The following is a 288,358-nucleotide window of genomic DNA, read 5'->3' on the forward strand; positions in this document are numbered from 1 at the left end:
TCAAGACTCATCTTAGTACCTATGCTGACAATTTTGTATATAGCTTTCACTTAGTGAGCAACTCTTAGTGATGACCCAAGATGATTGCCTTTTTTTCACACATGTGACTTGCATGACTACATATGGAGCCTATGCTAATGTCTTCAGAGAAAACAGCCAGCCATTCAACCTTACCTGAACAACTTTAGCCATGATGGCATGTAGGTAGATGGATATAGCGTATGCATGTGAGAGAAGAAAGTCCAGTGTATGGGTGGCTGTTCTTGGATCTCTTTAACACTTAAATGTGGCTGCTTTGTAAACAAAAAGAACTGGAACATGGCCTTGAAGACTGGTTGTTTTGTAGAAATTGCTCTCACATCTCCAATGTTCCTAACAGCTAAAACACAGAACTAACAATGATTTTTAAAACTCTTCAAGCCTGTCTCAAGAATCAACCTTTACTATAAATCATCTTTATTTCTTTTCTGTCTGTGTTTCGTGAGTTTTGAAAAAAATAATCTTGCAATGGACAAGTAAACTGCTAAACAAAATGTTCATCTTTTTCTTAAGAGTCAAAACGGAAGGCTAATAAAGACCATTTAAAATAAAAGGGCCCATTACTCCTCAGTTTTATATGAGCTTACATGCTTTCATTGTGCAGAGTGTGTTATTAATTTAACATGCCAGATTCATAGGTTTCTGCAATATCAGGTTTGATGTATTCATTATCGGCACTCAGTACATTAATTCACGCTGAAGTCCGGTAAATCAAAATTATACCATCTGGCTTCCTGTTCTTAATGATGAATTTGATGTAGGGGTGATTAAGATTGTTAGGCTTTTGAATTTTAATGTAAAAATTAGGGGATTAAAAAGGCATTTAGAAATGACCAATAGTTAGAATAAACTTACTGACAGGATCTAATTTGTGTACTCGCTAGTAAAGCTCCATTTTAATTAGCAGCCACAGTCTTTCAGCACAAGCTCAAAGAGACAGAAGTTTAGTGATTAAGAAGATGAAGCTGTTAAATTGATAAATTGACCTTGAAATACTTGTAACTGTGGGGGATGGCCCAGGAGCTAAAATTGTTAGTGTGTAGTACCACCATGCAAGGGACCTGAGACCAAGAGTGACCCCCACAGGGGAATGGGATCATTTGGGCTGCAGCATGATACCCATGGAGAACACCAAGAAAGTAGGTCTTAATAGTCAGAGGAATTAAGTTTCATTTTTATCTCTGACACTTACTACCTGCGTGACCTTGAGCTCTCAAGGCCTCATTTGGGACATGTGTTCTCTAAAGTCCCTTTAAGTTCTATCTTAGATCATATACTTGGGGGAATGGGGATAAACAGATAAAATTTGCAGTAGGATTATTATTACTCATAATGAAGTGATGTTGAAGGCCCTCTTCCAGAAGCCTGTGAGAGGTCATTGAAACAGCAAAGTATTAAATGGTGGCACTATTGGTTTCCTACTGAAAAGCTGTTGTTCAGACAAAGTAGGAGGGTTCTGGAAAGAACACTGTAGGGCAGGTCCATTTGAATTCCCTGAGGCTAGGACATGATTGCATTTCTGGCTGACCTAAATTCCAGATTAGTAGTACTGAAAATTGTAGGAATTCTATCCTGGGTGTCCACAACAAAGCATATGTCGAGGGCAAGGGTATTATACTCATGACTTGACATGAGACTTCTCTTAATTGAAAGACCAATCTGACATGAATGTAACTCTGACAGTTAAAATTACCACTGATTTTAAGGAAAGCATTTGCAGTGTTACATTGAGCTCATTACACCTTTACTGCATAGATAAGAGATGTAATAACTAACAGGAGTTAGGGCATAATAAAATCTCAAATCTATTGTTAGAGTGGTATAAAGAGACACCCCTTTTCATTTTTGCTAGGGCATAAAGCTAAAAGTTTTAGTCTCTGTATAAGAAAAAAAGGAGCTAGGGAGAGGTAATGAAAAGAGCATTCGCTCCTGAGAAGGAAAAAAAAAAGTGCTGTCTGGGTGCCATCTCATAAAATGTGATGCTTTCGTTCCTATGAAATTAACAAAGGTAGTCACTAATGCACGAAAATAAAGTAGAGTCAGAGTGACTTACATCAGAAAACAAGTGCATCTGTATATATCAACAATTTGAAGGCTTCTGATTCCTGGCAAGTCAAGGAATATTTTAAATCTTATATTTTAGAGGAAATCGAATCTTGACTAACCACTGCAATTTATGTCATTTTAAATAAGATATATTTGAATAAGTATATTTTTCATGCCCTAAAAAGACTGATGTCTTCTTTTATAAGCTCATCCTGTGACACACTTGAGTAGGTAGGTATATTGATTTTTTTTTCTTTTTCTGATGGCAATGAAGTGTAAATGGAAAATATCAGACTTGGCAATCACTTAAACCATGTGAAAATTTCAGAGTGAAGGCTATTAGAGTCACTTTGTGATCTCCCTAGATGACCAGGGGAGGGGGGAAACATTTCTACATTTCTTCAGATCCTTTGTGTGACAGCTAAGGAGAATAACATTCTTTCTAATATGCCAGTTTTAGTCTCTAGTTGAGAATAACCTCAGTGCTTTCTTATGTCACTAGCTGAGAGAAGATGAAAGACCCAGCCTTGTGTAAATGGCTTTGTCTAACCATCAGTCTTTAGCTCTGCATGGCAGCTGTACTATTGACATTAGCTTGTGCACTGGGTGAGATTGAAGTGAGTTAAATGTGACCTTGGCTTCGTTGTTGAAGTAGAAATGAACTCTACTGGGAGCGGAAAAAAATAAGACCAGTTTCTCTAACTTCATTTTTTCTTTAATGAGTTTAACAGCACTCTTAGGATTTGATACATTTTATAAAAACGCTTTTATTTCCTTTTCTATTATGCAGTGAGTAATCAGCATTTAGTAAGGTTAGCTCGCCCTTTTAGTGGGAAATCATTATTTCAGGTATTTATGTGCCACATTCTACAAAAAGGACATAGATTTGGGTTTGTTTTTTTTTTTAAATTTGTTGGTCACTATCTAAAAATATATGCATGAGTATTATAGATGCATATGCTAATTGCCATCAATAACCAATGCTAGAGCTTTAGAAAGGGGAAAAAATACTATTTCAAATGACATCTCATTGTCCACTAAATTACACGAAGTTCCACTGAAATACCTGATGGTAAATCTTGTGTCTGTGAATATGTGAAACCTGAAGGTAGACAAGGTAGACTGGAATGAATTCAAATCTTTGACTTGTTTATGCTCCACTGCAATTGCATGTAATATATACATTTTAAAAACATGAGACATGGCATGTTTTTAGAATGAAACAATACAAAAAACTGTCTTCTTTTCAGTAATATTCTCTTCCTCTATTCTGTCTCTTCTCAAACTTATTTATTATATCACATAAGTATAATTTATGAATGCTATACAATAAATATGCATGTACCACAATTCAGATATATGTTGTGCTCTGTTTACATTGAAAAGTTAACCAAATGATCAAAGAGGGTACTTTTTAATTAGATATTCTAACATCTCACTTATTTTCAGTAGTTATTCCTCTGCTTGAGACAATGTCATTTCAACTTCCATCAGTGAATATACCTCTATGCCTCCAGTAAACTTCTGTACAAGTATTTGAAGTCAGTAGTAATTGACTTTCAGATAAATTTCACTTTTAAAAATTATATTATCAAATTTCTAAATTTCTAAATTTTTCTTCTTTTTTCATTATATCTTTCTGAGATAGTGTGTTTATATATGCATATGTGCACACACACACACACTCCTATGGTTCCAACTCCCTGGTCATGATATATTCCCAGTGGACCAATTAGCATATCTTTAATTTGTTTCTTCCTTTTATTAATTTTTCTTCTCATTTCATTGTTTTTATACATAGGCTTATAATCAAATGTTAATAGTTCTTATAGCTAGGAAAAGCTTTCAGTAAACTTAACAAGGAGATACAAGGTTCCAGAGTCAGAGGAGAGATTATTGCAATTCTTAAATATAAATGGGGATTCAGGAAACACAAATATTGGTTGTCAGAAGACTGCAATTTTCAGCACCTGCATACAATCAGAATTCTGACATGTTTTTAAAAATTTTAGCTTGATGTGTGGGTGTGGGATATATGGAATATAGATATAAGGTAAATTAATTGTCAAGATTATATTAAAGGCAGTTAGAAGCTAAAAAGTTTTATACATGGGAGGCCAATGATACTAGAGTGAGGCTGTGGGAAAGGCTCTCTAATTACAGTTTAGACTGACTGTTTTTCTGACAATAAGACATTCAGTCGATCTGAGTTTCATTTTTTCATCTGTAAAATGGGGACAAATAGTTAAAGCAACAGTACTAAAAATGTTAGCTGCAGTGCTTATCTCATAGGTAATAAAGTAAGTGCTTTGTAGATTATACAACAGCCTATGCCTATGATCCTTGGGACCTATTTCTTATCATAAACCAACAGCATTTATATTTCATCCTCCAATTACTGCTTATGAAACTTCTTCTTGAATTTACAGAAGTGGAAGAAGATCCTGCAAACTTCTGCATTTCCCTTCTCCCCATCCTCCTTAGGGAGGATAAGTGGCTAAGCTGTCAATCAATATGCTCAGCCAGTAGCAACAGAATAATCAATAAAAACCATCACAGACTAGTTTGATGCTGATTGACAACTTATCCTGCCACTGAAATTGGTACAAGGAGGAAGTATTATATTAACTGGATTGTTGTTGGGTAGTACCTGTCTATTTGCCAACCCTGACTTTGATTTCTAACATTTTTATTAGCTAGCTGTGTTATCTTGATTAACTAACTCAACCTCTCTGTTTCCTTATATGTAAAATGAAGAAATAAAAATCTTTTTGTCACATACCTTATGGTATTTTAAGGAAAGAATTATAAAGTGCTCTATGAAAGGAGGCTACTATTGCTATTGAATTGTATATACCATTGGCTTCTTAATGCAGTAGTATAAAATGTGCTGTACAAATGTCTTCCTCTTTGAATTCTTTTGTAGTTCTAATCTTTTGGCCTAAAAGATGCAATTTAGCTGTGACAAAATATAATAAGGATTTCAGTATCTTTTTCCTAAAGATGTTCCTGCTACATTTTCCAATTGTTCAATGAAATATGTACACGACTCAAAATGATAAAGTGGAATAGCTATTGGCTCTGGAACTAGAAGATCTGAATTCAAATCATGTTTCTTATGCTTATTACCTATAATGCTTAGGCAAGTCACAAATTTTCTGGGCCTCAATTCTGTCATCTGAAAAATGTGAGCATTCTACATTGAGGCTTCTGAAGTCTCTTTTAAATCTAAAAACTTATGATCTAAGATGTTGGCATTAATATAAATAGAAATGTGATAGGGTTAGAACTATGATTTCAATTGATATGAGGAAATTTCCTTTACTAATGAAAATTATCACTTGCTTTTCAACTTAAAGTGTTAGAGTCACACTTATCAGTGATGGGGACATGATCCTGGAGAAATAGCCTGAATAGTTCCATCATATTCTCAACAGCCTATCAACAACCAATACTAAAACTATTTACCTCAAGTTGAAGTTAATCCCTCACCACTCTTGCAAAATGTTACATTCCAGCAGAAATCTACAACTCACTACTCTTATAAAAGCTGACAGAAAATCTTCTAGGTCATATGGCAAGAAGAGGCTATCCCCCAGGAAAAGGATTCTCCCATAGTCCATCTAAATAAAGGAAAATGTTGCCCTGTCTCAACCAGACTGGGATTTTCTCTCTTTTAATCATTGTCAGTAAAGATTCTTACCAGAATTCTTTATAATTGGCTGATTCGTCACCTGGAAGATGGTCATCTACCCAAGAGCCAATGTGGCTTCAGAGTCAGTTAACATTGTGTGTGTTGCCCAAAAACTCCAGGAGAATTGTTAGGACCAGAATCTTCTTTGATCTAACTAAGCTCTTTGAAAATGTCAATTATGAGGGCCTATGAAAAATCATGGTGAAATTTGGTTGCCAGAAAAGTTCCTCAGTAATATATGGCAGTTTTCATGATGGCATGTTTGTACAGGTTCTGGATAAAGAACAATGCTCTTGCACTTTCTCAGTCTCCAATAGAGTGAAACAGGGCTGTGTACTTGCACCCACATTTGTTAACATGTTTTTTTTGTGATGTCAACTGCCTTCACTGAACTTGAAAATACCTTCGATGTCAACTACAGCATTGTTAGTAAACTATTTAATTTTAAAAGGCTGCAAGCCAAGACTAAATTGATAAAGTTTTATGATTTTTTTTTTTGTTTGCAGATGATTGTACACTCAGTGTAGTCTCTAAGATTGAGTTGTAACAAAATATAGATTGCTTCTCTGCTGCTTATACTAATTTTGGTCTAATAATTAACACCAAGTAAACAGATTTTCCACCAGCCAGCACTAGATTGTCCACACATGGAATCATTAATTTCATCAATCAGAAGAAATTTTGAATGTTATGGATAAATTCACTTACTTTGATAGAATATGCCTTCAAAACTAAAGGTCTACAGAGCAGTTATGTTGACTTTGTTGTGTGCCTGTGAATTCTGGACAGTATACCAGCACCATGTCAGGAAACTGGATTGTTTCCATCTGAATTGCCTAAGAATGTTTCTGAAGATCATCTAGCAAAATAAGGCTCTGGATACTGAGGTCCTTTTTAAAGCTGAACTGCCAAGCATTCAAACTCTACTGCAGAGAGATAAACTCCAAGGAGCTAGCCATGTTGTTTGAATGCCAAACATATGTTTGCCTATTTTACGAGAACTCACACAAGACAGGTCTTCACATGCTGATAAGATGTGGTACAAGGGTCTCTTGGAAAAACTTAGATATCCGTTGTGAGACAAGGTAGATACTGGCATGGGATCAACCAGCATGGCATGCCTATGTCAAAATATGTTTTATGAGTAAAAAACAATTGTGATATCTCGAAATAAAGCTGGGATGTAAAAACACTTCCCTCCCAAAAGGTCATATAGATTATCTGTGTCTGACTTGTGGTAGAGTCTTCTGAACCTGAATTGGGATGATCAGCTACAGTTAAACACTATGTGTTGAAAAATACAGTACAATGACACAAGATAGTGCCATTTTTGTGCTCTTTGAGTATTGAGGACAAACAACCAAATAACCAAGAACTAACCAGAATGTGGGAGACTACTCTGGGGTCACTGAAAAATCTAGTTTACTTAATCTGGGTCACATGGATAAGATCAGCCAGGAGCAAGACCTCCTGATAGCCAGCCATCTATCCAAGAAGCTACAGTCTCTCATTTGAGGAATATAACACAACATACAGTTATGCAAAGATGCCATTAATTTGTGTTAGTGATGCATCATATTATACTAATTGTTTTATCAATTAAAGTGGAAATGGAAGAAACACACCTGATTTTCAAGTTATTTAAATGAATTTTAATTTAATTTAAAACAATGCCTTCTTTTAATTTGCCTATAGGGTAATCATAGGAATCAAATAAAAAAATGGATGAGAATGTTCTTTGAAGTATTTAAATGTCTTTTTATTGGAAAATGTTTTTGCAATACCAAAAATCTAAAAGACATGAATGGGAATTGGAAGCACCAATGCATATGGTTATTTGGATGTTTAAAGGATAATTATGATGCAAAGATTCTGTATACTCTTCTCATTGGCCAATGGATAATATGAAGAAGAAATATAGAAATATGTATGTAACTCTTTTAAGCAAAGTCTCCCTCCTCATGTAAAGAATCTAGATTTACTTTGGAGAATTTCTTATTTCTTTGGCTTATTGCTTTATACAGATGATCTGGAAAGTTTGGTGTCTGATACTTCCAAGAAGTAGTCATCAATTCCCCACATAAGTATACAGACTAATAACTCAAAACAGATTTCCATATTTGTGGGGAAAAAATCAGATCAAAAGGGGAAAAAACATAAGAAAGGAAAAATTAAAAACAAGCAAACAGCAACAGCAAACAAGGTAAAAATATTGTGTTTTGATCCACATTCATAGTTCTCTTTCTGTATGTGCATGGCATCTCCCATTCCAAATCTATTGGAAATTCCTTGAATCACCTCATTATTGAAAAGTTCCAATTTCATCACAGTTGATCATTACATAATCTTGTTGTCCAATGTTCTCTTGGTTCTGCTCACTTCATGAAGCCTCAGTTTGTGTAAATGTTTCTGAAATAATCTTGCTCATCATTTCTTACAGAACAATATATTCCATTACCTTCATATACCATAACTTATTTAAGCCACTCCTCAACTGAGGGTATCCACTCAATTCCCAGCTTCTTACTAGTACAAAAAAAGGAGGCTACAAACATTTTTGTACATATGGATGCTTTTCCTAGGGTTTGTTTTTCTCAGGAGTGTGCTGAAACAAGTTCACAGTGGTTAAATTTTTAGCATGAACATTTAACACAAACAGAATTTAGTAAGCCTACCAAGGAGGGTTTGATTTATTGTTTTGATTGTCTAAACTTAAGAAAGTGTTTAAAATACAGATTAAACTGAAAATTGAATTGTAGGTGCTTTTTTTTTTTTTTAATTGAAAAGCTAATTGTTAAACATTTTACATGGAGTCAAAAGTTCAAATGCCAATTTGACCCTAATGTAGTCAAATTAGATCAGAAACTCATCCATGGAGTTTTTTGCTTTATGACGATATTTTGAGCACATGGCAGTCTTTTATTATCAGTCCTTCCGTTTCTGCAAATGTTTTGTTGCTCTCTACACAGCCTTTATAAGTGATATGAAAAGCACAGAGTATTATTTTTAAATAATACATATCTATATTTGTAATAAATAATCATCACAAATATCAGAAGGAATTAGAAATCAAGGGTGTTTTCAAAGAAGCTTCCAACCAACATTATCCTTTCCTAAAACCAGGAATTAATTTTAAAAGTTTGTTAGTGGAATTACAAACAATCTTTTTTGGTATTATGTAGTAAAAACTGCAAATCTGTATTAAACACTTAACACATCCTTTGAACAATGATGTTGAAAGTACAAAAAGCAAAAAAAAGTGCTGTTCAAAAATTTTACATTATATAATTGCAAAAACTAAATTGGGAATAAATCAAATGTTCAACAAGAAGAATGCTTAAATATCTTGTTATACATCAATGTATTAAACAACAAAAAATATGAGGAATACAAAGAAATCTGGAAAGACCTTTATGAATAATAGACAAAAAATTGATATATATGGGTTGAAATTAATTTATTTAAATGTAGTTACTAAAATTTTAATTGACTTTACTAATAATCACTGTTGAGTTTTTAATAAAATCTGTTTAAATGTTTTTAAAAGGACTTAACAATAGTTCTCTTCAAAACGAAAAATAATCCTATTCATTGTCAAAATGTATTTTCAGATGTGAGGTTAGGGTTCTTATTTAATTCTATATTCTTTCTGAAACTTTGGGTATTCATTGCCTATTCTGATTCAGGGAAAAATATATTAGGACCCTAATTTCCTTCATTATGTCTTCTATCTTTGGTGTGAAATTTATGTCTGCTTTTGGCATCTGATCCTGATATCCCTTTGCGAACATTAAGAATTCATTAAGATTTTTAGCAATGTCTAATTCTTCTATCAATTAATTACTGGGAGGATATGGTATGTAGCTGTGCTAAGTGAGTTGCAGTCACCTGACCTGAATGAACTACAACCCAGGGTATTGGGGGGTGAGGAGGAATTGGCTGTGATTGCCAAATTGTTATCATCAGTCTTGAAGATTCAAGGTGAACAAGAAAAGTGTATTGGGGCTAGAGTCAGACAAAAGTTGTCCTGATTTTCAAAAGGGACAAGAAAGTAGAAAATTCATACTAGAAGCCTGTGAATGTAATGGCATTTCCAAAGAAAGTTCTATAATACATAAGGGACAATTTTTAAGTATTTTGAATTGAAAATGATAAATCATTAGAAGTCAACACTGATGTATAAAGAATAAACTATGTTTAGACTATTTTTAATGGTAGTAAATCAGTAGATAAGGGAAATGTAATATAATGATTTTAGAGATTCATTTAACAAAAATTTTCATACTATCTTAAAGACCAAAAAATGTCAAGTAGATTCAGAACAACCTGAATGACTTGTGCAAAAATTGATGATTAATGGATCAGTATCAACTTGGAGGGCATTCTCTAATCAAATTCGACAAGGCTCAGATTTCTTCTATGCTATTTAAAATGTTTTATCAATAACTTGAATGAAGATATTGATAGCAATATTAAAAAATTTGTGAATTACCTGAAGCTAGGATGTTAACTACTTCCCTAAATGACATATTTCAATGTGCTAAATTTAGAGAGGGCTAACTCATAGTCTTCTGGCATGTGGGGTGAGCTACCACATTTTTCTTTGACAACCTCCTGAATCTTCTGTGCTAGTGTCCCAGGATCTCTGTCACCCCGACAGACAGTGTCTGCTCTCTTCCACCTCCAAATAACTTTGTGACAATCACCATGAGGGCAGTCTATGGTATATGCCATAGACACAAAAATCTCAAGTAATGTTTCTAACAGGAAGAACATTGAACTGGAAGCCAAGCAGTCATGTTGCAGCTGTTATATATGGGATCATTTTTCAACTATGTCTTTTTCTAGATGACTTCTGAGATCTCTTCCAGCACAGAGATTCCACAGTTTTATCATTAGTTTTTCATTTTATCATTGAAAATATAACGTATATTTGGTTACCATTCTGTAAGTTGATTTCAATTTAAATTCATCAAATAGTAATTATTTTCTTTTTAAATACTGTTTATTAGCCATATCTCCCTAATGTTAACATTGTCTACTGGACAAAGATGCATGCCCTCTCCCCATAGTGTTTTCATTAAAGATATTAACATCTAATAGTGAAAGACTTATCAGTTGACCCAGAATAGTGCTTATCTATTGTTTTGTCAATAAATTTATTAGCAATTTGCTTTCAAGTTTTACCAAGGCTACAGCTATGTTCCCTTAGAAAATTCCACTCCATAAATGTCAAAACAATCAGAACATATGACAATATACTCAGAACTAAACATGAAGTAATTGGAATTTATTTTAAATTTCTTTTATTTAAAATAATTTCTAATCAATGTTGGAACTAATACCACTGAACAGAACTTTAACCCAGGTACAAATGATGTAACTTGAATGACAAGAGAAAAGGAAATTCCACCCATCTACCTCACCTACGGCCCAGGGGGCTGCATGTTTCTGTGCTGCTTCCCCAAACCAAGTTGCCCTTGCTTTGCTGCCTTCCTTTAGAATTAATTTTATATATCTTGAGAGACACTGGTAAAGAACTGCCCAACATGGTGAGCCTTCATCAGAGAAGGTGCTGGGCTCTTTGAGTAAAAAAGAATTGAATTAGCTCAGAAGAAACACCAGATGTGCAAAATAAGAGAATCCACCCCAAACATTCATTGTGTCTATTTGTGTCTGATTTGCAGCAGAACATTCCAAAGTAGTATTGGTCTGTTCAGCCACAATTGGACACACTAACTTGACTCTACCATAGTGATGTCATATTAGTCCTCTTCAAGAATGAAAGACAACAATTAACAACCAATCTCCATATATCCTGGGGCCATCAGAATCTAGGACTTTCCTTTTCCTGGCTGTGCCCCTTATGCCTCTTATTGTTTTATGCAAGACCCACTCTGCTGCTAGTCCTAATCTCTTTCCCTTTTCCTATTGTATTCTCCATCTCAAGCTCCCTTTACTCTCCATCACCAACAAAATTTGGCCTAGGAAGATATTTACTTAATATGACTATTGCTAAATAATTAAGATATTCTGAATCCCAGAAATAGAGTAATTTTTGTTGGAGAGAAGGTAAAGACCTGTAAGAGTAGAGAAAGAGAACATCTATGGGAAAGATAAACTAATCAGACTAATTTTAAAGTAACCAGTTTTCATTTTTGCTGTGATCTCTTTTTGGAGGGAGGCTCTTGCTTGAGTGTAGGGGGGCATTCTCTTTATGTCTTACAAGCTGGAAGACCCAGTGCTCATAGTCTTGCTTATCAGCACAGAAACCCTGACTGACTCCATCTTCAGCTTGGGCTGATTCACTCCTCCTTAGACCACCTGGTAGCATCCCCTGCTCCTAATTTCACTATACTAATGCCAGACTTGGTATGGACACCTGATAGCCTTGTTTCAGCTCAGAACTCCAGAGCTGAAGTGAGCCACCAGCCCCACATTCCCTAGAAAGCAAAGATCTTACAGTTTTATACCTGTCCTTATTTTAAATCCTAATCTTCCCAGCTTTCCACCAAGTGATCAGAATATTTCTGGTGGTTTTATTCTTAATAATATAAAAAAATAGATAGGGAGATTAAGAAGAGTCAGATCACATCCGGTTTGTCATTGCATTCTGGTAAGATTGCGAAGGAAGCATCACTGATATATACAGTGGCCAACTATGACTCCAGAAGACTGATGGAGAAGCAGACTTCACCCTGAGAGAGGAATGATGAATTCAAGGTGTAGAAAGAGACACATTTTTTTTTTTTTTTGACATGGAAAATGTGTGGGTTTGTTTTGCTTGACTGTGCTTATTTGTTACAAGAATTGTGTTATTTGTTTGTTTTTTATGGGAGTGGGAGGAGAGAAGTACTAGCAATATTGATTCAAAAAAAAAAAAAGAAAAAAAAAGAAATGAGAGAATCACTGAAGCAATTTTTCAAATGTACAGAAAAAAAAAAATAAAAGAAGGTTCAGAAGGAACCACAGACAATCAGAACAGTTTTTAAAATAGAATGCTGAATTTGTGGTGATATATATATATATACATTTTTTTCCAATCAAACTTATATAACATAAATTTGTAGATTTTCATGGATTTTTCCCTCTTCTACTTTGTATTTGGAATTTCTGTATTCTTTAAATTCAAAAATAAAAATAAAATTATTTTATATTTCAATTTGTTTTATACTTCCATTGCCTGAAGAGTAAACTTAAAAAAATTTTTTTTCCAACTTATTTTTTTAAATCTCTGTATATGAAAGTGATGTTTCATTCCTTTCAACTTTCAAATAAGTAGATAAAGAACTGTACTTGGAGTAATGAATGCCTGAGTTCAAATCTAGCCTCAGACACTTATTAGCTGTATGACCCTGGACGAGTCATTCTCTGCCTCAGTTTCCTCATGGGTAAAATAAGAATAATAAAAGCATCTCTCAGGGTTGTTTTGTGGATCAAATAATAATTGTGCTTAATATTTAAGTGCCTAGAAATAGTAACTACTATATAAATGCTATTTTGCTTTTAATATATTATTATCATTATTATTGTTTAACTGTCTTCAGATAGGGACTTAGTTCTGGAAAGAGAAGGTAGAAAAAGAATGTCAGTTCTTGATTCCTTGGTACTCAGCTTCTGTCCTGTTTCTTCTCTCACCTGAGATCCTACATGGTCAAATTTGTGTCCAAATATGGAAAAGGGGAAAGAAGGCCTTTTTTTCCCCCCCCACTACCTCTGACTAAGAATTTTTATTGTTATTTGGACATTATTCTTATCTTGAAGAATAAAAGGTAGTTTTGGAGTCTTTAATCATTACATCTCCTAAAACAAATACAAACATACACATTTCATTTTGAAAATATTAATTATGCTTCATCTACTTTTAAAATCTCTAGTCAATAATATGCTTGAAATGTTTCAGGGTTTATTGCTTTGTAAAGTCTAAAGCATTGCATAACTGTGAGTTATTATTTGTATTAATTCTTATTAGGATATTACATGTCATCATCATCATCATCATCATCATTATTTATTATTGTTATTAGATTAGAGCAAGGGTGGGGAACCTTTTTTCTGCCAAGGGCCATTTGGATATTTTTTACTTCATTTGTGAACCATACAAAATTATAAATTTCTAGAGTTCAAGAAGTAGAAGGTGGTTGTACATAGTTTTCAGCTTTTCATCACCTGAGGTTTACCTTAGCAAATGATTTTGTGAGCCTTATATAGCCCTGAGGTCGAATCTACAGGGTAAATGAGATAATGTTGCAAAATGGTTAGGGAGCAGGCTTCCAAACCAGAGAGATGTGGTTTAAGTGAAACCTCTGACACATCCTAGTGAGGCAAGTTATGTAACCTTTTATGTTGTTGATCCATTGTTTTGGAAGAAGACCATGACCTCAGTGAGGTGATAACATGGCATGCAAATGAATTGGATGTAAGTGAGAGAGTACTATGCCCCTCCTCTGGACTCTTTGTTTTTTTTATGGAAAGATGTAGATCAGGAAAGCAGGAAATGGCCCTAGGTGCAGTGGAAGACCTTGGCCTGTTTAACATCTATTTGACTGAGACAATACCCAATCAGTAAGCTGAGAAAGTCCTCTTTTACCTAGATAAAAAAAATCAATGTGGGAGGGAAGGACCCTCAGGTTTTCTGACCAAAACAAAAAACTTCCTATTTACATTCACTCTAAGCCAGTCAGGCCCAAACAAAGAAATAGTGGGACTTAGCTTGGTAGGAGAAAGGACTGCCCTCCTGGGAACCCAAATGAAATTGGGAATGAAATGGGCAGCACAGCTTTTCCTTTCTTTTTTTTCCTTTTTCTTTTTCCTTTCGCTTCCTTTCCCTTTTATTCCCTTCCCTTCTTTTCTTTTCTTTTTTTCTCTTCCCTTCCTTCTGTTCACATAGAGATAACTTTATCTGAGAATGTTATGCTCAAAGGAATATAAATTTTGATGCTCAAAACCTTGAGCTAGGACTTACCTAGCCTTAAACCTAAATCACTCAGACTTTCACTGGATTGTCCAAAGATAGGTACCAGGTTAAGCCCAACTTAGTCATTGTTTGGGCCCTGATTGGATCAGAGTGAATGTAAATAGCATTTGTTTCTGTTTTAGCCAGAAACTCTGAAAGTCTTCCCCTTCCAGATTGATTCTTAACTTTTTATATGGTGTTAGGCAATATATAATTTGTGGAGAATATGTCCTGTTTTAGGTAGAGGAAACTTCTCCTGAAAGTTGAAAATATTCATGAAACAACACATTGGGTCCCTATCCCTATTTGTTAGTTTTCTTTACATTCATTCTCTTCAACTGAGTCTATGCTTATCACCTTTTGTCCCTTTCCTCTTTATTCAAGTTTTTCAGGAACTTCAGGAACAAACTTGTATTCAAATCTATATTCTGACACATACTCAATCTGTGATCCTGGCAGTCATTCAATCCTTTCCCATGCTTAGTAATTGTACAAATATACACAAGTTTCAGAACTTTCACTGGTTGGTATTGGTGGAGGCACTTCACCAGGACTATCTTGCATCTTTGAAATTACAGATTTAAATATTTCATTTTGTTAAATATTTTTGCATTTCTACTATGTTCATTCCAATAATATATATTTGTGTTAACAAAATACTGAACAGTATTTTTTTCCTTTTGTTACTCAGCAAAGGTCACTGCTTGTGGATCTGGATGTGATATCTTGAGGTCTCTACACTGCTATTCCATTCTCTAGTAAGGACAGGGGAGAAAGGGCCACAAGAATAAAACAGCCAGTATGCTTGGAGATGAGATTAGTTTTTGGTCTAGGGTGAAGGTCCCAGTTCCTCCATTTCTCTGCAAAGCTAATAAAAACTTAAAAATGCAAATTGCAGAGAGAATTCATAAGATGCTTTGAGCCCCCAGGCAATCTGTTGATTGCTAAACCAGGATAGTGATCTTCCAGACACTTGAATTTAACAATATCAAATATCCGCAGGATTTCCTTCACCCTCATATTTTCTAAGTAAAACAGAAAACCCAGAATGCCACTAAAATTATCTTATCTTTGTAGAACCATTTTTAAAAAAGTAACTAGTAGGCAAAAAGTTTAGTGATTAACCTTGTGACATATTGTTTCAGCCAATAAAAAAGGGAGACATTTCCTGCCTTGCATCCTTTTCATTCTGGAGGATGGATCTCTGTGTTCCTTTCACCTCTTGTTCTGATTTTTCTTTTTCAAACTCCATTATAAGGAAAGGTCCCTAGGCTAACCATGTTCATTCTTTCATTTCTAGTTCCTCCCCTCCAACTTTCAGACTTCTTTTCTACTACTTTCCAGCAGCATTGTCACCTTGGAAGCTTCTTTTGCCCCCTTGATCCAGCTACCTCTCATGCTGAAAAATCTCTTTCCCCTGCATCATTTTCACATTGGCATATAACCAATCCTCATAGCCACTTCTTTTAAATAGTCATTTCTTCCTAGAAACTACTTTTTAAGAGAGCTGTAGGGATATTTATGGAAGGACTAGTACCTTGGAATTGAGGGCTGTGCATTCACCTGCCACCCAGCTCTCACCTGGGGTTTCAAAAAACTGTAGCACATACAAAGTCTTACTCCAGTAAACCATCTCAAGAAAGTGGCTAAACCCAGTTAAGCATAATCAACAGGGCTCAATGTTGCCTGTGAGTTAGGCATATGTCTACCCAAGTATGTGAAGATTTCCCTAGTGCAATATGTGGATGTGAAGATTTTATTTCAACTGGCCATGAAGGCAGCCACAGAAGATGCTGTGAGATATTTAGAGCTTGATCAGTGCAGATTCCAAGGTGATCCTCTGCATCCAGAAGCCATTGCCAGTAGTCTTGATTTTTGTCTTGCCATAAGTCTCTTATGACTCTGGAAGAGTTAAATTGTTGACTTCACACAACTCTGCCCAATTTAAATCCAACTTATAGATGATTCAAAAGGTATCACCCACACAATTCTAATATTTTACTATTTCATTATTTTTCAATAATTTTACAATTTTATCTTTTATTATTTTGCAATTGTACATTGACTCCTGACATGTATTATTATTTTGGTCGTCTTCCAGCATGAAGGAAAAACAATAACAACATTTTAAGGGAGGGCTATCAGGCCAAATGTGCTGATTCCTTCATTCTTTTCTGGGAGCCATTAGACTTGCAAGACATCTTACCTTCTCAAAATATTTGATTTTGACTATAATGTTCTAAGTTGTTAACAGTGACTTGAATGTAATAGGCACATAATAAATTCTTATTAAAAGTATGATCTCAAATAAGAAATGAAAAGAGACCTCTCCTTTGCAGATTTAGGAAGTCTATGGAGGTTTGTCAGGCTATAAACCTACTATACTACTACTGTACTAACCTGTGGGCATCCAAAGAAAAAAACAATCCTTGCTCTTGAGGAGCTTAAGTTCAAATGGAGAAAATATTATGAAAATAACCATCTGCAAACATGATATTTACAACATAAATTGGTGTTAACCAATAAAGGACATTGAATATATTTTCATAACTTTTCAATGTACTGACTGAGTTGCTGATTTCTTCCTTTCTTTTTTTTCCTCCTCTCTCATTTTCTTAGAATATTTTATTTATTATATTAGCTGATTATGTGGAAAGGTGAGGGACAGTGGAAACATTTTTTGATGAACAAAAGAAATAAAAATGTATTTTAAAAAACTTTGAATGGAAAGGTAATGAGTGGTTCCACTATTTCTCTTATGTATGTTATAAGCCATATATTTATGAAGGACATGACCAAAAGGCATAGAAACTACCTTATAAATGCTGAACTGAGGAGAGAAACAATAATTACTGGGGATTCCATGGCAAGGCTGTGAAGTTCAAAAAGACAAAATCAAGAAATAACATTAGACTGCTAAATCGCAATTGGGATAGATATCTTCTCTCTGGAAAGATACTTCATTTCACCAAAACCACTCTCTTTTCCTGCCTTTCATGATGTCTGAAGAGAAAGGGGAACCCAATGTGGAAATCATAGAACCTGAATAGATAATCTAATTGAACAACTTTTTATTCAAATATACATTTCTCCCAATCTTCTTATTTTAAAATAGCCTAGACTGAGGTGAGCTAGTTTTATGTTATTAATCAAGAAACCAATTAATTGAGTTTCTATTCATCACAAAAAGATAGGAAGTATGTCAGAGTCACTGCCTTCATCCAGTTTCTAGTTCAATTTTATTCAACTTCATATACATTATTGTCAATTGTCTCATATAATTACTAAAACATTTTACACATGAATCATGAATAGTTGTATCCATAATTATGCAAAGAATGATCTAGACTCATATCCTCTCTCCTTTCTTTTAAGAAATATCATTTGTCTTTGGCTAATATCAAAGCCTTCATTATTGTAGGGCAATCAGATTGCACAATTACCATTAGGCTTCATAAAAGTCAGTAGACCAAGGCCTGAGGCAACTAGGGACAAGGTGTGGTCTCTTTCTCATGTCAAGTGAAGCTCTCTAGAATAAATAACTCATTTGGGACACCACTGAAAGACACACATCAGGAGATATACAACTGCACCTTTGTCTTTGAGTAACAATTGTTAATAAGTACCAAAAGACAAGACTAGTTTTCACAATGAGCCATGTCTAAGAGATCAAACTTTTTTTTTATGGTAAAATTTTTCATATAGTTTTTCTGGTAATATGAAAAACAATTTTTAATATTCATCTTTTAAAATTTTAAGTGTCAAATTCTCTTCCTCCTTTTATCGCTAGGGCAAGAATGTAGGAGGCTTTGGACAATCTTATTCACTGGATCCATGTGGTAGGCTTAAGGAGCTCCATTAAGGATATCTTCTGCAGGACTGTTTTGAATGAAATTCTTTGCAAACTGTGAAACATTACAAAAAGGTTATTGATCTTAATTAGATTACATAAATGGGGATTAGGTGGGATACCCCACCTTTTCGATTAATTTTAATTTAATTTAATTCAACCAAGTAATTAAGTGCCCACTATGTACAAGATAGGGCAGCTAAATGATGCAGTAAATAGAGTGCTGGGCCTGGAGTCAACTTCCTTGGTTCAAATCTAGCTTCAGACACTTACTAGCTATGTGACTCTTGGGAAGTCACTTAACCCTGTTTTCCTCAATTTCTTCATTTTAAAATGAGCTGAGGAATGAAAAACAATTCCAATATCTTTCCAAGAAAATTGAATAAAGTCACAAAGTTGGATGTGACTGCAATAACTAACAGTAGTGATGTGCAAGGAATCATATTCAGTATCAGATGTTCAAAGACAAATAATCTGTTTTCAAAATACTTACTTCATACTGGGGCAGGGTAGGGACACAATCTGTGCATAAAGGAATACAATATGAGGGAAATTGAAGAAAGAACACTACCTAAGAGTGATCAGAGATGTCTTCTCAGAGAAGGTAGTACCTGAACTGAGACTTGGAGAACATAAAGAATGCTAAGAGGTACAGATGAGAACTGAACAGATTCTAGTCACAGGGAAGAGCCTGTGCAAATACACACAGATGAAGAGAAATTGTAAGTTCAAGGACAACTAGTAGCCTAGTGTGTTTGGAAACAAAATACATAAAGAGTAATTCAAGATAAGCCCTGAAAGATACATTTTTACATTTTGTATTTTGAATAGTTATATTTTTAATAATACAAAAATGTTCTACTTATACCTTTTCATTTCTTTTTCACTAGGCTGATATCCTCTCCTACATGCCTTCTAATTGGATAGCTTCTTATAGAATCTTAATTTAAAAACATTCAGGACAGTTCTCATCATTTCTCTCCAGACTGCCTCTTATATGTCATGCCATAATAGGGGGTCTTTTCTCCTCTTACCTCCACCCTACTCCTTCTCTGTCTTTACCCATTAAAATGTAAGCTCCTTTAAGGCAAAGACATCCTTTTTTTTTTTTTTTTTTTTTCCTGCATCCCTACTCCCAGTGGACAGTATCTAAAATATAGTAAACACTTAATGCACACTTATTGACTGACTGACTTCCTTTCTTTCCACAATCATTTGTCTAGTATCAAAATAGTTCGTTACTATAGGATAATGAAATTAACAAATAGTAAATTAAAGAATAGGAGGCTTATAAAGAGATTATGGTGTCTTTTCTATTTTTTAATAATAAGAATTGCTTTTTTTAGAGGTCGCTAGGTGGCTCAGTGGATAGAGCACCAGTCCTGAAGTCAGGAGAACCTGAGTTCAAATATGACCTCAGATATTTAATACTTCCTAACTGTGTAACCCCAATTGCCTCAGGGAAAAAAAAAAGAATACCTTTTTATTTTTCAAAATACATGCAAAAATAGTTTTCAACATTCACCCTTGCAAAACCTTGTGTTCCAAATTTTTCTCCCTCCCTGTGCCCTTCCCCTCCCCTAGACAACAAGTAATCCAGTATAGGTTAAACATGTGCAATTCTTCTAACTATATTTCCACATTTGTCATGTTTCATGAGAAAATCAGATCAAAAGGAGGAAAAACACAAAAAAGGGGGGGGGAAGCAAACATACAATAAAAACAATAACAAAGGTAAAAGTGATTTTAACCACATTCAGTCCTATGGTGTACTTTATAGTTGAATAGCTCAGATGCTAAGCTGTACTGGCTCCTGGACACTTAACATTTCTTAATTTACCATCTCTAACTACCATAATCCTATCTCTCTCCTCTCTTTTCAGTCAAACTCCTTGAAAAAGCTCTCCACAGATGCTGTTTCCACTTCTAACACTCTTCAAAATCCTTTATAATTTCTCTCCAATATCAAGGGTCACTTTGCCTAAATCTATATCTTCTTTCTAGTAAATGTTTCTCCACAACCATCTATCTCTCTGCTTCTGACTGATACATTTTCTCCTCCTACTTCATTTTCTTCCTTCCTTCAGTGGTGGGTTCAAGGACAAGGAATATAAGATCCCTTTAATCCTTTCTCCCAATCCCTTATTTGTTATGACACAAAGGTAGGTGTGCTTCCATAAGGCTTGTGATCTTTGTGATTTTCTATCACTAGACTGGCCAAATCCTGAACTGACCTTCTGTTTTTATACATAGAATCATAGGATTTGACTAATTCTCTCAATCAATTACAATGGTTTCTATATTCATGATTTATTTTTTTTTTCCAGTGGCCAAAGCATTGTAATCTCAAATTGATTAAATACTTTTTTTTTTTTTTACTTATTTTGGTATGATTGTAGGAAAATTCCTCACACTTCACATTAAGTTTATATTTTTTATTGTCTACTGAAACTTTTAAAATATGTTCTGTGATGACACCCCTTGATAAGAGAAGGTAGAGAAACCATATCACTTCTCTTGAATATTTATGTTGTTGTTGTTGAACTTCAGTCACATCTAAATCTTCACTTGGGTTTTTTTTGGCAAAGATATCAGAAATGCTTTGCCATTTCCTTCTCCCATTCATTTTATAGATGAGGAAACTGAGACAAATAGGGTTAAGTGGCTTTCCCAGGGTGACACAACTAGTATGTGTCTAAGGTCAGATTCAAACTCAGGAAGATGAGGCTTCCTGATTCCAATACCAGCATTGTGCCATCTAGCTACCTCTGTTAAACTTAATGTGTTAAATTCTAAGTTTTTTATTATTACACTGAGATAAGTATGGAATTCCTTCCATTAAGAATGAATAAGAAGAAGCATTTAAAGAGTAGAGAAAAAGCCAAATAGGTTTAAAACTATTATTCTTCCCAAAATCCAGGTGACCAAGGACTCAACCTTTGAAGATATAAGGCAAAGAAAGTTCAAAAAGAAAAGATTGTAAATCATTTATAGAGCACAGCTATCTATGGCATGCCTTCTCATTATCATGCTAATTGATTTAGTTTGGGATACTTAATACCTTCTTAATTCCCTCAACCTCCTCTCTCCTCAGACTGAAGAGGTTGAGGGTGAAGTACTAAGCTACTCCCCAAACTTTCCTTCATAGTTTCTAGAGAACACTCCACTTGCCATCAGAAACTGTTTTGTTTAGATTCCATGGACTATCATAAACCCCACACAAGAACCTCTTCCTTCATTTCTGTCCCAAGCTTCTCAACTCCCTTTTGTGTGTTGTTTTCTTCCATCAGACTTCTAAGTTCCCTGAGGGCAAAATATACACTTTTCTTTTTTTATATCCCCAGGACTTAACACAGAGCCTTGTATCAGTAGACATTTAATAAATACTTCCCTAGAAATCCATCTTCAATTGCTATTACCTCATTAATGATTCTTTTACATTTAATCGTTCAACCAATTCTGAATCAACCTAATATGATTTTTTTTTTCATGAAGCCTATACCCCAATCTACTGTTTACCACAATCATATGAAGGAAATTATTAATACTTTGTTGAAATCTAGATATGCCATGTCTATAGTCTTCTTCCAATTAACAATATAGGGGTTCTATTTCCCATTTAAAAAAATAAAAGAAATAAAACTAGTCTGGGATCATTGTTCTTAAATGAAGTAATGTTGGCTATTACTGATCACTGAATTTCTTTTTTGCTTATCCCCAAATCATCTTTAATGATATGTAATCCCTAGCCCTGGCTAATGGACATCAAAGAGTCAATTTATCTTTGGTTTGCTAGTCCCATGTGTATTAATCCAGGGAGTCTGTAATATAAAACTTACATGTAGTTGGTATCAAAGGTCTCTCAAACTTGAGTAGTAGTTTCCAAACCCTACAAATATCCAATATACAACCTAGTTCTGAGATATGTAACAGCCTTTATTTCATTTCATACAAATATTTCAGATGCTAAGTGCACAAAGGAACTCATAAAAAATAAAGAACCCACAAAAGACTCACATCCTATCAGCTTTTACTTTCCAAAATGATACCAAAATTGAGATTGTTTCTGGAAAGGTTCTCTTTCATTACAGTGCCTCTCTTTCCCACAAAGTCATACACAATCTCCCCAAAATAAATATTACTGCCTTGTGGTTTAGACTTACTCCAAAACACAAACATGCTTTGGATATTGCTGAATAAGCAAACTCCTCATCAGACCTGTACAGTTTGAATGACTCACTGACTTTTCTCACCAAATAGAACAAATGATCCCAGACTAGTTTTATTTTTTTTTTATTTTTTTAAATGGGAAAATAGAACCCCCACATTGTTCATTGGAAGAAGACTATAGACATGGCATACTTAGATTTCAACAATGTATTAACAATTTCCCTCATATGATTGTGATAAACAGTAGATTGGGTGTAGGCTTCATGAAAAAAAAAATTCATGCCAGGTTAATTCAGATTTGATTGAATGATTAAATGTAAGAGTAATCATTTACGAGTTAATACAGTAATAATACTGATGATTATTTTCTTTCTTTTCAAAGAATGCCTATCAGGAAATCTCTCACTTGAAGGTCCAGTTATTGAATACTCAAATTCAGGAACTCTTCCCCTGAAGGCAACTCTCAAAACTGATCTTGCCCTGAAACTCTCCCCCTAAGCTAAATCTTAGAATCAAATTATCATATTTTATTGTCATTTACTTGTAATGTGTTAGTCACTGCTGCTTCTGGTGAGAGAAAGGATGGGATTGGGAAAGAAATCGCATCTCAAGTTCACCTGGAAAGGATGCACAAAAGAAAAGGTGAAGAACAGAAGAACAAGTCATCAAGTCTCAGAAAGTAGGGAAAACTTGATTTTATTGACAAGGAGAAAAGGTAATGTTTAATCAGTCAATGATTAGAAATTCTCTCCAAGTCCCATCTGTTGCCTGAAAAGAATGGCTTTTTTCCTTTGAATCTTTTTTCCAAAATTCAATAAGTAACAGGGATGAGATTTCTCTTCCCTTCCCTTGAAACAAGAATAGTAGTGATGATTTACAGCAGAAGCACATGACAATAGGAGATTTCCATCCTATAAATCATGAATTTGATTGAGCAACTCTTCAATTTGATCAGGGAATAATTATGTCCCATACCCTATAATATCATCAGGATGTTTGGGGAATTCCTAGATTTGATCAGGGATTCCCCTGATTGAATTTTTCCAGGAATCAAGGTCAAGCTCATTGGCCTGTAGTTTGAAGACTGAACTACCGTCCTGTTTTTTAAAAAATTTAGCCAAATGTTCCCTTTAATAAGTGACACTTCTTGTTTTGCACAGCCTTTCAAAGTTCAGTTTTAATAGCTCTATAACAATTTGTGCCAGTTTTTTCAGGCCTGGTAACTTGAAATCATTGAAAGGACCTATTTGTTTTCTTATCAATTTGTCTCGTATTTTGACTTTCAACTAATTAAATATTTTGGTTCAAGTCTTCATAGTAAGGTGGTCATTCTTGAAACAAACAGGTTAAGAATTGAGTGGTTCTACCTTCCTTTGACAACTTGACTCAACGACACTGAAACGCAGTCATGCTTTATATTAATGTCTTTTAGATACAATCAGAGCTATCACAGACCTCAGTTCCTTCTGAGTTTTAATTCCTTTACACTATTCTTACAAGATGTTGCCATTCTTTTATATTTATTCACTACCTGTTTTTGTTTTCATCTCTGCATACAACCTCTTTAGATTCCCCTATCTCATCAATTGAAAAAACTCTCCATGGAGCCTACCATCCTACCATATTATAATCTTCAATCTCCCCTCTTCTTTCAGCCAAATTCTTTGAAAAAGTCCTCTACACTTAGTGCTTCCACTTTTTCTAACACTTTCTTACTATTGTATGTATGACCTTATCACTCACTCTTCAGTTAAAGTGACAAATCAATCTTTTCAATATTCATCATTTCTACATTTTACAGTTTACCATCCTCTCTTAGGAATTGTTTCCTCTATGAATGTCCCCTAAAATCCACTCTTTTCTTAATTTCCCTATTTCTCTCTAGGACACCCCCATCCTTTGTCTCATAAATTCCGTCTCTGGCTCCTTATTTTCACAAGTCCCATATATTCTTGTTATTGTTGCTTGTGGTTGCTGTTGTTGCTGTTTCTGTTCAGTCATTTCAGTATTGTCTGACTCCTTATAATGCTATTTGAGGTTTTCTGGCAGTGATTTGCCAGTTTGTAATGGTTTGCCAGTTCCTTCTCCAGCTCATTTTACACATATGGAAATTGAGGCAAACAGGATTGGGTAACTTGCCCAGAGTCACACAACTAATGCTTATATAAGGTTAGGTTTAAATTCAGTTCTTCATGACTCCAGGTCTAGTACTTAATTTCATGTGTCAATACAATACAATTGCAAAATCTTGCTATTTCCATCTCTACTACCCCTTTTTAATTCATTCCCTTCTCTCCATTCTCTCCATCATGGTTCTGGGTCTTATCCCTGGGTAATTACAATATTCTTTATGCTTTAAATCTTTTCCCAATCAAATCCATCTTCTACTCTTCAAGAAAGTGGTTCACCTAAAGCCTAGTAATTAATATGTCATCTCCATCCATATTCTGCTCATCAAAATAGAGGGGCTTTTTATTACCTCTAAGATTAAATATGAACTATTCTGTCATTTCAGTTTCTTTAAACATTAGCCCTTTCCTATCTTTCATTGTTCTTACCTATGACTCTTCTCCACAAATACCATGGAACAACTGTATTATCCTAGGTAATGTTTCTCAAATATGACACTCCATTTTACATTTCTTTGTCTTTTCATTGATTTGCTCTAATGCCTGAAATATTCTCCATATTTATTTCTGCCTTCTGTAATGCCCAAATCGCTTCACAACTTGAATCTAGAAGCTGTCTTTTCTATATGAAGCCTTTCATAATTTTCTCCATCTGCTGGTGCCCTTCCACCCTAAGCTATTCAATTTGTATATATTCTGCTTCAATTTATTCATCTCTCAAATGGGGATAATAATAGTATTTACTTCAGAAAGCTATTGTGAGGATCAAATAACAAATGTAAATTTTTTTTTCAAATCTTGAAGTACTATGTGAATTGTATTTATATATATGTGTGTATCAAATTTCTACAGTACTAGCATTGATGGTCACATTAGACTATAGTTTATTGATGATTGACTTCTATTTTTCTTTGACCTCTGCTTTTGTAACTCTGCATTGTTATCATGAACATTTTCTCAAGATTTCCTTATGTTCACAAACCCCATAGATCCATTTTGTTGTTGTTGCTGCTGCTGTTCTTCAGTGATTTCAGACTTGTCTGATTCTTTATAATGTTGTTTGAGGTTTTCTTGACAAAAGTACTAGAATGGTTTGCCATTTCTTTCCCCAGATCATTTTATAGATAAGAAAACTAAGGCAAACAACATTGAGTTACTTGCTCAAGGTTCATTTTCCCCAACACTTAGCAAAGTACTTATTTCATAGTAGATGATTAATAAATGCTATTTGAAATGACCATCTCTTAAATGCAATAATACTTAAAAGAACAAAGATTTTTCATCCAATCCCCAAGTGTCAGACACTCAAACTACATATTCAGCTTTAAAAAAACAAAAACAAAAACAAAAACCTTACATATAAGTCTTACTGTAAATCACCTACCTGAGGGAAGAGTCCCTTTAATGGAATATCTGAATCAAAGGATTTAAATATTATATCCAAACAATTCCAAATTGTTTTTCAGAATGTATAAACCAATTAACAGTTCCCTCAGCAGTGAATTAGTCTGCTGTCCCTCCCATGATGATTTTTTTTTCTTTTTAGCATTTTTTGCTAACTAGATAGATATGAAGTGATTCCTCAGAATGGTTCAAGCTCATAGTTATCCAGTTATGTATCTGGGATTTCACTGAATTGAAAAGTTATACATTTGTGGTCAGAAAACCTGATTCTGCTATACCTGTCAAATCAAAGGCAAGTCATTTGACTTCAGTTTCTTTATCTGTATAGTGAAGGGGCAGGACTAGATGGCCTCAAAGTTGTTTCCAGCATTTGAAATTGTGTTTCTTTGGTGCTGTAACTTTCCTATCAATAAGTATTTGAAATAAATATATTATATTCTGATTAGGGTGAGTTAAGTAACACAGTACTGGGCCTGGAATCAGGAAGATTCATCATCCTGAATTCAACTCTAGCTTCAGATAGTTACTAGCTGTGTGACCCTGGGCAAATCATTTAATCTTATTTGCCTCAGTTTCCTCATCTGTGAAATGAGAAGGAGGAGGAAATGGCAAAGCATTCCAGTACCTTTGCTGAGAAAATCCTGAAGAGGGTCATGAAGAGTGAGACACAACAGAAAGAACTGAATAGTAAATATTCTGATGACCATTTGATCTTGCCCATCAAATGTGAAGAAAATTGAATCTATGGAGGGGTTAATTGAAAGAAAGGTGACAGGATAAAAGAGATGATGAGAGAATAGCTGCATGTGCATAAGGATAAATTTCCCCAAAGATCCTTGAAAATATGAATAAAGCTCAGGGTGTATACTAGGCCATCCTTGAAGTGTGCGAAGTTAAGTGATAAAATAAAGTTGCCCTGTCAAAAAATGTACAAGTTGCACTGTCCCCAAGACAGAATATAAAGCAAGAGGTTAGAACTAACAGAGAAAGGCTTCTATGCTGCACATTATTAGAAAGGATGTTTTCTATACCATGACTTTGGATCTTAACATAATAGATATTGGCAAGGAATAATGTGGTTCTTGTAAAGATGAGGAAGAATGTGTTTGGCAAGACATTCAAGCTAATCAAGAAGGCTTTAATCTGGTATGTGGATAGCTAGAGGGAAGATGAAAAAACTGTCCCAACAAAACTGGAAAGTTGGATACCATAAAGTAAAAAAAGTATGGCAAAGTGAGAACAATGATGAAGGAGATATTCCCTAATCCTCAAGAGAAAAATAAAAGAAGAAAAAGGTCAGGAATTGCATTTAACCACTACAGAGAGGTAATTCCTAATGTGTTGGCTAATAAATGGAATTGAAAATGTTCACACAAGGGAAAAAAAGATGGAAAGTCCACTTAACATGGATTTAGAGAAACTAGCTTTAAAACCCAACATTCTTCATTTTTGAATGTGTGACTCTAAGTTATTGGATCTTTATTTTCTTCATTTATAAAGTTTAAAGGTTCAACTTAAGATATTTTAACATTCTTTTCAGTTCTAAATAGCTTTTTAGCTCTACAATTCCATGATCCTATGACAGCCCATATTGTATATACTGAGACTTGGTGGAATGGTACTCATAGAAGCAGTAAGACAATTTGTGCTCTTGTCCCAGATTTGTCACTAACTACATACAAGCTGTTAGGCAAATTCTTTTAACTCATCAGGCTTCAGTTTCCTCCACCAGAAAATGAGATTTTCAGATTAGAGAAGCATTATTGAATCATGGATAGAGAGCTCACTTTAAGAAAGCCTAGCACAGACATATAGTTTATGTAACCCCTGGCAGTTCTTAATCTCTCAGAACTCTAGGTTACACTATAAGATTTAAATTGCAGAAAAGCAGTCAACTATATTGGAAGGGGGAGTCTCCATATCCAGGAGTTCCCTACATCAAATGGATCACAAATCACGTTCCTATTCTTTGAATTAGTTAAGCTCTAAAATTACTTCTCTGAAATACTATTAAATACCCTTAAAAAAAAGTCTAATGCTAAAAGGCTGTTCTGAAGGCTTTTTTATTTAATATTATTTGTCTAGATTATTTTCAAACAAGTAATAGGTTACATCTAAGAGAAATGTACTTTGGGAAGAATTTCTTCCTCATTCACATAAGCTATCATAGTGGAGTAGACTAGGCAATTTTTTCCCCATGTAAATTTAATTTCTGTTAAATAATAAATTTCTGTTGTTCTTCAATAACCCTCAACAATGTTAGTAGAAATTCAATTTTTGCTTCCCCCATTGTTGTTCATTCTTTTATATTTAGGAATAATATATATGTGACTATTATGTTTATTGGGATCTTTTTTTTTGGAATGGAAATAATTAGGTTAAAGAGTTTTAATTACTGTTATGACACATTATTTAGTTTTTTCTTTTCCCTTATTGCATATCTATCATAAAATAATTTTATTATAACTAGTGAGAGTATAAGTAAACATATAAGTAGTATATATAGATATGTGTTTAGTATATATATATATATATATATATATATATATGTATGTATGTATGTATGTGTGTGTGTGTGTGTATGAACATAAACATAGTGATGGAAGATGGAGTGTTGGAGGAGGAACAATAAGAAGGCCAGAAATATAAACTGAGTGAAAAAGAGTTATATGAAATAAAGTTAGAAAAGTAGGATGTGGCTGGTTTATGATATTTAAATGCCAATTAGAGAAACTTATATTTGATCCTAGATATAATAGGGAGCAATAAAACTCAATCAGAAAGAGGTAATATGGTCTCATATACACTTGAGGAAAAGTGGTGACAAGCTGGAGGATGCTAATTAGATCGTTATTGTAGCAATCCAGGTGAGTGACTATGTGAGTGGAAAAAAAAAAAAAGAAATATGGCAAAGATGTTGGGGAAACTGAATAAAAATTTGGTAACTGATTGGATTTAAGAGGTAGGTAAGATCAAGGATTTGGGAAGGATACATGAGTTGTAAATATGGGCCATTAGAAAGATAGTAGTAAGTGAAATTAAAAAAAAAGGGAAACCTGGAAGAAGGATTGGTTTAAGTTAATTTGAAATGTTCACAAAAGGTTTGAAATGCCCACTAGGTGATTGATAATGGAGGATGGGGGCTCAAGAGAGAGATTAAACTGGATAAATAGATCTGAAAGTCATTTCATCAAACTGAAAAAGGTTCTCCTGCTTCTTAGAAGCCCTGGTTTCCTTCAAGCCTCAGTTGAAATAACACTCCTTAGAAGAACCCTTTCATTATTTCCTCTAATTATGTGTATTTATTTTATATGGGATTTGTTGCACACATTACATATATATATATATATATATATATATGTATATATATATATATATATATATATATATATATTTTGACTGCTCTAGTATTATATAAACCTCTTGAGGTCAGGAATTGTTTCATTTTCATTTTTGTAACTTCTGTGCAAGCCACAGTTTCTGACATATAGTCAGTATTGAAATGAATTTTACTGAATAAAGAAAAAGCTAGCATTCAGATGTTTATTTCTTAAATTATATATTTTAAAAACAACAAAGACAACCCTATCTTGTGGATTTTTCTTGTTGGTTGATTTTAAGAAAACATTAGACTTAGTATAATCATGTAGTTTTAAAGGCTATTCTTAGATGTCTCTCATGTGTATATCAAAAATTATACAAGACTCAATAATGGATTTAAAGACAGAGGATCTTTGTTCAATGTGCTGCTGAGAATTAACACCAAACTAGGTATTAAGTAGGACAATATATGTTCACCAAAGGTGAACAGTATCTTAGAAAGTACATCAAAAAGAAATGAATTATTTCATGTTGATCATAGGATTTAGAGGCACGAAGTACCTTAGAAATAAAGTCTCATTTTTGTATTGAGGAAAGAAAGACCCAGAAAGAATAAATTACTTCCCTAGAGTATCATAGTATTAGATTTCATGGCCAAAATTTGAACTCAGGTTATTTGACTATAAAACCACTACATATGTGTGTGTGTTTATGTGCGTGTGTGTGTGTGTGTGTGTGTGTGTGTGTATTATATATAATATGATAATATAATATCTAATAGTAGTGAGCCCTTGTAAATGATCTGAAGTACATCTATGGTACCTTGGCAAAATTAATATATATTTGATGACAGATTGATGTAACAACTTACACTTGGGGGGGATAAATAGATAGGATGATGGATCTACTCTAATCATTTTTTTTAAATAAGTGAGGAAACTGAGGCTTAGGGAGACTTGATAACTTGTTCAATGACAAGGAAGAGAGAGAATTTGAGTATTCTATTTTCTTTTCTCTTAATCTATGCAATTTATATTTTTCTAAAATAATCATCTATTGATTTCAGAGAAGCCTGTAGAGAACTGTATGAACTGATGCCAAGTGAAGTGAGTAGAACCAAGAGAACATTGTACATGGCAAAACCAAGATTATACAATGACCAGTTCTGATGGACCTGGCTCTTTTCAACAGCGAGGTGATTCAGGTAAATTCCAATGGTCTTGTAATAAAGAGAGCCATTTTCACCCAGAGAGAGGACTGTGGGGACTGAATATAGATCACAACGTAATATTTTCACCTTCTTTAGTGTTGTTTGCTTGCATTTTGTTTTCTTTCTCATTTTTTTTCCATTTTGATCTGATTTTTCTTGTGCAGCATGGTAATTGTGGAAATATGTATAGAAGAATTGCACATGTTTAACATATTGGATTACTTGCCATCTAGGGGAGGGGCTGGGGGGAAGGGAAGGAAAAAATTGGAATACAAGATTTTGTAAGAGTAAATGCTGAAAATTATCTGTTATTATAAAATTATTATGTGTTTTGAAAATTAAAAGCTTTAGAAATAAATTAATCATTCATTTCATTTAGATGGTTAAATTTACTGTCATAAAATTAGACAAAATAATTGATAATAATTACTTAATTACTTAACTTCCTCTTCATTAATGGTGATTTATCCTTTTCATTTTTAATACTGATAAGCTGTTTTTCTTCTTTCTTACTTTGTAATCAAATTAACCAATGTTTTATCTATTTTATGGTGGGGTTTTTTTTCCCCATAAAGCAACTCCCAGTTGTATTTATTAGTGTAATGTTTTTCTTACTTTCTATTTAGTTGATTTCTGCTTTGATTTTCAGGATTTCCCACTTGGTATTTAATTAGGGATATTTTAATTAGTTCTTTTTTTAGTTTTTTAAAGCTGCATGTCCAGTTCATTGATCTAGTATTTCTCTATTTTATTGATGGTAGTGTTTAGAAATATAAAATTTCCCCTAAATACTGCTGTAGCTTCATTGTACAAAATTTTGTATGTGATCTCGTTGTCATTCTCTTTAATGAAATGACTGCTATTTTCTATGATTTGTTCTTTGATACTTTCATTCTTTAGGATTATTTTGTTTCCAACTTATTTTTAATCTATGTTTCCATAGTCCTTTGTGAAATATAATTTTTAATGCATTGTAATCTGAAAAAGGACATCTTTAAGATTTCTGCTTTTCTGTGCTTGGCTATGAAGTTTTCAATGCTCTAATATACAGATAATTTTTGTGCAGATGCCATGTATCACTGAGGAAAACATATATTCCTGTCTATTCCCATACAGTTTTCTACAGAAGTCTATTATAGTTAACTTTTCTAAAATTCTATTCAGCTCCTTAACTTCTTTTTATTTTATTTATTTTTTTTTGTTTGTTTGATTTATCTAATTCTGAGAGAGGAAAGTTGAGGTCCCTTACTAGGATACTTTTATTGTCAATTTCCTCCTCTAACTCATTTAACTTTTCTTTTAAGAATCTGGATGCCATATCATTTGGTGTTTATATGTTTAGAATTAATATTACTTCATTGTCTATGGTGTCTTTTAGCAAAATGTAGTTTCTCTGTTTGTCTCTTAATTAGGTATATTTTTGTTTTTGCTCTGATATTATGATTGCTATTTCTGATTTTTTTTAAACTTTAGTTGAAGCATAATAAATTCTATCTTTACTCTGTGTCTCTATGCTTCAAGTATGTTTCTTATTAATAACATATAGTAGAATTCTGGATTTTAACCCATTCTACTATCTGTTTCTGTTTTATGGGTGAGTCCATCCCATTCACATTCATTATTATGATAACAAAATGTGTATTTTCATCTATTTGATTTTGCCACTGTTTATCCTTCTCCATATTTCCTTCCACTCTGTCCCTTTTAAAAAATATTTTGCTCGTGATCATTAACTCTCAATCTGCTCTTCCTTCTATCAGTCTCCTCCTCTCTTATTCCCCTCCTTTCTACTTTCCTATAAGACAAAATAGATTTCTATGCTCAAATGACTATGTATGTTATTCCCTCTTTGAATCTATTCTTATGAGAACAAGGTTCAAACATTTCCTGCAACCTTACATTATCCCCTTCACTGTAGCAGCTCTTCTTTTTGAGCTTCTTTCATGTATGATAATTTACCCCATTCTACCTTTTTCTTCCCTTAATTTTCTCACCCCTTAATTTTAATTTTTTTAGAGATCATCCCAACATATGCTATTCACACTCTGGCCTTCTGTCTAACTATACAATTGTCCCACTTGTGATAAAGTTTTTAGGAATTATAAGTCTTTTTCATGCAGGAATATAAAATTTTAACTTTATTGAATCCCTTGTGGTTTTCCTTACCTATTTACCTTTTTATGCTTCTCTTAAGTCTTATATTTGAAAGTCAAATTTTCTAGTCAATTCAGGTCTTTTCATCATGAATACTTGAAAATGCTCTATTTCATTAAATATCCATTTTTCCCCATGGAAGACTAGATTCAGTTTTGCTCTTTGAGTGATTCTTGGATGTAATCTTATCTCCTTTATTTTATGCAATTTTCTTTTACCAAACTACTGATTCTCTTTTCATAATTTTCTTGCATCATTCTCATTTAATTTTCTTTTTCCAATTTTTTTCTACCATTCTTATTTGATTTTTGAAATCCTCTTTGAACTCTTCCAAGAATTTTTTTGCATGTATGTGGAGGGGGTGGTGTGAAGAAAGGACAGTTACTAATTCACATTTTTCTTTGAGGCTTTGGATATGGATGGTTTGATTTAAGTATTTTCTTCTGTGTTTCTCTTTTGATCTTCCTTGCCATTGTATTTGCTTTTTTATGTCATTTTCTCATTTTTCCAGACTATTTATTGACTTTTAACTTCATATTAAAGTTGAGCTCTGTTTCTGAATTAGAAGGGGTTCTAGACTAAATTTCAGGGCTTTTTATATAGTTCTTTTTCAAAACTAGTAAGGGGACATGTCAGTTTTTCAGTTTTCAGTTTTTTCAGGGTAATATATTCTATGAGAGATGTAGTCACTTTTCTATAGTCCTGGAAATATGAGCAGTTTTTCCACTCCTCTGCAGCCAGCCACAAGCACTAGTATGCTGTTTCCTCCTTGATTTGGTACTGCAACCTGGAATTAGGCTATGCAACAGAGTTTTACATCAAGTGACAGCAAAAGACCACCTGAAATCTTCTTCAAATCAACTAGCTAACCCCCTTTTCTATCAGTGGGTAGAGAGCTCTAAAAGCTGTGATACAGTCACATTCAAGGGCTGCTGCTGGCTTTCTGCAACATGGTCTGAACTACATTGCACTACTCTCACCTCAGTCTTAGGCAGGTATGTGTATGGCTCCACAGAAATCACCACTTACTTCTTATGTACTTTAATGTCTAATCTTAAAAGTGCAAGATGAAAGGCCACATGCAGGACCCACCATTTAGGAAACTTATTAAAATGGATATCCATTTACTTGGCTGAATTACATTAACTATATCATAGAGGGGATCACAGAATTGTGTCAAGAATTATTTCAAATTGCTTACTCTTAATTGATTCTGTATTAGAAATGGAAAATGAAGAAGATAGAAACACCATCTGACATTTCAACAATCTGACTATATCACTTAAGAGAAAATTATATATCCCTATTCCTTTTATTATGTTTTTAATCAATAATAAGTACTATTTCCATTCAAAGAGACAAAACTGAGCAATCAGCCAAATAGCTCATCTTTTACATTTAAAAAGAGTAAGAAATGCCACTTTTCTATCATAGAATGTATAAAAGAGAAACATAAAAGAAGTACCCACAAACTAGTGTCTGATCAGCCCAACCACCAACAAAATGTGAATGAACTCTTAGAGGCTGAACTGTTGTCATTATCATTATTGTTGTGATTATAATTTCAGTGAATCTAACTTAGAAAGTCAAATATGACCAAAAATCTTTAGTATTTAGAAGTTTTCTATTATAATGACAACAAAACAAAAAAGGGATTATAGTTGAAGGAATTAAAATATGTAGAATGACTAATTTCTTATACCCAAACTGTATCACTTGAAGTCTTCCTAACTTTAGGTCTAAATCTCTATTCATTGCATCATCTAGGTGCCCCTACATCTTGCTTTAGTTACCTCTATTATAAATTGAGAGGTTTGCTTTATATGCCTTTCAATCTACCATTCTATAAATTTGTGATTATTAATTTGAGAAGGGTTAGGATATTTTAGTATATAAATTTTGGCCCCCAAAAGATGAAGAATTAGGGGGAAAGTCTATAGCAAATGTTAGTTTCGTTAAATTGAAATAAGAGATTCTGAAAACTAGAGATGATGAAGAGGCTAAAATAGGGATTGAGAATAGCAAAAGATTGACTTGAATGTCATTATCTTATTGCCTTGTGGAACTCAAAAAATGTATTGTTTCTTATACAAAGCAAAGCACTGAAAAGTATTTGGCAGCAAGGTTATTATTTCCCATATAATTACATTTCATACAGAGGTACATTGGCAGACATGTGGTGGCTAAATTGTCCATTTTCAACTGGAAAAAGAGATGCAGTTCATTTTTCACTTACATCAGTCAAGAAGATAGCTGCCTACAGGAAAGGATAAAGACTTATTTGACACTAGATCTATAACCAATGGTTTTAGATATAACAAAGAAATTAGTGAGAATTTTGAAATAGGTTTCAGCTAGAAAAAAGGAAGCAATTTGGGACCTCAATAAAATATCTGATGAAAAGGAAAAAGGAAAAAGAGAAATGTTATTTTCTTATTATGATTAGTTTTGGATTGGGGGATTTTTAAAATAGAATTTCCCAGATAACCTCTGAATATATAAATGCATTATTTTACCTTTCAGAGAGAGACGCAAATCTGTCATTTAATTAAATTATCTTTTGCAAACCAATTCAGAAAAAATCCTTAGTCAAAGTTTCTACTTTTACATAATTCATAAGGCTAATCAACTAATGCTTTTGTTTATAAAAACAACAGTAGTATTCCATTTTTATATAATTCATTACTATTTATAATTTTTTTCAACTACTCTATTAGGTATTAAATACAGTAAAAAAAATAAACTCCAGCTTCTGAGCCCCTGTACACATCATCCATTGAATCAGCAGAAGAGTTCTAGGAGTCTCAATTTATATAACAGGAAAAATTTTGCCAATACCATTAGAACAATACATGTAAAAAGAAGTAATTTATACTTAAACATCTGTCCTTCTCTAGTGAAGAACTTTTCATTAGTAAGGAAATTATTTTTGTTATTTGTTAGACATCACAAACTTTTGTTAAGTTTGAACAAAAATTTCATTTTATAGAAGACAACAGTCCTTTTAGGGACAATTACTGTCAAAGAAATCTCTACTATATTAAATAGGATTTGGGAGAAAAGGCAAATTGATAACCCCTAGATTATGGTATTTCTTTTGTTACTAATTACTAATGTGGCTTAGGAAGTCACTGGGCAGAAACTTTATCTTCTGTTAGCAACCTGACCTAAATTTAAAAAGCCTGTAGTTCAGGTCTCTTTGCATCACTCTCAAAGTTCAATTCAAAATATATAAGGTTTGCCTTGAAACTCAACTCTTCCAGATAGACTTTCAAAACTGACCATTAATGCCTTTCAAATAACTGTTTTAACTAAATTTCAGATTTAGAAGGGACCTTAGGTGCCATGTGATCCAACTTACCTGTAAAAGAATCCCCTCTACCCACATAAGTAGCCATCTAGCTTTTGCTTAAAGATCTCTATTGATCTCTACTAGCTCAGGGCCTCTTAAATTTTTGCCACTCAGGACTACTTTTCACCCAAGAAATTTTTACATGACTCCAGGTATGTAGGTGTATAAAGGAGGTATACAGATCAAATATTTACTACTAATAAATCATAATATCTTGACTCCCACATTCAGTTATATGATCCCATAAAGGGTCAGAACTACATGAAGTTTAAGAAGCTTTGAATTATTTAACAAGGCACTCCATTAAATTTTGAGATAGCTCTAAATTTTAGATAAATTTTTCTTATGGCAAGTTAAATTTATTTCCTCCAGATCTACTCATTGCTCCTAATTCTTCCTACTATATTAAAAAAAAAAACTCTCTTTCATATGATGGATAGTCAAATACTTAAATAATGCTGTCATGTTCCCCTAAATCTCCTGCTTTTTTAAGTTACACAATCCCAGGTTTGTTTGTTTGTTTGTTTTTTTCAGCAAGTCCTCAACCATACAAGTTGCTCATTCATGTATGCTGTTTTATCACTATCCTTCCTAAAATGTTGTACTCCAAATTGAACACAGTACTCCAGATTTGGCCAAATTTTAGGAGAATGTACAATAGAACTCATCATCTTATTCCTAGAAATTATGTCTTTCAATATAATCTATAGATTAAGATTTTTAAATTTTAGATAATGTTTATTTCAGTTCTACTCAAGAAACTATTAAATATGTTTGTGGAGAGCATTGCTAGGCTCTGGATTATTCTTCTGGGAGATGTAACATATATGAAATAAATACAAGTAAATATACATATACACACATACAGAGTAGATACAATATGATTTCAGAAAGAAATGATTGTTAAAGATGAGGTCTTACTAAAAGGTGGTATTTAAGCTATGCTCTGAGGCAATCTAAGGAGTTCTAAAAGGTGAAAATGAGATATTATAGGGGACCATTTTTATGGAATGTCATGTAGGAGGATAATTTCACTTAGACAGTGCAGAAAAGCTAATAATATGAAATGAGAACAGTTAGGGAGAGGTAGACTGTGATGGACCTTGAAAGTCTTATGTCACAGAGGCAAATAGTCAATATTTCTTATTTTTAAGGTGAAGGGTTAAAGTGACTTGGTTAGATTAATGTTTTAAGAATATAAATTTGGAAGCTTTATGGAAAGGGATTTAATGACATGAAAGATGAGCTACAGAGACTAATTGGTAGGCTATTTCAATAAACCAAGCAAATGATACTGAGAGTCTAAATTAAGGTGGCTGGCAATGGAAGTGGTGACAGAGGGACAGATAAAGGAGATGATGTGGAAGTAGAAATAAAAAGACTTAGCCAAAGACTTGTGTGGATATTGGATAATATTCCTCTAAGAAGGAGAGGAAAGAGTTAAGAATGGCTCAGCTTGAAAGGTGGGTAGCATTGGTAGCTGCTGTCAATAAAGAGGGAAATTTGGATGTGTGATAGCTTTTAGGAAAAACCATCCAAGTGAAGATGTTAACTAGGAAGTTGATAAGGAAGGAATGTAGTCACAAGCAGAAGAGAAACAGGAAAAGAGCAGTGTCTCTGATGCCTAAGGAGATGCAATTTTCTGGAAAGTAGAGATCTTTAGGAGAATCAAAAGCTGCAAATTTCAAGTAAAATGAAGATTAAGGACATGCCCCTGGCTTGAAAAGTTAAGAGATTGTTGGTAATCTCATCTTTCTCCAAGATTTTATGACTTGAAGGATACACTTTTGTTGTGATGTTTTTTTATTTTATTTTTAAGCATAAGAATTATTTTGGGGGGGGAGGGTTTCATGGAAGAGATAGTACTGAATACAGAATCATTACTTCTGAGCATGTATAGGGAAGAGATAAAGACAATCACTCAGTTACCCTTAGCAAATGCAATTGGGAAACATTCATTATCTTCCAACCTTTCATTCTATATGGAAAATTGCATTTTATTCTACCATTCCAGCCGAGTCTCTGTATAGGAATTCTGTGTAATATATTGTGGTTGCTGCTTCCATTACCCACCATATTCCTAGCCTATTTGGGGGAGAGAAAGGAGCTTCTAATTTTTTTCTCATTTATTTGCTCCCATCTAGGTGGAACTGTATAAATGTTACCGCACTTTTTGTTTACAAGCCCAGCCTGACAGAGTCATTTAAAACTTTTGATCCTCGACTCTGACATAAAGGGTTTCACCCAGATCAAACTGTTTTCCACTCCTAAAGGGAGCTAGGGTGAAACTGTCCCAATGACCTTCTCCTTCTTTCAGGGACTATGCAGCACTTTGCATGATCTTACAGGAATGCTGAAGCCAGCACAAAGTGAGCTGATTGTTAAAATTTCAGCATTTATACCTCAGAAATCCACTGATCCAAATAAGGGCTTGATTTTTTTTTAATTGTCTAGACTTAAGGATAAGAAGAAAAAAATGTTAATGATGAGGGTAGAATTAAAAGTATAATGTACCTACATTTTCTTTTTTTGGAGAGTTGGTCCTTAAAGGCTATAGCTCTTCCTGAGTGACAAGCATTTGTCTTCTCTTTCTGTCATTTTGTTTCCCACCTTCCTTCATAGTATTTGGGTCAGATTCTGTAAATCACTGCAGATCAACTTTCCAAAGTATTCTCAGATATATATATGTATATGTATGTGCATGTGTGAGGACACAAGTGTATGATTGGGAGGGGGGTAGGAGCAATCCTGCCCCCACTGACAGGGATTTGTGTTTTATTTTCTAAGTTTTTCTCCTAAGTAAATTTTTGAAAGCAACAAGAGAAAGACCTCTAATCCATTAGGTAGATCGATTCTCTATATAAAACTTGTGAAGGATATGACAACATGTATAGAAACTGTGATACGAATTGGTAGAGGTGGGAAAAGTAGCAATACTCTCATGTAGTTGAAATTCCAGGTCATTAAATATATGTGGTTAATGATATTTTGAGAGTAAGGCAGCATAGTAGCAGAATATACCACAATCCCTGGATCAAAAGCAAAATGGGGCCCTTAAGATCATTTAGTGTGAAACCCTTATTTTAGAGAGCTGCAGGAAAGCTCAAGGAAGTCCAGGGAAGTAAAATGACAGGGCTAAACAAATAAGTAATAAATAAAAAAGGCAAGATTCAAAGTCAGATCCTCTGATTCTAAAATCCAGTAAGTTGCACAATTCTATAGTGCTTCTTACAATCAGGTGTTCACTAATCAAAAGCCAAATAACACATCACTATCCACTGAGATTCTGTCAAGTACAAAATAAAAAGTTGTATTCAGTTTGTTTGTTTTTTTTCTTCAGGTTTTTAGACATTTATTTTAAAAGCTTTCTGTGGAACTTTCTTCAATGAACTAAAATTCAATATCAGGGACATCTTATATAGAAGAGCAGATGCAATCAGCTTAATAATATTGTCTGTTCATTTCTTCTTTGCTTTGTGTTGCTAGGTGACTGAGGAGGAGAAAGCTGGAACAATAAAGGTCCCACTTCAGCATTTATCCAGGTCTCTGGGATAAAAGGAGAGTTGGGGGTGGAACACATTCACGATTAATCACAGTGGATGATGTCTTTATTGGCCACTGACCTTGCAATGAGTAGCATGAGTTATAAGAAGGGTCTGTGTTACCCCAATCCCTATGTTCTTGAAGTAGGGTATAAATCATTTGAACCTCATGAATTTCTCATATTTACAAAGCTACACTTCCAAATTTTCCACAGGAGATGCAGTATGCCTACTTATTTTTCCAATTTAAAAAAAATAATTTTTCAGCTTGTTCAGATGTCACATAAGGAGCCAGATGATTGAGATGATCTGGCTCAGAGTGACCTGAGGATCCAAGGTGGATGTCAGCAAGGAGCCAAGAATGAAGCTGATACTTTCCATCATCCTCCATTTTTAAGTTGTTTGCATTACTTCTTCTCTAACCTTATGCTCGAAGCAACAATCATGGTAGATTGCCTTATTCTGTTCCATTAAGAACTGAAGCATGCAATAAATCAAATTCCATAGTGACATATCTTGCTTCAGTGGCATGATAAGTTGTTTCTTAGCTGAAATTCAGATGAAGAATATCAGGATTTTGTGAGTATATTTCTCCCCATTCCTTTGAAACCTAAGCTTAAATTTAAGGAACTTGTGGCACTTGGCGAAGAGAAAGAAGAGAATGAGATTTCAATAGACATATTCATCAGTATGTATTAAAAATTGTTTGTTCTTAAATTGATATATATGAATGACTGAATAATGAAGAGAGAATTATATAATTATAGTCTGACTTGGTCAAAAATTGTTGACAAATTATTAAATAAGCAACTTGAATGCAAAAATACCCAAACTACTATGTGATGAAATACAGCATACACAAATGGAACTTTCCAAAATTATTAGTTCTTTAAAAGTTTTCTAGTTCCAGTGGTCAAGGATCTGAGTTCAAATCTGGTCTCAGACACACTTAACACTTCCTGGCTGTGGGACCCTGGGCAAGTCACCATTTACCTCAGCAAAAAAAAAAAAAAAGAGTAAAAATAACTATAACGCAAATACATTACTAACTCCATACTATATTTTGAACATAATCAAAGTGGTTTAGAAATTCAAGAAGAAGAAATGATCACTTTTTGCTGGGTTGATCAGTGAAAGTTTAGAAGAGGAGCCATCATTTGAATTGGTTCTTAAAGAATGAATATATGCATAGGTTCATAATACAATTGTACAATAGTTTTGGAAACTTAAATAGGTCTTCAATGCCAGGTTGAGAAACAGGAAACTATTTGTTAAGCAATAGAGAAACATCAAAGCATTTCCAACTGAAGAATGGCCAGTTCAATGGAATGTTTAAAAAAAACATTCAGGTTAACAGAGTATGAAACTAAAGAAGGTTAGATTGTGCCTGAAACTAAGGAAAATATTTAGAAAGCTACTGCCTTCATCTGGGCATTAGATGACAGTAGAGTAAAATGAAATTTTAGCCACAGGAATGTAAAGTAGAGATGAAAGAAATTTATGAAGGAAGAATCAATAGGAATTAGTTATTGATTCTTATTTCAAAAAAAGAAAATATTCACTTTTATTTTTTCTCCTCTATGTCATGAATAATGAATTTATCTATAGTTATGTATCCAATCAGATTCCACTAATCAGTTGAGATGTGCCTTGTGGTCATAGACTTACAGGGATGAATTAATACCCAAAATATATGTTAAATAAAGAATAGTAGTGTATTTAATGTAGCCTAGAATCTGAGAATCATAGAATCTCAGATTTAGAACTGGAAGGAACTTTAGTGAGGATTTAGTACAACCACCCAATTTTAGAGATGAGGAAATTGAGATTCAGAGAGGTTGAGGGATGAGTCCAGGATCATACAGCTATAAAGTTTCAGAAGTGAGATATGAACCTATGTTTCTTCTCTCTAAGAGAATATGCTATCTCTCTTCAAGAACTGCTACATTTGCAGTAAAATTAGTCAGATTAATATAAGTACCTTGCAACAAATATTTATCATTTGGCAACAAATACTCAAAGCTAACATGATATTTGAAAATGTCCATAATTTTTTTTTTCATTTTCTAAGACTGATTGGTTGGTTTGGAGTATTCAAGGATTGTTAAATATTAATTACAATGATCAAAAACTTCTTTTTAAAAATCAAACTCTGGACTGACTGAGCTTTGGAAGCTTATGTGTTTAAATTTTAATGTTCACAAAAGAATATTAATACCACTTCTCCCACTTTGAGAATTTTCATTAAAATTATGTTATATTGCCTATGTATATGATATATCATATATGTATATTATGTGTGTACATAATGTATTCACATAACATAATGTGAGTAAATATACACACATGTACATATATACATACTATTAGAATAGCAGATTTTTTGAGAATGAATTTCACTGTTTTCTTTTGGATGCCATCAGTGTTATTACCAAAGTAAAACTAGCATAAGATTAAAATGAAGCAAAAGAAAGCCACACAAAAATTTAACCCAAATGGTGACAATGAAACTGTCAAATTTTATGCAACTCCAATGTTAGTATACAGAAAATATACTTTGGGACCTGCCTTGAATTCCTCACCTCATTAGATGTGAAAAACATTATAAATGGAACACCAATTTTTAAAAGCTTAGTTCAGGATTAGAAAAATTAGGAAAAACTAAAAGATTCCTAGACCTAATAATTTGAAAGATGGGTGTAATAACTTGGGAATTTCAGCTGCTAAAGGAATCTAGACACTTATTCAATATGATTTTGTGTAATTTTTTCTAAGACATTTATAGAATTTTTCCACTTATTCCTACTCTACTACTCTCTTTTTAAAAATGTGAAATTATTCTTGCCTTGTAAATGGGAAAGCAGATTTTCATGAGAGTGGAGAGTAAGTTATTTGTCTAAAGGTACAGAAGGGAAGAGAGAAAAAAAAGTTTTAAAATCCAAGATTTCTGACTCACTACCAGATCCTCCTTCCTTCAATATTTTCATCTTCAAATTTCAAGTATATGTGACTATAAGCTAGATATCCAGGTAGGATTTAGTTCTGCATTCATATTAATACATTCAATTTATAAAGGTTGAAAATTCTGACTCAATACCTATCAAGTTAAAATACAGATTCAAGATTTTTAAGTACTTAATCTTAACCATGTAATGAGATCTTGATTGTAAATGGAAAATAGAAGTATTGTTAAGGCACTGTCCAAAGTTAGACTATCTATCATAAATACGAATATTTGCTTCAAAATACATTTCTTGATATTCATCATAGTCCTTTCAGTTGCTGGTGACAGAGTCCTTCTTAAATAATATCCTATTGCAATTAATTCCCAGTAGAGAGAATAAGAACTGGTTGAATAACTAGACTCAGAAAATTGTCATTAATTATGTCATTATGTTATGGAATATTATTGTTCTGCAAGAAATGACCAACAGGATGAATACAGAGAGGCTTGGAGAGACTTACATCAACTGATGCTGAGTGAAACGAGCAGAACTAGGAGATCATTATACAGTTCAACAATGCTACTGTATGAGGATGTATTCTGATGGAAGTGGATATCTTCACATAGAGAAGAGCTAAGGAACACTGGGAAATGAGTGTAAACTGTTAGCATTATTTGTTTTTCTCCCCAGGTTATTTTTACCTTCCGAATCCAATTCTTCCTTTGCAACAACAACAACAACGACAGCAAAATTCGGTTCTGCACACATATGTTGTATCTAGGATAGACTATAACATATTTAATATGTATGGGAATGCCTGCCATTTAGGGAAGGGGGTGGAGGGAAGTAGGGGAAAATTCGGAACAGAAGGGAATACAAGGAATAATGTTGTAAAAAATGTTATAATTATAAAATTAATAATAAGAAAAAAAGGGCATGTGCAGTTTGATAACTTTTTGGGCATAATTCGAGATTGCTCTCCACAATGGTTGGATTCTTTCACAACTCCACCAACAATGCATCAGTGTCCCAGTTTTCCCACATCCCCTCCAACATTCATCATTATTTGTTCCTGTCATCTTAGCCAATCTGACAGGTATGTAGTGCTATCTCAGAGTTGTCTTAATTTGCAATTCTCTGATCAATAGTGATTTGGAACACTTTCATATGAGTGGAAATAGTTTCAATTTCATCATCAGAAAATTATCTGTTCATATCCTTTGACCATTTATCAATTGGAGAATGGCTTGATTTCTTATAAATTAGAGTCAATTCTCTGTATATTTTCGAGATGAGGCCTTTATTAGAACCTTTAATTGTAAAAATGTTTTCCCAATTTGTTACTTCCCTTCTAATCTTGTTTGCATTAGTTTTGTTTGTACAAAAGCTTTCTAATTTGATGTGATCAAAATTTTCTATTTTGTGATCAATAATGATCTCTAGTTCTCCTTTGGTCACAAATGCCTTCCTCCTCCACAAGTCTGAGAGGTAAACTATCCTATGTTCTTCTAATTTATTTATGATCTCGTTCTTTATGCCTAAATCTTGGACCCATTTTGATCTTATCTTAGTATGTTGTGTTAAGTGTGGGTCCATGCCTAGTTTCTGCCATAATAATTTCCAGTTTTCCCAGCAGTTTTTGTCTAATAATGAATTCTTATCCCAAAAGTTGGGATCTTTGGGTTTGTCAAACACTAGATTGCTATTTTTATTCACTATCTTGCCCTGTGAACCTAACCTATTCCACTGATCAACTAGTGTATTTCTTAGCCAATACCAAATGGTTTTGGTGACTGCTGCTTTATAATATGGTTCTAGATATGGTACAGCTAGGCCAACTTTATTTGATTTTTTTTTTTCATTACTTCCCTTGAAATTCTCAACCTTTTGTTCTTCCATATGAATTTTGTTGTTATTTTTTCTAGGTCATTAAAATAGTTTCTTGGGAGTCTAAATAAATATATTAATTCAGGGAGTATTGTCATCTTGATTATATTTCCTCGGCCTATCCAAGAGCACTTAATGTCTTTCCAATTATTTAAATCTGACTTTATTTTTGTGACAGTGTTTTGTAATTTTGCTCATATAATTCCTGACTTTCCTTTAGTAGATATATTCCCAAATATTTTATACTATCAACAGTTATTTTGAATGGAATTTCTCTTTGTATCTCTTGCTATTGGATTGTGCTGGTAATATACAAAAATGCTGAGTATGTGGATTTATTTTGTATCCTGCACTTTGCTAAAATTCTGAATTATTTCTAATAGCTTTTTAGTAGGGTCTTTGGGGTTCTCTAAGTATACCATCATATCATCTGCAAGAGTGATAGTTTGATTTCCTCATTTCCTATTCTAATTCCTTTAATTCCTTTTTCAGCTCTTATTGCCAAGGCTAGCGTTTCTAGTACTATATTGAATAGTAATGGTGATAGTGGGCAACCTTGTTTCACTCCTGATCTTACTGGGAAAGGTTGCAGTTTATTTCTATTGCATATTATGCTTACTGACGGTTTTAAATATATGCTCCTTATTATTTTAAGGAATAGTCCGTTTATTCCTATACTCTCAAGTGTTTTTAGTAGGAATGGATGTTGGATTTTATCAAATGTTTTTTCTGAATCTACTGAGATGATCATATGGTTTTTGTTAATTTGGTTATTGATATAGTCGATTATGCTAATAGTTTTCCTAATATAGAACCAGCCCTGCTTTCCTGATATAAATCCCACTTGGTCATAGTGTATTATCCTGGAGATGATTTTCTGTAGTCTTTCTGCTAATATTTTATTTAAGATTTTAGCATCAATATTCATTAGGGAGATTGGTCTATAGTTTTCTTTCTCTGTTTTCAGCCTACTTGGTTTAGGTATCAGTACCATGTCTGTGTCATAAAAGGAATTTGGTAGGATTCCTTCAAATACTATTTTTCCAAATAGTTTATATAGCATTGGAGTTAGTTGCTCTTTAAATGTCTGGTAGAATTCACATGTAAATCCATCTGGTCCTGGGGATTTTTTCTTAGGGAGTTGGTTGATAGCTTGTTTTACTTCTTTTTCTGAAATGGGACTGTTTAGACTATTTACTTCTTCCTCTGTTAATCTGGGCAAGCTATATTTTTGAAGGTATTCTTCCATTTCATTTAAGTTATCAAATTTATTGGCATAAAGTTGAGCAAAGTAGCTCCTAACTATTGTTCTAATTTCCTCTTCATTAGTGGTGAGTTCTTCCTTTTCATTTTTAAGATTAACAGTTTGCTTTTCCTCTTTCCTTGTTTTAATCACATTTACTAAGGGTTTGTCTATTTTTTTTTTCATAGAACCAACTCTTAGTTTTATTAATTAATTCAATAGTTTTTTTTTTTATACTTTCAGTTTTATTAATCTCACCTTTTATTTTTAGAATTTCAAGTTTCGTGTTTGTCTGGGGGTTTTCAATTTGTTCCTTTTCTAGAATTTTTAGTTGTAAGCCCAATTCATTGACCTTCTCTTTCTCTATTTTATGCAAGTAGGGCTTTAGAGATATAAAATTTCTCCTTATTACTGCTTTGGATGTATCCCACACATTTTGGTATGATGTCTCATTATTGTCATTTTCTTGGGTGAAGTTATTAATTATGTCTATGATTTGCTGTTTTACCCAATCATTTTTTAGTATAAGATTATTTAGGTTCCAATTATTTTTTGGTCTATTTTCCCCTGGCTTTTTATTGAATGTAATTTTCATTGCATTGTGGTCTGAAAAGGATGCATTTACTATTTCTGCCTTACTGCATTTGATTTTGAGGTTTTTATGTCCTAGTATATGATCAATTTTTGTATAGGTTCCATGAACTGCTGAGATGAAAGTGTACACCTTTCTTTCTCCATTTAGCTTTCGCCAAAGATCTATCATATCAAACTTTTCTAGTATTCTATTTACCTCTTCTTTCTTATGTATTTTGTGGTTTGATTTATTTAATTCTGAGAGTGCAAGATTGAGATCTCCCACTATTATAGTTTTGCTGTCTATTTCTTCTTGCAGCTCTCTTAATTTCTCTTTTAAGTATTTAGATGCTGCATCTCTTGGTGCGAAGATGTTTAATATTGATACTGCTTCATTATCCATGCTACTCTTTAGCAAGATATAATGCCCTTCCTTATCTCTTTTAATTAGATCAATTTTTGTTTTTGCTTGATCTGAGATGAGGATGGCTACCCCTGCTTTTTTGGCTTCACCTGAAGCATAGTAAGTTCTGCTCTCTTTTACTTTTATTCTGAATGTATCACCCTGTTTCAGGTGTGTTTCCTGTAAACAACATATAGTAGAATTCTGGCTTTTTAATCCAGTCTGCTAACTGCTTTCTCTTTATGGGGGAGTTTACCCCATTCACATTTATGGTTAAAATGACTAATTCTATATTGCTTGCCATCCGGTTAATCCCTGCTTATGCTTTTCTCCTTTCCTCCCCTCTTACCCCCCTCCCCAGTATTAAACTTGTGAGCACCACTTGTTTTTCACAGTCCTCCCTTTTTAGTATCCCTCCCTCACCTTAAAGTTCCTTCCCCTATTTTACCCCTTATCCTCACAATTTCTGTATTCCCTTCCCCTTAGCTTACTTCTTCCCTCCCACTTTTCAATGAAGTGGAAGAAGTTTCACCATAAATCGAATATGTCTATTGATACACATTATGTTCATCCCCCTCCTTTCTTTCTCTCAGATATAATAGGTTACCTTTGCCTCTTCATGAGATGTAGTACCACCACTTTACCCTTTTTTATGATATATTTTCCTTTCCACCTCTAGTTCCTAGGACAAATTATACATGTGTTCTTTACATATCTTTATGGCAGAAATATAGTTCTCAAGATTTCTTTTTACCTTTTTAGAAATTTCTTGAGTTCTGTATTTGAAGATCAAACATTTTGTGTAGATCTGTTTTTTCATCAAGAATAGATAGAATTCATTTATTTCATTAAATGTCCATCTTTTCTGGAAAAGGATGCTCATTTTTGTTGGGTAAGTTATTCTTAGCTACATACCAAGTTCCTTAGCCTTTCATAATATCATTTTCCAGGCCCCTCGTTCCTTTAATGTGGATGCTGCTAGGTCCTGGGTTATCCTTATTGTGGCTCTTCCATATCTGAATTGCTTTTTTTCTAGCAGCTTCCAATATTTTTTCCTTTGTCTGATGGTTCTTAAACTTGGCCACTATATTTCCTGGCATTTTGATTTTATGGCCCCTTTCAGGAGGTGATTGATGAATTTTTCAATGTCTATTTTACCCTCTGTTTCCAAAACATTCGGGCAGTTCTCTTTGATAATTTCCTGGAAAATAGTGTCCAGGCCCTTTTTTTTCCTCACATTTTTCAGGGAGTCCAATTATTCTCAAATTGTCTCTCCTGGATCTGTTTTCCAGGTCTGTTGTCTTTCCAATAAGGTATTTGACATTCTTTTTAATTGTTTCATTTTTCTGGTTTTGCTTGGCTACTTCTTGGTTTCTCCTTGAGTCATTCATTTCTACTTGTTCGAGTCTAATTTTCAATGATGTATTTTCTTCACTCACTTTTAAAATATCTTTTTGTAATTGTCCAATTGAGTTTTTATCTTCTATGGAATTTATTTTCCATTTCATCAATTTTATTTTTTAGAGAGCTGTTTTCTTTTTCCAACTCACTAATTTTATTTCTCAATGATTTGATCTCTTTATCCACTCTGGATGACTTCTCCAGACTCTCTTGCCAAGATTCCCTTTCCTTTTCCCATTTCTCTTCTAGTTCTCTTGTGAGAGCCTTTTTGATTTCCTCCATGAGAGTCTTATGTATTGAGGAGCAGATTATATCCCCCTTATGGGGATTCCTCTGGAGACAGTCTGCTTTTAGGCTCTTCAGGGTTTGAAGTCTTCTCTCTATCCATGCATAAGCTGTCAATGGTTAGAGCTCTTTTAAATTTTTTGTTCATTTTGTCAGAGCGGGAAGCGAAGAAAACAAATTGACAAGAGAAACAATTGGTCTGTTTCTGGGGGGGGGGATGGGGCTGGATGGTGTTACTCTACAGACTTCGGGAGACAGTTGCGAGGCACTAACAGGACAGGGATGGCTGCTCACTGTGTCTGCTCTTTAAGACTCTAAGAACGTGCTGAGTCACTCCGGGTGGGGGTGGGGGTGGCCAGGTCCTGAGAGACGCTAGCTTTCTGGAGTTTTATTCTTTACCTCCAGTGTTTACACCTTCTCTGCTGATCCTGGCTTGCTGCTAAGATGGAATATCCACACTGTGTTAAAGGTCTTTTTGAAGAAACAGAAGAGATCGCATCCCTCCCCTTCCAGTCTGAGCAGTCTGAGCTGCCTGCCTCCCTCTCACTGCTTGCCCACAGGCTGCGTCCAGTCTATTCTTCCCCTCCCCTGAGCAAACACAGACCTTTTCTGGCAGATTTCAGGAATGTATTCTGTTGGTGATTATTTGTGGGTTTCTTTTCCAGTCAAGCATTAATTCTGAGGCTTGTCATGAAGTAAATTCTGGGAGAAAACACGGAGCTCAAGCAGCTATGTGCATCCTCGTCACCATCTTGGCCCGGAAGTCTGTTAATTGAATTTTTAAGTTTAATTTTGTCTAAGATCAATGATTATTTGGCTTTCCCCCCCCCCTAATTAATTCTACTCCTGATCTTTGCTCTAGTATTTTTCTATATCTTTTATTTCCTATTCCTGCTAACTCTTCTACTTTCTTTCTGCTCCTTAACTTGCCTTGCTATTATTTACTCCACTCCTCCCTCCCTTATCTTCCCCCCCACCCTTTCCTTTTCTCTTTTTTACATTCCCATTAATCTACAAATCTAATTCCACTCCAGTTAATCTAATATATATATATATATATATATATATATATATATATATATATATATATATATATATATATATATATATATATATATATATTTTTTTTTTTTTTTTTAAATTAAAACTATTAGTGTAAGCACCTCTAATTGTGGAATTGTGGGATGGAAAGGGGAATGCTGTATCTAGCTTCAGCTCTCCCCTCTGAACCCCAAACCAAAGACTTCCCACCTGCAAGTGCCCACAGACAGCTGTGTCTCTGCCCTATTGCTTCTCCTCTCATCAGGTGTGCTGGTTCCTTCTCACCCAGACAGCATCATTGCTGTATAGCTGGGTGAATTTAGGGTTAGGGTTAGGGTTAGAGGTTTCCTCAGTCTTCCTGGACTCAAACCCTGACTCCATAGAGAATCCAGGAGATGAAAGTTTTTGTGCTTCCAGCTGAAGTTCCAGCCAAACCAAGGGATACCCATTTGATAATTCTATGGAGCTAGCCTAGAGGTGTTTGTACTTCTAATTGGTAAATCCTAGCCTAGGGTCTTTTTTGGGTTTTCTCAGGTTATCACAGAAATGTCCCTCTTCTGCCCCAAGTCTTTACCAGTCTGTGTTAACCTTCAGGTGAAAATTTGTTCTGTCCAGGAGGGAAATTTGGAGAGCCTGAACCTTTCTGACCTATTTCTCCATCTTCCCAGAATTCACTTACCTAGAACTTTTTTTTTTAAGAATCTGGGAGTTCTAATTACTACAAGCTTGATGTAAGTTAGTATAATATAGCAAGCAAAAAAAACCCCAAAAAACAAACAAACAAACAAAAAAAAAAACCTTAATGCAAACCTGCATTGAATTAGGGAAGCTAAATTTACAAAAATAAGAATTGAATCATACACACTCTAACCTTTGGTTAAACAATAATTGAAATATTTTGATAAGTTCTAGGAGCCACATTTTAGGAGGCACTTGATAAAATAGGAGCTTCAAGAGGAAGGTAACCAGAATTATGAAGGAATTTGTGTTTATGTCATATGAAGATTATTTGAAGAAATTGGAAATGTTTGATCTACAGCAGTCAATGTTGTGGTGGAAGGGTAGAGCAGCATATGGTAGTTGTCTATTGGAATTTAAAGGGATATAAAACTTGCTCTGTTTGGCCTCAGATGGCAGAAACCAGGAACAATGGTTAGAAATTTCAAAGTGAAAAATTTAGGTTTAGTGTCAGGGAAAGCTTCCTAACATTTAGAACTGTCCTTTAAATGAGGGGACCTCCCATAAAAAGGAGTGGATATGACCTTAAGCAGACAACGTATGATTGCTTGTCACATATGCTATAATGGGAATCCTTTTATATGTATGGATTGGACTATAGGGTTGCTAAAGTCTCTTCCAATGCTAAAATTTTGCAAATCCAATGCAATCTAGGCTCTAAAAATTGTTCAAGTTTGCTAGAGTATTGGAGACATTTTTTAAATTTCCTGTAGAATATTCATAACTCCAATATTGTTCCCTATTTATAAGAATGGAAAAGGCCACTAAATATATACCTATATTCAATACATCTGATCACCATATGTCTCCATGGAAACTTTTAGTTTTTACCTAAAGCTTGAAACCTAATTCAGAAATGAGTAACATAAAAGGTCATGCCGTCTCATAATACACAAAATATTTTTATACTGAACCTCCTACATACTCCCACTTCCTCAGAAAACAAAGGAGAATTACAGTAGAATTTTGTGGGTTAGAAAGTATTTCATATTTTTATTTGTAGATACATATGTGTTTTATATATAAATATCCACATACATATATGCATACAAACTCATTTATACATACCTAGAATTTCGTGGGAACAGGAACTCCTGATAACGAAACTCTTTTTAACAAAGCAGATCTGTAGTCATTTGGGGACAAGTGGGTAGCATAATAGATTGCCCTCCTTGAGTCTGAAGAAATGTTCAAGTTCTGCATCAAATAATTATTAGCTATGGGACTCTGGGCAAATAATTTCACTACTATGATCTCAGTTTCCAGATCTAAAAAATGAGAGACTTAGTCTTATTGGCCTCTAATGTCCCTTCTTGATATAAGTCTATGATCCTATTTTATAGTCTTAGTTGCTTGTGGACACTAAGATTGAATGATTTGCTCTGTATCACTAGGCTAGTATAGATTGGAGGGATGAAGATTATAGGTCTTTCCATCTTAGAGACTATGTATCTTTCCATTGAACTATGCTTCCTCATATATTATTTCAAAGTGGAGAATAAAGAAAAAGAATGGGGAAAATATGGCATTATCCCAAAAAGAGATGGTAAAATAAAATCAACAACCCTTAAACCATATATCTAATTTCCCATCTCTATAAAAATCTTAAGAATTGTCTATGAATCAAAGGTGTTAGAGCCAGTGACACCTGCAGACTTTATAGAGAGGAGCTATGTATGACTCCTTTATCCAACAAAAATCTGCATTGCTTAGATCTCACTAGTTTGTAGACACTCACTTTGACTCAACTAAATGCCATTATTTATTTGTCCTATTGTTACTTCCCAAAGTATCTGAGGCTTTTCCATCTGCCTTCCACTGTCCCTCTCAGTACCCCCAGTCTTTCAATCTGCCATGACCCCAAAACCCACCTGTATATGTTGGTTTCCCTAATTAGAATTTGAGTACCTTGAAAGAGGGAACTGTCTCACTTTTCTAATGTACGCTTGCCAAAAATATTTTATTTTATGGAGAGCTCACCCAAGGTAAGCACTACCAAGGTGGTCAGAAAAAGCAAAATAAGGACATTCTCAAGATATCTCTTAACAACTTTAGAATCAATTTATGATATTGGAGACACCCAGCATTCTGTGCCCTCATCAAAGAATGTGCTGTGCTCTGTGAGCAAAACAGAATTGAATTAGCTTAAAAGAAATGTAAGCTAAACAAAATCAGAGAAGTTACCCCAAATATTTGTGTTTGTGTTTGACCTGTGGCAGAGCAATCCAAGCTTGTATTATCAGCCACAGCTGGACATACTGTAACGTCATTTTGGTCCTCTTTGAGAATGAAAGACAACACTCTACACTGTTTTCATAGCACAGTGCTTGGCACACTGTAAGTGCTTAATAAATGCTTTTCATGTTATCGTATTCTATGTGATCCTTTTAATAAAAATATGGAAAAGGAACAGGCAAAGATATGCAGATAATTCTGTATACAAGACCCCATTTTCGCACACTACTGACTAAAAGATATAAAGAATAAAATATCTCATTTAATTTTATCTAGTGAAGACAAAACAATAGTAGAGTAAGATGAAGGCTTAAAGGCTTTCCTTAAATATAATGTCTCTTATGTATGTCTTAATATCTTTCTTTCTTCAATCATCCACTAAATATTAATATGTGAGACATAAAATAGAGAGATACTCTCACGGAAAGTGCTCATCAGTTGCAGTGAAGTATCCTTCACTGGGCTACATGAAGATAGATTCCCTGTAGATAATGAAGTCTTCCAGCTACACTATCATAGAAGAATGGAAATGAGATTGTTATGGTTTATCCTTCAGAAATAAATACATTTTGGCTTCTTTTCCTCACCATGGTCCTAAATTTTTAGCTCTTTTTTTTTTCTCTCACCACAGTCCTTCTCACCAAGTCCAACTAAAGCTTGAATGTATTCTACAATTTTGAAAATCTAAAGTTTTTCTCATGTCCATGTTTGCCCTTTTGAAAATTCAGGACTTGTTTATCATCACAATCTGTATATTTTTCCATTTCTCCTTGATTTCTCAAAAATTTCTGACAATCCTTATGAAAAGAGACCTTCAAGAACTTTGAATACTCTGTGATGTAATGAACTCATTTAAAACAGCTGGGTGCTTTTTAACTATCCCCCTACCCATCTTAGACTTTCAACATTAGTTTTACACTTTTTAGGATGGAAAAGAGAGAACCAAAATAGGATTTGGGTCATTCTGTATTCCTTCTCTATCTGTTAGCATCAGATTATTTGCTACAAACAGTTAATCTTTTTGTTCCTTTTGGGTCAAACATAAAATAATTTGGAGTACATTGAGGCTTCAAATAGAACTTTGAGCATATAATTAGTATTAAAGAACATTTAAACATTATACATTGAGGTGAAATTGTATTTAGTATTTTATATAAGCCTTCCCACATTTAAAACTTTACCATTCTACACCATTCTTTTTTTAAATAATATTTTACTTTTCCAAATACATGGAAAGATAGTTTTCAATGTTCACTTCTGCAAAACCTTATAGTTCAAATTTTTCTCCCTATCTTCCCAAGGCAGCAAGCAATCCACCAAAGGTTAAACATGTGCAGTTCTTCTAAATATATTTCCATATTTATCGTGCTTTGCAAGAAAAATCATATCAAAAGGGAAAAATCCAGGAGAAAGGGGAAAAAAAAGCAAATAAATCACAACAAAAAAGGTGAAAATACTCTGCTTTGATCCACATTCAGTCTCTACACTTTTCTCTAGATGCAGATGGAACTTTTCATCACAAGTCTATTGGAATTGCCTCGAATCACCTCATTGTGGTAAAGGGCCAAGTCCATCACATTTGATCATCACATAATCACGGTGTTACTGTCTACACTTTTCTTATGAGTTTTTGACAGACATTAATATTTATTCTTGGGAATGTGCCCCTCCTTATCTTTTAAAATTTGATCACATGAAAGAACTTCTTTGTGTAATTCCATCAATTTCTCATTTAGATTATTCATTATGTATGGTCAGAATTTCATTTTTCATAAAATCCCATCTTTCTGGAGACATATATCTCCTTTAGAACTTCTAACCATAAGATGACACTCATTTAAAAAAAAAAAATAAAGTATGATTCTTTAAAGTCCAGGGCATGTGTCTTTCTTTAAAAAACAAAACAAAACAAAAGCACACAAAAAAACTTCCTAAGCCCTAAAATCTTGTACCTGAAATTTTAACACAATTATGCTTCCATATGCTAATTGTTTTTCAACTAGGTTAAAAATTCTTTAATGGTAAGAATCAAAATGTATGTGTGTGTGTGAGTGTGTGTGTGTGTGTGTGTGTGTGTGTGTGTGTGTGTGAGAGAGAGAGAGAGAGAGAGAGAGAGAGAGAGAGAGAGAGAGAGAGAGAGAGAGAGAGAGAGAGAGAGAGAGAATCCCTTTGTTCATAGTCAAAATGTGTGGCCAAGCAGTTTTAGGAGTTTTAGCCATACAGGACAATGATTGGGGATTTGTTTCTTCCTGTTTCCAGTCCCTGGTAACCATGTGAGAGGCTTTCTCCAGTTGGGAACAAATGTCAGGAATCATGGATCCCATCTTTTTTCTGATTATTGACCCCACAAAACAGAAATTTTAAAAGGGATTCAGGAAATTTCTACTCCCTAAGACTAATGAACCAGATTTTCATTATGGGTGCATTGTTGAGACCCTGAGACTCCTTTGGAAAGGAGAATAAGAGGATTAAGTAGGGATGTCAGTTTTATTTCTAACTATAATTTCTAAACCAAGTTGTAAAATGATCTCTATTTTATTCTCCCATTGCCAATTGTTACCAATCCTTTTGATTTTACATCAGCTACCCCTTGCCCCAGGCTGTATCATGCTGATCTATCGCCCAGGCCTGCCCTTTATAGAAATATCCATATCCTACCTTTCTTTTCTCTATCAAAAATATCTGTCCTTAGTCCCATTCTCTTAAAATCTTTGGTAGATAACTGAAGCTAATCTATTTAACTAATTGATGCTACATTTTTAATACCACATAATGGCAGTAATGTATCACCCCTCCCAGATTATTGCACTTTAACAGGGGCATTCAATGCCTTAACCCAAAGAAGTAATTAATAGTAAGAATTTAAATTATGCCACATATCCATGCTGTCCAACTTGAACTTGGCCCTTGCTATCCACTATTCAGCAATCTTTCCATTCATCTTCTTTTAATTCTCTGGCATGTTGCCCACAGCAGTTGTTCTAGAAAACTTCCTCTTCTGGCCCCCATTTTCATCCTGTCTCCCCTTAACATTAATCTTTTGAATTCACTTTCTACTTCATTGAGAATACTAGAGCCATCTATTCTGAGCATTTCTCTATTACCGACTCTTCAATGAAGCTCAACCCACAGAATTTTTCCTTTCTTTAAGTGTACTTCTTACATTTACTATTTATATTACAATGAATACATTATTTGACATATCATACCCTCAGCCTAGAGACACTGATATCTATAAGACTCAGACCATAAAGTTGTTATTAGGATGGATGTGAAAATATATGGAAAATGCTTCATAGAGCTTGTTATTTTTTTATACCTTTTCTCTGGAAAAGCTTATCCATTTTCAAAGCTTTAGCTAGTGCCTTGGGGACTAATTTTATGCCAATTAGTCCCCAAATTATATATCCAGTCCTTGGCTCTCACTTGAGCTACAATCTTTTATTTCCCATGGATTGTAGGTTTTCTCCACTTGAATGTTCCATTCCCACTTCATGTTTAGAAATGTACTTATCATTTTTCCTATCTACCAACCTTTCTTCCTAATTTCCTTCTCCATGTCAGTGCCCTAATACTCTCTCACTCATTCAGGCTCAGAATCTTGCATTCATTTTTGACTAATGTTTCCTATTCATCACCTATATCTAATCAATCATAAAATCCTAGTGATTCTTCTTTCAAAATGACTCTTAGATAAATCTCTTCCTTTTTGTTTGCCAACAAATGTGATATTTTGATCATCTTGTATATAGATTTCCAAAAAGCATCTGCCTCCCAGATCTTCTACTCCAATACAATTTATTGATGATAGACTAATTTCCCTAAAATAGCATTTCACCTTGTCACTCTTCATTACAAAAATCTATCATATTCCTGGTGCTGACTACATTAAGTCCAAATCTTTTTAAGGCCCTTTATATTCTGACATCCACCCTTGTCAACTTATCCAGCTTTATTTCTTACTTCTGTCCTAGAGGGAGGGGAAAGAGGAGAAAGAGGGAGAGAGAGAAGAGAAACAGAGACAGACAGGCAAAGAGAAAGAGAGACAAACAGAGAGAGAGAGAGAGAGAGAGAGAGAGAGAGAGAGAGAGAGAGAGAGAGAGAGAGAGACAAAGAAAGAGAAACAGACAGAGACAGAGAGACAAAGGGAGAGAAGAAGGGAGGGAGATCTATAGATCTCTCTATCCCTCTTCCATACTTTAGCCTGTGCTATTGCTCCTAAAAAAAGCTCTCTGTCTCCCTCCTCTCTACCAATTTTTTTTCCATCTTCACTGCCTTCCTTTTATTTAGTTAATAAAATTCAAATAATTTTATCTAGTATTTGAGGCATTCTATAGTTAGTTGTGACCCTATTTTCCAGTCTTATTTCATCTTATTCTCTTTCACATACTCAACTATTTAATTAAACTAGACCAATTCTATGATCCATAAACCCCATCTTTATCCATTTGCCTCTACATTTTTACTCATACTGTGACTAGTACTTGGTATTTGCATCTCTCCTTCTTATATGTTGACCCACCCATTAAAACCCAACTCAAATGTCATCTTCTCTGGGTAGTCTTTTTGGATGCCTGTATTCCTCTTCCTCCAGACCGTTTCTTGTACTGAGTCAGTGAAGAACTTTCCCTTCAAGCCTTACACTCTGCTTTGGAACTTACTAATGCACTTAGCTCTAGTGATATATAATGTCAAGTGGACTCTAAGTTTCAAGAGGGAAGCACCTATATCTTTACTAAACTTCCTATTTCTTTATGCCTAGCATAATTCTGGATATATAGACAGAGGCAGTCTGTGTAACAGAGAAAGTAATGAAGTCAGGAACACCTGTTTTTTTTGCATCCTTCTGGTCAAATAATCTAATCATTCTGAGCCTTAGTTTCTGAATATCCAAAATGGGGTTTATGATAGTAATTTTTCAAAAGGTCATAAAGGGGATCTAATGAGCTAATTTATATAAAACATTTTAGACTTATATACTGTATTCCATGCTGTGTTTTTCTAATTTGTTGTCCAAAGTATAACCGCAGAAGGCAGAAGGAAGGAGGTGATTCTAGATGTCTTTGGCATGGATTTTGTTCTTGTTTTGAGCAAACAAACTTTTGTAAGCTATATCATCTTCCCACTAGAATGGAATTGAAATATTATTTTAAAAGAATTAATTATACTTGAACAAAAGCCAAATATACCAAAAGAAAAAAAAACCCTCTAGCATGTTAGAGTGCCAGGATAGAAATAGATTGTTGGACTAAATTCAGTTCCCAATGGACTGGTATCCAAGAGTAAAGATGTGCTCAATTACTGATAATCTCTTCAGAAAAGGCAGAACTCAAATATACAATAAGGCTACATCCTTCTTTCACCTTTATAGAAGGTTCTCAATCAGAAATTTTTAATATTTAGCCTTCATTATGCTCCTTTAAGTCCCAAATATATATATAGGAGTCAACATAATATTAACATTCATAATTTGTACTTGAACTAAGTAATGAGCAGTTATTACCCCCAACCTATAAATAGCAAAATTGAGGCAAAATGTTATGATGTGATAACATTCAGAAATTAGCTTTGGAACACAAAGAGGAGGAAAAAGTGTTCAGGGAGAGGGAGAAGAAAGAGAGAAAGAAGAGGGTAGGAAGAAGGGGGAAAATAAAATTCTAAGTCCTTTGTTTTACATTTCTTTTCAGTAAAGCATGGAGTGCATTATTTTACAAATGGACCTCAGAAATATCAATGTAGTAAAGCTTGCTCTGTTTATACTATAGTCATAGAATTTCAGGAAAAGACCTTAAAGATTATCTAGTTGAATTTTCTCACTATATAAAAGTTGGAACTCAAGGTTCAAGAATTTCAATGATTTGACCCAGGTCACATGGTTCTTTCTACAAACCCACACTTTAAAAAATCCAGTTTCTAAGGCTGCCTATCAGTACCTACAAATGTCAGGTTTACTTTAATCTTAAAATGAGCTTTAATACACTTAAACTATATGAAAATAGTAAAACATAATTATAATTAATTCATAGTAAACAATTATGCTAAACATTGTCATTGAAAATGTGTGTTGCATTCATGTATTTGTTGCTCCTGTCTAATTTCCTGATACATTCTAGTGTTGTGGCTAATGCAATTTATTAAATTAAATTATGGGTTTTGTGCATACCTGAGCAGCCATGCAAATCTTGAAAAGAAAGGAAAGAATAAGAACAACTGAACCTGAAATCTTTTCTATACCACAAATAGACAGACATATTGTCCTCTCCGGCTCTGACTCTGTCTCTGGCGCTGTCTGTCTTTCTGACTCTGACTCTCTCTCTCTCTCTCTCTCTCTCTCTCTCTCTCTCTCCTCTCTCTTGTCTCTCTCTCTCTGTCTCTCCTCTCTCTCTCTCTCTCTCTCTCTCTCTCTTCTCTCTCTCTCTCTCTCTCTCTGTCTCTCTCTCTCTCTCTCTCTCTCTCTCTCTCTCTCTCTCTCTCTCTCTCTCTCTCTCTCTCTCTTTACATATTTTCTGTCTCTATCTGTCTCTCTGTCTCTGTCTCTATCTTTGTCTTCTTTTTCTCTCTCTCTTCATTTCTGTGTCCCTCACACATATGCACACTTATCTTTGATTATACCCTTCAACCAAGTTGATAGATTTTCTGAGTTTCTGGTCTCAGAAACTTAATACTTACTAGTCACTTAACCCCAATTGCCTAGGTCTGGGGGAAAGATAATCTGAGTTTCTCAGAGTATTGTATTCAAGCAAACATTTTGCATATTTGTTAGCTAAATACATATGAATTATCCAAGAGTTTCAAGTTTACATCTAAAACACAGATCAAAAGGCAATATATGTTAAGAATAAACTCCTTATAATTTAACAAGACTTATAATTGCTAAGAGAGGCAGAGTTGAAGTAGAATAGCGGCTTTCTTTTAAAAATAACTTTAGTAAGTTCAATGTATGACTATGTTTGCTGATGCTTTCTCAGACCCCCAAAAGCCCCAAAATATTAAAGCCTTCTTATCATTTGTTTTATTTCCCTTTTAAAAAGATTATTTTAAGATTATTTCAGTTTTAAGCTACTTAGGCTCTTATTTTTAGACAATAAACACTCAAACAGAAACATTTTTTAAAAAAAATAGTAGCAATGATATCAAAAGGAAAAGGAAAACTTTAAAAAGAACAAAGAAGAAATATAACTTACACAGGAAATGTAAAACACAAGCCACCAAAAGGTAGGAAAGCATGATTCCCTGCTGTGTTTTTTTTTTTTTTTTTACAAAGAAGTAACATTAAAAAAAAAAAAAAAAAGTAATTAAGTTGTTCAAAGGCTGTATTTACACACAGACACTAAAATGTAGGATTGAGTTAAATATCCTGCTAATTCAAACCAAAATACATATCCCCTTCCCTTTCCTCTGGTCTGCTCACACTCCCTTTCTCTCCTCCCAACACACACACATATACCTACAAACATCTACAAACTGAGGCAAAATTTAAAAAAAAAAAAAAAAAAAAAAAAAAAAAATCTGTGCATTTAGCTGGAAAATTCCCTCAGAACTAATTTATATTTGGAGTTTTTACCAATCCCCTCATTTCCTCACAACTTTTCTTCTAGGCCATTACCAATTCATTGTGGATTTATAAGATTAATGGTATCTCAAATATCCACTGAGGAGATTATCGAATTATAAAGTGATCTGCCTTCCAGATGATTTCTTGTTTTAACCATGCTCTTACTGTATTAAATACTGTCAAATTCAGTTTCTCCTAAACTACAGAGAATGAGGTACTGGGCAGTTACTATGGCAACCTCTAGCAGTCATCTTTTTAGTGTCCCATAGCTAAAGTTTCTAGTACTTCACAACTGTGTTAAGCAAAAGTATGCCGCGTAGAAAAACATTCCATCCAATCTTAAGCAATTTACAAAATACCTAAAAACACTAACTATTAGGAAAACAGAGACAAAATCTCTGCTTTCGTTCATTGTGCAGAACAGGGTCATTTGCAATCTTCCATGTACATCTATGGCTATATAAGCTATACAATTATCAGACTATTCTTTGGTAAATCATATTTGAAGAGTAACAAAAATCATACTTTATTCGATCTGCATTTAAATCCATTCAAGTATACTACATTTATCATATTAAAAATGCATCATTAAAATTTAAAAGCAGGTGCAGTTCAATAAACTAATGCTACATAGTCTGAAGATTCCACTCAAGATTGTATTGTTGAATTCCCAGGTGGATGAAGGAGAAAGAAAAACAGAGGGAGGGAATGTGTGACCTTGCACCAAGGTGCTAAGGCCCTTCTGTAGTCAAAACTTGTAGGCTGTGGTTGAGCTCCACTCTGAGGCTATTTGGAGCACTGCATTCTAAGTGCTGGCAAAGGATGTGCCCTACAGATAGGAACTATATGAGCTGGAAAACATACCCTCTTAGAGGTGAAACTCTTGGTGCCCTTGCATATGTGCACTATGCATGTGCATACCTGGTGACATGTGCTCATACAAGTACCCATATATATATATATATTATATATAGATATATATCAATGCCCTTTTTATGTATTCGGAGGATGTTTTCCTCTGCTCAGTGACAACTACTCAAAGCTTGCAGACAGACATGTTAGAGAAAATTCAATAAAGAAATTTCAAAGAGAAAGAGAAAGAAAATCTAACCTTCAGCAAAGTCCTAATTCTATTTATAAGGAGTAAAATGCTCACCTTTTCTACTTTGTTTTGTTATCTTCATATCATCTTGTCAGACAATAGCCAGACTTAAGATTCTAAAAATTGGTTTATATAGCATATATTTCCTTTATCATATGTTTAGGGGTGTAATTCTGTTGGTTCATTCAATGGATGTCAGCATCCTAAATTGATGCATACATTCATATTATGTATCATTCATATATAGATATTAAAATCTATAGTATACTCTTTTTCTCTCTATATAAGTATGTAGACACAGATATAAGTATATCTTATACTCTTTACAATTTTGAATTCTGATATACATTTAGTCACATATGTGTATCTACATATATACTATTATTAGAATATGACTTTTAGCGTGAATTTTATAAATTTTATCAGACTGTTCATTTAATTCTTTCTATATTGGCTTAAATAACAATTCATGAAAAAATCGATTTATTTTTAGTAGAATTTTTGTTCAGTAGCAAAAAACATTAATATATATATATATATATATATATATATATATATATATATATATATATATATATATATATATAAAACCTTAGGGGAGAGGAAGAGAAGGTCAATACCAAGTTCTTATTTAAGAGTATTTTTCTCTATTTGTAAGTGGAACAGAAAACACTATGCCTTTGTGATTTTTCTTTGAAACACTTTGTAACTGCTTAAGGAAAAGATCTTACATCTCTTCAACTAAACAACTGATATCAGTTCAACCCATGAGTCAAAAGAGACTCTTGTTCCCTATCATCATTTTCTCTTCTTATTCCTCACCTAGTCATGGTCCCCACTCTGTTTTCTCTCTACCTGTATACTATACTATACTACCTAAGATTACCCTATCTTCTCTTTCTTCAGAAAATTATGAAGTATCTAAATGTTATTATGCTGTTTATTGATTTCATTTCTGATTTCAAAGACTTCTAGAATATTAAAAGCTGAAAGGGCAAGGGAATATGAATTTATATAGTGCTTACTATGTGCCAAATGCTTTACAAATATTTTATTCTCCCAACAACACTGTGATGTAGGTGCTGCTATAACTCCCTTTTTGAGGCAGAGATCAGGCTGATTTGCTCAGGATCATATAATTGAGAGGTATTTGAGCTGAATTTGAATTCAGCTTTTCCTGACTTTAGGGCATTGACACTACCACTGTGTCACCTATTTGTCTTCTTGTGTTACAAATGTGAGAACTGAAGCCTTCATTCAAGCCTTCTTTGACTGTCTTCCTCCTATTCTTCAAAATGATCATGGTCACCAGTAACGTCCCATAGAACTTTGTATCTACTCCATATTCTTATTCATACATTCTACTCCACTTTTTATATTAATCAGGCAGACATAATTCCCATTTATAGGGACTATATTTTCACTTTAATAAAGGATGGTATATTTTAAACATTATATTACTATGCTGCTGATTTTTAACCTATGACCAAAACAAACAAATTTATTTCCTCCCATTTGTCCTATTTATACTTATTCACTTTTTTTAAAAAACAAATTTATATTATTAACATATGGAATTTCTGGTAAAGACTCCTACTAATCAATCATCAAATATTCATTAAATTTCTAATATTTTCAAAGCTGGGGGATATATAAAGAATGAAATACATGGAGCTTACATTCTAAAGAAAAAACAATACATATATAGGTAAATATGTCCTTTGAATAAATATGAGTACATACAAAATCTTTAAATAATTTAAGAGAGGGAACTAGAAGTTGTATGGGGGAGGTGGGATCAGGAAAGATTTGGGGTAGATAATATTTGAATTACATCTTATAGGAAGAGCAGAATTCTGTAAGGTAAAGGTGAGGAAAGAGTATATTCCAGGCTTTGGGAATGGTCACTGCAAAAACAGAAGTGGGATATTGTGTGTGTGTGTGTGTGTGTGTGTGTGTGTGTGTGTGCACCCACATACTCACACACACCAGTTGCCCTGGATTCCAGAATATAGGAGAAAAAATGATGTCCAGTGTGGCTAAAAAAATGAAATAAAGGATTTTACATTTCATCCTAGAAGCAATTTGAAGCCATTGGAGTTGATATGAACAGTTTTAGGAAAGGATAACATGATCAGACCTGTGCTTAAGGAAAATTCCTTTGTTTGTAGGATGGACTGGAATAGTAAGACACCAGAGAGCAATTAATAGACTATTGTAATCTAGATAAGAGGTGTTGAAAACCTTAACCAAAATAGTGACTGTGAGAAGGGGTCAGATGTATAAGAAGCTAATAAAGTACAATGAAGAGTGTATCATCTTCAAACTTAGATTTTGCTTCACTATTATTATTATCCGTCCCTTTTTCTTAATTTGCTAGGTTAGTTTGTATACTATTTCTATTCTCTTAAGATTCTACCAGTGCTATGTAGCTTAATATGGACAACAAACTTAACCCATATATATTCTAGCCAAAAATGTCTAACTTTTATTCTGTGATTTTCCTAGGTGTGGCAATTATCATTAAGTATCATTAAGTTCTCAAAAAACAAGTCAAAGTACAAGTTACTTTAATCTACATTTTAAAAAATATTTAAATGCATAAGGATCTATAGGATCATAGATTTAAGAATGTAAAGAACTTTAATCAAACTCATTCATTTTAGAGATGGGGAAACTAAAGCTCAGAAAAATGAGATTTACTTACACAAGATCCCAAAAGTAGTAAATTAGAGAGTCAGGATTTGAACCCAGTCTTCTATTGTTTCCAAATACATAGATCAAATGCTTGCTTTATGAATGAGTATATTTCAGACACATTATGATTCACTAGTTAAAATTAATAATATTTAATTAGTGCATAGTTTATACAACACACTTATGTATTGTGTATATGGAAATGTAAAGACTTGGATTAAATATATGTTCACACATGGGTAACACTTGCTCCATGGGCTTCCTAAGAGACGTAGATGAAATAGCTTTTCAGAGTTCAGTATCTCCAAGTGTCAAGGTGGTACTGTCACTCAAACTGCTCAAGTTCATCCAATATTTTGTATGAATGAGAAGTTCATAATAATGGAGTCATTCTAAGTCCAGGTGCATGGTGGATATGAGCAGCATATAACCAATCAGGAATTCCAAAGAAAAGATAAAGTTAAAAAAATGTCATTAAGGAATCACATGATAGTAAAGAAGACAGATTTATTACATGACAAAAAAGCATGATGACAGGTAGATAGAATGCTCTTCTGGTAATCCAGCAATGGTTAACACAAATAAACAAACAAACAAAATACCTAAAAAGGCTTCCTGTATGTTTAGTGGAATTCCTGTGAAAAATCATGAGAAGACATGGGAAAGAATCCCACAATTTGGCAGGCATGGGTGGATTTTTGGGAAAAACCTATAAAAGCTTGGGAAAGTACTTTTTGGGAGGAAACAAATTCAGCCTGAGAAACTTACTAGCTGTGTGACCCTGAATAAATCACTAAACCTTGTTTACCTCAGTTTCCACATCTGTGAAATGAACTAGAGAAAAAAGAACAAAATACTACAGAATTCTAAATGGTATCATAGAATCACACAAGACTGAAATAATCAAACAATAACAACATTGGAAGCTACTACATTTTCTATGCCTTTCTCTTGTTTTATATTAGTTCTAATGTACTCTAAGATAAATCATAATTTGAAGTATGTCATCTGCCTCTTGAATCTCCTTTGGTTATCCTGTCTGCTAACTTTATATTAAAAAACAAAATTATTTTGATCTATCTATGCCCACCATGGCATACTGATTAGAAAACTGATCTTGAAACCAAGAGATCTGGTTCTGGTCCTGCTTCTGAAATGTTTCATTATATAAACCTAGATAAGGCCTTTAATCCCACTTTGATGGAGGTAACTTTCTGAGAGAAGCAGTTACAGTACTACTTTAGTGGTATGTGATAATTATTTTAAAATTTTGAAGAGGTAGAGTGTCTAGTTGCTAAATAGTAAAAAAAAAAAACACATAAAATGTTATTATTAAAAATATGGGCCTTTGCTTTCATGGGAAACTTGGTATTAGTTAATGACATTTACAATTTCTTAAAGGCAATCATGAGGATTCACTCAAGTGGGAATCCCATGAACCAATGCAGGAATAATCCCCCTCCCCATATTACTTGCTCTGGTTTAAATGTTTGTGAGTCACTTTGTAGATCAAGGCTTTAGGTTGTCTCTGGATTGTATATACACTTCATTGGACCCCAGGTGAAGAAGATACCTGAACTCTCTCCTTTGCCCACTTTCTGTTTGGATCAGATGAATATTAGCATTTGGTTCTGAGAAAGAACTAGTGGAGCTGAGGTTTAGGACAGATAAGTGGCAGTGATACTTGCCTCTGCACTTCTAATGTCCTGGAAAGGACGTCTAGTTGTAAAAATACTAGACAATTGTGATTACAATTCCCTTGAAACTAAAATTGAAGGGCCCATTATCTATCAGTATAATATTTAAACAGTGTAATATTTAAATAGTGCTTCAAGACTTGCAAAGCATTTTACAAATATTATCCCATGGTCCCTACAACAGCTTTGGTATTACTATCTCCATTTTACAGATGAAGAAATTGAAGCAGAAAATGTTAAGTGACATACCCCTGACCACACAAGTAGTAAATGTCTCAGGATGGATTTGAACTCAGATCTTTCTGAATCCAAGCCTACCTCTTTATTCTTTGCACCCAAACCTAAGATTCTCAAGTTTTCTTCCTTTTCCTTCCTTTAATTCTGGGATAAATGTTTACAAATTCTTATAATTTTTAATTATGGGGCTCAAGAAGGATTTGTTTTTATCTGTCATTTTGCACTCTGCTTTGGCATTCTATCTAGGTCACTTTCAAGCTACTAGGAAAAATAAAATAAAAAAAAAAATCTGATTATCCTGACCTCATAATGATGATAACCGATCATGCTAATGTAAACTTTCTAAAGATGTTTTGTTCAAAATGCCTATAAGAAAGTTTATCTTCATTTTTCTCCTTTATCCTATTGCTTCATTTCTCCTTCCTCTCTTAAATAGTACAAGTAAAAAAAAATTATTAAATAATATCGACCTGATTCCTCAGAACAAATTCAGATAAAAGTAATGTAAAAGATATTAATAGACTTGTACCTTATAAAAAGCTTTCAGGATAGAATTCTATAAAGGGTTCTTATCTCCTCTTAAAGCAAAACAATGGAAAGCAATATATTTACTAATTAAGGACAAAAAAAGATTCTACTTAAACTTTCATAAACAACTACCTTAGTTTCTGGAAATAAGCAATACTTTTGCCTGATTTACTTCATCCAAAGCAATTTATATTATCCTGTTATTTTTAGAACTGCTTATTTTTCATTATTTATGCTGAGCAGTTTAATATATTCATTTATTCTTAATATCTTCACTTCATATTACCAATAGGAAATTAGTTCCTGGTTTATTAGTGAATCAAATGTGAAAAATCTGGATGAGAAGTTAACTCTTGACAACTTTCTTGAATCATTTGTTAGACAGCAGAGTTCTCTTATGAGTTTAAAATATTACTATTTATTCACAATCTAATTATGCTACTTTATAAAAATTCACATCTCTATGGTTGTTAACAAAAATCAAAAATAGTCATTTAAAACTAACTCTATGACATCTGAATGTAATCAGAGAGTCTTAAAGTTCAAAAATAATTTAGATGTTATATCGTAATATTTTTATTCATACATTCAACAGATTTTTATTTAGTATTTTCTGTGTTTAAAATCCTGTGCTAGTTACTGGAGGACATACAAAATTTTTGTGAGTCATGATCCTTGTCCTTAAGAAGTTGACAATATAGTAGAGTCATAAGAGACAGATAGAAAACAGTCAAACAGAATATTATGTAGGTACATTAGAGAAGTGCACTGTTACTACCTGGGACGATCTTAAAAGGTCACAAATGTTAAGTAGGATTTAAAGGATAGGAGGATGACAACAGACAGATGTAAGAAGGAAAAGAGACTGGATGTATAAAGAAGGGTAAATACAAAGGCACAAAAACATAGAATATGATCAGGGAATAAATTATCTATTTTGATTGGAATGTTGCATACATAGAGGGAATATTATACAATAAGACTGGAAAGACAGAGTGGGGACACACTGTAAAGACCCTTGAGTGCTAGGCAAAGATATTCAATCTTTCCTCATTAAACAATACCAAACCACACGAGATGTTTTGCTAAAACACTGTCATGATGAGATCTATGCTTTAGTCAAATTATTCAACTAAAAAGTTGCCCTGAAAGAAGGCTTGTTAGATAGATATTGGCAACAGTCCAAGTGGATCCATACTAGTGTTAAAAGGGATAAAACAAATTATGGATTTGAAAGATTGCAAGGTATTGCTGATAATTTGTATATGACAAGTAAGGAAAAGAGGAGTGATCAACTGTACCATGGTTCTGCTTACAAACACTTTCATGTCTCTTTAGTCCTATAATTAGCTGATTTTGTGCTCAAGGGAAGAGACTAAAATGGCACCCTAAAACTCCAACCAATCTATTATGACAATGCAAAGCATGTTTGGGGCAGTAGATTCCTATATTATATAATATGCATTATGCATTTGTTCTGGGCATACAAAGAAAAAAAATTAAATATCCCCTGACCTTGAGAAGCTTCCTTTTGAAGGAAAATTATATATATATATATATATATATATATATATAATAACTAACCCCAAGGTAATTTTTTTAAAGGGTAGGGCACTAGTCCCTGGGAGGATCAAGATGAGGAGGAACTGCTCTTATATCTGGGGTATAGATGGAATTTGAAAAGTAGGAATTGGTTTGGAATAATCACTGTGGGAAATAAGGTTCGGAGTCCATAAGAAAAGAATTGAACAATTTTAAGCACCATCACAGGTCTACAAATTTGGTAATGTGTAAAACCAACTCAACTTAATAACTTTCATTAGTAATATTCAGTAGCTTAAGAACAGTCTTAGAAAAATTAGAAGACATAGAAAACCTATCAAGAGGACTAGAAGGTTTGGAGACTATGAGATTCTGAAATGGACAATGAATTATAAATGTGGCAGGCTATGGGCTACAGACTAGATATGGAAGCAAGCAGTATTACTAACTTTCAAAAAAGGAATTACACAGGGTGTTGCAAAAGATATATGACTGAGAAAGCTCTTTATCATTTGGGGCTCTACATGCTTTGGGTGATTCAAACTTTCAGTCAATTGAGAGAATAAAGTATATGACAGGTGATGGGATAAGAAATACCTTATCTTATATTAAAATGATGATTGAATAAAGTTTCCTTATGCCATCTCAGCAATAGATCAAAGACTGCTGAGGGTGTGGTTACACCCTTATCAGTTATAGGATATACCTTTTCCCTAGCAAAGCTGTGATCACCACATTACTCTAAACTATGTAGTTGCTTGCTCTGGTCGATATATCATAGCATATAGTATTTCTGCTTTCTAGAATCAATCTAAGAGACACATATATTATGCCACAAACATAATATGTTGAGATATAATCAAAACATTTGAAAAAGTCTTTCATCAAATTCTTCTGGATAAAATAGAAAAATATAGCTTAGAATATTTCCTGTTAGTTAAATTGAGAGTTGATTGAATGAACAGATTCTATTCAGATTTGGGGATAGTTTTCAGTGGGTTGGTTTCTTTTTGAAGGGAAGTCATTATAGAGTAGTTAATAGATCTTTATTTGGTCATCTATTATTCAATATTTTTATATCAATTACTTAGATGAAAGAGAGATAAAAAGTTCCTTCAGTTTTTAGGTGACACAAAGCTGCAAGAGTCATTTTTAGTGGAAGATAGAAATTTTAACAGGCTAGGTATAAAATTGTTGTCATTTTTTTGTGATCCCATTTGGGGTTTTCATGACAAAGATACTGGAGTGGTTTGTCATTTCCTTCTCCAGCTCATTTTATAGGTGAGAAAAGTAAGGTAAATAGGGTTAAGTGACTTGCCTAGGGCCACACTGCTAGTAAGTGTCTGGGACCAGATTTGCACTTATGTAGAGGATTCCTCCTGACTTCCAGCCTAGCACTCTACCTTAGCCCTCCATCAATGGTTACTTTTTCAAATGTATGGATTTTTAATGGACTGCAATATATTAACAAGATGACACAGCAGCCAAAAAAAACCCTTATTCTAACATCAGTTGAATTGAGAGACTTGGAAATGATAAGTATGCTGTATACTATGTGCTACTCAGTCCATATTGGGAGTGTTATATTTAGCACCAGGCACCTCATTTTAGGAATCACAATGACCAACTAAAGAGAGGTCTATAGAAGATGATCATAGTTTTGATATGACTGGAGGCCATACCACAGAAAGAATTTAGGATATTTAGCTTATGAATGTGTTACCATGAGGGGATAAGATAAACTGTCTTTACATATTTGAACTGATGTCATGTAGAACAGGAATTGTACATAGTATTACAAAAGTTTTAATGCAGTGTTAAGCACTTAAAACTTAAAACAACACCAAGACTTCTGGGGCACACTACATTTGTTCTACTTGCTTACAGATTATAGAACTGGTTTCATTAATCATAATTTCCAGACCAACAGTTTTAAATATGAGATAAACATCTCCTAACTGTCCAAAAAAGGAATAGGTTACTTAAAGAGGTAATGAGTTCTTTATTAGGTCTTCAAACAGAGACTGGATAACTATTTATTGGGTATGTAGTAAAGGGGATTCCTATTCATATATAATTTGGACTAAATGATCTCTGAGGTGTCCCCCAACTTGAAGATTCTGTGATTCTGTCTTTCTTCTGATGGTATTATTTGGCTTCTCATATAATGGCCAATGTTGTATTGCACAGAATTTCCCTAATGTAAAAAATACCTAATATTTTCAGGTAACACCAAACATAGTCTTCATAGAATCATTGATTTAAAATCAGTAGAAACTTGAACACCTCCCTAATCCACCCCTCATTTTATAGATGAGGAATTGAAGCTGAGAAAGATTTATAATTTATATGTCTAAAGGTCACAGAGGTAAAAAGCATCTGGAGTGAGATTTGAACCTGTCTTTCTGATTCTGGATTCATACTGTACCTACTATATCATTCTTCTTATTCTCTCCCAAGTTACATTTTTCTACTTGTTGATTTATTAACATTGGTTTTGTTCTCTCTTTTTCTTCCTGATTCTTTTTTCTCTCCTCTTTCCTTCCTTCCTGAATTAATATATAGGAATATATAGAGAGAGACATTTATAATTTCATGGATACATGAAAGTTTAGGATAAATAAATGCACAGAACCACCATGTTGGGCAATTGGATTGGGAGGATCAGACTTCAGAAAATTGACATATACTATATCCCTCTACAAATGTATGCAACCAACATATTGGGTTGATTTTTCCAGTTTTATTTAGCCATAGAATGAAGTATTGTGGTTCAATAGAAAGCAGCATCTCTAGTCAGATGACTTGAATTCTAATCCCCAGCTCTAAGCACATGATCTAGAACATATTAAGTGATTACTGATTGGTTGATTGATTTGTGAATTTAGTCAATCTCCCTTGGATTAATTTTCTCAGTTATAAGATGAAAGATTTGAACTAGAAAGTTTCTAAATTCCATTCTAGTTCCATATCAACATTTTATGAATAGATATAGCTTTCTTGAGCTGTCATTAAACATCTAAGGACTTGTTAGAACCACAAAGGAAAAAGAATGCTAATCTTTTTTCTTTGTTTCATGCTTCCATTATTTGAGGAAGTGGAATTAGCTGGCAATATTAGCATCTTTTCCTGAAAGGATTAGAAGATGGTATAAGCTAAGACAGAAATACTGGATACTAAATTGGATCATTATTTTGTGGGAAATTGGGCCTTTGGTGGGGAAAATAGAATAGAAAAGGGTCTCTTTGAGTTCCTGTCAATTTTATATTGTAGTATTTTGGAGTATATTTAACCAAGAGTTGTTTCACTTTATGAAAGACTATCATGTTGGTGATTTATTTATCCTTGCCTGATGTTACTCTTTTGTAACATAACAACCCCCAAATTTTTCCTGATTGATTTCATTCAGTTGATTTTTACATTTATTGTTCTCTGAGCATCTTGTAAAATGTTGTCAAGTTTGTTTGCTGGGATTTTTTTTAATAGGTCCATAGCATATTTTGGGGTGTTTATTTGAAAGGATTATTTCTTCATTAGAAAAACATGAAAATGGTATAAAATTGATGGTAATTTTTGGTTTAATTCATAAATCTCATTACCTTCTTACTGCTTTGTAAGTGATACTTGAGAGATATTGTTGGCAGATATTTCTATAAAGATAAGTAGTTAACTGAGGATTCATATCTGAATCTTATCAGACATTCCAGAATGATGTTAAAAAAGTTTCTCTCTCTACTTCATGGTACAAATAAGAACTTATTATCTTTTCATGTAAATGTCCAGCATTTTTGTTATTATTTTTATCAATTATGTGATATGTCACTGATAAACAAAAGTGTGCTTCAAAATCAATTTTGTTTCTCAAGAATGGATTGTGACTGGTAATATTCTAATTATATGTCTTATTCTGTGTTCCTTTGATGTGCTTTTATTATTTTTTCCATTTAAGTTAATTCTTAAGAAGAATTAAGAAGAAAAAAATATAGGACATTGAAATATTTGCTATTTTCTAGAAGTTAGAAATATCTTTCAAGAAAAAGTTATTATGTAAAAAGCATATAAAGTTCTTTCTGAATAGAATCAATGATTAATTGAAATAAAGATGCCTTTTCAGTAAGAAGTTCATTCTGGTTGACTACTAATTCCAGTTCAAATCTGAGATTTTAGTCTTCCTAACTGATTATTTTCTTCCCCTGTTGTTGTTTGTTGTTCAAAACCTCTTCCTTACAACACTCTCTATCAATCCTTTATAGCACATGATCTTATCTTATATTTTACTGAGAAAAGCAAAGCCATTGACCACAAGCTCCCCATTTTTCCTTATTCTTTATTTTAAAATCCCTTGAAATATTTCTCCTATTCTTTCTTTATTTGCTTCAGTCTTTAAAAGAAGAGTCATCATTCTTTATGCTAAGGCTGATCCTTCTATTTGTATTCTGTAACCCATGTCTTTCCAACTCTTTTGATACCTTTCCACTTCATCCATTCCTTCATCTGTGGACTGGCTTAACTTAGATCTGATAGTTCAGGTTTGATTGGAAAAAAAAAGTGAGACTGTAGGATAATCAATGATTATCAAAAAGAGACTTACTTAGCTATAGTATTAAAAGAATATTCAACAATGAATGTAGGAATGTCTTTGTCATCAGCATGTTGTAGTGAATTAAATCACTTTGAGATATCTACCAAGTCTAAAAGAACTGAGTCTCATATAGTTGGGCCTTCTTTCATGCCATTAGGTGACCAGAAAATCATATTAATACAAAGAGAACTTATTAGGAAACTTTGTTAAAGTAGGAGAGGTTTAAACCCTTGTGCCTTGGGTTGATAACTCCCAGAATTTATCACTTTAAGGGGGGAACATGAACCTGATTTTCTCATGGGAAATTGATAACATATTGTTCCTACCACAACTTCTTTAATTTTCCAAAGCTTCTTTTATACTTTTTTCTCTGAGACCTATAATGGTAACCAGTAGGTGGTGCTAGGGAAAGGCAGAGCTTAACTTTGAAGGAATTTACTCCTCTCATCTGAAAAGATTGGCATTCTTCTTCTTCTTCTTCTTCTTCTTCTTCTTCTTCTTCTTCTTCTTCTTCTTCTTCTTCTTCTTCTTCTTCTTCTTCTTCTTCTTCTTCTTCTTCTTCTTTTCCTCCTCCTCCTCCTCCTCTTCTTCCTCCACCTTCTCCTCCCCCCTCCTCCTCCTCCTCCTCCTCCTTCTTCTTCTGTCTTTCTTCTTTTTTGCCCCTCTCCCTTTTTTCTTTATAGGAGGGGAAGAGGAAAAAGTGGAAGGGTTTTAACTCAAGAATCCTCACTTATAGTAACCCACCATGCTAGAGATGGAGAGGAAAGATTGCAGATTTTAGTTCAGAGCTTTATGTATCCTGTTTGCCCTACTCTTTTGCAGAAGTTATTAATACTAATTACTGATAAAAACAATACAAGCTCTGAGCTTCTGTGAAATTTCTGTTACCATATTGGAAAAGGAGGCTTCCCAACCCATTAAACTGTGAGTCAGAAATAGCCATTGGCTTCCTCCTACCCACACTCTCTATAGCAGGTCATTCACTTAGATTATAATTATTAGGTTCACTATAATTATGTTTATCTAGTAACAAAATCTAATATTAATATATAAGCAGTAGGCAAACAAAATTTAAAAGAACAAGATGTTTCAGAGTAGAAAGTGCTAATTTTCCAAATAATAAAAAGATAGAAGAGGGTAGTGAAAGTGAAGAAATATCTTTTGGTCTTGGCAATATGTTAGAGTAAATATGGTAGTCAAGTTTCTTCCCAAATTAATTCTTTCATGAGAGGTTTAGCATGCAAAGAAAGCTACACTGCTCTTGTTTATAGTTAATTACTAGATAAAATATTTTACACTTACTCTTCCATTTATGATCACTTCCCAGGTTCCCTAGAATGCCATTTTCCCAGCACAAATTTCATGATAATTCATCCTCTTTCTAATCTTGTTAAAAAAAAAAACCTGTAACCCCAAAAAGCTAAGAACATATTCATCTGATACAAAGCTATAAGAGGATGCTCAGGGCATCTTCTTACAAAAAATAAAAAGAAAAACTTTTCACAGCCTATCATTCTATGTCTTTCATCATGTCAAGAGTCAAACTCCTAGAAAAAAGGCCCTTAAAATCATTGCTTCACTTTGTCTTCTCTTATCCACTTCTCAACCTATTTGAATCCAGCTACCAATTTAATCACTAAACTAAAGTTGTGTTTTGCTAAAATCTCTTGATTGATTCTAATAGCCCTTTCTCAATCCTCATCTTTCTCTATCTCTCTGCTACATCCAACAATGTTTATCACCAACCATAGACTATATTCTTTTCCCTGAATTTTCATGATAGTGCTCTCTTCTATTCTCCCACCTGCCTTTCCACTCTTCAGTCTTCTTTGATGGATCCCAATATTGTGAATCTTTCAAGGTTCAGTCGTGAATTTCCTTCTTTTCTGACAATACTTCTCTAGGGGATTCCATCAGCTTCCATTGCTTCAATTATCAACTCTAAGCAGATAATATCCAGATATATTTAGCCAAAAATAATTTCTTTCCTGGGCTCCTCTCTTGTATCACCAACTTTCTTTTGAATATCTCCAGTTAAATGTTTTATAAACATTTGAAATTGAAAATGTCCAAAGTAGATCTTATCTTTCCTTGAAATTGTATCCATCTTCTTAACTTTGCTTTTTCTCCTGCAAAGGACACTACTATCTTACCAAGTAATACATGTTTCCAACTTCAAAATCACCTTCAATTTTTTATTTTCCTGATAACCAATCAATTGATAAGTCTTCTGGATTTTGTCTCCACGACATTTATTTCATCTAGCCCATGACTAACCACTCCAGTCCAGGCACTCATTAACTCTAACCTGGACTATATCAATAATCTTCTTGAAAATATCATTTATACATTTTGTTATTGCTTTGCTTTCTCTTCTAGATTTACCCCTCTCCATCTGGAGAGCTAGCCTTCTTATAAAGAATAAAAATAAGAAAAAAAGTAGTTCAATGAAGCCAGCTCTAGCATTGCTGTTTCCAACAAAATATCCCAGTAGTCCCATATTTGGTATTCCTGACTTGGATCTTTTACTAATTTTTTGGACCTTCTCTAATTTTTTTTCCCCAGAAATATCCAAATTGATGTCCCTAAAACTCAAGTCTGATCTTTCTCTTCTCAAGAAGCTTCAGTGACTCCCTATTGATTCTAGAATTATATATACTAACTTTTTTGCTTGGCAATTAAAACCATTGATAATCTAGCCACATGGGATGTGATCATATGCATGTGATTATGCCCATAGGCAATATTTCATCTCCTATTTTGATGGTTTTACAAAGACTGCCTTGATTTCCTCTTTAGCCACTTTGTAAAATCAATAGTTTCCTCTAAGACTCAGCTGAAGTGCCATTTCCTACATGAGCCCATTCCTGTTCTACTTATTTTTAGAGTCCTTATCTTAAAATTTTTATATACTTTCTACTCATTTCTGTTGATCTAAATATTTTATTCCTCCATTAGAAGGGAAGCTTTTTGAAGGAGGATGTAGGTATATTTTGTCTTTCTATACTCAAAATCTAGAATTGTGTTTTGCCTATAGTAATTGCTCAACAAAATGGTAATAGATTAATTGACTCATTTAATCTCTCAACCCATACCTATTTGCCATATATTTCCTTCCCCTTCTTTTGTTTGTTTCAACTATTAATCTGTACATCAGTCATAAATTACAGTTTAATTCAAATAGTAAATACATTAAATGTACATGATATTTCATTCTTGATCATCTCAGAAAATAGAAAGAAAAAATTCTTTTAGGTTCAAATCCATTTTTCTATCTCCCAGACACAACCAACAAAGGATTGGGAGAAAGAGCTAATCTGGAAATCAGATTATCATGATTGCTCTCCTTTCTTCCCATGAAATGGGTACTGGACACAGATCATTAACTCACAACTGATTGTTTATATGGAGATTAGAAGATTCTTTGGAAGCTTTTAGTCTTATGGTTACAACTACATGGGCAAACAGGACAACATAATGCTGTCTCTGGGGCTCAAGAACTGCTATTTCATTGTATACTGTCCCTATGACCTCTGGCACTGAAGAGGGATATAGCTCCAGTGCCCCAGAAGCTAATGCATGACTGTCATCAATCTACCACTGGCAGCAGCAGGGGGATAGATGCATTTCAGCTGCCATTGTGTCCCCCTCTAACCCTGTTCTTTTTTTCACTTTCAAGTCTACATCCAGGAACATCCGTGTCACAGGACCCTTGGGAAATCACCTTCAGGATTCATATTGTCCTTTACCAAAGCCTTCTAAGAGATGAAATCTATGGGAGGAAAGCCCATAAATCCCCATATGTAGATCCATTACATAGTAAATAGAGAAAAAGGGGAAGATTTGGGAGGAGGAAGTAACAATCTCAGATATTTATCAATCCATCCATCCCTATTGAATTTTATCCTTTTTTCTTTCTCTTTATTTTTTCTAACCTTTTGATTTCTTTTTGAATCTTAAAACTATCAACTAGAGATTTAGGTGTCATTTACTTGTCCTCAGCTCTGTGTCATCCAAAAATTTGACAAACATTTCTCCTTGATTTATTATTATCAATGACAATAATAATGATAGCTAGGCATTTGTATGATGCTTTCAGGTTTACAAAGCACTTACATATGTTATCTCTCATTAAGCCAATTCATTGGTAGAAATGTTGACAAGATAGGGTGGTAAACAGTTGTGTGACACAGAGCCACCCTTCTCTTTATATTCATAATCAATGGCTTTGAGCTAATGTTCAACCAGTTAGGAATCTGCTCAATGAACTAAAATCTTCTGTTTGTTTGTTTGTTTTTTCCTAGAAGATCATTAAAGATAAGAAACATAATAAGTATTATATCTTTAATTGACCCTCCTTACTTCATAGATGAGGAAGCTGATAGAAAAGGTAAAGTGTTCTATTCCTTTCAAATTAGATAGTAAATAATAGAAATGGCAAAACAAATCCACATAACCTGAATCCAAGTTTAGTGCCTTTAATTACTCCACACTAACTCACATAGATTATTTCAAATTCATTTCAAATTACTCCAGAGAATGTATTTTTCCTTGTCAATTTCAGAGCCTAGAACCGTATAGCAGACTTAATAAATTCTTAACATATTTGTTGAATGAGTGAATTAAAAGATCTCATATAAATGAAGCAGAATTTTTCTAAGATGTCAAGAATTTTCTCCTCATGAGGGGCAGAACCACTTGCTGAACCATGGTCTGGACAGTTATAAACCTTGGTTAATGGAAAGAAAAAAGTAGGTTCTTAACTATATAACGATTAGGCATGCCATATAAACTGAAAGCTTTAGAGCAAATATTTAACCAAAACTTACAAATTCTAAGTCAAACCTAGAAGTTCTGTGCAAGGACAATTTATATTGTTTGTCAGAATCCAAATGAAGTTCAGGGGGAGTGTGTGTGTGTGTGTGTGTGTGTGTGTGTGTGTGTGTGTGTGTGTGTGTGTTTGAGAGAGAGAGAGAGAGAGAGAGAGAGAGAGAGAGAGAGAGAGAGAGAGAGAGAGAGAGAGAGAGAGATGGAGAGACGAAGACAAGAGATAATGAGATGAAAAGAGAGAGACAGTGAGATTTTTTTTCCCCAAAACCAATGGGAAGCCCATCTTAAGCTAGGAAGCAAAGTGTCAGTTCTTAAAAAAAGTTTTCATAAACAGTTGTTTGCTTTCCATTTTTAATTTTCTCTTGTAATATCAGACCCAGTTTTTTTTAATATTTAGATCTCTTTTTAAAAGAATAATTTTTAATTTGATAAATCATATCATCATTAAAATTGTTTACTTATAAACACCAACTTTTTAGAATATTTTTTGAATTGAAAGCTCTTCTAATTTCTCCATCTCTTCCAATTTATCTTAATTTTCTCATCATCTTTGTTACTTCTGCTTACCTTCACACCCTTCTTTTGGTACAATGCAAGACAGTGACTTTAGAAACAGGGAAAACTGACTTCTGATCTTGGCTCTGCCATCTAGGTTTCAGTTTTCTTAAAAAGATCCAAATTTATTTTGACAAATATTTATTGACCTCCTTCAATTAGAGAATTGTGTGAATGATTTCTAATATATTCCAGCTCTAATATTTTTGATTCTATGATTCTTCTTATCATTCTTTCTGCCTTTCTTAATATGATTTTTTCTAACTTCTTTACTTACTTTTCACTGCAATGGAATCCTTAAAGTGGGGATAATAATCAAAATTTTAATGTTATTAAAATGCAACAAAAAGGCACAGCACCAGCAAAAAAGGAAAGATGTTTCAATGACTATTCATTTAATATTAATTTTGTCTGTGGGTAAAATGTAAACTCATATTAAAACTTTTTTTATCTACTAAAGCAATAATTGGAATGATTTCAGTACTTCATTGCTGCAAACCTGGGATCTCACTGAAGTGGATACCACTTTATATATTCACTCTTGCAAAACCTTATGTAACAATTTTTTTCTCCCTCCCTTTACTCTCCCCTATACAGCAAATAATACAATATTTGTTTAACATGCAATTCTTCTACATATTTTTCTACACATATTTCGACAATTATCATGATGTACAACAAAAATCAGATCAAAAAGGAAAAAGGAGAAAGAAAACAAAATGCAAGCAAGCAACAACAACAAGTACAAATACTATGTTGTGATCCACACACAGTCCCCATTCTCTCTCTTGGTAAAAATGGCTCTCTTCATCACAAGACGATTAGAACTAGCCTGAACTATCTCACTGTTGAAAAAAAGCCACAGTGGATATCACTTTTAACAGTGAAAAATTCTAATAGAGCAATGGCTTCTCTTCCCATGCGTCTCTTGTTAATGATGTTCAGAAAACTCTTCAAAAAGCATCTATTCAATGTGTTGTGAGACAATGGTCCCTGGGCCATGCACAAATGAGCAGTGGGCCAGATTTGACCTATAGACTATAGTTTATACATCTATTCTCTAGATGTCTTTATTTTACATGAATGCCAATGGAACATGTTGGTTGTTCTTGATCCATGACTATTTTGACTTTTCAGTCATGTGACTTTTTAATTGTATCATTTATACATGATGCAACCTGCTCATACCTACTAAGAACCTCTCCATTTTCTTTTGAATTATTGACAACATTAATTAATCAGAGACTAATATTCTATGGCTTCAAGCTAAATAGTGTGACCAGAAGTATATTTATAAAAAGATGAATCTTTCTTTCAGGATGCAGTTTTTTTGGAAGAGTCATTAAAATCACTGTACAAAAACCATCTTTTCTATTATCTTCTAACTGTTATCTTCTGGATTTAAACTTATGTCTACAATACTTGTCCAATTATACTAACATGTTTACAGATACATGTGTACATTTCTATATACATATACATGCATGTATATGATATATATAGGAGATATGCCCACCACATGTGTGTATAAAGATATACTCACATATATATATATATATATGTATATATATATATATATCATACACATCCATAACTGTCTATCTATATATATCCAATTTTATGAGTTGTTTATCCAACAACGTATCATAATCTGGACCACAGTCACTCTTTATTCATTGATTTGTATTCTATGGATTTTTGGACCAAACTCTTGAGTTATTGTTAATCCCACACAGGAGGCTTTGGGTATTCTGGAGTTTGCACAATGTCATCTGTAAGCAAGAACATCTGGATGACTTCATTAATAAAAAAGGCTCATTCATTAATAAATACTTCTTTAAAGTTGTGCTTAATACATGCATGAATTGTTCTCATACATTTTTGATTGTGGAAATAGAGATAATGCAGAGATAGTTATTGATATTTTCTCAGAGAAGTTTTTGGATAACAAGTTTTATATTTTTCCTAAAATATCTAGTATCAGATATTTTGAGAATTGCTTCAAAATTGTGTCATCTCCAGTACAAACCAGCTTTGTGAATATTTTATTTAATCTGGCTTCTCTTTAGAACCCCATTTCTATTTAGAATAGTAATACATCATAGCCTATGATGTTAAGCCCCAATATCATTGATATGGAAAAAAGTTTGTTATAACAACCTTGACAGCTATTTCCCATAATTCATCTGTTCATTGTCCTCCTTCTAGTTTTGACATTTAATTCAACTGAGATGATTTGGCTTAGTTGGGTCAGTTGGCAAACTCTCAGCTAATTTATTTCACTCTCTACTTGTTCTCTACATCTGAAAAAAAATTACAAATAAGTTTATATGCTAAAGAAAACATAACTGTTCTTGACTAAAATATGTGATGTGTTTGGCAACTGAAGTAAATACAGACAGTTTTAATCTCCTTGTTGTGACTATTGACTTATACTTCATTGAGAAATGATTACATTCTATTGCTGTCTGCCCCTTCCTCACCCGTTTTTGGCACCAAAATTCTGCTCCCTTCACTATCCAGACAATCTATCTATTATGGCAGTTAATTAATAGAGTGAATAGAATTCAAGATTTGGAGTCAGAAGGATGAGTTTGAATACTATCTCAGACAGTTACTAGTTGTATGAACTTAGGCAAGTCATTTAACATTTACCTGTCAATTTTCTAAGTTATAAAATAGATAATAATAGCACTTATTTCCCTAAGTTGCCATGAATTTAAAATGACAATATTTTTGTAAAAACCTTTGCAAATGTTAAAGTGCTATTATTAGCATTGATTATTGTTTTTAGTATGATCAGTGAAAGGCTTTATTATTAGACAGAATTCAGGGAATATTAATTCATCAGGGAAGAAGTATGGTATGGCCTCAGAATAAATAGACACAGTTAAGCAATACTCCTGCCCAGGACACAGTGAGCAATGGCAACAAAAATATGTTCGAGCTCATAGAAACATCTGCCATATGATGGAAAAACATTTCTAGCTCCTAGCACAATAAAGCAGTGTTTGATTCCATTGACAGAGAACAGCAGCACTGGCTACAATAGGAATGACATTAAGCAATAGTGTAAATGCCAGTAGCACCAACTATATTGTATAAGTGACCATGACATATAATGATGATGAGTTTCTGTGAAGGAAGTAACATCATCTATACTAAAATCTTGATGTTCTTGCAGCTGCTACTGCTCATTTTTACTCCTTTAAATTGGGAAACTTACTATGAACTTCAAAGATTTGACATTCTACACCATATGGACCATATTGATCTGGGACTCAGTTTTGAAAGGGTAAGGCAAAGCCTGGGAATCCTGATCTTCATTCTTCCATATTCAATCATTCCTTCAGCCGTCTATTCCAATGTTTTATTTTATTTTGTTTTGTTACATTGTTTCTTTCAGGGTTTCCTCCTAAACTCACTAATTTATAGTCACATCTTATGTAGTTTTAGCTATTTAAAATTTCTGACAGGGGTCAAATTTGTATATGTAAATGAGATGTGTATATAGCACATTAATCAGGTTATAGCTGTCTTAATGTTTATCACTTCTTTTTTCTTTGTTTAATTAAAAGGACCAAATAGTACAGCAAAATGAAGAAATATAAAGAATAAGAAAAATAGGACTTTCAAATTCATTCTTGTTATCCCAATGTTGGGAAAAATAGAATTTTTAAAATGGCAGAATGGAGTAGAACAGAATTCAGAACTAGAACACATAAGCCCTGCTTTATAATTGATATTATCAATTGGCTATAAATTCCGATTTTGTTTTAGAGGTAGTCCATAAATAAGCCTAGTCCATATTTCTTTGTAACATACTTTGAAATAGAAGGAAAAGTGATTTCTTGTGGTAAATGTACACATTTTGAATTTAACAGCTAGTTTAACAAAAAGAAACGAAGATTTTAATTTCATAGTTTTCACTTTTATTTACTTCAATATTTCATAGGAACTATAATTTCACTGACATAGATACTCCCCCAAGGGTATAGATCACAACCTATTCACAACTTTTCTTTCTGTGTGACTTTTGTCCATGTCTCTCCATAAATCTTCCATAGATCAATCAAGCATCTTGAAAGTTTTTTTTTTCCCCCACCCCAGGACTTTTTTTTTTTTTTAATATTCTGACAACTAATGCAGCTCCCAGGCTATCTATCTGTTTGTTATTCCTTGATCTGCTATATGGCTAGTCAATCTCCTTTTGTGATTGTCCATTTTGGGGAAGTATCTTTTATGTTATTCTATACACAAATCATTATTGGTAATATATTGTAGTCTGTTAATAACTGCCCTGATAATAATACAAAAATTACTATTTATACAATGCATTAGCATCCATTAATACTTTGTTGTGGTAATTGTTCTAATAATACCTTTCAGAAAAGTATTTGAAGATAATACCTTCAAGGAATATACCATATCAGACTTTTCATAGCTTTAGTTATATTTGAGAGAATGTAATTTGAACCTGACAACATTGAAATGCATGTCAAAATGATGTGTTTTAATGGGATTTTATTGAATTATAAATATTTTGGAATAAAATAGAGACATTTGCTAGTAAATCTTGGAAAAATTTTTCAGTTATATTACTTATAAAATGGGATCCTAAACTGTGAATTTAAAAGTAAAACAGGAAAAAAAATTAAATGCTAAAATATATATCATTTGCTTATGATTACCTATAGATATCTTATTAAGAAGTCACCAAAGGTAAGAGGGGTAAGATTTAATTGTAATCTCTGCTACTAGGGAGCCTGAGGCTAGAGGATATCTTGAATTTGGGAGTTCAGAGTTGCTCCTAAGATATGGTGACTACTCCTTCCTATACTACATCAGGAAAACCTCCCATGTATTCTAATACTGTGGTACTTTGATCTATAACTCTTTTCAGATCTTATAGATCCTCTAACTTTCGACATTATATGCATACCAATGGAGTCCAAAGACTATCCATATATAATCCATTGCTCTTGTTACATCTATTTCTAATCATACATATTCACAACTCCTTCATGTCCTTTAATGACATTTTTGAAATGCAGTTTTTCACTGGTAGTATGTTGCAGCATATTTACATCCTCCATTGTCCTTGAAGCTTAAGCTATTTCACGAAATATAATAACATAGCATCACTAGAAGATTATTGTTAAAATGTTGGACTTTTGTTTCAAGGAGAAATTTGGGCTTCCTAAGGCCATTTGAATCCCATATCTTGTTTCAGTTCTAGTCCATTTAAGCACCTGTATTAAACACATGTACTGATGGATTAGGTCTATGGGCTATTCAAAAAACTATGCTACAGTCTGATCAACAGGCAATGCTGGTTCTTAGGAAGCACAAGAAGTCTCTCACTAGAACCGTATTCAAAACATTTCCAGAACAGTAAGATCTCTCAAAGTTCACATTTTATTGGCACAGACATTTAGGTTTTCAGAGTTTTTCATTAGATTATCCTCAAAAAATCTATCGAATCTAATTTTAAAAGTAACTTTCAAAAAATCACTTTGGACAATGCTCTCAGTATAAACTTGAATAGGAACAGTAACATGTCAAGAAATCAACTTATATAAAATATATTAAGGAATTTTAGTAGATGGTAAACAATATGAACTTCACATATGACATCAAAACTAAAAACTAAACATGAATTTGTAATATTCTTCTCTAAAATGTAATATTCTCTGTTGGGGTTTCCTTGAGGTCTCTGGAGGCAGACTTCCACGACTTCCAAGGGTTTGTGTTTCAGCCTCCAACCACAACAAAGGTGGAAGATGGAATGAATCTGTCTCAGTCTCCCAGAGCTTCTAGTGTGCTTGTCCTTCTGGTCCTGAGAGCTTCTTGCTTATATGTCCCACTCTGAGTATACACCAATCATTATATTACTAGGAAACCATTATTTGTTCTAGGATTAAATCAATGCTAAACTAGATTTAACCATTGTCTCCTCAATTCCACTTAGTACCTTGTTTCAAGTTCTGGCCCATAACATCTCCTTGTAGGATCAGATCAATCATACTGAACCATGCTAAATTAGATAATTATTATCTTTATCACTTCCACTCACTGAGCACCTTGTTTCAAGTTCTGGCCCATAACATGAATTTATATTTCAGTTCATTTTATCTATGAACTGATAAGTGCATGTTCAAACAATAACAATAAACAATCAAGATAGTGGAATCTCGTATTTAAAAAAAAAGGTAAATTGTATAACTATGAAAATATGGTCTATTGTTGAAAGAAAAAATTTCCCTTAGTTATTCCTTTCCCATATCTTTGTCAAGTATATAATGAGTGGTTGTGTAGATCATTCTTCTGAAGGTTTGTTTTTTTTTTTGTTTGTTTGTTTTGTTTTGTTTTGTTTTGTTTTGTTTCATTTTGTTTTAGAAATAAATAAGCATGTGGCCCAGTAGTTAAGGATATCTTGTAAAGGGCTGAAACTCTGAAAAGATCCACTGGAATCAGACAACCAAGCACTTAAGGCTAATTACCTATTGGACAATATTATATTAGCATGTGCTTGGAAAAATGGCCCTTCTCACTTTCTGTACTGGCTCCATCTTTTGGTGTATACAGATAATTGTAGGAGGGATTAGGGAGTGTAGTAAGACAAGCCAGAGACACTTTGGAGGAGAATGAAGAGAAGGGAGGTTGGTGGTGAGCCTGGTGGAGTTTTGTCCATCATCTTTACTTCTCCCCCTAAAGACCAAGAACTTTTTCTGATCCTGACTCTGGCTGATCCTGAGGTCAACAGGGAGCTAGCTCGGACTTCACAATATCTTCTTAATTTCCTTTTGCCTCTATAACAATGTAACTTTTTTTCTAGTCATTTAGTACCTTGCCATTTTTACATATACCAAAAATATGATTGCTCATTTCTTTAAAAATCATGTTACTTTAATTCCTTATTATTTTTGGTGTACTTTTTTCTATTTCTTATTTTATTTTCTTAAATGCTTTTCACTTTTTCACATAGAACACTAGATCATGAGGTGATAAAATCCAAATGTGGTTTCACAGAACTACAGAAATTCCAGAGTCCAACTCATGTTCTTCAAAACGCTAGACTCAAATACAAACAGGAATCACTAGACAGTACATGAGCATTCCTGTGGACCACATATTTCCTTACAAAACTACATGTTAACATTAATTATAATATATTATAATAGTTGTAATGTATACACACATACATATATGATGCATAAATATATACATATAGTATATGTATATAAACATAATAATAATAATCGAACATTAATATGTACTATTATATTTTTGTTTTGCTCTTTTCCAGTTGCATTTTAATTTGGTTCAGGCTACATTTGGGAGTATTGCAGTGATCTGTGTGTTTATCTCCAATGAACAACATATTTGATATGGCCATTCAACTTTTAATTAGACTTTTAATGAGGAGAAACCTGTTGCTTTCTGAGTATCTTTCAGTCAGTCTAAAATAGCCATTTTTGCATCTTCCAAATATCACTTCTAGTTCTGCCCTAGGAGCCAAATATATGTAAGTCCTTTGCAAGGGACAGCCCATCTCAAAATACTTGAACTTGGTATTGTGCCATTCTCAAGTCTTCTTATCTGGCATAATTTTAAGATCCTTCTCTATCCTAGTCACTATGTTCTGAATGTCCTCCAACTTTTTAATTTTATTCTTAGAACTGAATTTTCTGTCATCTTTCTTTGAGTAATTTACTCAAGACAGTTTATAATCCAAACAGTGTTGGTCTGGATTACCCTCTCTCTTTGCATGACCAGAAGATCAATTGTTTTCCCTATTGGATTATTTTGGGACCTTTTGCCCTTCAACTAATGGCAAGTTTTTTATATCAGTTGAAATTCTAATCACCCATTCATCATTTGAAAATATTTAATGAGGAATCCAATACATCCTTAAAAAGCCTATTGCAATATGAACTGTTGATAATAAATATCAATATATTTTATTAATTTCTTATTTTTTTTAAATAAAATGGTTTTTTGCATAGCTCAGATCAAATCTGTTATGACTAAGATCAGTTTGCCTACTTATTTTTTTCTTTTTCTCTAGTTTGATATTAATATGATTTTATTTAGCTTATTTGAAATGACTCCCACTTTGGTAACTAGCCATTTACTGTAAGTTAAAAAATGGTCAATTGAAATTAGGATCCTTGTCATCTCTATATCTTGTTTCTGTACCAGGTTTGTTATCTGTTTCCTCAAATTCTTGCTAATTTTTCCTTCTGTATAGGGGTTTCATAATATATTCCCCTGACAATGCTTCTCTCTTTATTGTTCCTCATCCAAATCTTGTTCAACATCCTTCCTTAAACAGTTCCCAGGATTTTCTCACATTAATAAATTATCCTATAGCAATAAAATATGTTACATAAATTATTATAATATATATATAATATCATTATCCTACTTTTTCTTCTTTTTTTCTTTTTTTCTTCATTTTGAATAAATCATCTTTCCCAGTCATTCTATCTAGTTTTAACCCCATTCTACTATTTCAAGGATATTTGTCAGATAAACATTTTTCCTTCCTTAAAAGCAAAAACTTAATTTGTTTGTTACCATATTTGTGCATTTATATATAAACCTATGAGACCATGGTTTTAAATGCTAACAGTCTTCTTGTATTTCTTTTTTTGAATCTCCAGTCCTTTCAAATGATATTTTTCTCCTTGGTTGTATCTGCAACTCTCTATGATAGAGATTCTCAAACTTTTTGATCCCAGGACCCCTTTAGTCTCTTAACTATCTCCCCCCAAAACTTTTATTTATATGGATAATATTATTTGTTGTAGTTGTCCATCTTCAAAAAGGACCAAAATCTCATCACTATGTTAGAATCGAGTTGCAGTGTGTCTGACTATGGCTGATCAGACCAAAACAAGGTCAGAATGCTCTGCCACAGGTAGGACACAAATAGTCGATATGAACATTTTGGGTAACTTCTCCAATTTTGTCCCTCTGAAGTATACTGTCAAGATAAGATAACTTATTCACATCATTCAAAACTTTACCATTTACTGTAACTGATGTTTCCACATAAGGATGGTGTGGTATGGCTGATGGAGGACCTGTGGGTTTTTTTGTTTGTTTGTTTTTTTATTTTGTTTTGTTTTGTTTTTTTGGTATAAATTATTGGGCCAAAATTAGCACTTGCAGCAGAGAATTGATTCATATTTTGTTGCATCTCTGCTTTGAAGGATGCATTGAGTGCACAATCAACAAAAGTTCTTGCACCAACATTCCCTCCACTTTGGTTTTGGCCTTTTCAGGTTGAAGAATTTACCATCAGTGCCATAACTGATTCCATGCTTGTTCTCCTTGAAGACATTTGACAATATGGCTGAAAAACATCATCCTAAAAAGCATGGGAGCAAGCAAAAAGCCTTGTTTCATTCCATTGGTGACTGTGAAAGCTCAAGAGCATTTTCCATTGTCCAGAACCTGGGTATTATTATTATTTTATTGGTTTATTATTATTATTATTATTATTATTATTATTTTATTATTATTATTATACATTATTGGTATTTACCATTAGAAATTAAAATGTATTACTATTATTATGAAAATTGTTTTGACCTTATGGACCTTTGAAAAGATCTTAGGGATATCTAGGCATCTTAGTACCATTCTTTGAAATTTGCTGCTCCATAGTATTTTACTTGGCAGATATATGAGAGTAGTTTCTACCTCCTTCTCTATTTTGAATTTAAAGTCTCCTTGATGAGATTCACAAGACCCTGGGCAAATATATATTTTATTAGTCCTCATTAGGTACACTCCCCCAGTGGACCAACAGCCTATCATTTCTAGGTTTTAAGCTGTGGTCTGGAAATCCAAATCCCGTTCTCAGATGCTAAATTAGGGCATCTTACTGAAGCAGTTGGAATGAGGCCCCCATGAGCTCAAGAAGTTTAAAATGAAGAGGAAGTCAATTTTTCCTATTTCAATTCCATCATTTCCAACAAATGTTTCTCAGAATCAGTGATTATATTGTAACTATATATTTGCACTAGGGGGTAGGGAAAATATCCCATGCATAAAACATGCATCTCCAAAGACAATTAAAAGACATTCTTACCAACAGATAGAAATGAGAGTAGGTTACTGTAGGTCTCTAAATCTACATCTATTTTAGACGGATAGTATGATCTCTTTATGTTATTATTTTTTTTTTTTTGCTTCCAGTCTCTCCCCATTTCAGATCTGGATTTGTGAGTCAGATAAACTCTTCAGTCTATTTAGTAAGCTATTGCTTATGACTTCCCAGCCTTCCCCCCAACTTTTCTGTCTCTAATCTTTTGGAAAATTCCAGGGTGATGATTTGGCAAAAAGCAAAATAATCTGCATTCTTTCTGATTTATCATTTGGGATATTTGATTGCAGTAATTGTTGGAGGGGGACAAGAGTATAAATGAGAGTGAATATTGGTTTTCCCCAAGATTAGTTAACAAGGAAAGTGTGTGTATGTGGTGGTGGAAAGGGTGGGAAGATCCTATGTATGATGCCAAATGCTAGATGGACATTTTTCTTTGAGATTATTTTTTTTAAAGGAAAGGAAGGTAAGGAATTTCTTGACCAGTTTTAAAAAATAAAAACCAAGAGAAAATTAGCACTTAGAGAATAAGTTATAATTACCATGCTAACTACTTTCTTCTCTACAAGTTGCCAACTACTAGTTCCATGATTGAATCTCCATAGATTTAGTGATCTGTGTACATGTTCTGCTGCATCTTCAAAGAATGTAAATTATAAAAGGAAAAGAACATTCCCTTCCTTCAAAACTGGAACAAATTCATACAGGTAAAATGTCATACTAAGTATAAATGTAAGTGTGTATGCATGACAACATATACATATGTAAATATGTATAGACAAGCACATGTATACATATGTTGTATACATATCTTTGTATGCTTATGTGTGCAGTACTTGAAAGGATAAGCCAGATCTTGGATGACTCTCCATCAGTTGCACAAGATAGCTTTAGGAAAACTACAGACTACTAAACTACTAAACTAAATATAAATTATTATTGATGGCAAACTGTCAAATTTTCTCTATGGTATTCTTCAGAGTGAATCCACAAAATATTCTACTGACCTTTTCTTGTTCTGGCCATTGCTCTGCTCAGTGGCACAGGAAGTTCGATATTTTCCTTTTTTTGCAAGATGAGAAGTTACTTCCTCCTGAATGGATCCAGTCTCCCCTTTCTCAGGCGAGAGCCTCACATCTATGACTTAGTTTCAAATTCTTTTCACTTCCTTTCCTTCTCAGTCACATTTTTTTTTGCCATCCAGTCTCTTAGCAAAGATGAATTTTTGTTTGGCTCTTCAAATATAGGTTTTTTTTTATTTCTTAAAGCCCTTCTTTCATTCTTTCTAGAAAGATTTTATTCTCAATTGCAGTCTAAAGAATATCAACACATTCTTTCCTTTCTTTTCATCTTTTCCTCCAGCATGGAGACCAACTCATTCATTATTCATAGAAAGCTAAAACTCGATACTTACCAAAACACAATCACTATAAAGTTTATAACAATTCATTGAAAAATTGCCATTATTCTCCATACTGGCTAGAGGTGCATTTCCAGTCCTTTATCATTCTTGTTATCAGCTCTTATGGCTAACTCTCTTGACCATGCCACTTTGTTGTTATGAGACTCTGTTGCTAAAGACCCCTGAACAATATTTAGTTTATTTTGTACCAGACTTCTGGATTTTTCCTGATTTTAAGTTCAGCTACCTTGATTGACAATTAGCACTTTTGAGCTCTAATGGAAACAGAAGCTGCTCCAGTTCTCAGGCAGGAATTCAATTACTCACAAAGTACTTTCAATTAAATCTGATCACTCACCTAGTTTCTTCTCCCCCTGCACACATGCACCATAGGCCTCTCTGGTCACTTTATTGTCTCATTAAGAAACCATAAGATTTTTCTTTTCATTTATCTATAATCATAACAAAAACACTTCATGCAGCATTAGTGTGGTCATCCATTTCTTTGCTTTCATTCATTTAACAGACATTTATCAGATGTTCTGTGCAAGGTCTAGGCTAAACACCAAGAATTACAATAATGAAAAAAGGCACAGACCCTAAGTTCAAGGAGCTTAATAATAATATATTATTCATTAAATATTTGTTAGAAACCCTTAATGAAAAACAGAAAAGTAGGGGAAAAGAATGTGATCCAGTTTTATTGGCACTGTCAGCCTGATTATAGAATTATTTTTTGCAAAAGTTTTCACAGCTCCACTAAAATATAACTTGATTTTTAAAAGTGGCAACATGGCCCAATTAATCTCTCAATTAATTCATTTGTTCTACAAAGCTTTGATTTTTTGGTCTAAGGATTTTATGTAGGACAATTAGGAAAAAAAAGGCTGTGCACTCAAGATGGGTAATTATTTTATTCAGTAATTCTTCTAAATATAAAACTTCTGTAATAGTTGGAAAATTGAAAACTTACACTTAACTTAGTTTTCCATGGAACTAAATTACCTTATGGCTGAAAAATTATAAAGATACACTACCCTTTCAGCAGATTATCTCCTAAGCATAGACTTATGAAATGCAATAAATCACAGTATTTCAACATATGATGTGTATGAATTCACAAATAAGTTTCTTTTAAGTGCGCTTGTTATAAAAGATATAAAATAAAAATGAAGGATTTCTTCTATATATTATAAATTCTATAGTAAATATGGCAATAATTATATCATATGCAAATAAGGTTTATTTTAAGTGTGAAATCTGTAAACAAAAGGGGAAAGCAAATCTCCTGGTGGAATTAATAAGATTCCAAACATACCATTCTCCATTCCAGAATTAAATGTGCCTGTATTCTAGCTGAATTGACACATAGTAATTTCTAATAAGTTACATGCATGGTGTGATGGAATATATGCCCTTAAAATGAGTCAGAAGATCAGAATTTCAGTCTTGGCTTTGGCACAAAACTGTCATATTTTCTTGATGCCCACACTGTAAAATATAGGGGTTGAACTTAATCTCCACTGTTATTTTAAATTTAGTTATTCCAATTCTAAGAACATTAATGAAATTTTGGAGAGGAAAGATTCATACTTTGAAAAGTATCATCCTTGGAAGCAGCTAGTTGGCACAGTGGATAGAGCCCCAGCCTTGAAGTCAGCAGGTCCTGAGTTCAAATCCAGCCTCAAACACTTAATACTTCCTAGCTGTGTGATCCTGGGCAAGTTACTTAACCCCAATTGCCACAGAAAAAAAAGGTAACATCCTTTTAGGGGGGAAATGTAGTGTGGTTTTTAGAGTACAGCTATTAGAGAATTAGCTTGAAGTTAGGCAGACCTGGATATGAATTCTGTTTCATTTGCTAGATTTGTGCTTATAGGCAAGTTCCTTAATCTCTCTCAGAGTATTTCCTCATTTGATAAAATGTGTAGGAAAAATATTTCCTCCTTCACCAGGTAGTTGTGAGAATCAGTGTAGATGACATGAGAGTCAGAGTAGTTTTGCTTTGAGGTATCGTGTTTAAGAAAAATATCTAGGAAGTAAACTACAAGATATCTTGATCTGTTGAAGACCTTAGTCTCCCATTGCATCCAGGGTCATTTTCAGTCATCCTGCTCTATATCTGGCCACTAGACTCAGATGACTCTGGAGGGGAAAGCAAGGCAGGGGACCTTGCACAATCAATCCTCATTTAAATACAATTCACTTTCATATCATGGCATAACCTCTCTGATGTCAGGATCTCTTCAAGAAGGAAGGACAAACAACAACAACAAGAACAAATGGCTATCTTTTATTAATTATTATTATTAATAATACTAATTCTAATAATTAATAATACTAAACAGTAGTATTACCAGAAGCCTGTCAATAATATACTGCATAAATTATGAATACCCATACTAATATTTCAGGGCTTTTCCCAGACTTTCTCAGTTCTTCTAATGAGCTCAGGCACAAAAAGTCTCCTGTGTAGAATACCTGACTAGAATTCCTTTGTTTTTTAAATTGCCCTCTTTCCATTTACATAATAAATTATACATTTCCCTCTAGAAGGCAGTGCTATTTGGCAATGGTGTTTTTATCCTATGTTTTTTGAATTGTTGTTACTTAAAAGTTACAAGTGTTTGTCCTTGTCATTTGAATTGTGAACATTTTTGCTCTCCATACCAATATATGTTGTGAATACAGCATGACTATTTAAATATATCAATAAAAATCCCTTCTTAAATTTGTTAGATTGAATAAATTTGTTACATATGTCATGTAATTTGTATTTGTATGTTTCAGTTACAAATATAAAAAAAATTGATGAATTCCAAGGACACTTCATTTGTAAAGAATTAGGTACATAGTAGATAAAGTATAGGAATTGGAGTTAGGAAACTTGAGTTCCAATCTTGTGTCTGATACTTTATCAGTTAAGTGACCATGGCCCATTTATTTTTATTTTTTTTATTTTTTATTTTTTTAATTTTTATTTTATTTTATAATTATAACATTTTTTGACAGTACATATGCATGGGTAATTTTTTACAACATTATCCCTTGCACTTACTTCTATTCAGATTTTTTCCCTTCCTCCCCCAACCCCCTCCCCCAGATGGCAAGCAGTCTTATATATGTTAAATATATTACAGTATATTCTAGATACAATATATGTGTGTAGAACCGAATTTTTTGTTGCACAGGAAGAATTGGATTCAGAAGGTAAAAATAACAGTTTACATTCATTTCCCAGTTTCCTTTTCTGGATGTAGCTGGTTCTGTCCATCATTAATCAATTGGAATTGGATTAGCTCTTCTCTATGTTGAATAAATCCACTTCCATCAGCATACATCCTCGTACAGTATCATTGTTGAAGTGTATAATGATCTTCTGGTTCTGCTTGTTTCACTCAGCCTCAGTTGATGTAAGTCTCTCCAAGCCTCTCTGTATTTCTCCTGTTGGTCATTTCTTACAGAACAATAATATTCCATAACATTCATATACCACAGTTTACCCAACCATTCTCCAATTGATGGACATCCATTCATCTTCCAGCTTCTAGCCACTATGAAAAGGGCTGCCACAAACATTTTGGCACATACAGGTCCCTATCCCTTCTTTAGTAGTTCCTTGGGGTATAAGCCCAGTAGTAGCCATTTATTTAAACTCTCTGTGTTGTTAAAGTTCTAGCAACTTATTAAGATATTATATCTACTGAGTCATAGGCTGTCATCTGTGTTAATGAGGAATCTCATAAAGAAAAAAAATCTAAACAACCTAATCAAGTAAAGCCATGATAAGGTTTATGCATAATTTAAAGTCATAAAATAGTTTCATGCAATTTTTCAGATCTATATGAAAGCTCTATTATTTTGGGAAAAAAAACTGCTTAATTTATCAATTGTGAAAAAGTGAAACCTTTTTCATTGTTAATTTTTCCGAGGTGAAAAACTAAACACATCAACCACTCTTATCCCATAAATGAACTACAAATAATGAAATAGTTAATTTTCCTTAGGGAATAATGAAACTAGATCCTGGAAAGTAAACCACTTAATTTCATGTTGATGGAAAAACTAACAAAAATTAGTTTTATCATTTGAATCAAAATGGGCCAATATGGTTTAACATCAGCTTTTCAAATATTAGGTCTAAAATAGCTTTTTTTTTTTTTTTTTGTAAATTGTTTTCAATCTTTGAAACTGTTTTCTTAAAATTTTTGCTAATTTTTGTTGTTATTCTTTAAATTGTATAGTTAATATTGTAATAAGGTCACATTTTAGTTGGTTATTTTAAGAACATATTCATTATTAGCTGTAAAAATGTTATGTTAACTGTTTATTTTTATTTTTTACATGCTAGAGCCCAACTATAGACTAAGAAAAAAACATTCCAAATGCTTCCTACTAACTGTTCCTCTCTCCCTCTTCTGAATAAATTCTTATCTCTCTATTTCCTTTCTTCCAAACTCCAACAAAGGTGAAGTTTGAAGAGACAGCCTGACTTAATTTTCAAGATCACAGAATCTGATATGGAAAAATAATACAGAAACTCAAATGAACAAGTAGACCTGTTATATTCTAGTTCTGCAACTTACTGGCAATATAGTAGCTAATGTGATTTAAATGGTTTACCAAAGGTCATGTATAGTAAGTGATGTAGTCAAATTCTGGATCCCACTATTGATATGATACTTTCCCTTTTACAAGTTATTGGTTTTTTTTGTTTGTTTGTTTTTTTTTTTTTTTACAAATTGCATAACTCAGTCAGTAATATCTGAAGGTAAATAGCAATACTGCTCTTTTCAATGCAATGTTAAAGTGATGTTGAGCATGTCACTGACTTCCCCACACATTTTTCTCTCCTCTATATGAAGATAGATCAAAATGGCCCATAACATTCGTCCCAAATCTGAATTGATTATCTATTAATTATTATTCCAACAAAGGGTCATTCAGCCTTTCCATGAACATTTCCAATGAGAGGCAACCCATTATGTCAGATATAGCCCATTCCTCTTTCGAACAGCTTTAGTCATATAGGAAGCTGGAAAACGCCTCTTTGCATTTTCTAATCATTGTTCTTAGTTTTGTCTTCTGGGACCAAACCAACTAGTCTCATTTCTCTTGCATGTGACAGCCCTTCAAATACCTGAAAGAAGCTATCATATCTTCCTTACCAAGCCTCTCTTCTCCAGATTCCTTCAGATGAAGTTAATCAGGCTTACTTTCTCTGGGATATGCTACAGGTAAATGACAAACTCTAAGGATGGAGTGAAGACAAGAATTAGAATCCAGTTCTACACTTAATGTGATATTGGAAAAACCATTTAAACATTCTGTTTCTCAATTTCCTTATCTGTAAAAAAAAAAAAAAGAGAGAGAGAGAGAGAGTTGGACTAGATGATCTTCAAATCCTATGAATTTGTGCTGGTAAGAATTTTTTTTTTTTTTGCTTCTATCGTAGCCAAAAATTGGCTAAAAATCATTTCTACAGGGCTTTCTCACTATGCCACAAGGGACTACCCATACTTGCCTTCTCACCACCTCAGTTAAAAGCTCACTCTAGCTATGCATTAAGGTGCTATTTTTACCACTAAAACTAGTAGGTAAGTGCTTGTTTACATGACTGAATTCAATTATTTAACATACCTTTTGGAATTCTAGAATTAACTGGAGCAATTCTGTATAAAATGGTATGAATACTTTGTCATTTTGAATTACTATAAAAAGCTGTTTTGTTATCTTGATTTTAGGCTCTTCTCCACAATGTATTTAGTGAGGATAGAAATGCCTAAATCATGAAAGTGTGACTGTTATCATATACTAAGTAAAAGATAATGATAGGTTTGGATACTGTGCTTAGCTGTGATTAATGTTTATAGATAGTCATGGAAACAGAAGTAGATGGAAAGGACTTCTTAGCCTTCCTGTGCATGGAATGCAAGTGAATTCACAGCAAAACAGCCAGGGTTTCCAGAACAAATAATTTTCATACGCATCACTCTTCTCTGATATGGTTACTTGGTGGTGGTATTTCAAGCTACAAAAATTGAGATGCAGACGAATTGAAAAAAAAAAAAAAAAGCCCAAGTGCCCCTGATTTTTAACTCATTGCCTCAGCCTTTTAAATATAATATAAGGAATGCATGTATGCATGAATAAAAGTATAAAAATGGTTAATTGGATAGATGAAAAACCCTTATTATATACCAAATATTTTAATATGTTGGAGATAAGTAAAGAGCAAGCCAGATCTTACTCTCAATTAGCTTAACACATAGCAGAATGCAATGTGTTTGAAAGATGGTTATTTTCATGTGTTTTTCAGATTGCATTCTTCTTGTGGAAATATATTACACTGATACTTATTCCCAAGGTTTTTCCTAACAATATTAACATATGTAAAATATAAAAATCATATTTACCAAAAAATGAGGGAAGTTGTTTATAATGAAAACATATTCTATATAATGATTCCCAAAGAGAGGAAGAGAACATGAGAGTGAGAGGAAGAGAAAGTAAGAAAGAGAGAGAGACAGAAGGATAGAGAGATGTACATATATAGAGAGAAAGTGAGTTAGGGAGAGAGGGGAGAAGGAAAGAGGAGATATGGAGAAAGAGGAGAAGATATAGAGAGAAGAAGTAAGAGAGATTCTATATTTTAAAATTATGATGACTTTTGATATCTGAGAGGTAAATACTTAAACTTAGAAGTTGGGGTTTATCTTAAGTAGTTAGAAATATTAAGTATGATCCATCAAGACAAGATTGTGAGAAATATGTAAACATAATTGTGTCTGCTCAAACAGAATTGCTTCCAGATACATAATTTTTGTGGACTATGATTTAGAGATATGATACAAATCACACATATAATGTCCTAAAAACCTAATCTTCTAGAACATGAAATTAATGTTTTATCTTAGAATAAGGATAAAGCACTAGACATGACATTTAATTGATCAAAGAGCAGTTGTTCTAAAGGATAAGGATCCTTCAAACTCCTTTCAACAATAACAAAAAATGTGTTGGGGTATTATTTTCTTAATGTTATTTTAGATTTCTTTATTAAATATTCATAATAGCTATAAATATAATTTATCCCTACACTCACAAATTGAAATTGTCATAACATAATTATGATTATATAATGTAAAGTTTTATTCTATCTCTAATTATGAAAACAATATAAAATTATAAATCTAATTATAAGATAATCACGAACATTTTATATGAAACATTCTATAGGAATTAAAAGTAAACTGTTGTAATTAATTACAGAACAAAGCAAAATAAGGGAACTCTTTTGATACAGATGCATGAACAAATGACAGTATGATGGCAAACATATGTTTCTGACCATGAGTTGGAAATTGATTTGTACTCACATATGGAACCTTTGTGGAGGTTTGAAAATAATTGGATGACAAGTTGAGAAATAACAAGAACATATTGTGCTTAGTCAGAAGAGTAAGAGAGGGGGGAAAAGCAGATCCAGTCCTCATCTCCATTTATCTATTATTTCCTGTACTAGATTATAAGATCTTGAGGACCAGATATTTCTTTGTATCCCCAATAATGCTTTTCATATAATGAATGTTTAAAAATTGTTAAATAAATGAAAGCATTCTTCTACCCCCTTTTCAGCGGTCACATTCTTTGTTATTAGATGTTCTGAATCTGATGGATTTTACATTTGGAAACATATACCAATAACTAAATACAAAAGTATCTTTAGTAATATATTAACTGTAATGCATAAATCCTCTTCAAAGCAATGTAATTTAAATGGTTTGGGAATGGATTCAGAGGGGAAAATGGTATTTTAGAAGTCAGATACCCAAAAGCTTCAAGACATTGAAGATGAATAATAAAGAAAGTATTTCAGTCATGAGAAGAAAATATAGAAATAATAGATACAGAATATCTGGGAAATTTTTATCTACTAATAGGCCACTACTGGGGTGTTTTCAGGAGTTTCTCAGGAATTTACTTATCACATATCAAAAACTGTTGAACAAAGAGAAGAGCAGGTATTTTGAGGAAAAAGTAAGAAGACTGGAGAAAGGTCTCTGGTTGTAAAGCAAAAGAAATGTATATTGAAAAAATAAAATATGAAGAGGCAGAAAAGAATCTAAATGTACATAAAATAGTATGAAGATACAGCACTGAAAAGAGAGGGAAGACTATGGGCCAAAAACATTTTGAAGTTTATAATAGGGTGAAGCTAAACTATTTAAAATTGTCATTTTTATTGAATTTTAAGATATGCAAAGTGGTGAGTTTTACCATCTGACTTGTTTCATAATAATCTTGCAAGGCTGATTCTAGAAGTAGTATTATATTATTATATTATAGATGATGTCAAAATATGTTAAGCAATTTGCCCAAATCACATAGGTTGCAAATGTTGGAAGAAGAAACATATATAAATAAACATAAAATATAAATGAAAGAAATACAAGTTTATGGCATTATTTGTAGTTGAAGGGGATGACAAATAAGGAAAAGTCTTATTACAATATCATGTGAGATATAAACTTTGAGAGGGAACTAGAGATATCAAAATATAAAAGTGAAGAGGGAATATATTACAAGAATGAGGTTCTTTCTGTGCAATGGGAGAGAGAAATGAGATGGAACATCATATAAGAGAATCAAGAAGTAGGCCAGTTTAACTGGAACAGTATAATCAATGATTTTTTTTTATTGAGTACCTAACATGTTTCAAAAACTATTCTACACTATGAGAATATAAAAGAAAAGGAAAAAAATTCTCAAAAAACTCACTACATTATAGAAGAAATGAAATTTAAGCTATATAGAAGAAAAAAAATATGTAGATATGGAAGGGAAGTCTCAGAGGTGAAGGAAGGAAGACCAGGAAAGACTTCTTTCAGAAAACAGGATGTTAGCTGAAACTTGAAGGAATTAGGAAAGCTAAAAGGCAAAGAGGAGGAGTGAGGACATTCTAGGCATGTGAAACAGTCAGTGAAAAGTTCTCAGACCATGTCTAAATTTTTAAATTGTCAAAGGATATGTTTTCAGACAAAATAGTCAAAATTAATTCTAATCATATGAAAATATGTTCTAAATCACTATTGAAAAAAATGCAGATTAAAACAACTACTATCCTACAACTATGAAAATTATCAATATTACAGAAAAAGGAAATGATAAATGTTAGGGGGGATGTGGGAAAATTGAAACACTCACTCTTACTGTTGGCAAAGTTGTATACTGTTACAGCCAAACTGTGAAGCAATTTGAATCTATGGACAAACAGCTATAAAATCCATGCAGAGGTTTAACCAGGCGATACTACTACTAGATCTGTATCTCAAAGAGATCAAAAAGAAAAAGGACTTATATGTACAAAATATTTATAGCAGCCCTTTTCATGGTGGCAAAAAATTTGAAATTGAAGAGATGCCCATCATTGGGAAATGGCTAATCAAATTATTATAGATGATAGTGGTGGTATTCTGTTATGATTAATAATAGGCAGGAAGTTTTGAAAATATTTACATGTACTAATGCAAAATAAAATGAGCAAAGCTAGCAGAACATTGTGCAAAGTAATAGCAATGTTGCCATTATGCTCAACCACAGTTGATCTTAGCTATTCTCAGCAATACAATTATTCAGAACAATTCTGAAGGATTTAGAAAGAAAAATGCTATTCATCTCCAGAGAAAGAACTGATGAAGTATGAATGCAGATTAAAGCTATGTTTTTCTTTATACTTTTATTTTTATTGTTTTTTCTGTATTCTTTTACAACATGATTAACATGTTTTGCAAGACTATTCATGTATAACTATATCAATTTCGTTATCTTCTCAATGGAGTTGGGGAAAGGAGAAGAAAGGAGAAAAAATTTGGAATTTCCATTTTTTTAATGTTAAAAATTGTGTTTTACATGTGTCTGGGGAAAAATAAAATATTAAATCATAAAAAATAATGCTTAGAGCAGAAGTATAGATAGTGAGCAGATAGCTTCCAGAGTTCTAAAAAAGGGTAAACTGACCCAGATCATAAAAGAATAACTCAAATTTCATGTGCTGATCAATAGTGGGATTAAGCCCATGAATGCTATACATCCATCCTGAATGATGTAGAGAGATTTAATTTATAATAATTAAAATAATAGTGATAGCATAAAAGACTTAGAGAACTACATATAAAAATCAAAATGTATGTATCTAACCATGGCAAAGTAGCTACAATTTCTAGTTCTTCATAGATCATGCTCAATCTTGGAAGAAAGATTTTTTTCATTCATTTTATATCAACCCAAACTATTTCTGGGAAATAAAGTATAACTCATGTTTGACCATCTACAGATGTAGATTTCATGTCAGTAAGAGCCCAGTATTTGAAGCATGTTTGTAGAAGTCCATAGATCCCACATGAACATGCATAGTATCAATGCACATTGGAGACAGAAATCTTTATTTGGACCATGGGAGAAACAGCAGCAGAAAATGCACGAGACTCACAGTATCCCATAAACAATCAATACTATTTTCCTTTCTCCTTAGTATTAGAACTTCTCCTAAACGTTCTATTTATTTCTTTAGTTTCATAGCACCATCCTATGGCTTGATCACTCCTCAAGATGGAAAATGAACTTGGGGCTAAAATAAACGCATTAGTTTTACAGAAAAATATTTTCACTTTCAGCATATATATATGTATGCAAAGATACATATATGCATGTATGCATACATTCATATGTTTAGTATTAAGAAAGTACTTTTTAAAATACTTCCAGCCACTAAATAAAGTGATGTAGAGTTGGTAGAAAAATAGATCACCTTAGATCCACATTGTCTAAATAAATCATTGATTTTCATTGAAAAGAACAAAAACTCTAGGTCTTTTACTCACCAAAGTATGACTCAACTCCTGACTGTGCCTCTGAGTGGTAACAGTCATTACCCAGTTGTGGTAAAACAAATTTTCATGCCCTTACTTCACATCCTTTCCTCAGAAATAATTCCACTCTTTGATCTTTTGCTCTCTCTTTTATTTAAAGTACAGAAAAATTGAAATTGGGGGAAAGAACAATTCTTCAGCCCTATCCCTCTTTTTATAGACCTGCTACAAGGGATTGTCTCCCACTCATAATATTCCAAATCAACCAATGAATCCCCAAGTCTAAGCCAGAATTATACAAATTCTTCCAGGTCCCATAAGGCAAAAGGAATACTATATTGAGTATACTGATAAATTATGTCTTCCAAAAGTAACACAGTTACATTCAAACAAGCTCATAACTAAAAAGTTGGCTATTGATATTTCTGATCACAGCAATTTATGAAGCCAACTATTTAGGCACAATAGATCTTTGAGCTGATAAAGTACTAGATTGTTATTATTTTGAAATAAGAAATAAGAAATATCATGTTAATGCTAAATGTCAAGATCCCACATCTTTATTTTACTAAACGATCATAAACTTTTCTTAACTCTTTTTATCTAATCTTTTCAAATAATTCTCCCAATGCATTTGAATTGCAATTAATCCAGACTATGAATTCTTTTTTGATTCAATTCAATTTGTTGTTCAGGAATGACAACAATCGTAAAAATATATTCCTAGAGGGACTCAGTGTGTATAGTATCAGGCCTTACCTCAATTTCCTCATCTGGAAAATGGAAATATAATAGTAACCACATCCCAGGATTATTATGAGAATCAAATAAATTAATAATTATAAAGAATTTTGTAAGGGTCCTTTAAATGGGTGGCCACAGTGCAACAGGAGATTTGAGTGGCCCAGAAGTAATTTCTATGGGTAAGGATTGCCCTTTGAGCAGGATCCTGACCATATTGAGATATCTTCCTAATGGGAGCCGGCTCTCTCTCTGATTGGCTGTGTGTTTGTGACCTCACAGACACTTTTTAAGTCCACTGCGGACAGCAAGTTGCTCTCTTTATCCAGAGGTAGCTGAGCTGAGTGGATGAATAGCTGAGAGCGGTAAGGAGCTTTAAACCAGGTGTTCACTAGGGAGTTAACAAGTCAGGGCATTATATGAGCAGGTATTATAAAGGCTTTAAGTTTGCACATGCTTGTTCTTTAGTGTGCTATCGGTTATTAAACTACGATTCAAGGAATAGTGGCCAGAGATCTCTGAAGGCCTCAGAGGAGGTGAGTTTGTAGAATTAGTTGATACTGCAAAGGTCAGTGGCCAGAGATACCCTGACACCCTGGGAATTAGGAGAGACTGACAATAGTAAATGCAATGATAGCATGTTACAGAATTTAACATGGTTAATGTTATTTATTATTAATTATTATTATATATTATATGATTATTATGAAGCACCCTAAAAGACAGGAATATAATAAATAATATTATTGTTTCTATTATACTGATAAGGATTTAAGGTTCAGAAAGGTTAGTAGTTACAACTTGAACACAGGTCTTCCAACTTTATCACAAAGACTTCTTCGAACACATAAATCAGATACTAAATTCAATGAGTTAAATTGAATTAACTAATTAAATCCTACATTCGAATACTGAACTAGAGCTAATTCAGTATTTTGGAAGCTTTAAAGTCTAGAAGAAACAAAATATTAGACTGCCTATGAAATGGAAGTTCTATGAAGCTATTGTACTGACCTCATTGTTGTATACCTCTGAAGCCTGAACAGTTTAACCAAACCAGAAAACTGAATCACTTCCATTTGAATTATATTAGGAAAATTCTGAAGATCACCTGAACTGGACCCTAATGTCACTTCTCAAGCTGAACTCCCAAACATTCAAATTCTACTGTAGAGAATGCAATTTTGGTGGCTGGCCATGTTCAAATGCCAAATGTGCTTGCCTAAAATAGGACTCTCAACAGTATAGAAGTACTAAAGAACATACCCAAGGTTTCTCTGAATAACTCTGGAATCTATTGTGAGGCATGGGAGACTTTTACATAGGACTTCTGAGCGTGGTGTGCTTGCAACAAAGAAGGGACTATGTTCTATGAACAAAGCAAAATTCAGTGGCTCAAAAGAAATGTGAGATGGCTCAGTTTAGAGATAACTCCCCTCCAAGTGTTAATGTGGATCCACTCCAAATATTCACGTGAACTCTTTATGCTCAATCCATGACAAATCCTGTAGAGCTCACATAAGTCTGATCAGCCATAATTGGACACACTGTACCTTAACCTCAACATAGCGATATCTTTTTAGTTCTCTTAGAACATGAAGGACAACCAAACAACCAATCATCAAGGGCAAGAGGCATAAGCTCTAGACCAAAACTTATTTCTTAATTAATATATAAGGATACCTATAAGTTCTTGTGTACTGCAGGCTTTTTGTTTTTAATCTGCATTTAAAATCAAATATTTCCACTGAAGAAGTAAAATTAAATGAAAAGAGTTTTATAATATACAGAACTCTATTCAATAAATAGTCTGAAAGATGATTTTGAAATAAGAGAATGTGTTAAGAATAGCATAAAAATTAGCATAAATCATTGGCAAAATATGCTCATAAGCTAGGAAAGTAGTTTAACACATGACCACATTGAGAAGTGTGAAGTATTATAATTCTATTGTCTATTCTTTCTCTGAAAAGTTAGCTCCTTCAGGAATGTCTTAATGAATAATAAAACTGACTTGATTTTTCCCACTGCAGTCAACTTTTCTGTCATGCTATTAATGATTCATAATGATTACATGCTAAATGGTTTTATTTCTGATAAAAGAAAGCCACTATAGGAGCAAGTAGCCAGTATCAGTCCTTTGATTCCTGTCTGATATTTTTAGTTATGTAGGGAAACACACATTTCCTAAAACATGCATAACAGCTAAATTAGAAGATGGGGTGTGGGGCAATATTTTAAATCAGTTAATACTAATCTACAAAGAGAAAGTAACTTATTATAATAACCAAGGCATAGTGAATAAAAATGAATGAATTATAATGCTTTGGGAGAGATGACATGTTTTCCTATATGTATTATGTCATATTATTTGATAGTTAAGTTTTATAATACAATGATTTGCAAAGTACCACAATACAATTTTCAAATAAGAATCCACAATACTTATTCACATAATTTCTTAGCTGAGTAAGTCACAACCCACATTTCTTTTAAGCCGTAGGAGTTCATGTTTGTATAAATCTTTCTCTACACATTTACAAGAAGTGTCCCTTTACAAAGGTCTAAAAATGCCTGTGAAAACCAAACATAATAACATTGTTATTCTGCCACTTATTAACAGAACAACGGGTCCTATAACAATTAGATATGAATATTGCAAACTGAATTTAATATGGAGCTGTCTTTGAAATGCCACTTTGCAGCAGCTTTTCAAATGCTTAAAGCACAGCAGGAGGTTAACTCCGTCTTCAAATACTAAATCAAAACCTTTTTTTAACCTGATAAATCTTACTGAAAGCAAGGTCTCCTTTTCAAGAGAGAATTATTCAACTATCAAGAGAGAAATCTAAACCTCCCAAGCTATTCTTTGTACATAAACTGTATTCATAGTAAAAGAGATGCTTAGATAGATATATAGTTGAGATAAATAGATATGATAGAGAGAAATCATAGACTATTATGATCAGTTGCAAATAATATTACTAAATGTAACTGTTTCTGTAACCTATTTTTTGTCCATCTCCTGCCTCCTATCTCCATACTTTTGAATAGGCAATCCTCCATGCCTGAAATGCACTCCTTTCTCAATGCTGCCTCTTACAACCCCTGGCTTCCTTGAAACCCTGTTCTGATTTTTTCATTTTCTTGTAACTTTTCCTCCTTTCCTCATCATTGTTCTTTTTAATACACAATTTTTCATTGTGTATCTTCAATATTAGCTCCTTGAGGTCAAAGATTATTTTCATTTTTATCTTTTTATCATTAGAGACTGGCATTATTAGTTCCAAATTACAGAAGGAAAACAGGCTTATATAAAATAAGATATTTGTCTATGGTCATATAGCAAGCAAGTGCCTAAGAATATATGTGATTCTATGTTCTACTGATATCTAACATCAATGCTTCAGATACTCTACAAAATTCCCTTTATAAGATTGTAGTTGTTCATTCATTCAGTCATATCTGATTCTTTGTGAACCCATGGACCATTGATTCCAAGCTTTTCTATCCTCCTAAAATCTATCTCCTAAAATCTGACCAAGCTCATGTTCATTGTTTCCATGACACTATCCTTATCATCTGCCATCTTCTCTTCTTTTTGATTCAATTTTTTCCCAATATCAAGAACTTTTTCAACAAGTCCTGACTATGTAGCCTCCAGCTTTAGTATTTGTCCTTCCAAAAAGAAGTCTGAATTACTTTCTTTAAATATTGACTGATTTGATCTCCTTGATGTCCAAAGGATTCTTAAAAATTTTCTCCAGTGCCATAGTTCAAAAGCATAGGTTCTATGCTGCTCAGCTTTTTATATGTAGCACTCAGCATATAAATCAATTTTAAAAGATGACAATATACAACCTTGTTATACTGCTTTCCCAATTCTCAGATCAGTTATTCCATGTTTGGTTCTACCTCTTATTTCTTGGTTCACATACAAGCTCCTCAGGAGACAAATAAGATGATCTGATGCTCCTATCTTTTCCAGGACTTGGCCACACTTTATTGTGATCCACACATATATAGTCAGTGAAGCATAATTAGATGTATATTTTTTGGGAATTCCTTTGTTTTCTCCATAATTGTAGTTAGATTATAACAAAGGCAACAGAGAAGTCTTAAATAGGGCTTCTTAACCTTTTTCTGTCATAAATTCCTTTGGCAATTTGGTGAAACCTATTTATCCTTTGTTGGAACAACATTTTTAAATGCAGAAAATAAAATAATGTAGAATTACAAATAAATCAATTACATTGAAATAACAGTAATCATAATATTAAAAAATTCTGAATTTTCCTAAATTATGATTTAAAGAAGTACTCTCAGAAAGTTGAGGGCAATAGTAAACACAAAGAACTATGGAGTCTAAATGCAGATAAAAGTATGCCATTTTCATTTACTATGGTTTTTCCTTTTTGTTTTTTTTTTTATTTTTTTAACATGTCTAATGTAGAAATATGTTTAATATTATTCCACATGTATAATCTATATCAGATTTTGGGGAGGGGATGGTAAGAGAGGGAGAAAAATTTGGAATTCAAAATCCCATAAAAATGAATGTTTAAAACTATCTTCACATGTAATGGGGAAAAATAAAATACCATTTACAAAACAACAAAAAAAAGTGTTGATTTGCATTTCAAAAGGAAATGTGCAAGAAGAAGAAATCATTTTCACCTAAGAGTCTCATTTACAAGGGAATGAAGGAGTAGAGACTAGGGATGTTGATGAAGGAGATAGTGGAAGAGCTAGGAAAAAATAAATGAAAAAAATGACAATTTAATATGTAAAAGAAGTACATTTCAGGAATAGAGAATATCCTGAAAGAAGACCTGGATGTTGGATGTATCAGCTGAGATGAAAATAGCTATAAGTTCTTGAGAGAAGAGCTACTAGTTCTTGACTTAAAATAGCTTTTGAAAGAGAACAATGTAAGTAACTCCAAAAGGCTGGAATTATATGGTGAAAAGTGGCAACTTTGAGTTTATATTTTATCCCAATGACAAAAAGAAGTTATTAAAGTTTCTTGAACAAGGGAATTAAATGTATGTATACCAGTGTTGAGGTCCAAAATGCTGGGGTTCTAGACTGATGTTATGAAGTATCACAGAAGAATATGAAAGCTCAGACCCACTCATCTTCAAGTCAAGAAGCAAAGTTTATCATAATTGCAATGCCAATTAAAGTGGGCTAGATTTTCAAAGAGGAAGATAGTAAGGAACAAACAAGTAAATTTTTAGGGGAAAGAGAGAAACCAGGTGCTTCATGGCACTGATATGCTAATTTCATGCCTTAGAGGTAGAGTTGAGAAGTGATCAGGTTCTTACTTTGTATGCAAATACCCTACCCATAGTTCCCTGGACAGAGTTCACAGGGGGAATCTTCCTGAGATATGTTTTTAGGCCTAAAGCATCACTAGATAAAGTGACAGGCATCCAATTTTGTACTTCACTTGAGTTAACTTTAAGCACTTCATAATCAATATTCATTAGCTCCAATTATCCAACAGCAAGCTGTAATCTGGTGGCCAGCAATATTTTGGACTTTACAAGATAAACTAAGGCAAGGTAGCCTAAGAAAAGAAATGTATCATTCCTAACTACACTGTTCCCAAGTCCAGGTAGTTTGGGGATTATTTTTATAATAGCTTTTTATTTTCAAAATACATACAAAGATAGTTTTCAGTGTTCACCCTTGTAAAATTTTTTGTTCCAAATTTTTCTCTCTCCCTTTCATCTGCTCCTGAGTTGGCTTGAATCACCTCATTGTTGAAAAAAGCCAAGTCCATCACAGCTGATCATCACATAATCTTGTTTTTGCTGTGTACAATGTTCTCTTGGCTTTACTAAATCCATGATCAGTCTCCCTAGTTTTTGCTCTGGATATGGATGGCACTTTCTATCGCAAATCTATTGGAATAGCCTTGAATCACGTCATTGTTGAAAAAAACTAAATCCATCACAGTTAATGATCACATAATCTTATTATTGCTATGTACAATGTTCTCCAGGTTTTGCTCACATCACTCAGCAACAGTCCATGTAAGTCTCTTCATGCCTTTCTGAAATCATCTTGTTGATCATTTCTTATAGAGTAATAATACTTCATTACATTTATATTACATAACTTATTCAACCATTCCCCAACTGATAGGTATGCACTCAGTTTCCAGTTTCTTACCACTATGCATGTAGTGCTTATGTGGGCCTTTTTCCCTTTTTAATAATCTCTTTGGTATACAGACTGCCTGATCAAAGAGTGGGCACATAATTCCAAATTACTCCCCAGAATGGTTAGATCAGTTCACAATTCCACCAAACAATGTAGTAGTGTCCCAGGTTTACCACATCTCTTCAACCTTTAATCATCATCTTGTTCTGAAATTTCAGCTACTCTGAAGTATAGTAGTACCTCAGAGTTATCTTAATTTGCATTTCTCTAATCAATAGTGATTTAGAACATTTTTTCATATGAATAGAAATGGCTTTTATTTCTTCATCTGAAAATTGTCTTTTCATATCTTTTCACTATTTATCAATTAGAGAATGGCTTGCATTCTTATAAATTTTCAATTTTCTATATATTTTAGAAATAAGGTCTTTATCAGAGCCTTTGGATGTAAACACTTTCCCCAGTATTCTGTTTCCATTCTCATCTTGGCTGCATTGGTTTTGTTTGTACAAAACCCTTGATTTTTTTTTACTACATTATTTCTGACACTTCACCAAAAGACTGGGAAGTTTAATTTGGCATCAATAGGGGAAATGGGTTAGAGAAACAAGAAAGTAGAAAGCAGAGACTTGTGAGGGGGAAATTAAAAGAGTTCAGCTAAGGATTGATAAGAGCCTGCATAAGCAGTGATAGTATAAGCAGAAAGATAGAAATAGATTTAAAAGACAGTGAGAAAAATAGAATCAATAGGACTTGAAAATGGGATAGATAGGAAAAGAAACAGAGAAGGTAACTCCATTTTTGAATCTTAGAAACTGAAAATTTGGTTGTGTTATCAATAGAAATAAGGTTTGAAAGAAAAATAATTTGGGGGAGATAGTATTGTAGGATACAGTGAGAAATATCCTAGACCTGGAGTCAAAAAATTTGAATTTGATCCCAGGTATACTCCAAATATGTGACCCTGGACAAATCATTTCATCTCTCTGATCCTCAGTTTCCTAATCTGTACAAATGGAGAATATACTATTTATACCCTCCTACTAATTTCATGCTTCAGGAAGCGCATGCATATTTATTTGTCATCCTTCCTTCCCTAATGTTTCTGCTGTGCAAAATAGACGCTACAAAATAGGGCCGTCTGAGGAATTGCTGCATTGATTCTCAGCCTCTCCACACAGATTCTAGAAATCTACTGTCAATCATTCCACACCTGTACTGAAGGCAAATTGTCATAATGCTGATTGGCAGCTGAATGCAAGCATTCCATACTAATTAACTCACCTGTGCAGGTCTCACTCTCAGCCAAGACTTACTCCCTATGTAGTCCAACCCTTAGGAAGTTCAAAATCAAATTTTTCTCTCTAAAGAAAAGTTGTTAAATGGCATGTTCAGTATTCATAATTCATGAAAAATATCCCGAAGTACCTCAACTTAACAAACACTTATTAAGTATCTATTATGTGAAAAATACAGAAGCTACATGGTTTAGTGGGTAAAGAGCTATCTGGAAGCCTGGAAAAACTGAGTTCAGGTCCTTGATCTTACCCTCTCTCAATGCTGTAGGCAATTCTCTAAGACTATAGGGAGAATATTTTCATGCTAAAACACCCCTACACTAATGAAATCAAAGGTTTATATCACCTTTTCCTCCGCTCCACTCTCCTAAAATGTTCAGGATTCTAATATACAATGAGAAAAATTATGAAAAATGGCATAGAATATGAACCCAAAGAATGCGCCATTAAATGAGGGAAAGTAACAGGTGCAAAAATGAGCATTATATTGAGATAGGGACAAAAGAAAAATCAAGACAAAGTGTCCCCCAATTTTTGGGTTTTAGTGATAACCATCAAAGAATATTTGGAATTTGGAAACTGGTTGATAATGATGGCATTAATGATCATGATGTCTTTACTGTATTTATCACAAAAATAGTGGCTCTCTCTTTTTCTCTAGCTGCTTTCTAGCAGAATTTTCAGAAATCTCTTTATTTCTTCAGTTTGGGGATCTCCTGGCATGAGAATGTCTTTCACTAATGAAAGGTGAATGAACTATCTTTGTCTTAGAAGTGAAATCCTAGGAAGCTGCCTAAAACATACAAGAATTGAGTGATGTGCTCTGGACCATGCAGAAAGTTAAGGATCAGATGTCATAGGATTGAAAGTTTTTAAGGTTCAAAGTCTTTCGGTTACCCTCTGATTTTGTTATTTACTACCTACAAAATATTACACCTGCTCCCTCAATTGTGGGATTGAGTTTTTTAAATATGCGCCTATCTTCTAGAAATTAGACTCAGATCATCAGTTTATTTCTTATAGTTTAACAATTCAAAGATGAAGAGAAACAGCATACCCCCACTTTATTAAATGAAGGCAGATTCACTGTCTACACTTGTTGTATTTGCTTTCTCTATTTTATGACCATTGCCACTCTTCTTAAAATTGAGTCTATAAATAATATATAAGAGAAAATCTCTCAGATATTGCTTGCTTACTTGTATAATTCTAATAATTTAAGATTTATGTCATATTTTAAATGAAAGTATCTGATTAATTCATGGGTCAGCTCAATATAATTTTTTTCTATTTCTTTTGATTTGCTATGAAAAAAAGTAGGATTTAAGCAAAATGAACAGATAAATTAAGTGAAATAAATCCTTATCCAGCTTATATCAGACTCCATCACATAGGTGGTTTGAGTATCACTAAGTTTGGAAAAAAATCCAATATATTTTGTATAACTTCTCAGGAAAAATCTTTCAATAGGCATTTCTTATTTTGCTGATATTGAACACTAATTTACTCTAGATCTGGATTTAGTCATTAGGTTTCCCTCTCAAATCAATGTAAACTATACTTCTCTACTTTAACATGAAGATTAATATATGTATTAAAATAGATGTTATTGTACATCTTCATTATAATTTTCTGATATGAACAACAGTAGTCCCAGAGCTGCCAAGCATTATCACCTATGGCACAAATCCTTTTATAAGAATCTGTGTGGAGAGGCTGAGAATCAATCCTTTTATATATTTCACCTATCTATTAGGGATTAAGCAGGCACACTAATAGAATTATTTGTAACTTTAAAAAATAAAACAGAAAAAAATTAGTCTAACTCATTTATAAAAAAAAAAATCAATACCCCCCTCAGCCCCTCTACATTATTGTATAGATATGGCTATTATTTTGGATGTATTGTTTCTATATATTTAATGTATTATAATATATATTATAATCATATATATACATATATATCATATGTATTATACTATGCATATATTATTTGTGTTTATATATGTACATGCACACAGGTGCATTAAAGATGAAAATGTTGTTATTCAGTTGTGTCAAACTCTTCATGATCCCATTTGGCAAATATACTGGAGTTGCTTGCCATTTCCTTTTCCAGCTCAATTTACAGAAAAAGAAAATAAAGCAAACAAGGGTAAGTGACTTGCCCAGAATCACACAAATAGTAAGTGTTTGAGGCCATATTTGAACTCAGGAAGTTGAGTCTTCCTGACTCCAGGAGCAGCATTTTATTCATTGCCCAACCTATCTCCTCCTCCTCCTTCTCTTTCTCCTCTTTTTCTTCCTCCTCCTTTTCCTCCTCCATTTTCTCCTCCTCCTTCTCTTTCTCCTCTTTTTCTTCCTCCTCCTTTTCCTCCTCCATTTTCTCCTCCTCCTTCTCCTCTTTTCTTTTTCTTCTTCTTTTTTCTTCTTCCTCTCTCTCTCTCTCTCTCTCTCTCTCTCTCTCTCTCTCTCTCTCTCTCTCTCTCTCATCTCTCTCTCTCTCCAAGGTTGGAAAGACCTAAATTTGAATCCCATCACATGTATTTACTTGCTGTGTGATTCTGGACAAATAATGTTTATTTTTTTCATTTATAAAATGAGATTAATAAGCTCATGATTGAGGCTCAAATATATACAACATTTTATTACTTTTTAAATGTTACATAAATTTCTGACAGAGACTATCATATGCCAAATTATATGTTAATAAGAGTATTCTGATCATTGTGATCTTTAAATAAACTATAGTAATTATAACAATATTATTGTGCTATAAGAAATAATAAATGTAAATGTAATGAATACAAAGATGCATAGGAAGACATATATAATGCAAAATAAAGTGAATAGAGCCAAAAAAATAATCTGCCCAATGCTTATAATAGTATAAATAAAAAGAAAAACCACCACAAGACAAACTGTTTCAAAATTCTAATGACCAAACTTAGATTGAAAGAAAAGACATTATGAATACCTTCCCTCAACCCATTTTTTAAAAGGAGGGTTCTCAGAGATACATAGTATTACATATTATTTATTATGAAATAATTATATTTACTTACAATTTTTTCTCTTTTTTGGATTTTTTTTGTAATAGAGGATGGCTCTTTAGTCTGTAAAAAGGGAGAGAGTAGGGGAAACATAAGTATTATAAAATTAAAGAGGTATAGAAGTCATATTTTTTTAAACTGTATAGGCTGGAACTATATCATTCCAGTACATACCATTAATGAATCCATAATCTAATACCAACGCCATACATTACTGTAGACTCATTAAAACACTGTCTCCATTCTGGGACACATGCCATGTTCTAGCCTACTCTTAGTTCAGGTAAGAAAGAGATTTACTAGTCCTTTCTAATGCAGATTGTAGTTTGATTTCCCAGCTATATTCATTCACAAGGATAGTTGTGTTCTAACTACTATTACCTTTGAATATATAATGACTATATATGTCTAAAAAATGCATTTACCAGATGATCGTAGCTCATAGAGATCACTTTTTCCTCGGAATGCACATAACATTTCCTGAATACATCACTCATTTGACACTTTTCATTATACTGAGCTGCATCATTAGTTAATTTTTTTCATGAAAGTATGTGTTATTCCCCAGAGGAATTAAAAATACAACCACATTTTATATTCTGATCTCCATCTTTTTCTTATCTACTCCAATGATTTCAATTATAACATATGGGAATATCCAACTCCAAAATCTCCTAAATTCCAGTCCTATTCTGCCTATCCTGTGGACTGCTATCTATCTTTAACCCACGAAGATTATGCTGTTTTGTTGGGCACTTGATTGTTGCTATAATACAAGTTCCTTTGCCTTCCAAAATATCATGTTCAAAGGCTTCCAATTCTTTAATGTGAAAAACAGGTAAATCCTGGATAATCCTGACTATAGTTTCTTCATAATCCAATTTTTTCATTCTGGATCCTTTGATAATTCAATTGTTTCATTCTGGCTCCTTACACCATTTTCTCCTTGACCTGATAGTTCTATAATTTGGTTATAATATTCCTTGGAGTTTTCATTTTGGGACCTCTTCCAGGAAATGATTAATGGATTTTTTTCAATGACTATTTTATCTTCTTAGGATATCAGGGCAGTTTTTTAATACTTTCTTAAAAGATGTTGCTTTTCAAGACAACCAAGGTTCAAGACCCAGGTAATCCAATAATTTTTACTTTTTATTGTAATAAATTTATTTTAATACATATTATTTTATGAATCATATTGGGAGGAAAAAATCAGAGCAAAATGGAAAAACCATGAGAGAGATATAGAAAAAACAGGAAAAAAGAAGTGAATATAGCATTTGATCTCAATTCTTTTTCTGGATGCAGATGGAATTTTCTATTGAAAGTCTATTGGGATTGCTTTGGATCACTGAACTACCGAGAAGAACCAAACTTTTCATAGTTGATCATCACACATTCTTTCAGTTATTGTGTACAATGTATTCCTGGTTCTGCTTGTTTCATTCAGCGTCAGTTTACATAAATCTTTCCAGGTCTTTCTATAAGCAGCTTGTTCAGCATTTCTATAGAACAATAATGTTCCATTACCTTCATGTACCACAACTTGTTCAGCCATTCCCCAAATGATGGTAATCCATTACGTTTCCAATTCTTTGCTACCACAAAAAGAGCTGCTACAAACATTTTTGAACATGTGGGTCATTTTCTCTCCTCTATGATTTCCTTGGGATACAGATCCAATAAAAACGCTGCTGAGTTTTATAGCCCTTTGGGCATAGTTCCAGATTGCTCTCCAGAATAGTTGGTATCTCAGAGTTATTTTAATTTGCATTTCCCTAATCAATAGTGATTTGGAGCATTTTTAATATATCTATAAATGGCTTTAATTTCATCATCTGAAAATTTTCTGTTCACATGCTTTGACATTTATCAATTGGGGAATGACTTGTAGTCTTACAAATTTGACACAGTTCTTTATATATTTTAGAAAAATACCTTTTCCAGAAATCCTAGCTATAAGTTTTTCACCAGATTTGTGCTTTCCTTTTAATCTTGTTTCTGTTGGTGCAAAAACTTTAATTTAATGTAATCAAAGTTGTCCATTTTGCCTTTCATAATGTTCTCTAGTTCTTCTTTGGTCATAAATTCTTTCTTCAGTGATTTGATAGATAAATCATATCTTGTTCTACTAATTTCTTTATGACATCATGCTTTATGCCCAAATCATGTATTCATTTTGATTTTATTTTGGTATGGGGTGTGAGATGTAGGTCTATGTCGAGTTTTTGACATTATTTTCCAGTTTCCCTAACAATCTTATTCAAATGGTGAGTTCTTATTCTAGGAGCTGGAGTTTGGAGGTTTATCAAATACTAGATTGCTATAGACATTGATTATTGTGTATACGTAGCTAATCTATTCCAGTGATCCCCCACTCTTATTTCTTAGCCAGTACCAAATGGTTTTGGTTCTAGCTGCTTTATAATATAATTTTAGATTTGGTACTGCTAAGCCACCGTCATTTGTATTTTTTCATTAATTTCCTTGATATTATTGAACTTTTGTTCTTCCAAATGAATTTCATTATTATTTTTTCTACTTCTGTAAAGTAGTGTTATGATAGTTTGACTGGCATGGCTCTGAAAAGAAGACCAATTTAGGCACAATTGTAATTTTAATTATATTAGCTCAGCCTAGCCATGAATAATTGATATTTTCCCAATTATTTAGATCTGATTTTATTTGTAATTGTGCTTTGTAATTGTGTTCATATAGTTCTTGGGTATCTCTTTGCAGCCCAATAATTTTTAAATTCTTTCTCTTGGATCTATCTTTCAGGCATTATTATACCAAAGACATATTTTATATCTTCTTGTATTTTTCATTCTTTTGATTTTCTTTGGCTGATTCTTAAGGTCTCGGAGAGTAATTAGCTTTAATTTGCCAATTTCTAATTTTTAAGGAATTACTTTCTTCAGTTAGCTTTCGTATCTTCTTTTCCATTTTTTCCAAATTTACTTTTAAAGAAAGTTTTCTTTAGTGGATTTTTTCCATTTGGGCAATTTTATTTTTAAGGAATTGTTTTCTTAAGTCAATTTTTGTCCTTTCTTTTCCAAGCTAGTGAGTCTCTCTTTAATACTTCACATTTATTTTCCCATTTTTTACTATAACTTTCTTCTTTGACTTTTAAAATCTTTTTTGAACTCTTCCAAGGAGGCTTTTTGAACTTGGGACCAATTCATAATCCTCTTTGTACTTTTGCATGTAGGCATTTTGATGTAGTTTTCTTCTTCTGAATTTCTATTTTGATCTTCCTTTAACATAGTAGCTTTTCTCTAGTCCAGGCTTTTTTTTTCTTATCCCTTTTTTGCCTGCTTTGTGGCTTTTAATGTACAAGGGATACTGTACCAAGCTTTTTGTGATGGGAGCTAAGGTGTTGGTGGTTTGTCAGGGACCACCTACCTGGCATACTGACTCAGGATTATGGAGTATTGGTTGATGTTCTGTGATGTGGCTAAAAGTCTCCAGCTGACTTGCTTGGACACAGTCTGTATTAAGTTTCAATTCTTCTTTTAGTTATCTGAAATAGACCTTTCTGGAAGTCCTTCTAAGTTATCTTAAACTAGAAAATTGTTTCACTCTGTCTTTTTGTAGATTCTGTGACTCCAAATCTGTTTAGAGGATCAATTTAACGGTTTTATGAAAAAAAAAAAAAACTGTGGAGAACTCAGGCAACTTTCTGGCTTCTCTCTACCATCTTGCACAACAATTTCATTTTAAATATGGAAAAATAATCTAAACAGTTAAGTCTCTTGCCCCTACAAGATTGCAAAATAGATTAGTTCATTGAAATTCCTAAAGTAAAAGTTAAATGAATAGTCAAAAGGAGACAGATAGGTGGCAAAAGAAATAGAAGAGACTTTAGAGTCAAAAGAACTTCTGTTCAAATGTGACCTCATACAGTTAATAGGTATGTGATCCTAATCAAGTCACAACTTCAAATGCCTAACCCCACTGCCCCACCTGGCAAAAATAATTAATTAAAATAATAATTAAGTTATAGGAAGATTTAATAATACTCAAATAGTTTGGAGTTTCAACTTACCCTTCTTAGAGTTAAAGTCTAATACTGAAACAAGTATTTTAAAAAACTCAAGAAGATGAATAGAATCCTAGAAAGTTAGAGATGATATTCTTTTGTTGAAAACTGAATGGGAATAGAAAGGAATATACCTTTTCTCAGATGTACATGGCACCTTCAAAAAAATTGTGTTAGTAGGGCATAAAAAAATCTCATTACCAAATGCAGAAAAGTACAAATGTTAAATGCACTCTTTTCAGACCTTACTACAATAATGTAGCCAAAATAGAGATTAGAAAGAAATGTATATATCTAAATTCATACATCAATTTAAAAAAGAAGAAAGAACAGATTAAATAAATATTCAAATTAAAAAACTGAAAAAGAATAAATTCCAATTAAGCTCTTGGTTGTAAATCCTGTACATTAAAGATGAGATTAATCAAATATATTTTTTTAATTAAAGAAAATGAAAAACTTATTTTTTAAAAAAGCAGTTAAGTAGATAATCCATTGGTTAATTTGAATTTAAAAAACTAAACTGAACTGTTAGTATCAAAAATAAAAAGAGTGAATGCACTACTAATAAATACAAAATTAAAGCAATTATTAAGAGTTATTTTGTTCAGAAGCTTCTAAAACTAACAATCTAAATGAACTGGATGAATATTTATAAAAATATAAACTGTATAGATTAAAAGAAAAAAAAAACCTGAATCTTTATATAATCCTATCTTAGAAAAAGAAATTAAGTAAGCCATAGATGAATTCCCTAAGAAAAAATCCCCCAGACCAGATGGATTTATGTTTGGATTCTGCTGCAAACAATTAAGAAAAAAATTAATTTCAACACTATATAATCTATTTGAAAAGAAAGGCAAAGGAGTTCTACAAATCCCTGTTATGACACAAAGATGGTGCTGCTACTTAACTCAGGAAGAGCAAAAACAGAGAAAGCAAGCATAAAGCAATTTCCTTAATGAAAATCGATGCAAAAACAATTTAAATAACATTCTAGGAATAAGATTATAGAAATATGTCATAAATATGATCAAGTGCAATTTATATCAGAAATGAAAAGTTGATTGAATATTTGGAAAACTATCAGAATAATTGACCTTCTCAATAACAAAAACAATTAAAAACCATATAATTACATCATCGACACAATCCGGTATTGGTTGAGAAATAGAGTGATATATTATTAATATAAATTAGATATTCAATACACACTAGCAAATAACCATAGTGGTCTAATGTTCTAATTCAAAGAACTCAACATTCGATAAAATAATTAAGCATAGACCAACACTTTAAAATTTATATAAAAATAAGGTTAAAAGGGATAAATGATTTAAACATAAAGATGGTATCATAAGCAAATTAGGGAAGCAAAGGAAAATGTAACTTTATACTTATGGATAAGGGAAAAACTTATGACCTAACAAAAGATAGGATTACAGGAAATAAAATAGAAAATGTTGATCACATGAAATTAAAATCCTTTTACACAAAACCAATGCAACAAAAAAAAATTGAAAAGAAACAGGTGTGTGAGGGAGGAATCAAATAGTTAACTGAGCTAACATGTATAAAAAATAAAAACTATTTTCTGGTTGACAAATTATCAAAGGTTATGAATATTCCATTCTCAGAAGAAACCAAAGCTCTCTATAATCACAGGAAAAAAAATGCTCTAAATCACTACTTATTAGAGAAATGCAAATGAAAACTCACATCCACCAGATTAGCTAAAATGAGAGAAAAGGAAAATGACATGCTGGAGGAAATATGGATATTCTTTATTTAGAATACACATCCTATAAGGAATAAGAATAAGCCAGAACCTTTGCCTCCAGGCACAGTAGGCTTTACCATATCACCTCCTGAGAGTGTTTACAAAACAGTGTCCATCCATATCCTAATGTGGGAAACTGGGGAATGTGTAGCTAATATCCCAGTCACTAATACAGGTAGACAATGTATGACTTATCATCCAGGAAAAGTAGTAGCATCAGGTTTACTGATACAGACTCCTAATAGGCAATCTGGTGATAGTCACCCAGATTCTGACTCCAACCAACAGAATCCAGGAATATTCAGGACTGCAGCTGTAACAGCTGACTGATCTATGCTCACTATCTATGTAAAAGACATACCATTGGAAGGCTTGGTAGGCACAGGTGCAGATTTACAGTCATTAGAGGTGCCAGCTGGCCCACTCATTGACCAAAGATTAAGGCAGACACCTCCAAAATAGGAGGATCAATAGCAGCTGAAGTTAGTGCTGCCCCTTTGAGGTGGACATTTGAAGGTAAAATAGGAGTTTTTACTCCTTTTGTAGTTGAAAAAATCCCCAACTGTAAAATACGGGCTAGCTCCTTGGAGGAACTCAGGATCAGCCAGAGTCAGGATAAATCAAAGTCCTTGGTTTTTAGGTGGAGAAATGAAGGAGTCAGGAAAGCTGCCATATGACTTGCCAAAGATGTATCATAGATTCTGGAGTCTGGAGTCTCCAGTCTCTCTCCTCCTTGTCCTGCTGCCAAGTAACTCTTAACTTCTCTCCCTCCACCCTTGACTATGATTATCTCACTATTAAATATTCAGCAAGCACTAGTGGTGAGGAGAGCCATCATCCAAATAAATGCTAGTAAAGCTATTATCTAACATCAAATAGGTAGCCTTAAGTGCTCTCTTGTCTGATTCAGAGTTTCAGCCCTCTACACCCATCAATATGTGGAGAAGAGATATCTTACAACAATTATAATTACAATTGAGTACTTCAGCTTTTTAGGCAGTTCTGCTGTTGAAGGCCTGCCAACACTCTCACCTGTTCCCATTCAATGGAAAACTGACACACCAGTGTGGGTAGAACAGTGGCCCTTAGCTAGTGATAAAATTCAGACCTTATTAGATAAGGCCTTATTAGATATTAGATATGGTACAAGAACAACTTGACCAAGGACACTTACAACCTTCTCTAAGTCTATCTAAGTCCCCTGAATTTGTTGTAAAAAAGTAATCTGGAAAAGGGAGGATGTTGACTGATCTGAGAAAAGTAAATAATCAGATGGAAACTATGAGAATTCTTCAGCCTGAACTTCCATCTCCTACTCAGTTGCCGAGAGAATAGACTCTTTGGCTTATAGGCATTAAGGATTGTTTCTATCCTATACCTCTAGATAAGGAGGATACGAAAAGATTTGCCTTTTCCCAGTGTTAATCTAGTTGAGCCTTATAAAAGATATGAATGGACAAGTTTTGCCACAGGGAATGAAAAATAACCCTACTATGTGTCAAATGTATGTTACTGCTGCTCTTACTCCAGTAAAAAAAGCATTTCCAAAAGTTATGTTGTTACATTACATGGATGATATGTTGGGGTGTGGACCTGAAGAGCAAATGTTAGAAGCATGTCTACAAAAGACCATACAAACACTAAGAAACTACAAATGGCATATAGCTCCAGAAAAAAAAAAATCAAAGACATACTCCTTTTCAATATTTAGATATGAAGTATATCCTAAGGTGCTTACAGTACAAAAACTCTTTAAGAACAGAGAAGCTAAACAATTAAATGACTTTCAGAAATTGATAGGAGATATCCAATGGATATGTCCAGTTTTAGGCTTAACTACCTATCAATTCCAACTATTATATGACATTTTAAAGGGAGATAGTGCTTTAAATTCACCACACCAGCTTACAAAAGAAGCTCAAAAGGCTTTGAAAGAAGTTGAACTGGCTTTATCCATTGTGGTTGAGTTATTCAAAAATCCTTAGAAATATCAGTTTTTGCTATAAAAGAGGCAGTCATAGCAATCCTTCATCAAGGAGAAGTGTGATAGAGTGGGTGAACTTCCCAGCACAACAAGAACAAAGCCTTATTCCTTACCCAGTGCTTGTGGCTATATTTTTATTAAAGGCCATTAAGTGAGCAGTACAATTATCTGGGATACCTTTTATACCAATGCACAAATTAAGTATGCTGTGAAACCATCCCAGAGTGGCAAATTTTATTGGCCACAGCTCCAAATTTTACACCCAGGTCTCCATTAAAGAAAACCCAGCCATTGCATAATTGGCCATGGATCTTGAAGAAAAGTTTCTAAAGTTCCTCCTCTTCAAGTACCAACTATCTTTACAGATGCATCCAAACATAACATTTGTGCTGTATACTCTCATGACAACTATAAAGAGTACTCAAAACTCCTTTTCAGTCCACTCAGGAGAATGAATTGTATGCAATCATTCTAGGTCTTACTTAATATGCAGGAGATGTAAATACAATATCTGATTCAGCCTATTCAATAGGTATGGCACAAAGAATTGCCACAGCCTAAATAAAATGTGTAGTTTCTAATATATATCAGCTCTTTAAGGAACATCAAGAGCAAGTGAGAAAGCATCCAGGTAAGATTTATATCTTGCATGTCCACTCACATAGTGGACTCCAGGTCCTATTTTTTAATGGAAATTCAATAGCAGATAGCCTTCTCACCATGTTGACCAATACTCTTTTATTTCAGGCAGCCCAAGAATCTCATTCTAAATATCATCAGACCGCTTGAACTTGATGTCTGCAATTTGGGATAACAAAAGAGGAAGCTAGGAGCACAGTAAAAGCCTGTACAGCTTGACTTCTTTTCCATGCTTCTACACTCCCTCCAGGGAAAAACCTTTGTGGTTTGAGACCCAGTGAAATTTGGCAAATGAATGTGACCTATTATAAATCTTTTGGTCATCTGTATTTTATCCATATTGTAGTAGACACCTTTTCAGGATTTACTTTTGCCATACCAGTAGCAAAAGAAACAGCTCAAGTTTCACTGAATTCCTTAAATAAGCATTTGCAATTGTGGGTGTACCACAAGCAATAAAGACAATGGACCTGCATATACTTCTAAACATTTTGCACACTTTTGTGCATAGTATCAGATTTTACATACCACTGGCATATTTTTTAATCTTCAAGGACAGGCAATAGTAGAGAGGAGAAATAGAGACATCAACATGCTCCTCCAAAAACAAAAGAAAGGGGGAGCCTTTCTAGAGAACTCTAGAAACTCTAGAGAACTTCTAAATTTTAGCTCTCTATATCATTCATTTTTTGATTTTTGATAAAGATGCACTGGTTCCAGCAGACAGGTTTTATAACCCACCAGAAGGGCAGTGTCCAGTGCGAGCAGCTCCAGTGTCTTTAAATAATCGCCAGGTCATGTGGAGAGACCCAGAAAGCGGTGAATGGAAGGGACCAGATAGGTTAACTGCTTGGGGGAGAGGATTTGCTTGTATCTCTACAGATGGAGAAGGAATCAGATGGGTGCCAATGAGCCTCATTTGCTTTTTCCATTGAAAAAAGATGGAGCAGACCCTTGAAACGAAGAAGATGGTTCCATCACTGATTGTGTCCACCAGTGAAAAAGCATGGCAGTTATGGCAATTGCCTCATGAACATAAAAAAAAATTGTTAATGAAACTGATGCAGGACTTGAAAACCCTCAGGAATCATTAGATTCCCTGATATGTGTAGTAATGGACAATAGATTGGTTTTAGACTATCTCTTGGCTGCTAAAGGAGGCATATGTGTTATTTATATACTCTCCTTCTAGGACTTATGGACATGTATATTCATATTGTTTGTTATATCATTACTTGCCTGTGTGATTCCTCTCATGCTCATTCGTACTGTTTGTTACATCACTACTTGCATGTATAATTCATATTTGTTACACCACACTGAGCCTGTGACAGCTGTGGGGAGAGCCATCACTTCTAGCCTGAGTTATATCACTATGTGCTTGTGTAATACCTGCCATGCTGATGGATTTATGTATACCTGTTTCCATTGTATTACAGAGGAAACCCGCTAACAACATGTGATTTGACTCCCCATTTTCCCTTGGTGTGTTCATTTCTCTTCCTGAGAAGTCAGAGGGGGCATGACCACCTGTGTTCTAAAGCAAAAGAAAGCAGGAGATGTAGAAGGCCAGAACTTTGAAAAGGTATACTTAAGACTCAGTATGTTTGATGAAATAATGATTCCCTAGCTAATGATGTAATCACTCTAGTTAAGTACATATACTTAATATGCTGTGGTGATGTAATGAAACTATAGTTAGCACTTGAGCAGTAATGGTTAACATTGCACATGCTCAGTGTGGTTGTGCATGCTCTGTAATCATACAGAATGATGTAATCGTACTGGAGTATTTAAAGGAAGACACAGAAGACATAGAAGACTCTCTCTTGGCCACAGCTCTCAGACACAGACACAAGAGAAGATGCCAGATTCCAGACTCCATCTTTGACCAGCCACATGGCCCTCTTGCCTCCTTCACTCCTCCACTAAGACCAAGGACTTGGGCTAATCCTGAGAGCTAGTCCAGACATTACAAGCAAATAGCTAAGATGTTTTATTGTTATTGTATATTGAAGAGATGTGGTCCCTCCTTTCTTGCAGCTTTTTATAACAATAGAGTCTTCCCATTTTCTCTTAACCAGTTAAAAATCTCACCATTTAGTTAGGCTTCTTTTTCTACCATGCTAAAGATCTTGAAGTTACGTTTGAAGATTCTAGCAATATAAATACTTCAGAGCAGTTCTGAAAAATCAGTTCAATGGAATGAACATTTAATAATTACACTGTTAACTGTAAAGCACTGTTTTAGGGACTGTGTGAGCTCCTTGGGATACAAAAGATTAAAAACAAAAGTCATTATTAGCAAAGAGGTCAGAATTCTATGAATTCAGATGAGAAATTACATCTTCTACATCCAGATTCTAACCCAAATAAAAATTGAACTACTGTCAGTTATTTAGAAATATCATTTAGCTAAGAATGAATAGTTGAATGGAGTTTTGAAAGAATAATGCTCCAAAAGGGGAGTTATAGAGGAAATTTATTTTCTGCAAGGAAAATAGTATAAACAATGTTAAGAGCCTGTAAAGGGCTGGACAAGTTTAGAATCAATCTATTAATGCCTCATTTTATCCATTATATATAGTATGTTCAGTGAAATAGTGACAAACAGGATTGAAAATATGGGCTAGAATCCAGTTCTAGGTCTTTGAATGGCAAGCTAAGGATTTATTCTATAAGGAATGAAAATCTACTGGAAGTATTTGAAGAAGGAAATAGCATGGTTTAATCCATGGGGTGGAAGATTATTTTGCCACTGGTGAAAGAAGAGAGTTTAGATATTTCAATAGATCACATAAGAGTCAATGAGGGCCTGAACTAATGTGGTAATCACTGAAGTGGAAAGTGGGGGAAGCATATAAGAGGTCCTTTGACAGTGATAACCAGGGTTGCACAAGTGATAATGTGGATTGTTATTATTAATGATAATGATAACAAAAATAATAATACATTTATATAGTACTTTATCATTTGCAAAGTAATTTCCTTACAATCACCTCATAAGATAGGAAGTACAAAATTATTATCTCTGATAACCACTAAAATACTGGGGGAAAACTTTTATTAATTTTTTAAGCTACTTCATGTGTGCTTTTCTCACTAAAGAAGTCAATCAATAAGCTTTTATCAATAATAACAGCTCACATATCTGTAGTATGCTCTAGCTAAAAAGATACTTACTGAACATTTAAAAAGGGAAATGATCATCACTAAAAGCTATCATGACTTAATCAAGTGAAAGTCATACCACAATAAACTCCTTTGCAATTGTTTGTACTTAATAGTATTTTATTTTTCCCCAATACACGTAAAATAGTTTTCAACATTAATTTCATAAGATTTGAAGTTCGAAATTTTCCTTCCTCCCTCCTTTCTTTCCCTCTTCACAAGAACCAGGCAATCTAATATCGGTTATACATGTACAATCATGTTAAAGATATTTCCTCTTTAGTGACACTGTGAAAAAAGAATAAAAGCAAAAGGTAAAAATTATGAGAAGGGAAAAAAATGTTAAAATCAAAATGTATGTATTGATCTTTATTTAAACTCCACAGTATTTTCTCTGTATATGGATGGCATTTTCCATCATGATTCTTTTGGAATCATGGTATTACTGAGAAGAGTTATGCCAATCATAGTTGATCATCAAACAATTTTATTGTTCTATTTTGTGTAATATGTTCTCCTGGTTCTGATCACTTCACTCAGCATCAGTTAATGTAAATCCACCTGTTATCATTTCGGAACAATAATATTCCAGTATATTCATATACCATAACTTATTCATACATTCCCCAACTGATAGGTAGCCACTCAATTGCTAATTCTAGCTATAACAAAAAGAGTTACTATAACTATTTTTATACATGTGGGTCTTTTCCCAAATTTTATGATCTCTTTGGAATATAGATCTAGTAGTGGTATTGCTTGCTCAAAGAATATGGGTAGTTTTATAGCCCTTTGGGCATAATTCTAAAATGGTCTCCAAAATAGGTGGATCAGTTCACAACTCTACTAACAATACATTCATGTTTCATTTTTTCCCACATTTTCTCCAACATGGATCATTTTTTTTTCTGTCATATTAATCAATCTGATAGATTCAAGAGTTGTTTTAATTTTCATTTTACTAATCAATACTGACTTAGAGTTTTTTTGGGAGGGTTATATGTGCACATTTTTTTTTTTACACATTTCCTTATAAATAATGTTGGGAGAGAAAAATCAGAACAAAATGGAAAAACAATAAGACAGAAAAAAAGAAGAAGAAAGGGGGGGGAGTGAAAATAGAATGCGTTGATTTCTCTAAATGCAGATGGCATTTTCAATCCAAAGTTTATTGGTGGGGCAGCTAGGTGGCACATTGGATAGAGCACCAGCCCCAAAGTCAGAAGGACCTGAGTTCAAATTTGGTCTCAGACACTTAACATTTCCTAGCTGTGTGACTCAGGGCATAGTCACTTAATCCCAATTGCCTCAGGAAAAAAACAAAACAAAACAAAGTTTATTGGTGTTTTCTTGGATCACTGATCCTCTGAGAAAAATCAAGTCTTTCATAGTTAATTATCACGAATCTATGTACAACACATTCATGGTTTTGCTTGTTTTGCTTAGCATCCAATTTATGTAAATCTTTCCAGGCCTTTCTAAAATCACCTTGTTCATCTTTTTTTAAAAAAAATAATAATATTCCATGGTTTTCATATACCATAACTTATTTAACCATTCCCCAATTGATGGATATCTACTCATTTTCCAATTCTTTGCCATCACAAAAATTGCTGCCACAAACATTTTTGCACATTTGGGTATTTATATTCCTTTATGATTTCCTTGGGATAGAGTCCCAGTAGTAGCATTCCTGGATCAAAAGGTATGCACAGTTTTATAGCCTTTGGGTATAAATTGCTCTCCAGAATGGTTGTATAATGGTTGTATCAGTTCACAATTCTATCAACAACACATTAGTGGCCCAGTTTTTCCATATTCCCTCCAACATTTATCTTAATCTCTTCCTGTCATTTTAGCCAATCTGAGAGGTGTGAAATGATACCTCAGAGTTGTTTCAATTTGTATATCTTTAATCAGTGGTGATTTAGAGCATTTTTTTTTCTCATTACTATAGCTGGTTTTAATTTCTTTATCTGAAAACTGCCTGTTCACATCCTTTGATGATTTACAAATTGGCAAAAGACTTGTGTTTATATAAATTTAAGAAATGAGTCCTTTATTAGAAATATTGGCCACAAAAATTATTTCCCAAATTTTTGCATTCCTTCTTATATTGATTGAATTTGATTTTGTTTGTGATGAACTTTTTAGTTTAATGTAATCAAAAATATTTTGTAATTTTCTCTATCTATTGTTTGTTCATAATTTCTTCTGCCCCCCATAGATCTGAAAGATAAACTATTCCTTAATCATGTTTTGTCTAAATTATGTACCAATTTCAATGTTATTTTGGCATAAGGTATGAGATGATGGTCCATATCTAGTTTCTACCATACCATTTTCTAGTTTTCCAAGTAGTTTTTATCAGATAATGAGTTCTTTTCCTAGAAACTGGAGACCTTAGTTTATCAGGGGATTATTAAAACCAACGATTATTATGCCTCATGTACCTAACCTTTCCCACCATTTCACCACTTTATTTCTTGACCAGTACCAATTTTTTTTGATGATTGCTGCTTTATAATATAGTTTTAGGTCGAGGATTAGTAGGTGTTTTTCTTTAGTATTTTTTCACTATTCCCCTTGATATTCTTGACCTTTTGTTCTTCTGGATGGATTCTATTATTTTTTCTAGCTCTACAAAATAATTGTTTGGCAGTTTTATTGTTTTGGCATTGAACAAGTAAATTTAAGTAGAATTATCATGTTTATTAGTTTGATCTACCTATGAGGAATTAATAATTTTCCAATTGTTTAGATTTGACTATCTATGTGAACAGGATTTTGTAGTTGCATTTATATAGTTTCTGAGTTTGTCTTGGAAGATAGATTCCCCAATACTTTATAGTATCTACAGTTTTTCAATGGAATTTTTCTCTCTCTCTTGCTCATAGTTTTAAGATAGATACTGCTTATCATTTTAGGGAAAACTTCATTTATTCCTATGTTTAATGGGAATTGATATATTTTGTCAAAAGTATTTTTTTCATCTATTGAGATAATCATATAAGTTCTGGTAATTTTGTTATTCATGTGGACAATTATGCTGATAGTTTTTTTCTAATATTTAAACAGTCATGTATTCTTGGAAGAAATTCCAACTAGGAATAGTGCATTATGCTCTTGGTAAATTGCTATAATCTCTTTGCTATATATACAAGTGTGTGTGTGTGTGTGTGTGTGTGTGTGTGTGTGTGTGTGTGTGTATTTGCCACAATATTAATTAGGGAAATTGGTTTATAATTTTCTTTCCCTGTTTTGACTCTTCCTGATTTAAATTCTTTTCCAAACTATTAGCTCTTTCCCCTCATAATTCTTTTGCATAATTCTCATTTCTTTTCCAAATTTTTCTTCTACCTCTCTTACTTGATTGTTAAAATTCTTTCTTGAGATCTCCTGAGAAGATTAGGGGGTTGAGAACAATGCATATTCCTCTTTGAGGCTTCACATGTAAGCATTTTGACATTTTTTTTTTATCCCCTTTTGAATTTGTGTTTGGATCTTCCCTGTCACCATAGTAGCTTTCTATAGTCAGGGCTCTTTTTTGCTTCTTTCTAAAATCCAAGCTATGTTCCTGTGTACAAGTTTTTTGCAATGGTAGCTCAGGGCTTATTCACTGGCTTTCCAAGCCAGAGCTCAGCTATGTGTGACTTGTCCACTAGAGAGGGTGTCCTGGGCTAGTCCTGTCTGTTGTTCTGTGATTAGTCTTCTATGCTGGAGCTGACATGTTATAAAAGTAGCCTGCTGAGCCAGGATTGTTGGGCCTCTGTTGCTGATCTGTAATATAGCTAAGAGCCTTCCATTGGCTTCTTCAGTCAGCATCTGAGAAGTTGGAAAATTGTCTTACTCTGTCTTTGTGGATCTGTCACTCCTGAATCTGTTCAGAGGCTTGATTTAACCTTGTTTCTGAGGGAAACTTAGAAGAACTCAGGCAACTTCTCTCTGCCATCTTTTCATTTGCTGTTTTGAAAAAGATTAATTAGACTAATAAATCATAGAGATATTGTAGATAGAGGAAATTTTGTTTTTAGCAAAAATTTAAACAAAATCTCACATTATGTTTATAGATAGAATGGAGGAAAATGGATCAGATAGTGATAAAATTGGTTGGATTCTTACCAAATTTAATATCTTATCACAAAGAACAATCATCTAATGGATTATCATGAACTTGTAGAGGCTTGAAATACCACAGAGATCTGTTATTAGACCTATGCTATTGAAGACTTTTATCAGTGACTTGAATGAAGACATAGAAGATCTTCAGATTTGTAAGAAACATGAATTGGGAAAGGTGTTGTCTAACTAATATATCACCAAGATACCAAATATATAATAAAAAATACCAAAAGAGATCTCAGAAATCCAGAATAATGGACTAAAATGATGAAATAAATTTTAACAGGGTTAAATGTGAAATCCTACACTTGGATTAAAAAAAAGTCTACTTCACAAGTATAGGATTATAGCAGCATAGACAATTGTATGAAAAAAAAAGTTGTTTAAATAACTGAAAGTTACAACCTCAAACTGTCATATGATAATCAAAAAAATCAATTATATCCTACTTCACTCCTCACATTTTTATAGTGCCTTATATAATGCTTACAAAGCACTTTATATATATCATATTACTTTACTGTCACAATAACCCTTGTAAATAAGAACTATTATTATTCATACTAGAGAAGAGAAAAATAAAGCACAGGTAAAAGGTCTTATCATGTGTCAAATAACTAGGAAATATGAAGTGATACTTGAATCTCGAACTTCCTAACTCCATGGTTGGATCATCCTACATTAAAAATCAGTTTTGGTAAGTAAAGACATATAGTCTATGCAAGATAAATTTAAGCTACAATTACTGCCTTCAAATACTTGAAGAGCTATGGTGTAGAAGAGATAACAGATTTCTTCTCCTTTGCTAGTAGAGACAAAATTGGGAGCAGTAGGTAGAAGATACAGAGAAGCAAATTTGGTTTCCATGAACTGAAAGCTTCCTAACTATTAAAGTAGTTCAAAGGTTACATGGTTTGCTTCATGAGCTAATATATTTGTAGGTTTTCAAAAAGAGACTGAATGATAAAAGGCAGTATTTTTTTTAGATATAAATTGGATTTAAATAGTCTCTGAAAACTCTGCTACCTCAGACACTTAATGATTTTAAGTTTCCAAATAATTTTGATGCTAATAACTATGCTAAAATATAAACAAATATTTTAAGTAGTTTATGTGTATGTATGTATGTGTATATATATATATTATATATATATATATATAATATATATATATATATAATTTAAATTATGGGGGCAGGGATAACATCAAAGTTAAATGACTTATATATGATCATACCAATATGTGATATCTGTTCTGGAATTTAAACTCCAGTCTTCTGACTCCACATCTAGTGATCTTTCCATTCCAGCAGAATATTGCTGAATACTTCATTTGTATCAACAGAGACAACAGAAATAACAAAAGAAATTAAACCACAGCTACAAAGGTATTCTAAGATCATGATGGAAGGAAATGAAACTTGACTTAAATGTAGAATATTAACCAGGAACATATCAGTAGGTACACAATAAAATAATCTGCTCTTGATTAGCTGCATATATAAATTTTTCTTTCAAGTATTTCTTGATACTGTTACCCATTCTATTACATTAAGACCTTTGTTTATATAAATAGGAGTTTTGTTTACTCTAGCCCAGCAGGAGTTAGAATAGAAGGTCTTTTAAATCAAAACACTAAATGATTTAAATTACCCTCTCCATAGAAACTCTCATACTCCATTTCAGGAGAAGTGTGAACCTGCAGTCTTTTGATTTAATCCTGTCTTTTAAATTCATGCTTTATACTATCCTGGAATGAGATTTGTCCATTTTCAGTCACAAAATGGGAACTGAAACTGGTGTAACACAAGAAAGGTGATTTCTTTCCAGTTTTACCTAAAATAGATCTTTTTCCAGTGTGGTTTCATTATTTAAGGTACTCAGTTTCAAATATCAATCATATCCAAAGATAAGTTTGCCATGTGCTGATACTCAATAGAGATAATTTCAAAATTGTTTGTTATTTTAAATTTATCTATCACTTCACCTTATTAAATCATATTGAAAAGTCAAAAAGTATTTATTAAAGATTAGCTATGTGTCAAGTACTTTGCTAAAGTATATAAATATGAATTAAAAAAAACAAAGAAAAACAGGCCATCCTCAAGAAGTTTCCATTTTATTTTTTTTAATTTGAATTTTTTAAGCAATAAAAGTTTTTTTTTCCAAAATACATGTAAAGATATTTTCCAACATTCACCCTTACAAAATCTTGTGTTCCAAATTTTTCTCCCTTCATTCCCATCTTCCCCATTCCCTAGAGAGCAAGTAATCCAATATAGGTTAAACATGCACATCTTCTAAATATATTTCCACCTTCATCATGTTATGCAAGAAAAATCAGATCAAAAGGGGGGGGGAGAAAAGAGAAAGTAAAAAAAAAAAACCCACAAACAAATGAACAACCACCAAAAAAAAAAAAAAGTAAAAATACTGTATTGTGATCCACATTCAGCTTCCATAGTCAAGGAGCTTCTACATTAATAGAGGAAGACAACACATAAAGTGGCACTGGAAAGCAAAAAAGGAGAGAAATAAATTATCCATTGCAGAATTTCAGCTTCATAGAATTTCAGAGTTAAAAGGTACACCAAAGATCATCTCATTCAAGGATTGCCTCTTTATCTTATTTCAAACAGTATTCCATATTCTGACACATTTAAATGAGAAAGAACTCACTATTTCCAAAGGAAGTTCATTCCAGTTGAAGACAATGTATATTATTAAGAAGTTTTACCTTATATCAACCTTATATTTGTCTCTTGTAGGTAAAGCTTATATCTATAAATATTGAGCCAACCTAGTAAAGGTGAGATTGATTAAGGATCATCAGAGAAAGTTTTACACAAGACATGATTTTCAAAAATTGGAGGGGAGCCAAATTCACAAAGAAAAAGAGGATCTAATAAGCACTTATACAGCAATTATTGATTTAATTACAATAATTGTCATAGAATTTGTCTAAAATTTAAAATTATATGTATATTGAAATATTCAAACATCCATTGAATCCTACTAAAAGATTTTGGGTGTGATTTCAGGACTTTCTGTGAAGTTAAGAAATCTAAGGGTTTAATGAGAAAATTTCAACTAATCTTCCATATTTTCCCTAGCATCTCCCACAATGATTCCCTTTGCTTAAATAGTAACATAACTTTTTTTGCAGACAAAGAAATGCAACTGCTTAGATTGGTAGTGATGTTGAGTTCTATTTGGTTGATTCACATAAGAGATCTATAAAAGCCATTTGGAATGCATATCCAAGCCCTGAGCAAACATTTTACTGATGTATCCAAGTGACACATTTAGAGATTCAAAACACCAAGCAAAGTACAGTGGACTAAAGAATATCCTTACCTCAGCAGCATTTGTTTATAACTTAGGCATAATGTATGATGCAGTTTCTGAGCTGTGTGATTTATCCAAACATCTAAAAGGAAGACATAACATTGCCAGAAGCTTATTCTGGGGTGTCAAAGCAGATTCAAGTTTTTGCATCAATGGCTGACAATCCTGGCTCTTTTGCTGAAGAGGCTGTCAGAGCTTCTCAGAACATGCTCTTATAAAAAGAAAATCTACTTACACAAAAAATGTCTTAAAAGCAGTTATGGAGAATTCCCCATGAATTTTCAAGATAACAAAGGACAAATCCTACACTGATGCATTTTTTTAAATTGTTACTTTTTTGGAAAATCTTTACCAAAAAAAAATATTGCATATCCTAGTATATCTAGTCCTGGTTTCTAAAACAACCTATTCCAAATGTTTAACCTATAAAGGAGGCATAAATCCCAGGGGCAAAAGGCCATGGTCTCTCTGGTCTAGTCAGTCTATGTGTGTTAAGTTCTGGGGATCAAAATTTTTAAAAGATACCAATTAACAGACAGCATCCAGAGGTTTAATCAGGCTGATAGAGGTCTTATTTAAATGCCTGTCATAAGGATTAATTGAAGGAATTGGGAATGTTTATCTTAAAAAAGATAAGATTCAGGATAAATATGAGTCTTCAGATGTTTTAAAGACTACCACACAGAGGAGAGTTTCAACATATGTTGTTTGGCATCATGGAGTAAACTGAGTAGGGATGAATGGATATTACAAATGGGCAAGTAGAATCTTGATTTCAGGATTTCTATGAATTAGAGTTATCTAAAATTAGAATGGGCTACTTTACGAGGTAGCGGGTTCTATCTTGTGAGAGGTCTTTTGAAAGTGTATCCCTCATTGAAATGGTATACCTTTACTATGTATCTTTAATATACCTTTAAGGTTTAGGTTGAACTAGATTATTGCTGAGGTCTTTTTAGCCCTGAAATAATGTTATTCTATACCATTGTATAATTTTAATTGGGAAAATTAATTCTTCTCTATCCTATTCCCTCATCTCAGATTAAAAACAAATTATAATGACTTCTGCCACAGTTCTTTAGTGGGATTTTGACAAAGATGTCATATTCTCCTCCTGAAGTATATTACTTTCTGTAGAAAATTCTTCATATAACAGTTCAGGATTTGTAGGCAAATTCTGATTAAACGACATAAATAGATTATATGTTTAACAAAAAAAAAACATTACTTTTTGGTAAAATAAAATGTTAAAAACATTCATTAAAAGTTAAACATATAAGTAATATTGTATGATGGATATTGTATTTACGCATCTAACTATATGAGATGCTCTGTTAGAAGTCATAGAAAGAGTTTTTCTATCTCTTAACTGAAGACACACATTGCTACTAAATTTATCACCATTCTTCCAAAATAAATTCAACCTTCTGACAGTCTTTGCTGTATTGATCATCAAACTACTCTGGAGCAAACGCTTAGCCTTCTTTTTGGCTGTTTACTTTCCACTTCCATGAGCCATAATTTAATAGGTAACCTACTCTTAAAAATTGTTGTTTTGTATTGCTTCTCACATTAATGAGTTGAAATTCAAGATAACTAGGAAGATGGGAAGATAAAGTCCTTTGAAGATATTGAAAAACACTGGTAAATGTGGCTGGCAAAATGATGAAAGGGACAGCTTAAAAATTAACTGGTAAGATCTCTGTGAACTAATGCAGAGTGAAGTAAGAAGAACCGAGAAAACAATGTATATATTTACAACCTTATAGAGGGGAAAAGTTTTGAAAAACTTCCAAAACAGAAAGCTAGTATACTTTTTTTTTATTCTTCAGTCATGTCTGATCTTTTATGATCTGAGATAATCTTGTAAAAGATATTAGAGTGGTTTACCATTTCCTTCTCCAGCTCATTTTACAATTTAGCAATCTGAAGCTTATTGTTAAGTAACTTGCCCTGCATCACACAACTACTAAGTGACTGAAGCCAGATTTAAACTGAGGAAGATGAGTTCCTTCCTGACACAAGACCTTGCACTCCATGCTATACACTGTACCACCTAGCTGCCTCTCTAGTCTACTTAGTATCTCTCAAAATCTTTAATACAGAGGATTTAAACCTTTTCTATTTTATTACTCTCTGCTCACAAAGAGTTTACTCTCCTCCCCAATCTAAATTTCCTTGAAACTTTTCTTGATGACTTAAGCACAGAATAATATAGTCTTTCCTATTAGCATTAATTTTCCAGATCATCAATTAAAAACATCCTCATGATGGAGAGAATCTTAAAAATCAAGTTAAAATAAAGTAAAATTTGTATTTTTTAAAATCTATTTAATGTGTGTGTAACTTATCCAGAGACTTCCTGAAAGAAGTAAATCTAAGTTATTTAAAATTGCCAATAGTATCTGCTACATGGTAGGCTTCTTTATCTTTTACCTGGTGAATGTTAAGGGGATAAACTAAAAATCACTATTGTTTTGGCCAAGCATTTTTGGTGCTTGATAGATATGTGGTCATTGCCAACCTGCTTGTTAGTTATCTCATCTTCAAAATGAGATTTTTAAGGTCTCCTCCAACTCTAAATCTAAAATTCAATGAATCTATGATCCTACAGAATCTTGGTATGCTGTAAGAAATATATTCTAGTATGTTCCATTGGTTCCATTGGTAAAGAATTCAGGTTCACCTGAATTACCATAATTTAGTAATAGGGCATGGGATTTAAGAGGAAAAGTTTCAAATTTCAAATTCTAGCTATACAATGAACCTGTCTGACCATTGGCTATACATTTATCTACTCTAGTTCTTTTCCTCTTTTGTAAAAAGAGCATTCAACTAGGTGATTTCTAATATTCCTAGCTCAAAATCTATGATTCTATCACCTCTACCTCCAAAAAGAAGAATGGGAGGGACATAGTAAGCACTCAAGAAATATCTTTTGATTGATTTCAAATAATGAAAACCAATATACAATCAGATTTTATATAAAGCATTAAAATTCTACTTATGTGGGTTTGTGGCTATTGCTGTTTGAAAAAGGAAGCATTCTTTGTGTGAAATTAGGAAAAAAATGTGATTTTTCCTTCTGAAAATGGGATGAACAGAAATGACCCCCAAAAATGAAACAATAAGAAGATATATAGGATATGTATTTTAAGAATTCCATTTTGTATTTTTTTTTAGCCAATAACATGCTAATAGACTTTGGATGAAAATTATGTAAAGTGAAAAGAAACATAAAAAGCAACAATATAAAACCATTACCATGTCTTTTTAATTGACAGTATAAGATTTGCAGTACTCCATGGAAAATCATCTGAAATCTCAGTCTGTGTATTAGAAATTTTAAACAAAGTCACCCACCAGAGATTCTATAAACTGTATTATCTGTAATCTTTTCACTAAACTGCTTGTTTTAAACAAATAGATGCTATTCTAAGGTGAATTAATTAGTGCCTATATTTGTTTTTTTTTTTCTTTTGATGTACAACGGCAATCAAGTCATGCATGAAGTTTATTAAAGCTTGCTAATTTTTTCTCAGCAGCTCCTGGAGCTCTATATTCTACCCATCTACTTTGCTATAAATATCTAGCTCAACTTCAGAATTTCAAGTCACTGAAAAGAATAAAAAGCATTTCAATTTCTTCAAAATTGGACATATATACTGCAAATGGTTGAATTGCCAAATTAATCAAGTCAGAAAGGCAGAGATAACGGCCCTATTTAAAAGAGAGACAGTGATTCTAATTTGGAAAATTACTCAAACCATATAACTTTGCAAAATTGTATGGAATTATATTCAAATTTGATGAAACATCTATCATTGCAAGTCTAAATGTTACCTTACTTGCCTTCTTTCTTAGTTCCCAAAGTCTGTTTTCTTTAAGCTTTAAAGGAGTCTTAGAAGCTCTTTGCAAGCCCAGACTTTTGCTAGGGTAATTACAGGAAAACTTTGGTCTAGTGAGGAAAGTTTTGGAAGTTCTGATTAACCATACTGGCAAAATTATATTCCAGACTAACAAATGTCTGAAACACACAATAAATGCTTCTCCCTTTTTCCCCCAATTTGGATATAATGTGGTTCAGTAGGAAGAGTGGACTGATTTGGTGGGTAGAGAAAAATTCAAATCCTGAATCTGGGCACATTTTACCTGTTTGATCTTGGCACATAACTTACACTTTTTGAGTTCCTAATTTTTCATTTTTGAAATGAGAAGCTTGAATTAGATAACTTTTAAATACCTATGATATTTATTCCTTCTCTTCTTGTATTATCCAAATCATAATCCTAGAAGTTTTATTTCTTAGATTTTTCTCTAGTCATAGTTAGTCTTATTTGGGGTGGTGGGAGATAGGGATTAGGGATTTTCTAACTGGTCCCTTTTTGCTTTCTTAATATTTTTACATTGTATTCCTACTAAAGAACTCTATGTATATTTTAAGATACACTGACAAGTTATCCAAAGATCTATATAAAAACAAAAAATGAAACCCTCTTCAGGTACTAGAATTTCATCAGATTTTTTTTAAATTTTCATTGTTATTTATTGGCACATATACACACTGTAAAATACTATGTAAATATCAGTTGGCACTACTACTACAACTATTATCTTACAGAGAAAGGCTGCCTTATCTCATTCTTCAGAGGTTAGTGCTCCAAGCATTTCTTTTTATTCTAAACATTGTTGGTGGCTGCTTTAAAGTCATCACATATCCATTAGAATCCCCAAGGATATTATTTGTGAAGAGGGCAAGGGGAAAAAAATCTTTCTTGTTAGAAATTGTCAGAATTTAGAATTCCAATGTTTTGCCTTGAACTTGCCAATTAATTAGTGAAGATAAAGAATATCTGAATTACCATAGAATACCTCTGGGCTATCTCAGACCATATTTCAAGGAAAGAAACACTTCTTAAGAACTTGAGCTTAAAAATTAGGAAATACTTGCCACAAAAATAAAGTCAGATTTAAATAATTGGAAAGACATTGAGTGCTCTTGGATAGGCCGAGCAAATATAATTAAGATGGCAATATTCCCTAAACTAATCTACTTATTTAGTGCTATACCAATCAGACTCCCAAGAAACTATTTTAATGACCTAGAAAAAATAACAACAGAATTCATATGGAACAACAAAAGGTCGAGAATTTCAAGGGAAGTAATGGAAAAAAAATTAAATGAAGGTGGTCTAGCTGTACTTGATCTAGAACTATATTATAAAGCAATAGTCACCAAAACTATTTGGTATTGGCTAAGAAATAGACTAGTTGATTAGTAGAATAGGTTAGGCAAGAGAGTGAATAAAAATAGCAATCTAGTTTGTCTAGTTTGACAAACCCAAAGATCCCAACTTTTGGGGTAAGAATTCATTATTTGACAAAAACTGCTGGGAAAACTGGAAATTAGTATGGCAGAAACTAGGCATGGACCCACATTTAACACCACATACTAAGATAAGATCAAAATGGGTCCAAGATTTAGTCATAAAGAATGAAATCATAAATAAATTAGAGGTACATAGGATAGTTTATCTCTCAGACTTGTGGAGGAGGAAGGAATTTGTGGCCAAAGGAGAACTAGAGGCCATTATTGATCACAAAATAGAAAATTTTGATTACACCAAATTAAAAAGTTTCTGCACAAACAAAATTAATGGAAACAAGATTAGAAGGGAAGTAACAAATTGGGAAAATACTTTTACAGTTTAAGGTTCTGATAAAGGCCTCATTTCTAAATTATATAGAGAACTAATCTTAATTTATAAGAAATCAAACCATTCTCCAATTGATAAATGGTCAAAGGATATGAACAGACAATTTTCAGATGATGAAATTAAAACTATTTCCACTCATATGAAAGAGTGTTCCAAATCACTATTGATCAGAGAAATGCAAATTAAGACAACTCTGAGATATCATTACACACCTGTCAGATTGGCTAAGATGACAGGAACAAATAACGATGAATGTTGGAGGGGCTGTGGGAAAACTGGGACACTGATGCATTATTGGTGGAGTTGTGAAAGAATCCAACCATTCTGGAGAGCAATCTGGAATTATGCCCAAAAAGTTATCAAACTGTGCATACCCTTTGATCCAGCAGTGCTGCTACTGGGCTTATATCCCAAGGAAATACTAAAGAAGGGAAAGGGACCTGTATGTGCCAAAATGTTTGTGACAGCCCTTTTTGTAGTGGCTAGAAACTGGAAAATGAATGGATGCCCCTCAATTGGAGAATGGCTGGGTAAATTATGGTATATGAATGTTATGGAATATTATTATTCTGTAAGAAATGACCAACAGGAGGAATACATAGAGGCTTGGAGAGACTTCCATGAACTGATGCTGAGTGAAACGAGCAGAACTAGGAGATTATACATTTTAACAATGATACTGTATGAGGATGTATTCTGATAGAAGTGGATATCTTCAACATAGGGAAGAGCTAATCCAATTCCAATTGATCAATGATGGACAGAATCCAGAAAAGAAACACTGGGAAATGAGTGTAAACTGTGAGCATTATTATTATTTTTTGTTTTTGTTTTTGTTTTTCTTCCCAGATTATTTTTACCTTCCGAATACAATTCTTCCTTTGCAACAATAACAACAAACAAAATTCGGTTCTGCACATATATATTGTAACTAGGATATATTATAAGATATTTAATATGTATGGGAATGCCTGCCATTTAGGGGAGGGGGTGGAGGGAAAGAGGGGGAAAATTCAGAACAGAAGGGAGTACAAGGCATAATGTTGTAAAAAAAAAATTACCTATGGATATGTACTGTCAAAAAAAAAGTTATAATTATAAAAATTAATAAAAAAAATTGGAAAAAAAAGAACTTGAGCTTAAATATGCCTTAAACATCTACTGACTCTGTGATCATCAGCAAGTCACCTCTGTTTACTTAGCTGTAAAATGGGGGACAATAATAGCATCTATCATGTGGAGTTGATGTAAGGATTAAATGATGCAATTGTTTTACAAATCTTAAAAGTTCTATATAAATGCTAGTTGCTTGGTAATGATGACTAATCATAGCAGAAAACCTCTTAGCTATCACAGTCTCTATTATAATTTGGAGACACACCTCACAAATTTGAGGTCAAATTTGCCTTTCATATTTAATAGTTGTTTTTATCCTGATCAGGTTACTTACTTTCTAGTTACTTAACTTCTAGAAGCCAGAGCCAAGATGATAAAGAGAAACAAGGAAGTTGTCCAAGTTTTCCCCAATTTTCCTCAGAAACTATCTTAAATCAACCTGCTAATAGAATTCTGGAGCAACAGAATTCACAAAAAGACAGAAAGAAATAAGATGAGTACAGGCAGTGTTTGAGTGAGCCATCAGAACATTATTAGCCATAGTACAGATTAGCAACCTAAACTTTACAATGTGGGCTCAATAGGCCAGTGGTCAGCATCTGTAAGCTCTCCAGCCCCAGAAGCAGGCAAATTGTAAACCACAGAAACTAGAGCATAAAAGATATGACTGGGCTGGACCATCCTAGTGCAATGAGCAAACCACAATAACTGAGGGTCCCAGCATAGAAACCAGTGATTGAAGACCCTGGTCTTCAGTGCAAGAAGCATGGAACAGTGCCACCTGCATGACAGGAGCAGAGATCATTTTTTTTTTGTTTGTTTGTTTGTTTTTTTAATTAAGCAAATAAACAAAAGAGCCCTAACCACAGAAAGCTACTGTGGCAATAAGGAAGGTCTAAACACAAGCTACAAGGGGAAAACAACATCAAAATGCCTATATGTGCAGCCTCAAATAGGAATATGGATTGGTCTGAATTGCAAAAAAATCTTCTTGAAAGAGATCAAAAAGGATTTTTAAAATCAAGATATAGAGTACAAAAATTGGAAAAAGAAACAAGAAATACACACACACACACACACACACACACACAAAAGAGTCAACAACTTGGAAAAGAAAGCATAGAAATTGACTAAAGAAAACAACCCTCTTTTAAAAAGAATTTCATCCAAATGGGTAAAAATTACATTGGGGGAAAAAATACTTGAAAAGTAGAATTGTCCAATGGACAAGAAAATATAAAAGGTAAGTGAAGAAAATAATTGCTTAAATATTATCATTGAGAAAGTGGAAGGTAATTATTCTATAAGACATCAAGAATCAGTCAAACAAAATCAAAAGAATTAAAAATATGTGAAATACTTCATGTAAAATGGACTTAGCATGGGAGAAAATTAAAAATGCTTGCATTATCTGAAAGTCAAAATCAAAAAACAAGCCTGGATGACATCTTTCAAGAAATTATCAAGGAAAACTGCTCTGATATCCTAAAACCAGAAGGTAAAATAGTCATTAAAACAATCCACCAGTCACCCTACAAAGATCCCAAAATGAAACTCTTAAGAAGTATTGTCACCAAATTCCAGAACTATCAGGTCAAAAAGAAAATTGTTCAAGCAGCCAGAAAGAATTCAAACATCAAGGAGCCAGAGTCAATATTATGTAAGCTTAGCAGCTTCTACATTAAAAAATCAAAGGACTTAAAATATGATATTCTAAAAGGCAAAGAACTTTAGATTACAATGAAGAATCAACTATCCAGAAAAACTGAGCATAATCTTCCAGAATTAAAAATAGACATTTAATAAGGTGAACAGAAAATGTAGTCTTCAAATACAAGGATCAAGAATAGCATAAAAAGATAGAGTAAAGAAAAAAATATCTGGTTTTCAATAGGGTTAAACTGCTTAGATACCTATATGGGGAAATTCTTGTAACTCTTAAGAACAGTACTTTTATTAGGGTAGCTAGAAGAAGGGTACAGGTATAAGCTGATTTTGATGTGATTTTTAAATTGTATTAAAGAGTTTAAAAAAAAGGATTTTACTGAGAAAAAAAATAGGATATAGACTACAGTAAATTATATCACATAAAGAGGCAGAACATTCCTATTACAGTAGAAAGAAAGGAAGACTGAGCATTATTTTAACCTCACTCTAAATGGATTTGGTTCAAAGAGGGAATAACATACACAGTCAATTGAGTAAAAAAATTATCTTATATAGAAATAGGAGAAAAGGGGGGGAAGAAAAGGGGTTGATAAAAAGGAGAGAAGGTTGAGGGAGATGGTCGTCAGAAGCAAAGCACTAATGGGGAGGGACAGGATGAAAAAAGAGAAAGAAAAAGTATAAATAAGGGAAAAACAGAATAGGGGGAAATACAGTTAGTAATCACAGCTATAAATGTAAATGGGAAGAACTATTCCATGAAACTGAAGCAGATAGAGTGAATTAAAAACCAAAATTCTACAATATAGCAATATGTTTACTACAAACACATTTGAAGCAGGGATACGGATGAAAATAAAAGACTGAAGCAGAATTTATTATACTTCACCTGCATCTTAAAAAAACAGACGTAGCAAACCTGAATTCATACAAAGCAAAAGCCCAAAAAAAAAATCTAATTGAAAGAGACAAGGAAAGAAACTTCATCTTACTAAAAGGTACCAAAACCAAAAGAGTAATATCAATGCTAAACTTGTGTGTGTGTGTGTGTGTGTGTGTGTGTATAATGAATACTTGTTATAGCATAACACTTAGTATTGAAGTTAAAGAGGTAAATATAATTTTAGAAAAATTAGATATGAACCTTAACATATTTAATATGTATTGGTCTACCTGCCATCTAGGGGAAGGGGTAGAGGGGAAGGAGGGGAAAAGTTGGAACAGAAGGTTTTGCAAGGGCAATGCTGAAAAGTTACCCATGCATATGTCTTGTAAATAAAAAGCTATAATTTAAAAAAAAAGAAAAATGAGATATGATAGACCTCTGAACAACATTTAATGGAGATAAAAAAGAATATATGTTTTTCTCAGTGTTACTAGGCATTTACATACAAAAAAAGACCAAATATTAAGGTATAAAAAACATACAATCAAATGCAAAAAATAAGTTATTAAATAAATCCTTATCAAATCACAGTGTAATAAAATACATGTAATAGATTAGAAACTAAGTAATCTAACACTAAAAAATGAGTGGGTTAAAGAACAAATCATGGAAATAATAATTTCACCAAAAAGACTGAGAATAATGAGACAACATAGCAGAACAGACAAAAAAATTCTTAGGAAAAATTTTATATCTTTAAATGATTACATGAATAAAATGGAGTAAAAGCAGGTCAATGAATTAGGTATGTAATTTTAAAAGCAAGGGGGGAGAACAAATTTAAAATCCCCAATTAAACACCACATTACAAATTTTGAAAATCAAAGGGGAAATTAAATTCAATGTAAAAAAACTAATGAGCTAATAAATACAACTAAGAGCTGGTTTTATGAGAAAAGAATAAAATAGATAAATTTTTGGTTAATTAGATTTTTAAAAGGAAGAAAAACAAATTAACAGTATTAAAAATGAAAAGTGACTTCATCATTAATGAAAAGAAAATTAAAGCACTAATTAGGAACTAATTAACAAAGAGATTACAGTAATTTTCCATAAACATAATGCATTATGCCTAGTCAAAATTTCTTCCAATAATACAAGGATAATTCAATATTGGGAAAATAATCAGCATAATTGACCATATCAATAACAAAACAAATAAAATTCATGTGATTATCCTAACAAGTGCAAAAAAATCTTTTGAAAAATACAGCACCCATTTATATTAAAAATGGGAACACATTTATCCAACTTAATAGCAAATTAGAAATCAAGGAAACTATGCTACTGGTTGTGTGATCCTGGACAACTCATTTAGTTTGTATTTTCCATGAAGGGGTAGAGCCAATATGGAAGAGAATAGACAGGCTCTTCCTAGTGTGCCTCAGCTTAACATCAGATGAAGGCTCTAAACTTGTTTTGCAGTGACAGAACTCACAAATATTTGGAGTGTAACACATTTCCACCAGAAGATATTTTGGAATTTCAGAAAAGATATGTTTCAATTGAGGAGAGAGGAGGGGAAATGGCTGAAGGCAGCGGCAGTGCAGGGACCCAGGTTGGTGTGGGTCAGCTCACTGGGAAATCTACTGGGAAGTTCTTAGCCAAAATACAACAGCCATTGGCTACTCTGTTATGGTTACAAGCCAGTGGATCAGCAGAATAGCTGTGAGACATCCAACATAAATACAAAGACAAATAGCCTCTGAACCTCAGAATAACTCAGGACCTGGACACACCCATCCAGCACAAGAAGGGCGTCAGCAGCACTGGCTTAAGGAAGTATAAAGTTGCTATAGAAGAAGCTTGTGAAAATTTCCACTTTGATGTAAGAGTAGACCTTAACCTTTTAAAAAAAATGGGTAAAAGTGCAAAAAGAACTCTGACCATAGACAGCTTTTATAAAGACAGAGAATGGACCTCAGATCCTGAGAACACTAAAGACAGGTCATTTCCAGATATACACCCAAAGGGTGAAATAAATCGGTTTCCATCTCACAAAGCTCTCTTGGAAGAATTCAAAAAAGAACTTAGAAAGAAAAATGGAAGAATGAAATTAGAACTTTGCAGAAGAGTTTGGAAAAGGAAAACAGTATTTGAAGAAAACTCCATAAAATACATTTAGTGAAATAGAAAAATCATAAACCTCCTTAGAAAATAGATTTGAAAAAAAATAGAAAAACTATATAACTCCTTACAAAATAGATTTGAAAAAAAGGAACCAACTCATGGGAAAAACTGAATTCGTGAAATGGAAAAAAAACCAATGAACAAAACAACTCATTTAAAAGTTCAGTTGGTCAAATGCAAAAGGAGATAAAATATCTAACTGAAGAAAATAATTAACTGAAAATTAGAACTGAAGAAATGGAAGTGAATGATTCCATGAAACTTCAAGAATCTGTCAAACAACACCAAAAATATGAAAAAATAGAAGAAAACTTAAAATAACTCATTGGAAAAACACCTGACCTGGAAAAAAATCCAGGAGAGATAATCTAAGAAATATTAGACTACCTGAAAACCATGATGAAAGAAAAAAAAAAAAGACCTAAATATTATCTTTCAGGAAATAATCAAGGAAAACTTCCCTGATGTCCTAGAACTAGAAGGTAAAATAGCCATTGAAAGATTTCATCAATCACCTCCTGAAAAAGACCTCAAAATTGTATCAGGCCACAGATAGTGCGGGATCCTGGGTGAAGTATTAGTCCCTTTGGTCCAGAAAGGAATTCTGCTGACAGTGTTTGGCTCCCTATTTACCCCAAAGTCTTCTCGGCCTTCCTGAGAAGTCAGGAAATATGACAACCTATATTGTACTCAAAGCAAAATTATGCTAATGTGGCAGGGAAATATCTGCCCACAATAGCAAGTTGTTTATGTGGTCCCACATATGCAGTATCCTATAGTTAGCACATGTGCAATATTCTATAATTATGTAAATATATTACATAAGCATAAGGTATATAAGGCTGAGGATTTTTTGAATAAATGGACACCTGTTTGACCATCCTCATGAGTTCCATTCTATTAGTCCTCATGCAGGATTAGGATTCGGGCTGGTATCAAAATTCTCCCATGAGCAGGTCCAGACAATTGGCATTCAATGTGGGACTCTTGAGAGCAGGGCACACAGAAGCTCACCTGACACCAACAATGTGAGTTTGAGTGAGGAATCCCAAGAGTACCCAGGAAGTGGGTAAACTTAAACAGACAATGGGAAGATTTGGCAAGGGCTAATGTGTTCATTTTCATTTTCCAGCCGAAATGGGACAGGCATTAGCAACAGAGCCATCCTCTCAAGGAAAGCATGAAAAATGCTTGGTTAGGTAATAAAAGAGCAAAATTTGTTAGTAACTCAGAAGCAGATCACTGAGTTCATAGACAATGTGGAGCACTCATCTTCATGGCTCCTTAAGGAGGACACGTTGTAGCCTGAGAAATGGAAGATAGTGGGAGAACAACTAACTGAATACTACCATACTATGGGTCCAGGCTCAAACCCTGAGCATACATTCCTTATGTACAATGTAATAAAATTGGTTTTGAGAGACTCCACATATTATCCAAAAAAAGAGGGCTTTTGTGTAAGGTACCAAACAAAAGAGGATGAGGAAAATAAATAAAAATAGGTGCTGACAACTCTAAAGGATGTAGCACATTAAACAAAGACAAAAATGGCACTGGGAGGCTTGAGGGGCATGGTACTTTTTTGTTTCTCATCCCACCTCCATTTCCCCCTGCATCTGCACTTGTGGTGTATCCCCCACTTCCTGACTCATTACTTTTTCATCCTCCTCTCTCAACTCCATCTTTGTGGAGCCATCTTGTTGTCCTCTTATATTCCAATTACAGGAAGGACTGATTAAATCAAAAGAAGAGGGATGGGATATGTTTGGATTGAGAATGGAAGCATATGTGTAATTGAAGAACTGGACCCCAGTGGGCCTCCAGATTAAATCAGGAGAAGATCTGGAAGTTATCAAAGATCTAAAAAAGGTTTGCAACTTCTATGAGTCTATATTATCTCAATTTAGAATGCTTTTAGAGAATTTGACTTATGAAATCCTAGCCCCTAATGATTGGAAATCCATAACAAAACTGGCACAACCAGAGCAAAGCCTTATTACTTATCCAGTGCTTGTGGCTAGAATCTCCTTAAAAGGCATTAAACAAGTAATACAATTATCTGGGATAGGACTTAGCAAGATTTGTTAGTAACTCAGAAGCAGTACATTATATCAATGCTTATGAAACCATGTCAGAGTGGCACATTTTATTGGTCACACTCCAAATTTCACACATGGGTCCCCCTTAAGGATAGCTTGGCTATTACATAATTGGCCACAGGTTTTTGAAGAAAAGGTTTCTAAGATTTCTCTTAAAGGACTAACCATCTTTACAGATGTGTCCAAACATAACATTTGTGCTCTCTATTCTCCTAACTTAGCATAAAAAAAGAATAATAGTCAGAACTTCCTTTCAGTCCACTCAGCAGAATGAGATGTATGCAATTATGATAGCTCTTATTTCTTACCAATCTGATTTGGCTTATTCAATAGGTATGATACAAAGAATTGCCACAGCCCAAATAAAATTTGTAGTTTCTAGCATATTTCAGCTTTTTAAGAAACTTCAAGTGTGAAACCACCCAGGTAAGCATTACCTCTTGCATGTTCCTTCTCCTACTCATCTTCCAGGACCTATTTTTTTATGGAAACTTGAAGGCAGATCACCTTCCCACATGTTAGCCAACACTCTCCTATTTTAGACCCCCAAGAATCTAATTTTAAATATCATCAAGCTACATGAGCTTACATCTGCAATTTGGGATAACAAAAAAGATAGCTAGGTGGAGAGTAAAATATATAGCTGTATGGCTTGCCTCCCTTTCCATGCCTCTATGCTCCCTCTGGGGAAGAATCCTCATGGTTTAAGGCCCAATGAAATTTGGCAGATAGATGTGACCCATTATAAATCTTTTAGCCATGTCTTTTTTCCACGTTGCTGTGGACACGTTTTCAGGGTTTACTTTTGAAGTACCAGTGGCAAAAGAGATTGCCCAGGTGATCACTGAATTCCTGAATGCCTTTGTAGTTATGGCCATGCCACAAGCAATAAAAATAGATAATGGACTTGCACATACTTGTAAACATTTTGCACAGTAACAGATTTCACACACCATTGGCATACCCTTCAATCCTCAAAGACAGGCAATAGTAGAAAGGAGAAACAGATATTAAGATGCTCCTCCAAAAACAAAAGAGAGGGGGAGTTATGGGTAACCCTAAAAACTTCTAAACTTAGCCCTTTATAATATTGATTTTTTTTTTTTTTGATGAGGATTCACTGGCTCCAGCAGACAGGTTTCATAATCCACCAGAAAGGCAGTGTCCATGCAAGCAGCTCTGGTATCTTTAGATAATTACCACATCCAAAAACTGGTAAATAAAAGGTAACAGATAAGTTAACCACTTGGGGCAGAGAGTTTGCTTCCGTCTCTATAGATGGAAAAGGAATCCAATGGGTGCTGACATGTTGGTGTGGACTAGTATACCCACTTCAATTAAAACGAAAAGAAAGGGAGAGCTGTAGAGGGCCACAAATTGTGAGAACCCTGGGTGAGGAATAAGACCCTTTTTTCCAGTAAGGAACCCTGCTGACAGTGTCTGGTTTGACTCCCCTTCCTCTACTAAGGACATCTTGGCCTTCCTGAGGAGTCAGGGGGAGTGACAACCTGTGTTGTACTTGAAGCAGAGTTATGCTAATGTGTCAAGGAAACATCTGCACAGAATAGCAAGTTGTTTATGTAGAGTATCCTATAGTTAGTGCATGTACAGTATCTTATAGTTATATAAGTGTATTATATAAGCATAGGATATATAAGGCTGGTGATTTTCCAAATAAATGGACTCCTTTTTGACCATCCTTGTCATCAATCTTCACCCATGGTGAGGATTCTGACTGGTACAGATTCTCCCATAAATTGGTCTGGACACAAAATGAAAAGTTTAAGGAACATCATAGCTAAATTTCAGAAATATCAGATGAAGGAGAAAATATTGCAAGCAGCTAGAAAGAAACAATTCAAATATGGAGTAGCTACAATCAGGACTACTCAAAACCTACCAGTTTCCACTTTAAAGGATCAAAGGGCCTGGAATATGATATTCCAAAAGGCAAAGGACAGTCAAGAATCAACTATCCAGCAAAATAAAACATTATCTTTCAGGGGGAAATGTGGATATTCAAAGAAATGAGTGAATTTCATTTATTTCTGGTGAAAAGACCAGAGCTTACCAGAAAATTTAATCTTCAGGTGCAGAATTCAAGAGAAGCATAAAAAGAATAAAAAGGTAAAAAGGAAAGGAAAAAAATAACTGTTTCTTTTTTTTATATCCCTATATGGGAAGATGATATGGTTAACTGGGAAGATAATATGTTTAACTCTTGAGAACTGTTTATTATGTATACAATAAAATCAAATTATAACTGCACATTCTAAGAGTAAACATACTCTTACATACATGCAGATATAACTTGATTTTATTGAGATAGCATAAAAAAGAAAGTAGAAAAAAAGAAACTAGAGGTAGAAAGGGGATTGTACTGAAAGAATAGAAAAATGGAGGTAAAATGGAGGCAAAAAAGACCCATTACAACTGAAGGAAAGAAGAGGGGATGAGCATTCTGTGAATATTACTCTTCAGAGAGAAATTTCCCATAGGGAAGTCAGAAGGCAAAAGGAAAATCAAAGGAGGAGGTTAATAGAAGGGAAAACAGAAATAAAAGGGGAAAGGAATAAGAAGGGGGGTGCTTTAAAGGGCGAGGACTGTTTGAGGGAGGTGGTCCTCTGAAATAAATACTGAGGAGAGAAAGGGAGAAAAAAGCAGAATACAGCTTGAGGAAAATAAGATAGCAGGAAATACAAAGTAATTTAATTGTGAAGGGATGAACTTTTCCATTAAACAAAATAGATAGCAGACTGGATTAAAAGCCAGAATGCTACAATATGTTGTTCATAAGAAACACATTTAAAGCAGAGTGATACATTCAGAGTAAAAGGCTGGAGTAGAATCTATTATGCTTCACCCTGAAGAGAAAAAAAAAAAAAAAAAAAGCACGGATAGTGATTCTGATCTCTGATCAAGCAAAATCAATAATAGATCTAATTTTAAAAGATAAGGAAGAAAACTACATCTTACTTACTTATGGTAAAGGTACCATAAATAATGAAGTAATATCAGTACTAAACATATGCACCAAGTAGTATAGTATCCAAATTTTTAGAGAAGTTAAGAGATCTGCAAGAATTAGACAGCAAAACTATACTAGTAGAGGATCTCAACTTTTCTCTCTCACAACTAAATAAATCAAACTACAAAATAAATAATAAAGAAGTTAAGGAGGTAAATAGAAAGTTAGTTATGATAGACCTTTGGAAAAAATTGAATGGAGACAGAAAAGTATATACTTCTTTCTTAGCAGTGCATGGAACCTACACAAAAAAATGACCATTAGGGCACTCAAAATCAAATGCAGAAAGGCCCGAAAGAGTAAATGCATTTTTTTCAGATCATGATGCAATAAAAAGTACATGCAATATAAGGCCAGGAGAAAATAAAGCAAACATTAATTGGAAATTAAATAATCTAATTATAAAGAATGAGTGGGTAAAACAACAAATCATAAACACAATGGATAATTTCATTCAAGAGAATGACAATAATGATATAACATACCAAAATTTGTGGGATACAACCAAAGTATTTTTTAGGGGAAGTTTTATATCTAGATGCTTAGTTGCATAAACAGAAAAAGAGAAAATCAATGAATTGGGCATGCAACTAAAAAAGCCAAAAAAAAAAAAAAACTCTCCAATAAATATCAAATTTGCAATTCTAAAAATAAAAGGGGAGATAAATAAAATTGAAGGTAAGAAAACTATTGAATTGTTTAACAAAATTAAGAGTTGGTTTTATGAAAAAACCAACAAAATAGATAAATGTTTAGTTAATTTGATTAGAAAAAGGAAAGAAGAAAATCAAATTGTTAGCATCAAAAATGAAAGGGGAAACTTTCCACAAATGAAGAGGAAATTAGAGCAATAAATTGAGGTTGTTTTGCCCAACTATATGTCAATAAATCTGATAATATAAGTGAAATGGATGAATATTTGAAAAAATATAGATTGCCCAGATTAATTGAAGAGGAAATATATTACTTAAATAATCCCACTTTGGAAAAATGAATTGAATAAGCTATTAATCAACTCCCCAATCCCTCCAGGGCCAGATAGATTTACATGTGAATTCTATGAAACTTTTAAAGAACAGTTAATTCAAATATTATGCAAACTATTTGGAAAAGTAGGAAAAGAAGGATTTCTATCAAATTCCTTTTATGACACAGATATGGTCCTCATACCTAAACCAGGTAGGATCAAAACAGAGAAAGAAAATTCTTTCTTTCAGAGAAAGACAAATTCTCGTAATAAATATTGATTTAAAAATCTTAAATAAAATATTAACAATGAGATTATGCAAGTTATCCCCAGGATAATACATCAAGTAGGAGTTACACCAGGAATGTAGTGTGGTCCAACATTGGAAAAAAACTATTAGCATAATTGACTATAACAATAAACAAACAGAAACCATATAGTTATCTCAATAGATGCAGAAAAAGCATTTGACAAAATCCAACACAAATTCCTATTAAAAACACTAGAAAATATAGGAATAAATGCCTTTTTCCTTAAAATGGTCAATTGCATCTATTTAAAACCATCAGCAAGCATCATATGTAATGGGAATAAACTAGAAGCAGGCACAATAAGATCAGGGTTGAAACAAGGTTGCCCTCTATCACAATTATTATTCAATATTGTATTAGAAATGCTAGCCTCGGCAATAAGAGTAGAGTAAGAGATTAAAGGAATTAGAGTAGGTAATGAGGAAACCCAATTATCACTCTTTGATGATATGATAGTATACTTACATAATTGTAGAGAATCAATTAAAAAACTACTAAAAACAATTCACAACTTTAGCAAAGTAGTGGGATACAAAATAAATGTACAGAAAGCATCAACATTTTTACACGTTATCAACAAAGTCCAGCAATGACATACAAAGAAAAATTTTAAACTTTAAATAAATATAGATAACATAAACTATTTGGGAGTCTATCTGTCAAGGCAAAGTCAGAAACTATGTAACCACAGTTACAAAATTCTTTCCACACAAATAGTCAGATCCAATCAATTGGAAAAATATCAACTGCGCATGACTAAGGCAAACTTTTAATAAAAATGATAATACTACCTAAATTATTCTACTTATTCAGTGCCATACCAATCAAATTCCCAAGAAACTATTTTATAGAGCTAGAAAAATATAACAAAGTTCATGTGGAAGAATAAAAGCTGAAAAATTTCAAGGAACCTAATGGGAAAAAATGCAAATGAAGGTGGCCTAGTTGTACCAGACCTAAAACTGTATTAAAAGCAGTAGTCATCAAAGTCATTTAGTCCTGGATAATAAGTAGAGTAGTTGATCAGTGGAATAGATTAGGTTTCCAAGACACAATAATCAATGATTATAGTCATTGTCTGATAAATCTGAAGACCCCAGCTTCTGGGACAAGAACTCACTATTTGACAAAAATTACTGGGAAAGTTGGAAATTAGTATGACAGAAACTTAGGCACTGACATAATAACTAATACCACACTTAATACCCTATATCAAGATTAGATTTAAATAAGTTTATGATTTAGACATAAAGAGTGATATTCCAAGCCAATTAGAACAAAATATAATCTATCTCCTCAGATCTGAGGAATTTGTGGCCAAAGAAGAACTGGAATATTTTATGAAATGCAAAATGGATAATTCTGATTATTTTAAGTTAAAAAACTTTGTACAAACAAAATCAATGTAGATAAGATTAGAAGGGAAGCAATAAACTGGAAAAATTTATTTCTAAAATATAGAGAAAATTGACCTAAATTTATATCAAGCCATTCTCCAACTGATAAATTGTTAAAGGATATTAACAGATAGTTTTCAGATAAAGAAATTGAAACCATTGAAAAGATGCTCTAAATCACTATTGATCAGAGAAATGCAAATTAAGACAACTCTGAGTTACCACTACATATCTCTCAGATTGGCTAAGATAATAGGAAAAAGATAATGATGAAAGTTGGAGGGGATGTGGCAAAACTGGGACATTAATACATTGCTGATGGAGTTGTGAACTAATTCAACCATTCTGCAGAGCAATTTGCAACTGTACTCAAAACCCTTTGATGCAGCAGTATTTCTATGGGGCTTATATCCCAAAGAGATCTTAAAGGAGGGAAAGGGATCCACATGTATAAAAATGTTTGTGGCAGCCCTTTTGTAGTGGCAAGAAACTGGAAACCATGTGGATGTCCATCATTTGAAGAATGGCTAAATAAGTAATGGTACATTAATGTTATGGAATATTATTATTCTATAAGAAATGATCAGCAGGATTATTTCAGAGAGATCTGGAGAGACTTACATGAATCAGTCAATGCTAAGTGAAGTAAGTAAAATCAGGAGATCATTGTACATGTCAATAGCAAGACTATATGATGATCAATTCTGATGAATGTGGCTCTTTTCAACAATGATTTGATTCAGGCCAGTTCCACTGGTCTTATGATAAAGAGAGCCATCTACAACCAAAGAGAACTGTGGGGACTGAGTGTGGATCAAAACATAGTATTTTCATTTGTTTTGTTATTGGTTGCTTGCGTTTTGTTTTCTTTCTCATTTTTTTTCCTTTTTGATCTGAATTTTTTTGTGCAGCATGATAATTGTAGAAATATGTATAGAAGAGTTATACATTTAACATATATTGGATGGCTTACAGTCTAGGGGAGAGGACTGAGGAAAGTGAGGGGAAAAATTGGAAGACAAGATTTTGCAAGAGTGAATGTTGAAAATTATTTATACATATGCTTTGAAAATAAGAAGCTTTAATAATTTTAAAAAATGAAAAAAACCCTATTTTCCTCAACTTGTTCTTATGGGATAAAAACAGCACCTACCTCCAAGGGTTGTTGTGAAAATCAAATGAGATAGTATTTTTAAATTACTTAGCAGAGTACCTGACACCTGGTAAGCATTATATAAGTGTTGGTGATGATGATGATGGTGAAGATGGTAGTGGTGGTGGTCGTGATGGTGGTAGTGCTAGAAGCAGTGGTATTGATGTATCAAATAATACTCAGAGTGAATGAATTTTCCCATTGGGAAAAAGGTAACAATTCAACTGAAAGAGTATAAGATCTTGCCAAAGAAAGAAGTACCCAAAGCCTCTAGTCTAGCAAGCTGAGGATAAAAACACAAGAGGAACTAATTGTTTGCTTCTCTACATATTGTCTTCTTCCCACAATCTCCCTCAGTAATCAGAAAAGAAGTTGGAATGGTATGACTTCTGTCTTGAAGTTGCAAGTCATGTGAATTTAGGATTTCTCTTTTCTCCCACTCTTATAATTCATTAACCAATCTCCATACAATCAACCCTTTGAGTCAAAGATTCCATCAACAAAATGAAATATAATACTGATTAATATAAAGTATTTGGTAGTTCAAAAAGACTGCAAACTCAATGAGTTAACACATGAAAACCAAAACCCAAAGCTATGCTAGGCTGTACAGGATTATAGAGATAGAGCTGAAAGGGATGTTAAGGAACTCTGAAGTCCCTCTCAAATCTGAAATTCTGTGATTCTCACTGATTCATTTTTAAAAAATAAGTTAACTGATACAGTAAATAGAACAATAGATTAGGACTCAAGAAGTTGACATTTGGCCTCTGATACTTGCTAGCTATTTGATCCTGGGAAGTCACTTAATCTCTGCCTAGCTCAATTTACTCAATTATAAAATTGGGGATTATTATAGCCCCTACCTCACAGAGTTGTTGCAAACTAAATGAGAAAATATTTATGAAGTGCTTAACATAGTGCCTAGCACATAGCAGACATCTAATAAATGCTTATTCCCTTTCTTTCAATCTGGTGGTAATGGTATGTTAGGGATTTTAAGCAACAATAATACAACAATAATAATAGCCAATGCTCATAAAGCTCTTTAAAGTTTACAAAAACACTTTCAAAAGTGTCATCATGTTTTTTTCATTGTGCTGATCATTTCTTATAGAACAATAATATTCTATAACATTTATATACTATAACTTATTCTACATTCTACAACTGAAGGGCATTCACTCAGTTTCCAGTTTCTTGCCACTACAAAAAGAGCTGCTACAAACATTATTGAACATGTGGGTTCCTTTCCCTTTTTTATGATCTCTTTGGGATACTGGCCCAGTAGAGAAATGTCATCATATTTGATCTTCATAACAGCTTTGTTGGGTAAATATTATTAACGTTTTATACATGAGCTACTTGAATCTGAGAAAGGTTTGATTGATTCATCCAGTTGTTATAGGTCACATAGTTAGGAATGAATAATCTGAGAAAACATTTAAACTCAGGTCTTTATGACTTAGTAGTCCATATACAATGTCCAATTGATCTAAAACTAATGGATGATCTCTTAATATATACATCTTCTCTCATACACTTTGATTTTAGCAGAACCTGAATCAAACAACTACAAAAGAAGTATTTAGTTAATAGTATTTTGACTTGTGATACTGAATCGTATAATCAAATTAATATTTTTTAATTTAAATTTTAAAAACCTGGTCTCCATGGTATGTGAATGATCTGGGTCAGGGAAAATGTTTTGAAGTGCTGTTATTATTTGGTCAGCTTTCTAATTGTCAAATGGAAATCTTCTTTCTAATGTTCCTTTAGAGTTGATGGAAATTTGGGACCATGCCAGAGGGCAAAACTCAGCCTTAAGGGAGACTAAGCAAGACATCATGACCATTTCATCACCCTTAATAGTGTAGGGCAAGTTGAAAGAGCATTGTTATTGAATAGCTTGCTTGCTATAGCTATAGACTTTTCTATAACTAGTGAGGCATCTTGAGGCTATCCTGCAAATGAGGTTTTAATGAAGAATTAAGTATGAGTTGACTCATCCATGATTATGCTTTCATTTTCCGTCACTACTCTATTTGCTGAATGTTATTTGATTTCAAAATTTATCATGCAATTAAAAATTAATTCTACTATTCACAAAACATTTAGAAAGACTGCAGAAATATCTGGGAAAATCTGTGATTTCTTCTATCACCTAGCTGGAAGATTAGATGTTTTAATAAAGTCTAGAATTTGTTTTAATGCAAATGCCAGTTTGATCACAAACAAATGCAAAATTTAATAAATCTAAGCAATAGTTAACTTGAGAAAACAAATAAATGGGCTCAAATTTCCTTATTTTAAAGAAAATTAATCAAGCTAACTTAAATCACTTCAAAACTAAGATGTTTAATTTATAATTAGAAAATTAAATGATGCCAATATGATAAAATTAAAATGCTTGGAAAATTATACATTACATATAAAAGATTTATTCAGGAATGAAGAGAAAGAGCAAAATTAGCTACCCATCGTATCTTGATAATAGAACAGCAAACTACAGCACATCAACTATGAAAATATAAAGCATTTAAAAATATGGGGACAAACCAAAAACTTATAATTGCCATAAAAACCTACATTATTTCTGGAGAATGGATGATTTGCTGAATAAAAGATTTAAAGACAAGAAGTAGTCTCATGCACATTTAAAGATGTTTTAGCGTGATAAAGGTCCTTTATTTTCACAGAGAGTGAGGAAATTCTCAGATTTGACACAGCAGGTTGAGAGTGGGTTCCTACTTTCTCATCTCTGAAATGCTTTTACACATTACATTTTATGAGTGCAACTAGGAGCCTCTGGGGGCAGATAGATTTTGATTTATATATTTTGTAATGTACTGTATATGGAAATGACACCAAAATAACCAACTCCTGATCTTTGTCCAACAACCCAGATATCCTTCCATTGGATCAAATTAATAATTCTATAGAACTTATCGATAAGAGTTCCATTACTTAGAAGAGATTTCACAAGTATTGATGTCAGAAAAAAATAAATAATTATGTTATGTGGCTCTGACAGAGCAGCTGAAGCAAATGTCAAAATTGAACATCAAAGTGAAATTAGTAATTAGGTGACTGAAAAAGTTCCATATGTAGTCTATGAAATTGGGATTAAGAAAGCAAAGCTTGTGAACATTTGCCATAACATCATGAAATTTGTATCCTGATAATTATAATAGACTTAACCAACAGAACATAAATTACCATGAATCATATGTATATTTCACAAAATGCTTTTTGCACCTGAAAAGACACATAAAATGTTAAGCAATAAAAGTTATAGAAGTGGGATTAAATTAGCTTTATGACATACGTAGGAAAAAAAACTGATTTCAGGGCCTCAAAAAGACAATTTGTCAAAAAGGAAAGCTGTTATTATTCCCTCCTGTCTTCATCTATCCCCAAAGGCCAAGATTTATTTGTGTATGTATACAGATATCTATGTTACTTCCTTTGGAATAGTTCAAACATTTAATATAAATCAAGGCTTAAATCCAAAAGTTTTATGGTCATTATTAGTTCCATGTGAAACTACCTGTGCTTTCATACAGAGGCAGCAGAATATAATGGATAGAATATTGGATTTAGAGATAAAAAGATCATCTGGATTCAAATCCTGCATCAGGTGTTACTAACTTTGTAACTGGGACAGATCCCTTTAACTCCTTGAACCTCAGTTTTCTCATCTATAAAATGGATATTATAGTGTTTATAACACTTTTCTCAGAAAAGCTAAGGCAAAACTATATTCTGACCTCTCCTCCTTCTATAACATTTTCTTTGTCATTTTGGTATCATTATCTCATTACAATAACTGAAATTGAATTTTCGGGGATTAAATTTTGATCTGTAATTGTTTGGTACATGATCTCCAATTATTAACAATATGATTGCTGAAGAATGGCTATCTAAAGAGATACTTTCTAATAGAATGTGTTTTTTCTAGGCTTTTTAAAAAAACTTTAAATGTATGAGTGATGAGGTTTTATGCATAGAAAACAATAAAGCAAAGAAAAATACAAAATGATCTTTGTGGTCCCTTTTGGTTTCTAGGGTACTAATGTCAGAAAAGGTGACAGTTGGTTTTAAAAATCATACCCTTTTTAAAAATGTTTATAAACATTAGAGCAGCTGTTGACAAATTTAATGTGAGATCCTTGACCAGTGACATATGACTGAATTAACTGAAGCATATAAATCTTGATATTTTCACTATAAATGAAACCAAAAAATGAAAAGTAGAGGTAGTCAATTGGAAAGATGGCTCACAGGTTCTCCTTCAAGAAACAAATAAAGGAATTCATTTTATAATACATCCAAAAGCAACAAGAAATAATATTTCATATACTTGATCATCTCATATTGCAATCCACACAATAAGCATTTGCAGAAAAGAGCACCATGAATATAATCAGAGCTTACATGCTAATATCTGTCATAGAAGACAAGTTTAAGAAATTCTGTGAACTTGATAAGACTCTCCAAATTAAATCAACATATGATTTAATACTTGGTAACTTCAATGCAAAAATTGACATTTGTGAAATATAGCAAAATATTTAAAAAGTGCAGTCTAAGAAAAAAAAAGAGAGAAACCAAAGAATAATATACAATATGAAAATCTCACATTATATTCTCACACTATATTCTGAATATTATGTATACTAAATAACATTACCAAAAAAAAATCAGACAGAGAGAGGGAGGGAAAGAGGAAAGAAAGAAAAAAGACAGAGAAGTTTATTTTCTATTCTTTTAAGATAGTACTCATTTTCCCACAACCAGTAGTCCTTTCTCCATTATCAAACACTTCATTCTAATACAAAGAAAGATTCAAACTAAGACAATTTACATATTAACCTTTTGTATTCATGTATATTATGTTCTACATCCAGAGTTTCCACCTACCCAAGAGGACATTATTTCCTTGTCTGTTCTTCAGGACTGAGATTATGATTTTTTCTTTATATTTCAATAGTAAATGATAGAAATGGATGTAATTTCTAAATCTGCCATCTGTGTATATCCAAAACATCAACTTATTGGTTAAAAACAAAAATCAACAACAAATTAGAAGAATAAATAAAACTGAGAAATTATATTGGGCACAACTGAGGTAAATCCAATTTGTTCTCTTTAAATAAGCTACTGATATCAAAAACTTGAAAATGAATGAAATAACATAGTAACCATTTTCTAAGAAACTTAGTAATATAAATTAATTAATATAGCAAAAAAAAATCAAAGAGAATAGAAATCTTCTCAGCCAAATCTTCTTGCTAAGAATACAGATATAGAAGATAAAGTCAGCACCAATGAGAATTTCATTATTTGTAAAACCTTATGGAGGAGGAGGAAGATAAGAAATTATGAGCAGTATTAATTCAAGGGGTGGTAGATAGGGAAAAAAGTGTTTACATAAAGCTTGACAAGAGAGCTAACTAAAACAAATCATCCTGAGAGCAATTAAGGATGAAATAGAAAACATAACAAATTGACCAAAAAAATACAGAAAATATCTGTCAAAATTCTCTAGCAAAATATTTTCCCCATTAATGAATATATGGGTTTTTAATATCATGGTCCTAGATATGCTGCCTAAAGAAATAGACATATTATTTAAAAGGACAAAAATGAAAAGAACAATGGAAACACACCAAGACTACATAGGATACTTTCAAGTACATACATAGCACAATTTTAAAGCTATTGGGGGATAGACAAATAACTAGATCCAGAATAGAATATAAGATGGGCAGACCCTATTGCCTTTGGGCAATTATGCAGTGTTTTTCATGACCCTTGCTATCTCCCCAAAAAAAGCCTATCTTTAAAGAAACATTATTACAGGTAATTTTACCTAGATAGCTATGAACCTGTAAATATAATACTCCCTTATGAATTAAATTTGAGGCTCACCTAAAGATATATAGTAGATATGAATAAGTTACATCATATCAGCAACAAAAACCCAGGGAAGAAGAAGCAATGCTAAGAATTCAGCATGACCCCCAAAAAAGGAATTTAGAATGGCCATGGATTGAGAGCAAAAGATAAGTGTAAGGTAGTCCAAGAAATTCAAAATTGACTTAATATCAAGAAATAAGAGTAAGGTCCAGTTCATTGGGTAAACTCTCTGTGGAGCATTTATAGGAGGAAATGAGTAACTTGCATTTTATACCTCTGAAAGAAATGCTCACATTGATGGTATTACAGATATATCAAAGTAGCAAACCATTATTCTATTAATCTACATAATATTCTCAAATCCTAACTGATCATAAAGAAGTTACTTTTTCAGTTGTTCTCAATGAGTTATTATTATACACTAAATGCATTTTAAATCAAAGTCTATTCCAAGCTATGAGCACCTATCTCCAGGGGAAAATATACATGTACATATGTGTATATATACATATATATTCTCAGAAGCACATAAAATATATGTGTATTTATGTACTTTTGCCCTAAATATAGGATAGATGGACATGCATTTGTTTATGTATCTGTGATGTTTCTATCAATCATACATTATATATTCATAGATATAGATATAAATTGACAGATAAGATAGATTAGAGAGAGAGAGAGAGAGAGAGAGAGAGAGAGAGAGAGAGAGAGAGAGAGAGATTTGGTATAAATATAATGTAACAAAGTAGATCTATAAGCTAGGGAAAATAGTTAAATGAAGCTTAGGAGCTGATAAACTTGGGAGAAAAATCATTTTCATCAAGCATATTATTTTTTAGAACATATAAACATGGAATATTCTGCTCTAAAAGCATACCAAGATTTAAATATTACCATTTCTTATCAATACATCTCAAAAGCAAAATAATATTTGATACCAGAACATCTTTTAAAAACAAACAAAAATAAAAATTTAAGCTAACATGATAAAACAGGTACAAATAAAGTCCAAAAAATAGATAAAACCATTTGTGTTGTATTTTATTAGAACCAATCAAATATTCTGGACAATTTTGGTTTTGATTTTAGATTTTACAAAATGCTCAGCCCTTGCACAGATTTATATTTATAAATATTTTCTTACATAGATTAAATTTAAAAAACTCACCATTTCAAGTAGGAATTAAAGAAAAATATCTCTGAATTTTAAATACTATATTAAAATCAAAATACTGATGAGGTCACTAGATTAGATAAGTAATGAAGTCTGAAGGACAAAAACCTTTTAATGTTTTTTTATAACCTAAAACTTCATCTGCTCTGCAGTTGTTTCATTTTAAGGTAAAGTCACTATCCATTTTTCTTATACAGAAATGTGCTAATATACCATCACAAGGTTATAAATCTTGAGTCTTAGAGGGTGTAAAATATTAAGATTTTGCAAAAAAAAAATTTCATCAATTCACTAAAATAAAACAATCAAATACAATAAGAATTATTTGATTGGCCAGTCATTTTAACCTTACCTTATATATCACAGACAACATAGTCTAGCCAATCAAAATGCAAAATATTAACAAGGTCATAGTAGTATAACAAAACACACTACTATAATTCACAGATTACAAAAGACATTAAAATTCTGATACCCCATTCATAAGGAAAAGATTGTAATGAGAATAGAAAATGGCACAACATTAATTCATTGTGTGACAAAGAATATAATGAGAATGGGAAATAGTACAAACATAACTCATTCTTGTTACAGCTTTAAGATTGTAATGTCATGGTTCATATCACATACTTAGCAAGAAAGGTATAGTAGTAGAAATGTTGTGGTATTCAACGGATAATCTGAATTTGGGAAGAATTATTATATATGTAATATATTTTAAAGTTTCATTTTTAGCATTAATGATGTAGAAAAGTTAAGCAAGGTTATAGAAATATAATTTTTTTGTTTAGAAAATAAAGTATACGAGGAATATGCAGAGCAGTTGAAGCTATTATAAAGACTACTAGATACACATGCAAGCACAAAAAAAATAAGTGATTTTGGATTGATCAAATTTTATACTTTCAAATATCAATGTTGCATAAAAACACATTAGTAAAGGACTATTTCAAGGACCAGAAAGAAATCACTGAAAATCCTCTCTGCAATAATGTAAATGTACATGTGCAATACTAGCATCATGCTTGGACTAATCACAGCAGACTGGTCCAGTATTTGAGCAAAAATCTTTTTTAGACTCATTGACATGAGAAAAAATTACAATTACATTTATGGCTGATAAGTTTTCTTGTTTTGTTTCGTTTTTTAGTGGAGAAAAATTTGAGTTTCTTTTAAGTAAGTCAGATTCAAAACTTCCAAGAACATGGCATAGTGTCAAAGCCTAGCACCAGAATAAATAGCCTACTTTCATAGAATCCCTTTCTCTCCTTTCATGCAGCAGTTGAAACAACTTTCTGCATGAAGCCTCTAAATTTCCCCAATTACTAATGCCCTCCCTTCCTAATTACATTTAGTTTATTGCTTTGTAAGTGTCTATTTACTATCTTTATATTTACTGTATGTATACATATATATGCTATGCCTATCTCTTTATATATGGGTATATATTCATATTAGTATTTTGTATGGTTTGTATGTGCTTGAATATAAGCTCCTTGTGAGAAAATATTATAATTATATCTCTATCACTTAGCACTATGCCTGGCACTTTAGCAGACACTTAATAAGGTTTGTGAATTGATTGATTGATTTTATAACACAGTGATAAGTTGCCAACTTTAGATCAAAAGCGTTAAGCAGGTAATAAAATTACAGGCTTCAGAATATAATGGTTGGAAAGAAACTTCTAAGGAATTATTCTAATCCTTCCTTTTATAGATAAGGAAACTGAGGTCTACAAATACTAAATGAAAAGAGGACCTGAATTCAAATTCCACTTTTGAAGCATAATACCAATGTGACTTTTGACAAGTCAGTTTAATTCCCTGAGAATCTGTTTATTTATGATCCTGGTTTTGTGAGAACAAGATCATTGTTTTTGTTATTGGAAATTTTGGCTCCATAAATTGTAACTAGCTTGTAACATCTTTACATATAGCATAAAAAAATGTCAGTCACATGTTTGGCTTATTCCACTATTTAACATTTTGTGTATATGTCTACAAGACAATATTGCATAATAAATAGAAGGCTAACTTCTATCAGAAATATTTATTTTCATCCCCTGATTTTGCATGCCTTGGAAATGTCATTTAACTTCTCAGTGTACCAGATAACTCTCTAAGAATATAAATTGCAAAGCAAATGCCAAACTGCATTGGTACAGTGAGTTGTTTCCTCATTGGACAATGAAGAGCATCACATAATTTATCTAACAAAAAGTATATGATGATGTCTTAACTAAGATTGTAAGATTCTCAAGGAAGACTTTTCCATATTCATAGAATCACATGATGTTTGAGTTGGAGGAATGTCAGAATTTATCAAGAACAATGGCATAAAACTCAAATAGAAATGAGGACCATCAATCCATACATAAGGATCCCTAAAAGATGCATATTAGCTTAGTTTTAAAATGTAATATTATCTATGTTGCACTTTTATTTACTTTATTAACTATTTCCCAAATATATTTTAAACTAGTTGAGACAACACTAGAATGTGCTTTGTGTTTAATACATCTATTCTAATCTCTTCAATAGCAGTCTGTTAACTCAATGTCCACTTGAAAATTTTCTGAAGAGAGGCAATATATTAACTCCCAATATAGTCTATCCCAATTGTTGCATGGCTCCAATTGTTGGAAAGCTATAATTACTTCAAATATAATTATTATTTGCAATTCTAACAACTCTCTTGATTGTTCCCTCTGGAGGCAAGCAGAACCAGTCTAATCTCTAGTGCTTTCACATATCAATCATTCAAATAATGATAATTGGCATTTTCCCGATATCTTATTTTTTGGAAACTATACATTCTTAAGTGTTTCAATTGTTCTTTACATGACATGATCTCAAGTGCCCTCGTCATGTTGATTTGGCTCCCTTCACTCTCTGCTGAATGTAAATTATTTTTTTTAAACAATGTCAGGGAGGATGGAAGGCAGCTAATTGGTGTAGTGGATAAAGCACCAGCCTTGAAGTCAGGAGGACAGGAGTTCAAATTTGGTCTCAGACACTTAACACTTCCTGGCTGTGTGACCCTGGGCAAGTCACTTAATCCCAATTGCCTCAGCAAAAAAAAATAATAGCACCTAGACTAAATATCATACTCCAGATTTAATTTGACAGTGCAGAGGACACAACACTTCTTTATTCTAGGAACCATGTTTTGGAAAGCTTGTCTTACTAAAACCTAATGTAACAGAGTCAATGAATAAGGTAGCCAAAGAATGAAAACTACTCTCATTTTCTGTTCTGTCTTATTTGTCTCTTCCTATCTTTCCTCATACTGCTAGGTCAGGATTCCTAGAAGATTATTGCAGGGAGTATTGGTGCATGATATTTTGTTTGCAGATGACTGTGCACTCAATGCAGCCTCCAAAGCTGACATACAATAAAGTATGGATCAATTCTCTGCTTTTTGTGCTAATTTAGATCTAACAATTAACACCAAGAACACATAGGTATCCATCAGTCAGTATGATACCATCCATATGTGGAACCATCAATTACAGTCAACGTTGAAGTTTTGAATGCTGTGGATAAGTTGTCTTACCTTGGCAATAATACTTTCCAGGGATGTCCACATGGATAATGAGATTGACATATGAATTATCAGAGCAAGTTCAGTGTTTGGGAGGCTCTGAAGGAAAATATGGGAAGGTCTGCTGTGCTGATCTTATTGTATGCCTATGGAACTTGGACAATATACCACTGCAATGCTATCTGAATTATCTTAGGAAGATTCAGAAGATCTGGCAGGATAAAATATCGGACATTGAGGTCCTTTCTCGAACTAACCTTCCAAGCATTCCAAGTCTACTGCAGAGATCACTACTCCATGGGGCTTGTCACATTGCTCGAATGCCAAATATGCTTTCCCAAAAATAAATTTTAGAGAGAACTCAGACAAGCAAGTACTCACAAAGTAGTCACAAAAATTGATAAAAGGACATTTTCAAGGTATCTCTTAAGAACTTTAAAATTGATTGTATGGCATGGGAGACCCTAACACAGGACTGCCCAGAATAGTTTGCCCTCATCAGAGAAGGTGCTGTGCTCTATGAGCAAAGCAGAATTGAATTAGCCCCAAAGAAAACAAGATGCACAAAATTAGAGAAGCTCATATTGGTCTCATCAGCCACAGTGGGACACACTGTAACTCTACTCTAACATAATGGTGTTATTTTGCTGCTTTTCAAGAACGTAGGACAACTAGCCAATCTATCAATCAATAACCTGGTGTTTAATAATTCACCTCTCATTTATCAGGTTAAAACACATAAACTTCCCTTGCTTCTCAGCTTTTTAGCTTTATTTATCCAAACTGTACCATTTAAACATTTGATCATTTTGTGAGTTGTAAAAACTCTTAAACAGCATAATAATAAGTATAGATTCCTGAGGTACTCTACTGAAAACTTCTCTCTAACTTAATATTCTCCCATTGATAGCTATTCTTTAATTTGGCCATCCATTGAACAACTATTTTTTGTGAGATTACCACCACATATAATATAAGCAAAGTGAGAAATACAAAATGAGATGTTACAATGGTGGAATGAAATTAAGATTCGAATAGCAATAGCTAGGTTTTATGTAGTATTTTGAGATTCATAAAAAAGTTACAAAAAATCAAATTTTATCATCACAAAAATCCTGATAGCAGGTATTATTATTCCTATTTCACAGATGAGGAAACTGACACAGCAAAGTATTGAATAACTTTCCCAGAACTATATGGGTCTGAGATAAAATGTGAATTCAGTTTTTCCTGATTATCTAGCAGCTAAATAGTACAGTGGATAGAGTGCTGGGCCTGGAGTGAAGAAGACTGATTTTCCTCAGTTCAAATTTAGCATCAGACTAAAATTACTAGCTGTGTGATGCTGGACAAGTCATTTAACTCTGTTTCAGTTTCCTCATCTGCAAAATGAGCTGGAGAAGGAAATGGCAACCACTTCCATATCTTTGTCAAGAAAATCCCAAATGGGATCACAAAAAGTCAGATAAGACTGAAATGACTGAACAATAATACAATCTTCCTACTGTATCCCATCTCTGCACCATAGTATTTAGCTGTCTAATCATTTACTTAGCTCTCTAATATTCAGCAGCTTCATGATTTTAAGCAAATAAATTAATTTGTGTGGGTCTCAGATTCCACATTTTAAAAAATCTAAATCTTTTGATCTTCTATATGACAACAAATGTCAAGGACCTTAAAATCTAAGGATGGCAATACACACCTCACTGTAGCAAATTATCTAATAATATAATTAAACATAACATTAATTTATATAATTGAATAAAAATTTGCATTTATAAAACACGTTTAAAATGTTGATGCATTTTGTAAATACTTCATCTTATACTAAAATAAAAACTTAATATTATACCCATTTTGCAGATAAGAAAAATGAAGCAGACAGGAGTTACATGTCTTGCCCAGGTCACATAACTACAAAGCACTTGAGACTGGATTTTAAGGCACTTTTTCTGAACTTCAATTTGATCACATTATATCACCAAATTGTCTTTGCACAGTACTTCATAGAAGTGGAAAAAAGGGAACAAACATGTATTAAGCACCTACTATCTGCCAGGCACTGTGCATTTTACAAATATTATTTCATTGTATTCTCATAACAACATTTGGAAATAGGGGTTATGATTATCCATATTTTATACTTAAGTACATCTCAAGGTTGCACAGCTACTGAGGTCAAATGCTAGATTTGGATTCAGGTCTTCTTGACTCCAAGCTCAGCAGTCTTTTCCATTCCTTTGATAATTTACAAAGCACTCACCTTTTAGAAAAAAAATTATCAATCAAGAAAGGCAGCATCATTTTTAAAGTAAGGTAACCAAGGAGCAGAGACATAAAGTTACTAATACAAGCTCCTACCACAAACACATTGCATCCTGCTGGATGCAAGACTTCCATCTTTATCTTCCAACATAAAATCTAATGTTCTTTCTATTATGTTCTACAAAGAAATAATATGTAATTGTAGTAGGTAAGGAATTTGTTTTTCTAAGATTAATGTATAATCCAAAAATCTGCAAATAATTCATTTCCTTTCACTTCACAATTCTTGATATGGGTGAACCTTACTTTACATAGTAGACACATCATGAAACCATTTGCTTATAAAGTGAATAATGTTCCCCCACTGACTTGTGTTATAAAATTGGAGATGTTTCCCTATGGGGAATATGGGAATGTTGGCCCTAAGACCAAATTAAAATCGCAATTAAGAATGTAATAAACCTTTTAAAATCACATATTTAAATTTTTAATATTGTAAATAAGTCACAAACTGCAAACTACTGATAACTTTTAAAGGACCACTGATTACTACTAAGGCACCATACACAGGAATAACATTTTAAATAACATCTCTTTGTTCTGTAAATTAGTTCTTTGTAGTATATCTGCAAATTACACAGAAATATTGAGAGAGAGATATTGTTTTTATGAGTAGAAGTCAGGATATTACTCATATTAATTGGATAGGTCATAAAGCTGTGAATTGGTGAAACTAACTACTGGTCTAAGGGGAATAGTGTCTTAATGGATTTTAAGGAGACCTTAGATTCTAGGGATTATATTGCCCGTAGCTAACTGTTCATCCAGTACAAGCTCAAGGATGATTTCTTAACCTCAGCAGGTACTTTTCCTGGCTTCCTGTTGCTTTTATTGATCTCAGGACTTGGCTTTATAGAATAATCAAGCCTTTACTAGTGATGATGCCTTAAGAAAGATTGAATAGATTTGTAGAATCCTAGATTTAAAATTGGAAAAGAATGTCTAGTCCAATCCCCTCATTTTATTGATAAGGAAATTGAGGACAAGTTCAGTATCTCACAAGGTAGCAGGCGACCTAGGTGAGATTTGAACTTTGACCATCTGACTACAAAGGTATTACTCTTTCTAATCACTATCATACTCTATTTTCTCCAAGAATTAAAAAAAAGTTTGTTTGTGATTATGACTCTTGGACTATTTAATGCTCTTATGCCTAATTCATATACATTTGCTACACTTAAATGGAACTAAAGTATCAAATCCCAGATAGAAAAAAAAAAGGATGATTAAAAAGACTAGCATTTTCTTTGGAAAGATGATTATTTTGTCCACATAACTCAAACTGAATGACAGCAAAGGCTACACCAACGTTAATTGTGATATATTGTTCAACCAATTGTGACCAGGTTTATGTCATGGAATATGAAACAGTGATTTTGATTCATGATTATAATACATTAAAATTAAAGTCTTGATTGCCTCAAGCTTATATAAATAATCTTCTCTCCACACACATACATATGTATACTTTAAGCTTGCAATAGTTGGTAAATTGATCTGTATCATAATATTTATCTTGAATTTTGTATTTTGTGTTGTCTTCTCACTAATAAGGTATTCATAAATAGAATAATGAATAAGAAAAATGATAGAATGCTTCCCTAGCCATGGAATACAATATACACATAAGTAGCTTTATGTACCTAACATGACTTTGGCTCTTTAACTTTTAACACACCAATTAAGATGTTCAAGCCTCAGATTTAAATAGCTGTCTATGGCTGCTGACAGTTGATTTATTTCATTGTCATTGTTAGCACCACAAAATGAAGTGCTAGAGAAAAGAGCAGCCCTTCCAGCATAACTCCCCAACATTGTAGTATCATGGTGGTCCAAATAGCTGATGTACCAATTTGAAATTTCAACATAGTGTGCACAGTCTTTTGTTGAGAAGCAGAATTACTTTGCACTCATAGTTTCCTAGTATCTTTAGATTTGGAGCTCTTCTAGACTAATCCTTTCATTTCATGAAGTTCGGAGAATTGAAATTTAAATTTAAATGGCATGTAGGTGGTAGTACCAGATTGAAATCAGAAGCTAAGTACTCTGAATCTCCTCCTATGTCACTGCTTTGTCATGCCAGAAAGACTTACATAGCTCAATGAAAGTATGAGCTATGCAATTCAGTTACCTGATAGAGACACATCAGAGCGGAGAGTTCTGACAAAAGCTGATTCACTGGAGAAAAAAAATGGCAAAATACTACAGTATCTTTACCAAGAAAACTGCATGGACAGTGGGCCTGGCATGCTATGGTCCACATGGTCACAGAGTCAGATGTGACTAAACAACAACTCTGAATCCAGAGTCAGTGTCCTTATTAACTTCTGATTATTTGCACAATTTCATGAAAATTTACTAAATACCATTTATGCATTCCATTGCTTAAATACAGTAGAAGTGAGCAGACTGCAATATGTTATAAGTGAAGAGATACAAAGAAATGGGGAAAAGGCTGTAATTAGTAAACTGTATAATGGCAAAATGATAATGTGGTCATATGGGGACAATAAAGGACAGTCAGTGGGCATTTATTCCATTGATATTCTCAGATACCAGAAGATCTAAAACATCACCGCTAAAGTTAATTAAAATGTTTCAAAGAACAAAAGTTAATCATTAAAGTAATTTTTGATGACTATGCTTCCATAAGAAGTACTAAGATCAAAAAGTACTCCTTAAAGATCTGTTTAATAGAAAATATGAACATCCACACAAAAAGATGCATTCCCTTTAAATTTAAAATGACAAGATACCAATTTTCAACTTCATCATTATACTGTCATGTATATACTGTAGGCCAAGTGTTTATCTTTCTTTTCTTGGAAGAAGTACATTTTATGAAAATCCTTCAATTTTTCTCTTCACACAAATTCTTTACAAAAGGCAACTGCTCTATCAGGGTAGACCAGTTAAAAACAAGAAATATTTGCCACTCCTCTACAGCTGATAGCATTGGGAAACTTTGCATATCCTGCTTATTCATGGAGAGTAATAATCCATGGTGAATACACTTCATCACCAGATTGTACCCTTGGTAACTTTTCCTATTTTGTAGTCTTTATGGGGAAAAGATACCCATCATCATAAATCTTAAATATCTCTTCAAGTACAAGTAAAAGTACAAGCCTGGAGATGTATAACAGCTGCATGGCTGCCTCCTGGGATAAGTGTATTATGAATGTAGAACAGTCCTAATAGCCCTCACAATCACATTTTTCCCATTTCATGGGTTTTATACCTGTGCCATCTGGGCAATACACCTGGATGTACTACGGGATACTTTCAGGGCTTCAGTTTCCAAATGGCCTTATCCTGGCCTTGGATTCTTTGTGTCCTTTTTTCCCCTCCACACCTAACAACATGAGTTGAGTTTAGAGAATGCAGAAATAATCTACAAATCAAAAATTTCTTTTGTGATATAATTTTACCCCCCAAAAGTAAATTATGATGGACCAGAAAACCATTTGTTCTTTTGTCTATTACCTTTTTTGGGTAGTTTCACTTCCCCTTAGTCCTTTCTTACCTAATTTTTCTTTCTGCACCAACAATATCTCCCATCCCTCCCATATCAATTGCTAAATAGCGTAAGTAGTGAAAAAAGTACTTAGACTACTCATAACACAACTTATGGTGACAGATTTTTTTCAACACATGAATTCACTTAAATGTACATATTTTTCCCCTGATTTTTATGCTTTGCCCTAACTTAAGGAGAGAAAGCTACCTGCAGTTTCAGTGGAGATTTGGTAAATAGAATAACCCAGGCTCTCCCAACATCTGACTTATAGCAAACATACATTCAACACAAGCTAAACACAAAAATTTTATATAGTCACACATAATCTCCAATTACTCTTCCATCACACCTCAAGGGAATTCTTACTTTTCTTTCCAGTGCTTTCCTACCTACCAGTATAAATATTCCTAAATTATTGTTTCTCTACATTAAATTAAATTAGTGAGGGCACTCATAAACTATTCCTACAAAAATTATCCTTAATTCATTCAGATTCTTTCTGACTCTCTTATTGCTAGAATAGCTTTATCCTGAGATTTTGCTGAGGGTAGTTTAATTTTGGAATATTAAAGGAAGCATTCTTCATAGATAGTGTACCATGTTATGCCATAAGACATGTGTCTCATAAGATAAATGCTTCTCCCTTTAGATACCAGTTCTGCTTTAGCAAATACCTTTCTAATTTCTCAAAGCAAGAGAAGATAATAGAAGGTAGAAAAGGAACTATATTTGTTTCCCCTCCCCCAATGATTGAACAGATGTTAGATAAAGAATATGTGGGAAAGGAAATGAGGAAACACTTTCTCTTTAAACATAAGGATATTTTTATCCCTCTGCAGAAAATGTCTTCATTGTAAAATACATTTTCTGAAATTGCGATAACTGCCTTCATAATATGATTCTTTGAGGAAAGTTTTTTTTGTTGTTGTTGTTGCTTGTTTATATTTGCAAGCTTCTCATATTCTTCCTCTGGTTGACCATATAGATACTTGTTTTCTTCTTGGAGATTTCATAAATTAGCATACTGTAAAGCCCTATAAATGTTTTTTCTCCTGTCCATTGCATGTCATTAAGTTCTGGAATTGGATTGTTATTGTAAGAAAGACATAAGATTGGGAAGCAAATAAATCAATCATGCTCTGTAGATGCTTAATAGGAGACATGTGAAGTTATTAGAATGACTTTTTAGGGTAAATTCAGAAATGATCAGGATTGAGGGATAATCACTTCCATCCCTATTTAACTAATTTAAATGGATTGGGTTTTTCCCAAGATCTGTGAACTATTTGAAGAGTTTTGTAGACGCTAACTACTGATTCTGCTTTGTTACTTTAAAAGCAGATGTCACCATTCTAATGATCAGCATGAATGATAATAAGGAAATGCTCCCCAAAACAAGCACAACAAACAAACATTTTCATAATGTAATTTCCAAGAATGTGTCTGTTATTTTCATGATGGTCAGGCACACATCCAGGGCAGGAAGCAGTCTTCCATGGTGATAAATTTTTTAAAAAGCTATGTATGTAGATGAGGATCAAAGTAGGACAAAGTCATAATTTTCCATATAGCCTAACAGGAGTGTTTGCACATTGATGCATCAAATTTGCAATCCAGTCTAAACTGGATTTTTTTTTTTTACCAACTTTTGAGTTGTACAACAAATATTCATTTTGGGAAAGGATCTGATAAACTCATTGGGGGGAAAGGCATCCTTTCAAATGAGACTACAATTATGAATCATCACAAAATTAAACTGTTGATAGTTTTATATCCTTTTGAATACATGATTGAATCAATCAAGCAATACATAGCCAGTTGACTTTTTGGTTTTATTTTTTTCCACCCAGAATACATTGTGGGGAGGGAAGAGGGAAAAACACCTCTCTCTGGTATGGTAGCTATAGTTACTGCTCCCAAGACCTTTAATCATCAAGACATTTTTATGGAATATAGGATTCTAAAATCCTTGCAATTGATCAAGTAAAATCTTCCCTCTAAATTATGCCATGGTGCTTTTCAGATCAAAACTACAGAAGCAAATTTTAACAAAATCCACTGCACATTAACAAGATTATAATCCCCTTGAGGTCACTGAGCTCTATGTGTCATGCATTTCACTTGTTGTGTAAACCCAGGGTCTATCAGATAACTAGAGCTGAATAAATATCTGTTGACTTGAATTATAAGAAGAATGCATTTCTCAGATTTTTATATGGTGGGAAAATGAAGGGGGGAAGGAATGTTAAGTGTTTAGCTTATTTAAACTAAACATGCCTCCTTTTCTTTCCCTTTTAGTTATTTAATCCCATAATTGATGCTGTGTTAATTGCATGTGCTTCAGATTTTCTACCTGAGCTTATTGGCTTTGATTATTTTAATTAAATGTTTTAAAGAAAAACATAGATTGTATCACTACATTTTATTTGAGAGAAAGGGATTTTTGGTATTTGGGGAAATAACAGGCAGATATCCTAGAAATATTACATAGGAAAAAATCCCCTTTTTCTATTTCTAGGATAAAGGCAAATTATAATCCAAAGTATTTTGAGGTAGTCTGCAGTTGCTGCAAATAAAATGGGAAGTAAAATTAAGGAGTAGACTTAAGAGTGAGGGCTCTGAGTCAAAAATTGAGAAGTAGAATAGTGCACAACAATCCCATTTACAAGAAGTGCTGTTCACAGGCATATGTTTTTTCATTAAAAATACTTGAAAGTTTTTCTTTTTCAATAAAAATCCATTTTCCCATATAAGATTATGATCAACTTTGTCAACTAGATTATTCTTGGTTATAATCCTAGATCCTTTGCCTTCTACAATATCATGTAATAAGCCCTCATTTTCGATGGTGACGACTGCTAAATCTTGTGTTACCCTAATTGTGCCTCCATAGTACCTGAACTTATTTCTGTATAATTGCTTAGAGTATATTCTCTTTTATCTGGTAGTCTTGGGTTTTGGCCACAGTATTTCTGGGAGTTTTCCTTTTGGTATTTCTGTTAGGAGGTTACAATAGATGTATGTACAAAATTCTATTGCTAGTATTGTTGTTAGTGTTTAATAACTTTGTACCACAACAAAAATTATGTGCAAAACAAAAGGAAAGAGAAAGGGAGTAGAAGGAAGGAGATGGGAAGGTAAGAGAAAAAGGAAAGGAGGAATGGAGGGAGGAAGGGATTACATATTTCAATTAATCTATATTTTACTTTCCTTCCCATGACACAAACTAGCTATGTGATCAAGCAAGTTATTTAGCCTCTTATTGCTCCAGGCAATCCTTTAAGATTCTAAGTTATAGATAAATTGCTGGTCTACATTGATTGAGTGAGTGACTGTCTATACCAGGAATTTACTACATGGATGAATTCATAAGTTCGGACCACTTTGAACTGATGAGGCCTTGCACTAATTTGGTGCCTAAGTGAGAGGAAAAGAAAGGAGCATACTCCTATATTAATGAAATCATAGATCTTTGGTATATTGACATAATGTTTGATAATTGATAAAATTATAAATTGGTAATAAATAAATAAATAAATAAGTGAATGAATGAATGAATATGAATAAATAAATAACAAATAAAAGACTCCAGATAGAGACAAGATTATAGAGAGGCAACTTTTTTTTTTTTTTTTTTTTTTTTTTTTTTTTTTTTTTTTTTTAGTATTTGTGCTTCCCTCTCTCAACAGACCTTCTCTACAAACAACCTAGGAAATTCATGAAATTGAAGTCACAATAATTCATTTTGCCAGGCCAGTGTAGACACTGAGGTGGGGGCTGCCAAGGAGCATAAAAACAGTTACAGCAACAATAAGACCAGGAATATCCCAATCCTCAGGGATGAAAGGGGAACCAAGATAGAGCATTAGAATAAGGAATTCCAAGGCAGAAGAGATCCTTGGTGATTCCCATACTAATGATGGGAACAGGGACAAGTTACATCTGGCAGCTCTGTTACCCATTATATAGTTCTGTATCACAAATGCAGTGGGACAAAGGGAGAAAATTTAAAGAAAGAGATAAAAGAAGAAAAAAAAAAATTAAACCAAATAATGGTAGTAGAGGGGAAAGGGATGAAACAAAGGAATGAGAAAATAAATTTTAAAAAATTTTTTTAAATTATGAAGAAATAATTAAAAACTTTGAAAAGAGATGCAAAATATTCCTGAAACAAATAACTTCTTTAAAATTAGAATTGGCCAATTGAAAGCCAATGACTCCATAAAAAGACTTAGAAATAATAAAACAAAATCTGAAAGAAAAAAAAAAAAATAGAATGAAGCACGAAACATTTCATACAAAAAACAACTGACCTGAAAAAAACAAGTTGAAGAGAGATATTTTAAGTCATTGATCTACCTTAATGCTATGAACAAAAAAGGAAGTTAGATATCATATTTCAAAAAAATTACAAAGGAAAACTGACAGCTATCTTAAAACCAGAAAGCAAAACAGAAAGTGAAATATCTATTGTAACCTCCTAACAGAAATACCAAAAGGAAAACTCCCAGAAATATTGTGGCCAAAACCCAAGACTACCAGATAAAAGAGAATATACTCTAAGCAATTATACAGAAATAGTTCAGGTACTATAGAGGCACAATTAGGGTAACACAAGATTTAGCAGTCGCCACCATTGAAAATGAGGGCTTACTACATGATATTGTAGAAGGCAAAGGATCTAGGATTATAACCAAGAATAATCTAGTTGACAAAGTTGATCATAATCTCATATGGGAAAATGGATTTTTATTGAAAAAGAAAATTTTCAAGTATTTTTAATGAAAAACAAAACAGAGCTAGCTAGAAAATTTGACAAAATTTCAAACACAGGACTTAGGAGAAAATAAAAAGATAAATGACTGGAAAATCATAACAAACTGAAAATGTATTTTGCAAAGAGTTAACCATAAATAAATAACCACAAATAAACCATAAATACAGGATAATAATACATGTAATCCTTCAGAATATCATTATTAGAGAAGGTTCTAATTAGACAGAGGAACTGGGTGTGATTTTATTATGCTTGAAAGATCTTGGAAAAAAAAAGATAAAAGAGGAAGGCATTGGAAGAGAGGATAAGGGGAAAAAAAGAATAGGAGGAAATAGACATTTGTACAACATAGTTGGGAGTCAAGGTAAGTGCGCAACATTTTAACTTTATTTTTTTTCTGAATTGATTGAAATAATGAAATATATATTTGATATATAGATGTATACAATGATTGGATACAGAAATGTATCTTACATAATGGGAAACTACAAATAAAAATTAAGAGAAAAGTGAGGGATGGGTTTATAATAAGAAGGAAACTATATTAAGAGAGTCAATAGTGAAAAGCAAAACAGACACTTAAAGAGAGGACGGAAAAAAAAAAGAGAAAGATGAATATAAGAGAATAGGATGCACAGTTTGCAATCCTAATTGTGAATACAAAAGAAATTAATTCACCCAGAAAATGGTTCTAAAGCAAATTTTATGATATGTTATTTACAACAAGCACACAAAGCAGAAAGAAATGCATAAAATCAAAATAAAGAACTGGAGCAGAATCTATTAATTGCTGCAGCTTAAGTTTAAAAAAATTACAATAATCAAAATTGCAGAAAAAAAGACTAAAAAAATACTAGTCAAAAGAGATTAAAAAGGAAAACTTCATTTTATTAAGTAGTGCCTTGGATAATTCATTGATCTCAATATTAAACATATGTGCATTAAATGATATAGCATCTAAATTCTTTAAGGAAAAGTTAAATGAGTTACAGAAGGAAATGTACTGTAAAACTATACTAGAGGAAGGTCTCAACTTATCTTTCTCAGGCCTAGATAAATTTAACCACAGAATAAATAATAAATTCAGATGAATAGAATTTTAGAAACATTAAGTATGATAGGAGAATACTGGAGAATACTGAATAGAAATATAATGGAATATATTTATTTCTAAACTAAACAAAACAGCTTCACAAAAACTGACCATACATTAGGGCATAAAAATTTCCCAAATAAATATAGAAAAGGAGAAACATTAAATGCATTTTTCTGTCCTCAATGCAATAAAAATTACATTCAATAAAACATTTTTGAAACAGAGATAAAAAATGATTAAAAATAAATTACAACACTTAGAATAGATGAAAACCATTGAACCAAACAATAATTTATTTAAAGAAAATGACAACAATAAGACAACATATCAAAATTTGTATAATACAATCAAAACAATTCTTAGGGAAATTTTTATACATCTAAATGCTTACATAGCACATTTCCTGTTATGGAGTAGGTAATTGATAATTGTTTACTGATTAATTAATCAAAAAATTATTATGAGTATCAAAAATTATAATTCACAACTAAAGAGGATAAAATGGAAATATATTTTAGGAGACATTTTCCCAATTATATGCCAACAAAACATATACTTCATTAAATTTTATTTTAATAGCATATTATTTTTCCAATTACATACAAAGATAATGATAATCTAAATGACATAAAGGAAATATAGATTGCTTAGATTAAGAGAAGAGATAATTAATTTCTTAAATATCTCCATTGTAGAAACATAAATTGAACAAGGTATTAATCAACTCCCTAAGAAAAAAATCTCCAGGGCCACATGGATTTACATATGAATTCTACCAAATATTTGAAGAAAAATTAAATATAATACTATGCAAAATATTTAGAAAAATAGGGAAAGGAGTCCTAACAAATTCGTTTTATGACAGATATTGTGTTGATACTTAAACTAAGTATCCCACACTCATTTCCCAGTGTTCCTTCTCTGGGAAGCAGATTCTTTCCATCATTGATCAATTGGAGCTGAATTAGATCTTCTCTTTGTCGAATCATCAGAATTGATCATCATATAGTATTCTTGTTGAAGTGTATAATGATCTTCTGGTTCTGCTCATTTCACTCAGCATCATCATGTAAGTCTCTTCAGTCTTTTCTGAAATCATCCTATTGGTCATTTCTTACAAAACAATAATATTCCATAATATTCATATACCACAATTTACCCAGCCATTCTCCAATTGATGGACAGCCACTCACTTTCCAGTTTCTGGCCACTACAAAAAGGGCTGCCACAAATATTCTTGCACATACAGGTCCCTTTCCCTTCTTTAAGATCTCTTTGGGATATAAGCCCAGTACTAACACTGCTGGATCAAAGGGTATGCACAGTGATACTGCTCAAGAAGCTTGAGACAGTGCTCCCTGTGAGCCAGTAACAGACCTCAAATTTAAAAGTCTTGAAATAGGCAAAAATAGAAAGAAACTTGACCATAGATAGCTATTATGAAGATCAAAAGTGAAGATCAAAACACCAACTCAGAAGATGACAAAACATCTACATGTGAAGCCTCAAAGTAGGACATGAATTTGTCTCAAGGCCAAAAATACTTTTTAGAAGAGCTTATAAAAGAATTATAAAAGTCAAAAAAGAGAGTTAGAAGAAAACGCTAGAAAATAATTGAGATGATGTAAGAGAAAGTCAACAGTTTAGAAAAAGAACAAAAAGAATTAAACAGCAGCAACTATAAAAAGCCCCTGAAGAAAACAACTCCTTTAAAGGTAGAATTAGTCAAATGGAAAAGGTGGTATAAAAGCTAACTGAAGAAAATCATACCTTAAAAACTAGAATCAGGCAAATTGAAGTTAATGACTATCAGACATCAAGAGTTGATCAAACAAATTTTTAATGAAAAATTTCAAGAAAATGTAAAATACCTCAAGATAAAACAAGTGACCTGGAATTCAGGAGAGAGAATTTAAGAATTATTGGGGCTACTCAAAATCCATGATCCAAAAAAGATCCTGGATAGCATCTTTCAAGAAATCTTAAAGGAAAATTGCCCTGAGGAATCAATCAGATAGTAAAATAGTCATTGAAATAATCCACCAATTATCTCTTAAAAGAGATACCAAAATGAAAACTACAAGGAATAGTGTAACTAAATTCTAACATTATTAGATCAAAAAGAAAATATTGCAAGCAGCCAGAAAGAAACAATTCAAATATTGAGAGGCACGTCAGATCTAACCAGGACTTAGCAGCTTTTACATTAAAGGATCATAGGACCTGGAATATGACATCACAGAAGGAAAAGGAGCTTTTATTAAAACCAAAAATAAACTGCCCAACCCAAGGAATATTTAATGAAATAGGAGACTTTGAATCATTTTTTTAATGAGAAAACAAGAACTAAACAAAAAAAGTTGATCTTCAAATACAAGACCTAAAAGAAACATAAAAAAGGGAAAGAGAAAAACACATTATTTAAAGGTGAAACTTTACATGGGAAGATGGCATCTGTAACCCTTAAGAACATTGTTTTTATTAGGACAGAAGAGGTATACATAGATAATATCAGTATTAAATATCTATGCACCAAGGGGTATAGCATCCAAATTCTTTTTTTTTTTTTGCTTTTTATTTACAAAATATATGAATGGGTAATTTCTCAGCATTGACAATTGTAAAACCTTTTGTTCCAATTTTTCCCCTCCTTCCTCTTCCCTTCTCCTCCAGATAGCAAGTTGACCAATAAATGTTAAATATGCTAAAGTATAAGCCAAATACAACATATGTATACATGTCCATACAGTTATTTTGCTATGCAAAAAGAATCAGACTTTGAAATAGTGTACAATTAACCTGTGAAGAAAATCAAAAATGCAGGCAGACAAAAATAGAGGGATTGTGAATTCTATGTATTGGTTCATACTCATTTCCCAGAGTTCTTTTGCTGGGTGTATTCATTACTGCTCTATTGGAACTGATTTGCTTCATCTCATTATTAAAGAGGGCCATGTCCATCAGAATTGATCCTCATATAGTGTTGTTGTTGAAGTACATAATGATCTCCTGGTCCTGCTTATTTCACTCAGCATCAGTTCATGTAAGTCTCTCCAGGCCTTTCTGAAATCATCCTGTTGGTCATTTCTTACAGAACAATAATATTCCATAATATTTATATACCATAATTTACCCAGCCATTCTCCAATTGATGAGCATCTACTCAGTTTCCAGTTTCTGGCCACTACAAAGAGGGATGCCATAAACATTCTTGCACATACAGTTCCCTTTCTCTTCTTTAAGATCTCTTTGTCATATAAGCCCAGTAGTAACACTGCTGGATCAAAGGATATGCACAGTCTGATAACTTTTTGAGCATGGTTACAAATTACTTTCCAGAATGGCTGGATGTATTCACAATTCCACCAACAATGTATCAGTGTCCCAGTTGTCCCACATCCCCTCCAACATTCTGTATTATCTTTCCCTGTCATTTTAGCCAATCTGACAGGTCTGTAGTGGTATCTCAGAGTTGTCTTAATTTGCATTTCTCTGATTAATAAAGATTTGGAGCATCTTTTCATATGGCTAGAAATAGTTTCAATTTCTTCATCTGAGAATTGTCTATTCATATCATTTCACCATTTATCAATTGAAGAATACCTTGATTTGTTATAAATTAGAGTCAATTCTCTATATATTTTGAAAATGAAGCCTTTATCAGAACCCTTGACTGTAAAAATGTTTTCCCAGTTTATTGCTTCCCTTCTAATCTTGTCCACATTAGTTTTGTTTATTAAAAAAAAACTTTTCAATTTGATATAATCAAAATTTTCTATTTTGTAATGAATAATGATCTCTAGTTCTTCTTTGGTCATAAAATCCTTCCTCCTCCACAGGTCTGAGAGGTATACTATCCTATGTTCTTTTAATTTATTTATGCTCTCATTCTTTATGCCTAGGTCATGAAACCATTTTTACCTTATTTTGGTGTACGAAGTTAAGTGTGGGTCAATGCCTAGTTTCTAGCATCCAAATTCTTAAAGGAGTAATTAAAAGAATTACAGGAAGAAATAGACCACAACATGTTGCTATCTCAAATCTCAGAATTAGATAATCTAACCACAAAATAAATAAGAAAGAAGTGCAGGAGTTGAATAGGATTTTAGAAGTAAGATATGATAGACTCCTGGAGAAAATTGAAGAGAATAAATCCAAGTATACAATATAACACTGATAGTGGGGAATTTCTGATGACAACGTAAATCAGAAGATCAAAAAATGAATGACTAAAGACAAATTCCAAATCCAACAGGCTTGACATGAGAGATTCATGTAAAGTCAATAAAATAGATAGTTTTAATGTTTCACTTTACCTCTCAAAGCAGTTCTAGCTGTGATGAAGAAAGCTGGTTGGTCACACCCCAAAGGAGAAAGACCATTTCTCTTCTAATTTCTTCAAACTCCTTCCCTTTTACAAATCTGAAACATATGGTGTCATGGAATAGTAACAGAAATAAAGGAAATTCCAAACACTCAGTAAAAAATTTACATTTCCTTGGATCTTAAGACTGACCATATTCTGATAACTATTACCATACTTGACTTTCTATATAAGAAAAGGATGCTAAGAATTAATGACCTGGAAGTTAGAATGCATATACAATAAAAGCTCATTAGTTTGATATTTGACTATTCAAAGCATTACTTCAAAGTTACAATCATTCTCAACTGATGAGATAAAATCTGTTTCTCATGTCAATACTCTTTTAAGTACCAACCACCTTGAAATCAGAAATGTTCTCTAGTTTTAGACTACTCTGAGTCTTTTTATTTAGCCCTCAATGATTCAAGTACCTGTGAATAATTCTGATTGTCAGTAAAAGAAGATAGTTATTCTCAAACAAGGAAACCTTATTCTTCCCTAACTTTCCTTTTCCCTATTGCTTAATGATTACAATTACAATTACAATTACAATTACAATTACAATTACAATGATTACAATGTTGGCAATTTTCATGGCAAGTTTTAAAAAAAGACTTAGGCTGACTATACCCCTCCTACACTCCAATAGTCTATCATTCTGAGAGTGAAGCTAGAAGATGATTATGTACTATCATTCTACTAGTTAAAATGTTGTTGCTAAACACTTGGCCTAGGCCATGTAACAATGTCTAGCAAAGATCTGAATGTCACAGATACCTGGGCTTTCACCCAGATCTTTCAGAAGTACCTGGGGCAAGCAGCAGGGAACATTTCCTGAAGTAAAATTTTAAAGATAGATACACTTGGAAGGGGGAATATTGGAGAGAAAAAGAAAAGGTACATGCTACCTGCCAACTTCCTATTTCAACTAATTATCCCTACAATCTAAGTGTATAAGTGCTACAAGCACTTGCTAAGTTTTGATGCTCTGAGACAAAAAGCCAATCACCTTACCCAAAGTATGGTCTTACCTTCACTAAGTGATACTCTGGTAAACATTTAACCAATTATTAATACAATTAATAAATGTATGCATGACATATTTTTAAATTTAATCTAAATGATTAACACTTTTCTCCATCACTTTGTCTAAACAGCCAATGAAATAACAAATCAAGCCCCAAATTGTAGAGTCTGCGGAATTCCTAAGTATGAATGCTCATACTACAAATTTAACAATCATCTCTCAGGAGTCAGTTTAAGCTGACTCAAGCACACTCCTACCTGCCCTACAATTCTAGCTCTTTTCCTTGATAGACTTCCCTTGTATTATAGTTGTTTCTACCTATGCCTATGCTTTCACCACATTCACCCTTCATTCTAGAATGCATGCCCTTCTTTGCAAGCTCCCAAAGTGAAATATAGTTTAGGATGTTTCTAGGGCAGAGGAAATCTGTTTTTTAATGATGTTCAGACCTACTTGGCAAACACATATATTGTGTTTTACACACTTTTAAAATATATCTGTTAATGTCATCATGTTAATTTAAATTTTTCTCTTTCTCTTTCCTATCTGCCAACATAATCACCAATTCCTATGTTAAATGTTGCACTTTTTGGAAAAAAATACTTTTCACACAGACATGCACACACATGCATACATACGACTATAAGGCACATGTATGCATTTGAATGAAAATCCACATGAAATTAGAATTACATTAATGCGTAAGCCATTCTGATCCCTACGCATGGTCAGTAATTTGTGAATGTGTTCAAATTGGTCACAAAAGCAGAACAATCAGACAATGTATGTTGATCAGTGTGCATCCATCACTAGTGGGAAGAAAACTCTAAGGATAATGAAAGAAGCACATCATTTTTGTAAATCAAATTACTAAATCAACAGCAATGACTAATTAATTAATAAATTAATAATGAAGATAACATTTATATAATCAGCAATATAATAGTAGGTTGGATAGATATAGATTTGAGAAAATAATAGAGGATAAGACAGTATTTTAAGAAAATATACACTTAAAATTTGTGGGTAAGAAAATTGGGTTATTTAGGGCAAAAATATAATCTTTAAAAAGTATTTTATTATAGCTTTTTATTTATAAGACATATGCAGGGGTAATTTTTCAGCATTGACTCTTGCAAAATTTTCTATTCCAACTTTTCTCCTCCTTCCACCCACCCCCTCTCCTAGATGTCAGGAAAACCAAAACATGTTAAATATGTTAAAGCATATGTTAAATGCAATATTTGTATACATATTTATACAATTATCTTGCTGCACGAGAAAAATCCGATTTAGAAATAAGGTAAAAATAACCTCAGAAGGAAAACAAAAATGCAAGCAGACAATAACAGAAGTAATGGAAATGCTATGTTGTGGTCCACACTCATTTTCCATAGTTCTTGCACTGGGTGTAGCTGGTTCTCTTCATTATTGAACAATTGGAACTGATTTTCTTCATCTCATTGTTGAAGAGAGCCACATTCATAAGAATTGATCATCATGTAGTATTGTTGTTGAAGTATATAATGATCTCCTGGTCCTGCTCATTTCACTCAGCATCATCATGTAAGTCTCTCCAGTCCTTTCTGAAATCATTCTGTGGGTCATTTCTTACAGAACAATATATTCCATAACATTCATTATACCACAATTTATTCAACCATTCTCCAATTGATGGGCATTCATTCAATTTCCAGTTTCTAACCACTGCAAAAAGGGCTGACACAAACAAAAAATACAATCTTTATCAATGATGAAATTTCACAATGTTTATGTACCAAACAGAAGGACAACACAACAATGGATAGAAAGACAGAATTGGAGTCAGAAAAAATTTGCTTTTGATAAAACTCAGTGACTCAAGTATTTTAAACTATGAGTTGTGCAATATTTGCAGAGATTGTAACATTGAAATAACAATCTAATATAATATACATACATACACACAGTGACTCCTCAAATCATGAAGATGTTCTTCTTGACTACTTGAAATATTTTCACTTTGACCTCCATTCATGATATGCCCAGAAGTTATGCTTTTGTAAAATTTCTTTAAGGGAGTGGTTGCATTTTTTTTTTTTTATTTTAATTTTCACTTTACCCTTTTTTCCCATATGTGTGACAAGTTGGTTTTTTGTTTTGTTTTGTTTTGTTTTGTTTTGTTTTGTTTGTTTTGTTTTGTTTTGTTTTGTTTTTTACAATTTCTTTAAATGTATTGTCCAAGCTCTTTTTTTGTTCATTTCTCAAGAAGTCCAGTGATTCTTAAATTGTATCTTTTTTATATGTTTCCCTCAATTACATATAAACAAAAATTTATAACATTTTTCTTTTAACCTTTTGAGTTCTATATTTTTCCCTTCTCACCCTTTTCCACCCCACAGAAAAGGCAAGCAATTTGATATAAACTTTCATGCAAAACACTTTCATGTTAATAACAATACTGCAAAAGAAAACACTGATCCCCCAGTCCATTTCAGACCTAAAACCCATTTCTGGGTTACAAAATTGCTAATTGTCTCCTATTCCTGCTCCCTGCACAATGACAAGTCTTAGTGTCTTGTTGAGTCTGTGATCATTTCTTGCCCTAATACATAGTCACTATACGCAATTCAGACCAGTACTAGAAGGTTCTATATAATGTCTTCCTGGCTAAAGTACCACAGAACTCTGTCTCCTTATGCTGCCTGGCTAGGAAAATTGATTCTTTTTTCCCTCAAATTTCTAAGATGTAATTTGACCTGCTGGACTTTCACTTTCATTCAGTGACTTGTTTGATGGCATGAATTGCATTCTTATCAAGATTTATGGTCACAAAAATGTAGGCCAGTATTTTGTTTTTGAAAGAACTAAACTAGAACAGGTTATAATGATGTAAAAAATTGAATAAGATAAAATTTATTAGGGTGACATGTAAAATTCTAAATTTAGCTTTAAAAAAAACTAACCATATATGTAGAAAATGTGCAAGAAATACCTGAAAGACAGTACTGTGAAAAAGATACAATTATATTACTGGTCCATAGGATTAATATGAGATAATAATCATGGCATTTATGAAGTATAAGTTGATAATCCTGTGGTATTTTACCTTGGTCAAACTCATTCTAGAATTCTGTATTATTTTCCTGCTTATGAATTTTAAGAATAATATCATCAAACTGGAACACATGCACTGGAGAGTAACTTAGAAGGTTAGAGGAATAGACATGTTCAACCAACAAAAAAGATGACAGAGCATAATGACCTTAAAGTTGTCTCCCACTTATTCAAGAAATTATCATGGGGAAGAGAAATTAGTTTTTTTTTTTTTCTATTCCAAAAGACAAATAATAGCAATGGATAGACAATGCAAACAGATTTTGGGTCAATTTAAGGAAAATGAGTGTTGTCCAAAAGTTGAGTCTGTGGTAGGTTGTCCATCAGTGAATGTCTCTCTCTGAATGAGATATATTTATTTCTCTAGGGTGATGCCAGGTGTTTCTTTTCAGGTACATTTTAGACTAGATAAACTTTGAGATCCTTCTAAAATTTTAAATTCTGTGATTTGCTGTCAAAATCCAAAATAAAAATTTAATATCATTTTAAGTCCGTTAGTTCATCTAAAAATAATTTTTATGAAAGAGGTGGGACATAAGTAAAATTTTTAGAAATGTACAGGGAAATCTTGGACCAATAATCTGCCCAATCAACTTGATATTATAAAGGCATTAATATAAAAGCATTACAAAGGCATTATAAGGCATTATTATAAAGGATATTTAAAAGCATTTTCAGGGTAGCACCTGTGGAAGAGCTTAGAGGCATGAAACTCGTGACTGGAGCTGTCTTGAGGACTACTAGTTTACTGAGAGTCAATAGGAAATGAATACTTTATGATTCACCTACATTCAGGGTCTTGCAAAAAGAGCTATGAGTATAACCCTGGATCAGAACACTGACCAGCAAAGTAGAACTTATTCCTAAAGAGAAAAAAGGGAATGTATGAGGAACCCATTTCCAACATTGCATCCTCCTTTCCCATCCCAAATAATTAATGGAGATATGCAAAGAAGTACATGATGATAGCATGAGGCAGATCTGAGGCAGATTTATCTCCTGGTTGCTATATTGACACTAAAACAACCCACTCATAGAGATATTCAATTAGTTTTTCTCTTAGTTTTCACATATGAATTCTAATTTCTTCTTTAAAAGCCTATCTAAGGGAGGAATGAACTCCCTTCCTATACCTGTTAGTTCTTGCAAAAGCAAATCTTTACTTTGGAGGATATTTTTCAATAAATTATTTTAAAAGGGAATTAAGACATTGTCATTAATTACAGCTGCAATATTCTTAGCTATAAATTTTATATGCCATTCAGACCGACTATATTCAATTCATTTCCCCCTCACTTTTATTCTGCCTTACCTCCAGTTTTATTTTCAACTTGACCCAAGTGCTGGTTTAAGAAATTGATTTTCTATTTCATTACTGTAAACTTTGTCTCAATATAAGACAATGCTACAAAACTCAAATTGTTCATACAGTAAAATCTCAAATACCTAGAAGCCTCAGGGGTTCATTCTGGGCAGCTAAATTTTGAGAGTGTTTTTTTTCGTTTTGTTTTGTTTTTTCTATATAGAGATAAGGGTTTATTCATTATTAAAAAAAATACCTCTGCATTATAAGGTGGAAAACTGTCAGGATCTAGGATCTATTCACCTTCTGAAACAAACACGTAATTCAGTATTTCAAAAGATCATTAATTTCACAGATGGGATTCTTCCCTCAACTCATATAATGGAGTAAACATTTATAAAGTATGTAATATGTGCTAGACACCATGCTAAACACTTTAAAAATACTATCTTATGGACACGGCTCTTTTAAACAATGAGAGGATCCAAAACAGTTCCAATTGATCTGTAATGAACAGAACCAGACACACCCAGAGAAAGAATACTGGGAAATGAGTATGGACCACAACATAACATTTCTACTCTTTCTGTTATTGTTTGCTTGCATTTTTGTTTTTTTCTTCTCAGGTTATTTTTACCTTCTTTCTAAATCTGACCTTTCTTGGGCAACAAATAATTGTATAAATATGTATACATATATTGTATTTAACATATACTTTAATGTATTTAACATATATGGGACTACCTTATCTAGGGAGGGAGTGAAGGGAAGGAGGGGAATAGTTGAAACAGAAGTTTTTGCAAGGGTCAATGTTGAAAAATTACCCTGCATATGTTTTGTATATAAAAAACTATAATAATAAAAATATTATCTAATTTGATCCTATATAATCCTTGAGGTAAAACCTATTATTATCTCCATTTTGCACTTGAGGAAACTGAGGCAATTATAGGTCAAGTGACATCCCTAGGGATGAAGCAGCTAGATTGGTTCTCAGATCTTTCTGACTCCAGGCATAGCATTCCATCCACTGGACGGACTCTTAGCTGTTTCAAGCTGGAGCTCATTTAAGCAAATGCAGCAAAGTGTAACCAAAAATGTATATCATCAGCTAGTGTCCAGTCCAGTCTGACACTCAGTGTCACTTTAGATCAGTCGAGTTCAATTATACACCTCTCTCAGCTCAGATACGAAAGTTGTTGCCCAGCCCATATTCTAAATCTTGCCAGCTTAATACTACCTGATAGAATTATATCCCACAGGTATAACCTGAGGATAATTATCAAGGCTTAGCAAGATGAGACCAAGCTGCTGATTGTGGACAAGAAGACAGATGAGTTCTTTGTAAAGTTTAAAGTGATACTATCCCAGGAGTAGCTGAGTGGCCCCTTGTCAGAACCTGTTGCCAATGGAGAGGTAGAGAAGGAAAGTAATGTCACCTCAATTGAAGCAGTGTGTGAAAACTCCAAACCAGCATCATCAAGATCTACCCTAAGTGAGGGATAAATAGACCAAAAAGTAATTGGAAACTGAATAATCTCATCTTAAAGAATGACTGGGTGAAAGAGCAAATTATAGAAACAATAATTTCACCCAAGATAATGATAATGATGAGACATCATACCAAAATCTGTGGGATGCAGCTAAAGCAGTAATAAGGGGAAATTTTATATCTTTAGAGGCTTATTTGAAGAAAATAGAGAAAGAGAAGATTAACGAATTGGGCTTACAACTTAAAAGGCTAGAAAAAGACCAAATTATAAACCCCTAACCAAAAATTAAACTTGAAATACAAAAATGAAAAGGAGAAATCAATAATATTGAAAGTAAAAAAACTATTGAATTAATAAATAAAACCAAGAGTTGGTTTTATGAAAAAGCCAATAAAATAGATAAACCTTTGGTAAATCTGATCAGAAAAAAGAAAAAGGAAAATCAAATTGTTAGTCTTACAAATGAAAAGGGAGATCTTTCCACCAATGAAGAGGAAATTAGAGAAATAATAAGGAGTTACTTTGCCCAACTTTATGCCAACAAATTTGATAACTTAAGTGAAATGGATGACTTCCTCCAAAAATATAGGCTTCCTAGATTAACAGAGGAGGAAATAAATTGCTTAAATAGTCCCATTTCAGAAAAAGAAATAGAACAAGCTATTAATCAACTCCCCAGGAAAAAATCCCCTGGACCAGATGGATTTGCATGTGAATTCTACCAAACATTTAAAGAACAATTAGCCCCAATGCTATATAAACTATTTGAAAAAATAGGGGATGAAGAAGTCCTACCAAACTCCTTTTATGACACAGACATGGTACTGATACATAAACCAGGTCGATCGAAAACTGAGAAAGAAAATTATAGACCAATTTCCTTAATGAATATTGATGCTAAAATCTTAAATAAGATATTAGCAAAAAGACTTCAGAAAATCATCCCCAGGTTAATACACTATGATCAAGTAGGATTCATACCAGGAATGCAGGGCTGGTTTAATATTAGGGAAACTATTAGTATAATTGACCATATTAATAATCAAATTAATAAAAACCATATGATCATCTCAATAGATGCAGAAAAAGCATTTGACAAAATCCAACATCCATTCCTACTAAAAACTCTTGAGAGTATAGGAATAAATGGATTATTCCTTAGAATAATCAGGAGCATATATTTAAGACCTTCAATAAGCATAATATGCAATAGAAATAAACTGCAACCTTTCCCAGTAAGATCAGGAGTGAAACAAGGTTGCCCACTATCACCATTACTATTCAATATAGTACTAGAAACGCTAGCCTCGGCAATAAGAACCGAGAAAGAGATTCAAGGAATTAGAGTAGGAAATGAGGAAATCAAACTATCACTCTTTGCAGATGACATGATGGTATACTTCCCAAAGACTCTGCTAAAAAGCTATTAGAAATAATTCAGAATTTTATCAAAGTTGCAGGATACAAAATAAATCCACATAAATCCTCAGCATTCTTATATATCACCAACAAAATGCAACAGCAAGAGATACAAAGAGAAATTCCATTCCAAACAAATGTTGAGAGTAGAAAGTATTTGGGAATCCATCTACCAAAAAATAGTCAGGAATTATATGAGAAAAATTACAAAACACTTGCCAAAAAAATAAAGTCAGATTTAAATAATTGGAAAGACATTCAGTGCTCTTGGATAGGCCGAGCGAATATAATAAAGATGACAATACTCCCCAAACTAATCTATTTATTTAGTGTTATACCAATCAGACTCCAAAGAAACTATTTTAATGATCTAGAAAAAATAACAACAAAATTCATATGGAAGAATAAAAGGTCGAGAATTGCAAGGGAACTAATGAAAAAAAAGTCAGAGGAAGGTGGTCTAAGTGTACCTGATCTAAAGCTATATTATATAGCAGCAGTCACCAAAACCATTTGGTATTGGCTAAGAAATAGAACGGTAGATCAGTGGAACAGATTATATACAAAGGACAAAAAAGCGTACATCTATAGCAATCTAATCTTTGACAAACCAAAAATACCAACATTAGGGACAAAAATTCATTATTCGGAAGAAACTGTTGGGAAAATTGGAAATTAGTATGGCAGAAATTAGATATGGACCCACACTTAATACAATATACCAAGATAAGATCAAAATGGGTCCATGATTTAGGCATAAAGAATGAGATCATAAATAGATTGGAGGAACAGAGAATAGTCTACCTCTCAGACCTGTGGAGGAGGAAGGAATTTATGACCAGAGGAGAATTAGAGATCATTATTGATCACAAAATAGAAGATTTTGATTACATCAAACTAAAAAGTTTCTGTACAAACAATACTAATGCAAACAAGATTAGAAGGGAAGTAACAAATTGGGAAAATATTTTTAAAAGGAAAGGTTCTGACAAAGGTCTCATTTCCAAAATATATAGAGAACTGACCCTGATTTATAGGAAACCAAACCATTCTCCAATTGATAAATGGTCAAGGGATATGAACAGACAATTTTCAGATGATGAAATTAAAACTATTTCCACTCATATGAAAGAGTGTTCCAAATCACTACTGATCAGAGAAATGCAAATTAAGACAACTCTGAGATACCACTACACACCTGTCAGATTGGCTGAGATGACAGGAACAAATAATGATGAATGTTGGAGGGGATGTGGGAAAACTGGGACACTGATACATTGTTGGTGGAGTTGTGAAAGAATCCAGCCATTCTGGAGAGCAATTTGGAACTATGCCCAAAAAGTTGTCAAACTGTGCATACCCTTTGATCCAGCATTACTGTTATTGGGATTATATCCCAAAGAAATACTAAAGAGTGGAAAGGGACCTGTATGTGCCAAAATGTTTGTGGCAGCTCTTTTTGTTGTAGCTAGAAACTGGAAGTTGAATGGATGTCCATCAATTGGAGAATGGTTGGGTAAATTATGGTATATGAAGGTTATGGAATATTATTGCTCTGTAAGAAATGACCAGCAGGAGGAATACAGAGAGGCTTGGAGAGACTTAAATCAACTGTTGCTGAGTGAAATGAGCAGAACCAGAAGATCACTGTACACTTCAACAACAATACTGTATATGAGGATGTATTCTGATGGAAGTGGAAATCTTCAACATAAAGAAGATCCAACTCACTTCCAGTTGATCAATGATGGACAGAAATAACTATACCCAGAGAAGGAACACTGGGAAGCGAATGTAAATTGTTAGCACTACTGTCTATCTACCCAGGTTACTTATACCTTCGGAAGCTAATAATTAATGTGCAACAAGAAAATGGTATTTACACACATATATTGTATCTAGGTTATATTGTAACACATGTAAAATGTATGGGATTACCTGCCATCGGGGGGAGGGAGTGGAGGGAGGGAGGGGATAATTTGGAAAAAAGAATAAAAAAAAAAAAATCTACCCTAAGTGAAACTAGTGATGAAATGTATTCTCAAGACAGTCCCAAGAAACAATATTCCATATTCCCTCTTCTATATCTTCCTCCTCTGGACTTTTGGGACTTTTTTTGGATAATTATCATCATCTAACATTTAAATAGCATCAACTATGTACCATGGAGTATGCTAAGTGCTTTACAAATATATTATCATTTGATATCACAAAACCCCTGAAAGGTAAGTGTTATTATTATCCTCATTTTACAGATGAGAAAACTGAGGTAAAGACAGGTTAAGTGACTTGTTCAGAGTCACACAGCAAGTAAGTATGTGAGACTGGATTTTTAACTTAGGTATTTATAACTTCAAGTTCAGTTCTCTATCCACTACTTTATCTTTTCCCAGGATCATCTTTACTCCCAATGAAGGAGAGGAATTTAGTGGAGGAAAAAAATGTTCAATGTAACTTTTTTCTTGGCAACTCAGCATCTGCTATTTTTGAGGAAAGACAATTATTAAACTTTGCTGAAATATGGGCATACCCTCAGGGTTTCTTGAGATGTTTAGAACCATCTGGCCCTACATGAAATGACACTAGGTTGTGGTGCTTTTTGAATTCTTAGATCTGAGTTTTTATATAGTTTTTTTTTTCTGTCTCCTTTGATATTAGACTGTCAGCTGTAACTTCATATTGTCTGCCTGCTTGCCATGAAAAAAGTGCCTCTTCTCCCTAATTTGCTACTTCTAATACATAGTAGTCTGGGAAATGATACAACAAATCTTGTTAGATTTGGATTTAAATTAAGAGTAAGTAGGCTTTAAGTTAGGATTTGAAAGTTTCCCCTATAAGTAAACTACATTAATTTTAGAGATCATTCATTTTTTAGGCTGATAGTACTGTAGTACAGTAAGTTCCATGTTTGGAACTGAGAAAACTCATCTTCCTGAGTTCAAATCTCATCTCAGACACTTACTAGCTGTATAATCCTAGGCAAGTCACTTAAACCTGTTTACCTCAGTTTCCTCGTCTGAAAAAAGAGTTAGAGAAGGAAATGGCAAACTACTTTGTATCTTTGTCAATAAAACTCCTAATTGGGTCACAGAGTCAGTCATTACTGAATAACATTTTCAGACACTTATTTTAACTGTGCTCTAGATTGGAAATGTCAAATTGTTGAGTTCTAAACAGTTGAATCATTACTGTAGAGTTGTATTTTCTTTTCCAAAGCACCTAGCTTCTCTCTCTCAGACAATGGTTATAAGATTCTAACCAAAGGGAAAGAATTGCTAATACTATTCTTCATCTACCCCCATTATGTAAAAACAACCTAATGACAGGAACAATTTTCTAAATGTAGAGTACAGATGGATTATGAGCCTCTTCACCTTTGGATTTTGGAGCAATGATTCTACAATGAGGCTACGAATGCCAGAAGCCTTGAAATACTTTCATTTTTTCAATTAAGCAGTTTTAAGAACCCAGTTAAAACATGAAAACAGATCAAGAAAAAATAACTTTCCTTTGGGAATCAAGCTCTCCACAGCAGAATCATTCACTTTTTATTATCATTATAATTATTAGTAGTAGTGGCAATAATACTAAATCATTTCTATAGTACTTTAGATTTGCACAGAGCTTTTTTGCCATCATTTATTAGCTAATACTCAGAATACTGTTCTGCAATAGGTCAATATTACTGCCTCCATCTAACAGATAGGAAATTGAGGCGTTGAGTGTTTGAGTCACTTGCCCAAAGTCACTCAGAAAGTCAGCTGCTGACCTAAAATTAACACTATATGTGATTGTCTTGAACACCAATCTACCAAATCATTCTGTTTCTCACCTTTTTCCCAGCACTGACTTCTGCCAACAGAAGATATTAACAGTAACATTGTTCTTAGAATACCTTTGATACTGCTGGTTCTTTTGTGAATAAGTTTAAAAATTGTTCCCCCAAATTGAAGTTTAGTCAGGGAAAAAAATAGATCTTCTCAAATGAAACCATAATTGGAATAAAAACTAATTTTATGCCTCTCAATTATTCAAAACCCATAATTGGAGATTTATGCACTTTAAGGAGGGATTCTTGTTCAAGAATGTCCAACTCTTCGTGATTCCATTTGAAGTTTTCTTAGCAAAGATGCTGGAATGGTTTGCCATTTCCTTCTCCAGATCATTTTACTGATGAGGAAATTGAGGCAAACAGGGTTAAGTGACTTGCCCAGGCCCAATAGCACTCTATTTGCTGTGTTACTTAGCTGCTCTAATCTAAGGATACTTTGTGAAAATTAGGGATTGGGTAAATTCTGCATCTACCTGTGTGTCCTTAAAGTCCCAAATTTCTTGAGTCTCAGTTTTCTCATCTATAAAAAGATGGTGCTAAACTAGATGACTTTTGAAATTTCTTCTAGTTCTAGATCTATAATCTAGATTATAAGAATATGACTATATTGATACTAAAATAAATTACTTGAGAACTATTCAAATACTACCTTAGAAAATAAAGCAGCAAGACTCCCTGAGGGAAGCATAGTCATTATGTACCAGGAAAAATCAAATCTTCTAACAGCCTATTGAAGTAACCTCAAGACACCGTTCCAAATAGTCTTGAGCAATGTGATATTCACCACATCTGCTTTGATATCAAGCTCTACAGACATTACTGAGGGAGATAATCATTGTGAAGAGGTCACTAATACCTGCTGCTGTTAACTGGTGAATAAATCCAGGAATCCCCAAGAATAGCAGTGCCTCCCATACTTATGGATCTTTGCAGCCATCATCCTGGGAAACAATTAACCATGGAAATGTAGTCTGGTGGTTGCTTCTACAGATGATACACCTACTGCTAATGAAAACATAGAAAAGAAAGACCACCAAAGTCTTCATTATTATTATCAAACAAAGATTCAGAAAATGACAATTTCTTAAGTGGCTAGGACATTAAAGGAGGTATATTGCCATTTACTTTGCTGCTTGATTATCCTAAGTCCCTGCTGACCTTTATCTTTGACTTGCAGCTAAAATTTTCAGCATATCTCATAGGCATATCTCCTCCTATGAGATACTGAATTTACTATTCTTTTTGTATCCTCAGTGCTTAAAACACAATGCTTTATAGAGTCCTTAACATATTTCATTCATTGATGCATTGATTCATTTATCATTACCTGGGCTACCATGGACAAGTCACTTACACAAACATCCTTGAGCCTCCAGCAACTGTTTAGAATTCATCTAATAAGTCACAAAAATGTCACAGATATTTAATGTATATCAGAAGTAGCTTTGGTTCTTTCTGGACACTAGAAGATCAGATGAAATTTGGAAAAAGAAAAGTGCATCAAATTCTAAAAGGATCACTACACAATTGAATTAAAAAAAAATGTATCACTAGAGAAATAGTATAGCTTGGTAATTAAAATGGTGGTAGTAGTGAATTACTTATTCTCCACTTATTCATGCTATAATCCAGCCATATTAGTTCACTTGCTGTTCCTTTAACACAATACTCTGTGTCCCACTCCTGTGCCTTTGAACAGGTTATTACTCAAATTTGGAATATTTTCCCATATCACTTCTACCACTTAGAATTCTTTGCTTTCCTGGAGACTCAATTTAAATTACATCTTAAGCTAGAAGTCTTTCCCATTTTCCCCTTCCCCACTCCACTACTTGAATCTTACCTTCTAAACTTAATTTCTCCCATTAGCATAGAAGTTCCTTGAAGACAGGAATTATTTTTGTCTTTCTATCTCCAGCTTAGTACAATTCCTAGAACAAGGCCAACACTTAATCAATACTTGCCAATTGATTGCCATTTATGAGACAGAATTCGTAGATGGCAGACTGGACCCTGGTATCAGGAAGACCAGATATTTACCAGCTGAGTGCTTCTTAGTCAGTAACTTTACTTCCATCTGTCTCAGTTTTCTTGTCTGGAAAATGGACATAACAAAATTATCTTCCATAAACATTGGAGGAATGTTTATGAAGCATTTTGCAAGCCTTACATCACTGTAAAATGCTAATTATTATTGTTATTATTATTACATCTGGGATAAATTTGCTTACACATATATTCCTTCCTCTTTTCCTGTTTTCTCTATGCTTTTCTCTACTCTCTAATACATATTTTCTTCCTAATATCATGATTAGTGCCTACAATGGAAAATTTCAGGCTTCAAGCTTCCATTTTCACATCATGGGACAAAGTGAGCTGGATATCTTAATATCCATTTTCAAAAAGAGTTAAGTTGCCATTTATGCACAAGAAAAAGGAATATAATTCATCAGGAAGAACTTCTTTCTCAACAGAAAGATAACCACCCTGCTGAATTTATTCTTAATTCAATTTAATGTTGTATGACTGATAGACTGAGTAAAATACATCATGTACACACACACACACACACACACACACACACACACACACTTGCATATACACACACAGTAGCAGCAACAGCATAACCTCCATGGATTAGAATGGCTTCTTTTCTTTTCCAAGTTCCCTTATCCTCCATGTAAGAATTCAAACGTCAATCATTTTTAGTTCGATTTCATGGAGTAGCATCATAAAAATGGTAACCAATCCAATTGCAAATCACTTGATGAATCTTCTTTGAAGAGTTGCCAATAATGCTAATCGTCAAATGGTTGAAGCCAGCTCTGTAAGGATGCATTTGTGAAGAACAGCAATGTCTGTGACTTTGACAAAGGAACTGCTGACTTGCATCGCTGTTTGTCTTTCGATGTGAAAGAACAAATCGATTTATAGAGCTTTGGCTTGCAGATGTGGGATATGATTAGTATGCAGAAAGACCTTTCCACAGTGTCATTTGTTTATTTAGCTGCCTCTGCACTCAGCTCTGATTGTGTATACCTAATTAATGTATACAAAGCTCAAAGAAATAAAACCAGGGAACTAAAATCTGGAGTAATGTACAGAATTTCATTTGTCACAGAGAAAGAAAAAAAAAAAAACAGATTTTACTATCCTCACAACAAATAAAACTGGTGGATTTATAAAACACATCTCAAAAATATAAGAGGTTTAATCACCAAAGTTCTTGATATCTCAAACTTGCTCCCACACAAAAAGCATATATAGTCATATACATACATGCACACGTAGACACACATACCATCTAGAGATGGGCAAATGAACTTTACTTAATTTGAATATACTCTTTTTTTTTTCTCCTTGCTGTTTGAATTTTTATTCAAAGCAGTTGTCTAGTCTTTATGAAAAGTACCCGTGATTCCTTCCTGAGGTCAAAGTACTTTGTAAAACATCCTGTGAGACCTGAATCATCCCGTTCTTCAAGGCCTTACTGTTCAGTTGCTTGGAAATTTTAGCTGAGAAAGAGTTTAAAGTGAAAAGCAAAGACGCTGGAGACCTTCATGTCAATAATGAATGATCAATAGAAGTCACACACTAGAAAATTGACATTCAGTCAGCAATTCTGTGTTATTCATGCACATTTTACATTGTCTATTCAGGTTTTGTGAGAGGTTTTGGTAGCAAAATAGGAAAGCAGCAGAAATCTTTAGAATATCAAATAATGGAATCCAGAGTGACACCTAGTGACACCCTGTATTAGAGGCATTCACTTTGCATATCTTAAATCCAGACCTGTTATCTCACAAATATAAACAAGCTAGCAAGAGTTCACCATTTTATGTATAAAGGCACTGACAAGACTCTTACTAACTAATCATTTTCTTCTATATGAATCCTCTCTGCAGTTTGCCTCTGTCTATTAAAACCTTTTTTTTTTTTTCAGCCTCCCATACAAAAAAAAAAAAAAAAAAAAAAAAAAAAAAAAAATCAACACATTGTGGGGCTAAATGTTTAAATGGCTCCTGTGAATTTCACAGTAGCTGTTCAACTCATGGCAAATAAGCCATTCAGAGAGTTCCCAGGCTGCTCTCTTCTTCTCTTTAGTATGAATAGCGTGCCAGAAAGCCAGTCTTAAATCATGCCTCTGAGCTGCCAGGATAGTTCGAAACCACTCCAAGTGCAGAAGCCAAGGGAGCTGTTATCATGCTGCTGAAACCCAGAACATGCTGTGCACACCTAAATCACTCATGTTGTGGGATTACATCCACAATGAAATTTTGTCGAATTTTTTTCCTGGTGGGTTGAAGGGGATTTTGGGGTGGTGGGAGTTAGGGAAGTAAAGTGGAGGAGGAAAATGGGTGATATGATCTGTCCGTTTCAGATACCCAGAAAAGAAGACTGACCCTTGGAAGAGAGAAGGGTTTTACAAATGAAGGACAAGAGAAATTTATTTGAACCTGTGCTTTCTTTAGTATAAGAATATCTGGGTAAGGAACTTCTGGGTGATGAAATTTATATTCTTTAAAAATTGCTTTACAACACAGGGTCCCACGTGTGCCAAAGATGGGACTTGAACTCAGGTCTTCCTGATTCTGAGACCAACTCTCCATCTACTAGACTATAGTGCCTCCGAACACATTTAGAAAATTTTAAAAATAGAGAGCATGCAGTAAAATAGATCTTCTTTTAGTCTGAATAATGATGATTATGATAATTATGTTAAGAATAATAGTAACAAGTATAATTAATTTTGGTTGAATAAGTAATTCAAATAAAAGTGGGACCTCATTTAATACAGATCAAAGAGATTGGCAAAGAAAGAAAATTTATCATATCATATTAATAACTTTTATTTTTAACTTTTTATGTATTTAATATTGCTTTCTCCCTCCACATGTCCCATCTCCAGAGAATCAAAACACTTTCACTGATATTATCTTCAGAAAACCTTTCTCTCTGTCTTGGGTTTTCACTCCAAGATGAAAAACAATGCATGCCTTAAAGAAAATGAAAATTCTCGGATTTAAATCACAATACTCTGTTGACTAGAGAATGCTACATTCTGAGCTACAGTCTTAAGTCTCAATGAAGGACACTATAATGCTTTGCAGAGAGAGGGAGATAATTCTACAAGCCTATGATATTTCCCCAAGAAAAAAGAAAAAAAAAAGTGTGCCCTAAATAAAACATAATGAGACAGACTAATATAAACTGAAAGCCTACAATTGAAGTCAAATATGTATATTTAAAAATTATTTTATTTTTCATAGCTAGTCAATTTTAGTCAAGTTACAATTACATAACTTATATTAAACATCCCCAGGTATTTCATAGCTAAAGGCTATAATTCCAAAATGGGACAATTAGCAAATTCAGTCAGTGTGTTTGTGTGTGGATGTGGGTGTGGGTGTGGGTATGAATGTGTGTGAATAGATAGATTGATAGATAGATAAATAAGCAGATGGATGGATGTATAGATGGTTAGATACAAAGATAGAAATAAAATCTGTTATGCTAATTGTGTCTACAACCTTTTTACATTTAATTATTTTGGTACATAAGAATATATTGTTAACAAAATGGTTGAATTACTCAATCTTGAGGTTTTTTTAACTGGAACCTGCTCAAATATTTGCATGATCTGGACCTTTGAACATTTTTGTAACATTCATAAAATTATATAAAATAGGAGAAGGAAGGAACTTTTGAAATCATACAGTCCAAACTTATTGTTTAATAAGTGAGGGAAGGGAAATTCAAAGAACTAAAATAAATCATTCGCATAGCCATCTGGGAACAGATCCCAAACAGAAACCAAGTCTCTTAACTTCCAGAGGTTGTTAATGTTGTTCATTTTTTCCCAAGCTTCAGACATTAGCTAGAATTAATTCTAGGTTTGCATAGTATATAAATTTTAGAGCAATGTAAATCTCATCAATATCTAATTTTATCTCACCTAGTTACATCTTACCTTAGTATTCTTTTTCTCCTAGCAACCCATATGGCAATACTGCCATTATACAACAGGAAACCTTTTTCTTTCTCATACAACTAAGTAATTAACCCTACTCATATAATTAAACATACACATTTAAGTAGTGAATTGTTTGCCAGTTGACTGAAATAATTACATTTAAAAATTCTCATCCACCACTACAGATAGGCTTTGCCAATCTCAGAACTTCATAATGAATCCTTTACTTCATATATCATCCCAAAGAACTATGTGTTCAGCTTTTTAACATACTATAGAATCTACAATTTACCTAAATGTTTTCCTGTATTTTCTTAAAATCCTTTTTAAATCTTTTTTTTTTTTCAATTTGCATATTTTTTTTCTTTTCCTCCACCAATCCTCCTCCACTTCTTAACACCATTACTACTGCTAGGGATGAGGAGAAAAAGTCTTACAACAGACAAGCTTAGTCAAGAAAAACAAATTCCCATATTAAATGTGTCTAATTGCATATTTAACCCATCATTTTTTTTTTTAATCAGGAGAGAAATAACATCCTTGATCTGATGATCCTCTGGAATCATGGTTGGCTATTACATTGATCATAGTCCTTAAGTCTTTCAAAGTTGTTTATCTTTACAATACTGTTGTTATATCATAAATCATTCTCCTAATTTGGTTGACTTCACACAGGTCTTCCCGGGTTTTCTTTGGAACTGTACCTTTTATAATTTCTTGTGGTATAATATTCTATGGGTCAAAATTTCTTTAGCTATTCCCCAATTGATAGGATGCTTTTTTTTTTTTTCCTGAGGCAATTGGGGTTAAGCGACATGCCCAGGGTCACATATCTAGGAAGTATGATGTGTCTGAGATCAGATTTGAACTCAGGTGTGCCAGTCTATCCACTGTGCCATTTAGCTTCCCCAATAGGAACACTCTTGAATAATTCATTTCTTAAGTTTGCTGAAAAAATCTACAGTTTCTCTTATGCTAAACTCAGAAGAAATATCTTACAAAAATCTCCTTTCCTCCAATAAAATTTCTCTTAAGAAATTAATATATAGGTGATGATTTCTTTCACAATCAGATCCTATGTACATTACTTATGTTCCATTTTATACACACACACACACACACACACACACACACACACACACACGCAAAATGAACCTCAAAATTATTTTTAGTGGATTCATTCTTGAAAATTAGGTTTAACTTGTGAGCTGTAACATAAATAGATACAGTTCCTAGTCTATGAAGATAAACTTTCCCAAATTTCAATCCACTTCAGTTACCCAACAAAGTACTATTGCTATGGTATATAGCTTGCACTTTTTAAAGAGGATTGCATAGGATTAGGCAGAAGTGATAGCAACTAGTTTCTAGTCTTCTAATAATCAAAATTCTATTTTCATCCTAAAATAAATACCTTTAAATAAATTTTATATTTTTTAACTTTACTGTCAATTTCCAAAGACTGTTCCTTCTCTCTCACTCCCCTCTATTCCTCCTTTGTCCTGCCAAGAAGAAAATCCTCCATTTATAGTCCACCTCTGATGAAAGATGAGAAGCATGTTTTGCCCATAATCCTCTGTGGTCAAAATGATCATTTTGTTACCCAGAGTAATAATGTTTTTCAGTGTGATTTTCTTTTATATTTTGGTTTTCTTAATATATTTTCTTTGATTCTTCTAACTTCACTCTTTATGAGTTTAGAAATCTTCACAAATTTCTCTTCATTCTTCAAATTTTTCATTTCTTACAGTTGTTGTTCAGTCATTCTGGTCAGATCTGAGTCTTCATGACCCTTTTTATGGTTTATTTTGGTAAAGATACTGGAGATCTTAGTTATTTCATTCTCTAAATCATTTTACAGATAAGGAAATAGGCAAATAGGATTAAGTGACTTGCCCAGGATCACACAATTGCTCTGACACAATTAAGTATCTCAGTCCAGATTTAAACTCAGGAAGTCTTTCTGAAATATTTAGCTGCCCTCTTTTAAATAATATTATAACACTTAATTACATTTGTATTCTACAATAAATTCACTTTCTCCCACTGATGCAAATGTTTTTGGTGATTCAAGCCCACTCCCTCAGATCCAAATAATTGATAGCAATAATTATATAATCACTGACTTTTGAGCTCTTAAATTTAAACTCTGCTTTTGATTCCTATGTGACTTTTAAAAAGTCATTTAATCTCCTTAGGTCTCAGTTTTTCCTTAGTAAAATGAGAGGATTAGGAGGTTTGTACTAGATGACCTTTTTTTCTTTTCTTTTTTTTTTTTTTTTTTTTTTTTTTATCCCAGATCCCAGATCTGTTTCCCTAAGAATTATGTTCTTTAGACAAACTTCAAGCCAATACTAGACATACTGCCACATGCTTTTGTTTGTTTGCTCATATGCAGCTATAAGGTTCTGATTAGCTTTCTGGAGGTCTTGGGACCAGCCTTCATTTCAGCAAAATAATCAACATGAGAATCATCAAGGATAAAGTCCAAAATCTTTATTATCTCCTTTACAGTTTATTTCCTTAACCTGGGGCCTAGCTAAATTTTTGGAGCATCTTCAGATGGGTTTTGGTCTCAGTGGAGAAATGCAGGAGAGCCACCATGAGGCTATTGAAGATAGAATGTTCCTCTCCCAGTCCTTGCTGGGTCTTATATACTCTATTATAAGTATATCATCATAGGTGTCAATCTTGTAGAACTATATTAAGAATTAAGCACATGTAAATTGGAGAATCATTTTCTTAATTCCACTGAGTTAACACCTTGTTTCAAGTATGCTACTCCAGAGTTCTGCCCTTTATATCCCTGGCTTTCTTTTGTTTTAGAACATAAGTGGTCACGCCCTCCCTGACTTCTCAGGGAGTTGAGGACACCATAAAGGAGGTGATCATGCTCTGACTTCTCAGAAAGGGGGGGGGGAGCGAAAAAAAACAAAAAAGGAAGTGATCACACTTCCATGACTTCTCAGGAAAGAGGGTAAAAACACTAAGGAAAAATGGAGAGTCAAAACAGATTAGTGGGTTTCTGAAGGGTCTCACTTGAAACAGGTATACATATATCTATCAACTTGGGAGGTATCACATAACAAACAACATTAATCAACATGAGGAATTATACATGTCCATAAGTTCTAGAAATAGTCCAAAACCAATCTATTGTTCATTATTTCATGTGTCAAAGAATCCAATGATTCCTGCTAGTTTTGAAGTCCTGCAATAGTCTCCTCATGTCTCAGGGAATCCAATGATTCCTGTGGATTTTGAAGTTCTGTAATAGTCTTATAAACAATTTTTGATGTTTACGAATCAATTGCCATACACATAAGGTTAACAGTCATGCTTTTTCAGTGGTACACATAGAGATGGAACCACCCGATATTTCTTAAGTTTTCTCCTTTGTCTCAAGGGTCTTCTCATTTTGTCTCTCTTCAATGGACAAGGTGCATACGGCTCATTGGCACCCATCTGATTCTTTTTCCATCTGTGGAGATACAAGCAAACCTTCTTCCCCAAGCAGTTAATCTATCTGGTCCCTTCCATTCATCACTTTCTGGATCTCTCCACATCACCTGGTGATTATCTAAAGATAGTGGAGCTGCTCACACTGGACATTGCCCTTCTAGCAGGTTATAAAACCTATCTGCTGGAGCCAGTGCATCTTTGTCAAAAATCAAGAAGTTAATTGTATATAGAGCTAAATTTAGAAGTTCTCTAGGGTTACCTGTGGCTCCCTTTCTTTTGTTTTTGGAGGAGTGTCTTGAGGTCTCTGTTTCTTCTCTCTACTATTGCCTGTCTTTGAGAATTAAAAGGTATGCCAGGGGTGTGTGAAATCTGATACTGGGCACAAAAGTGTGCAAAATGTTTAGAAGTATATGCAGGTCCATTATCTGTTTTTATTGCTTGTGGCACACCCATAATTGCAAAAGCTTGTATAAGGAATTCATTGACCACTCCGGCTGTTTCTTTTGCTACTGGTATTGCAAAAGTAAATCCTGAAAAGATGTCTAACACAACATGGATAAAAGACAGACAATCAAAAGATTTATAATGGGTCACATCTATTTGCAAAATTTCATTGGGTCTCAAACCATGAGGGTATTTTTTCCTAGCGGGAACCTAGGGGTGTGGAAAGGAAGGAAAGCTGTATAGGCTTTTACTATGCTGTGTTCTATATATTTAAGATGTGACTTTTGTTCATATGGTTAGTTGCTTTTTATTCATTTGTTTTACAGGATTTTATTAGTATGGGTGATAAATTTTTGCATAGAATTTACTTCACCAAAACAGGTTGGAAACTTCTCTGCAACTTTATAACTATAAAGACTTGCCTAGAGTACAGATAGATGTGTTGTTTTGCCCAGGGTTATACAAGCCTGTATGTGTCAGAGGTCTTCTGATTATAAGAAGAAATCTTTATTCCCTATGCCATATTTGCCTCTCACTTAACATAGGTACAGTCATAAAATCACAATGAATTTTATACTGAATAAGGATAAGTTCAAGTCTAAAGAAAATGACATAGGCAAATCTAAAAAGTAAAATCTGTACCAAGACTCATGCTAATTAAGTTAACTTTTTAATTGATCTCAAAACAGGATAGTATAGAGAAAAGGTTTTGAATTTATATTTGAGATTGAGGATTTGAATCTTAGCTTTGCTCAGATTGCATGACATTAGGCAAGTCATTGAACGTTTCCCTGCTTCTATTTCTTTATCCATATAATTCAAAGGTTGAACTGTGTGACCTTTAAAGCCCCTATTCACACTAATATTTTATGATACTCTATTCTATTCTGATTGGTTCAGGTTTTCCTTTCTAAGCACCTACAAGCTATTTTCCCTTGCTTAAGCACTTATGAACCTAATAGGTTTTCAAATATTGAAAGCAATTTTTGAATACACAGTGAAGGAAAATGTAATTGAAAATTTTATCATTTATTGATAAGTAATTCAGTCATATTGTATGGCTGTTCCATTTTTTTTCCTTCAACTTTATCTCATTTGATCCATATTTTATAGCAAACTGTAGAGAGATCATAAGAGCTATAAAAGTGAATCGTATGTGACCACAGGCAAGTTTACTTAACCTCTCAGTGCCCAAGGAAATTCTGATCACCATGAATAGGAGACTCCTTTCTAAAAAAGCTATCTACATTAATGAAAAAAAAAAAAAAGGTCTGAATTAACAATGATAAAAACAGAAAACAACAAAGCAAAATACTAGTGAGTTAATCCACATCCTTACTCAAGATTCCTAGAAACCAATATCTAAAAGCTTAACATTATAAATTCCCAAGATATATACATAGTTTGAAAGGTAACAGTGTAGTTAATTACTCTTAGTCTCTCTTCTTGACCCTGAAATGTTTTATTTTTAAGCATGACTTGAGACAGACTTGCATATATTTGAGATAAGGATATATGTGTGCAGAATAATTGGAAATCCTCAAGGTTGTATTGTGTAGACCTACCAGGTCTTCAGCTATTTGATAATTATTTTTGTTTTGTATTTCTCTGGTTTAGTCAGATAATTTACCTCTGTATGTATCTTCTATTTGGTTCCTCCTATGTTCCTATAAACTAATGTGAGTTTTTTAATTGCTAGTTTAAATATCTAAAATTCTTAAAAAAAAAAAAAAAATTAAGGCATTAAAAACTGATTAAAAACTGCTAAGAAAAAGCTACTTCTGTATAGGTAGCATTTAATTCTAGGTACTATCCACGCTGAATATAGATAGATAGGGACACCTTAAAAATCAAAGATTTAGAACTGGAAAGGACCTCAGAATTCATTTAATCTAATCACATAATTTTGCAAATCAGCAAACTGAGGCCCTGAGAAGTTAAGAGGCTTTCCTTAAAGTCTATAGTAATAAATATCAAGAGTCAGGATTTAATCTCAGGTCCTCTAATTTCCAATCTAATCCTCTTTTCATTGTAACACACTATTTATCTATTGAATACTGAGAAGTATTCAAATTAAAATCTATTTAGAAAACCTAAATTGAGAACTATGCTCACAAGAACAAGTTCTCTTAAAGGTGAAATAGTTTAGATAGCTAAAACTCCCATTGTGTCCCCCACCCTCTTCTTGCCTGTAGACAATAACAATAACAAAAAATGTGAGAAAGAGAAAGTGAGAGGAATTATATAATGAACTGAAAAGACATCCTAACCTTGGTATATTTTATCCTTCTTCATTATCTGTTGCTTTCACCTTCATTTGTCTTCCTTTTTTCATGTACTTTTCAGGGAGGTGACAAGGCATAGTTTTAAGACAGGGCACCAAGCTTCACTGAAATGTAGCTTGACCCAAAAAAACTAGTGAAATTAAAGCAGAGTGATAGAACTTCTTGACTTATGTAAAGTTTATTCAAAACTACCTTGCTCTCCCTTTGAACTTGATAGTGCATGGATTTCTTAATGATGTGCAAATTAAGCGACTTTATCAGGAATTTAACGACCCTGGCTTCCATGCTGAAGAAGCTCAAATAAATTTCATAATAATTTCAGAGGAACCATTTCTGTAGAATTAGAGAAATTAGAAAACCAAACTCTATTATCTGTCCAAATCAAACATAAAATCAAAAGAATCTATTGAATGGGAGAAAATATTTTTCTGTTTAATCATGCCAGGGAATTATTCTTAATCATAATCATAATAAATATTTACATAGAACTTTTAAGCTTGTGACAAAGGGTCATAAGGTATTTGGTCCAGACCCAATTTCCTCATCTGTAAAATGAAAGTGTTGAGTTTATGAATCTAATGTCTCTTCTAACTTTAGATCTATGATGCAACAATCTTATTACACATAACAGAGTCATTGATCTGAATAACCTTTAAATTAATTATCTCAGTTAACTCACAGGGACAGAAAACAGAAGCACAAGATGTTAAATAATGAGTGAATGGACCAGAAGTTTACAGTATAGACTACTCTTTCAGAAAACCAGACAATTTCAAAAGGAGGAAAAAAAAGGTGGTAACTCAGTTACACAGGAATGTAAAAGAAAATCAGTATTTCTGGACCCAAGAAAATAGGAAGGATCCAGAAAGTTAGAAAAACCAGACCCAGAAAAGGCATGATATAAAATAAAGATGTAAATTTATCATAGCTCACATTTATATAATGTATTAAGATTTGTAAAGTAAATCATTTTACATATATTGCCTCATTTGATCTTACCCCATATCCCTGGAAGAAAAAAAAAAAGTCCTATGAAAGATGCTTTTATTATCCCCATTTTGCAAATGAGAAAACTGGGACTGAGAAAGCCTAAATGGCTTGCCTAGGATAATATATTTAGTAAGTATCTAAGAAAGAATTTTGTACTCGGGTCTTTGAGACTCCAAAACTAGCATTCTAGTCATTTCACCACTTACCAAATATAAATTTGCACACAAAACAAAGAATTTGAATTTCTAGTTCATATGGAATTAGATTCCAAATTTTTATTTTAAAAACTAATGTTAATTTTGTCTATTGGATACTTGTTGACATGTTTCCTAGGCAATTACAAAATCTAATTATGATCATTTGAATTGTGAAATTTGAAGGTTTGTTCTCAATCATTATTAAATTCTAAAAAGCTATTCTGCTTTGTAATGGATGTTTTTTTTTTCTTGCATTGCTATCATTTATTGACTTTGAAGTAAGATGCATTTTGATTGTTATTAAGTATTCTAAATTTGATAATATCTAAAGAATTAGTAACTTCATCAAAAAACTACAAATTTTCAAGTTATGGTTTTATTATTTACATGTAAGAATGCTTTCTGGAAATATAAATGTTTCTGTACCACAATTACTTCTGCAAAACTGGGACTAGAAAGAAAATGGACTTTTTAATCTTTTAACTGCATTTTAATTAGAGAAATTATTGTTGACTACATATTTCATTAATTCTATAAGAAAGCACTAAAAACTTGTCAAGACATTAGTTCTTTATACATTGAATGAAATATGTTACTTTCTAAAAGTATAAAGGCATAATTTCAGGCCTAAAAGAACAAATTTCAAAATCACTTGGTTCCCAAATTTAGAGATGAGGAAATTGAGGCCAAAAGTTTAAAAGAATTGCCCAAAGGAAGTAAATGGTAGAGTTGGGAACTAAAAGCATATCTTTGAATTCTGGAGTTAGCACTATTTTCTACTTCACAAGTTATTTAACTCATATTTAGATACAACTAAGATTTATAAATATCTTTCTTAACAATGACCCTACAAAAGAGTCAGTGTAATTATTATGAGCCCATTTTACTTATGAGAGAACTGAGACTAGAGATATCAGTAGCTTAACTATAATCATAGATAGGGTGCATTGAAGTTTAGACTCAACTTCAGGTACTTTGATTCCATGACTTTTTCCACTACATGATTCTATAAGCAAACAAAGTACAATCTGAACTGCAAATCCAATATCTTTATACTATGTGTTTACAATATACACAAGTAGGTATGTATATTATGCATATCTATTATATCACACAGAAAAAGACAGAATATGATATGTGATGGATAACATAAGGACATTCAGAATGAAACAATCTGACTGATCGATTCTAGCTTATGGAGGGCCTCTGGCTAAGTGGATCTCATATCATTTTCTGAAAGACCTTTTCCTTTTTTAATGCTAGTCATTTGTCTCTTGCCTGTGATAATAAGACATTTAACAACAATGATTGGTTTGGAAATAATATCTTGGAAATTTTTAGATTTTTTAAAAGTATTTTTTTTTTTTTTTTTGTTGAGAGCAAATTATGATAAATATAAGACATTATAGCCAGGACAAAAATGTCAGTTTGAGCTAATCCAAACTAAATTGAACTTCAGCCAGGAAACTTAAAAGGCCTGGAAGAATAACATGTATATTAACTAAATAAAGATTCTTGTCCTTATACCTATTTTGGACAGTTTTTCATTTCAGCTTATATTGCAGCTTATATTACAATCTTTTAGATTCGTAGTTCATGGCAGGGGGGGCAGAAAGAGGTAAAATACTTAGAAATGTTTTACAAAATAACTAATATATTTCTATAGTTCTACTGATGAGACAACTACAAGTAATGTTGTTTAAGACTCTGTATTCAATATTCATAATGTAAATTCAAGTTTTTGAATATGTAAAGAACCAACACATCCAGTTAGAGTGCTTCTCAAATAGTATGAGCAGACAACCTTAAGAGAAAGAAGTCACTTTTTAAATTACCTTGAAAACACTGTCTTTATGTATCTGACAATAAATTTTAATAGAATTATAGAATTTGAAGTGGGCCTCAGAAGTCATGGCCATCTATTCTGAAAGCACCAAATCCTTTCTGTTAGGATTACAAGGTGAGAACTCAGGTTGTCTGGACAGTTCTCTGATGTTAGGATTAAAAGGTGAGAACTCAGGTTGTCTGGACAGTTCTCTGGCTCAGAATTCACACCTTTGGTTCAGGTCTTTAAAGGGAGTTTACACCTTTGGAATTCTGAGGGAGCAAGTTCATTGGTTGAGGTGTTTCTCACAAGCCCCATTGAGTTCTCACTACAATCTCTTCGAGGATAAAAGAAGACAGCATTGGGCCCAGAGAAGTAGTCTACTCTGGGACAGAGTTGGGACAGCACTCTGGAGGAAGAAGAGTCTGGCTGGGAGAGTGAGTTGAGACGGCAGTCCCCAAGGACAACTTAGAGATGACTGGACCTTCACATTTTGGTGCCCAAACAGGGACAGATACCCTACCTCCACTGAAGTCCTCTGGTGACCAGGAGATTAGGTGAGTGTTCTAATAGACAAATAAGGAACTTACCTTGGTAAGGGCTAAACCAGCAATCTCTTATAGCTGAAAGGGGGCAGATGTTAGCTAAAGACATTCCCTCGACCTCAGCCGACTCAGCCTCAGCCCCAGCGGCAGTCTTAGGAGTGGTGTTATAGAGAGTATAATTAAGATAACTGAGGAGCAGAGTTTACTTGTAACCTGGGTACAGATTACTAAACTCTTGGGTGCATTAAAACGCACATCCCCTTGGTTCTTAGAGGAAGAAAAACTAAATGAAGATAACTGGAAGCTAGTGAGACTTCAATTGAAAGAATTTCACACAAAAAATGGGCCTCATTCAATTTCCACAGAGGTATTTTATATATACAATGTAGTTCAATTAGCCTTAAACTATCAAGCAAGTTATAGGAGAAGGAAAAGTTTTAAAAATGAAAAGAGGAGGAAGTGTGAGGAAAAAAAGAAAGATCAAGATCTTGCCCAAGGGCAAGGGGATTTAAACGAGGAATTAGGGTATGATGACTCTGATTCTCTTGAAGAAGCTTCAACCCTGCCTAGAAAGCAGATTATTGACAGGCCCATATCAATTCCACCTTCAGGGGCAGAAACACAAACAGAATGGCCTGTGAAGCAGCCTATGAAGCAGCCTATGACAAGATTAGAAAAAGCATTGATTAAGGCTAAGAGAGGACAGGATATAAGTGATTTTATACATGCATATACTGTGATTGAAGGGATTGACTCTGTAGGTCAAAAAAGTAAAAAATATACATCTTTAGATTTGAATTAAAGATTAAAGATTTGAAAAAAGGTTGTACCCTTTATGGGGCTACATCAACTTATATTAAAATGTTACTAGATGGTTTGTCTTATAAAGTCCTAACGCTGAATGACCAGAAATCCATAGCAAGGACATGTTTAGAACCTGGACAAAATCTGTTGTGGCTTGGGGAATTTCATGAATTATGTAAGATCTAAGTCAGATGCAATTTGGAAATAGGAGTTAACAAACAATTCACTTTTGAGCAATTAGCTGGTGAAGGTCAGTATGTAAAGAATTCAGAACAGATCAATTATCCCATGACAGTGTAAGAGCAAATTTCTAAAGCTTCAATAAAAGCTTGGGGTGTCCTCCCTGGACAGAAAGATCGGAAGGAGGCTTTCAGTAAAATAAAGCAAGGTCCCAATGAACCTTTTGCGGATTTTGTGGGACGTTTGCAAATTGCTGTCAAAAGAACTATTGGAGAAAATGTAGCTAGAGAAATAATGACCAGACATCTGGCTAAGGAAAATGCCAATGAGATTTCCAAGAGAATTATATGGGGACTAGACAAAGATGCTTCTTTAGAGGAGATCATAAGACACTGTGCTACAGTAGGAACAAATGCTATTTACACCCAGACTATTATGAACATGGAAAGACAGGGTCCCTTCTGGCAAGGGACTTCTAGAGAAACTCGGCGATGTTTTCAATGTGGAAAAATTGGACATCAGTGTAGATATGGAGATAAAGTGAAAAGACAGGATGAGAGAAGACTTAAAACCCCATGTTCAAAATGTCACAAGGGCTTCCACTGGGCCTCCCAATGTAGATTGATTCAGGGAAATGAGAGGCAGATCCCAGCTCCAAAATATCAATCAAAAGATAGGTGGGGCATGATGGCAGCTGAGGTTACACCCAAAGAGCCTTTAGAAGATCAGAACTTTGATTTGATCAACCAGCAGAAAAACAATCACATGGCAGAAAGGGATTACCAAATAAGTCAGCCAAAAAGCAATCAGATTGCAGAAATGGATTACACTTGGAAAGAATACAGGCCTTTTAAACCAACAGGGTTTATTTCCAGTGCAAATAGCTCCAATATAATTGCCAGATGATGAGAAGAGATTTAGAAAGTGGTAAATAGGAGGAAATTAGATAGGTTAACTGCCTAGGAGAGAGGGTTTGCTTGTATTTCTTCAGATGGAGAAGGAATCAAATGGGTGCCAACGAGTTTTATTTGCCTTGTTCATCAGAGAGAGACAGAAAAAGAGAAAAACCACAAAACAAAGGAGAAGATCAAAGAAACATCTGACACTGAAAGAGCATGGCTGATAAGGAGACTGTTAAAGATTCCCTAACACAAGATAAGATTGTTAAAGAACTTTAAAACCAGCAGGGATCATTGGATTTTCTAACACAAGATGAGACTAATGGACAATGGACATTTATAAATTCTCAATTTATGTTATTTGTTACATCACTTCTAGCATGTGTTATGTTACTATTTTTTATATAATTTATGTAATTATGTGTAATACCTCCCATATTAATGGATTTATGTTTCAAGGTCATGACCACCCTATGTTCTAAACCAAAAAAAAAAGGGGAGATGTTAGGATTTCAAGGTGAGAACTCAGGTTGTCTGGACAGTTCTCTGATGTAAGGATTACAAAGTGAGAATTCAGATTGTCTGGACAGTTCTCTGGCTCAGAATTCAAACCTTTGGTTCAGGCCTTTAAAGGGAGTTTACACATTCCTCACACTTCATCCTCTGTTCATTTTTAAAACTTTTCCTTCTCCTACAACTTGCTTGATAGTTTAAGGCTAATTGAACTACATTGTATATATAAAATACCTCTGTGGAAATTGAATGAGGCCCATTTTTTGTGTGAAATTCTTTCAATTGAAGTCTCACTAGCTTCCAGTTATCTTCATTTAGTTTTTCTTCCTCTAAGAACCAAGGAGATGTGCATTTTAATGCACCCAAGAGTTTAGCAATCTGTACCCAGGTTACAAGTAAACTCTGCTCCTCAATTATCTTAATTATACTCTCTATAACACCACTCCTGAGACTGCCACTGGGCCTGGGGCTGAGTCGGCTGAGGTCGAGGGAATGTCTTTAGCTAACATCTGCCCCCTTTCAGCTATAAGAGATTGCTGGTTTAGCCCTTACCAAGGTAAGTTCCTTATTTGTCTATTAGAACACTCACCTAATCTCCTAGTCACCAGAGGACTTCAGTGGAGGTAGGGTGTCTGTCCCTGTTTGGGCGCCAAAATGTGAAGGTCCAGTCATCTCTAAGTTGTCCTTGGGGACTGCCGTCTCAACTCACTCTCCCAGCCAGACTCTTCTTCCTCCAGAGTGCTGTCCCAACTCTGTCCCAGAGTAGACTACTTCTCTGGGCCCAATGCTGTCTTCTTTTATCCTCGAAGAGATTGTAGTGAGAACTCAATGGGGCTTGTGAGAAACACTTCAACCAATGAACTTGCTCCCTCAGAATTCCAAAGGTGTAAACTCCCTTTAAAGACCTGAACCAAAGGTGTGAATTCTGAGCCAGAGAACTGTCCAGACAACCTGAGTTCTCACCTTTTAATCCTAACATCAGAGAACTGTCCAGACAACCTGAGTTCTCACCTTGTAATCCTAACATCTTTCCACAGGATATCCAGTGGTCCTTCAGACTTCACTTGGAAATCTCCAGTAACAGGGAATTCACTTCCTCTTAAAAGCCCATTTCATATCTGGGCAACTCTCATTCTTATGAAGATTTCCTTTATACTGAGCCAAAATCTATATCTATTTTATTAGACCATAAATAGTATGAAATTTTATATCTAGTGCAGATGAGAAAGTTCTCATAAAATGGATGAGACCTTTTTAGAAGCTTTAGAAGACTAATGATTTCATTGTTGTGGATATTCTGTTGATTAAATTTCAGCCTCTCCATTCCTCACAAGACAATAATATCCAAATGAATTCATCACTTGATTGATAATCTTTTGAGGAAGACCCTCTCTGAACTCAACTAGTGTGGCCCTTTTTACAGCAGATATAAAATCTGTGGTAGGTCTAGTATTCAAAGTCTTTTCACCATGATAAAACCTTCCATAAGAGAGAGCAATATGACAATTTCTCTTTTGTATGTTTTACAGTGTTTTTCACTGGCCTTTTAGGATGCAAGTGGCAAATGGGAAGGAGATAATATTAAAGAAAGAGTATAGATAGGATCTCTAGTCATTACCCAAGGAAGTGTTGGAATGCAATTAGATTGGAGGGTTGGAAAGCTTAATACCAAAATTCAATTATACTTTCCAATAATATAGCCACTGTAAGCAAATTCACCTAGATTTTTATTATTTGTATCTCCTCATCTATAAATCTCTGACTTTTTAAATGGTAAAAGTTTAAATGTTAGACACTGAAAAAAATTAAAGTTATATATACTCTCCTGATATTAAAATTTTCTGTGCAGATATTTTTAGAATAATTCTTAAAATTCCAACATTATTGAAAAGAGAAATCAGCAGGGTTGGCAACAACATGTCAAAGGTCTCCTTGACAGATCTTACAATGTCACTGATACAGTCTTTCCTCACTATCTTGTAATAGTCCAACTCCTGTAACAAGGACTTAAGGACATATTTAATGAAAGAAGCATAGTTATGTAGTCAGAACCTTGAAAAAAAACAAAACAAAAGGTAGCATTCCTTGACCTATTGGTGTAACAACTAAGATTTTCAAACTCAGAATGGAAATGTGCCTTCTTAGGCTTTTGCACAGCCTGATAAAACCATACTAAATTGATACCAGTTTATTCAGAATAACATTAATTAAAAGAAACTGATGTTCTCTAGCTAACTGGAAATCCTAATATTTTGGTTAACATATTTAATCAATCAAATGCAAAATTGTCCAACATCAATTTTTCTTTGATCTTTTATGTTTCAAATTTAAAACCTATCATGTGTACAAAGTTGCAGATATATAAATATTTCAAGGGTACTCCTATTTATACAAGTATAAAAGAAACAGCACTAAATTTGGAATCATAAAAACTAGAACTGAACCTATACTCAGATATTTAGAACCTGGATGATTTGTGCAAGTCATTTTCTGGTTTCCACACTTGTAAGAAAATGGAAGACTAGGTGATTCAGCTATTCCATTTTGTTAGAACAGAATAAGCAAATTTAAAGCATATAGTATGATTTAATATTGTGCTAGGATTGAGATATTACCCTCTAAAGGACAGTGTAGAAGAAAAAACTTTGGGGAAAATGTCAAATAAGGTAATAGATAAGTAGTGCATAACTATCTGAAAACAACTCAATCATAGCAAAACTTAACCTTATAGATAGATACAGGTGATTGAAGCAAACTACATTTTGAAAAAAAGAATTTAACCATAATGTCATAGTAAAAAGAAGCAGAATTGATCAGAAAACTATTTAAGACAAAGAAAAAAAGAATAAGGAAAGGAAAATGACTGACAAGTTGCAATAAAGGAAAGAAATTTTAAGACCTCTCCTGATAGACATGATGAGTAGGGAAAAAGATAAGAGGAGTAAATAATATGTATATGGAAGGTGATTAATAGAATGTGATATTATCCATAGTATTCAAAAAAATGAGTTAAATTGCGAATGTATACATTCAGTAACTATTGTACACAACTAATATATACAGTCTGTAACTATTCTCACAGACTATGTATATAATGTCAAATAAAACCATTCCAAAAGCTTACATCATAAAGTGTAGATATTACTCTGCATTCTTTTAGCTATAATAAATAAAGGGTTAATATCTATCAGTTTTCAATTTTATCTCTTATGATCATTACCATAATTTTCAAAACCTATTAATTATTGGATGTTCCATAAAGGTTGGAGTTATTTATCTTTGTAGCTGGTATTGTGCTTTCTCTGCAAAAAGTAGATGCTTAATAAATGTTTATTTAATTGATTTGATATGATTCCATTGATCTTGACAGTGGCCTATGCCAAGAAATAAACACAAATGCTGGACAGACACAAATGAGTTCATTTGTATCAGTTGGTGTACAACATAATCAAATATGAAATTTTGACACAATGACCCTATCCAGAAACAGTCCCGTCTTTTAATATCTATATTTTTCAAGTGATGCTATATGATTGTATCAGAACACCATAGTCTCTGGAGAATTAAAGTTTTGAATCATATTAAACTATTGCTAAAACAGCTCTCCAATTCCCTAATTATATAATTGCTTTTTAGAATCTCAATACAGAAAAAAAGAACCTCAATATAGGATTTTACATTTAATCTTAATAATTTTCATATTGTAAGTTTTCACCCAGCAATCAGACCTATTAAGCATTTTGAACCTTAATTGTGTCATATTCAATATTACTTATTCTTTCTAAATTTGAATCCTTTAAAAATTTGACAAAACCACCTTTTAGACATTCAAATTTGTCTGAAACAATTTTGAATATGACATGACTAAGGACAGAGCAATTCAGTGATAATTTCTCTTGAGGTAAACATTGAACAATTTCACAACATTCTTTGGAGAGGGAAAGAGGAAAGGAATGAGCATATATATATATATATATATATATATATATATATATATATATATATATATATATATAACACTTATTATGTGCTTATAACACCTATAAACTATGTACTTCACAAAAAGTATCTCACTTGATCCTGACAACAACCCTCTGAGGTGAATGCTATTATTACCACTTTACATTTGACACAATTGAGAGGAACAGATGATAAAATGATTTGCTGAGGATCACACAGCTATTAAGTTTCTGAGGTAGGATTGGAACTCAGTTCTTTACAGTTTGGGAAGGAGCAAATATAAATTTGTACTATTATCAAGCTTACACTTCACAGAGTTGAACAAATGACTCAAAAGTACATAGTTATACTGTGTCTAAGGCATTTTTCTTATATGAATGAATAAATGAATAAAATATTTATTAAGTATTTAGTATGTATAAAGTATGTACTAAGTGCTGGGTTTACAATAAGAAGAGTTGTATGATCTTGTCAAAATTACTTAACAATCCAAGATTTCAATTTTCTCATGGAGATATTCATACGGACACTAATTCACAGGATTATTGAAAGGAAAGAATCTTGAAAACTTCAAAGAATCAGATAAGTTTGTTAGTATTATTAAAAATTATCTCACCTATCCTGGACTATGATTACTTCTGTATTGCTTCTTCAGTCCTTTCTAATTTAAAGACCATTTTTGAATGACAAAAACTGAAACAAATTAGGTATTGAATAATTCTCCTTTCTGTCTTCAGTTAATAGTCTTTCATATCTCCCATAACAGGAGTCCATTCATTCCTTGTTCTTCCTTCCAAACACAGGTGAGAAATCTTTTTTTTTTAATTGTTTGTCTTAAACTTTCAGCTAATTTCTTATCTTATATTTGTTTTCATTTTCTTATATTATCAGCATTTACAATAAATCAGTGCTCCTTAATCTTTTTTGTTCCATTGTTTCCATTGACAGGCTATTGAAACCCATAGACTCTCTTCAGAACAGTGTTTTTAAATGGATAAAATAAAATACATAAGATTACAAAAGAAACCAACACCACCAAAACGGTTATTAAAATATTTTTTTTAAAAACAAGTTCATGGACCCTTGGTTAATAACCACTATGACTACACTCTATTTTAAAATTGATGTAATCTTATTGTGAAAGTCAATACCACTCTTTTGTATTTATCTCTTTTTGTCTTATGTGCCCGCCATTCTTTCTTTTGAAAAAATCAGCTACCTTTAAGTTCATCTGAAGTGCCTGATACAAGAGATTTTTAAAAAAATGTTTCCCTTTTCCTTCCTCATTTTGACTGTTTACAAGAGTATAATGAGAATTTCACTTTTTACTGTTTCTAATAGGTTATGAACTGATTAAGATCTGCTGCCATTGAATCATATTAGTTTTTCTGAACTTTTTGAAATTTAATTTACTAAATAAATTCAATTAATAATGTATTCCTGCTTCTTTTTTGTTTTGTTCTAACCCCAAAATTTTTCAGCATATTTATCACTCTCCAGTTCATGGAATTTTGTATAAGAAAATTACTTCATACTCTACCTTCTCTGCTATTGAATGTTTCTTTTAAATAAAGTATACTCATTAACTGATATATTTTATTATGAATCTTAGTGATAACTACAACATGACATTAACTTCTTGTACAATAAAAGTTCATTTGTTTGTCTCATACTGTACATTTTAAAATTTAATGATATTTAAGTCTATAAGCATTGATTCATCTAATAATTATGCATCAACTTCTCACCATGTTGTAAAAATATATGTTGTCTTTAGAGATACATAGAATATGCATGCTATATGCATATGCACAACCATATACTATTCAGGAAAAAAAAATTGAATATTAAATTTGAAGTATTACTTGATCACTGTTTTGCTAAATGTGTAAAATAATCAATATCTCATAAAAATATATGCTAGCAAACAGAATTTTTTTTCAAAAAAGGAAATGCATATTAACAAGAAAACTATGTATACCTGTGTATGATTGACTAAAACACATTTGTTAAAAATTAATTGATCACAAATGAAACCTGAATACATACAGCCTTCCTCTTATGCTTCCAGCAGTTTTTAATTGTTGATTTGATTTGCTGGAGAATAGAGTTGACTTCATTGTAAATAGGAATATTTTCCATATCTTTCTCATTTGATGTGATCTTGGGAAAACCCACATATATCCCTTAAGAGAGACAAACAATGAACGTCATGAAAATGGGCTTCATAAAGCTGTAATAAATACATAGACTAGAGTATAAATATGCAGTAACACATTGCAGTTAAAAATCAAAAATGTGGTAGGACTTCCCCCAGGAATATACACATGCTGCATCAAAAGCAATTTACCCTTTCCCTAAAGGCCCCAAATGCCCCACTTTCTCAGTTCACATGTCCTGCCTTCTGGACAACTTTGGCATTAAAAATCAGAAATCCTTTCAGATAATTGTAGTTTCAATTCAGGTTCTAAACTCTAGATAGGTAGGGTTCAAGTTCTTATCTGTTAAGAAATAGCTATTTCATCATTTTCTCTAAATACTTAAGAAGTTAATTTACATTTTTCTTCTTTATATATTCAAAATCGATTACTCTCTCCCTCTTCAAATGAAAGTCTGTGTTTCCTTCCAGAGTAGCTAATTTGCTAGAGCTAAATCTGATTTTTCTTTTTGTATTACAAATTCAATTTGTATTACTACAAATTCATACAATCTATGTAATCTATGTAGTCTACTATTATAACTCTTTGCATTACTTACATCTATAAAATCCTTCATTTTAACATGTTTTAATGTGAAAATAAAAGTTCTGTTAAGTTTTTATCTATTTTGTTCTTATTCTTTGTTTTCTGTAGATTATTTTCATAATTAAAAATCAGAAAAATGATTTTCTTTTTCTTCACTTCCCAAGAATACAAGTAAAATCTATTAAATTACAAAAGTGAAATTAGAGTCTATACTTCATTCCTTATTAATATTTCATCCACACTTCTCAATTTGAGCTCTGACTTTATGCTTACTAAAATTAGAGAATCTTAGAGTTAGAAAGCTTTCCTAATTCAGTTTTTACTTGAAAATCTTTCGGAAAAGCACATAGTAGGACTGTTTGACAGAGATATTCATGAGGGAGACAGAAATATTGATGATGTATTCAGTTCTACAATCTTAACTCATTGTGGGACTGGGATCCATTTCCTGGGAATGTAATTATATAAGTTGTTTGGGATGTTTTGGTTATGTATGTGTTCTCTGGGGAAAAGAGAGATCCTGTATAAATAGGAATAGTACCAAATTGATACTCACTTTTTAAAAAATGGCCTATAATATTAAACTGACCTTAAGTTCAATTTGGAAAAATGTAATACTAGAATAATCTCAACTGTATCCTGATAAGGGGAAAAGGATTTCTTACACAAGACGAAACACACTATAACAAGTGATAAAAAATCATAAGTCATGAGAAAAGGAACTTGAAAACTACTTATTTTTCATGTAAGTTAGGATTTTTGGGAAGTCCATTCCTACAATTTGTTGCTGATCTTGCATTGAGGTTTGAAGGAATGTCCAACAAGGTAGATAGTTTGAAAGGTTGGATGCAATAACATATTTCTCTTTTTAAAGATCATGTAGACCATATTTTGGGCTTGTCCTGAACAATTTTCTTCTTATGCAATAAATTGGACCAAATAACTTATCTGGGATTTATGCCCTATAACTTTCTGTAAAAAACTTGAGGTTACTTAAAAGTTTAAAAAATATATCATGACATTAAGGATAAAAATGAAAAAATTTAAAAGCAAAGTTAAAGGAAGCAAAAAATATAAATGTCAATATGTAGGATAAATTCATTACTGCAAATCAGCTGATTATTGAAAACTCTTTAGTTCTGAACTTCCTAAAAGATAAAGTTAAAAGAAAATCTGTTAACATTTTTTATCTATAAAAAGAAAGTCTATTCATTCATCATAGAATTACAAAATCATAGAGTTGAAGTTAGGATGAAAACTAAAGATTATCCAGTCCAATCTCGTCATTTTACAGATGAAAGAAACTGAGGGAGTAAACAAAAGAAACAGAACTTGAACTCAGGTCTTTTGACTTCAAAGTCATTTATCTGTCTATCATACCACAGGAGAGAGAAATTTTTTCCCAAAAATTAATTCTTAGAAAAATTTATTAGGCTTATATATTGGGTAATACAATAATGAAGAATGTCTTCAATTATTGCAGACAAAAGACAAAAATTTTCTTCAAATAAATCCTTATTATGTCAACCTACTGTAAAAGCAAAAACTAAGTAGCATTAAATCTCACTTTCAGTGAAAAGATTTTTGGGGGGACTTAAAATGATATGACCCGTGTATATTGTTTTCTAATGATCTGATTTATTTTAAAAATAGAATTTATCTTAGAGAACCTAAAGGAATGGAGGGTTAACATGTCCATTAGGATGCCTCTCTGAAAAATCAGATGTCTCCAGTGAGCCCTTGGTAAGTACTGGATCACAGTCAATTCATGGTTGAATTGTCTGATGAGTGCCCGAAGTGCCAATACTCTCTGCTGCTGATTAAAGAGATATCCATATGCTTTAGATTTCAAGTATATAGGAGGCAGAGTTGACATTCTGTGAGTGTTTAGCTGCTAACTTTTATGCCCACTAAGAGGGCCAACCCACTTCTATAAAAATGTCATCTGCAGGATTGACCAGCAATTTTCCTCCAAAAGAAGCTTTTCAGCTAAATATAAATCATTTACCAAGGGCAGGGACTCACTATTTGTGACAAACACAAAATAATTCATAGGACAAAATATATAATCTTGGTGGGTTGGGTTTGGGGTTTTGTTTTTTTGTTGTTTTTTTTTGTTTTTTTGATTAGTCAGATAATTTAAGGCAAGAGGAATTCCTAGGTCCCAGCTAGAGAAATTTCTAAAATCTTATAAATGATCACTGAAAACTATCTCTTAACTAAATTCAATTCAGTTTGATAAATATTTATCTTGTATATATGGATTGCATTGGAGGGGTAGTGTGGTTTGAATTTTGTACCTGGAGTCAGAAAGGTCTGGATTCAAGCTGGATTCAAGTAAGTATTCAAGAATACTTACTAGCTGTACAGCTGTAGTAGACAAGAAACTTTAATCATCATCTCTAATCCTTGTTTTCCTTACCTCTAAAACAAGAATCATAACTAAAATGTCTACCTCAAAACAACCCCCTGAGAGTTCAATATTTCTTAAGGGGTTATATAAATGTCAGCTAATTTTTCCAGTTATCAATGAATATTTGCCTCTCTAATCTTTCTCAAATCACACTGTGGACAGCAACATTCCCAAATCAGCATTCTTTATGATCCCTAAAAGCTGAGCCCAAATCCTCCCAGTGGGATCTATTAAAATTCAGTTTAGTTTTAGAAGCTAAGCTATTTGTTGAAGGACCTGAATTGAATAAGTTTTGAGGATGAATTGAAGTAATTTCTATTTATGTCATGGTCTTTAAACTTTGTTAAGATTGATGTTTGTTTTGTTTTTGAAAACACTGCTAATTTCTTCATTGGGATAGAAAATAGATAAGTATTTTTATGTTCTTATTAGTTTTTGGTCAACTAAGAGATATGAAAGTTAGTTCTCTATTTTCCAAGAAAAAGAACTATCAAAGATAATATTGATGATATTGATTATCTGTTGACAGCTAAAAAGAAGTGTGGAGCATCTCCCCCAAAGACTATCAAAGGTCTGATATTCTCGTACCAAAGATCTCTACCCTGGTCTTCCTATTCCCCAAATCATCCTGTTTTAGTTATATGTAAGGCCAGGCTGAGAGTCAACAATGAGTCAAAAGTACATTTCAATAGGAAATGTTAAAGTGGTTTACAATTTAGTCCATTATATTAGAAGCTGGTAGCATCATAAGGGGGAGGGGGAAAAGATGTGGTCTATACTTCATGCTCTGAGTTACTTCAAGTTCTGAATCTCATTTTTCACATCTGTAAAAGAGAATATTAAGACTCACACAGCTTATATAACTTTTGGTCTAAAAATGTAGTTCTATATTAGAACTTTGTCCAGTTTCAATCATTGGAAGTTATCATAAATATCTCCCTTTGAATCATGAACCAACCTTATATCTTGATCTCCACAAAAATGGCAGAAGGACTTCAGCTCTTCTATAAACAAACTAATGTTTCCATAACTAACTGCAAGACAAGTTTTATTTTATAAGGATTTATACCAAAATAATTTACAGTACTGTCCCAAGTAAAGCTCTTTATTCTCACCCCCAATTAAAGCAAGTCAATCAGAGTTAGTAGAGAGTCAATAAACCTTTTTTTATTTTGTCAAGTTTCATCTCCTGCAGGGATATCTATAATTCTTCAGACTTATACTTTAGATTTGAGGTCAATCTGCAAGGGAAAAAAAGATGAATCAGATATGAAAGGTATTTTTATCCCTCCCTTCCCATCACTCCCTCCCCTAGACAGCAAGTAATCCAATATATGTTAAACATATGCAATTCCTCTATACATATTTCCACAATTATCTTGCTGTACAAGAAAAATCAGATTAAAAAGGAAACAATGAGAAATAAAACAAAATGTAAGCAAACAACAATAAAAAAGTAAAAATACTATGTTGTGATCCACACTCAGTGCCCATAATCCTCTTTCTGGGTTCAGATGGCTCTCTCCATTACAAGATCATTGGAACTGGCCTGAATCACCTCAACATTGAAAAGAGCCGTGCAGTCAGAATTGATCATCATATAATCTTCTTGTTGCTGTGTATAATGTTCTCTTTCTACTTACTTTACTTAGCATCAGTTCTTGTAAATTTCTCCAGGACTTTCTGAAATAATCCTGCTGATTGTTTCTTATAGAACAATCATATTCCATAAGAAATGTTACATTTCAAAAAGCATAAGACATAGAGGGAGATGGCTATGTGTGTGTTTATGTATGTGTATATATACATATATAGTTAAGTGACAGAATCTAGGAAGCAGAAGTACGAAGGATTATACATTTGAGAAAAGATTAATGAAAGTATAAACAGAAGCAATTTTGTTCATCACCTTTGTTAAATCACCTGGGGAAAAAAAAAAGAAATAGGTCACAAGCCTGAAAAAGAATGACAGAATAGTGATATTTCAATTATCCAGAACTGTTTGAATTCTCTACCAAAAGCTAAGCAGTTAATAACTATTTGAGTTGCCTTACTGATAATTTCACCCTTCAAAGGGTGGTAGAGTGATAAAAAAAAAAAGGCATTGTAATTTTTACTAATAGGAATGAACACCCTACTGATGGAAATGATAGGAAGCTTGAAAGGAGGTCCACTTCTGCCTAACCTTATACTTGGGATTCAGGTAAAGAAACCTTGGCTTAATCTACCATACACCATACGGTTTGGGGAGGAAAAAGGGTTAGCTATACTGAGAGAAAAGGGAAGAGTAAAAGCTGGAATAGAATTGCTTCTTGGGGTGAAAGTGATGATGATAAATGACAACCAAAAGAAAGTAGAGCTACTCGGTTCTTATTTCTACCAAGGTTTTACCAAGGTGAATGAACTTTGTCATAGAAATGACAGAAGAAAAATGTCTAATGGGATTTGATGCCCAGTATAAATAGTTAGTAATAGAGCACCTAGTTGCCCTTGAGGAATTCAAGTAACCTGACTCAAATGGACTACATCTTTGGATATGGGGGAAAAGGTGGTGGTTGTCATAGCTGAGTCTATCAATGATATTTGAAAGTGCATGAAGAATAGAAAAGGTAGTACAGGACTGCAGAAGGGCTAAAGTCATTCTAATTTATTTTTTAAGGAAGATAATAGAATCTGAAAACCAGTGCTCTTGATTTTGAGTCCTTAGAAAATTTTAAAACAGATATCAAAAGTCAAAAACATTTGGAAAAGAGAATAATGATTACTTGAGGTCAATATAACTTTATCAGAAACAGACCAAGGCAGACAAAAAGTATTTCTATTATTGACAGTTTTACTTTATTTACTAATTTTATTGGTGGATCAAGGTAGCACTACTGTACATACAGTTTATCTAGATTTTAACAAAGCATCTGATAAAGTAATTTTATATTATAAAATATATTTATGGTTTATATAAACAGCTCACGAGGCTTTTAAACTAATATTTATGTAAATATCTATATGATAAACAAGTATTTTAGATAATATAAAAGAATATAATAATATATAATGAGATTATATAATTTTTATAGAAAAGATAAAGAAATATGAAAAAGATAATAAAATAGATGTATTTGGACCTAATTGAATGAATGTACTGAAAAAGTAGTTTTAATAATCCAAAATTAACTTGAAAGTAGATTTCTGGTACAAAGTGTCCTAGAACTATGCTTTTTCTTATACTGTTTAACATTTTTGTCAGTGATTTGAGAAAAAAAGATAAAGATGGTATACCCATTAAATTTCCTGTTAACACTAAAATGAAAGGGATATTTTAAATATTCAATGACAGGACCTAAAAAGATTTTCATAAGCTTAAGCACTGAACTAAATCTAATAAGCTGCAGTTCAACTGGATAAATATAAAGTCTTATTCTGGGGCTCCAAAAATCGTTTTTACAAATAACATGTAAGGAAAACTTAGCTAGGCTGAAGTTTCTCTAAAAACAACATGTGAGTTTTCACGGTCCATAAGTTTAAGAAGAATGTATGATGTAGCAACCAAACCAAAATCAAACAAATAAACAAACAAACAAAACCTCATGTATCAATAGATTGCCTTGAGACTCTCTGATTCCAGGAATAAGTTAATAGTATCTAGATTTTCTGCCTTGATCATACCTTATTTGGAATATTTTATTGTGTTCTATTGTGTCTATATTAATAAACCAGAAAGCCCAGAAGAAAACAATCAAGTTGGCAAAGGGTCTTGAGTTTTTTTTCAAATAAATATCAGCAGAAATTATGGTAGATGTTTAACCTGTAGAAAAGAAAACATGGTGGGATATGATAGCAATCTGTAGGTATCTGAAGGGTCACCACATGGAAGAAGAATTAAACTTTTTCTACTTGAGGCAAAACCAAAAGCAAGGGGTGGAAATTTTGTAGAGGCAAAGTCAGACTAGATCAAGGATACTTAATCTTCCTTTCAGTCACAGACAACTTGGACAATCTGGGGGAGCCTTTAAAACACTTTTCAGAATACTGTTTTTAAATTCACAAAATAAAATATATAGGATTACAAAGGAAACCAACTATAATAGGATCCAGTTTCAAAATATTTTTAAAACAAATTCATGGTTCCCAAGTAAAGAAACATTGGAGACATAAAGAAATACTTTCTAACCAATGGAGCTACCAAAATGTAGAATGAGCTGATCTGGGATGTTATATATTTCATTGGAGGATTCTAGCAGTTGTTGAATGAACACTAACAAGAATTACTTTTTAGGGAAGGATTTGACTATAGTCATTGAAGTCCCTTCCCACCTTAAAATATGATTTTTCTGGTTTGAAGAATTCTAAATATGGAAAGTCTCTCCACTGATGACAGAGCTTTCATCACATAAGACCTTAGAAAGATGTTTGTGACAAAAGATTTGCCCATAGTTAAAACGGTAGTATTATATATGACTTGACCCTATCTTTTGGATTATAAAGCCAATCCTCCAACCAGTACATGTCATTGCCTCATCCAAGAAATTAATTCTTAAAAAGTAAATGGCATGGCATAATATCAGGAAGAAGGAGGATATACTCAGGAGTATATGATAATTTTTTAAAGCTATCTCATATTAGATGGCTGTGATTATGTGATTATGAGAGATTTTTTTTTCCATATGTCAAGCTGAAATCTATTTCCTGATTCTCCTTTTTCCAGATAATAGTTCCTCAAATAATGGAGAGCAGTTCTGATGTCTAACATAAACTTTTTCTTTGCCTTATTAAATTTAATCTCCTTAATTTCTTTCATTGATGATGAAAATCATCAATTGTTGTTTTCAAAACATCGTTTTAAATCTCCTAACTCTGGGAACTTGACATTTTTTTAGATCTTCCCTGGATTTATCAATCAAAATCTATCATGCAATTCAGAAAACAGTAGATAGGATCAGAATATACTGAAAAATCATTTCTTGATGAGACAGATGTGTATTTGTGTGTATGTGTTTGTGTGCTATATATGATCAATATTTTCAGATTATGCATCTGGAATGGAGGGACAGAAACCTCCAAATCAAATCAAATCTCATTATAAATATTGTTACAACAAAAAATACTGATGTAACTATAAGATTTCTAATCTATAATTTGCATCCCTCTTTAAGAAGGTTTCTATACAATAAATTTCCTAAGCAAAAATAAATAAATAAATTTCCTATACAGAAAAACAATTTAGGCAGTTTTTAGAAGGCTGTTAAAATGCTTTTTGAACTATAAGTTTTTAAGACAATTTTCAAAACATATTTGCAAAATAGATAGAATATATAGATCTTCACAATGACATAAAAATTGTGCATGTGTAAAAGACTTTCATATGTATATTAGGTAAGATGTTTTCAGCAACAGATACACATGTGTGTTTTATAGACATATATATGTATAAATATTTGTAATATATCTTTCTGAATAATCTTTGTATAATTTTGATGATCCAGTTTAACAAGCCATTAAAAAACAAAACAACAAATCAGAATAAAATATCTCTCCTTTAAAGTCTAAGTCAAAGGCTATACACATGGAAGGCTGAAAAATAACCAGCTTTTAAATTTTGTCCTTTCAACAATACAACTGCACTTTCAAATATGCTTTGTTGTTTTCTTTTAATTCACTAAAATTAATCTTATAGATGTAGATGCCAGATTTGCATTAATTAAAACTCCACTGTAGAAGCCAGGCTTAATTGCAATCAAATTTGCTTAATTATGCATGGCGAGAGATTCCCAAATGAGAAAGGTTTTAGTAAGGATTTTGGTTTTTTATACTGACAAAATAAATTGAAATTGTCATTTTTTTGTGTTTTATGTAACACTTGTAAATAATTTGTGGAGCACCTTAAGTCTTCTATGTAAAGCAATGTTATTGCTTAAGTAATTATAACAATCTGCATTTTTCATTGTTAATTGTGGGTGTCAGCCTCATTAATTTTAATTTACAGGCTGTAATGAAATTAAGAAAATTTTGTGCTGATCTGCTGAAACTTATCTTAAAGGAAGTTACTTAATCCAACCAAAGTTTGAAAAAGTCAAGAATTATTTTTATAAACTGAATTTCATAAAAAAAAATCAAGTCATCAGTTTCTTTCTGTCAAATTTAGCTTTGGAACAAGTACAAATTCATTAAAAGTAACTTATATTTCTAAAAAACACTTGTAAATTTTAACCACAAATGTAATTATCTATTAAAAGAAAGTAAACAAACATCATTGCTAAAGAGATTTTTGTACAAAATAGATTACCTCGGATGTGTCTTCATCCTTCATGTTACCATAATTTATGAAGCTAAACCGTTCTTTTTATCTTATAAAGAGATCATTTTGATTTTGTCACTTTCAAAGGTAAAAGGTAAGATGATAGTAAATATATTTCTATGTGTATCTAAGCAATCATTAGACCCAAAACCCACATTTTTGGGATAAAATGCTTTCTCTAAATTTTTCTAATTGATTTTGTCCATGTGAAAGCCAAAACAATAATTTCAAAGATATAAAAACAAAAATCAATCTTATTATTTTGAAAATGAAAATCAAGGAACTTGCTATACAAATTATACTTCCATCTGCTATCATCTATAATTACTTAGAGATTTGTAGTAGATTTAAGCATTGTAATAGATTGTAAGGTGGAATGACTAGAAAGCTGACTTTAGAAACAAGGAGATATGGATTCAAATTCTACTTCTGGCATTTACTGCCTATGCTGTACTGCCAAGTCATTTAACTTCTTAGTGTTGTAGTCAACTTTCTTAAATTCTAGGTACAGAGAAAGTTCTGAGTTACATTAGTAAAATTTCCTTATATGGGAATTCTCTATGTCAAAAAAATCACAAGCTTAGTCCCCACCATTTTCCCCTTAAATGTGTAATCTGACTTGATCTTAAGGTTATCTTTAAGAAAAAGGTTATTTTAGGGATTTAGAAAGGTAGTGAGGTGTTAAATTGCTGACAAATTACAATTTGCTTTGGGGGAAAAAATTTCCATACCAGGAATTCCCTATGCTGATTAAATCACAGATTTTAACCAAAAAAAAAAAAAAAAAAAAAAAAAAAGTAAAAGTTTAACAAAAGAAACTAAAAGTGAAAGGACCAATAGCAGTTTTGGAGAAATCTAGAAAAAATATCAGATTTTACATTTTAGCCAAGTTTTATAAAAAATAATTTAGAAAAAAAAAAGAAAAAAAAATTAGGATTATGTTATAAAAATGTGCTTATAGCCAAGAATTGCTTATGTTAACATAGTGTCAAGGAAATTGTTGTAATTTGGGAAAGGAACAAATTCTTAGGTATGTCCAAATTGCCTTATTTTAAAAAAACAAAAGTAGCAAACAGCTCAAAAAGTCCTCTTTGCAAGAAGCAAATTGTTTTGTTGTTTATCTTTGGTATCCCCATCATCTAGTATAATGCCTGGCACATGCTAGGTGCTTAAGAAATACTTGGTTTTTGATTGATTAGAAAAGACATCTTGTCACTCAACAGCCTGTCTTTAATCTGACTGACTTATCTTCAGCTGCTTCCAACTATTCCATTTCATAACCTTTGTTTTCCATCCTAGACTTTCTGTGTTCTACTATGTCCATTTTTTGACTGCTTCTCTTGAACAGATCCCATTTCTACCTGACTTAGCTCACATTTTAATAGTCACTTTTACTACTGCCTTCTATCTCCCTTTCCTTTTTCTTTCTGTCACTCATAAACCATAGACTAACTTGATGGAATGCTTAACACATTCCCCTCATGACCCAGTGCTATGACAAATGACTTCCTCTTCTACCAAAAGTAAAAATAAAGATTTAATAATATTCACCCACTTTCACCATCCAAAAAAAATTTTACAAAACTGTTCCATTTTTTTTTCAAACTACAACATCTGTAATTAGCCACACTTGCAAATGTTAAATATCACCAAAATGAGGATGTGGCAGTACATCAATAATTTCACTCTTTAATTTCAGTTCCATTTATGACAATTTACTTTTGACACATCAAATGAATCATTTAAAGCAGTAATGAAGTGCATATCTTGTTTGTTTTGAAACTATAGCACATAATATCCTTTTATGTTTTATACATTACGAATTAAATACAATCTCACTGTGATATTTTAGATGCTTTAAAATCTATCACAGAAAATAATGATATTGTCAGGCAGAAAGAAGGAAAGAATAAATGATAAATCAAATTTCCTTTTTACAAGTAATTTTTTAAAAAGAGGAAGAAAAGGAAGAGAATGGAAGGAAGGAGAGGGAAAACAAAGGAATGAAGAGGGAAGAAGGGAAGAGAGGAAGTAGCATTTATTAAGTACCTACTATGTGCCAAGAACCTTTTACTCTCACCTTTTCAAAATCTTCAGTGGCTCCCTATTGCCTATCCTGCCTAACCTATTGCCTAACCTATTTTTCCAATCTTATTTCATATAATTCCCCCTTGGTGTACTTGGCATTCCACTCAATTATTTGAATTGAGTTATTGAGTTATGAGATATTCCTAAAGTATAACATTTCACCTACTGTCTTTCTATTCCTCCACAGGCTGTGGACTCTGGCTAGAATCCAAATCCCTCTTCAACTCTGATCCTCAAAAATCTTTATCTTTCTTAAAGACTCAGTCATTGTTATCAACTATACTAGGAAATTAACCTTAATCCAACATCTACCCCCTCCCAAATGGATAATGCTCTTTCCTTCCTTAGATTACCTTAAATTTTGGTACTAATTTTTATACTAATTATATTTATAATATTTTTTAATGTTTATATGGTGATATAAGTAAAATGTTATTTTTGAGAAGCCTTTATAAACCTAGAAATTGTGTTGCCTAGTCACAGATGATATTTATTATTTATATCCATGCTATTATCCTCCAATAGAACATAATCTTCTTGAGGGCATTTTGTTTCATGTTGTCCCAAATAGCACAGTGCTTCATCTATCATGGGCATTTATTTCACAATTATTGATTGAATTAAATAACTCAAAGAAAAATCCTAAACCAAATAGATGGTTACAGAAGGTTGTCTGAAAAAAAAAAAAGCATTAAAGCTTTAATCTCTTAAACATTTGGGTAGAAGATCAAATTTATCCCAAGCTATCAGCAATAGTTTTTGGGTACCAAGCTCATCCCAAGGTACTATGTGTAGTTCTAAGGATTTGCTGGCATTTAAATCATTCAGTTGTAGAAGAGGAAAAAAGGAGAAAGCAGCCCAACATCTTTATTTAATCTCCTAAAATCCTGCATTAGAGAATATGGCATAGGATTTTCTTTATTTCATAGTACATATATTAAATAAAATTAACAAGTTGTTGCAATTGTATACATTTTTTAAAAAGCACACACTACCTGCTATTCTATACTTTTTAAAAGTAAGCATACACTAATCTAGTTATCTCACTTCTTTTTTTAATAATTTTCTCTCTTGATTGTGCTTTTTAATCTTAATTTCTCTATAGTCTTTGATTTTTAATCTTCCCTTTTAGTTTTTTTTCTATTCTCTTTGGAAACCATGCCTTCAGTCTCTTTTTTCCTTCCCTTATCCTAATTCCTCTATTCTTTTTCCACTCACATTTCTTCCCTTTCTGTCATTCCCTTTTGCCCACATCTTCTATTCCATTCTCTATGCCCAATTCATTCTGTCCTTTCTGCCCCTTGTTTCACCTAGAGATGCTATTATAATGATTGATATACCCAGAGTAGAACATTCCATAGGTCTCACAGTGCTATGTAACATACACATTCCATATAACAATAAATCTAAAAATAAGTAGAGAAAGGAGACATTTAAGTTGGGAGTTAAAAGTGCTAAGAGGGTCAACTAGTGCAGTCATTGTGTGTATGGTAGTTTCACTAGCTCAGGGACAAATAGGTAAAAGCCAATGTACCTGGGCATTCATGATGAAATCAGTCATAAATCAGTCACAGAGCATAAGCATGGATCAAATTACTATGTTCAAATAAAAGCAGTGGCATGGACTTGAAAGAAAAAATATTCTGCTTCTTTCCCTTTGCCACTATCTTTCTTCCATCTATCTCTTTTCTATCTAACATTTGATTTGTGTGTGTCTCTCTTTTTTTCCTCCTCTGGGCTTCCCAGCATTACTTTTTCCTTTGCCCTAATTTTTTCTTTACTTCTGAGCAAGAGATCCATTTCAATTCTATGTTTGTGTTTTTTCCCCAGGAGTAAATTTAAATCAAATCCTCAACATCCTAATATATGTAGCTCAGGTTTACCATTGGGGGACAACTTCTGCATGGTCCCAGGAGTGAAAGTTCTTTCAAAATTCCAAACTATTCAGAAACCCAATCTCAAATAAAATCCACCTCTTTGATATTTCAGTGGGTCTAAAATTGGGAATATATCTAGCTAGTCTCTACAGTTTTACAAACTAAACACCTTCATATATACAGATTTAGTCCATAATTCACCTAATATAATAGAATCTTTCTATCATTTTCTTGTTTTTTTATATTTATTTTTTTTGATGAGATAATTAGGGTTAAGTTATTTGCCCAGGGTCACAAAAGTAGTGTTAAATATTAAGTGTCTGAGGTCAAATTGAACTCAGGTCTTCATGACTCCAGTACCAGTGCTCTATCAACTGTAGCAGCTAGTTGTTGTTTCATTTTCTTTTTTGCTTTCTATCATGTAGATACTAATGGAATACATGGATTGTCCATTTGTTTTCCTTTATTCTCATATCCCTCTTTTTTTTCTGTCCTAGTCTTCAGAAATTATTCTCTAGAAGCACTTACTCCAGAACACTCACAGTAGTATGAAATAAAGAAAATCCTATACCATATTCTCTAATGCAGGGGGATTTAGGGGATTAAAGAAAGTTGATGGGCTACTTTCTCCTTTTCTCCTCTTCTACCATTGAATGATTCTACCAGTAAATTCTTAGAAGTACACATGGTACTTTGGGATGAGCTTGATACCCAAGAACTATTGCTGATAGCTTGGGCTAATTTTGATACTCTACCCAAGTCAGAGTACGAACTTCAAATCCTAACTTTCACAATTATTATATGGGTAATCTTTATAAAGCCCACATGGAAACTTTGATCAAGAACATCAACCCTAATGGCCTCCATTTCCTTACCTGAAAATTTAGATTTTGGTGGTGATAGGCTAAATCACCTCTAAGCTTATGATTCTATGATCCTTCATAGTACCTCATCTTCAAGGTTTTGGAATCTGCTTAATCCCACTATCCACCTCTCCATCATTCTTGGTGTGATTCTCAAATTGGAAATTTTAGTATTACAAGACTAACAGTCACAAATTGCCAGAGGTTTACTAGTACTGAATGAGAGATTTTTGTTTCTGGAAAGGGGACAGGTCAAATCCACTAAGCACTGCAAGTGATCCTTGCTTCAGGGAAAATGCACAAAAGATATGAAGCTTATCCTTGAATTCTAAAACAGAATTTCAATATGAACAGTCTTACACTTGGATCAAGCTGACACTTGGTCCTCTGCTTAAAGTATTCTTGAATTCAAAGTATTTCAAGTGGCCTTTCAATCATTCAATAACCACTTCTCCCAATGTCCTTTTCCTGTAACAATGAGAAACACATTAAGTGCAAATGCAGACAATGCAACATAGATATTGATCAGTGGGAAAGAATCTTAACAGATAGTAAGTCTCCACAAAAGAAGTTCTTATGAAGAACTTGGAAGAAAAGGATCCTTTATCATTTACTGGAGCACAACACCATATTCTTCATAGAGTGGGTGCATCATAAATGGCAAAAGATACTTTGGAAGTTCATAACAATTCTAATTGTATTGTTAGTATCTAAAAGTGAGAGATGTTATGAAAATGAATTTTTACTTTGGAAGGTAAAGACAGGCATCTCAGATATTCATCAAGCTGTCATTAACCTTTTACACTGTTTAAAAGAAATTCATTCAGGAACCAAAGTAATTTATTCATTTTGTCCAAAATTAATGAGACTAATTGCCCAATAAAAGGCATGAGCTGAAGTTTCTAAAGGTAGAATTTCAGCAATGTCTCATTAAATGGCCACTGACCAATAGTTATTCTTTTTATTTGAGAATTCTAAGATCATAGTTTTAGTTGGGGAAGGAACTTCAGAAGCCATCTAGTCTAATCTCCTTACTTACCAGATGAAGAAACTGAGGATAAGAAAGATCGTAGTGATATAATTATTAAGTGATAGAGTCCTTTGATTCATAATCAGAAAAAAATTTTTGTTCTATACCATGGTATTTGTATGAGGGAGGGAAAAGAATAAGCATATGGCACCAACCATGTGCCAGTTACTGTGCTAAGCACACAACAATGGGAGGTTGATATGATCATTATCTTCATTTTACAGTTGAAGAAATGGAGGCAAACTAAAGTGAAGTGTCTTGTCCAGGATTACACTGATTATGAGTTCTTGAAGGCAGAGTTGAACTTAGTTCTTTCTGACTCCAGCCATGTTCTATATACTAACTGTCTCTATTAGCCTTATTCACCCAAAAGAGAGTTGGCAGATGGTTAGCATGGTAGGATCCTGAGAAGCATAATTGATCAGCAGTATATGGAAGTTTTCTTTCCTAATCTTTTCACTAAAATTTCCACTACTGTTTTTATAGATAGTATTTCTTTCCATAGAAAAATGTCAACATAAGCAAATCCTAACAACAGTACATTAAATGAATCAGAATGGTAAACATGTCAAATCTCTCTTAGAACCTCCTCACCCACACACTCAAAAAGGCTCCTTTTAAAAACGTAAGGAGACTGGAGTCCTAACATTTTCAAAAAGACATCATGTCCTTAAAGACCCTTGTTATTCAAAAAACAGCTTCTGATATGCTTCAATAATAACAATAATGATAATAACAATAATAATAATCTCAGTAATAGTAGTAGTAGTTGTTGTTACCTTAAAGTTTTTGAAGTGTTTTGTATATTCATATATTATATATATTACATATATAGAAGCTCCAAAACATCTTATTAACACTGTCAATACCAATTTCTCCCACCAGTTATTAAAAATGATGCTAATGCTTGTTTTTAACTCAAACATATAGGCCTAAATGTTACCTTTAAGTATGTAACTTCCCTTTTTATAATGGAAATGTATACAAAGTATATAGTAGAAATTAGCATATTATTTTATCACATCTATTGCTTCTTATGCCTCTCCCTATCCTATTTCCCACATTTCCTAGCAATTGCACAGAATTGAATTTTTCTTTAATTATTTACTTGAGAAGGATATAGTATTACAAGGCTACAAATTAATGTGATTCTTCATTTGATATCTACTCCATAGCAATCTTTCTAATTCTTGAAACAAAACATGCTTGCTATTCTAATTTACCTAATTTATTGTTGTCAGGATACAGTTAGACATTCATCTTGGCTTTTTTCTCAATATTAGGTTTACAAATGTATAAATACTTACTCAGTTAATTAAGTGAGCAGTAAAAGAGGTTTTGAAGATTACTGGAAAAGGAGTACCACTTGCATCAGGAAAATATCAAGAGTTCTGTGCACAATTTATTACTCTATAGTCTATGAATTACACAATATAGGTTCAATCTTTTTTCAGACAAATTATACTTAAATACTTTCAGACCTGTACTTTCATCCACAAAGATATTCCCTCTGCCAATAAGATCATCTTTGTTCATGCCTTAATTGACAGTATATCTGTGTGATAAATGAAAAATTCCATAGACAATTCCTAGATAATTGATCACTTTATTAATTATGGTTAAATAATAATTTCAAAAATGGCTATTTAATAATCTCTCCTGGGTGGATCATGTTGGCTTCTTGAGGCTTATATTCCCTTGGAATAGTGGTATTACTGGTAGGTGGCAGTTCTGATTGGATAACAATTGGTGAAAAGAATGAATATAATAATGGGGGGGGTGGGGGAATGTGACTTTGAATATGCCATTCTTATTCCCAGACTACACTCAGTCTTGCATAATTTAGACAAAGGATCTATCCCCAATCCAAGACTGAACAGAAGATAGTAGGGCTTTCCCAATTGGGTGGGATCTAAGCAAAATTGAGAAGAATGTTAAATCCAATTTCATTTTCAACTCTATTCTAGTGAGGAAATAAGGGAACAAATCCTAGATTGCCCCAATATCAACAATTGGTTATATAATAAGCATTTTTCTTTATTTATGTGGTCAAAATAATTTTTGTAAGCTATTCTTAGAATAAAAGACACATGATCCATTACTGTGCTTGTTATTCAAAGGGACTTTAGATGTTATTGACCTTAAAAAAAAAGTCCCATCCAATGTTGAAATAAAAATGTACAGAACTCTTTATTTAATGCTTGAAATAAAACTATATAGAAGTTAGTTTGTCCTCACTGTTTTAACACTTATAGTAATAAGCAGGATGTCTTTGCAAGGAGTCTATTTCCTCTGTATAACAGCCTGAGATTTGAGAAAGTATCCTTTATTATATTAAGTCCAAATTTGTCTTCTGTCATTTCTACCATTTGACAAAGCCAGAGCTAGGAATTAACAAGAGAGGCAATTGTGTGAAATACAATACAGAAAGCAGAGGAATTTGCAAGAACACTTTTAAATCATATTTATCTTAAGAATACATTTTTAACATCAGAAATTTCTGTTGTGCCCATAGTTATTTATTTTTGACAAGTCAAATGCATTATAGCTGTAGGAAGCCTGTGGTTTTTAACAGGAAAAGATGAAGGACCAAACCAGGCTTGCTGCTTACAAAAAGGAATAATAAAGACAGGAATATGGGTTAGGTGCTGGAGATCAATTACTGTCTCCTTACCTTACCTTTTGCCATGATTTGAATTCATTTGCATGCTAAACCAGAAAAGATATTAGGAGTACCTAAGATCATCTACCCCTAAGAAAGAGAATTGACTGTAAAAGTGTTCTGTTCAAGCATAATGCTCTAAAAGGAAAGATTTTATCTTGGTGTGGGGGCACTGTTTCTCTTTTGTTGGCTAGATGCAGTGATATTATGACTAAAGAGCTATTGGCTCTTCCATTAGCAGGTGAAATTCTAATTAGTATATTCTAGAAGACTGAAACTTAGATAGATCCATATAGTACCTTACATTTGAGTTTATTAATATAGGATCCTAAGTGTGAGAGGAGTGTATCCCATATGTAATATCTCAAAGACTCAAAGCACCTTTTGAACAGTAACAGATAAGCAGCAAAAGTTTCTAATTTTGCTTAAGGATTATAAAATCCTAACACAATTCTTCTCACTGGAAATTAGTTCTTTCAATTTTAGAATAAGCCCTATTTTTGTTATACATGGTATCCTTTCAAAGATTTAACCACAGATATATTATTACCATATTAGTCCTTTCTACCTGAGTCTTTCATGATTTCCAGACCTCTTTTTCCTGATCACTACCTTATAAGTGGCTTGTTAATCTTATCATTTAAAATGCAATACCCATAATAAAATCATTACTACAGTTACTCTGGGCGGTGCAGATTACAATGTAACTATCTTTTCCTTAAACTGTTTTTGCCTTTCTTTGTATCCTCACCTTTTAGCACAGTGTCTAGACATACTTCTTGATGGATTTATTAAATTATCTTAATATTATTCTTCTATTTGCTTAGCATATGATTTCATGTTTTTAAGCAGTTTTCTCTTATACTTAGAGATTGACTGAAATTGTGACCAACAAGTATCTTTAGATCTTTTCTTCATAGTCCAGCTTTCCTTCATCCAAAGCTAATTTTTGCAAACCTAAACTCTGGGATTTGCATTTATATCTATTAAATTTCAACTTCTTGGTTTTGGCTAATTCCAAGCCAAATATGATGTTTTGAACCTTAATTTTGTCACATAAAATATTAATTAAGTGACAGTAGGTAGTTATCACAATAGATAGATTGCTTAATGTGGAGCAAGGAAGACAAGTTGAAATCCTGCTTCAAATCACTTGTCCTCTGTTTACTCATTTGTAAATTGTGTACAATAACAATAGCTGCCTCACAGGGTTTTTGTGAAGATAAAATATTTGTAGAGAACATTGTAAACGTTAAGGTGCTTTATAAATTCTAAATGTTATTAGTAGTATGTATAATTAGTAGTATTTGATAAGTATACTCCTGTATCTTTGATCAAGTCACTCAAATATATTAACCATGACTAGGTCAAAGTTAGATAATAGTGGCCTCCACTCCAAACTATCTACTAAGTTGAAATTAATTTGTTAATTGACACTATTTTATTCATTCAACCAGTTATGAATTTATTTAATTCTATCATGATTTAGTCTGTATTTCTCTATTTTTTCTGTACAGATATCATTTTGTCAAGTGATATCAGATTTGATTGTCAATTGATATCAAGAATTAATTTTCTATTATATTTCCCTAATCTGTCAGTTAAATAAACCTTCCAAAAAGAAAAATATTATTTTGACATTACTTCCTAGAATCTCTCCTACTAATCATCACTTTATTTTCTTAGTGCTCAAAAAAAATCTTTTTAAAACTAATTCATTCTCTTATTTTGCTAGAGATAATTATGAAGTTCATAAGCCAATAAGATCACAAATAAACTAAGGTAGAAGATCTTAGATCTTAGTCCAATTTCCTCATTTTAAAGATTAGGAAACCAAGTCCCAGAAAATTTAAGCAATTTATTTAAAATCACAGGGGGAGTTGGCAGCTAAACCAGGATTTAAATTCTGGACTTCTGGTTGCAAGTACACTGCTCCTCCTACTGTATAATGCTCTCTCCTATATAATTTCCAATTTCTTTGGAAATTGAAACTTTTTCTTGCCTCTAATCTCTTGGGAACTCTCTGATTTTTTTACCTTCCCAAAAATATAGATTGTAAATCAGAAGAAAAAAGAAAACAGCAAGATGTGGTATGAATTTTAAAATGATAATATAAATCATATTAATTTATGGTTTTATAAATCAGTACAGTCCATAGGGATTCCTTTCTATTTTAAACCTGATATTACCAATAAGAAAGTCCACTTTACCAATTCATATCAGTACCTTCTCTGCAATTTGTAATCCTAGGAAGTAGTGTAAAAAATAACCTGAATGTTTCCATAGGCCAGAATCACTTGGATCTTCATGATCCTGATAATTATATCATGTTGCCTCTCATACAATTTGTATGGGTATGTATGCATTTGTGTTATCTGTAAGAACATGTGCATATCCTCACATATTTGTCTAAATGTGACTCAGGAGAAGATATGAACAAATATCTTTTGAATCTGACCCAGTCATCTCCAGGAGAAAGAATTAATTTGATTCCTACCTGGAAGAGAATAGCAGATTTTGATCTATAGGCTTTGTCCTCTTTAGAGAGGAAATATCAGACTAGGATTATAACATTCTGCCCTTCCCCTACCCAAACATTCCTAGTGTAGGTGAAATGATTTTGATATCCAAACTTCCTTTCTAGTCCTTATCCCTTAATGGGAAATAAGTACTATAAGCTCTATCCAAACATTTGATGCTCTTCCCACTAAATACTAATTATACAAAAATCATCACAAATGGTGGATGAACTCATCTATCCAAGCAAACAGAAGCCAGAAAAATGTTGCAGATTATAATGTGGTAGATAATATATATAAAATGAATGAGCTCTCCTACTAATCAAATCAACAAGGATTTATTGTCACTGGAATTAAGACATCTTAGGTTACCCTACAGAGAATCTTCCATCTCAACAATGAAAAAAATTACCTGAAGTCTAATGTGGCAATCTAAAAATCATATCTCTCCTCCTTCCATGATGAGCTTACAAAAACAAGTATATACTTAAAATTTCCACTTCTTGAATACACACTCTCTCCTTGACCATTTTCAACACAACTTCCATATTACCACCCTACTAAATTTGCTTTCTCCAAGGTGTATTAACATTCTTATTTTGAAGTTTAATTTAGAATCAACTCAAATTCTTTGCAACAGTTGACATTGTTGACTATTGACATACTTAATATTCTATTCTCAAGACAATTCAGTAAACATTAATTAAGTGATTGAGAACTATAATAGCACCAACATAGTATATTTGATTAGTTTTTGAGATGCTGCACTCTCATAATTTTCACCCTGCTTCTTTTATTTTGCCTGTCTCTCATGCCTACTCATCTGTCTTCAAATACTTCATTGTGATTGAAAAGTTCTACCTTTATCTTTTCTGTCTTCTTTCTACATTATCTACTTTATTTATCTCATTTACTTCCAAGTTATTAATTATACACATAAAAACATACCCATATGTATGTATTTATGTAGACATATATACATATATATTTCTCTATGTACATGTGTGTGCCTCTATTTTCTCCCCAGAACAAATTATACATTTACAACTACCTCCTGAGGATACCCTTTCTAGATACTCAATAAATCCAAAACAACACTCAACATTTAGCTGTCATTGAAACATCTCTATTTTGATTAATATTGTTATGATTCTTCAAACATGCTGGTTTAAAATCTTGGAATTATATTTGATGTTTCCTTTTACTTCACTGGCTACCTCTAATTAGTTGTTAATTTCTTTCAATTCTATATCCATAGTATCTTTGGTGTCAATTACATCCTTTCTATCACTATAGTAGTAGTCTTATATTAGCCTAAAGTATTATATTAACTGATTTTGGAATGGTCTTCAAAGTGGGTCTTCAATTTTGCCTGCTTGTACTGTATCTTTAATTCCTTTCCTTCCATATCAGGAATCACTTTGTTCAAGGGATCCATAGTAGCAGATTGAATGAAGAACTGGACTTGGAGTTAAAAAATCCTAGTTTTCAATCCTGACTCTCTTATCTATTATGTATACAGTCCTGGAAAAGTGACTTCAACTTTCTGAATTTCCTTCACTTCTTGACTTCCCAGACTTCTTTCAAGTCTCTGCTAAAGTCCCACCTTCTTCATGAAATCTCTCATAGACTTCCTTAATCTCCTTAATTTGTCTTCAATTTACTCAAGTATATATATATGTGTGTGTATATATATATATATATATATATATATATATATATTTCACATGCATGTATGTGTATGTATATGCATATGAATATGTCTATTGTATATGTAAATGGAAAGATGAAGTTGGTACAGAAATATTTGAATGTTGTCTCCACCATTAGATTGTGAGCTCCTTGAAAACAGGAGCTGTTTTTTATCTTTGTTTTTATCCCTAGTATTTAGTGCAAAACCTAGCACATAGTAGATGCTTTATAAATGCTTGTTGACTTGATTTCTTAATGCCCATAAAAAAATATCAATTCCTTATTATAATTCTCAAGACCTTGAATCATCTTTCCCCAATTAATTTTCCAACCTGATACTACATTATTCCCTTTCATTTCATCTATATTTAAACAAGACTCACCGTTACTTGTTTTAATTTTGTCCTCTCTTCTCTTTGGGACTTTGCTTATTCTATATCTCCTGTCTGTCCTTCCAACCCGACTCTGCCTGTTGAAATCTCTTCCTTCTTTCAAACTAAGCTCAAATGTCAATAAAATAAGAGATACAGTATTGGTAGGATTAATGAAGCTTCTTTAATCCTATCAGCTAATACTGATCTTTTCCTCTGCATATTTCTTTATCATATTCTTCCTTGTTTCATAATTATTTTAGTATGTGTCTTAACCTTTCTATTTGACTAATGCACTCCCTAAAAATAAAAATTGTTGGTTTGTATTATTTTTTGTGTCCTGGATTTCTAGCACAATTTCTGGTATATAGGAGGAATTTAATAAATGTTTATTATTGAACTATAGCACAGTTATTAGCACAGAGTAGATTTTTAATAACTTTCTCAAATTGAATTGTAAAAGATGACAAACATGTTTTAAAGAAATCATGGTTAATATTTTCTTTACGAAAGCCAAACTTAAATATAGGCACATACACAGAGTTAGAGTGCATCCATCAACTCTAAAAAAAGGTTCCTAGTCAGAATATTGACATATAGAGTAGTAGCATAGTTCAAGATAATGGAGCAACTTTATTCAGTGAGTGATTTTTTTTTTTCTGAGTGTTACTTCATTGATGTGATTTATGAGAAAAAATGACTGACTGAGAATAATTAAACAATTAAAGATTTCTGGAGTATTTTTGAGATTTATTTTGCACAAATTAAATTTGATCTTAATTTTTGTAGGCTCCACAAATCTTTTCTATGTATAGTTAATTCTAAATTATCCCTCCTTGTATTATCCAATTTGTGGATTAGTCATTGCTATTTTAAAATCATTGCTTATTTTCCCTAAGTCAGCATGTTTCTGAGCCATTTTCTCTTACTAAAATCCAACATATGCTTAATGAGACAATTCTATTTTATCATATATGTTTAATGAAGGCAAACCAGTTTTACAGATGATAGAAGTAATAGGGAGCGCTTGTAACTTCTTTTCACTTACAAGATAAAAAACAAATTTCTTTCTTTCTCGTTTAAAGCCTTTCACAATATGGATTCAGTTTACCTTTCCAGATTTGTTATACATTGCTTCCTTTCATATACTGTGACCCATCCAGTCTCCTACTTAACCACTTTTTTGCTAACATCATGCCATCTCTTACCTTCAAACCTTTGTACAAACTGTATATAGTTCATCTGTATGTTGCGCTTCACTACAGTCTTAAAAGCATTAGTTTCTTTCAATGGTCAACTTAAGTATCACCTCCTAAATTTGATTTCTGAACTCTCTCCAACTGCTAATATTGTTTCCCCACTATTAAACAATCAGTTTTTGTTTGTACATATTTTTGTAGACTTTTATATGTACCATATTATTTGCCCTAATAAAATTTAAAATTTTTGAAAGCCAGTTACTCTCTTATTTTTGTCTTTGTATCTCTATAGAATAGTACAATAACAAACACTTGATAAATACAAAATAACTGCATGCTTGTTGATTATCTACCTAAATAAAACTAATTTGAAAGTAACTGCCAAAATGCAGTTCCCAAATGAAGAAACTTTTCACTTTCCATTGTTGTAGATTATCTGTATAACCATAATTCCTCAGTATCTTTGACTTTATTATCATCATTTTGCAAATGTAGTTTATATATTCAGTTTCCAAGATTTTTGTTTTCCCTTCAACTTATTAAGGGATAGTATTATCAATTGTGATAGATACATTAGTCCTTTGATCCAAATTACATGTTTAAGCCACATTCTTGTTTTAGTAAAAGATTAACAACCATTTGTATGTCACATAATTTTTCATTTAAAAACAAAAATGACTTACACAGTTGCATGTAAGATTTTCTGGTATTAAATTTTAAATGATGTGCAGAGAATATAAACATGTTATGGTATACAAACGTAATAGAATTCTATGATATAATAAGAAATGAAGGAGATGGTTTCAGAGAAACCTATGAAAACTTGTATGAATCAATATAAAGTGAAGTGAATAGGACCAAGAAGACAATTTGTATAATAAGATAAACAACTTCAGAATACTTGGAAACTGATCAACAAACCAATGACAAATCCTAAATTCCAAAGGATTCATAATTAATAATGAAATATGCTGCCAACCTCCTTTTAAAAAGATGATGGACTCAGGGACATTTTTAGACATGGTCAATTGAACAACTTTGGTTGATTTTAAATGTTCTTAACGAGTAGTTTTGTTTCTTTTGTTTTCTCAGAGTTGGAAAAATGAAGTGGGAGAAAGAAAAGATGGATCTTCATTGAAAAAATAAAACTGTAATTTGCAAACTAAAAAGTAGAAAAAAAGAAAAAGAGCTGGGATAGGAGAGAGAGTTGGCATTGTTGGGTCTTTATTTTGGGGGGTATTAAATCCATAGAAAACCATTTCTGTGTCCCAGAATTTATCATGCAGCTTCGGTTGAATTGTGCCCAAAGTTTCCAATTTTAGCTTCAATTGTAAAAAGGTATAGGGTTTTCAATCAAGAACTCACAAATACAGATTTCATTTAAAAAACTATTTATGTCTTTCACCTTTAATAACATAGATATTTCCCAATATCTTTCTCCAACCACAATAAAATTATCTCTTGTCACAGAAAAAAATAGAAACCAAACCAAATTACAAAATCACAGCATACAAAATATCTTTTTCTCTCTCACTTAAAGAAGAGTAGGGTGTTTCATCAGTAGTCAGTCAATCCATTAGTTAACATGCATTTTAATAAATGTGCTTAATAACAGTGGCTAGGTACCAGGCACTGGACTAAATCCTAAGGACAAAAGAAAGACAAAAACAATCCCTGCCCTCAAATAACTTATATTCTAATGCAGGAATCAACATTTAAATAATTATGTACATACAAGATTTATGTAGAATAGACAGAAAGCAATTTGAAAGTTGCAGGTCAGATTGAACTGAGTCCTAAAGGAACTTGGGGAAAAGGCTGACATGAGAAGGCACAGCACTTCAAGTACAAAGACATTCAGGGTAACAACATGGAGAGGGAAGACACTGTCTTTTCAAAGAACTGAAGTCATATATCCATCTGATAATTGAATGCAATCTGAATTCAACTCTGACATTTAATTTCTTCTTGAAAGTGGGATTATTCTTTCCACTGCGAGATGTTCACCTCTCTTCTCTGTATTATCACGTGTAACTTTTCCAAGAGATGAGAGAAAGATACCTGGGAGATTTTGAAGAGAAAACAAATCTCATATTTCTGGGAGAATGAATGCCTTTTGAAATTAATTAGATGGGCACAACTTACATGTCAAAAGAAAAGGAATTGTTGGGGGGAGGAGAATAGCTAGGGTGCCATCAGGGGTGGCCAAAAATTGAATACAAAGTAAGCAAACATTAGTGGGTTGGATATAAGACCCTTGGTGTAATTCTTTGATGAGCAATTGTATGCATGACCTTCAGAGGAAACTTACCTATTTCATGATTTGTTGACAGGCCAGTGTGTGACATTTTGACTAAAGAACCTAGTTACATTTGTGAAGAGAAGAAAGTACCCTTTAGGTAAGGAATATAAACAAATGTCTCCAACTCAGACATTTTTGAAAGAGCTCAGGAGACTGTGGCTAAAGAGCAAGAGGATGACAATCCTCCAAGAGGGCTGGGAAAAGATGCTGTGGGTCCTTGTGGGAGAACTGCTACATCTTTATTCAGAATTCTAGAGGAAAGGGAGGAGGGAAAAATTACGGTGAAAAGTTGGCCAGTGTGGCCTCAAAGTAGAAAAGCACAGTAATTCACATGAATTGCATATTAGGAATGAAAAGGCAGAGAGAATGTTGTATATATTTGAAGATTTCAACTAAAATGTTTTCAGATATGTGTGAAGCCAAAATTAAATATGGGAAAGTGTTTAGCTCCTTAAATTCCTAGAAGCCAGGGGGAGCATTAATTTATAAAGTGAAATGAGAGAATTATCCCACTTTTGCCATAAAAGACAGTTGGGATAATCCATTTTTGAGGCACTCTTTAAGGAAAATTATTATTTGAGAAGAATTAGAATCTATGAAAGGAAAGCTAGCTGAAACAACCAGCAGAAGGGGGTGGTACTTAACAATGAACTCTGAGGAACTAGAGAAACTCAGGGCTGGCAGAAATGCAAAATGAATTTATATAAATACAATCATGTTATATTTTGGCAAAGAACAATGCTCTTGCTTCCTTCAAAGTCACTATCAGCCAATCAGCCTAGAATTGCTTCCTGTCACCCCTCCTGCCCTTTTTGGAAGGCAATGTAAACTCCACATGTGCCAGAGAAAAGGGAACTTTGCCTCGGGGTATCTAATTTTAATAAAGGTCCCAAGACGAGGAAGGCTTGGTATGTATCCTTGTGAGTCTTTATTCCCCAAAGGAAAATGCATTTGCTGGACAGTAATATTGAACATATAATTGTTTCTTTGACTCATCAGGTAATGGGCTCCTCAGAGGAACAATCTGGACATTTATGAATGAGATGATGTAATGGGCATCACAAATCCCTTGCTACTAAATATTTTATCTTATATATAAAGGAATTTATTAAAGGCTGCTTTGCAAATCTTGATAGAATAATGCTATACTAGTTGATACCAAAGGATAGGTATAATTGAGTTTAGTTTAATGGGACTTTATAAAAAATAAAGGGTACTCTGATTCATTGTCAATAAAGTGCACTATGATCCTTAATAATACAAAGGACAAAATTTAAGCATTAGGAAGGAACAGGGAACAGATCTGTGATTTTTTTGGAATAGGGAACTGCCACATGAGGAAACTCCCTCTACTAATGTAGATCAGCACTTTCACTGCAACCTGGTCTTAGTAAGTTGCTGTCAGAAGTGGATTTAGACTTCATGTCTTCCTCAATTCAAGAACAACTCTCAACTGTATTCTATACTGCCTCTAAGTGGTATATAATCAGAGAAATAAGTCAGTTATTCAGTAATTTCAGTCATGTCCTACTCTTCCTCCAACCCAGGGTTCAAGACTGGGAATAGGGATCATGTGACTTAGGCCTAGTCTCAATACTGAGAAAACTTCATCTAATACATCCCATTCATGAGGAAACTGAGAAAAGCCAGGTTAAAGGACTTGTCCAGAGCTGGTAAATGTCTGAGGCTTAATTTGAGATCGGGAATCTTCCTGACTCCACCTGAACCCTTATCCACTGTGCCACCTAGCTACCCCAAATAAGTCAGTACTTCATGGGAAAAAGCAAATAAGCTATTAAAAAAAAAAAAAAAACCTGTGGAATTACACAGATAAATTGCTTCCATGGGACAGTTAGCCAAAAAAAAGAAAAAAAGAAAGAAAAAAAAAAGAAAATTAACATTTCTACTCTCTTTTACCATAAAGATAATCAGATTGTTCATGCTTTAAAGGAAAATCAGAATGTTGACATGAATTAGAATGTCCCAAGAAGAAAGAAAAAAAAAAGCTGTGGACAGGGTGAGAAGTTCTGAGCCAGTACAATAACATGAGGGGCAATAGTTAGAAATAGATTTGAAGGAAATTGAGAGATATTCAAGAATAAGAATGATGACAAAATTGACATAAAAGATAGTAATAATAAATTTTGACAAAGGAACACTACTCCCAATTCCTTCTAAGTTGCTAACAGATCTTAAAAGAAGGTGACTATATTATTGAAAGGGATTTGGTTTTTGAACTACTACAATCTTAATAACTCTCTTTTGGGAAGCACATGAAAAATTAAATAAACCATAAAAATATTGTTGAGCCATCATGGCTAAATTGCTTACATTGCTAAAATAAAGATACTTTTTCTGCATTTCATTTGTGAATATAATATAATAAAAGAGAAGGAAAATGCTGGGTTTGTAAAATATATATACATATATACATACATATTGAGAGAGGAAGAGAGAGAACATACACAGATGTCAGTACTGCATGAATAAAAGAGAATCATCATAAGATTCTTAAGTTTGACCATGCAGATTATCTGATCTCATTTCTTATGGATAAAATTATATAGTTGATGAACATTTATAAAGCACATGCTACATGCCAGGCACAGTGCCAAGCACTAGGGGTACAAAGAAAGTCATGACAGTCCCTGCTTTCAAGGAATTCACACATTATAGAAGAGACAAAATGTAAACAACAATGTAAAAACAAGTTATATACAGAATAAATTTGAAATAACACAATTTATATAATAATTTTATTCTGTTTTTCTTTTTGTTCCTCTTCTTTCATATCCTTCCTTGCCACCACTCTTGAGATGGCTATCATCAGACACAAATACATATATATGTGTGTATTTGTATATAATTTTAAAAGAATACCTATAAAAATTATCATACTTTGCTAATCTCACCCTTTTTGGATCCTCCTTAGTTTTAGTATCTTTCTTGTGTTATTTCAAATTTATTCTGTATATAACTTGTTTTTACATTGTTGTTTACATTTTGTCTCTTCTATAATATAACAAATATTTGTAATAAATTCTGAATTGGGGCAAATTTTATCATCTGCCTAGCTGGAAATATTTAATAAAATTCAATTGATATTTATTAAGTACAGTATAAAGCTATGGTGCTTTGTAATAGAAGATGAGAAATAATATACAATTTAAAAAAACCTGTTAGCATAGATACTACTATTTCTGCTGTCTGAAATATTCTATTCCTGACTCCCCACCTATAGAAAATATGTCCTTTCAATTCTCTCTTCCTTCATGAAGCTTTCCTATGCTACCTCAGTACCTAAGAATGATTTTAATCTAAAAAGTAATATAATTTGAATTTTTTCTTTATCATTCATTTGGTCATGAACCATGGCATTGTGACATTAGGAATTATCATAGGTCCATAAGAACTGGAATGAAATATAGATATAATATTTCTGGCCCTTTGTTTTACTCATAAGAAAAATGTGACTCCAAAATTAAGGCATTTGCCATAGATTTAAGGCTATATTCAAGTCCAGTGATCTCTTCATTATTTTTGCTAGTGTCTATATTAGTATGTAATTCATAGTTTAGTTTTTTCATGAATGCAAATTACCCCTTCCTAAGTAAATAAGTTCCTCAAGTATAGAAACTATGATTTAAATTTAACTCATCATTCCTAGCAAAATGCTACCATCTTCAGAGCAACTACCTTAACTAATTCTTATTGATTTGATTTGAGACCATATTCCTGACATATGGCAAATTCTGATATGAAATATTATTCAGTCCAAATAGGGAAAAATAAGTGAGCTATTACCTTATAGGAAAGAAAAATGGATAGGTAATTATTTTACCCAAAATTTAAGTTTATTCCTCAGGCTACAAATAGAAAGCAACTTTAGGTTTGGGGCTACAAGAAACATGTTTCCAAATTGTTTTATGAATATTCTTTTGAACAAAGAGATACTTCACCTCTGTCTCTCTCTCACACAAATACAAACACACACATACACACACACACACACAACACACACAACACACACACATTTTGAAATTTTGCTAAGTCCCTATATTGAATTTGAGAATATGGAAAAGATCTGATAAGACCAAAGCCTTACTTACTATATTTCAGTGAGGAGGCAGTTGTCTAGAAAATCCTCTCAACCTGACAAAAACAAACATTTTGATCAAAGATGAAAATCATGAAGTAAAAAAGGGACTACTTGTTCCTTTTAGAGGCTGAATTCCAAATATTTGGAATAAGTTTTTCTCTCCTAAAACATCATCTTTATAAGTGTAGTTATTGGACCAGAAAAGTGCTCCTTATAAAATAATTCATTCATATGTTATAGTATGATGACATTATAATCATCTTTCAATATCATTAGACTCATTTCCATGAATTATCCCCTTTTTAGTCATATTTTTTTCTAAACTCAACTAAGTGTTAATAAGCAAACAAAAGCATTTTTTTCCAAGAAGAAAAAAAAATCCATAGATAAACATTAAGTGTCAAGGACAGATTTTTTCCCCTGTAAGTTTTGAGGACCACCTACAATAGCCATGACAGCTGTACTAATCGAAAAAGCAAACGAGGCCACAAAGGACTGTTCTTTGACCATGTAATCAATTTTCCACTCAATGCATTGTTCATTCTTGGAGACTTTAATGCCAGAATTGATTTTAACAGCCATTATAGAAATACTTAAGTCAAAGGGCTTGCAACCTTTTTTAGCATGACCAATGGAATTTTTTAAATAGATATGTGAATAAATCATTGAGTATGATTCATATGCTTTTTTAAAAAGGTTCTTTCAGTTGCTGTCCAGACACATTCTTTAAAAGTAGTCAAGTGGACTAAGTAAAATTCCATACTGAGAAATGGTACATTAGACTAGTTTATACTTATAAAATTGTCCTAAGCTTTAAAATGATACCCCTAGAAAAAGCAGTCGGCAGTCAGTTACATTAAATGCAATATCACAGCATATTGGAAGTTTGTAAGTAGTGATGAGAACAAAATTTGAGCTCCATTGACATACCCATCAAATGCTAGGAGCCACAGTATAAATACATGTATTAAAAAGACATCCTATTATATCCAAGTCTACCAGGTTGAGAATTATTCATTATAGAATCACTATGTTGAAAGAAATTATAAGAATATCCTCCTGGAACATGGAAATTTAAGATAGTAAGGTGCATTACTAGATTTCTTTGCTAATTCATATTTCCTCTGAATAGAAATATCCATGACATTTAAGAACTAAAAATTATACACTTTGTGATTCTGAAATATAAATAAAATGTGACAGGATAAGCCACAATTAATATAAAGAAAAATCCACTAGAGAAAAATACATATTAATTCACAATGCTTAACATGAATCTCCCATAGTAACCTATATTCTGTGCCAAAACATAACATTTGAAGTTTTTGGTAATCCTCTCTGAAAATTACTCTTCATTTAAGTAATGCTTAAATAAATATGGAAAATAGGTTGTTTAATAAGAAGTTTGAGGATCTTATCATTGTTATCCCAATCAAACTGAATTAATCAGTTCTTGAAATAGAACAAAATAAAATTATATGGCTTAAAACCAGATAGTTACAGTTAATGATGAGAACTCTTCTCTTTTACAGAGATACATTGACTTCCAAAAGACCTTTGACACTCTATTCTGAAGTGTATCACTGCTCAAGAGTTTCCATCATTAGGGTGCAAACATGAAATTTGTTTAAGCTGTCAGTTATTTGTCATAGACAGTGAACAGTGTTGTTCTAGCCAAAAAGGACATCCATCAGAAGCATTCAACATCATGTCTGTTCTTAAAGGAGTTCTCCTTTCACTATTTATATAGACATAATATCCACTTTGGCAATCAGCATCTATCTGGTGTGTTCTGCATGCACCATAAAGCAGGGTTTTAATTTTATTTTAGGTTTCCACCTGAAACAAAGAATAGGTGATGCCTTTTCTCATCTATTTTCAATGTCAGTGTCCAACACTACTCATTTATCTTTCAGGTAAGTGTTCTTTCATTCTGTTTTCTCTCTGAAAAGAAGATGGCTCTCAGCAAAATGATGTTTGAATAATATTCCCTAAACAGCAAAGAAAACCAGTTAAATTTCCTGAAAGTTTTCATTTTTAAACAGTGGTTTTACATTACTATCAGTCAGCAACAATTCACAGGTAGAGTACACTACAGATATACAGTTAATGCAGTTGAAGCTACTGATATTAGAGATGCATTAAAAGTCACTTACAGAAGATATTAAATAAAAATTCCAGGGAAGGAAACAATTTGAGTGCTCTCTCGCTGAAGATCAAAAGGATAAGTCAACTTGACTGTTAATATCAGATGATTTGGAGTTGTGGAGAGAATCTGTTATTGCATGCATTAAAAGTGGCATTATTCTGCCTGACCCTAGTCCAATTGACTGACACAGGAAACACTCTTCAAATGGAAAAACCTCAGCACACTTCTTGGACCTCATCAACTGTTTGGGGAGTTAATTCTTAAAAAAAAAATACTAGCTTTTTATTTTCAAAATAAATGCAATGATACTTTTTCAACATTCCCTCTTGCAAAACCTTGCATTCCAAATTTTTCTCCCTCCCTTCCCTTATCCCTTCCCCAAAGAAGTAATCCAAATATATATTAAACATGTGCAATTCTTCTATATATATTTTCACATTTAAAATGCTGCATAAGAAAAATCAGGCCAAAAAAGGAAAATAAATGAGAAAATAAAAAGCAAGCAAACAATAGCAAAAAAGGTGAAAATACTATGTTATAATCCACATTCAGACCCCATAATCCTCTCTCTGGATGCAGATGGCTTTCTCTATCACAAGTTTACCAGAATTGGCTTGAATCCCCCATTACTGAAAAGAGCCTTGTCCATCAGAATTGATCATCACATAATCTTATTGTTATTGTGTACAATGTTCTCTTGGTTCTATTCACTTCATTTAGCATCACTTCATGTAAGTCTCTCCCGGCCTCTCTGAAATCACCCTGCTGATTGTTTTTTATAGAATAATAATATTCCATAACATTCATACACCATAATTTATTCAGCCATTCTCCAACTGATGGGCATCCACTCAGTTTTCAGTTTCTTGCCACTACAAAAAGGGCTGCCACAAACATTTTTGCATTTGTGGGTCATTTTCCTTTTCTTTAATGATCTCTTTAGGATCTAGGCCCAGCAGAAACACTGCTGGATTAAAAGGTATGCACAGTTTGATAGCCCTTTGGAAATAGTTTCAAATTGCTTTCCAGAATGGTTGGATCAGTTCACAATTACACCAACAATGTATCAGTGTCCCATTTTTCCCACATCCTCTCCAACATCCCTCATTATCTTTTCATGTCATCTTAGCTAATCTGAGAGGCATGTCATGGTACCTCAGAGTTGTCTTAATTTTCATTTCTCTGATCAATAGTAATTTAGAGTATTTTTTCATAATGGCTTTAATTTCTTTGTCTGAAAATTGTCTGTTCATATCCTTTGAACATTTATCAGTTGGAGAATGGCTTGTATGCTTATAAATTTGAGTTAATTCTCTGAGTATTTTGGAAATGAGGCCTTTATAAGAACCCGTGGATGTGAATATTTTCCCCTAGTTTTCTGCTTGTCTTCTAATCTTGTCTGCATTGGTTTTGTTTATATAAAACCTTTTTACTTTAATATAATCAAAATTATCTATTTTGCATTTCATACTGTATGCTAGTGCTTCTTTGGCTTTAGATTCCTTTCTTCTCCATAGATCTTAGAGGTAAACTATACTAATTTGGTTATAGTATTGCTTTTATGTCTAAATCATGAATCTATTTTGACCTGTTAGGTATTAGTCAATGCCTAGTTTCTGCCATATTACTTTTTAAATTCCCCATTGATTTTTGTCAAATAGTGAATTCTTATCCCAGAAGTTGGGATCTTTGGGTTTATCAAACACTAGATTATTTTAGTTTTTAACTATAGTATCTTGTAAAATTAACCTATTCCACTGATTAACTTTCTATTTCTTAGCCAGTTCCAAATTATTTTGATGACCACAGCTTTTTTATATAGTTTTAGATCTGATACAACTAGGGCTCTTCATTTGCAATTTTTTCCATTAATTCCATTGAAATTCTTAACCTTTTGTTCTTCTAGATGAACTTTGTAATTGTTTTTCTAGTTCTATAAAATAGTTTCTTGGCAGTTTGAATGGCACAGCACTAAGAAGGTTAATTTAGGAGGAATTGTAATTTTTATTACATTAGCTCATTTTTGTCATTTTTATTTTATTAGCTCAGCCTACCCATGAGCACTTGATATTCTTCCAATTGTTTAGATCTGACTTTGTGTGGAATGTTTTGTTATTGTGTCCATATAGTTCTTGCCTTTGTCTTGGCAGATAGACTCCCAAATATTTTGTTTTATCTACAATTATTTTAAATGGAATTTCTCTTTGTATCTCTTGCTGCTGGACTTTGCTGGCAACATATAGAAATGTTGATGATTTAAATAGATTCATTTTGTGTCCTGCAACTTTGCAAAAGTTGTTAATTGTACCTAGTTGTTTTTAGTTGATTCTCTAGGATTCTTTAAGTATGTTATCACAGCATCTGCAGAGTGATAATTTGGTTTCCCCATTATCTAATGAGGTAATTACATTAATTTCTTTTTCTTTTCCAATTGCTAAAGCTAAGATTTCTAATGCAATATTGAATTATAATGGTGATAGTGGGCAATCTTGTTTCTCTAGGGGTTAATTCTTAACATTATCCCAGATTCTGAAAGACAATATGTCATAGCAGGCAAAAAGTATGACTTAATCTGGGTTTGAATGTAGCCCATAAAAATAGTCAGTTATTCTCTCAGTTTTTCATATAATTAATTCATTAATAGTAGAGAAGATTTCTCACTCCATAGAAACAAGAACCATTAGACCACACAGGATCCTGGCAAGTTGAATATTGACTTGGAAAACATCATATTAATCTATGTCTTTTGCATTTTTTGATTTGTTAAATATTTCCTAATTGCATTTTATTCTAATTCAGGACAAAGTTGTGATATTGTGGGGCATATGCAGTCTGAGGGCCACATATTTGATATCTCTCTCTATGATCTACATCAAAGACATCACAGATCTGGACTCATATTTTAAAAAGAAAATCCTAGAAACTAGTAAATATATCACCTGAAAACTTCTTCATTTTGGACAAACTATGTCTTTCAGTAATTAACTATATTCATTTTTACATAATAGTACATGCTTTAGACTACAGCTGCATTTGTCACCTTAGAAGATTAGATAATTTGGTGACTGCATCTAAAATGTTATATAATGTTATAATGTTATAAGGAAGATGAGGCTGAATTTGGGAGTTCTGTATAAGAAATAATTGGTATGAGAGATTCTTTGTCTGAAACGGAAAATTCATCTGAAAGTTTCAGGTTAGAGTTGTCTAGGGAAACTATGAGATTCAGTGACTCTTGTACCTGTTACACAGGTAACATGAAAGTAGAAGCACTCAAACTCAGGCTTCCTTGACATCAAGGCCAGTTCGCTTTCTATTATGTTATGCTGCTTTCCAAAAACAAAGATTTTTAAATATATATATATACATACATACTCTATGTACTTAGATCAATATAAATCCATGAATAGATATAAAGAAATACTAAGCAACTATTATAGTCACAATGAAAAATATATACATATCTGCTTTATTTTGTGGTTGCGTTCACTATTATAAATTATATGCTTTCACTAAATATCAGTCCTTAAAAGCAAGCACAAAATTAATGTTTGCATATCAATCAATTAATAAGTTCCAAGTTCTTATTATGTGACAGACACTGTGTTAGGAAATGAAAATTCAAAACAAAAATGAAATACTACCTGCTCTCAAAGAGCTTGCATTCTATCAGGGGAAACAGCATATACATATATAAATATATGTAAATATATATATAGTTATGTATATATACACATGTATGTAAATATATGTAAAATAAACATAAGATAATATTTTAGGACTACAACTTGGGGCAAAGGGAGTAATCAGAAAAGGCTTTATGTAAAAGGTGACTCGACATGTTTTGAAAGAAACTGGAAATGTTAAGGGATAGAAGTGAAGAAGAAGTACATTCAATGAAAATAATAATTTTTAAAGCACTATACTTTAAAATTCAGTCAGGGTAAATACAGAAAAGGTTCTTAAAAAATTCTTGCCTTTCATGTAGATAGTACCCTTTGAGAAGCACATTTTTGGAAACACTTCCATATGAAAAATATATAAAATTTTCTACTCAAATAGACAGTAAATAGTTACTAAGAATTGTAATATCCTGTTAGAAAATTAAGAACTTGAAAGTCATTTTATTTTCACTCAAATATTGCAATTCCATCTTACCTATCCTCTGTTTTTCCTCTGATATATAATTTCTTGTGGTCAATACAACTCCAATTGAATCATCTCATTGTTAATACAATACTACATTTAATAATATAACCATTTGTCTTCTAAAGGGCCATATTTTGGTTTTATTTGTCTGATTTTTCATAATAATAGCTAGCATTTTTGTAGTATTTTAAGGTTTGTAAAGGACTTTAAATAAATATTATGTCATCTGATTGTCACAACAATCCTGGAGAATATGTGCTATTAGTATCCCACTTTGGTAAAAACTGAGGCAAGAAAGATAAAATGATTTGTCAAGTGTGACACAATTAGTACACTTCTGAAGTTAGATTTAAATTCAAGATTTTCGGATAAACAAGGATAAACATAAGGGAGAAAGGAAGGAGGGAAATGCACATAAAATTATAACTATGAATGTAACGGGATGAACTCACCCATAAAACAGAAGCAGATAGAAGAATGGATTAAAAATAATAAGTTGTTTACAAGAAACAACTTATATCAGAGTTGATACAACTCTGTATTATATCATAGAGATGCTTGTATCAGAGAGATACAAGCTTGTATTAGAGAGATGCTTCAGCTAATGTACAAAAAGCAGGACAGCAGTCATGATTTCAGAAAAAATAAAAGCAAAAATAAATCTAATTAAAATAAATGAATAGGGAAACTAAATTTTGATTAAAAAGTACCATGTACAAAGAAGTAATATCAATACTAAACATTTATACACTGAGTGGTACAGAATCTAAATTCTTAAATAAAAAGTTAAACAAGTTACAGGCAGAAATAGACATATTTTTTTTATTTAATTTTAATGTTTTGCTTTTTATTTACAAGATATATGCATGGGTAATTTTTCAGCAATGATAATTGCAAAACCTTTTGTTCCAATTTTTCCCCTCCTTCCCCCCATCTCCTTCCCCAGATGGCAGGTTGACCAATACATGTTAAATATGTTAAAGTATAAGTTAAATACAATATATTTATAGCTATCCATACAGTTATTTTGCTGTACAAAAAGAATCAGACTTTGAAATAGTGTACAATTAACCTGTGAAGAAAATCAAAAATGCAGGGAGACAAAAATAGAGGGATTGGGAATTCTATGAAGTGATTTATACTCATTTCCCAGAGTTCTTTTGCTGGATGAAGCTGGTTCAATTTATTATTGCTAATAGACATACTTTGTGAAGAAAGTCAGCTCTCAAACAAGATAAATATAAATTAAGAAGTAAGAATAATTTTAAATGTTAAAGGAATGAATAGAATTTTATAAAAATTAGATATAATAGATCTTTATAGAAAATCAAATGGAAATAAAAGGGAACATACTTTTTCTCAGTGGCACATAGCCTCTTAACAAAAAAAAAGGGGGGGGGGCAAAGATCATGTATTAGGACATCAAAAATCCTATAACCAAATGAAAAAAACCACTCAGAAATATCAAATGCATCTTTTTCAAACTATAATGAATAAAAATTATACTTGACAAAAGGAAAACAAAGACTTAAAGTGATTGGAAATTCAATAATCTAATCCTAAAGAATGAGTGGGTTAATGAACAAATCAGAGTAACAATGAATTCTTTCATTAAAGAGAATAAATAGAGACAATATACCCAAACTTGTGGAATGCAGCCAAAGAAGTACTTAGGGGAAAAATTATATCTACAAACACATAAATGAAATGGAGTGAAAGCAGATCAATAAATTGGACATGCAAGCCAAAAATTAGAAAAATAACAAATTAAAAATTCCCAATTAATCAAGAAATAAGAAATCTTAAAAACAAAAGTGAAATGAATAAAACTGAAAGAAAACCATTGAATAAATAAAAGTAAGAGTTGATTTTATTTTTTAAATAGGTAAACCATTGATTAATTTGATTAAAAAATTAAAAAAGAAAACCAAATACCAGTATCAAAAATATAAGTGATATATTCACCACTAATAAAGAGGAAGTTAAAGCAATTTATAGAAGCTATTTTACCCTATTATATGCCAATATAGCTGACAATCTAAGTGAAATGTATAAGTATCTACACAAATATAAATTATTCAGAATAACAGAAGAGGAAATAAAATATTTAAACAAATATACTTTCAAAGGAGAAATTAAATAAGCTATCAATCAAGGAGTACCCTAAGAAAAATAAATCTCAGGGACAGCTAAATGGCACAGTAGATAGAGTACCAGCCCTGAAGTCAGGAGGACTTGAGTTCAAATCAGACCTCAGACATTTAATACTTCTACTTGTGTGACCTTGGGCTTAATTTAACTTAACCCCAACTGCCTCAGCCAAAAACAAAAACAAAAACAAAACAAAACAAAACAAAAAAACAAAAACAAAAACAAACAAACAAAAAGGATTAGATGGAGTACTAAATTAATTCTATTAAAGATTTAAGAAACAATCCTTAGTAATTCTAATACTAAAAAAAACTATTTGGAAAAAATAGGCAAAGAAGAAATCCTATTAAATTCCTTTTTCAATACAAATATGGTGCTGATATCTAAACCAAAAAGAGCAAAACCATAGAAAGAAAATTATAGACTAATTTTAAATTAACATGACTGTAAAAATCTTAAATAAAATATTATAAAAGAAATTGCAGAAATATATCATAAAAATCATATGCTATGTCCAAATGAAATTTATACCAGGTAAGCATGGCTGGCTTCATATTAAGAAAACATAACATAATTTAAAAAAAATCATAAGGTTATCTCAATACAAACTTTTGAAAAAATATAACATTCCTCTTTCTTCAAAATGAAAAGGAGTAGCTATCTGAAACCATCTGATAGCAAGCATTATTTGTAATGGAATTAAGGGGGAAGCTTTCCCAGTAAAAGCAGGGTTGAAGCAACTTATCATAACTTTTATTCAATATTTTATTAGAATGCTAGTTATGTGATACATGTTTATGCTAGCTATAGTAACAAGTGAGAGAAAAGAAATCAAAAGTATAAGAATAGGCAATAAGGAAATAAACAAGCCCAAGCTATTGGGACAAAAATTTGCTAAATGAGAAAAGTTGCTTGGAAACCTGAAAGCAATTTGGCAAAAACTAAGTATAGATCAATATTTCAATCTGTAAATCATGATAATGTCAAAGAAGGTACATGATTAAGACATAAAGGTAACATAATAAGTAAACTAGGATAAAATGAAATATTCTACCTGTCAAATCTGTGGATAAAAGCACAATTTGTGACAAAATTAGAGACGGAGAACATATATGAGAAATAAAATAGATAATTTTAATTATGCTAAATTAAAATGGTTTTGCATAAACAAAATCAATGTAATCAAGATTAGAAAGAAAACAAAAAACTTGAAGGAAATTTCACCTCATGTATATTTTTTGGGGGGGGTTGTTTGTTTTTCATTAAAGCCTTTTATTTACAAAGTATATGCATGAATATTTTTCCAACACTGACCCTAGCAAAACTTTTTGTTCCAAATTTTCCCCTCTTTCCCTTGACTCTGTCCCATAGCCAGCAGGTAGTGCAATGCATGCTGAATATGTTGAAATGCATGTTAAACCCAATATATGTATACATATTTATACAGTTATCTTGTTGCACAAGAAAAATCAGATAAAGAAGGAAGAAAAAGAAAGCAAAATGCAAGCAAATAACAACAGAAAGAGTGAGAATGCTATGTTGTGTTCCACACTCAGATCCCACAGTCCTCTCTCTGTAGATACCTCTCTTCATCACTGAACATGTGGAACTGGTTTGAATCATCTCATTGTTGAAGAGAGCTAAGTCCATCAGAATTGATCATCATATAGTCTTTTTATTGCAATGTATAATGAATGATCTCCTGGTTCTGCTAATTTCCCTTAGCATCAGTTCATCTAAGTTTCCTAAAACCTCTCTGAAATCATACTGCTGGTTGTTTCTTACAGAACAATAGTATTCTATAATATTTATATACCATAATTTATTCAGCTATTCTCCAGTGGATGAGCATCCATTCAGTTTCTAATTTCTTACCACTACAAAGAGGGCTGTCACAAACATTTTTGCACATGTGGGTCCCTTTCCCTCCGTTAAGATCTCTTTGGGATATAATCCCAGTAGAAATACTGCTGAATCAAAAGTTATGCACAGTTTGATAATTTTTGAGCATAGTTCCAAATTCCTCTCCAGAATTGTTGGATCCATTCACAGTTTCACCAACTATGTATCAGTGTCCCAGTTTTCCCACATCCCCTCCAACATCCATCATTATCTTTTCCTGTCATCTTAGCCAATCTGATAGGTGTGTAGTGGTATCTCAGAGTTGTCTTAATTTGCATATCTCTGATCAATAGTGATTTGGAGCATCTTTTATGTGGCTACAAATAGTTTCAATTTCTTCATCTGAAAATTGTCTGTTCATATCCTTTGACCATTTTATCAGTTGGAAAATGGCTTGAATTCTTAGGAAGTTGAGTCAATTCTCTATATATTTTAGAAATGAGGCCTTTATCAGAACCTTTGAATGTAAAATGTTTTCCTAGTTTATTTCTTCTCTTTTAATCTTGTCCGCATTAGTTTTGCTTGTATAAAAACTTTAACTTAATACAATCAAAATTATCTATTTTGTGATCAGTAATGATCTCTACTTCATTTTTGGTCACAAATTCCTTTCTTCTTCACAGATCTGAGAGGTAAACTATCCTATGTTCTTCTAATTTGTGTCTTTATGTCTAGATCATGAACCCATTTTGGCCTTATCTTGATATGTGGTGTTAGGTGTAGGTCTATGCCTACTTTCTGCCGTACTAGTTTCCAATTTTCCCAGCAATTTTTGTCAAATAGTGAATTCTTATCCCAAAAGCTGGAGTCTTTGGGTTTGTCAAATATTAGATTGTTATAGTCATTGGCTATTTTGTTCTGTGAACCTAACCTATTCCACTGAACAATGTTTGTATTTCTTAGCCAATGCAAAATGGTTTTGATGACCCACTGCTTTATAATATAATTTTAGATCTGGTACAGATTCATTTGCTTTTCTCTTAATTAATTCCTTTGAAATTCTTGATCTTTTGTTCTTCCAGATGAATTTTGTTGCTATTTTTTCTAGATCAATAAAATAGTTTCTTGGGAATTTGATTGGTGTAGCACTAAATAAATAGATTAGTTTAGGGAGTATTGTGATCTTTATTATATTTGCTCAACCTATTCATGAACACTTGACATTTTTCCAGTTGCTTAGATCTGACTTTATTTGTGTGAAAAGTTTTTTGTGGTTTTTCTTATATAGTTCCTGACTTTCCCTTGGCAGATAAATTACCAAATCTTTTATATTATCAATGGTTATTTTTAAATTGAGTTTCTTTTGTATCTCTAGCTATTGGATTTTGTTAGTGATTTATATTGTTATGGGCCGGAATTCTGAAACAAGGATTCTTACAGGATGTAAAGTCAGTGGAATTGATGATACTATGGTTATCTCATTTAGCATGGTGCTTAATAGTTCTCTAAATTCATGATTGATTTAATCTTACAACAAATAATGGTTTCCTAGTGACATAATGATTGGTTTATACTCATTGTAGAGCATATAAGCTAGGAGCCTCCGCCAGATTCATTCAAAACTAAAGAAGACAAAAGAACTTGAGGTGGGAGCTCAAGCTCTGGAAGGGAAAGGGCAGGGAGGGGGAGGAAAGACAGAGATTCAATTCCATCTTAGGTCAGGCTCCTGGTGGCTGGCCTGGCTTCCTGCACTTCTCCACTGAAACCAAGATTCCTGAAGGATCTCAAGAAAGCTAGCTGGGCCCTAGGCAAGGAGACAAGATTTTGAAGGAGACAAAAAAGGATTTGGACTTTAACACCTGGCTATTCTCATGTGATTGCTCTACTGAAAGAAAGGCTGCTCCCAAGAACTCCAGAAAACCCAAATAAAGAATATTACAATAGATAAGAATGCTGATGTGGATTTTTTTTGGTATCCTGCAACTTTGCTGAAGTTGTGGATTGCTTCTAATAGTTTTCAGTTGATTCTCTAGGATTCTCTAAGTATACCATCATATCATCTGCAAAGAGTGATAATTTGGTTTCTTCATTATTTACTCTAATTCCTTTAATCTCTTCTTCTCTTCTTGCCAAAGTTAGCACTTTTAATATAATATTGATATTGTACTAGAAACGCTAGCCTCAGCAATAAAAGCCAAGAAAGAGATTCAAGGAATTAGAGTAGGAAATGAGAAAATCAAACTATCACTCTTTGCAGATGACATGATGGTATACTTAGAGAACTCCAAAGACTGCTAAAAAGCTATTAGAAATAATTCAGAACTTTAGCAAAGTTGCAGGATACAAAATTAATCCACATAAATCCTCAGCATTTTTATACATTACCAACACAATCCAACAGCAAGAGATACAAAGAGAAATTCCATTCAAAATAACGGTCGATAGTATAAAATATTTGGGAATATATCTACCAAAGGAAAGTCAGGAATTATATGAGCAAAATTACAAAACACTTGCCACTAAAATAAAGTCAGATTTAAATAATTGGAAAGAAATTAAGTGCTCTTAGATAGGCTGAGGGAATATAATAAAGATGACAATACTCCCTAAACTAATCTATTTAGTGCTATACCAATCAGACTCCCAAGAAACTATTTTAATTACTTAGAAAAAATAACAACAAAATTCATATGGAAGAATAAAAGGTCGAGAATTTCAAGGGAAGTAATAAAAAAAAAAAATCAAATGAAGGTGGCCTAGCTGTACCTGATATAGAACTATATTATAAAGCAACAGTCACCAAAACCATTTGGTATTGGCTAAGAAATAGACTGGTTGATCAGTGGAATAGGTTAGGTTCACAGGGCAAGATAGTGAATAAAAATAGCAATCTAGTGTTTGACAAACCAAAAGATCCCAACTTTTGGGATAAGAATTCATTATTTGACCAACAACTGCTGTGAAAACAGGAAATTAGTGTGGCAGAAACTAGGCATGGACCCACATTTAACACCACATACTAAGATAAGATCAAAATGGGTCCATGATTTAGGCATAAAGAATGAGATCATAAATGAATTAGAGGAACCTAGGATAATTTACCTCTCAGACTTGTGGAGGAGGAAGGCATTTGTGACCAAAGGAGAACTAGAGATCATTATTGATCATAAAATAGGAAATTTTGATTACATCAAACTAAAAAGTTTTTGTACAAACAAAACTAATGCAAAAAAGATTAGAAGGGAAGTAAGAAATTGGAAAAACATTTTTTTACAATTAAAGGTTCTGATAAAGGCCTCATCTCCAAAATATATAGAGAATTAACTCTAATTTATAAGAAATCAAGCCATTGTCCAATTGATAAATGGTCAAAGGATATGAACAGATAATTTTCAGATGATGAAATTGAAATTATTTCCACTCATATGAAAGTGTTCCAAATCACTATTGATCAGAGAAATGCAAATTAAGACAACTCTGAGATACCACTATACACCTGTCAGATTGGCTAAGATGACAGGAACAAATAATGATGAATGTTGGAGGGGATGTGGGAAAACTGGGACACTGATACATTGTTGGTGGAGTTGTGAAAGAATCCAACCATTCTGGAGAGCAATCTGGAATTATGCCCCAAAAGTTATCAAACTGTGCATACCCTTTGATCCAGAAGTGCTACTACTGGGCTTATATCCCAAGGAAATACTAAAGAAGGGAAAGGGACCTGTATGTACCAAAATGTTTGTGGCAGCCCTTTTTGTAGTGGCTAGAAACTAGAAAATGAATGGATGCCCATCAGCTGGAGAATGGTTGGGTAAATTATGGCATATGAATGTTATGGAATATTATTGTTCTGTAAGAAATGACCAACAGGATGAATACAGAGAGGCTTGGAGAGACTTAAATCAACTGATGCTGAGTGAAATGAATAGGACCAGAAGATCATTATACACTTCAACAATGATACTGTATGAGGATGTATTCTTCAACATAGAGAAGAGCTAATCCAATTCCAATTGATCAATGATGGATAGAATCAGCTGCACCCAGAAAAGAAACATTTTCTCCCCAGATTATTTTTACCTTCCTAATCCAATTCTTCCTTTGCAACAACAACAACAACAAAATTCAGTTCTGCATATATATATATATATATATATATATATATATATATATATTGTACCTAGGATATACTATAACATATTTAATATGTATGGGGATGCCTGCCATCTAGGGGAGGGGGTGGAGGGAAGGGGGGGGAAATTTGGAATAGAAGGGAGTACAAGGGATAATGTTGTAAAAAATTTCCTATGCATATGTACTGCCAAAAAATGTTATAATTATAAAATTAATAAAAAAAATACAATATTGAATAGTAATGGTGATAATGGACAGCCTTGTTTCACCCCCCCCCCCCGGCCTGGATCTTATTGGGAATGGTTCCACTTTATCCCTATTACATATGATGCTTCCTGATAGTTTTAAATAGATGCTACTTACTGTTTTAAGAAAAAGTCCATTTATTGTTGTACTCTCTAGTGTTTTTATTAGGAATGGGTGTTGGATTTTATCAAATGTTTTTTTCTGTATTTATTGAGGTAAACATATGGTTTTTGTTAATTTGGTTATTGATATAGTCAATTATGCTAATATTTTTCCTAATATTGAACCATCCCTGCATTCCTGGTATAAATCTTATTTAAAGCTATCTATAGGTATACGGGAAAAAATAGTCTAAATCACTAATGATTAGAAAAATACAAATTAAAACAAAGCTGAGATACTATCTCATACCCATCATATTGACTAATAAGATTTAAAAAAAAAAAAAAAGTAAATGACTAATGTTGAAGGGGAGAAGGAAAAATTTGATACATTAATAGATTGTTGGTGGACTATTGACCTGATCCAACCATTCTATAAAGATATATATATATATATATATATATATATATATATGTATGTACATATAAAGATATGTATATATATGTATGTGTGTGTGTGTGTGTGTGCTTTCACCCAGCAATACCATTATTAGGCCTATATTCCAAAGAGATAATTTCTTTTTTTAAAAAAGGAAAAGATCTTATATGTATATTTATATCAGTTTCTCTCTTTCTCTCTCTCTCTCTCTGTATATATATATATATATATATATATATATATATATATATATATCTTTTTGTCAATGATTTGGAAATTGAGGGAATGTCTATCAATAGGGAATGTCTGAACAAATTTATGCATATGCATATAATTGCAATAGAATACTATTATGCTATAATAAATGATAAGCAGAATGGTTTCAGAAAAACCTGGAAAGACTAATATGAACTCATGCAATGTGAATGAAGTGAGTTAGAACCAAGAAACCATCATACACAAGAGCAATATTTAAAATGATTAACTATGAATAACTTTTAAGCTATTCTCAGCAATATAATAGTACAAAACAATTCCAAAGAACTTATGATAGAAAATATGTATCCAAGTTCAGTAAAAAAAAAAAAAAAAAAAAAAAAAAAACAAAAAAAAAAACTGATGGAGAATGACTGCAGATTGAAGTAACCTTAAAAAAAAAAAAAAACTTTTTTTTTTTTTTTAATCTTTCTTGGATTTGAGGGGGGAAAGAAGGAGGTTGGTCTATGTTTTCTTTTACAACAAGGTTAATATAGAAAGAAACATGTTTTGCATGACTCCATACATATAATCTAACATAGAAAATCTAATAAACTTACCTTCTTAAGGAGGAGGACAGGCAGGAAGGAAAAAGGGAATTTGGAACTCAAAAAAAATTTAATGAAAAAATTATTTCTACTGGAAAAAATAAACTATGAAAAAATTAAAGAAATTACTATCTGAAAATAGGCTTGTTTCACTTAATCTTGCCATTAGGTTTAGAATTAGATTCTAGAATCATATCATAAATCATACTCTCTTCTTCCCTTATAACTCTTACACTGAAATAATTTCTTTTATGTTATGAAAAATTCTGCCAGTGATTCTGATTTTAAAACTTTTCTTCTTTTACCCACTTAGAATCTTCTTTTCCCCACTTAGAACTATAGGGGGAAAAATGTGCCCCCAGTCTGCCAACAAGCAGAATTGAGCCATGGCCAAAGAGTATTTCCTCCTCTGGCCCTTCCATGACTGGGTTTGAACTCTTGTTACTGAGGGCAGGCAAACCGGAAAGAGAAGAAATACTGGCATGCTGTTATTCCATCTGGCATATGACCAGAAGAAATAAAGTCCAAAAGGCTGTAGCTGTTTTATGAGTTATGACTAGTGCCCTATGGGCAAACAGTATTAGCAATGTAAAAATCTCAATCTACATTGCAAAAATTTCTAAGCTAAATGACGAACCCCAAAAGATTGAAATAAGTACAGGAAATATATCTAAGGAGCCACCAGCCAACTCTGCTTTCCCTCCACTTCCACCTAACTAACCCCACTGCCCTTCAAGGCTGATTTTTGCTCTAAAATCTAAAATTTTTGCTCAAAAAAAAAAAAAAAAAAAAAAGACCCAAAGTCTCTCCAAATAGACTACTTCCACCCCATATAGTTTTCACATTTATACTATCAGCAGATATCAGTTGCATTGGCTTTTAGTATAGTTTTTCATAATCATCATTCTTTCTTATTTTAGATTCCTTATCATCTACTTTAGCCTTAGGCTCAAAAGTTTGTATACTTTTCTGCCCTTTGACTTAAAATTGTCAAACAATACTTTTTTAAATATCATTTGGAATTTTTATTCTTAGTCACCATAAAAAAATTTTGGTGGCATAGATCTGAAGAGTAAGAGCAAATGTTTTAGAAAACTGAATCTCAGAGAAGTGAAGTTATATAATTACCCAATTAGCAAGTATCAGAAGCAGGATTTACTTCAAATGATTTTTACCTATAAATCCAGAACTCCTTCCATGACCCCAATTACCTCCCTGAGATAGTCCCAGATTTTTTTTAAAGTTTTCCTTATTCCCTCTAAGTTTGGTCCTAAGTGAATAAGCGTTTTTTTCTTATCTTTATTTCCAAGAGTTAACCAGCCCTAACCCCATGTAGATTAAACATGTTATCAATGTTTAGGTTTTCTATATCAATTTCCCAAGCTACTGAGATTTTTAACCTTTATTTTCTAATTTTCTAACCTCCTGCCTGTGGGACCTTTATTTCATCTTTAGCTGACTTTTCAAGCTTCCTATTCAGAAGGCTTTTTACTAAATTAATCTACTTTCTTCATCTATTTTAAGATCTTTTGGACTCTGGTTCTTGTTTTAATTTATCCTTGACTCACTCTTTTTAGTTCTGTTTTATTTGCTGTTCTAATGTTTTACCTAGACTCATATTTGGGCATAGTCTTTTCAAAAACCACATGACCTGGAACTGTTAGGGACAGACCATCATGTCACCTCTTTTTGAATCAATATGTAATAAAAGAAAAACTGAAGCACATAAAGATTGGTTTTTTAATGTGCAGTTTAAGCTAGCTGACTGGATGGGCTCTTGTCCAAAGCATTCAGTGCAGATAAACCAAGGCAGGGAACTTATAGCTAACTAGGGTTTGCAAACAGATACATAACCTAAGTATACAGTCTCATAGGGGAAACAAAGGCAGGTAAGGGGGCAGGGGCAAGGACACTGGGAAGATGGGCAAGTCATAATTTCAGGAAAGGATAATAACTTAATCCTGACCAGATAAGGGTCAAGATAAGAAGGTTGAGGGCAGGAGACAGCTAAGTATGGGGCAATACTCAAAAGGAAGGGGAATTATTTTAGCAAGGATCTAGATAATGCACTTGGAGTTTATGACACAATGGCAAGTAAAGTTGGTCAGAGCTTCCAGTTTTTCCTGGGCTCTTTTTTAAACTCAGTTTCCAGTTCTAATGGCAAGGAAGTGGGGATGGCTATGATTTTTTATTTAGGGCTCAAAAGATTGTAGAGATACTATGGTCAACCATGAAGCCTCTTTACTAAGGGGCCCTAAACTTGGAGTAATGAAGGTATGTATTCAAAGGATAACTCAATTAGTTATTATCTATATGATAATGAACAAGTCACTTAACCTCTCTGTGCCTTACTTTGCTCATCTTTAAAAATGATGTGATTGGATTTAATAGCTTTGGGGGTACCTTTCAGCTCTAGATTTATAATCCTATGATCTTTTTACCCCTCCCCATGTTGCTTACAGCAAAGTTCTTCAAACAATTAAACTTCGTTTCCTATTTAAAGTCTCGAATGCCAGATGTTCTATTGATAAAACATCATCATTACATGTTCCATCAAGTTCTTATTTCCATTACCAGTTACTATCAAGTCTTCACCTCATTGGGTTTCCCACTATTGGTGACTTTAATCAAGTCATTGAACTTTTCCAGGCCTATATTTTCTCATATGTATAATAAGAGGATTAGTTGAGATTATTACTATCAAGTCTAAAATTCCATAAACATGTGCCTGAGAAGAGCTTTAGATAAAAAAGAGTTCCTTCACTCAAACACAACTAGGACTTAAGTGATTAATTCTAGCTTCTTTTCATCTAGTTTCCATAATTCATCTTCAGGCTCTCTTCTCCAGGAATCAGGTTGCATATGAAACATATTCACAATAGAAAGGGACTTGACACTCTTAATAGCAGGGTATTCCTTTTGCAATATGTCTCTCATGTATTTTCTACTTACCCATAAAAGCTACACTTGCCTTTTTTTTTTTGCTTTAATATTTACACAGTTTTATCCACTTATTATGTCTTTTAAGTATGATGAGAAAAGAGAAAAGCTTCTTAGTGAAGAAAGATAGAAATAAAGAAAAGGTATCAAATGTGACCTTTTTGAAAATACCTGCCATCATGTCTGAAGAAAACAAAGAAAATAAATAGTTTTGTATTGTCCCACTGGATGGGTCTGAGTCAAGCACATTTAGAACTATACACTTTATTATGATGAAGAATGGAGTGATTGATAGCTGACTAAATCTATCTGTCCAGGCATTTTTATGGAGCCATTCTCAGTAGTACCAAGCCACTCAGACAGAGACATCAGACTAGGAGGGGCAATCAGACTGAATCAGGCTTCTAGGCCTCCAAAAATTCAGTTTTGCTTATGAAGTAAAACTTTTTATACTGAGCCAAATCCAGTCCCCATTTTTCTAGACCAGCAAAACCTGAGCCAAAGAAGATAAGGAGTGTCTGTCCCAGTTTTTAAGAAAGAAAACAAAGCTTCATCATCCTTCCAAAAAATAAATTAATAACAACAAAAATCAATCCCCATGTTCAGAGTCTACAGGTTCAAAGAAGTATCCAACAAATGAATATTAAACAGTTATAACTTGTTGTAAATTGCTAACTAGCCAAAATATTATGGTTCAGTTTTTGCTTTGTTTTTTCTCATGAAATGTATTTTTCTTACATATAAAGCCCAATGAAGACTAATTAAATAGCATGACATTTATAGTCAGTGGATCTGGGTTCATATCCAGGTTATGCCATCTCCTAGCTATGTGGTCTTAATCAAATCACTTCTACCTCCTCCCCATCCTTATAAGTCTCATTTTTCTCACCCATATTTAAAATACACTGGATTTTATTAAATACCCTAAGGGTCTTATAGTTCCATAACATTTAAAATTATTAAATATTTTGTAGCATAAGATTTTAATAATAAGTAGCTAATAATTGCTAGCATTTATATGATACACTAAGGTTTTTCAAAGTGCTTTACATATATAATTTCATTGGATCCTCACAATAACTCTATGAGGTAAGAAGATGTGATTCCATGGAAGGATTATAGAATTGGAGAAAGATAAAACAGAGGTTCAAATTCCAATTCTGACCGTCCCTAGCTATGTGTCCATAAACATGTGTCTATAAACATAGAAAACTCATATCACTTATTTGAGATCTAAGTTCCTCATCTTAATATGGAGAAAATAATAATACCCATATTACAAACTACACATGAGAATCTAATGAAATGTACACAAAAAGTAGTAAGTTTTTTTTTAAACATCTGCAGTTATTTAGAGGATTTATACTTATAAGGATAAAATTGGTGAAACATGGATCCCAAAACATGAATTTATTCTTTAATAAGAAAATAGGAATAAGAAAACAAAAGTAAATATTCCCTAACCTAATTTATTAATCTTGGGCTACTGACAAATAAAACACTATGCTACTTTTTAAAAACTCATACAGTGTGAGAGATCTATGGATCTGTTTTTAATTAATGGAAACTCTTATCTATCTATCTATCTATCCATATATGTATATATGTTTATATATATACTTATATACACACACACACACTTACATTGTGTCAGACAGTGTACTATTTCAGAGATAGATAAAAGGCAAAACTACATGAGTTCCTGCCGTATCAGATCTTCTGTTTTTCTTTAAGACTGTCTTATTTTTCTTGTGTTTTATCCTATAAAGCCATCACAAAAAATCATTCTTAGGATATTACATATGTTATTTCATTGCATCCTCTGAATAACTCTATAAGGTAAGGTAAATGTTATTATTATCCCCATTTAACAGATGAGGGAACCAAAACTGAAAATTTCTTAGTGTCTTAGCCAGAATCACACAGCTAATTAGTAAACTTGTTATCCTGAGTTGTCAAATTCCATTCCACTGTCCACTAAGCCACATATGAGGATGTTATTTCATTAAATTCTAAAACTATCAATTTTCTTCCATCTACTTGGATTTTTTTCTTTATTAATGTTGAAATTGGCTGAATTAAGGTTGTATAAATTTATTTTCTTTCATTTCTGTGTGTTTATATATAGTTATCATTAAGCCATATAACATCTATTTTCAACCATATCATTGAGATAATGATATTAGTTATGTGGCATGTTAAATATTTAAATAAAAAGAAAGAAATCACAATTATGAGATTTTTATTATCAAAATGTCATACTTTAGAGTTGGAAAAAACCTTGAAGTCCAATCCCCTTTCCCATTTTCCAGATAAAAAAAGTGAAGCCCAAAGAGATAATGTGATTTGCCCAAGGTTACACAATATATAAGATATCATAGATTTGTATCTAGGCCTCTTGATTCCAAATGCAGCTTTTTTTCATTTATATCATCCAATGAATTTCTGTTATCATCATCACCAGAATTATGGTTATTTCTGTTTATTTGTATTTATACCTATTAATGCTTGTAGGATAGTAAATAAGACATGGAATCTTTTTGCATTAAGAATTTATTAAAACATTATAAAATTTTGAATATTTCTGGAAAATTCATTCTTCACCAAATTTTAACTGAATATCTATGAAGTGTTCTAATGATAGTTTTTATTAGAAAAAAGGGGCTTTGTTCTTAGAGTATATATCATCTAGTCAAATATTCTGATTTAAAAAAAAAAAAAAAACAAACTTCCAAGTCAATGAAAAATAGCAGTTAACAACATAAGGTTGCTTCTTCCTTCTCACTATAATATCATGAACTTCTGTCAACTGATTGATATGTTAGGTATTTTTTAAACATTGTCATTTCTATTTCATTTTTTTTTTAAATTGATGGATCTCTGGAAGGAGAGAAAGAAGAGGGATGTGTGAGAAATGTGGGTAATGAAAAAAAACCAAAAGATATTAACAATTACTTTAAATTCCTATCAAATCAACCTGAATTTAAATTGCACAATTTCATTCCCTCCTAAACTTGATGCAATAGGCATTATATTTTCACTTTTCCTTTTCTTCTAAGAGCTAATGTTCAACTATACCTATTGTTCTTTAGAAAAAATACAAGAAGTGGTGTATTAATCACCATACTATCAGAAAACAAAAGACAGTAGCAAAGATTGTGATGGTGGTGCTAGTGTGGTGATGATGGTGATGATGATGATGATGATGATGATGATGATGATGATGATGATGATGATAGCAAAGAGCATTTTATAATGCTTTAAGTTTTTCAAAGTGTTTTAAAATATTTTCTCATTTTATCTTTGAAATAATCCTAGGAATTAGGTGCTATTATTATCCACATTTTACAGATGAGGAAAAGCAAAACACCTGAGCTTAAATCTCAGCCTAGAAGCAGTTCATAGTAATGTTTGAATAATAAAAATGGACTTTAATAGCATTCCTCCAAGATAAAAGTGAAAGTAGACTCTCTTAAAGGAAGAATAATATTATGGAAAGAACACTTGAACTAGAGTTAGGAGGCCAGTGTTCAAGTCCTGGCTCTGGTATTTTCTCAATAGGTGACTGTGGACAAGTCATTTAATCACTAATTCTCAGCTTCTTCATTGATAAAAAGAGAAATGGAGCATGGAGAATATATCTTTTGGTTTGGATATATTAAATTTGAGATAAATGTTGAAGGACCAATTTGAAATATCCAGTAGGTAAATAGAAATCCATGAAGGAAATCGGGTAGAGATTAGGTCTGAAGAGATAGATTTGGGAGTCATCTGCATAGAGTTGATGGTTAAATCCAAGAAAGTTGATGGGATAACCAAGTAAAAGAGGACGTAGGTTGAAGAGAAGAGAACTTAAAGCAGAACCTTAAGATATACCCACAATTAGAAGTCATGACATTGGCAAATCATAAAATGGAATTGAAAATTATCAACCAAGAGAAAGGATCACAAAAATCCAGAAAGCAGAGATTATGTAAAAGGGAAGTTTTGTCAACAGTATCAAATTCTGCATAAAGGTAGAGAAGAATGAAGAGGGAGAGTCATCAGATTTGTCAATTAATAGATCGTTAATAATTTAGGACAGAGAATAGTAGAATACTATTTTTTTTATAAAGAAATCCTCTCCTGATAAAAACATAATACAACTGACAATAGATGTTGACCACAACAATTTGCTACATAGTCATTTCCTCAAAAATTTTTATTTAAGAAAAAAGTCTGTATTTTCCCCTTTCTCTCTTGGAAATACAAGAAGCTATTCAAGACCCCAATCCAACTACTGATGTGCATGGGTGTTTTGATCTGCACCATTTCTGACCTCTGCTAGTTTATTTTTCCTTAGACAATCTGGTGCTTCCTTCTCAATTCTTGAGGGCTCAACTGGAATGCTTTGATCCCAGATTTAATGTGCAAACCCAATAAGTATAGCCAACTGCATATCAAAACTCTCAAGCTCAAGAGAACCACCAGCTTCATCCCTGTAGAAGTAGAGATTAAAGTCATGTTCCAATACATCCACAATTTCATCAAATTTCCATGATTTTTTTTATCATAGTTGAGTCTCTTTGTCCCTTACTCATAAATCTCTGTTGTTATTTAATTCAAATAGTCCTTTAATTCCATGAATTATTAATGGTTTTTGCCTCCATATAAAAATATAAATGAAGCATAGCTAAATGGTGAAGTAAGTTAAATAAACAAATAGAGATATGAAATAAAATCAGAGATAATTCTAAATGCAAACAGCAAGAATAGGGTTGGTCATGTGGATGCTGTCATAACTTTAACTAGACATTGTCACCTCTTGTAAATTTGCCTTACTCTTTATTAATGAATTCTACTGCATTAAGAAGTTATTTTGAATGACAAATATGCATGTTTAAAAGAAAAATAAGACATTTGTGCTAGACCTTGTCTAAACCCCTAAACTCAACCAATAAAGTAAAAGTCTTCAACAATACTATCAGTTGCTCTGTTAATATACAAAGTTATTTTCCTTGCTTTCTAGAATAGTCAGCATTACTTTCACTCTTACCCAGCCAAAAAGTTTTAGCTCTTCTTTTCATAAAAGGCATTGGCAACTTGACTTTTTAGTTCATTTCCCAATAAGAGAAATATCAACAAAGTTTTGGAGAAGTCAATTTTCTAACATTAATGATGAAAAACCTATATCCACTGTATGATCCCAACCTTTATTTTAAAAAAACACAATTGGATAAAAATAAGATTCTATCAAATGCTGAATTAATAAATTCAACGTAAATCTATGTTTTGCAGGCTCAATGTGTTGGTGATTTCTATGCCTTCACTTAGATGTATGCCATAAATTTTACCTTAAAATGTGCAGGTACTCTCTTTTTCATACAAATGAGATCATTATTGATTGGACAAGGAAATGGATTCCAGACAAGTATTCATTTAAAATCTATTCCCTTAGGAAGTTCACAACACTTTCATAACAAAAATAAAAATATTTTAAATGGAAACCTTTAAGTTCCCTCCTTCCTTTATCCCCAGATACTTTCCTGGGAGTCTTTTAAACATAACCACCTAATGGCTGGTCTTAGAAAAAAAAAAAATTCAAGCTGCCCTAGGCCACAAAAAATCAATTTTGGAAGTACTAATATCCATTTCCTTGGCATACTTGCTGAATAGAGTTTTTATTGAATCTGGAGCGAAGCTGTTAAGAAAAATTAGTGATATTAACAAATGGACATACTATGCAAAGCAATATGATAGGGTAATCATGTCTCCTAACTCAGCAAGTAGGTATGAAAAATGTTTCTTCTCCATTCTTAAAATGACATACACATGACTTAATCTTGAAATTTTCTCCGTATTGATGTGAGGAAATCTCCCCATAATTAGAGAAAGCCATCACCTATCTATACCATCCTTTCCAGTCCACTCTGAGTATTAATGGCATCCTTTATCACCCCACACCCCATTACTTATAGCACATATTAAAAAACAAGAAAAAAGATTATTTCAGCTGACATAAAAAATATATATTTTACTCTTCTTTCTCATTCTTACCCCAGCTCCTTTCAGATATTTTATTGTTACAGATAATTTAAATTGAGCTTATTTCCTCAAATTGACATTGATAATAGAAAACTTCTTTCCTAATTGGTAAAAATGTTATTTAAATATTTACTGTATGTATGCAATAATGTGCTAGTCACCATTCAAAGAATGTTTTTCTATTGATTCATTTTAACAAATATTTATTAAGTGTCTAAATCCAAATCACTGTTCTGGATTCTAAAGATAAAAATGAAATTATCATAATAACTGATATTTATAATGATTCTAATCAATATTTATTTACTATAATAGTAAATTTCTAAAGAATATAAATATTGTTACTCATTTTTTACAGATGTAAAAACTTAATCTCAAGAAAACTTATTAGCCCATAGATTAAAATTAATTTAACAGAAAAGCAAGGATTCGAATCAGATTTATTGTGTACAAAGTGCTATTTCTAGTTCCAGCCCTCAAAGAACTTATAATGATTGGAGATGTCAAATAAAATTTGTACACAAAATGATAGTAGTACATGACATAATATAACTCAAGATACAAAAATGGCACAAAATCTTTTGTTTTGTTTTGTTTTTTTTTATCAAAGAGAGATTATTTCCTTCTGGGAGGATCAGAGAAAGCTCTTTGGAGCATGCAATGGTACTTTACATTAATGCCACTTTACATTAGTCTTGAAAAAAACAAGGTTTTTCACCAGGTAGAGATAGGAATAGAAGTAATCTATTCCAGGAATGGGAAAAATATAAGATATGGGACAGAAGTAACAGAAGTTAGTTAACAGAAAACATTTATTACATGCTAATAATATGTCAGATGCTATGCTAAGTTCTAAAGAATACAGGAGGAAAAGGAAAGTAAATCACCTCCATTTGGCAAAAACACATTTATATGCCAGGGAGTAATGTAAGAAAAGTCTAAAAAAGTCTTGAAATTAGATCATAGAAGATTCTGAATATCCCTTTATAATTTATTAAATAGGCAATTGGAAACAATACAGACTTGATCAGAGGCAGACTGTAACCCATGATTCACTAAAATTAATATTTGGGCAACAGTATGAAGATAGTTGAACATGAGGAGAAAGTAGGGGCTCCACTGCACATATTAAAAGACCAAAGAAGAGATTGTTAGCATAGAAATAAATCCAGTCTTTGTCCCATCTATATTGCAAATAGAATTAAAGTCTTCATAGCAAAAGGAAAAGAGCAAGCTTTTGTTTAGTGTCTCCTATGCACCAGATAATATACTAATGATACTCATTTTATAAATATTTCACTAAAGAGATCATAATTTATCCCAGAAATAATCTTGACTCCTTCCCCCACCAAAAAAAAAAAAGTTGAGAAAAGTCAATATTTTGAAGTATTCTCTCTGGAAATCAACTTGAAATTATTCAAAAAGAGTGACTAATATGTCTTAAGTCTATGATCCAGGTATCCCACTGTTGACACATAGATTGATGGATGGAAATACAGCTAGATATGTGTGTATACAAAAAATCATGGAAAGAATTATATAAACTGATGCAAAATGAAGAAAGCACAAGCAAGAAAATAATATACATAATGATTATAACATTCTACACAAAGCAACTATGGCTCAGAGAATTTATGTACATGGCTGAATTGTGCTTTTGAGAAAGCTTTTTGTTGTATTTATTATTCTGTTTCTTGATGCTAGATGCTTGAATATGTGGATTCCAAGTCTTGAATGGACTTTCTTTGCATTACAGACAGTATAACTGGAGCAAAGAAATCATGAATGAGAATAATATAAATAAGATTAGAAAGGTATGTGGGAACCAAATCATGGAGATCTCATAAAAAATCAGACTGAACATTTTACAAGTTTTTCAAGAGATGATAATCACTGAAGATTGTGAATAGGGACTGCTTTTAGAAGTAGCATCTTGACAATTATACAGGAAAAAAAATGAGAAAAAAACAGAAACCAATTCATAGCTTTTGTTAAATTGTATGTATGTGTGTATATATACATATATGTGTGTACGTGTGCATATATGTGTATATACATATATACATATATGTTATAGAGAGAGAGACAGAGAGAGTGACACAGAGAGACAGAGAGAGAGAGAGACAGAAAGAGAGCATACCTCCACAGAAGTCCAACTGCAACATCTCTTGGAGGTGACATTGGGATCTCAAAGGCTATGGCGATGATAGTAAAATCTAAGCTAAGGGAAGTTCTAACCCACACTGGAAAGAGTGTGGCATCAGCCTAAGTAAATTCCAAATATCATTACTAGTTTGCTAGCCATGACTTTCTGACTGTCCATAAAAATGGGATCTATGAAAAAGACAAAGATAAATATACTTTTCATCCCTCTATGTCCCACTTCCGCTTCCACTATAATCGTAGTAGAGTAGACAAAATTCTTATAATCTAAAAGTTTTAATTAAGTAGTGGTAACACTTTTATATAACCTTTGTTCAGTGAACAAGAGGTTGATACACTGCTTCTAGAGGATCTAACCACATCTGTAATAAGATTCTATCTGGAAATGAAAATATGAAGAAGTTGGAGCTAAATGGATTTTATGCAGTGACTTTCCTCACTTGTCCAAAGTCAACAGGAAACACCATTTTATGAGACATTTAGTCATCTTTCCTTGCTGAATTCTAAATGAACATAAGCAAAAAGACCATCATGAAGAAAATTGTAACTTGTGAGTAAACATCTGTTTCAGAATATTAGGAAGTGTGTAAAATCTCTAAATAACAAAATCCTCCAATTTAAATGAACATATATATTAATACTCCATAACTTCATTGCAAAAGTGGGCATAGGAGAAAAAACCTGAAAATTATGTTGAAAAATGTAATCTGGCTTCAAGAAATAAGAGGCCAGAAGTCTGTAGGAGTTTCTCACCTATGCATTATTGATATTTTCTTCAAGTAGTCAGAAATTGATAGACCTAGAGCACATGATGGAAAGCAAGTTAATAAGTATTTATTATGAGCCAAGCAGTGTTCTAAACACAATGCATACAAATACAAACAACAAAAACAGTTCCTGCCTTCAAAAAGCTTTCATTCTAATGAGAGAATACAATACAAAGAAGATGAGAATGTGATATTTATGATTTGCTCCATTTCTGAAAGTGGAGTTTATAGGAAGAATTCAAAAACAAAAGAAAGACTTCTCCCACAAAGAAAGAAGAAAAAGAAGGAAGCTAAGGCATGCTGACAGAGTACAGAGAATATTCATCAAAAACGCCACAAAAAACCAAATTGGTGGTATCAAAATAGACCTAAAATGAATGATTCCCAACTATTTAGCCATGTTAAAAAAAAGAAAAAGGTTTTATGTAATAAGGGCATTAAATGATTACAGAAAGGACAAAAATCAAATTAAAAGAAAAGGTACAAATGAGAAGATAAAAAAGAGGTAATTTGCCTTTAATTGCTTAGAAAGATATTTATTAGAAGAAAGTATATGCATAAGAAAACACTGGAGTGCTCCAGTATAACCTGTTTCAGTCTACTCAACTCAAGCATTTATTAAAGCAACCCACTACACAAGGTGCTAGAAATAAAAAGATAAATTAGAATAGTCCAATTCTCCCAAAATCTCATATTTCATTGTTATAAACAAGCCACTGACATTAAAAATGGAAAATAAGAAAAGTAAAAGCATTATTTCAAACTTTGTTGTTTCTTAGAGATGTTCAACTAATTCAAAGCTTTTTTAATATTAGTATGTACAAAGAATCCAAAAATTGAAAGATTCTAAAAGGAAAGGGGGGGAGATTTTTCCATAAAAGAAAAAAGGGCAGAAGTCATAATGTTGAAAGTAGAGCACCAAATTGCCTTCATCAACTTTTGACCTATATGCCTATTTTGACATTTCTGAAAGAATTTTTAAAATATTCTATATAATTGAGGAAAACGAGAAAATAATGGGGAGACTTTTGTAGACAATTTTTCTAGAGCAAAGTTAACTTTTTTTATATAAGCCTGACCAATACACATAAAGAACATAAAATTCTATTCTGCTTAATATCAATTTTTTAAATTTTATTTGACCTAAAAATCTCAGTCTTAAGATTTCTCTTCATACAAAATGTGTCTGATGCATGTGACAAAAATCATACAAGATTTAAATAATATGCATTACTTCAGGGCACATTTAAAATCCAGAAAACTACCCAAATAAGATGCCCATTTGACTACCCACTCCTAATTCCCTGATGTAAACATCTGAAACATTTTGGCATGATGAGGGAGCTTGGTATAATAAATATATTGGATTTGTAGACAGAAAGAGCCAGATTCGAATGTTGTTTTAGACATTAGTTATATAAGCCTGAGCAAATAATTTAATATCTCTGGATCTGTTTCCTCATCAATAAAATAAAATGGTTGAGCTTTATCATCTCTAAGGATCCTTTTAGTTCTAAATATATGATCCTATGAGTCTGTAAACAAATATCAGAAGAACACCTGTGTTAGATTTAATACAAACACCTTTCAAAATATCAAAATTTCAAATTTTGTCAGGAACTTTGTAGCAATTTAACTTTGCTAGTTTTCAGTTCTTTGAATCCTGCTCAAAGTTGAGTTCATGGAAATTATCTATCCTGTTTCCATGCCTTCCATATAAACTGCAACACTGTATTCTCTCATCTTGAATGCCTATCCTTGTTTTAACCAAGTATATACATAATCAAGCCCATTCCAAATGAATATGCCTTTTTCATGGCCAATATATTCCATTTTCCACATTAGAAGATCTGGTCAATTCACGACAAACTCTTCTCCTTATTTGATCTGTACACACCAAATTCCTTCCTCATCCTTTTATTTAGACAATCTGGCTACCTTTAATTTGGTATACATGTAATCTATTGATAATACATTCTTCCTATTTTTGTAATTGTTAGCTATTAGTGACTAAATCATTCTCTCCATTTAGTTTCTTTAGAATCTAGATTATAGGTTTCCCCTAGCCTTTATTCTGCCATTATCCTCAAAAACTATGCTCTTCATGTTAAAGGCATCTCTACCCAACTTATCTCCCAAATATTCAGTACACTCTCCTACTCTCCCCCTCTCTACTTACCTACATGCATGGCCACACAATGAACTTCATCAGATTTTGGAATTTCAGTAATTCTATAATCCACAAGTATGAAATTCTACTCTCCAATGATAATCTGCTATTTTCCTATTAATCCTTTTTTTTATCATTAGTTTCCCTCTCTTGACCCATATCTTTTATCACAGTTACATATCCTTCTTCATCCTTATGCCTGCCTTTATAATCAGTCTTGATTAAATGGCTAACTATAACTATATATTCCTCTAGAACTCCTTGAACTTTTGCCAACACTGTTCAACAAATTCTTATCTCTAAATAGTTCTCATTATATGATTTCTTCATTCCTCCTCCAGGGATGGTAAGAATGATTGAAAACTACTTGAAATTGAGTAGATTTCATTCAATAAAAATTTATTTCATATACCCTCATCTGGGAACCTGTAGTAGCCTAATAATCTTTCAAGTTATTCTTATGACTCCATATCATATTTTCTTCATGGTCTCTTCCAAAAAGTTCTTCTGCCCTTATCCTTGTTATTATCTTCATATACCATATTAGCCCATCAGACGTCTTTAAACAAAGACTGAATGAAACTAGTTTGTTATGCTATAGAGAGCATTATTATTCAAATCTGAGTTACATTAATAGCCTATGATATCTCTCCCCAACTCTGAAATGCTGCAAATCCTTGGAACTTTTAATTGTTTTGCTATAGTAATAGTTCAATAATAATCTTATCTTTTTTTAAAGTATTTATTGAATTAAATACAAAATAAGAAAAAACAGAATAGAAAAAGAAAAACAAAAAAGGAAAATAAAAAATAAAACAAAACATTGTCATGTGCTCAACAGAATATCAGGGAGGATTCAAAATCTATAACAACAAATTTCCATTTCAAGAAAACATACATAATAATAGAAAAAATATGTAAAAGTAAGCATTCTTTGTTTTCTTGTAGATTATTTTTTGTTCTCTGCTGCACACTTTTTATTTTATTCTCTTTTTCATCCTCCCTACCTCCCCAAAGTAGGCTACAGTTAAACACAGATATGTTTATATATACATATACATATGTGTATATATATATATATATATATATATATATATATATATATATATATATATATATATATATATATAAATAAATACTCACCCACAGACCCACACATATATACATATATCTATATACACACATACATAAACCTACATGCATACATACCCACATATACTCAGGTACAGAGGTATGTGTGTATATGTGTATGTGTGTGTGTATACACACATATGTAAACATGCATCTAAAACAATATTAATATGGCTGACATATAATGTAGATTTCTCTCTTGATTGAATCTTTAAGTTTGATTTTGTCTGAGATCAATGATTACTAGCTAGACTTTTTAAAAAATCTAATAAATTCTACTCCTGATTCTTCTTGTTGTGTTTGTGTGTGTTTCTTATTTACTATCCTGATAACTCATCAACTTTGCTTCTACTCCTTAACTTGCCTTCCTATTATTTAACCTCTCCCCAAACCATGAACTCCTCCCTTATCTTCTCCCCCCAATTCTTTCCTCCTCTCTTTATCTCATCCCCATTAATCTATATACCTTATCATACTACAATTGATCTAAACAACCTTCTATACCCCACCTTATCCTATGCTACCCCTTGCCCATTAATCTACACATGTTTTCCCACTGCCACATTTTTCTATACCCCCCATCTGATTCTATTCCTTACCCCTTTCTTCTTTACAGATTTTTGAGGGTGCTAAGCTTTTCATGATATCTATCAATCTATTGTATATGCCTGTGTGTATCTGTCTGTAATATTTATTATTTAACTCATTTCTAATGTGAGTAGCGTTTCAGAACTATAAGTGCTTATCTTCCTACTTATGCCTCTGAATCAGTTTTTCCTTTGCATTCCATTTATATAACAAAATTCCTATTTTTACCTTTTCCTAAAATCAGATCACACTCAACTCTGCTCCAGCTTTTCTTTTGAGCTACCCAATTATTGATGTAAATATTAAAGATACAGTATATATTTCAATTCAAAACACATAAGTGATTTTTCCATGTTGAGTTTCTTGAAATTAATCTTTGATATTGACTCTTATATGGTAAATGCGCCATTAAGTTCCCGTTTGGTTGACACGAAGTCCTGAAAATTTTCAAGTTCACTAAATGTCCTTTTTTTTTCATTCAATATTATGAATAATTTTGCTGGATATGATGGTTTTGGCTATAGGCCTAGTTCTTTTGATTGCCTGAATATATAATTCCAGAACCTGTGATCCTTTTGTTGTAGTTGCTGACATGCCCTGTACAATTCTAATTATAGTTCTAACATAGTTTTATTTGTTGTTGTTGTTTGCTTGTTTCTTGCAAAACTTTCTCTTTGATGTGGCGGTTTCAAAATACGGCAATATTGTTCCAATATTTTTTATACAAAGGATCTCTTTGACATGGTGATTGATGGAATTTTTCTATGTCTACTTTCCCCTACTTGCATTATTGTGTTAAGATTCTTTTTTTGGTCACAGCTTTTAGGTAGTCCAACCATTCACATATTTTCTCTTCTTTATTTGTTCTCTGCATCTCTTGTTCTTTTATTATTATTATTATTATATAATGTTTCACATGCTGTTCTATTTTTGTATCCTTTATATTTTGTTTTGTTATTTCTTGGTCTCTTATACCTACATTTCCTTGTTCGAGTGTAATTTTCAAAGAATTATTTTCTTCTTTAAGACTATCTCCTTTTCTAATTGACTTTTCCCCATAATCTCCTTGTTTTTCTTGGATAGTTTTCAGTAATTTTTCAGTCTTTCCTTAATCTCTTTCACTTGATTTTTGAAGTCTTTTTTGAGTTGTTCTATGAATCCTTTCTGGTCAGAGAGCCATTTAATATTACTCTTTGGGTTAGAAGAAGGTTTTGGTTTTTTGTTTTGTTTTGTTTTTACTTCAGTGCCCTCCTTTGAAAATGTATCCTGGTCTTCCTTGTACCCATGGTAACTTTTTATGTGGAATTCTTTCTTCTTTGCCAATTCATTTTTTTTTTTTTAGTGAGAGGTATTAGTGTAAGCACTTCTAATCATGGGGTTGGGGTATGGTACCTCTGCCTTTATTTCAGTTCTCCCTTCTGACCTGGAACCCCAAACCTAAGTCTCCACACTCCTGCAAGAGCCCACAGCCAGTAGCACCCCTGCCCCACTGCATCTGCACTCAGAGATGTGCTGGGTCCTTCTCACCTAGAGCTTCATCTCAGCAGCACAGCTGAGTCTAATGTTCCTAATCATCCAATGTTCCCTCAGTCTTCTGGCTCTCAAAGAGGTGAAAGTTTCTGTGGTTCATGTTAAGGCTCTACTCAAGACCAGTTTACTCTAGGAATCACCACTGAATGCTTCTGCAGAGCATTTTTCCCTGGTTAATTCTGGGTCTTTTTTAGGGTCTTCTTGGGTTATCCTGGGAGGACCCCTATTCTGCCCCAGTCTTCTTAATTTTTCACCATTTTGTTTCAGCCCAAGGCACAAATTTGTTCTGTTTGTGGGGGAAATCTAGAGAGCTTGAAATTTTCTGATCTACTTAGTAATCTTCCCAGAATATTCCCCCATAATCTTGTCTTTATGATGTATAATATTCAATAAATAATATTTAAAAAAAACTTTTAAAATACCTACTAGTTGGACACAGAGAGATACAATTTTTTTTGAAATGTGGTTTATGCCTTTGTGAAGCTTAGAATTAAAAGAGGAAGATAAGACTGCACTTATTAGCCAAAAAAAAAAAAAAAAAAAATGACAGAGACATGCAGGGGCAAGATAAAACTGTACTTAGAAGACAACAATATCCAGATCAGTTGGAGTGAAGAATGCATGGAAGGAAGCTTGAAAAGAGATTGTAAATATAAAGTGACAAGAGACAACAGAAGGTAGTAAAAAGTAGTACTAGTAGAAGATAGTAAAACAGAGGTTCTAACCAAGGGGTTCTTTACCTTGAATAGAAAACTCATTATGTATTTATTTTCATGAAATTGTAACTGAAATTTAGTATTTCCCTTAATTATGAATGTGGCATTGATGAGGCTCAGCAGAGGGCAGGGAGTTGTGGGAACCCCTTTCTGATAGGCGCAGGTCCTTTGTAAATGAATTTATGAACACAAAAAGTTAAACTGGCAAGAGAAGTTTATTAGTTAGCTTTTGAAGGCTAATTTCCTTAGTGTCAGGATCCCAACAGAGAAGTAAAGATCTAGCAGAGAAATCCTCTAGCAGAGAAAGTTTCTAGCAGAGAAATCCTGACAGAGAGGTGAATGAGGTCCTATTAGAGAAATAGGTGAGAGAGATAAAGAGAGAATAACGCAGAAAAAATAATGTCTTTTCAGTGGGCAGAAGGTTGCAGCTATGCCAAGAAAAGAGAAAGGTTCCTTGGCATAATTCCTCTTTTAGGTCCTCTGCAAGGAATGAGCCCCACATTGCCTCTTTTTGTAACTGAAATTTTGGCTAGAGGCTGGGGATCAGTTTGAGTTGAGATCAGACAAGATTTTACGAATTGAATAGAAATTTTCCATTTGAATGAGTGTCCCTGGACTAATCTCCAACTCAATAGAGCTGGATAGAAATTTCCATGTCCAGTTGGGGCTAAGTAGGAGAGGTCCTGGACTCAACTAGTCCCACCCAGATAACAGAATGAAACCAATTTATCTTGATTTCCTGTGGCAGGTCTCTCAGAGAGAGCTTCTCTGAGGAAGTTTCCCAAGCTTTCCCCAAAAATCTGAGAGAGTGAGAGTTTCGGGGCTCTCCTCATAAGCATTGTAATGTCTGATTTTGTCATCACCATTTGTTTGTTTGTTTTTTTTCATATCATATTATAGTTGTGGCAGATATCTTATGGTATTCTTTATTCCCATCACTATTTCAAAATTATTATGATTAAGCCTGCTGCTAGATATCTAACTATATGATAAATTTTGAATATATTGACAATTATATACAAATGTAATTGATTCCTTTTGTTATCCTGTGTATTTTATTTTAAGTATTCAAAGTATTATTTAGGGAAATGTATTGTTCAATAAACTGCCCCAGAAGTCTATGACAAATGCACAAACACACACACACACACACACACACACACACACACACACACAAGATTAAGAATCTGATGAAGTAATAACTCTACTCAATAAACTATCTATCTATCATAGGAAATAATCTATCATAGTACTTTAGCCTAAATAGTAGACTTGAAATCTGATGCTGCATATATGTAAACAAGATATTTAGTTATACTCTCCAATTTTTATAAGCCAAAAAAAAAGCATGTTCCTTATATTTTATGAATGTGAACAGGTTACATTATTTAATATTTCTAGAGAAACAAATATCAAACATGTTTATTTCCATTATTGCATTCCTTGTTTGATACACATGATAGATTTCCCCCTAAGCATCCCAAAAAACTAATGGTACCATTGCTTTTAAGAGAGTCCTAGCTTATGGAACTAGGGAAGTTATAGCTGTGCTCTACTCTAAACCAAGCAGAGACCATCTGGAGCATTGTGTTCAATCCTTGACACTATTGTTTACAGAGAACATTGGTAGTTAGAAAATATCCAGTGAAGGTTAGATAAATTGTGAAAGGCCTTGAGTCTTTGCCATAGGAGGATCTGTTCAAGGAAATTGTGATTCTAAGACTGTTGGAAGGGAGACTCTAAGGAAGAATATGATTGCTGTTTTCAAGTATGTGAAAGACTCTCATGTCATTTACCCTAGCTAACCCCAGAGGGCAAATCTAGAAGCCATAAAGAGGCAAAATTAGGCTTGATCTTGGAAAAAGGCTTCCTAACAATTACAGCTACCCAAACATCAAATGAACCATTTCAGGAGGTAGTAAATTCTCCCTTGCAGGAGGCTTTCAAACAAAGAATAGATGACTACTTTTCATATATATTTCAGTGGGTGTTTTTTTCATGAATTTAACTAGATAACTATGAGATCTCTTCCTATTCTGGAATTCATATACTTTTTATTTATTTATATACTTAACTATTATTTTTTTAAAAAATCTGCTTCAGCATTTATTGCACTGAGAATATGAATCATAAAGTTATACATGTATCCAATTTACATCCTATATCAAAAAATCCACCAAAATCTCTCTTTCCTCCATACATTTTGTTTCATACCTTTTTGTAAATGGATAGTTTCCAAGGAAAGAGTTGGGAAAGTAGACTCCAAGAAAGATTGATTTGTTTATGATTTCAGCTAGGACCCGAAGAGGTAGACGCTGATTTTTTAATTATATTTGGTGCAGAACTGATAATGTGATCCCTATTTACAGTGGTTCAGGTTGGCCTTTAATCATTTGTTTATCCCTGTGTCTATTGATTGCAGCTCTCTCATGGAGAATAGCAGTGAAGTAGCAGTAAGAAGTGGCGACAGTGTAATTCTGTGTTGTTGGCTGTTCTAAGTGATGAAACTATAATTCACAGGGTGATAGATAACAGAAGGTAATTTTATGGTTACGAAGAATGAGTTTGCATTTGTTTGTGTAGTTACTATATAAATTTATAGATGTATTTTGTATGTATCGCATTTTAAATTTTAGTGGCAGAGCCAGAGCAGCATTGGAGCCCACAAGGAGTGTGGTCATGAACTCCTACTTCAGCAGCCACTTGTAAAGGGGACTGTAATTCAACATGAAATAGGTTCCGAATGTTCCTACAAACTCATTATAAATCAAGCTCCTTGGAAGGGATGCTGTTATTAAGTTTGTTTTTTGATTTTCCCTTGCCCTTCCTCCATCATCTTATCTAGAGAAAGAGTTGAAAGGCAAGAAAAGCAATTCAGCAGAGAAGCTCTTTCAGTGGCTGAAATAAAAGGGGCCATCCTCTACACATCCCACTAAACACAAAGTATGTTTCCAAGATTTAGAGCTATTTTTTTTCACCTTAATGACAGACCTTGTCCTTTATGATCTAGACAGCTTTTAATACTCCAGAGAGTTAATTAATGCTTATCAAGACAGGAGAGGACTTTAGGAAGTTTGGGGTCACCACAGAACAGTATTAACCCAAATAGATTCATGTCAAGAGTTTTGTTTTTTGTTTTTTGTTTTTTGTTTTTTTGTTTTGTTTTTTTTTTTTTTGTTTGTTTTTTTAATGTGCCCAGGTCCTCCACTGCATCTAGACAAATAGTCTAGCAGTTCAGGAATTTAGTTTTCTCATTTGAATAGGTTGGAATTTGATTTGAATAGGTGTCTTTATTTCTTTCAGACATAAAAAGAATGCTTCCATACTTGACAAAAAAAAAAAAAAACAAAAACAAAAACGTTTTTTGTTTGCATGGGTACAACATGTGCCATGCAGATAACAGAGCTTCCATATCTTAGAAATGGTTTCCTTAAGTTGCTGGATACAAAATGTTCTCTCCTGGTTATCAGCTGTCTGTAAGGGGCCTTTATAAATATAAAGTTTATAAGTTTAACGCTTGGAAATGCAAGCATCTTAAGAAGAAAAAAAAATAAGTAAAATAAAGTACTGAAATGACTCAAAAAGTATAAGCTTCTTGAAGGCAGAAACTGCTTCCTTGTTACCATTGTATTCCCAGTACCCAGAATATAATAAATGCTTAATAAATGTTTTTTAATTATTAAATTCATTGAATCATTTTATATTAGAGAGACCTTTCTGAAATGTCAGATTTAATTAGATGAATTTCTTCTCTCCACTGGTTCTAACATTTCACATTCAATTTCTTTTTCTGAAATGGTGAGAATCTTAGTACTTCAATAAGTGTTTGTGGTTCACTCAATTATCTTTAAAATATTTATACCTGCTGGTTTCCCCAAAGAGGAAAAGCTCAATGGGGAAGGAATAATGTTTGCTTTAAAAAAAGAAGTTCCAGCTTCAAACTGAGTAAAGTCTAGTCAACTTAATAATTATATGGCTAAATGTGGGTAATATAAATATAATTTAGAAATCAAACACTATTGAAGATATATAGTTTTTAAAAGGAATGGATGGGTAGTCAATTGCCAAATGACAAAAAAGTAGGAACACATTTTACATGATGAGTAAAGGCTGAAACAATCTTTCATAAACTAAAAAATGTACTTATAAGGCTATGATTTCATTTTTCAAGTGTCAGTAACATTTCAAGATAGAAGCTAAATATAAGCCATCTTTTTAGGAGGTAAACACTAACTTACAAAAAAAGATTAATTGTCTCAGTGTGTGAGGAAATAAGCATCTCCATATCCAAAACTGCCAATTATCTAGTATATACAGCGATACATATAATATGCCAAGCAAAATAGTCTTAACAAGAAATTTTAGATCTACTGGTTCAATGTGCACTAATTTATTTTTTCTATTCTATTTTAATGAATTTACATTAGAGAGCTGCTCTTGAAGTTACAGCATGATATTTTTTAAAATTTATTTCTGAACTTTAAAAAAATTAATAATATTTGCACAGGGCCATTTTATAATCACAATATGCCACTTCAGGGTGTGAATTATAGTATAATAATTCATACTCTGTGCATTTAAACAAGCACTTGTCCTATGGCCTCATTCCTAACAATGCAAAAGGTATAAATTATTACACTATAACTCATAGCCTGTCATATATTATTACTTAATTATGGAAGAAGAGGAAAATTTCAGCTAATTTCAGCCCAGAAAATCCTAACATATTATCCTCCAAAAAGACACGAATGATTATTTGATACAATAGATTCAATTCATTCTTTTTCCCATTAAGACCACTCTAAAAATTAACTTTTAAAGCACTTTCTCTTTTGTTATCAATCCCAGTAACTTTAGGTAGGTCATTGTTAGAAATTTCAAATCTTTTATTTCAAATAATCATATCATTATATTTGAAACATTTCAGGACCAAATGACTTGATGAAGTTTCCAAGAGGATTTCTGACAATAATAAAAATTCATTGTCCATTTCTAATGAAACTCACAGAAAAAAAAATTATTATTGTAGCATGAGAGATTTAGATTAGCTCTAAGGGGAACTCTATGTTAATGAGGGGTTTTCAAAGAAAGAGCACATTGCCAAAGGATCTGATAAAATATCCTTTGTTATAGACTTTTATGTATTAGAAACAGCTTTGTTTGGTATGGTTGAACCACATCTAAAAATAACAACCAATGTGGATGAATATTGAGATGTCAGATCTTTCAATCAAGATATATATATGTGTGTGTGTGTGTGTGTGTGTGTGTGTGTGTGTGTGTATTACTAATCTTCTATGTACAATATACTCAGTCTGATAATATGGAAACACTACAATAGACTTGGAGAGACAAATATGTAGTCTTGAAAAGTTAAAAGATAATAAAAAGCTTAATACATAAGTGCTCGAAATATTCTAATATCCAATAGTGAAATGAATGGTAAATACATGTTATAGAAAATCAAATGATAGAGATATCAATGTGACCTTGAATAGTAACAAAACAAAACAAAAATAAAGCCTTCATGGCAGATGTGATAAGGAAACAAGAATGGTTTTCTAGATGGAGATCCACTATGAGGTCATGGAATCAAAAAATATACAATGATTTGGCAGAACTAGAAGTTGGGGCAGGTAGGGGTGAGGAGGTGGTTCATGAGTAGAACAATTTGAAATCAATGAGTAATGGAATAGTTAGAAGTAAGATCAAATAGATGGCAAACTGGAATTCCATTCTAAAAAGTTTAGACTTTATTCTGTGAGCAAAATGTAGACAATTCTCTACCTTAAGCATGGATCCTTTAATGGGAAAGAGGTGATATTGTAATGCCTCAGTTTCCCTGAATTATTATAAAATTATTATAGCCCTACTCTTTTGTTCCTTAGGGATGGGAAAATTAAGTTAGGAAAAAAAAAACCCTGAGATACCACTGAGTCATAAAACTCCAGGTGCCTTATCTCAAAAGCCTGCTGGAATAATTTCCCCTCCTTTGAGTATTACCCCTCATCTTGCTATTCCTGCCTTCTGACCTTCTTATCTTGATCCCATCCTATCAAGACTAAGTGATGATACTTTCCTGGAATTATGGCTTGTCCCCTACCCAATATCCTGAACCCTGGCCTTTGTTTCCCCTATAGCTGGAGCCCTATAAGAATCTCTTGACTTCGGTGCTTGCTGCTGAATGCTTTGAGACAAGAGTTCCATGCAACCAGCTAGTCTCAGCTAATCTAAATTTTCCATAATTAAAATATTAAAAACTAATCTCTGCCTTCCCTCAGTTTCACCTCCATTACAATATAATTAAAGAAGGTTTTAATAAAGAAATTTAGAAGGTCTACATATGCTCATGTATAATGATAGGAAATTTGAGAAAGCATCACCAAAAAAATCCTTGAACTAATAGCCAATCCCTTCCAATCTGTTCCCACATCTATAAGGTAAAATCTCTGGAAATCCAAAATATCAAAACCCCAACCTCTGGGGAACATAAAAGAATTTCATCACACATAACTCTATCCAGCAAGGCTACATTTCTGCAGTGTCTAGTGGATAATGAAATAACCAAAAGAAAGCAGATTCCTCTCTTTGAAAAGTAGTCATTTTTTTTTTCCTTCATGGCCTAAAGGGAAATGTTATTTCAGTATGGCCATACTGAAATATATACCTAATATATACCTTGAAATGAAAAGAATAGTGAATGGATTTTACTTTTATTGGCATAAGGAATTCCAGGGATAGGAGACTCCTTTTACTAGTACAAATTGGTTCTTTCTCTAAAACTTATAGTCTTAGAGTGCCTAGAAAAGACAAGAAGTTAAATGATTTGCCCAGGATCATAGTAGGTACCAGAGATATGACTTGAATTCATATCTTCCGCATTCTAAAGCCAGTTCTCTATCCACTAGTCCATGAAGCTTCTCATATTTGAAATAAAATTATGTAAACTAATAGTTTTGCATTTGTCTGGATTTTAGCCACACATGCAAAGAATATGCACAGTTAAGTTTAGACTGTGATAATATAGTTACAGAATTCCTGATATATCATATGAAGTTCAATGTATTTAGACCAAAATGTCCTGAGTTGTCAAAGAAATAAAGAAGATGTGATGACAGGTCTAGGACAGATGCCTCTGATACAGTGGATAAAGCAGCAGATATGGAATAGGAAGATCTGGATTCAAGTTCTGTCTGCCTACTACCTGTGTGACTTTGAGCAATTCATTAAACTTAAACCTCAGTTTCTTCATCTGTAAAATAAGGAGGTTTTATTAATTGGGTTCTGAGGTTCCTTCAAATTCTAGAACTGTGATCATATATATGAGCTCTGTCCTCCTGAGACAGCATGAACTATTGTGAAATAATTCAGATACAAGGGTTAGGATTTGCCAAAGGAACAGTCAAAAATTAATGTATTCTCTCAGGAGGTGAGGGAAAATTCAAACCATTGTGTTGTTACAGAAGCACAAGGGCTCCAAAGAAGCCATATTCTTTCCACAATTATATTATATTTTTCTTTTAAAATAACTTTACCCAGTTTGTGATTCCACAATAAGGAGTACATTTCCTAGTCCAAGATGGTTCCCCTATTTCTTTTTTTTTTTAATTTACTTTTTAATTAATTTTATAATTATAACTTTTTTTTGACAGTACATATGCATGGGTAATTTTTTACAACATTATCCCTTGCACTCACTTCTGTTCCGAATTTTCCCCTCCTTCCGTGAACTACCTCACCTAGATGGCAGGCAGTCAGTACATGTTAAATATATTATAGTATATCCTAGATACAATATATGTATGTGGAACTGAATTTTTTTTTTTTTTTTGCATAGGAAGAATTGGATTGAGAAGGTAAAAATAACCTGGGAAGAAAAACAAAAATGCAAACAGTTTACACTCATTTCCCAGTGTTCCTTCTCTGGATGTAGCTGATTCTGTCCATCATTGACCAATTGGAACTGAATTAGATCTTCTCTTTGCTGAAGATATCCACTTCCATCAGTATTGTTGTTGAAGTGTATAATGATCTCCTGGTTCTGTTCATTTCACTCAGCATCAGTTCATGTAAGTCTCTCCAACCCTCTTTGTATTCATCCTGCTGGTCATTTCTTACAGAACAATAATATTCCATAACATTCATATAACATAATTTACCCAACCATTCTCCAATTGATGGGCATCCATTAATTTTCCAGTTTCTAGCCACTACAAAAAGGGCTGCCACAAACATTTTGGCACATACAGGTCCCTTTCCCTTCTTTAGGATTTCTTTGGGATGTAAGCCCAGTAGTAGTACTGCTGGGTCAAAGGGTTTGATAACTTTTGTGGCATAATTGCAGATTGCTCTCCAGAATGGTTGGATTCTTTCACAACTCCACCAACAATGCATTAGTGTCCCAGTTTTCCCACATCCCCTCCAACATTCATTATTTTTTCCTGTCATCTTAGCCAATCTGACAAGTGTGTAGTGGTATCTCAAAGTTGTCTTAATTTGCATTTCTTTAATCAATAGTGATTTGGAAGACTCTTTCATATGAGTGGAAATAGTTTCAATTTCATCATCTGAAAATTGTCTGTTTGTATCCTTTGACCATTTATCAATTGGAAAATTACTTGATTTCTTATAAATTAGAGTCATTTCTCTATATATTTTGGAAATGAGGTCTTTATCAGAACCTTTAACTGTAAAAATGTTTTCCCAGTTTGTTACTTCCCTTCTAATCTTTTGTTTGTACAAAAGCTTTTTTAATTTGATGTAATAAAAAATTTCTGTTTTGTGATAAATAATGATCTCTAGTTCTCTAGTGCTCCATTGGTGACAAATTCCTTCCTCTTCCACAAGTCTGAGAGGTAAACTATCCTATGTTCCTTTAATTTATTTATGATCTCGTTCTTTATGCCTAAATCATGGACCCATTTTGATCTTATCTTGGTATGTGGTGTTAAGTGTGGGTCAATGCCTAATTTCTGCCATACTAATTTCAAGTTTTCCCAGCAGTTTTTGTCAAATAATGAATTCTTATCCCAAAATTTGGGATCTTTGGGTTTGTGAAACACTAGATTGCTAATTTTATTCACTATTTTGTCCTGTGAACCTACCTATTCCACTGATCAAGTAGTCTATTTCTTAGCTAGCCAATACCAAATGGTTTTGGTGACTGCTGCTTTATAATATAGTTTTAGATCAGGTACAACTAGGCCACCTTCATTTGTTTTTGTTTTGTTTTTTTTTCATTAATTCCCTTGAAATTCTCTACCTTTTGTACTTCCATATGAATTTTGTTGTTATGTTTTTCTAGGTCATTAAAATAGTTTCCTGGGAGTCTGGTTGGTATAGCACTAAATAGATTAGTTTAGGGAGTTTTGTCATATTTATTATATTCCCTCAGCCTATCCAAGAGCACTTAATGTCTTTCCAATTATTTAAATCTGACGTTATTTTTGTGGCAAGTGTTTTATAATTTTGCTTATATAATTCCTGACTTTCCTTTGGTAGATAGATTCCCAAATATTTTATACTATCAACAGTTATTTTGAATGGAATTTCTCTTTGTATCTCTTGCTGTTGGATTTTTTTGGTAATGTATAAAAACGCTGAGGATTTATGTGGATTTATTTTGTATCCTGCAACTTTGATAAAGTTATGAATTATTTCTAATAGCTTTTTAGCAGTCTTTGGAGTTCTCTAAGTATACCATCATATCATCTGCAAAGAGTGATAGTTTGATTTCCTCATTATCTACTCTAATTCCTTGAATCTCTTTCTCGACTCTTATTGCCAAGGCTAGGGTTTCTAATACAATATTGAATAGTAATGGTGATAGTGGGCAACCTTGTTTCACTCCTGATCTTACTGGGAAAGGTTCCAGTTTATTCCCATTACATATGATGCTTACTGATAGTATTAAGTATATGCTCCTGATTACTTTAAGGAATAGTCCATTTATTCCTATACTCTCAAGT

At 32.8% G+C, this 288,358-nt stretch overlaps 1 long non-coding RNA gene across 1 annotated transcript; it reads left to right on the plus strand.

Moving 5' to 3' along the window:
- The first annotated feature begins 101,397 nt into the window (after positions 1–101,397).
- Positions 101,398–239,201, plus strand: LOC141564893 (uncharacterized). The gene is made up of 3 exons (XR_012488787.1): positions 101,398–101,442; positions 143,984–144,127; positions 239,036–239,201. It is a non-coding gene; the product is annotated as an uncharacterized LOC141564893 (long non-coding RNA).
- Positions 239,202–288,358: the final 49,157 nt, after the last annotated feature.

This window comes from Sminthopsis crassicaudata, chromosome 3 (assembly GCF_048593235.1).
Source record: "Sminthopsis crassicaudata isolate SCR6 chromosome 3, ASM4859323v1, whole genome shotgun sequence".
Taxonomy (NCBI): domain Eukaryota; kingdom Metazoa; phylum Chordata; class Mammalia; order Dasyuromorphia; family Dasyuridae; genus Sminthopsis; species Sminthopsis crassicaudata.